Genomic DNA, 288358 nt, shown 5'->3' on the forward strand with positions numbered 1-288358 from the left:
AAACGCAACGTTTTTTTTTTGCCGCCGGTTACGTTTTTTCCCGAATAGACTTGTATTAGCGCCGTATTGTGCCACATGGCCTTGCGTTGCGTCCGTTTTTTGCCGGATGCGGCATATTTAGTCCATGCGGTGGCTGGATGGAACATTGCCTGGCACGTTTTTTGCTGCGGCGAAAAAAACGCAATACGGTGGGATTTACAATGCAAGCCTATGGACCCCGGATGCGGCGTTCTGCTGCAAAAACCGCATCCGGCCGCCGGATGCGTTTTTTTGCACTGCGCATACTCAGTATCAAGCCGCATCCATGAAAAAACGGACGGGCCGCATGGAAAAACGTATGCAACGGATCCGTTTTTTTCGCCGCATCCGTTGCATAGGTTTTTGAGCCGGATTGAGCCGCACTGCTAAAACCGGATGTGTGAAAGCAGCCTAAGAATGGAGGAGACAAAAATAAAACTATGCTACACAGAGGCTCAGCTCAGGTACCCTCAGGTTTTAATGAAAAAATGATTTGAAAGAATGTTTATTTTCCAAATGTTATTCTCTATATTGTTATTAGGTGGTTATATCCGGAATTGGCGGGTACTATCGGATTTTCTTTTAAAAAAAACCTGGCTCAAGCCCAGAATTAATTCCGACTATCTGGCTTGACACCAATCCACCTTTAAGTCTATAGGCTGCTTTACACGCTATAACATCGCTCAAGCGATATCGTTGGGGTCACGGAATTTGTGACGCACATCCGGCCGCGTTAGCGATGTCGTTGCGTGTGACACCCATGAGCGATTTTGAATCGTCGCAAAAACGTTCAAAATCGCTAATCGGTGACATGCCCCCCTATTCTGAATTATCATTGCTGCTGCATGTACGATGTTGTTCGTCGTTCCTGCGGCAGCACACATTGCTATGTGTGACACCGGAGGAACGACAAACATCTCCTTACCTGCCTCCACCGGCAATACGGAAGGAAGGAGGTGGGTGGGATGTTACATCCCGCTCATCTCCGCCCCTCCGCTTCTATTGGGCGGCAGTTCAGTGACGCTGCTGTGACGCTGAATGCTGAGGCGGTTCGCCGGTCACAGCGACGTCGCAGAGCAGGTATGTGCGTGTGACGCTGCCATAGCGATAATGTTCGCTACTGCAGCAATCACCACATATCGGCCATACGAATGCAAATGCTAGCGATGTCGCAGCGTGTAAAGCGGCCTTATGGGGACATGAATATTGTGCTTTAAAATGGTGGTAGAAAAGGCTAGAGGGATTAGTGCTTGCGAGTTATACTTACCGAGTCTCCCGCACAGCTGTAACACCACGTATGGGGCTGCTAATTACCCTCATACATATTCACTGCTTCCACTGACCAATGGTTGTGCCGGCGTCTCTGATTGTTTGTAGTCAGACTGTGCTCCCACCATGTGTGACAGCGTGTCTGACTGCTTGCAATCACACATATTGTCTGCGTGTCTATAGTGGTGCAAAAATAAATACATTTTAAAAAAAATTGTCATAGTGTTCCCCCCATATTGTGATATCCAGCACAGATAAAGCGTACAGCTACAGGCTGCAGCCCCCAGTTGTCTGTTTCTCTTGGCTGTGTATCAAAATATTAGGGACGCCATGTGTTTTTTTTTATTATCTAAATAAATAATTTAAAACACTGTGTGTGGTCCCCCTCAATTTTGATACCCAACCAGCTGACAGCTGCCACTAAGCCCTAAATTAGTAATGAGCCCCCCCAATACTAATACTATAAGTGAAAAGAAATCAACACAAACACCGAAAAAATCCTTTATTTGAAATAAAATACATAAAACCCCACCCTCTTTCTCTAATTTATTAACCCCAAACACCCAGCACCGACGTCATCCACATGAGGTCCCATGATGATCCCCTCTCTGCTTCATATTGAAGTCACAGCATGTGGGCATATTAGAAAATCTGACCACACTCTGTGGCTTCAGGCAGACACTGAGTCAGCACAGCAGCTGTGAGCGGTGACGTCACTCAGTTTATCTGCGGTCACAGCTGGAGGTTCCCTCGGTACCCCACCTGTGACTGCAGGTAAACTGACCTCAGGTGACCTTATTGCACTCAGTGATGTCACCTTAGATGAACTGAGCTGACAGACCTGCATCTCCTGGAAGAAAATCACATTTGTTTTGCCAAGAAATGCAGATTTGGTGCTGATATTTATATACCATATTTCTGCACCAAATCTGCATCATTTGGCAAAAAAAAAACCCACATCAAAACACGATGTGGTATTGATGTGGTTTTTTGCCAGGAGATGCAGATTTGGTGCAGGAATAAGGTGTGGAAATTTCAGGAACAAATCTGCATCTCTTGGCAAAAAAAACAGTTTTGACGCCATTTCGGTGCAATTTTATGCCAGGAGATGCAAATTTGGTGCTGAAATGTCTGCACCAGATTGCTGGACTAAAGTTGCATCTGCTGGCAGAAAATCGCACCAAAATGGTGTCAAAAATGTTTTTTGTACATTTTTTGCCAAGAGATGCAGATTTGGAGCTGAAATTTATACACCATATTCCTGCACCAATCTGCATCACCTGGCAAAAAGTCGCATCAATACCTTATCGTGTTTCTATGTGGGTTTTTTTGCCAGAAGATGCAGATTTAGTGCAGAAATATGGTGTATAAATTTCAGCACCAAATCTGAATCTCTTAGCAAAAAAAGCCTGCAGTTTTCTGCAAAGAGATGCAGATCTGTGAACTCAGTTCACTTGAGGTGAGGTCCCTGAGTTCAATAAGGTCACCTGAGTCCAGTTTACCTGCGGTCATAGATGGGGCACCGTGAGAACCTCCAGTTGTGACCACACAAACTCAGTGAAGTCAGTCTCTGCTTGCAGCCACAACGAGCGGTTATGTTCTGTGCCGACATGCTGCGACTGCAGGAAGTAGCAGAGCTAGAATCGTCGTGAGAGCTTGTGTGGACTACATTGGACCTGGCTGTTCTGTGGGTTAATTAAGGGGTGAAAGAGGTTTTTGTGTATTTTATTTCAAATAAAGGATTTTTTCAGTGTTTGTATTTATTTCTTTTCACTTACATATTAGTAATGGGGTGGGTCTCAGACTCCTCCCATTAGTAAACTAGGGTTTAGTGGCAACCTCTTTTATTACCTCGATTGCCACCGCAACAGGTCAATCGGGATGAGCTAAGTAAAGTGCCAGGATTGTCACATCTAATGGATGCAATAATTCTGGGCAGCTGAAGGCTACTATGTTTAGGCAGGGGGGACCCAATAACCATGTGTTTCCCCAGCTTGGGAATACCGGCCCACAGCTGTCGGCTTTATCATGGCTGGGTATCAAAATTGAGGGGGACCGCATGCAATTTTTTTTAAAAAAAAATATTTAAATCATTTTAAATAAAGCCACATGTGGTCCCTATTATTTTGATACATAGCCAAGATAAGCACATGGCTGGGGTGGAGGCGCAGTCTGAATGCAACCAATCAGAGACACGAGAATTGCTGGTGGTCGGCGGAAGCAGTGAATATACTGTATATAAGGGTAATGAACAGGAAGTAGTGTTATCACCACGTGGGAGACTCGGTAAGTATAGAGCTCCTGCTTATCCCTATTTTCTTTTTTTTTTCCTTTATTTTCTTTAATAATCCAGATTGCAATAATCGGTGCATGGATACTAGGTATCCTGCACAGATCCCGAATTTTACAGTCCGGGTTCACCCATTACTAGTTATAAATCAATGATGCTATTTTGTTTAGTGAATTTCATATTTTGTAATCTGTTGGATGGTTACTTTCATCATTGGGGTAGAGTCATGCATTTATATAGCATGATAATAGCAACATACAAGCAGGCCATATACTCATCTTACCACAGCTTATTTTGCTTTAAATGGATCAATAAAAAAAGATTTATTATATGGTGTCACCATTTCCACTTCTGTTTTCTCAAACATAGCTATTTATTTTATTTATATTTTAGCTTTTAATAGAAAGGGATCAAACCTTCTGACAATGCTATACAGGAAAGTAGTTGAAATATATCTACCATTGAAACCAAAAGTTTCAATCCACTATCTAAAAAGACACATATGCATGTTTTTCTTACTATCTGACATGAAATCAGAATAAACCTTCCCATTTTAGGTCAATTAGGCTTACCAAAATTATTTACATTTGCGAAATGCCAGAATAATGACACAGAAAAAAAACGTTTTAAGGCATTTTTATTATTTTCTGCAAAGTCAAAAGTTTACATACATGAAGGATATGTGCCCACGATCAGGACACACTGCGTCCTGGACGCAGCGGGTCCTGACCTGTAGGTCCGCGAGTCTTCTCCGCAGGAGAACACAAGAGACCACAGCTGCTTGTACCCACGATCAGGGTTCAGTGCACTGCGGTCTCTCACTTGTGTTCTCCCTACGGAGGACGCATGTGAATACGCAGCAAACAATTGACATGCTGCAGTCTGGAAAGACGCACCGCAGGTCAGTGTTTGCTGCGAAAAAAACAAGCACAGTGGGCACGGGATTTCTAGAAATTTTCAGATACCTGAAGGTGCCTCGTTCATCTGTACAAACAATTATACTTAATTATTTTTATTATTATTTTATTATTATTTAATTATTTAAGTATATTTTTATATTATTTTAGCGGCACATTTTTGAATTGAATACATATGGAGGATGTGTCTTGTGTGCGTTCGGAAATGGGCATTTGATATGGCCTAGCACCAGGATTTAGAGGACTTGTTTCTTTGTCCAGCACTGGGTTTCCACTGGGGATGTCTGCCCCTATGATTGTGAAATAACCCTGATATTTGTATTACTGACTTCCCTGAGGAATATAATGAAACGCGTCGGAAGTTATACATATACATTGATGGAAGTTTTTCACCTGTAATGCCTAAGTAAACCGAGGAAGCAAGTACACTCGATACATGAGGATCGATTTTCCAGGTTTGCTGCATGAACATAGCCCGCTTACAGTTGGTGAGACCTTTCCCTTTCTGTTAACGGAACCCCTTGGTGAGGAGGGTAGTTCCTTGAATTGTTAAACAGGAGGTCGTTTTTGGGTCTCTTTGTCCATGGGATTTGCATGGGCAATATTATGTGTCACATACATTGATGTTGATCCTTGAGTAGCCTGAGCCTGAGACTGGGTGTTATTGCGTTTACTCTACACCTGTGTGATGGTCTGTGTAAGGCTGTGATCAAACACTAGATGTATATTTTTTGTCTTTTAGAATATCACGATTTCCAGTGACCCTGTTCACTTCTTAATTGAGTTATTAAATGTTAAGTTTTATATTAGTGTCTCCTAGGAGATTTTTGTAAATCCAGACCTTGCTGTTAAAGTAAACAAACAATTATACACAAGTACAAACATCATACCACTCAGGAATAAGCTGGGTTTACACACTGCAACATCTCAAACGACATCGCTGTAACGACGTCACCGGTTTTGTGACGCAATAGCGATGTTGTTTGCGATGTTGCAGTGTGTGAAACTTATCAGCGACCCGGCCCCTGCTGTGAAGTTGTAATCGTTACAAATCGTTCAGGACCATTCCTAGGTCCTTTGTTTCCCGCTGTGCAGCATGAAGTTTCAGTGTGTGAAGACTTTGCAGAGACTTTGTTAGCAACTTCCCTTTCAAAAGGCTGCTTATCAACGTCCCCAACAACCAGCTAAGTCGCTCTGCAGGTCCGGATCGCTGTTGAGTTGTTGGCCAGGTTTGCCTGTTTGAACGCTCACCAGAGACTTAGCAGAGACTTAGGGAGGTCGCTATTGCGTCACCAAACCGGTGACGTTACAGCGATGTCCTTTGCGATGTTGCAGTGTGTAAACCCAGCTAAGACAGGTTCTGTGTACCAGAGATGAACGTGCTTTGGTTGGACATGTGCTTATCAACGCAAGAACAAAAGCAGAAGACCTTGTAAATTTGCTGACGGAAACAGGTAAGATTGTGGCATTATCCACAGTGAAACGAGTACTGTATCAACATGGGCTGACAGACCACGCTGCGAGGAGGAAGCAATTACTCCAAAAGAAACATAAAAAGCTAGATTAATGTTTGCAAATGCACACAGGAACAAAGACCTTAATTTTTGGAGACATGACATTTCCAGGAGGGATTTTCCGGTCGTTGATTCCTATATTATTCCCAATTACCCTTACCCGGTATCAATAATACACGGACACTGCTTGCGACTTGGTAAAAAATGGCCACAGCAGCCCTTTATTGCCTATTGTTTACACACTAACACAAGGGGGGGCGCCGTCCAATGGGCGTCCCCAACATTTAACAATAGGTAATACCATAATAATAATAATACAGTACGTAATACAATACGTAACCCTGGGTACGCCCGGTCCAGAAACCACCTTCCACCACCAAAACATGATCCCTGGCCTCAACACACACCGGGCCGGAGATGAGGTATGAATCACCTACGGATCAATACCCCCCACCTTGCAGGACCCGTGCCTGCAAGATCCTTGTAACCGGAGCCACTATATCCTACAAGTGACTCTCCAATCGAATAACATTATCCGTTAAACCGCCTCTGGACCAGACCTACCCCCGCCACAGAACAGGCCACGTGACACCTTGCGTGGCCTGGACCCCCACACACCCAACGCTTGCTCCCCCAACTTGCAAGCCAAACCAACCATTAAAACCTTTCCATCCATCACTTAAATTCTGAGCATCCAATATATGCACCAGCCAGCGTACCCAGTCCATCTTACTGCACCACACTCCCCTGATCCTTGGTGGCAGGAGCCACCGGGTCCCTCTGACGGCCACTCAGGCCCACCATGCCACAAGCTCCCAAACTATACCGGAATCCACACCATGCCCCGCTGGCCTTATTATAACCAATTACATGCAGTACCGACTGTACCATCGTCCTCCCCAGTACCGACCAAAGAACCACTGTACAGTCACCCTGTACAGTCAGTCCTCCTGTCTCCAGCTGAATTAAACCACCACTGGGGTTGAGATACAACAACAGGATGACACTCACACTGCTTATGCTACTGGGTCACTTCGCACCCCAAACCTAGTTCTCCCAGGAAACCGCTAAAGTGAAAACCCGCTGTAAAACGACTGCAATCCATAGCCTTGAAATTTCCCCTACAGCTGACCTTGCAGCTTCCCCAGAGCCAAATATCACTACTGGTCTCCCCTGACCGATTTATTCTGCCATCACACCCTCTGACAACAACAGAGGCTCGAGCTGTCTTCCCCAGAAAATCCCAAAATCTTCCCACATACTCAACTACCACACTAATGGACCTTCTTCATCCGAAATCAGGCCCACTTAATTTCAATGAGGCCCACACGGCCTAACGGAACCATGCTCCACCCCAAAATTAACACGGCCTCAAAAAACAAAACAACCGCAACCATCGCCCTGTACCCCTTACTGAGGCGAAGATATTGAAGCATTACCTTTGATCCCAAGGTCCCCAACAACACCTCCAACCATAATGCATAGTCCGCTTGCCTCCGCAAACCGGACCACGACAAGCTCCCTTTACTACAATGCCCACCGGAAAATTGCAGCCACACCACTGGCCCGATTGACTCCATATGCAACTATGGGCATCAGGAGACACAACTTTACCAAACACCATGTCCGGGTCGATCTCAAGGATAAACCTTGTGACACGCAACCCCCTTTGAGCTCTCATATTACACCCCAAGATAAATTAAAACCTTGGCCACACCATAGTATCCGCTCAAAGCCGACCACCGAGGGGCGTACCACTATTTTCCCGTAACGCTCCACTGCACCTTCAAACCAAATACCTTCGTGCCGTGAGACCAGAGCACCACGACTCCCTAAGCAAACACTTACCCAGATGCCCATACCTACCACCGGGCCAAGCATTCCTTTTTTTTTTTTTTTTTTTTTTTTTTTTTAAATTGTATATGAATATAAAATAGACTCCACCAGCCCACAGATGCCAGGAGTCCACCCATGCAAAACACCCAATAATACCAGATGGCCCTAAGCTATCCGACTTACACTCTATGCACCACAAGTACCCAATCCTCTAGTCCACACCAAACCTCGCATAGTCCCCACCCGTAATCACGGCTGTCCGAGGAACTCCATTATTCCGTCCGCAGCCCACCATTGCTGATTAACTGAGTTCACCCACAGCAGCCCAAAGCTGCCCAGCACCTACATTGACACCAATTCAGTCACGCTGGACTCAACATTCCTCCCAGGACCAACCTCCACAATGGGATAACATGCTGACTAGCCACAAATTAACCCCATGTTACCATTGATGCGGTTGAAAACCTACAAACCCATTACAGCAACCACCACCTCACCTTCTCCTACATTTCCGCTCTCCTTTATTCCCTTATCCACAGCAACCCTCGCGCCATACCGGGGCCCCGCACTTACACATCACTCACAAAAAGCCCCTGAAAACTCCTCGCACACACCGTACCGCGGAACCCATCGCCCCTTTACCTTACCCACCATAATTCATCCAATAAGAACCACCATGCATCAGAAGATTAATAATGAAACACCCCAGCAAACCTTCAATAACTGCGCCGTCTCACCCGCTCACATGTGCCGCAATCATCAGCCCCCTTAACCAAGTCTCACAAGACCTAAACTGTGGTAAACGCCGAACCTCGCCATCCCCAACCTGCAACTGTAACCACCGGACCTGACGCCACCTGCACCCTCACGGCCCCGCTGCCATGAGACCACCCCGTCCGTAACTCTGCCCCTGGCCTCCAGAACATGAACCCACACCCCCCGGGGACCACGGCACCAACCGACCTATGAACTAACCACATGCTCCAAACCCCCCCAGCTGCTACCCATATCTCCAGACACTACTCCACTACAGCGACTGTCCCCCCACCACTACAAAAAGGCTGAAACTTAAATTGATTACCGCGCCAGGCTGCCTCCAGAGGACGCCCTCAGATCAGCCGTCACCGTCCTTTTCGCCAGTCGTCCGTCGCTGATCCCGGGACAGTCCCTCAAGCTGCAGGCACCGAATGCCCGCCGGGTTCGCCCCCTGACGCCAGGAGCACCATGTCCACATGCCCTGTTTGGGTCGATTGTCGCTTCCACAATGCTGGGCGCTCCCCTCCTGGAGGAAGCCGCTACTGATGAGAGCTGCACCCTTGTCTCAATGCCTGCTCCAGGATTGACAGCAGGCCTCCTGTCTCCTCCTCGTCGCCACCTGCTGCGCCCAGTCCTTCAGTCCCGATGATCCAGCCACACAGGTGAGGTGACCATGCAGGCGCCTCCTGTCTCCTCCTCGCCGCCGCCTACTGCGCCCAGTCCTCCGGTCCCAATAATCCAGCCACACAGGTGAGGTGACCCTGCAGGCGCCTCCTGTCTCCTCCTCGCCGCCGTCTGCTGCGCCCAGTCCTCCGGTCCCGATAATCCAGCCACACAGGTGAGGTGACCCTGCAGGCAGCCGTCCTCCGGCCCCCCCGCGGAGGGAGGGGGGGGTGTTGTCCATCCACCGCCGCTGGGCGCGCTCCCGGCTGGGAGCGGCCGCATCGCTCAAAAAATCGAGCCTGAGGCCTCACACCGGAAGTAGGCCCCCGGGCTGGACACGCCCCCTTTTCGCCCGTCGCGGCCCTGCAGGAGATTCCTCCCGACAGCCAGAGCGGGCGCAGCAAGCTTCCACCGCCCGCCCAGCTGCGGAGGGTCCCCACGGGAGTGGGGGCTCTCACGTTGTCCTCCTCACCCCCACCTTCTTCAAAAGACCCCGGCGAGTCCTGAAACTGCCAGCACTGCAGCAAAGAGGGGGGGAGGGGAAGGTGCCGAGGAGACACCCAGGCAGCCTGGGTGTAGGACTGCACTGCCTGGGCGCCCTGCACCGCCATGCTGACCAGATCCGAGGATTCCTCAGGACATCATGATGGAGGTTCCCCAGCCCGTCCAAGCTGCAGATCTGCGATGTCCGGATCCATCAGGCTGGATGTCATGATGGAGGTTCCCCAGCCCGTCCAAGCTGTCATCCAGGAAGTGCAAGAGGAGGTAATTGACTCCCACCTCCTATTATATACACCATGAAGCTCCCTCCTTTCCTTCCACCACACTCCACCCCCTAACCAATCACCTTCTTTTCCTCATTCCTAAACGAACCAACACTGTTTAACCCCATCAACTCCCTACCCTCCGGGCTGTCATGTCGCCCCTACACCCTATGGGTTCCATGGCTTTCTTGTCATGTGGTCTGACAAAACTAAATTGAACTGTTTGGCCATAATGACAGCCATTACGTTTAGATGAAAAAGGGAGAAGCTTTGAAGCCTAAAAACTCCATCCCAACTGTAAAACACGGGGGTCGCAACATTATCTTGTGGGGTTGTTTTGCTGCAGGAGGGACTGGTACATTTCACAAAGTAGATGACATCATGAGGAAAGAAGATTATGTGGCAATACTGAAGCAAAATCTCGAGACATCAGCCAGGAACTTAAAGCTTGGGTAGAAATAAGTCTTCCAAATGGACAATGACCCAACGCATACTGCCAACTGGTTACAAAGTGGCTTAAGGATAACAAAGTCAATGTTTTGAAGTGGCCATCATAAAGCCCTGCTCTCAATCCTATTGAAAATTTATGGGCAAAGCTGAAAAGGCGGGTGCGAGCAAGGTTACCTACAAACATGGCTCAGTTACACCAGTTCTGTCAGCTTGTTGAAGGATATCCAAAATGTTTGACCCAAGACATACCGTATAAGGGAAATGGTATCAAATGCTAATGAAATGTATGTAAACTTTTGACTTTGCAGAAAGTAATAAAAATGTCTTAAATATTCACTCTCTCTTCCTCATTTTTATGGCATTTGGCAATATAAATAATTTTGGTTTCTAACTTACCTATAATGGGAAAGATTTATTCTGATTTCATGTCAGAGTGAGAAAAACATCCATATGTGTCTTTATAGATAGTGTATGTAAACTTCTGATTTCAACTGTATGTGCATGTACCTACAAACGGCCTCTTTGTGTGCAATAATTTGGCACTCCGCACTGGAACTCCAAATCCCCTTCCCTCAGCTCTTTAAATGGCTGTATCCATGTTCTCAGTGGATACTACAGCTGTCACTCAGAGCAAAATTGAGGTTTTGGCTATTTTTGTAGGATTTTAATTTTCAGGGAGTTGTACCAACTGAAAAGTTTGTTCCATATATTAGGGAATACGGATGCTACTGTGTCAGTTGCCATGAAGAAAACTTCTATAAAGACTTCTTTACAGAAATCAGAAAATATTGCCTTTATCCCATCTTCTTGAAGAGAAGCTGATTAGTTGCATGTATTGTTTGCCAGTGTAGATGGATTCTAAATGTAGGGTTTGTGCACCGGTCTACAAGCTCAAACTGTACATATCCAGCAATAAATATTTTAATTTATACTTCATATGGAATATGTCTTAATGAAAATGAGTATGTTCGTCAAACAGAAATAACTTTACTACTACAGAAAAGTTTTCTTAAAACCGCTTTTTATAGTTTATTTCCCAATATGAATCTGTGGAAAATATAAAAGACTGCATTTGGCTAAATGACGTTCTTGGTAAGCTTTGTCCACATAAACAATAAATAAATATTTACAATCTTTGGCAAACAAAAAATCTTTTTTTTTAAAGTTAAACAAAGCTATAAAAAGTAAAAAAAAATAACAGAAATAATTTACAATGAATAAAGATGTACAGTCTATTAATATTAACATCTTTGTTCCACTCTGCATTTTGAAATGCAAATCCCAAATAGACTTCATATGAAACACAATGCATACATTTAATGAGTTAATAAATGAGCGGCAAAAAAAAAGCTGTAGACATTACGATAATAATATATACACAACACATGAATTCATTACAAATTTTTAGGTGTACTATATATCCCAAACATAGTTTATATTGCATAATTTGCCAATAAAATGTTGTGAATTAAAATGATGTTATAGTGACATATGCAGCAAAATTAAAGTAAACTAATTTTATGCAGAAAAACTTTTTTCTTAAAAATAGTATCCATATTTTCCAGAAATGATTATATTGTAACTGAACATTTCATAGCTGACATACTAATATTATTACACATATTAATTATATTAATATTAGGTGAGAAAGCTCTGACCAAACCAATTATAAATCAGCAAGTGATACTAAAATAAAATGGACAAGCAATTTATATACTGATGTTTAGTTCACACTAAAATAAATATGAACAAAGCCTTTAAAAATGTTCATACCCTATGAAATTTTCCACATTTTTTCACTTTTCACTCAAAAACTTAAATGTATTTTATTGGGATTTTATATGAGATACCAACACTAAGTAGCTAGTATTTGTGAAGTATAATAGAAATGATACATGTTTTTCTAAATTTTTAAATAATATCAATATGAAAATTGTGACGTGGATTTCTATTCAATCCCTCCAAAGTCAATACTTTGTAGGACAACCTTTAACTTCAATTACTGCTGCAAGTTTTTTGGGGTATGTCTCTACCAGCTTTGCAAATCTAGTGGCCGAAACTGTTGCCCATTCTGCAAAATAGCTGTAGCTCAGTGAGGCTGGTTAGTAGAAATGTTCAAGTCTTGCAATAAATTCTCAATGGGATCTAGGTCTGGAATGTGACTGTGCCATTTAAACACGTGAATATGCTTTGATCTAAACCATTCCATTGTAGCTCTTGCAGTATGTTTAGGGTTGTTGTTATGCTGGAAGGGGAACCTATGCCACAGTTTCAAGTCTTTGCAGCCTCTGTCACTTTTTCCTCCCAGGATTGCACTATATTTATCTCCATCCATCTTCCCATCAACTCTGACCAACTTCCCTGTCTCTGCAGGAAGAAAACATCCCCACAAACATGATGCTGCAACCACCATGTTTGACAGTGGGAATGATAATTTAATTGTTAGATTTCTGCCATACATAGAATTTTGCATTTAGCCCCATAAATTCTACTTTAGTCTCACTGGACCAGGGCACCTTCTTCAAAATGCCAGCTTTATCCCCCACATGGCTATTTGCAAACTGCAAACATGATTTCTTATGACTTGATTTCAAAAATGGCTTTCTTCTTGCAACTCTTCCATAAAGTCCAGATTTGTGGCGTATACGTCTATAATAGTTGGCCTGTGGACAGATTCTCCCACCTGAGCTGTAGATCTCTGCAGCTCTTCCAGAGTGACCATGGGCCTCTTGGCTACTTCTCTACTTATTCCTCTCCTTGGCTGGGATGTCATTTTAGGTGGATGGCCATGTCTTGGTAAGGTTTGCCATACTCCTTCCATTTTCAGATGATGAATTTAACAGTGCTTCAGGAGATGTTCAGCGCTTGGGTTTTCTTCATAACCTAACTCTGCTTTACTCTTCTCAACAACTTTATCTTTGCCCTGTCTGGTGTTTTGTCTTGGTTTTCATTACGCTGTTTGATCCCTAATGTTCTAAAACAAGCCACTGAGACCTTCACAAAACAGCTTTAGTTACACTGAGAAGAAATTACACACAGTTGGACTCAATATACTAATTAGGGGACTTCTGTAAGCAACAGATCACTTAGCATTCATTTAGGGGTATCATACTACATGTTCTGTATACAAATGCACATTGCAATTTTCAGATTTAAATGTTTAAATATTTAGAAAACCATGTATCATTTCCTTTACACTTTACAAATACTTGTTACTTTGTGTTGATATCATATAAAATCCTAATAAAATATATTTAAAGTATTTAAAGGGAACCTGACAGGCCCCCTATGCCGTCTCATCCCAGCATTTATATATTTAGCATTAAATACCCTGCCTAAAAAGCCCTTTATACTGCCTGACACCTAGACACATATTGAAAAAGGTCTTTATAAAGTTATTTCTAAATATGTAAATTAGTCCTTTGACTAGTAGACTCTCTCACCATGTTATCATGATTTGTAGAGATGGCATCATCACCAGCTCAATGCAAATCCTGCACATGCACACAGATTTCTTCACTAAAATGATTGCGCCTCTGACACCCTGGACATGTCTAGAAGTGAAACCAACGTCTTCTTAACTTCCAGACATTCGCAGTGCTTTTCTGAAGTTGGCAAGCGTATACCCAGCTTCAGAGGCACAATGATGTTAGTGAAGAAATGGTTGTGCATGTGCAGGATTTGCAGAGAGATGGCAATGGTGCTGTCTCTCTGCAAATCATGTTGTCACGCACATAGGGCGTGATAACATATGGAGAGGGCTGACTAGTCTGGGGAACTAATGCCCCATGGAGTAGTCAAAGGGCTACTTTATATATGAAAAAGGTGGCAGTCAGTATAAAAAGATCCTTAGACAGGGGATTTAGTGATAAACATATAAATGCTGGTGGGTGGGAGGGCATGGGGACCTGTTAGGTTGCCTTTTAGTTTGTGGTTGTAACATGAAAATATGTAGAAAAATTCACAGGGTATGAATACATTTTAAGGGCACTGGATATGTCTGCTTCCTTTCTGCAATTAAAAGGTCTCATGCATACAGAATATTACCATATTTGAGTTTACACATAGAATTATTACCAAAATGTTACTGTTTTTTTCCCTAAACCTTTGCTGCTTTTTTCCACCAGATGTTGGCTGTGAGTCATTTGTGAAATTTGAAACTATTTCAGGTAGTATGGTTCTGTGGCTTTATTTTATTAAACATTTTTACACTTTATTTTGGTCTCTGGCACTTCCCAAACATATCATTATCTAGGTATTATGGTTTCCATAGGATTTTCTATTAAAAAAAAATCCATTTTTAGAGAAAAAAAAAATCGACAAGAAAAGAGCTGTGTAAAAGAAGATCAAGTTATTATGTCTTTGAAACAATGTAGCATGTTAATAAAACATGCCACAGACTACAAAACTAACAAAATATTCTATATGCCTCCATAGGAAAGCAGAAGTATTCAGGGGTATAGCATTGCAAGACTTTTGCCAAATTACAGCTTTGTACACCCTGGAGTTTATACTGATCTGTAAAGCTGCTTTTCCAACTTAATTGGCTTACAGAGCATGGCAGCTCCTAAAAGATGGAAAAGGAAGGTGTCAGTCTTGATGTCTAGAAACATACTTATTGGTACATTTTAAAGTGCTAGACTCAAAGTGGCTCTGACAGCTGTTGTTACAGGTCCATTTTTATAAATACTTATATTCGTTATATGTTGAAAATAAAAAAATTCTAGTGTATATTTTCTTAGATGTGTGTGTTACCTTTTGTTATTTCTTCTTAAAAGTTATCAATAAATTGACAATTGGGTGTTGCCAGTTCAGTTTGTGTCCTACCCACTCTTAAGCTGTTATCACACATCCATGAAACACAGACCATGCATGGAAAGGAATACTCAGCCCAATCGCTAACAAAAAGGTATAAAACAGATGCTTAAGGGTGTTGTTCACTCAAAATAAGTTATCACGTAATAATTTGCCTATTGGTTGGCGTCTAACCACTAGGATCTGCAGACCTGAATTTTTTTTTATAGATGGGGAAATATTTATCCCTGTTAAAAAAATGAAGCAGCAAGTCGGACGCCCATTAATTTTCTATGTAACTACTGGAAAAAGAGGATTTCTGCACTCGGCAGGACCATAAGGAATCAATGGATTGCAGGTCGAACATGCCCACTGCCACTCCATTCAAAGGGTGAAAAAATTCCCCATTCTGCTGATTAGTGTTGGTTCCCATTAACCAAGTTGACACTTATTATCTGAATAGGTGATCATTTTTGTTATTTAAAAATTATTTCAAATAATTACTAAAACCATGTTAGTTGACATATCTACTTCAATAAGTTTCTCAGAGAAATTGAATAAAATAAATAAAAATAAATACATATTTAAATAATAAACATTTTTTTAAATACTTTTATTAAACAAAATGTATGCTCTATCTAGAGTACTCTGTCAGGATTTCAAATATGTTGGCTGATAAACCTTTGCAGCACGTCCTCGATTTCAGAAGATAAGCAGTAGGACAGACCGCATGAAACACGAGATGCACTAAAACTGTCAGGCTGATTAAGAGGAATGTTCATTCTCAGTCAGCTATAGAAAGGTATGCATTTTCTTCTTTAGGTTGACTCCAGTCAGTGTACTGTCAGGTTGATAGAACAGAGGAATGTGGGTTCATGATGCCTGACAGGATGCGGCTCTGATGTGACATCTGTCTTGAGCAGATGATCTTTATGCAGCCAATCCTACCGCGTGTCCTCTGAAATCTAGGATGGTTTGTTATGGATGGCAGTTGCCATCTTTAAAGTACTTACTGAGTGCAACAGATAAAGCATAACGTTTTCCTCAATTATGGTATGCAAAAACAATGTTTGATATTTAAAAGTGTATTATTAATTGTATTTATTTATTTTATAAGGTTTCTCAAATAACCTCTTTAAAGACAAATGTTTTTAAGAATCTTAACCTACAATACTACTGATATTTGAACAATTATACATTTCAATCTAAAATCCAGAATACCTTTAAAGATTTATTTTCACTGTTATTTTAATCAGCAGTTTGATAGACCTTTATTTTCTCCCATATCATGTTTGGCCACAGTATTCTTCATCAGGGATATCTACAACATAGGTACACTAAATACATAAACAAATCTAATTCTTCCTACAAGATCACATTTTTAATAGGTGTAGGTGATTTGGCAGATGGTTTGGTGTCATACTGACAACTATAACATAGAATATTGCTCAGGACTAGTTCATTTTACCAGTCCAAAAGAGTTGTTTCTTAATAACAGCAATTGTACTCATATATGTAGACATTGATAGCAATGCTATTTTTTTTATTATTGTCAGCTTTTGTACATCACAAGGGCACACAAAATACTAGAACAATTATTATGATTGTGATTTTCCCTGAGGAAGGTTATTTTATGCTATGATGTATATTTACTTGCTTTTGCTATAATGAAAGAATATTGTTACCGAGGTTAACTATAGCCATTAAAAAAAGAAATAAAATGCGCAACTATTTTCTTATAATGCTCTGGTCTGTGTTACCAACTGTTATATTTTGTGAATCGTGTTAGTGATTAGTGCTTAGTATTTGGGAATATAAAGAGATGTGAATGTTAGAATGTACTATCAAGCACCATTGACACATACCTTACATAACTCTTACAATTATTTCATATTTAATAAATGACTTTTTTTGCCTAGTTCTACAATAGATAATAGCATTTAGTATTGTGCAAAGAACAGTGACTAGTTCTGCAATAGAATCTAGCATATTGCCATAACCCGAATTCTCATTTTCTACCATCCTTTGACGTAACAGCCATTTAGACATATGCTACATTTAATATTATAACGTGGTTGGTAAATCATTGTACTGCTTTAAAATTCTCATTATAGGAAAAAAAACTAAGTCTAATGTCTCTTTTGTAACATCTAACAAACATCTTGAAATAATCATAATGACTCTTAAATCTTAGTAACCTTACTACTAGAATGAAAAGCTTCAAGAATACTGTGCAATTTGTTTTTAGACCAGCTAATTTACCTAAATGTGATTGTAGACTTGAAATTATGTAACATTTAACTTTTTTTTACATTTTAGGTGTTTAAATAAATTCAGGACCATCTTTAAAACACATTTCCACATACATTAAACACATTTCCATGTACTAAAATAGGAACTAAAAATAGGAAATCAGCAATTGTGACAATGATATAGAGATGTCTGGTTTTCCAAGACCCCGAAAATATAAGCAGATTTATACACCTCTTAGGTAAAGTGTAAATGATTAGTTAGTAAGAGTGGAGCATAAATTATTTTGTACTCTATTATTGCATTAACGTTTTATACATATCAAACATCTAAAACTGCTGATTTAGCAACCTACTAAGAACAATTAGGTTCCCCCCTCTGCTGATGGGCTGCTATCATGCAACCTGTTCTTCTTCCATATTGTCTGTAGACGTTACAAGAGGCATTGACCTTTCTGCAGTACAGAGGTAATTCTGGTGATGGCTGGGAGTCCTAAGTTGAGTTGAGGTGTCTTGGTCACACGCGATGTACAGTACACATATCACATCTGATATTTCTTAAAAATCTTAAAAAAAAAAATCAATACAGTTAGTTACACCAAAAATGTATACAGACTTACAGAAAATAAATCAATTCCATATAAATGCAAATAAAGAACATTTTGACCTAAAACATTGAGACCCCGATTGGGGTGTTTACAACTCAAAAATGCTGTAAAATGCTCACAAAATTTGGAATTTTCATGCCAGCTTCCAACAGCTGCTCAAAAATGGGTAGAGCTAGTGAGGAATCAGGGCAGGATGGGCTGTGGCTATGCCTGCCATTCAAATTCATGAAAAGTGGTAGCGTTTTTATGGCAGAAATGTCACCCTGACTGGAGTAACATTCATAGCAAGGTGCCGCTACAAAGAAGATGCACTGAATTCATAAAGTGGTATGCTTCTTTTAATGAATATAGAGCACCCTACTATAAAACATTCCTTTATTAAGACTGGAGTGTGTAATATCAGTCTTAATGAATCAAGGCTTAAGTATCACAATCACATTTCAGCTTTCACTTTACTGAACATCAAAAATGTGTGGAAGATTTGGAAATTGGTATTATGGGAAGTGCTATTGTCACAGGGTGTAACACAGTGAAAAAGAATGGGGGCGCCTAGACTGGCTCTCAGACTAGGTACCCTAAGCTATCCCTTATTCCAGAGGTACACATAATGGTAGCGAGATCTAGACCGCCAGTGTAGCCCTCATTCCTTCTCAGGCCCTGGCCTAATATCCCCTCTCCCCTACCCCTTGGGAGGGCCAGGACCAGAGTGATGAATCCCACAGAAACAGACTGATAGGGGAAATCCAAAGCACAAATTCATTGCAAGCGCACACAGAGGTAAAGACACTACGTGCTCAAGGAGAAATAAGGTACAGGGAGGAAATAGACAAACAATGAGGATATTTCCACAGCATACTAAATAACACTCAGCAGTTCACCAAAAGGTGGATCTCAACGCACAAAGACCAGTATCACTAGAGCTATAGTTGACTCGGAGGAACAGGTTCCACCATGTTTTAAAGGGCGGAGGTGGCTGTGATAGGTCTTCAGAAACCTGTGACCATAGCAGCAATTCACAGACCAGCAGGAATTAACTCCCGCTAGACCAATCACTAGCGAGCACAACACTGGCCAACACCCACCTCTGAGTGAGCAAGTTAAAAACCAGGTGGTGTGTCAGACTCTGCAGTGTGAACAGGGGCAGAAGTCACTGTGATGCTCTGGACTATTCGGGTCATCACAGGGTTCTGAACAATCTGCCCTACCCGTGCAGGACTCAAACTCCCATGGTTCTGGGTCTCCATCCTGCGGTACTGCCTCCATCAGCATTCACAAATCCTAGATACACTTTGCACCATGCCTATCAGGCACACCAGTGGGCTGCTTAAGCAGGAATAGGGCCGCCCACCTAGGGATCAGACAGGGAGGTGGGAGGTGTCAAGTTCAGTTCAGTGGCAGACCTCGAGCTGTGAGGAGCTCTGAGGAAGCTGGGAGTTGGAGCTCCCAGGGGAGAAATAAACTAGGTCGCAGACGGTGGTCTGGACCTAGAGGAGTCGGACACATGGGATTGAGGCTAGGTGCCTGGAACCCGTCAGCTTGGTCCTATCACCGGTCTGGGACCGAAGGCACATAATGGTACACGGACCCTAGGTCGGGGAGAAGCTTCAGGCAACCTGGCAATTATCCTGCGGAGGACAGGCCCTTTTTGGACTGTTCCCACCCAGCTCAGAGATCGGGGGCACTAGCACAACAAGGGGGATAGGGCTTTCCTAGCAAGCGTCCCACTGAAATCCCAAGCGTGAGCTCCTGAGAGCAGGCTCCTTCTTCACTTAGCCATAGTGGGGAGCGGGGCCTGGAAAGTTCCAAGCTACCGGGTCACAATGGACAATCTAAAACTTTTGTGCCAGGAGGCAGGTTACGGACCACCGGCAGTGCTGCAGGGGACAGGACCCGGACGATCTCCCCCCGAGAGGCAACGACAGTCAGAAACTTGGTTTACCCTGTTAGCAGCGTCTGCTTCATTGCTGAGTGAGTACCCGACTGACCCCGCATCACCATCCAGAGTCCCGGGGCCTACCTATACCCATGGAGGGTAACGTCATCTAGCTGCCCCACTCCATCACCCGGGTACTCAACAGCAGCGGCGGTACTCCCAATTACCGTACACCACGGGTGGCATCACGAACTATACCAAATCCCCTGTAAATACTCCCCTTTTCCATTTCAGTGTGGCCCCTAGCCCCCGGGTCCGGACACCCTTGAGCCACGAGTAATCACCACCCCCAGATCCGAGCGGTTCGATCCGCTGCAGGGGCGACACATCACCATAACACCTGATGAGAATACAGCAGAACACTGCATGAAAGCTATTCACACTAAGGGTTATTGCAACCCACTGCTACTAATTCATTGGTGGGATTTGACAGCTATCATGCTCATCACATTAAGGAATCCATTCCCTACGTTATGGGTAATTTCTCAGATTCAATGAATAAACAGTGCAGACAAAATTTTTTGGCCATGTGCACACATTTGGTGAGTTTTTCATCTCTGTATTTGTAAGCAAAAACCAGGAATGAGTAAAAAATGCAGAAGTGGTGACGTGTTTCTATTATACTTTTCTTCTGATTATTTCTCTCCTGGTTTTGGGTTACTTATACTGAAGTAAAAAAATCACCAACTATTCAATGTGTGCATGTGGTCTTACAGATAGTGATGGTAGATCCCCCCCGATGTTCGGGATAGGGAGCCTCACCCGATCGTTTTGTAAAGATCGGGATCGAGATAACACAAACTTGCGTCCGATCACCGAACTCGGGCTTTACAGTTATGGGATGGGGCGAGGGGGCTATAAAATAAAGAATATAGTTAATAAACATTGTCATTATACTTACAGGTCCCGCGACGCGTCCTGTTGACTTTGTCTCCCAGCCGCTTCTGCATCCGATCATTGCTGTGCCGCCCGGTAACCAGTACTGCATTCCATGAAGTCATAGCCATGTGACCACTCTGGTATGAATATTGTACAGACCTTGGCTTACAGACTGGTTACATGACTATGATGTCATTGAAGGTCCTGTTAACTGAACTTTGACTGCCACTGTGCGAGTGTCGTATCGGCATCACCCAGTACGGCCGCACCGCACACTCTCCTGACAGCAGCGGTCGGCTGCATGTATTTCCATGCAGCTGAGGCACTCCTGTCCGTAGAGTGTTAGCTGATACCCTCATTGTCAGCCTGCTTCTCGCTCTGTACAGCCATTTACATAGAAACCATCATTTAACCCCTTAACGACCGAGGGCAGTAAAATTACGTCCTAAATGTCATAATGTTACTGCCCGCGGTCCTCTGGTGGCAGCATGCCGCAATCGGCGCACATCTCAGCTGATTTTCACAGCTGAGATGTGTGCCTGCTAGGCACGAGCAGAATCGTTATCTGCTCGTGCTGATTAACCCCTTATATGGCGCTGTCAATACGTGACAGCGCCATTATAAGCGCAATTGCGGTAATGTTTTACTTACCGCCCAATAGCGGAAGTCACGTGACACGATCACGTGACTCCCGATAGTTGTCATGGTAGCACAGGGTCATCTGATGACTCCTGTACTACACATGAATTGCTTTCACTTTCGCTGTGCCAGCGGCACAGCAAAAGAGAAAGAGAGCGTATCTGCTGTTTACAGCCTTGTAGCTGTGATCAGCAGATACTGCAGAGCGATCGGAATGCTGATCGCAATAGCCCCCTAGGGGTGTTGAGGAGAGCCATAACATGAAATACTTAATTAACCTCTTGACAAGGCATTGTGGGAAATATGTCGATTTCCCTTACATAATTCAGGTTTCAGATCATATACATGACACAGATATAAAGGTGGCTGTCATTGCCTGTTTCTCCACACCTTGCCTGGAATGCAAGGAATGTCCAGGTGTAAGAAGATGCCATATAAGAGAAGACCAACCCAAAGATCAGATGACATTACAGACCAAACCGTCCAGCATGGATCCACCAGATGACGTCCCTCCCATCACCATCACCATGGATCCATCCAATGATGTCATAGACCCGCCTACAATGACGCCTACCAATCAGCTCATGGACTAATACATTGTTCGACCCACTGACCAATGAACACATCCGGACATGCCCCTTTGCAAGGTTATATCAGAGCAAGCTCAGTTGTAATAAAGCAGAGCATGGGCTGACTTCTGTCGAGGAAAGATGAATATCAGACTGTGTCTGATCTCATTTTTCAAGCATGCACTCGACCCACACCAATTAGACCAGGCAGTAGGCAACTAGTGATCTCTGGTTAAGAGTTCACCTTAACATTATTGGTGCCCAACGTGGAGCCAATAGACGGAGACACCTGAAATCCTGATGAACCGGCAACTGGAATGGCATGACGTGCTGGACACCCCAGGAAACTGATCACTTCCTAACGAGAGTATGGTAAGTCTGCTGATTTTTCATAATCTGTAGTCTTCCCGTGGTCTCGGTGGGGTGTGTGGCACTGATTGCCTGACTGTGTCCGGTTTGTTGGGGTATCTGTTGACGGGCAGACGGGTCTCACGGCTATTGGCCATATTTGATTGCGGAAGAACCGTCACATATTCAGTTGCCTGCTGTCTCTTCTGTTTTTGTCTAGAGGGGAGATTGACTGGTAGTTAGGATAGCAAGTGAGTTTTTGAGTGGTGTTTGGAAACGTGGAGGACACTCCATGTGGTACGGTTTTTGGTTGTTGCCTGTCATATGTTTTGCAGTTCTGGTGGAGATTTAAATAGAATTGTGGCTCAAGGCCTAGAGTGAATGACTCGGCGAGAGGCCTAGAGATAAAGCGCAAGTTTTAATTGGTCAGGTTAGGCACGTGTTTTTCACGAGCTCTCAAATTTGTTAATGGAAGTCTGTGTTATAGAGGCTAGTTAACATGTCCTCCAAGAGAGGCAGGTTAACGGAAGTCTGTGTTGTAGAGGCTAGTTAACATGTCCTCCAAGAGAGGCAGGTTAACGGAAGTCTGTGTTGTAGAGGCTAGTTAACATGTCCTCCAAGAGAGGCAGGTTAACGGAAGTCTGTGTTATAGAGGCTAGTTAACATGTCCTCCAAGAGAGGCAGGTTAACGGAAGTCTGTGTTATAGAGGCTAGTTAACATGTCCTCCAAGAGAGGCAGGTTAATGGAAGTCTGTGTTATAGAGGCTAGTTATAAGTCCTCCAAGAGAGGCGAATCGGCCGGTATAGACACCTTGTAGTCAGTGGTGATACTAGGTATTTTTTGTATATTACGGAACGCAGAAATCAGACAGGGACCACGTGGCAGTATAAGGAAGGATTTGGAAGTGTGTGCTGCAAACTGCAGGTTTTCTTTAGTGTTTCAGTTATTTGTCATCTCCCCCGTCTTTTTGTTTGTCTGTTTTTATCTGGTATGCATAGAGAAAGATCGCTTGTTTGGTGTTGTTTATCTTGAGAGAAAGATGGAAAAATTGATGAAGCGGTGTCTAGTTGTGCCGGAAAGATCCGGATGAAAGTGGACTTTGTTGGGATGTGGGGACTCTAGGCCGCAATCCTGTGATAAACCATGTGCTAATCATGGAGGCAGACATTTTAGGTAAGATTTTAAAATGGTGGATGAAGCACATGGCTACAGCATGATTGAGACAAAGAAAGCAAAGTGAGTCAGGGGTTTGTGTGAAGAAGACCATGTGCTCTGTAAATGTTTGAGCAATGGATTGGATGGAGTACTATATACTTAGACAGAAAAATAAGTGTTTTTATCTATAATTAGACTTAGATCTAGGACATATGTGTGTGTGTATAAATATATATATATGTATAAGTACAGACTATAGAAAATGGGGAGACAGAGTTTGAGCAGATGTGAGGTCAATTTTCCCTTTCCTCTGCCACATGTTCCTACAGATTTTAAAATGGTGGATGAAGCACATGGCTGAGGCATGATTGAGACAAAGACAGAGAGTGAGTGGGGGATGTGCAATGGTGTGTATGTATAAAATCCAGACTATAGAATACAGGGGGAAATAGTTGAAAAAAAAAAAAAAGTTTACCTTCCCCTCCCCCACATGATGCTACAATCCCAACAAAGCCTCTTTCCATCTGGTTTTGGGGGAGGAGCAATCTTAAAAACTTGTGGAACAGGGTTTTTTTGTCTCCCCTTGGAATCTATTGTGAGAGCAGCCCAAAAGAAAAAAAAAAAAGGGGAATTCATTGCAAATTATATTGGAAAAAGGTCATTGACAATAGTTTTATTTTACTAATTTTATCCCAAAGAAATAAAAGTCAACTGTGGACATGATTTGCCATAGAAAAATTATCTAACAGACCTCTATGCTTGAAAAGCTATCAATAAATGTAAACAACATTTTGTTTTCCCACATGGCCAGTTTATTTGTTCTAGATTCTTTTATCCCTTCAGGTTATAGGACAGTATCACAGAGATGATGATAATCTCCTCAATGTTTCAAATATGAACGCCCACACGTCCAATATCCAGAGGTTGTGCTACGTTATTATTATAGTTATTAATAATAATAATAATAATAATAATAATCATAATAATAATCATTTATTAATAATTACAATAATTTGTTTTAAGAAATGTGGATTATTTATGGAATTCTGTGTTTTATATTTAATGTATTGAATAATCTGCTTTCTTTTTATAGAAAGAATGATTGCAATGCAGATTTCTGTGGTCCAAGCAAAGGTTATAAAAGCCATTGAAAGGGTTTTCCATTATTACGTTACAGATAAAAACAATATTTTTGGTGTTCCCGATTAGGTACAAACTATACAATGTGACTTTCATGCCTAAATGTAGAGCTCCGGGGCCACACACTTTTTGAATCTAATTATGATTTGGATAATAGATTCAAAAAGGGGGGGAAGATGATGTGGAAAATCACACATATTATTTAAGGTTTTAATTTGTTCATCGATTGAGTTTTTCTATTAAGTGTTCTTTATATTTTTATGTGTAAGGAGGATACAGCAGACACACATATCTCATGATTGCTCTGATGTAACAAGAATTGTCAGGTTTTGAACATGTCTCAGATGAGGCCATTGCTAATGCAGATTTTGAGTTTTTCCGTAGATGGATCCAGATACCAAGATGCTGGTTGATTCTGCACTGGATATGCTGAGGTTACGCAACATGAGGTATTAAAAATCAAACCACTCCTCTCTCATCGGAATAGGAGAATGAGATGAAGATTTGCGATCACTGTGGTTCGTAGAGCGGAAAGGGGTAAGATAGTCAAAATGTGGATATAGGCAGCAGGCGGAGGAGATGCTCGCACAGGTGCACAACAAAGAAGAATGGGCCTAGAGTTGAGAGTCCAATGTAGACCAGTACCTCAGTGGCTCCTGTCACGTCGTCCATGACATTGGTCACTCCTTGTGTTCTTAAATCCTTACAGGAACAAGCGATTCAGCAAGGAACGGCGTGTGAGACGCAGGGAGCCAGTGACTGAGGAAGGTCTGTGGATAAAGGGCGGTAAGCTTTCTCTGCCATGAGCGTTCTACTCAATAATGGCCCAGGTAACCCATGTGACAAAGGTGTTGGGATGGACAAGATATGGGCGGCACCACTGCTCAGTACCCAGGTGGCGAGACACCTCCAGTCTTGTAAGACGTGTGCCTATTAAGGTAGAAAAAACTGTAAAGACCTCGTAGAAACACCCCCTCATCCGCTCTACTGCTCCGGTGATTGCAGATTAGTCATATACATCTACCATGAGTAGGTTTATATGAGTTTTGTGCATGTTGAGTGAATTTCTTTTCAGGCCTGCTCTGAAACATATCCAGTGTGGAAAACATTACTGCTGAAAAACTCATGGTGCTGGTGGTATGTAAAGATGGAGTTCCTAAAAAGTGGTAAAAGTACATATCCTATAGCGGAGCTCATTATAGAGGTCAGTACCTGGGGATGCCCCTGATGAACCCATCTGCCACTGCGAAGAGGGGAGAAATGCGTTGCGCTTCTTTCATGCTAAGTGTCTGATAAATATGCGTTCATTTTATTAGCCTGAGTGTGAATTGGACAGTGGAGAGTCTGTGATCGGACAAGATTTCCTCATGACTTTACCTGGCCTTATTATTATATTTATACAGTGGGTACATGTTATACATGTGAGATATTTAATTTATTTTAGGGTTTGGTCCTTCAATTTTGCTGTATCATATTGATTTAAGCTACCAAACAGCTATGTAAATATAGAGTGTGAATATTTAATCTTTGGGAATGAATTGGATATATATAATTGCATAGTGACGCCTCTTTATCCCCTGTATCTCACGGTTTCTATATTCCCTCATTGACATTAGCAGCACGTATTAGCTTAGCAGTGTAGGGATAGAGAGGGTGAGCCGTCGGTGAGCGGGGGCGCCAATTCGCCTTATAGGGTGCCGACCTCCGCTGCGAGGTAGGGAGAGTTTAGGGCTATTGCCCCAATCCTTGCCCCTCCTTTATTGGAATATTTAATTGTGTCTATACTCACATGGGTGTATGTTGTTTGGAATTTTAATGATTATAACATAAACATGTAACGATCCACAAGATAATGGTGAACGCTGCAAATCATGTAACAAATGTTCGTTTTCCTTTAATAATTAGATCTTTATATAAGGTATTTTTGGTTTAGTACCTAGAACGTGATTATATTTCTCACACATACTGCAGATACAGTGTGATATCCTGACCAGCGATGTACGAGACGTATACAACTGCCTATATAGTGTGTTAAACATGTGTATCCTCCAATTCCAGATCCTAAATCAGTGTCAGGAGCAGGTGGTCTCCAGCCAGGAGACTGGGTGATCCTAAAAAGACAAGTCAGAATGAGCCATGAGTCAGAATCAGATGGGCCGATCCAGCTTATCCCAACCACAGCAACTTCCATGAAGCTTGAGGGAAAACCCATCTGGAGACAACAACCACTGTAAAGAGTCCATTGTACCGGCAGAATGAGAGTCACAACACATATAGTGCTGGATTATCTCACATAGACCTTTATGGAGAATTTCTAGATTGGGGATGATACATGGGAAATAACCATAAGGGAACAATGGGTACAGGAACATTACACAAATAAGGGCTCATGGTGGGAAAAACATTATCTGACCTGAACCAATCAATTATTTTAAGGGTTTAAGTGACTTAAGGATAACATACACTTATAGGTAACTGGTATTGTTTTATTTGTTGGTATTTGAAGCCGTAAAAGTGCTACTCTGTGTTACTGAAGGTAATCGGATCCATGTGTAAGGGAAATTTTGTTAAAGGCCTCCTGGTGGTAGATTATAGACCCGAGACAAGAAGAGATCCATTAGTGTTGTGATACAATCAGGTGTATTCGGGTAGAAAAGTCTCAAAGATGCGGACAGCTCTCGGATATTGACTGAGATTCAGTCTTTCAGAAACAGTAACGCTAAAAGCTGCAGCATAACAGTAAGAAGCTTATTTTTACAATTGCCTTACTCTTTCTTATCGATTAATCTCAAAATCTTCGGTATTAAATAGTCTGTTCTAAGGACTGGTTCGTTACCTGTGTCTCTGTGAACTGTGTGTACGGGATGTGATCAACTCTCTGATTAGCAGTCTGTACCAGCGGGGGCAAAGGCTTAGCATTGCTTGTATAGTGGATAGCAAAACGAAAAAAGGTTGCAGTTAAAGCATTAGAGCTGATGTGTTAGAGGACCACGGTAGGGTCAGAAGGTTAATAAAGTATTTAGGGGGGACTGTTGAGGAGAGCCATAAGATGAAATACTTAATTAACCTCTTGACAAGGCATTGTGGGAAATATGTCGATTTGCCTTACATAATTCAGGTTTCAGATCATATACATGACACAGATATAAAGGTGGCTGTCATTGCCTGTTTCTCCACACCTTGCCTGGAATGCAAGGAATGTCCAGGTGTAAGAAGATACCATATAAGAGAAGACCAACCCAAAGATCAGATGACATTACAGACCAAACCGTCCAGCATGGATCCACCAGATGACGTCCCTCCCATCACCATCACCATGGATCCATCCAATGATGTCATAGACCCGCCTACAATGACGCCTACCAATCAGCTCATGGACTAATACATTGTTCGACCCACTGACCAATGAACACATCCGGACATGCCCCTTTGCAAGGTTATATCAGAGCAAGCTCAGTTGTAATAAAGCAGAGCATGGGCTGACTTCTGTCGAGGAAAGATGAATATCCGACTGTGTCTGATCTCATTTTTCAAGCATGCACTCGACCCACACCAATTAGACCAGGCAGTAGGCAACTAGTGATCTCTGGTTAAGAGTTCACCTTAACAGGGGGACTAGTAAAATAAAAAAAAAAGTTAAAAAAAAGTTTTAAAAAATTAAAAAAAAACAAAAAAACCTAAAAAGTTCAAATCACCCCCATTCGCCCCATTGAAAATTAAAGGGTTAAAAAAAAATAAAAAATATACACACATTTGGTATCGCCACGTTCAGAAACGCCCGATCTGTCAAAATATAAAATCAATTAATCTGATCAGTATACGGCGTAGCGGCAAAAAAATTGCAAACGCCAAAACGATGTTTTTTTGTCGCCACAACTTTTGCGCAAAATGCAATAAGAGGCGATCAAAAACATAGCATCTGCGCAAAAATGGTACCGTTAAAAACGTCAGCTCGAGACGCAAAAAATAAGCCATCATTGAGCCATAGATCCCGAAAAATGAGAACGCTACGGGTCACGGAATATGGCGTAAAACGTGCGCCACTTTTTTCGGACAAACTTCCGATTTTTTTTAAACCCCTTATATAAAAATAAAACTATACATGTTTGATGTCTACAAACTCGCACTGACTTGAGGCATCACACCCATAAATCAGTTTTACCATATAGTGAACACAGTGAATAAAATATCTCAAAAACCATAGTGCTATCGCACTTTTTTTGCAATTTTTCAGCATTTGGAATTTTTTTGCCATTTTCTAGTACACTATATGGTAAAACTGATGGCCCTCACATGACCATATTGACTGAAAAATAAAGTTACGTCTCAGAAAAAGAATGGCGAAAAAAAAACGGAAAGTGAAAAATCGGCCGGTCGTGAAGGGGTTAAGGCCTGATGTTTCTAAACCAGTCATAGATAAAAGCAAATATGGTATGCCAAAAAGATGAATTCTGCTAGCAATTATTCTCCAGAATCATACAGTGCCTACAAGTAGTCTTCAACCCCCTGCAGATTTAGCAGGTTTGATAAGATGCAAATAAGTTAGAGCCTGCAAACTTCAAACAAGAGCAGGATTTATTAACAGATGCATAAATCTTACAAACCAACAAGTTATGTTGCTCAGTTAAATTTTAAAAATTTTTCAACATAAAAGTGTGGGTCAATTATTATTCAACCCCTAGGTTTAATATTTTGTGGAATAACCCTTGTTTGCAATTAGCTAATAATCGTCTTTTATAAGACCTGATCAGGCCGGCACAGGTCTCTGGAGTTATCTTGACCCACTCCTCCATGCAGATCTTCTCCAAGTTATCTAGCTTCTTTGGGTGTCTCATGTGGACTTTAATCTTGAGCTCCTTCCACAAGTTTTCAATTGGGTTAAGGTCAGGAGACTGACTAGGCCACTGCGACACCTTGATTTTTTCCCTCTTGAACCAGGCCTTTGTTTTCTTGGCTGTGTGCTTTGGGTCGTTGTCTTGTTGGAAGATGAAATGACGACCCATCTTAAGATCCTTGATGGAGGAGCTGAGGTTCTTGGCCAAAATCTCCAGGTAGGCCGTGCTATCCATCTTCCCATGGATGCAGACCAGATGGCCAGGCCCCTTGGCTGAGAAACAGCCCCACAGCATGATGCTGCCACCACCATGCTTGACTGTAGGGATGGTATTCTTGGGGTCGTATGCAGTGCCATCCAGTCTCCAAACGTCACGTGTGTGGTTGGCACCAAAGATCTCGATCTTGGTCTCATCAGACCAGAGAACCTTGAACCAGTCTGTCTCAGAGTCCTCCAAGTGATCATGAGCAAACTGTAGATGAGCCTTGACATGACGCTTTGAAAATAAAGGTACCTTACGGGCTCGTCTGGAACGGAGACCATTGCGGTGGAGTACGTTACTTATGGTATTGACTGAAACCAATGTCCCCACTGCCATGAGATCTTCCCGGAGCTCCTTCCTTGTTGTCCTTGGGTTAGCCTTGACTCTTCGGACAAGCCTGGCCTCGGCACGGGTGGAAACTTTCAAGGGCTGTCCAGGCCGTGGAAGGCTAACAGTAGTTCCATAAGCCTTCCACTTCCGGATGATGCTCCCAACAGTGGAGACAGGTAGGCCCAACTCCTTGGAAAGGGTTTTGTACCCCTTGCCAGCCCTGTGACCCTCCACGATCTTGTCTCTGATGGCCTTGGAATGCTCCTTTGTCTTTCCCATGTTGACCAAGTATGAGTGCTGTTCACAAGTTTGGGGAGGGTCTTAATTAGTCAGAAAAGGCTGGAAAAAGAGATAATTAATTCAAACATGTGAAGCTCATTGTTCTTTGTGCCTGAAATACTTCTTAATACTTTAGGGGAACCAAACAGAATTCTTGTGGTTTGAGGGGTTGAATAATAAATGACCCTCTGAATAAACTTTACACAATTTAAAAAAAAAAATAAAAAAAGAAATAACAGTCATTTTTGCTGCAGTGCATTTCACACTTCCAGGCTGATCTACAGTCCAAATGTCACAATGCCAAGTTAATTCCGAATGTGTAAACCTGCTAAATCTGCAGGGGGTTGAATACTACTTGTAGGCACTGTAATAATTCTACAGAGCAGTATAAGGTGGATTGTATATTGAATGTAGCTGGGCAAACCTTAACCATAATCATGCAACAAATCTGCAATATGACCAGGAAAGGATGATTATAGTTTTGTCCACAGGATATCCCCATGCTGCTGACAATACTTTTACTTTATAATAATTTGTATTCAGTGTAATTTAGTAGTGTTGATCTTCAATTTATTTGTCAGAAATTTCTGTTAGCCTTATAATTTTCCGAATGCTCTAAAAATAATACCAAATTTAAAGGGGTTGTCCAGGCTTGGGTTTAAAGTCTGCAGCCTTTCTATATGACTGTACACGCATGAATCATTACAGTGTGTGCTGAGCACACTGTCACGACTCCATGGTAGTGAGAAATGAGAGGAAAGCTGGGAATTTAATGACACCTACATTCTGTTTTAAAGGGGTTGTTTAGGATTGGGATCAAAGTCTGCAGACACTCAGTTTAACAGTAGACTGCTATACCATGACAGCGTGCAGTCTGCTATTACCAATGTGAGTAGGCGATAATGTGAATGAATGCATGTAATTTGCAAACTTGCTGACACATGCCAACTTGATGTGTTTGCTTTTTCTCAAAAGATGCTTAAAGGTGTCTAGTTTACATGTGATCACAAGTATGCAAGTCACATACATATGACCACGTGACCACCTGCTCACATCAGGAACACCAGGTAATTGTGACAGTAAGCAGACTGCATGCTCTAACAATTCGGGAGTCTGCAGTCACACAGCAAGACTGTAGACTTGTGTCCTAAGCCTGGACAATCCCTTTAACACAGATTATGGGAATAATTATATTTCTGAGCTTTCCACTCATCATATTTGAAATGACTATGGAAAACCTAAACAGCTGGTGAGTGTCTAAATTCCTCAGAGACTTTGTATAGTTACTTTATGAGATAGCTTATTTCTTGGATGAGCCCAGATAGATGACATAATGCTTTACATAAACATATGGAATTATTTTTGCATATGCATTGGGCTTGATTCCACCTCGACATTCTAGTGAGATCCTGAACAACTTCATATATTAGTCAAATCTGTTGTCATGATCCTTTCATACACTCTTGCCAATTCATTTTTTTCTTTATTAACTTTGATACTCCCTGAAATTCCTTTCCTTGATAGTTTTAAGAACAAAAAAAACCTAGTCTGTAGCATGACATTACATGTCATGTCATTTGAAGGTTTTTATTTTTATATGGTGTTATGTAATGTCAAGCCATTTCCTGGGAACCAAATAATGGAAGCTCTCTCTATGTATCTAATCATTCTTTTATATTAATTGGGTCTTTTTTTCATTGGTTCAAAATAAAAGGTTTAGGTTGTTAATTTATGATTTAGAAATAGGTTTACATTTTTTACCTTCTCTTCCAGAAATTGAATGCATTACAGGAGTTGTCTTAATTAAAATGTTAAATTGTTAAATTTGAAAAACAAGCAACTTTGCAATTTACGTCTTATGAAAATTAATTCCATTCTAAAGAATGGAGGGATTTTTAATTCTATGGTGTACAGCATGTTGACTGGGATACTGGCCTCCCTACAGCCTACAGAATGTCCGGTCACCTAAGAAGTGCCTGCTTTTGCTTCACAATCCTCGACACAGAAGAAACCATGCCTGTCTGGTGTGGCGAAACAATAATTATTGTTTCGCCACACCAGACAGGCATGGTTTCTTCTGTGTCGAGGATTGTGAAGCAAAAGCAATCTTTATCACGAAAACCCTACTGCCGTGACATGGATTATTTAAAATTTTATTCCCATATGATTAAAACTCACATTCTCGGTACAAACAAAATGTTTGTATTTTCCTACGTGTTTCAGACTAGACCCCAGTCCTTATTCATGTATAATAATAAAAAAACATCTCCAGCTTACATAAAAAGTGGAACTTTCCTTAAGGCTTCATACACATGTCCATGAAAAATTGTACAAGTGTTTACCATCAGTGTGTCATCAATCTTTTTCACAGATTGATAAATAAATGAATAAATTACAAAGCTTCTCCGATCCTTTGTAATGTTAAGTATGGACAGCTCACAGATTGCACATGAATGCCATCCGTGAGCTGTTTGTATGTTTCACAATTACAAACGTGTGATGTTATCTTGCATTAGCTTCACAACTCTCAATCAGGGAGCATATTAAACAATTAAATGAAGAAATATATAATTATTTGCTGGATGCAATAATAATTATACACTTTTCCAAACAGACTATCACACTGGAAGTACAGTGTCTTGAAAAAGTTTTCATGCCCCAAAAACTTTTCATGTTACACCTATAAAATGAAATGTATTTTATTAGTATTTTCTGTGATATATCAACAATAAGTAGCAAGTATTTATAAAGTGTAAAGGAAATGATACATGATTTTATAAACATTTAATAAATACTGTATTTTTCAGACTATAAGACGCACCTGACCATAAGACGCACCCTGTTTTTAGAGGAGGAAAATAGGAAAATAAAATTTTAACCAAAAAATGTGGTCATGACACACTGTTATGGGGCGAGGATCTGCTGTTGACACCGGTATGGGGGTAATGTCCCCAAATTCTCTACTAAGGTACCCCATTCTGGTAACGATCATCCTGCCTTGTATATGATCCTGCTCATATACCCCCATCCATCCTGCTCATATACCCCCATCCATCCTGCTCCTATACCAGCATCCTGCTCATATACCCCCATCCATCCTGCTCATATACACCCATCCTGCTCATATACCCCCATCCATCCTGCTCATATACCCCCATCCTGCTATATACCCCCCATCCTGCTCATATACCCCATCCTCCTCATATACCCCCATCCATCCTGTTCATATACCCCCATCCTTCCTGCTCATATACCCCCATCCTTCCTGCTCATATACCCCCATCCATGCTGCTCATATACCCCCATCCATCTTGCTCATATACCCCCATCCATCCTGCTCATATACCCCATCCTGCTATATACCCCCATCCTGCTCATATACCCCATCCTGCTCATATACCCCTATCCTGCTATAACCCCATCTTGCTCATAAAATACCCCCATCCTGGTATATGGTCTGTATCCTATGGCACAGAAAAAAAATAAACGTTTATACTCACCTTTCCTTATTCCCTGCAGCACCGATCATCTTCCTCTCTGTCTCAGCTGCAGCGCCGCTGAGTGGAGCCGTCACCGATGTCTGCAGAATCGTAATGTCTTCGTGTCTGTGCTGGTCAGCTGATCTGTGTGGACACTAGCGGCGCGCACAGCGATAACGTCATCGCTGTGCTCATCGCTCTCTACACAGATCGGCTGACCAGCACAGAAAGGAAGACATCGCGATGCTGCAGGGCGACGGCTCCACACACGGTGACGGGTGAGTGTACTGATTCACTGCACCCCGCGCTGATAATGATGCACGGGGGCAGCGAATACAGCCGCACATGATCACTCCAGGCTGTAGTTGCCAGGGGTGATCATGCGGGCCGGCTGTTAATTATGCGCGCACCCCCCCGCTCATTCCCCACCCACCTGTCAGTGCTGAGAGATGATGGGCGTGCATATGCAATGAGCAGGCCCACGTTGTCATGGCAGGCTGCTACAGCCTGCTCGTGCCCCCGATGATCCGCTCCACCGCAGCACCCTCATTCCCTGCAGCCACATTTAGACCATAAGACGCACCTCCCACTTTCTCCCAACATTTGGGGGAAAAAATGTGCGTCTTATGGTCCGAAAAATATGGTATAAAACTGAAAATTGACATATGCATTTGTATTCAAGCCCCCCTGTAGAGCGAATAAAATCCTTAAACTCCTAAATAAAATTCTAAGTGACCAATTGCATTCAGAAGTCACCTAATTAGTAAATCGAGTCAACTTGTGTGTCATTTATTCTCAGTATAACTACAGCTGCTCTGTGAAGGCCTCAGAGGTTTGTTTAAGACCATTAGTGATCAAACAGAAGCTAGAAAACCATGGAACACACCAGAGAGATCAGGGATAAAGTTGTGGAGAACAGTAAAGCAGGGTTAGATTATAATATATAGCCCAAGCGCTGAACATCTCAATGTTCAATCCATCATCAAAAAAGGAAGAAATAGGGCCCAAATGCAAACCTACCAAGACATAGCTGTCCACCAAAACTGAAATCCCAAACAAGGCTAGCGCTCTGGAGGATCTACAGAGGATCTGTAGACAGGAACACTATTGGTGGAATAACCCACAAATCTGGCTTTTATAGATTAGTGCTAAGAAGGAATCCATTTTTGAAAGCAAGCCATACTAAGTTCCATTTGCAGTTAGCAAAAAGCCATGTAGGGGACACGGCTAGCATGGGGAAGAAGGTACTCTGGTCAGATGAAACCAAAATAGAATTTTATGGGCTAAATACAAATCGCTATGCGTGGTGGAAAACTAACAATGCACATCATCAACGGCCGCAGCCATTGTCAGTTGATGCGGCAGCTCCAAAACTGAGCATTTCTGACTGCCTGCTGCCACCGCCGAGACTGAGAACAGCTGATTGGCGTAGGTGCAGGGTGTCAGACCCTAGCCAATCAGACATTGATGAGTAGTGGCCAACCTCTTTAATAACTATGTAACAATTTTAATTTGTATCACGGATAAAAAAATGTCATTCTACAGATCTATGCTTTAAAGCCTGTTATGCTGCTATGAAGCTGGCCGTATTGCTGGAACCAGCTTCATCTCCCAGCAGTTTGACGATGAAAACACAAGGTAAGAACACAGTTCAGGTCAGCAGCTTGCTGCTGGCCTGAACTGTCAGTCTAAAGGAGGGCATCATCTACTGCAGATCAAAAAGTCTGGGTGGTGCACTCCTAAAGAATAGGAAATAAGACACCAAACCTCTATTTTTTCTCTTTATTGTCCAGTTTTATATGTGTAAATATGATCATGACATTTACTATATAAACAGATCAAAGCATCTACATTTTTTCAGCTTTAGAGCATGTGAATATGTTGAGTATTTGGTTGCAGAAATGTCTGCATCATTTCTGCATCTCTTGGCAGGAAAAACAGAGGACCTGTGGATGGAATGCTTGCAGGACCTTTGATACATGCCTTCCTCCCATCTTTCCCTACGGCTGGTGGCATTCTGTATCGCTGGATGTGGTGAGTGTGTGTGTGTGTGTGTGTGTGTGTGTGATATCTGATTTGTGTGTATAAGTGTGTCTGTGTGTATGAGTGATTGAGCTCGATCTGACGTGTGTGGGTGTCGGTCAGAAGAAGGGGAGGCAGCGTACAGCACCCACCAGAGGTCACAGGGAAGGCCAGGGAGCCACGCAGACATATGGGTCCTGGTAAGTATGAGTCTCTTGGGAAGGGGGGGGTCTGCTTTTTGGGGGGTAAACTTACCCCCAACCATTTTTTCTCCAAGAATAAAAAATTCTCTAAAAATAAGCCCTAGTGCTTTTTTGGGGGCAAAAAAAAGTATAACAGTGTTGTTTTTGGAAAAACTTGGTATTATATTCTTTTAAAATATGCTGCAGTATTCCTTAAAAAATACCCTAGTTAAGTATGTTTTAAAAAAAAAAAAAAACACTCACCTTTACATTCATACTTGAGATCAGAGAAATATACCAACTCTTGGGAGAAAACAAACAGTCCGAGCCGTCCACCTGCATATGTTTTGTCAAAGAGGGGGCCAGAGTCTGCCATTATTTGCTTTCCTTCATAGACTACAACTCTGAGGAGGAAAAAAGAATTACAATGTGCAATTTGCAGCATACTGTATGTGTTAAAAGAAATAGAATGAATATACTGTTTTTTATATATTAATATTTTTAGATTTTTCTTTATATAGATATTCAAATTATTCTGAATGTGTGGCTCAGTGATCTATTAAATCGTTACAGATTATTATGTAAAAAATGCAATCAATAACAAGTAATGAGTAAAAATATTTGTTCATGTGTACATAGCTTGTAAGCTTGCGAGCACGTCCCTCACTACTCTTGGTATCTGTTGAATTGTATTACTCTGTAATGTCTAATATTGTTGTACATGTCCCCTCTGAATTATGAAGTGCTGTGGAATATGTTGGCACTATATAAATAACAATTATTATTATTATTATTATTATTACTCATGTGGCTCAAATTTCACAATTAGAGATGTAAGTTCAGCTGGTTTAGCTGGACGTTAGATAAAGTTATCATATCCAAAGGAGGGACAACAGATTTTTTTGGTTGGGCACACTACATCTACTAAGGCTGATTTTTAAGGAGTTAATATAGATCAATAGGTATAGTTGGAAGCGCCGTGTCAGTTATGAGATAAATCTATCACAGTTTTAATGATTTTTTCAGCATTATAATAAAGAAAGGGAAGTTACATGAAAGCTCTCTTACCTGATATAGCCAGTCTTGGGTCTGTGTGTCAGATGCCACCTGTATGCAGTATAATCTTTCCAGCCTATATTCTTGGGGTCATGCCACAATGTTCTAACCTAAGAAATGTATGTTTCATTTTAGCACAAAATGCAAGAAAAGAATAAGCTTGGATAACAATAGTGAGATACAGAATGTATACACACCTCTCCTGGTGTATTTCCAGTATGCCAAAGAGCATTTCTTAAGTGCTCGCCAGTGCCTGTCGTAGAATTGACAACTTTAATGGAAACTCCAGAGGTACCATAGGCTCTAGATGGTGTATCTTCCCAGTATTTCTGTGTGATTTGTTTCCACATGAGAACATAAAACCTGCTGCTGGACTGATACCCAAACACAAAGCCAGCATAATCATCATCCCGATCTGTGTTCACAAAAAATGTTCCACTGAAGTCCACTGCACTGAATTCATCATAACCTAAATGACAAATAAATAATTGCATTATTTTTAACAAAGCACTTTGAATACTTATTGTTAATGTACAGACTAAGCACAAGATAACTTTTTTATTATACCTTTGTATATTTTTTTTATCTCTATCTGCCCCTCAGTGCATCCAGCGTCACATAGCTGAATGGGTGGTCTACTGCTATATGCATCAATAGAACAAGATTTGTAGTCTCACATCACTGATATGTCAGCAGAGAGCACCAAACACAGCTCAACAATGCACTGCCTAGTAATTACAAGCTCCCTTGAGAAGAAGTACAGTACAGGAGAGTTGAGCTTTGAGCAAAACCCGCTAACGAAAAGCAGGAGTGTACTGGCAGGACGCCAGGTGAGAGATATTTCACTGTGCCTGAATGACCACGAATATTGGAACTGCAGCAGGACGGTTCCAAATGCAATTAAATGAAGCCTGGAGGGGTACTCTTTACAGGGGATGAATAAAAAAAATGGGTTATTAGTTATATTGGCAAAAATTAATAACTATAAGATGATATTGTGATTTGGTGATTAACCCTTTAAATAGGACCTGTTATTAGGCAGAAAATGGCCAGTGTTTGCTCTTATTTTATTCCTATGCTTTCTTGAGTATACAGCTTGTTTTATTTTATTTTATTTTTTTAAATCCACCATACGGATCCAAAGACATGGGCCTATTTATTTGGAGCTAATTTTTGTAGTCTTTACAAAGGGGCATGGCACACAGAATAATAAGGCAGACTGGCCCAAAGATCCCAATTCCAGTGGTGTGTCACTTACTGGGCTGCTTAGTGTAGTTTTGATAAAATATCTGCTTAATCAACAGGAGATTATCATTTGAGGACTACTTGGGGTGCTGACAGGTAGTCTAGCATATTCATAAGCTCTGTAAAATTGCTAGATCTGCAGCAGAGAAAACATTGATTTTATCAAATTGACAGCAAACAGCTCAGTAAGTTACACATAGCTGGAATGAGGGTCTCTGTCTCTACATTATACTGCTCTCAGATAAGGTAGCAAAAACCTGGTGACAGATTCCCTTTAAATGGAATCTGTCAGCAGGTTTTTGTGATGTAATCTGAAGACAACATGCTATAGGGGATAACACAGAAATTTCAGTGATGCATCTCTCTCTCATAACTGTGTGCTGTTTACCTGCAATATTTGTTTTAACTTCAGGAGATTATCATTGTTTGATTAGGTCAGCTAGAGGTTGGCTAGTACGACTCGCACCCTGCTGTCATTAGCACCTCACTGTCTATAGACATTGTATATATAGAGCATGGTGTGGGATTGGCAGCTGTCTCAGCTTTGCTAAATCTAAAACCTCTGATTGTGTCAGAACCTCTGCACCTAGTAAGCTAAGTGATACATTGTTGGATTCAGGGTCTCAATGCCTACATCATGCTCCTCTCAGATAAGGTAGCAAGAACCTGCATACAGATTCCCTGTAATGAAAATCCACATTTTTGTAACACAGTATTGAAACTCACAAGTCTGAAAAAAGAGAAACGTCAATCCAGCTCAGCCTATTCTATCACACTTATCCAGAGAAAGGAAAAAAGTATTAACAGTATAGTTCACAAATGCATTGTAGCCAATGAATGAATGAATGTTACCCAAACTTCATTCAGGCAGACTGACCCCAAGAAAATAAAATATTAGGTATTACATTTACATACCCACAGCTATTCCTGGATCAGAATTGGCAGTCTGAACGAGTTCTTTCCCCTGGTGGCGTATGACCCAATTGGGATCAATCTGTGCAGTCCCTTTAGGATCCAGAGGAACCATTTGGAATTTTCGAAAATCCGTTTCACTAATTCCACTGTTTTCAGGGCAGACATCATAGGTGTCAGGAATGCTATCATTATCAAAATCATCTTTGCAGGCATCACCCCGGCCGTCACCTGTGAAATGAAATATCATATGACATTAATACCCTGTATGTCAAAAGCAGCCTAACACTTTTGAGAAGAAAAGAAAAGCTAAATGAATTTGTTTCACATAAATCTCTATTCATCTTTCCGCCTTGATGTGAGTAGTTTTTGGCAGAAATATTGGAAAGAGTTAGATCTTCCGACTTCATTATATTTTGGCATGCTGCGAGGTATGTAATTTAGAAATGAATGGCTTAGGCCTTTTATCCCCGACATAGTTGCCTGCAGGAACATTCCATAATGGATATTTAATATCAAGTGCATACTATTGTGGCTTCACTATCAGGATCAAGATACTGTAAATCACAAAATGAGCTTAAGGCCATATGTGATTGCAGGTGAAAATGAGTATGTTTCACAAGTAATGCAGGTTAAATGACAAGGAGATCATAAAGTAAAATATACAAAAAAGAAATGACTGAGCCCCACAATTTGATTTGTTGAGCTATGTAGGACCTAGTAGTTCTTAAAGATTCTAACCTGTTTCTCAACAGTCCCTACAGGAGAATGGCCATGCTTTAATGCTTACAGTAAGGCACCACTGTGTTTTTTAGATTTGAGCAGACACACTGAAGTATCTATGTAGTCAGTGACTTCTATGTTGCTGCATATTGCCAACCAGTAATTGTAATAATTGAATGGTCATTAGCATCATTTATTTTGTTGAGATTAATTAAAGGGGTCATCTCATCACAATCAATCCCTTTAATGTAAGAGCCGACTGGAAGAACACCTTGTCACTCTTCGTCCAGCTGAGATTCCCTGCATACAGCTGATTTTGCTGGTGGTTGTGGTTTCCCCTGCAGCAGCCACTATAGTGGATCTGCATTATTGCAAGTGGCCATTTTTATCAATAGCTGCCCAGAGTGTGAGATAATGCTAAGGTAATGAAGGTAAACAAAACTTGTAATATCTGTTTTGGTTACATTCAGTGATCTTCTGAAGACCTCACTCACAGCACCAATTATAAGGATGTGTTCACATAGCATTTTGTCATCCATTCAACTGCTCCGTAGACGCCTATCAGAAGTGGACATCAAGATGTAGTCAACTATGTCTTGGTGCCAGCTTCCAGCAGGCATATACGACAGAAATAGACATCTGGAAAAGTACACTGTGATTCCATCTGCATCCCCATAGTCAATGGCCCCATGAGCACAAATACGCCCAAATCCTATTTTAAGGGCTTGAGGGCTTTGGACGTAGAATTGAATGTCTTTTAAAATGCTTTGTGAACATAGCCTTAAGGCCGCTTTACATGCTACGACATCACTAGCAATTGCTAGCGATGTCGAGCGCGAAAGCACCTGCCCCCATCGTACATGCGATATCGTGTGATCGCTGTGGTAGCGAACATTATCGCTACGGCAGCGTCACATGCACATACCTGCTCTGCGACGTCGCTGTGACCGGCAAACCGCCTCCTTTCTAAGGGGGCGGTTCGTTCAGCGTTACAGCGACGTCACAGCAGCGTCACCGAACCGCCGCCCAATAGAAGCGGAGGGGCGGAGATGAGCGGGACGTAACATCCCGCCCACCTTCTTCCTTCCTCATTGCGGCCGGCCGCAGGTAAGGTGAGGTGCCTCGTTCCTACGGTGTCACACATAGTGATGTGTGCTGCCGCAGGAGCGACAAACTACTTCGTACACCGAGCAGCAGCGATATTCGAGAATAGGGGGGCATGTCACCGATGAGCGATTTTGACCGTTTTTGCGACGATTCAAAATCGCTCGTAGGCGTCACATGCAAACACATCGCTCAAGCGACTGGATGTGCGTCACAAATTCCGTAACCCCAACGAGATCGATTGAACGATGTCGCAGCGTGTAAAGCGGCCTTTAGTCTCACAAAATATACATTTTACCATTTAGCATTTATGATATGTTAAAGAACTAGTTCCGGTAAGTATTTTTGCCAAGCTATTAGAAAAATGTGATTTTTATTTTTTGCAGCAGTCACTATAAGGCTGGAATCACACAGTACTGTGTTGTGTAGCACAAGACTTCTATGCAATAATGACAGTAAATTATTGATATCTAGTTAAAGATGAAAGGTTTTTTAGACTGTAAAGTCTATCACGAAATGTCTTCCTCAAAAGATATATTTTACTTGTATCAAATACAGTGATGAGCTTCAAGAAAGTTTACAGCTAGAGGCGTTGTGTCTTGTATGTTAAGAGACAGGTACAGGAGCAAAATGATATGTAGGAAAGGTGGGAGAACCGTACAATTACACATGAAATCTGTCATATCTGAGCATATGCAGAGAAACTGTGGCTATCAAAGATGGCTCTGCAATGTCTCTATGTTATGAAGTAGTTTTATATTTTTATTAATACTCATTGGTACCTAACAGACTAAGAAGCAAACAGAAAATTATCGCAATACAGTGAAAGCTGTGCATTTCAATGTGGTATAGAATTTTACTACCAGACTTTGATTGTTAATTTAATTTATAATTTACTGACGTACAGTTACATTTATTCTGTAGTTAAAATGCTCTTTGCACATTGTGATTTTACAATAAATTTAAAAACAAAATCACAAAAAAAGAACTGCAGCCGTAATGTGCAGACCAAGCATTAGAATCTACCTTCAATTGAATTTTATGGCGCAACATAAACAATGACAGCCAAGGCCACCATTCCTTCATCACGCTCTAAATTTTGCTCTGCTGTTTCCATCAGTCATGTTGGGTTTAGAACAGATACTTTGTTTCCCCTAAAATAAGACAGTGTCATATTATTTTTGACTCTAAAAGATGTGCTATGGCTTATTTCCGTGGGTTGTCTTATAGTGTCAGTGAGTGGGTAGTCAGGTAATGAAAAATTACCTGACTACCCACTCACTCCTTGGGGGGCTTGCACCCGTCTCTCTCCTTCCCGCTATTTTACCTGCACCTTATATGGAATAAAAGCACTTTTTGGATCTTGGATGGTGTATGCCGTGGTTTTCTACTTCATGGACTCTTATAATGAAAAATTAATATTCTCCACTTATTTTTGGGGTAGGTCTTTTCGAGGAAACACTATTTCACCAGATTTTGCAATACAATGTAAAAAGATCTCTTAAACCTGATGAGGCTGATGGACCTACTTTGAAAACTCATGTGGGAATGGCTGTATCTCCAATTTTTTTAAATGTTCCCTCATGATATTAAAGAACAGATGGACTCATAAAATGCTTATGTGACGCCTTGGCAAAATCAGGAAGTCACAGATAGGCCCCTGCATAACACCGTTCCCTCATTAGGAAACACACAGCCAAACCATTAAACCCTAGTCACCGCCTTCGGGACAGATAGGCACACCAGTGGGTGTGACCAGGTGGTTGGTGCACGCCCACCCAGGGGTTTAGACAACCCAGGGCAGGAAAACAGTCAGTCTAGTCTGAGGTTCAGTGAGAGTGGAGGTCAGGCCTGTGTGTCAGGCCTGAAGTAAACTGACAGGTACCAGGGTAGGAGCCCTGGTGCCTTGGCTAGGAGGCAGACAGTGGTCTCCGTCGACAGGAGACGGTAAGACGGCTCGGTGGAACCAAGGTGGACCGGGACAGGGTTGTAGCCCACCGGTACCAACACGGGGAACCCACCCGGAAACCGTAGCACAAAGGGGGGTACTCGGACCCTGAAGCTCCAGAAGCCAGAATCGACTGGAGCTGGTTAATTAACCGATTGAGGCCAGGACTAGAGGTTCTGTCCCACCCAAAGTCCCTCATAGAAGACAACAGCCCACCGATTAGGGATAAGAGATCACCGCCAAGGCCCATAGATACCACAGGCCAGCGTCTGCGTGCGCAGCTCCTTAGGCCACATGCAGCTGGGAGCGGACTCCTACGTTTCACACTAGGAAGTCTTTACTACTTAAAGCAGTGAAGGAAAAGGATAGAGACCACCAGCCGGGTGGGGGACCAGAACACAACCAGCCACGGCACCGGCCACCGCCACCTTGGTTTACCAGAGACTTCTGTGTGTTTCTAACTGTGAGTACACCAGCACCCCCTGAGGTCACCATCCCCTGCACGCATCAACCGGATCCCGGGGTCACCATTCCTGCCCACGGAGAGGTTAACAACTCGCTGCACAACATCTCCCCCGGGTTCCCGGTAACAGCAGTGGTGGTGTCACACCCCACACCGTGGGTGGCGTGACGAACTCAATACGGCCCAGTCCGTACATTTACAACCCCCCATTTATTCGGCATGTCCGCGAGTCCCCCTGAAGGTCCGGATCCAAGCAGCGCCGGCTGCTGGCACGGGGGCGGCACACAGCTTTCGTTTAGGGTTATTTGGCCATTTGCTGGTTATTCTCACATGGCTTTTCAAAGTAAGTGCACCAGCCACATCAGATTTAAGAGACCTAGTAAATAATATAAGCAGTTTGTATTTTAAAATCAGGTGACAGATCTACCAGGGCACAAACGTTTGCTAACAACAGTCATATATGTTAGTAGGAAGCCAACAAATAAGTGAAATAAATCAATTCATTTAATAATTCAGTAAGCAAATCATAATTTATGCTTAGATTGTTTTTTTCTCATTAATATTGTATTCTTGCTAAAACAAATAAAAAATGTATTATGTACCTATACTGTATATCTAACATTTAAGACAAGAGGTTTTTCTATGGTATCTTACCATCAGAATCCTTCTGGTCAGGGTTATAGACTAGACGACAGTTGTCCCGATCATCTGGGACACCATCATTGTCATCATCTGAATCACAGGCATCTCCCCTTCCATCTTTATCATGATCTGCTTGGTTTGCATTAGGTATATAAGGACAGTTGTCCAAATTGTTCTGGTAGCCATCCTCATCAATGTCTTCATTGTTATCACATTTGTCTCCCACAAGATCATTGTCCACGTCAGTCTACAAGAAATACAATAATCAAAGTACAGCTGAGTACATAACTGGTGTGAAATACTAAAAATCACCTAGAGATCTCTTGGGTAGTGATGGGTGAACCTGAACTGTAAAGTTGGGAGTTCATACCAGACACCCAGTATCCATGCACGGACCCTGAACACAGACTTCTCAGGTAAGTGCGTGTAACTGTTCAGGTTCGGCCACCCAGATAAAAAAAAAATTAAAAAAAGGATAAAGGAAGCAAAATGGGGATTAAACCAGGAGAGTTATACTTACCGAGTTTCTGTGCAGCTCTCACACTGTTTCTGGGTTCGCACATTAACTCACTGTAGCTGTCTGAGTCCCCGCATTGATAAATTGGAGAATGAGGGTTTTTCTCTTTAAATAAAGGATTTTTTTTCTTTATTTTGTGGTTATTTCTTTTTACTTACTAGATAAGTAATGGGGTATCTCATAGACTCTTCCCATAACCTTGGGCTTGATGAGAGCTGTGATTCTTTGACAAATCACAGCTCTCATTAGCCCTTATATATTGCCATGATTGCCACTACTCCAGGGCAATGCGGATGAGTCGGGTAAAGCACCTGGATTGGAGCATCTAATAGATGTGCCAATTCAGGGAGGCTGCAGACGGATATTTTTAGGCTGGGGAGGGTCCAATAACCATGGGCCTCCCCAGCCTGAGCATACCAGTCCCCAGCTGTCTGCTGTGTCTTGGTATAAAATTTTGGGGACCGCACGCTGTTTTTTAAAATTATTATTATATTATTTTTAGTATTTTGATTCACAGCTAAGATAATACACACAGCTGTCTGCTTTATCTGTGCTGGGTATAAATATATGGGGGACCCTACACCATTTTTTTCAATTATTTATTTATTTTTACATTTCACTTCAGGGACCCAGATAGTTATTGTGAGGTAAACCAGTAAGAGAAACTGTCACACCGGTAGTCTGACTGCAACTAATGACAGACACTGTCACAGAGGGAGGGCATGGGAAGGAGTACAAATTCATGAAGTTAATGAACAAACCAGGAAGTAGTGTGATAGCCATGTGGAAGTAAGTAAAATTGTCCTGCTTTAATCCCCATTTTGTTTCCTTTTACAGCTTCCAAGCCCATACTAACACCATTTTACAGCATAAATTCAAAACAAGTCCGGATCCCCATAGACTTATATGGTGTTTGGGCTCCAGTTCAGGTTCAAGTCCAGTCACGAAACTGACTTTATTTTTAAATCTGGTGGGGCCTGCCAAATCCCAAATCTGCAGGTTCACACATCGCTACTCTTGAGTGATAGAGGGGCTGCAATTGCAACTTTCATATGCACTTTTACAAATTGAGTAATCCTAAAATAACTCCTATGCATAGCTGAATGTGTGAACAAAAGTTGCTTTTGTATTTTGCAATCTAGAAAGTGCACAACAATCTGATATAGGAAAACTAACTGCCTCTACTGATGTGCAAGAGCTCAGATAGTATTGTCAAGGGGTATTCCCACCTCAGCAATTCATAACTGAGATGGGAACATGCGTCTGTATAGCGCAACCAGAGTTTATTCCAGAACTGTTATTCACTTTATACTTGGTATGGTGTCCTCCTCTGTTCTCTGTTGTTTCCCTACCCAAACATTCTTTTGTTTTCGTACCTAAACATTCACCCAATATACTCAGCACTGGTGAGAAAAAACTACTTCTAGCCAGTGGCGTAACTACCGCGGTCGCAGCGGTCGTGATTGCGACTGGGCCCGGGAGGTTAGGGGCCCGGCAGCCGCCAGGCAGATCAGCAGCCAGCTCCTGTCAGTGTGAGAGGAGCCGCGCTGATCTGTCACAGACCACCCGGCCGCTATTTGACCCGCTGCCGCCGCCGACACTAGGCCCCCCTGCCTGGTGTCAGCGGCGGCACCGGGGCCCCCTACCTGGTGTCAGCGGCTGTGAGATCTCCCCCGTCACCGCGCACAGTAATGATGAAGCATAGCGCGGCCAGTGCCGCACTATGCATCACCATTCTCCCCCTGTGCGGTGACGTCACTCCCGAGCGACTGCTGTGCTGAGTGCACAGAGTGCATGACAGGAGGAAGCCGACCGCAGCACCGGGAGAACGAGCAGCGGGGAGGACAGCAGCGGTGGAAGGAAGAGAGAAGGTGAGTACTTGTTTTTTGTTTTTTTTTTTAATATAAGTGAGTAAACGGTGGCCAGAGGCTTGGGAAGGCAGTTCTGGGGAAGCTGCATTATTATACATGGAAGCCTGGAGAGGCTGCTTTATACATGGAGGTCTGAGGAGGCTGCATTATATATGGAGGTCTAGGGAAGCTGCATTATTATACATGGAGGCCTGGAGAGGCTGCTTTATACATGGAGGTCTGAGGAGGCTGCATTATATATGGAGGTCTGGGGAAGCTGCATTATTATACATGGAGGCCTGGAGAGGCTGCTTTATACATGGAGGTCTGAGGAGGCTGCATTATATATGGAGGCCTGGAGAGGCTGCTTTATACATGGAGATCTGAGGAGGTTGCTTTATACATGGGAGGTCTAGAGAGGTTGCATTATTATACATGGAGGCCTGGAGAGGCTGCTTTATACATGGAGGCCTAGAGAGGCTGCTTTATACATGGAGGTCTGAGGAGGCTGCATTATATATGGAGGCCTGGAGAGGCTGCTTTATACATGGAGGTCTGAGGAGGTTGCTTTATACATGGAGGTCTGGAGAGGCTGCATTATTATACATGGATATAGTGGGGGAGAAGCTCCGCGTCACTGATAAGTAGGTGCTCTGGGGCAAAAATGATATGCAAGCTAACACAGGTACTATAATTTTTCACGCATATATTCCATGTATGACATTGATTATTCATATATACATCACACATATATATAGCTTGTCTCGCTAATACATGTCTTTCATTGTAGTGAAGTATATATGAGACTCCATGCATTTTTGTAATTATCAGCCTCTTAGCCAAATGTCTACGTACATTTGATATTGCATGATAATAGTCCATTGTGACGAAGGCCGGAGGCCGAAACGTCCACTTTGTTTGGACCAAATTCATTTGTTCTGAAAGACATTTAAGAACCTGATATAAAAATAAAGAAATTTGCATACTTAATTACCGCATCTTGCCTTTTTCTGGGAGTTGTAGTGTGCCGGGGTTATCTTTTTTATTATACATAGAGGCCTGGAGAGGCTGCTTTATACATGGAGGTCTGGGGAGGCTGCATTATATATGGAGGTCTGGGGAGGCTGCATTATTATACATGGAGGCTTGGAGAGGCTGCTTTATACATGGAGGCCTGGAGAGGCTGCTTTATACATGGAGGCCTGGAGAGGCTTCTTTATACATAGAGGCTTGGAGAGGCTGCTTTATACATGGAGGTCTGGGGAAGCTGCAATAATATACATGGAGGCCTGGAGAGGCTGCATTATACATGGAGGTCTGGGGAGGCTGCATTATTATACATGGAGGTCTGGAGAGGCTGCATTAATATACATGGAAGCCTGGAGAGGCTGCATTATACAGGGAGGCCTGGAGAGGCTGCATTATACATGGAGGCCTGGAGATACTGCATTATACATGGAGGCCTGGAGATACTGCATTATACAAGGAGGCCTGGAGATACTGCATTATACATGGAGGCCTGAGGAGGCTTGGTGCATTGTTATACATGGAGGCCTGGAGAGGCTGGCTGCTACATTATACATGGAGGCCTGAGGAGGCTGGCTGTATTATTATGCATGGAGGCCTGGAGAGGCTGGCTGCATTATTATATATGGAGGTCTGGGGGGCTGCATAATACAAAATGAAGGACACCTTATACATGGAATATAGGGGTGCATTATGCATGGAGGAGTATGGGGCTGCATAATGCAGTATGAAGTTTTATGGGGTTGCGTTATAATACATATAGGACTATGGGGGCTACATTATAATATATGGAGGACTATGGAGGCTACCTTATACATGGACTATGGGGGTGCATTATAAAACATTGGGGACTATGTGGTGCAGTATCATATATGGACAACTATGGGGTGAATTTAATACATAGAGAACTATGAGAAATTCATGATAATAATTGAAGGGCTACTTTATACATGGAGGATTATGGGGGTGCATTATAATATATGGAGGACTTTGTGGTGCAGTATTATATATTTGTCACGCTCCCGGTGTCCCAGCAGCGCTCCTTACCCACTGGTCCGGTCTCACCATCGCTGCACTGCTCCGTAACCACTGATCCAGCCCACGTGTCCACCGGTCATGGCTGCCGCTTGTGCTCTCCTGAGTCCTGCTCCTAGTCTCATGAGTCTGACCCTGAGTCTTAGACTCATGCCTCTGTATAGGACCGGGCCACGCCCACTCTCCTGGTCTTATAGGCCCAGCACACCTGCAGCAGGAAATGACATGAGGATGTGCTGGGTATATAAGACTGGCCTTTCCATGTGGGTGGGGCCTGATCAACGTGTCTTGAAGCTTAGTCTTGTGAGCTAAGTGCTCAGGTCCCCTTGTGCCGTGTCCTGTTACCAGTACCACTGCCTGTCATTACTACCCGGCACTTGTACCAGTATCCTGCACTATCTTAAAGAACTCCGTGACCCTGGTGACCTGGTTATACCTGTCCCTACCACGCCACTGCTCCGGCTGCCGTGTACCCTGCCTTCCGGTGGGGTGCATGGTCCAGGAGATCCACCTCCTGGGCCTACCAGTCCTCCCGGCCCTGACAATATTGAGTACTATGGGGTGAATTATAATGCATGGAGAACTATGGGAAATGCATTATAATACATGGAGGACTATGGAAGTGTATTCTAATATATGAAGGGTTATGTGGGACCCTTTATACTATTTGGAAGGCTATGTGGGTGCCATTATTGTATTTGGAGAACTATATACAAGGGCGGACAAAGATACAAGCAGGGGATGGGAACGTTTTGTGCTGAGGGAAAAAGGCTCTTTTCCCTCAGCACCCAGCTTTCCCATGCTCTGCTATACATCTTCTCTCAGCATCCAGCTTTCCCATGCTCTGCTATACATCATTTCTTAGCACCCAGCTTTCCCATGCTCTGATATGGGAAAGCTGGGTGCTGAGGGAAAGATGTATAGCAGAGCATGGGGAAGCTGGGTGCCGAGGACAAGATGGATATCAGAACATAGGAAAGCTGGGTGCTGATAGAGGGATTTCAGATCATGGGAAACCTGGGTGCGGAGGGTAAAAGCCAAGTGTCAGCATCATTATCTCGTACCCCGAGTGTCAGTGTCATTATCCCGTACTCTAAGTGTTGGTGTACATGGAGAGAGGGCCCAGGTCTGAACTTTGCACCGGGGCCCATCAAATTCTAGTTACGCCACTGCTTCTAGCACACCATTTCTTGCTGGATGACCAGTGCAATAGTAGAAATAGGTGGCTGAGGAGCTAGGCTCAAGAAAATCTAGGTGTTAGAATCAAGCTACTGAGCATGTGTGACCAATGACACTGGATACATGGAGCTGACATTTTAAAAAGGAATGTAGAGAACATCAGGGGGACGAATAACTGGAGCGAGGAGCATATTTTGAAAAACAATTTTAGTTGAAAAATTATTATATCTTGCATGTTCTAACATGGAAATGTAATATTAAATTTAAGGATAACTATTTGGTGAATTAATCTTTAGGAAAATTGTAACAAAATGAGGTTAAAAAAAAGACAATTTAAAAGTATCTCCTTTACAGTCAGACCCTGAATTAAAAAGGTCTTTCTGAATTAATTCTGGTGTAAAACTCCTTCAAATTACGCACACATTTTGGGTAAGATGAAGTGCAACAATTTTGCAATCTTTGACATTTTCATGCAAGTTTTGGAAAAAAAAATCAATAAAAGTTGCAGTGTAATTTCTGGTGAGACACAAACCAGTGATAATATGCCAATTAACCAATTGGGGGAATCTTATTCCTGAATACTCATTATTAAGACTGGCATATGAAAGGCCAGACTTAATGAATCAGGGTCTAACTGTGTTTCAATTCCCAAGTAAAGAAACAATGGTAAAGTCATTTTTTCATACAAAGAGCTCATTCAGATGTCAGTTTTTTCACATACGAGTTCTATCAGTATATTTCATGGATAAAAATTGGACTTATTGTAGTCTTATCTTGCTGTTCACATATCTGTGTATGTATATGGACCGAGTGATTCACATCAAAACACAGAGACATGTCTGATTTTGCAATTAGTCACGGATCAAACTATCTAAAAACTGGATAGCAGTCAGATGCCATACATGCACGATCTGTGTGCTGTCCTATTTCCATGTTTATTTGATTGGGAAGCTTAAGAAAAACTCTTGTACAAAAAAAATAATGAAACTGATGTACAAAACTGACTTAAATTGATGAAAATCTGATTTGCTCCGAACTTCTCTTTAACTAAATACTGATGGAAATTAATCAGTTTTTTGTGTTTGAGAAAAGTTACAGTCATCCGAATGTGCTCCGGTAGAAATTAACAAAGCCTAACTTTTATATCAGTTACTTAAAGGGGTTTTCTACTATTTATTAAAAGCTACCATATGGAAGACCTTATAAAAGACAAGAAGACACCATGTTTGCTCTTTGATGCTGCTCTGAAATTCTCAGCCAGACCAGATGTAATGAAGGCATGAGCACAAGTTTCCTCACGCTGCAGGCAGTGTCCTTGAACGTCAGGTTGTGATGTCATTATTTCTGGCCTAGAGACTGTTGAAACAAGATGGCGGATTTCTGGAGTAAAGGCTACTTTACACGCTGCGATATCAGTCCCGATATCGCTAGTGTGGGTACCCGCCCCCATCTGTTGTGCGACACGGGCAAATCGCTGCCCGTGCCGCACAACATCGCGCAGACCCGTCACACATACTTACCTGCCCGGCGACGTCGCTGTGACCGGCGAACCGCCTCCTTTCTAAGGGGGCGGCCTGTGCGGCATCACAGCAACGTCACTGAGCGGCCGCCCAATAGAAGCGGAGGGGCGGAGATGAGTGGCCGGAACATCCCGCCCACCTCCTTCCTTCCGCATAGAGGCCGGGAGGCAGGTAAGGAGAGGTTCCTCGTTCCTGCGGCGTCACACATAGCGATGTGTGCTGCCGCAGGAGCGACGAACTACATCGTTACTGCTGCAGTAACGATAATCGAGAATGGACCCCCATGTCACCGATGAGCGATTTTGCACGTTTTTGCAACGATGCAAAATCGCTCATCGGTGTCACACGCAGCAACATCGCTAATGCGGCCGGATGTGCGTCACAAATTCCGTGACCCCAACGACTCCGCATTAGCGATGTCGCAGCGTGTAAAGCCCCCTTAAGTATTGATTCTATTATCAGAATGGCTTCCCATCTGTATCTTTTAATATACTGTAGAATACCCATTTAGATTGATCCTAGTGGTTTTTCCTAATGCAAGATTTATACAAAATGGCAGACTATCAATTAGAAATATACATTTTTCATCACCGTGCCTCCAACTGCTTTTTAACAAAATGTAGATTCCTGAAATATAACAGTTATATGTTCTTTGCACAAGAGTAAGTTTGTATGCAAAGCATTTAGAGTGAGACGTGCAAGGCTCTGAATTTCACATTGAACTGTCTTGCCCAAACAAAAGCCTCTGGGTATGAATGACTGCCATTTACTTTCACAATTTTCAAGTATTCAGCCTGGAGTAACAGTCCTGAGCAGTTCTACATTCCACAGATAAAACTAAACTACTGAACGTGAAAGATTCGCACATCATAGCTTCTAGTACATGGGGTATTCTGTTGTTCATAGAAATAGATAGATAGATATATATATATATATATATATATATATATATATCTATATATATAATTGCCTTATTCTGTCTGTCTATCTGTCTGTCTGTCTTGCTCCAAAATTGTGTCCTTACGGTGACAACCAGCGGATTGGCCGCTGGCCTCGGCATAGCCCCGCCCCCCAAGCACGGATTGGCCGCTCGGCTCGCCCTGGCCCCACCCCCCCATGGATTGGCCGCTCGCCCCGGCACCCTGCACGCATTGGACGCTTGGCCAGGCCCCACCCCCTCACGCATTGGATGCTCGCCCTGGCCCCGTCCCCCCGCACGCATTTCCCAAACCCACACGGAGACGCCCGACACCCAGGTGACTGCTGCAGCACCCGAAGCCCACACCGCAAGACAAAGTGGAGATAAGCCACTAGCACACGTGTGCCGGAGCCGGCGTAGGCTGGTATCCATAGTACATATCGGGTAACTATAGAAACCACTTTCCTTAGTTACCGATGTGTAAGATGGTTACTAGCTTACCCCGGGCTCCTGGCACACGTCAGCACTGTCGCTTACCTTTTCTCCACTTTGTCGCATCCGGCGCGCTCCCGTGCACTGTGTACACTACAGTTGCCACGCGACAACCTCCGATCACGTGTTTTCATGTGACCAGGAAATTGCGGCGCAGCCACTGTCCTGTACAGTGTACGGTTACACACACACACACACACACACACACACACATAGCAGACACACATGGATACACCGACGCATACACACATAGCACACATGCATGTATATACACACACTGAGCACATATACACACATAGCAGACACACATGGATACACTGGGCGCATACACACAGCGCACATGCATGTATATACACACACACACTGAGCACATATACACACATAGCAGACACACATGGATACACCGACGCATACACACATAGCACACATGAATGTATACACACACACACTGAGCACATATACACACATAGCAGACACACATGGATATACCGACGCATACACACATAGCACACATGCATGTATACACACACACTGAGCACATATACACACATAGCAGACACACATAGATACACTGGGCGCATACACACAGCGCACATGCATGTATATACACACACACACTGAGCACATATACACACATAGCAGACACACATGGATACACTGGGCGCATACACACACACATGCATGTATATACACACACAGCAGACACACATGGATACACCGAGCGCATACACACAGCGCACATGCATGTATACACACACTGAGCACATATACACACATAGCAGACACACATAGATACACCGAGCGCATACACACATAGCGCACATGCATGTATACACACACACAGCAGACACACATGGATACACCATGCGCATACACACATAGCGCACATGCATGTATACACACACACAGCAGACACATGAATACACCGAGCGCATACACACAGCGCACATGCATGTATACACACACACACTGAGCACATATACACACATAGCAGACACACATAGATACACCGAGCGCATACACACATAGCGCACATGCATGTATACACACACACAGCAGACACACATGGATACACCGTGCGCATACACACATAGCGCACATGCATGTACACACACACACACACACATACTCTGCTGCACACTCACCCAGCGATGCGGTCCCCGGCACTGAAGTCCCCAGCGCTGTTCCTGCTTCCAGCTCCTCAGGGCACTGAATATTCAGTGAGTATAATGAGCGGCGATAAGGAGCGGGAGGCAGCAGAGCCGGAGACAACATCGCTGGAGAGAAGTAAATATAGAGAATATTTTTATTAAAAAAGACCCATATTTTCTCTGGGGCACGCAGCATCCGACAAAGTCAAGAAAAGCCGGATGTGTGAAACCACTAGCTTACCCTGGCTCCCGGCACACGTGTGCCGGAGCCGGCGTACGCTGGTAACCATGGTACACATCAGGTAACTATAGAAACCGCTTTGCTTAGTTACCCAATGTGTAACATGGTTACTAGCTTACCCCGACTCTCGGCACACGTGTGCCGGAGCCGGCGTACGCTGTTAACCAGTGTACACATTGGGTAACTATGGAAACCACTTTGCATAGTTCATATAACCACATATACCACATTTTTGTTTTCTCTTAGGATCACATCTTATTTGTACAATGATACCACTTATATCCTCAAAACAAGAATATATATGATGCTTCTGTTCCTTAAAATATAACACTTTTATTTAAACACAGAATAAAAACACAAATACATACATAAAGGCACAACAGGGCAGAGAAGGGTAAAACAGTGACTCCCACAGATTGGGGGAGGGTGGGGGGGTCCGCTGGGTCCCTCTAATTACTCAATCAAAATTACTGGTCTGTATACAGGTCACTTTTATCCAGGACTAGTGTATATATTTATCAGGTGAAAGACTGTTAAAATCTGTTATGGTCAAGGATCATATGGAAGAATACAGTAGCAACCTGACAGCACTATTAACCTTATATGGTGCACAGAGAGTGAAGGAGTTTGCACCTGCAGTTTCCTCAGGGGTTAATTGACCATATATACCTCAAACAAATACACCACCCAGCGTATGCAAGATGTATACTCACTGTGTCACACCTATACAGGAACTCATTTAACAATGCGCTGCAGGGTTATAGTTATAGTACCTCTGCTCTACCAATTATCATTAATACAACTTATAACCTACTGGCTACACATAAAGTCCACAGTACAACTTAGTGCAAAAATCAAGAGTGGATCAAAAAATGACCATAGCATGTCCTACAGACAATTTATGACCTGCTGGCTGCACATAAAGTCCACAGCACAACATAGTGCCAAAGTCAAGATTGAATCAAAATTCCATAGCATGTCTTACAGACCTGAACCAGATGATTGCGGCTCCCACTCCCACTGCGCCTTAATGCGTTTCTCCACTCGGGCTTCGTCTGATATAAGTGGTATCACTTTGCATAGTTACCTGATGTGTACCATGGTTACTAGCTTACCCCGGCTCTCTGCCCATTCAGATCATTGGTCTCCCACTGTCAAACACGCCGATGCGTGCTGCACAGCAGGAGACCAACAAGCAAAAAATAAACCAGCACTGTCGCTTTGCATAGTTACCCAATGTGTACCATGATTATCAGCTTACCGACGTATGCTGGTAACAAATGGTACACAATCCTGTAACTATGGAAAGCGCTTTCGTTAGTTACCCAATGTGTACCATGGTTACCACCTTACCCCCGGGTCCCGGCACATGTGTGCTTGAGCCGGCATACGCTGGTAACTATGGTACACATCGGGTAACTAAGCAAAGCGCTTTGCATAGTTACCCAATTGTGTAACATGGTTACCAGTGTACGCCGGCTCCCTGCCCATTCAGATCGTTGGTCTCTCACTGTCAAATACGCCAATGCGTGCTGCACAGCGGGAGACCAACGAGCAAGAAATGAACCATCATTATTCAAGACTTGCTGATTATATTATTATTCAATCTGCTACCCTACATACACATTCTAGACTACCCGATACGTTAGAATCGGGCAACCTTCTAGTATATATATATATATATATATATTTGGTTAGGACCGTGAAGAAGGCGGGTGTCACCGCCGAAACGCGTAGTCCCATTTGCATTTTTGTCTGCTGATGCCAATTGTTCCTGTTCCTACTGGCTCTTTGTATTTTTAACGGAACTTGCCAAAAAAAATTTGGATTACTTTTATCAGCAACCTGCTTCTACCTTGTCACTGCTGGATCAATGCACCATTTTTTCCATTCATGAGAAGGCTGGACTCCTGGTCCTGATCTGTGCAGGACTGCGGTAAACTACTCAGGTGAGCCATGGACCCAGGTGACAGACAAGCTGAGCTGGCTTTCATTTACCTCTGTGATATATATAGATTATATATATATATATATATATATATATATATATATATATGAATGAGTACAGCATTCATCTAGCAACATGATGGAGAATAGAAGCTCCTGTTTTCCTAAGACATTGCCTCTAAATTTCTTACAACATACCTGGTCAGGATTATGCATCAAAGGACAGTTATCACATTGGTCACCCACTCCATCTTTATCTGTATCCATTTGGTCTGTGTTGTATACATATGGACAATTATCCAGCTCATTTAAGATTTCTGTGGAAATATGAACCGATTATTGATTATTCACGTTCAGTAATATAAAGTAATTCAATTATCTTAATTGTTATGATATGGAAAATATATTTTGTATTGTTAGTACCAGTATATTTATCATTATTGTAGGGTAAGATTGTTGTTTGCAAATCCTGTACAGCGGCACATGAAGTCTGTATTAAAAGGCAATACAATTCTGCCATATTGTGCCTTCTAGGGAAAAATAAGAGGCATATGAGCCATACCATCTTGAGAAGATCATCTTGAAACTCAATATACCCGCATACTTAAGTATCCAACACGTGAACTTTTAAAGTTAACATAACAGGGACATACCATCTCCATCAATGTCCACAGCACAAGCATCACCCTCCCCATTATTATCAGTATCTATCTGGGCAGGGTTGTGCACATAAGGGCAGTTATCACATCGATCTCCTACTTCATCCTTGTCGTAGTCAAACTGACGAGGGTTAAAAAGAAGAGGGCAATTATCCTGCAAAATAAATAATTTTTTTTTAATATGAGAAAAATAGACATGGAACCTCACTGCTAATAATACCCATAATATGTGTCAATGCTATTTCCCATTGTCGTAAATTTCAATATACACTATATTTGTTTAAATATTGCATTATAAGTGAACCTGTCAGTAAATAATATATATATATATTTTCCTGCAGCCGTAGTGGTAATCTACAATTAAATATCACTTTAAACAAGTTCACAGTACAGCTGCAAAGCAAATGATGAAGTAATATTTCCCTGGTAGTTGCTCGCTTCCAGCATTCCTCCCACTGCACACTGACTGATGTCCTGTCCTGCACTGATGCTGACGAATGACACATGATTACACCATGCTCGATTACTGTTAGTGAGCACTGACTATGGCGAGCCTTAGTGCTGCCTAGTCAATTGGGAACAAGCAGCTGCAGGGGGAATATAACTTTATTTTCCCTGGACACACACATCCAATTAGACTGCTTCACATGTTTAAACAATATTTACTTACAGATTACCACTGTGGTTGCAGGAAAATATGGTTTGTTTTGCTGATAGGTTTCAAATTAAAAATATAATAAGTAAATATAATTGAGTCATTGACTAAAAAAATCTATTGAACAGCAAAGAGGGTGCTAACAAATTCCTACACTGCAAATCTGTTGTGTCATAGGAAGTATGGCCCCATAAATATGCAGACTTTCCATTAGGTAACAGTGGGTGAGTTGGTATTTAATAGTGGGCATATTTGTTATTACGCCGATATTAAAGTAGTATTATGATTTCAGCAAACAAATCTAATTCACTGCTGTACCAATTCAATCAAGTGTCTATTCAGAATGTGGTTTGCAGTGTTCATTGGAGGTAAATGTTACCACGGATGCTACTGTATAGGCATGAAGAAGAATTTGGTGTCTACAAGCTCCCACTGAGAATGAAAAAGTTCACTGGATAGCTCAGTACGGGAAAATGCAGCAGATTATGCTATTCTATATTGCATAGAAAATATATATTGATATATACCAACCTGAAATAGGCCAAAGGAGTGTTATCATCAGGTGAATGTGGGCTTTTAGACACATTTGACTTTATGCTGGGAATTTTCTCGCCTCTTAATTGCAACTGTATACCGCATAACTCAATGTGAAACCACTTAACAAAACAGTTATCAAAGTTGTGTCTTCTACTGAGCTGTTAGGGGTACTTTGCACGCTGCGACATCGCAAGCCGATGCTGCGATGCCGAGCGCGATAGTCCCCGCCCCCGTCGCAGGTGCGATATCCTTGTGATAGCTGCCGTAGCGAACATTATCGCTACGGCAGCTTCACATGCACTCACCCGCCCTGCGACGCTCTGGCCGGTGACCCGCCTTCTTATTAAGGGGGCGGGTCGTGCGGCGTCACTGCGACGTCACACGGCAGGTGGCCAATAGGGGCTGAGGGGCTGAGGGGCGGAGATGAGTGGGATGTAAACATCCCGCCCACCTCCTTCCTTCCGCATATCCTACGGAAGCCGCGGTGACGCCGGTAGGTGATGTTCCTCGCTCCTGCGACTTCACACACAGCGATGTGTGCTGCCGCAGGAGCGAGGAATAACATCGGACCGTCGCGTCAGCGTAATTATGGATTACGCCAACGCTGCACTGATGATACGATTACGACGCTTTTGCGCTCGTTAATCGTATCATCTAGGCTTTACACACTACGATGTCGCATGCGATGCCGGACGTGCGTCACTTTCAATTTGACCCCACCGACATCGCACCTGCGATGTCGTAGTGTGCAAAGCCCGCCTTAGCCCATATGTTCATCATATGAATAGTACAAAAGCTACAAAAGGTTCAATTACAGATTTTTAAGCAGAGATCTTGGGAATAATGAGCTCCCTATAGATACAGTATCATTTAGTAAAAAAAATTATCTCCATCATTGAGTAGACATATAGAGAGAAATGCACATAACAGTCAAAGACTATACTAATTCTATCCCCATCACTCTGTACTCACTAGAATAGACCAAATATTTGCCCATCCAGCTTTATTCCCAAACATATCAAATATATTTATCCTCACCACCCCATGGTCAGATCATTCTCCAGGTAGATGACTCTCCAATCCATGAAACTTGATCATCTCTACACCTGTGCCAACGAATGTTCAACTGGATTCTCAATGACTCCTTATTTTCCTATGCAGAGGTTTTTCAAAAACTGGCTAAACAACTAGATAAAAACTTTTCTTTTAACAACAATCATCAGCTTCACCAATCTCCCTATAGGACGCCCATAAACCAGACCTGTGAGGCTGTAGTAGCTAAGTAGCAACTTGCAGGAAACAGAAAGACCGGCTAGATCAACAGAATTGGAATGCAAAGTGTTAATTTTAGAATCCCAGTTAAAAAAATCTCCCTCTCCTTCAACTTACCGAGACCTCACCCACACGTGAGTTATGCTAAACCTACCTGAGAATATAGACTGAGCCCTACTCTTCACAAGAACCTTTTTATATACTCAACAATAAAAGTAATTCTCAACTCGCTTGATGCCTAAAATGCCTACCTGTACCCTGCTTCCAAATATGCTTGCGCATTCGGACAGGCATCCCAACTAACCCAAAATGAAATGTCCACGTATTTCAACAACACCTTAAAAAAATATACAAAGATTCTTACCCCAATAACCAACAAACAATTAACACTATCCAATTTGTCATGAACAGCCGGGGAAGTCACTCAGAAATCCGCAGCTGTTCACTGATTTATCACAACCACGACTACTCTCTAGCGCCCCCCTTGTCTGCAGGCCACTTTTGGTACTGCAGGACAATGCATAAGATGAGGCTGCTGAGCTAATAATGTCAAATATTGGAGGTCTCACAGCAAGGGTAAATGTATATATCACCGATTCCCGCTAATGGAATATATAAATATACACCTCGGTTCCCTTAATGATAGCACTCCAATAATTCTATGCAATAACAAATTACGCTGCCACCACCCAGGTTTTCCGGGATAGCTGGGGACTCATGTCAGATAGCATAAGGCCCTTCGGGTTTATTGGATTCGTATATAAAGCATGAGGAAAGAAACTATTACATTTTTATATATTTAATCCGAAAATAGGCAGTGTTTAAAAAATATACAAGAATTTACAAAAGGGAACAATACAAATACAGTATAGAAAGTTACATTGAATAAAAGAGGTATAAAACGTGAAACTTACTAAGCTTGTGCCATAGAAGTGGCGTCTACTTAGGGAAGGAGGGACTCCAAGAGAAGAAGATGGTAGATGAACGGCCAGCATCACCCTTCATGATGCCCTCCAAGTACTGACTGAACCCCCCAGACTCCCTACATCTGTGACCTAGTCTCCTGGTACCTACCTGCACGCAACCTCAGATCCTCACAAGATCTCCTCCTCTGCTCCTCTCTTATCTCCTCTTCCCACAATCGCGTACAAGATTTCTCCCCTGCATCCCCCATACTCTGGAACGCTCTACGTCAGCACATCAGACTCTCCCCTACCGTGGAAAGCTTCAAGAGGAACCTCAAGACCCACCTCTTCCAACAAGCCTACAACCTACAATAGCCCTCAGTCCAGTACACCACTGTGCAACCAGCTTTGTCCTCACCTATTGTACCATCAACCATTCCCTGTAGACTGTGAGCCCTCGCGGGCAGGGTCCTCTCTCCTCCTATACCTGTCTGTTTTGTACTGTTAATGATTGTTGTACGTATACCCTCACTTGTAAAGTGCCATGGAATAAATGGTGCTATAATAATAAATAATAATAATAATAATAGTTGTTATCCACCGCATTCTCGACTATGTAAATCAAGCTATTCCCCCAATCAAAATAGAAACAGCTATTCGCCAACTAAAACAAAATTAAAAAAAAACAGTCCAAACTATTTTAACTCCCTTAGAGACAGATCAAACTATAGACCTCTTTCCTTGATTAACATAGAACTAAAACTTCTAGCCAAAATATTAGCCCAGCATCTGAACAGTGTCCTATGTAACTTAATACATAAAGATCAAGTTGTCTTTGTGCCTAGCAGGCAAGCTTCAGCCAACATACCAATGGTTTCTCTGCTACTGCAGCTCTGCAAATAGCGCAAATTAGATGCAATGATTTTGTCACTTGACATCAAAAATAGAAATCACGTCAGTTCCTCATCAACTCCTTATGTTGGCAGAACACAATTTGCTTTTAATTACTTCCCCTCAAACTTTACTCTGTGCCTTGCTAGAAACTGTTTAACTTCCAACTAATATCTAGTCTAGAGGTTAATCAATTAAAATCTAAAGCACTGAAAATCTCTCTTCATGCTTCTATAGTAACACAAATAAAACAAGACTTTCCTTTTTGTGGATAACCAGTCAACTTGATTACCTTGGCGTGAAATTGACTGCTAACCTTCAATATCTTTTTGCAGCAAACGACCCTAAAATGCTGCTAAAACTTCGCTCACTACTTCAAATGTGGGGTAAATTACAACTTTCCTGGCTAGGCTCATTCACATTCTCAAAATAACACTGCTCCCCAAAATACTCCCAGTTACTATGCCTTTACGTCAATATAATCCAATGATTCTTTAACTCCATCATTTGGAGAGGTGGCTTCCCTAGTGTAAATAGGTCCACATTATACCACCACCACTTGAAAGGCATTCTGGGATAATACATAACCTCACCAAAAATCAATCAGCTCAAATGGCCCAATTAAATTATATCACGCTTCCTTTGAACAACCTCTTTAGGTCTCCCTGGAGTGCCACCCACTGACCCTTGCCACCTTAATATGACTTCTCCCAACTCAATGCAACACATTTTAAACATTTAATCTCCAAAGAGGTATTCCGTTACATACAGCTCAAACATTTTATAGTTTCGCTATTGAGGAATGCTACCCCACCTTACTCTCTTGCTCCATTTCAACACACATGCCGCTAAAACCCTCATGCCCAAGTTACTACTTTACTTCTTTATTCTCATTTAAATCATGCCACCCACAACCTCGCCTTCACCAAGCACTGAGAATCAGATATTGCGCCACTCTTAGGTTGGATTTAAAGGGTTATTCCCATCTCCAAGACCTTATCACAATATGTAGTAATTATAATAATAATAATTGCAAATGTCTCCAATTAGAAATGTAGTATAGTCCTCCTGATTCACAATGTCACTTACCTTATGTGCAGGGCATTGCTGGACCTTAGTTATCCATGGTTATGACCACGAGCAACTAACAAACTGTGACTATATGCGTGGTCATAACCATGGATACCTAAGGTCCTGCAATGTCTTGAATATGAGGTAAGCCACATAGTGAATCTTAAGAGCTATACTACATTTCTAATTGGAGGTATTTGCTAATATTATTATGATTACACCTACTACATATTGGGATAGGATCTTGGAGATGGGAATACCCCTTTAAATTTGGCCATCCACCCAAAGTAGTTTACTCAATACTTTGATATTTCATCATAAGTGTGTTTTTAATAACATTTGACCCCAGTCAGAGTTGCTAAAGCTGTCTCTGGCTACTCATCCCAATGCTTCAGAGCCTCCCAATCCATGGGTAACATGAACAATGTATGGTGGCTTTGCCGAAAAGTACACAGGTTCTGGATCAGGGTATATATCCTCATAGTTTCAGTCACAGATAGTAATCCAAAGAAAAATCCTTGATTGACCCTCCTTAACAAATTTATGCACAACATCCCAAGTATTACCATACTCTTAATTATTTTATATTCCTAGCAGCTAAACAAACTATAACCTCAGCTTGGAAAGAAATGAGACTAGATTTTTCAGAAGGCAAATCTATCAGCATATGATCAATGAGAAATTATCAGTTATACTAACAGACAAAGTGAATAAGAGAAAATCTGGTTACCCTGGACAGAACACACCCTTTGCTACACCACCACTATGTCTACAAGGTTCTACTAACCCTAACTCGTCTAAATAAATTTCCATACAACAAACAGAAGTGGACTTTTTCCCCAACCCCATCCCACCCCCCTTCTTTCTCTTTTCTGACAATTCCCCTTATTGCCTTCCTTCCATATTCTTATTCAAAAGTTTGTGTTATATTGTCTTCATATATTGTATATTTACTTTGATCTTTAAACTTTCTATAAAAATTTACAGTTTAAAAAAAAAGAGAAAGTGACGCAAAGTATATTAGAAAGTTTAATAACTTTTCATTAAAACAGTGATACCCATTTTCTCAGGAAACAACCTAATACATTTTCTGTTTAAAAGCTTGCAGTGAATCATGCACTTTTGATTGTATGAGAAGGATTGTACTAATTCTGTATGCAGATTTGCAAGACAGGAATTCTGTAATAAAAATAATGGATATGCTGGTATGACTACTATGGTGATATGCTGTAATAAAACAGCAGGCATTGTCATGGTTTTTATCCTGTGTTCTAAATGTGACATGATAAAGAATGGGAAGAAATGCAGAGAACAAAAATTCAATTTATAAAGCTAAATGATCTTGATTCTTGTTTCATGGCATCTTTTATTGCTTTTTGAGATTTACTGATGTGTAAATGTGTTAGACTGTATAGTTCATTTCTTCACTATATCATTGTAACTATAAATACATTATTTGGGAACTCATTTTTTAATTCACTGAAGGTGAAGCAATTCATCATGAAGCTCAGAAAGCACACCGGCCTACAACAGAGGAATACATAAAAGGATAGAAGGCAAGTTCATCTTCATTCATTTTCTTTGGAAAGTGTGAAGAGTGTGTATTATCAATTTCCACACAAAACGTTCTTGAGAAATTTAGGGATGCTGTAATTATTCCATTATAAGTAATATCAGAACTCATAGGTTATAAAACAAAATGTATAATTGCTTGATTTAGTATTAAGAGAAGACATCCATGTTTAAATTATAGAAATGATCTCAAGTGCAATATACTTTGGTGCCTATCGTGTACTATGGTAGACATTTGTGAATATGGATATTATAGACCACTTGATTGTGAAATACATTGTGGGAGAAAAACAACAGCTTTGCACATGACAGATTTACTGGTTATAATAAGTAGACATTTTCTGTGTGCCAAATGTCTCTGGTTCAAACCCAAATCTCAGCAGGCGGAGGGGAACAGGATCAGTCTGAATTTCCAGGAAGACCCAAGGACTCTCATATGCATTTCCTAGGTATGTAACTAGGATTTAAAATCAATACAATAGCCAGAATCACACAGAAATGGAAAGCTATTTTTCAGTGAGAAGTGAAGAGGTTCTTTTTTTTAATTTCAGATAAATACTTGGAAGAAAGGTAGAGAAAGCCTACTCAAAAGGGAGAAATAGCTATCTCCAGGAAAAAGTCCTGAAACCAAGAGCATCTGATTTAATTAGGTTTCCATCCTTGTATTGCACAGAGGAAATGTTGCGCAACTGTGAGGTTATGTTCTGAGTTTGTGCTATTAGAGAAGCATTAAAAATACCTGTAGGTACAGATACTCAAACTGGCTACAGCACTGTATGATTACATTACATAAGGGTTTACTATTTTGGAAAGAAAAGTACCATACTGACCAGATGGAACTGGATTACACACTTTGTCTTAAAGGAATTGTGTACTTCGTAATCACATTACAGGCTTTATAGAAGTGCCATTTTTAGAAACACTTCATGCAAGCCATATTGGCATATGGAAACAGGGTAATAATTAGTGATGAGCGAACCTGAGGTTCAAGTTCGGAAACCGACATAAAACAACCCCCAAAGTTCGGGTACGAGGTTCAAGTGAGTTACGAGTGCAAACCACTCAAGCAAGCAGCGCTGTGCTTGGCTATGATTGATGCTCAGCTCTGTGCGATACGTTTGCAGTGTTTGATCGGCTCACACTGGGGGTAAAATCAGCATGATCAGATGAAGTATGTAACCAATAAAAAATGTTGAAAAAGACCAACCACCCTCTTCCAGAAGTGATCTGCTTATGGCTAATTGTATGTGGGCGAAAACTCAAACTGCCAATCAAAGATTACGAACCTCCTCGGGCCAAGTTCAGACCACTGGAGGTTCAGTTTGTTTGCTGCCAGCGAACCAAACCTCCAAAGGTTCACTCCTCTCTAGAAATGATAGATGTAGTTGAGAAAGAAAGTGCCTGAAAATCTCAGAGGGCCCTAATATGTAACTTTCAGGTCCTGTACTTCCATTTAGGAGTAGTGACAATGCAGGCCAATGCTAATATTGGTTGCATAAACTGGGGCCACTGTGGCAGGTGACATTAAGACTAATACTGATATTACGACTCCCTAAGAAGAGATCATGAATGACATCTTATGACTAGTCCTAATGCTTTATAATTTAAAGGGAATATTCATTTTTACTCATTTTCCTTCAGATATGCTCATGTAATGAATTTACCTTTTCATCATCTACTGAATCATTATCATCATCTTTGTCACAAGCATCACCAATGCCATCCTTGTCAAAGTCTTCTTGTCCTGAGTTAGGCAGCATAGGACAATTATCCTAGAAAGTAGCAGATGAAATTAAATATGAAAAACAAGCACAATTTTAGACATTAATGTCCACATTTATGGAGCAGTTATTCCATTATTTTACATAAATGGTGCCTTAAAAAGCAGTGACAAATTATGGTATATTCCAAATTAGCACTTTTCTTGTACAACCAAGCAAGTATTACCCAGCTCCCTAGTCCTGCAGCTTTAGAATACCATTTCGGGAAGAGCGTGATGTTTTTGTCAATTCAAAGTAGCACAATGTCAGTTCACAGTGATTAAAACCCAACTTTATTAAAAATAGTATTGCAAACACGGGACCTAGAGATAGTTTTTCTTTTCACTCACTAATTCTGAAAAGTAATGAGGAAAACAGGTATGTTGTTTTAAGGAATAGTGTGGTCTTCAAGTTTTAATCACATTGATTAAATAGAAATCCTATGAATAGCACAAGTTTTGGGACAAATCTATATCTCTTCATAGAAGGTGTAGTCTGAATTCAAGGCAAAATTATTAAAAATAAACTTGTCTTTTAACACACTTGGTACAATTGACTTCAACAATCTTCTTCTTTTGACTAATGTCTTCAGTCTTAACTTCTTCCCGATATATAATTATACATTACGGTCATGGAGTTGTTACCACAAATAGATGGGCACTACAATGGCATATTTGCAATTTGCCTATTTGCAATTTCATTCTGCAACATACAATGCCTATTTGTTTCTGGCCATCAGCCATCCATCATTCCCAAAGGGATGTAATTTCCAATATGGAGTCACTTGAATGAGCTTTCTGCTGTTCTGGTACTTAGGGGCTCTGAATGTGGAGTTTGCAAACTAATCTTGGAAAATCTGAGCCCCAAAAGTCAAATAACACTCTACACTATAAGAACATTCTCTACAGCCACTTATTGGAGATATTGCCACGTTCAGGAGAAATATTGTAACAAATTCTGAGGCTATTTTTATCTATTTCCCCTTTTGAAAATATGAAAAATCTGTGATGAAAACGAAATTTTAGTTTTAAAAATGTCATCATTTTTTGTACACCTTGCAATGGTATAAAATTCTATTGGTGTCAATATGCTATCTGTAATGCTAGATCAATTAACTGAGAGATGTAGTTTGAAACATGGGGGTCACTTATGGGAACACTTTGCTATTTTGGCACTGCAGGGGTTCTACCAATGGGACATGGCATCCGCAAACTATTCCAACTAAATCTGCCATCCAAAATGGCACTCCTTTCCTTTTGAGGTTTGCACTGGGCTTGAAAAGTACTTTCCAACCACATATGAGTATGACATATAGGTATTCTAATAGCCCTTTTGAAAATTAAACACTCAGGGCGAAAAACAACATTTTATTGGAAAAAAAAACCATTTTTCATTTCCACAGCCCAATGTTAAGCCTGCTTTACACCTTACGATCCAGCATACGATATCGTATGCGATCGTAACCGCCCCCATCGTATGTGCGGCACGTTCAATTTGTTGAATGTGCCGCACGAACGATTAACCCCCGTCACACGTGCTTACCCGTCCATACGACCTCGCTGTGGGCGGCGAACGTCCACTTCCTGGAGTGGGAGGGACGTTCGGCGTCACAGCGACGTCACACGGCAGCCGGCCAACAGAATCGGAGGGGTGGAGCTGAGCGGGACGTAAACATCCCGCCCACCTTCTTCCTTCCACATTGCTTGCCGGGAGCCGCAGGATGCAGGTAAGATCTGTTCATCGTTCCCGGGGTGTTACACACTGCGATGTGTGCTACCCCGGGTACGATGAACAATCTGATGTTCAATTCTAGAGAAATGAACGATGTGCGTGCTATGAACGTTTTACCGTTCAATCGCAATCGCACATACCTGTCACACATTGCAATGTACCTTACGAAGCAGGATGTGCGTCACTTACGACGTGACCCCGCCGACACATTGTAAGATACATTGCAGCATGTAAAGCGGGCATTAGTCAAACCTGTGAATCACCTGTGGGTTTAAAATGCTCACTACACCCCCTGATAAATTCCTTGGAGGCTGTAATTTTAGATATGGGGTCACTCGTGGGGCTTTCTGCTGTTTTGGCTCCTCAGAGGCTTTTCAAATGACATGGTATTCACAATCTATTGCACCAAAAATTGTGCGTTCAAAGTCAAATGCTGCACCTTCTATTCTGAGCACTGCTGTGTGTCCATACAGTTGTTTCCAACCAAATGTTCGGTATCAGTGTAATTAGGAAAAAAAATGGTCTACACAATATATTGTGCAATCTTTCTTGTTACTATTGTGAAAATTATAAATTTGGGGTTTTGTATTTTTTTTCAACCAGGTCTCTCAAAGTTACTTTAAAAGTGAAGCGGTCCTTAAATATATAGGTTCTATAAATGTAATATAAAAAAGATAAAATTACTGCTAAATTTTAACCCTTTACAACATCCTAATAAAAAAGCCCAGCCAGAATGATACTGATGTAAAGTAGATATGTAATCAATGTTATTTATGAACTATTTTGTGTGGCATGACTATTTGTTTTAAAGAGAACTTGTCATCATGATTTTGTAATGTAAAGTCATGGCTATAATGGCGCTGTACTACTGATTATATTGATACTTTTGGTAAATTAATCCACTTTGATATTCTTAATCACTACTTGAAGCTTTCTGCTAATTACAGTTTTGCTACACAGAGGTTGTGTTGTAGAGTTATTACCAAAAGTGATAATTGTCAGAATTGAAAATTGGAATTAGAAAATTAGGTGAAAACTGGCTTTGGATGGAAGAGGGCCAAAAAACTAAAATCAGACTGATCTAAAGAGTTTGAAAGACTTTAGGGTGCTTTACACGCTGCGACATCGCTAACGATATATCGTCGGGGTCACGGTGTTTGTGACGCACATCCGGCGTCGATAGCGACATCGCAGCATATGACAGCTAGGAGCAACGATCAACGATCGCAAAAACGTCAAAAATCGTTGATTGTTGACACGTCGCTCCTTTTCATAATATCGTTGGTGGTACATGCCGCTGGTTGTTCGTCATTCCTGCGGCATCACACATCGCTATGTGTGACACCGAAGGAACGACGAACATCTCCTTACCTGCGTCCACCGGCAATGAGGAAGGAAGGAGGTGGGCGGCATGTTCCGGCCGCTCATCTCCGCCCCTCCTCTGCTATTGGACGGCTGCTGTGGCACGTCGCTGTGACGCCAAACGAACCTTCCCCTTAAACGAGAGATTGTTCGGTGTCTCCAGCGACATTCCTAAGCAGGTATGTGTGTGTGACGCTGCCATAGCGATATTGTTCACTACGGCAGCGATCACCCCCATGACGAAACATTGACATGGGCGGGTGCTATCATGCACGACATCGCTAGCTATCGCTAGTGATGTTGCAGCGTGTAAAGCACCCTTTTGGCTAAACCAAGTTCTATGTCATCAAACTTTGAGCATGAAGACCTCTTCTCTCAAGCAAATTCATCTGTTGTTCCAAAATCTTAACATCCCCTTGTCAAATGTATTTCTATACTGTTTAACTAAATTGCCCAACTGGACATATTATTGCCTATCTGTGCTATGAGTGTAAAGACATCAGAGGCTCATATAGCCATTTTATGAGTATATGACAACAAAAAGTTCTGTAGGCTTTAAATTTAAAAGAAACTGTACAAGTACTTTTCTTATAGGTTTTTATAATAAAAACCCATACCTAAATCTCAGCTTCCTCTCATTTGTTTTAAATACACTTAAAGGGACTCTGTCAGCAGGTTTCTGCAATGTAACCTGAAGACAGTATGCTGCAAGAGTTAAAACAGAGAATTTAGCCCTGCATGTCTTATCTCAATGTCTGCTTTTGTTTACCTGCAATGTTAGTTTAAGCTTCTTATCTTTATAATTAGTGGGTCTCAGCAGCATTTGAGTTGTAGTCTGACTCCACCCCCTTCTGTGATTAGCATTTTTTGTCTATAGAAATGTACACTGAAAGCCTGATGTGGCCGGGGGGGCAGCTCTCCCGACACCCCTATAGGCAAAATCTAAAATCTTTCACTGTGTCAGAATGGTTGCACACAGTAATCTAAGTGATCCATCGTAGAATTCAGGGCCTTTTTGCCTACATCACGCTGCTCTTACATAAGCTAGCAAAAACCTGCAGACAGATTTCCTTTAATGATATTTTCACAAACTGTTCTTACCTTGGTACAATGATAAGTGGCATTGGCAGCACAAATAAGGTTAGTATTGGGCCATCCATCCAAATCAGTATCTTCCCCACATATAATGCCATCACCAGCATATCCAGTCTGACATTCGCATTTGAAAGATGGTTCACTAAAGTGCCCAATGTAAATACACTCCGCATTCTTATGGCAATTGTGAGTTTGGTCCTTACATGGGTTTATTGGTTCACATTCCTGAAGAAAGATTTATTTTTACAATTTATGTATTGCAATTCCAGTAAAAATATATAATTAATATTTTTTTAGACAATGCTTCAATACAATTTCCCCACTGGCTAAATTGCGGCTAAAATAAAAAACGCTAACTAAATTAGGCTTCTTAAAGTGTTCACATTCCAGCCTCCTCTTCCAACAAGCATTACACATTCCATGGCGGACCTGTCACTCTCCATAGTAAATAGGTATAACTTGATATTGTTTTGACAGATGCTATTCATTAGCATTCCTTGAAGGAGTTTCAAAACACAGTGTTGAGATTAATGACTGTGCGTCTGTTACCCAAAACAAGGCAAACTGACCTTATAATGAAACCTATGCTACAGCCTCCTCTTATTGTCCTAAATGGTTAGCAGAAACAAAGTAGGAGACAGATTTTTTTCTTTTCTTACAAAGCACAAGTATCAGGATAAATAACATATTTTGAACTCACATCTTGTAATCAGACTAACCTTAGACCTCCAGTCCCATAAAAATAGCATTCTAAAACTCACTTGTTTGTCTTTCTTTGCAACTTCTAACCCAACTCCAAATGGTTGACTGCCCTTATAGCGTGGTGGGCATGGCAGGCAATGGAAACCTGGATCTGTGTTTACACAGCGATGGACACCTCCTAATCTGAAGCAGGCATCAGTCACCAGTGCACACTAGAGGTAAAAATAAATTCCTATTAAAACTCAAATAACAAAGATCAATCATTGACATTCCCTACAATTTTATGTTATGTTATACCTCATCAAGATCCTCACAAAATGTTCCATTACCAAGAAATCCAACAGGGCAGGCTCCACATGACCAGGATCCATCAGGATAGCTACTACACTCAGCTCCAGGAAAGCAAGGATTAGATAAACATCCATCTGTTTAAATAAAATTCATATTTTCATATTACTTATATTTATCATTAGCAATCCAATATTTTATGTTGGTATTAAAAAGAAAATCTGACTTTATTTGCAACATAAGCGCACAGTAGAAGAATTGAAAAAAATGAAAAAAAAATACCGTGCAAAATCGTCATTTAAATTTCATAAATCAATAGTGAACATGAAAATAAGTAACTTAGTAATATATGTTATCAGACAACTCTGCTTCTTTCTCTGCCAGAATTTATCAGTCATTATTAAAATTCTCAATTCTGAGGTAAAATTTGTAATCAGTGAAGACTTTCCCATTACTGAGATAGGAGAGGACAGCTGTTAGGCTGGGGCCACACGGGCACTACTGCGATCCACTTGCATGACACTCGGCTCGTGCTGGCAGTACAGCAGAGCCGAGTGTCATGCGTGTGTCCTTGCAACTGAGGTCCGTTTGTGCGAGCAGACCTCAGCTGCGGGGGGCGGGCCGGCACTCAGGAGGGGAGGGAGGGATTTCTCTCCCTCTCTACTGCGTAGCCGGCTATTGCCATTCTCGCACTGCACTAGCGGTACACCGGTGTACCGCGAGTGCAGTGCGATTTTTCTCTCGCCCCATTCACTTGAATGGGTGCGAGAGAAAGAGACTCAGCTTACAATCGCAGCATGCTGCGATTGTTTTCTCGGTCCGATTAGGGCTGAGAAAATAATCGCTCATGTGTGGTGACACACAGGCTAGAATTGGTCCGAGGGGAATGCCATGTTTTATAGCAATAGCACTCCACTCGCACTGTTTTTCTCGCCGTGTGGCTTAGGCCTTACTGAGGAGATTCTATGATGACAAGAGGAGCTAGAGGGTGGAGCTAGATGCGGAGCTCCGCCCTCTCCTCCCTCTTCTATATACATAGAATCTCATCAGTAACAATTGCCATCTTCTCGCTCAGTAATGGGAAAGTCTTCACTGAATACAGACGTTCACTGATGAAAGTCGATTTATGCTGAGCAGAAATGATGTCCTCAAACAATGTTGGAGACATCAGGGAGAGCGTAATGCATCACCCACTGTGGTTACCAGACAAGCCTTTGGAGGTGGTCTTACAGTGTGGGCAGTTGTGTCTAGTCAATACAGATCTGCCCTCAAATGGAGCGGCTTTCATGTCCCCCCCAGAGTCTGCTCCTGCGACTTCTGCTTCGATCACTAGGAATCACCGTATTTCCATTGTGGGCAATGCTGGTGATAGGGGAGGAGCCAGTGCCAGTGGCAGTGGTGGGCGCAGGCTCCACCACCATCCACTAAGCTGGGTATCCCTGGGACCTGTTGTACCACTGGCTGACTATGGTGGTGTGTGTCTTCAAGCTGAAGTTACCACCTTTCAGCTACAGCCAATGGGCAGGCACAAAACCCTTCTTATGTTCCCCTGTCTGTTGTCAGATATAGTCTTGTAGTATACTGCTTGTCTCTGATTCGCACCCTGCTCCTGAACTGCTGATCCCCGTGTTTTGACTTTTTTTTGCCTGTTCACTGACTACTCTCTTGCTTGCCGTGTTTTGTACTTCGTTGCCATCTATGGTTTGACTTTAGTCTGATTTCCTGATTACTCTCTTGCCTGCCGATTTTGTCCCTTTTTGTAACTCCTGGTTTGGATCCTGACTGACAATTACTCTTTCCTAGAATGCAGCCTTCCATTGGCAGCGATCTCCTGGATTGTGCTGTAATTCCAGATCCCTGTAGAGAGGTTAAAGGGTTTCCATGTTCTTGGGATCCTGCTGAGTGGGCGGCTAGCCTCTAGTCTGTCCGTGACAGCCATCCTGAGTCTGTGGTCCCGGGCAGACGTCACAGCGGCCTGCACTTTCTTCAGACCTGAATCCATTAGGAAATCTATGGGATCAGCTAAGTCGCCATGTAGAGGCTCGTAACGTTGTACCTTGAAATCTTAATGACTTGAAGGCCGACCTTCAAGAAGATTTGGATGCCATGCTTCAGCGAACAATAATTCGACTTGTGAACAGTATAAGTTATCATTTTCAAGCTGTAATTGATGCTCAAGGCCACATGACCAGTTGTTGAGACAGTGACTTTTTTGGGGGGGTTGGGAGGTATACCTAGTACCTTTGTTAACTTTTGCTTAAATCAATTGGGTGAGATGAGGAATTCACCATTACATGCTTCTACTAAAATTCCCTACTTTCATGATAAAATATCACTGTAACGCAAACTTTTTACGTTTTTCATAAATTTCCCCCGAAAGCCAAATATCCCTAACTTTCTGGGAGTAGTGCATTTAGTTTTCTATTTCTAAAGAATCCCTCTAAATCTTATAAATATAGAGAAGGCTTAATGTTTATCTTGTGAAACGTTATTTCAGCGTGAAATGCCATTGCCTTTGCATTGTCAACATGTTAATGTCATCTTTTGCAAAACGTCAGCCAAGTGTCTGTTGTCTTCAGCATTAACGATATGTCAACAGTGCTGCAGCCAATCAGCGAACTCAGTGGCTGTGCCCATGAGCAGCTGAGCTCATTGGTTTGCTGCACTAATGTCGACATGACATCAATGCTGCAGAACTGGACCCAGAGAGGGTGAAAAAAGCAAAGTTTGTTTTTGGGGACACAACACTACTAAAAAATAGAAAGTCACTTTAAGGAAAAAAGTGAATGGACAGAAAGAGAAAAGTAATAAAGCAATGAAAAACATAAACATTCTATAAGCCTCTGTATATTAAAAAAAATATTCCCACTGAAAAATAAATCTTACTCAAGCAGATACCTGCCTGAATAATAATTTAGGGCACCTAAAACAAACAGAAGAGTAAGCATTTCTAAAAAAAATAATCAAAATTTGCCAAATTTATTCTATATCAGAAACATGGCACATATAACAATATTAAACCTCACGTATGTGTTAATTTCTTTTTCTATAATAATTAACAAAAAGAAGATGCACTAAAAACTGGGAGAGGTTTATAGTCTGGGGTATGTGGTAGCATCAGATTGAACTAACTGCTTCTTTGAAGATCACACAACATATCAAGTGCTCTCCATGATCACTAAGGGCTCATGCGCACGTTGCGCTCTGACCAGTGCAGAAATAAATGCACCCTCTGGCAGACTTGACGCTGCATGTTGACATGACAGTTCCAGGAGGGATTTGTCCGGTCGTTGATTCCTGTATTACTCCCAATTAACCCTACCTTGTATAATTAACACACCAACACTGCTTATGACTTGGTTGAATTGGCCACAGCAGCCCTTTATTGCCTATTGTTTACACACTAACACAAGGGGGCGCCGTCCAACGGGCGTCCCCAACATTTAACAATAGGTAATACCATAATAATAACAATACAGTACGTAATACAATACGTAACCCTGGGTAGGCCCGGTCCAGAAACCACCTTCCACCACCAAAACATGATCCCTGGCCGCAACACACACCGGGCCGGAGATGAGGTATTAATCACCTATGGATCAATACTCCAACCTTGCAGGACCTCATGCCTGCAAGATCCCTGTAACCGGAGCCACTATATCCTACAAGTGACTCTCGAATCAAATAACATTATCCGTTAAACCGCCTCTGGACCAGACCTACCCCCCGCCAGACCTACCCCCGACCCAGAGATATGAGGCACTAATCACCTACGGATCAATAGCCCAACCTTGCAGGACCCCATGCCTGCAAGATCCCTGCAACCAAAGCCACTGTATTCCGCAAGTGACTCCATCAAATAACATTATCCAGTAAACCGCCTCTGGACCAAACATACTCCTGCCGCAAATCTGGTTCAGAAGCCATATTCCACCACCAGAACACGATCCCTGGCCGCAACACACCGACCCAGAGATACGAGGCCTTAATCACCTACGGATCAATACCCTAACTTTGCAGGATCCCATGCCTGCAAGATCCCTGTAACCGGAACACACCAATCCAGAGATACGAGGCATTAATCACCTATGGATCAATACCCCAACCTTGCAGGACCCCATGCCTGCAAGATCCCTGTAACCGAAGCCACTGTATATATATTCCACCACCAGAACACGATCCCCGGCCGCAACACACCGACCCAGAGATCGGAGGTATTAATCACCTACGGATTAAACCCCCAAGTTGCATCAATTATAAACTGAGCCTCAAATCCGACACATTTCTCTTCACCCCCAACCCCATGTCATCCCCGGCCGCAAACCTCCAGCCCAGAGTTATGAGGCATCAATAACCTACGGATCATTCCCCCATGTGCGTAAAAGTAACTGTGAACTCAGAACCTTAAAGCCTGTTAGCGACTTTAATGTAACAACATCCCCGGCTGCAACCAGCCCAGAGATAAGTGGTATTAATCACCTACGGATCAAAACCCCCATGCCGTGCAGAACCCCGTGCCTGCATTGCGCTTGGATCCAGAACCAGAAACCCAACTAGTGACTCCTCCTGTGATTACCATGTCACCAAAAGGATCACTGACCATAACAACGATCCCATATATATATGAGGTAATACTCACTAAAGGAGTAATCCCTTACCCCGACGAAAAAACCCTGTGCTTCCGAGTACCTGTCACCTGAGCCACTGTACCCACTTGTGACTCCCCGGCAACCATCAACTCTTTAACCCCTTCAGCCCCCGGGCACTTTCCGTTTTTGTTTTTTGCTCCCCTTCTTCCGAGAGGCGTAACTTTTTTATTTTTCCATCAATCTTGCCATATGAGGGCTTGTTTTTTGCGGGACGAGTTGTACTTTTAAATGAAACCATAAGGTTTACCATATAGTGTACTGGAAAACAGCAAAAAAATTCCAAGTGCGGAAAAATTGCAAAAAAAGTGGGATTGTACAATAGTTTTTGGGATATTTTATTCACCGTGTTCACTATATGGTAAAACTGATGTGTGGGTATGATGCCTCAGGTTGGTGCGAGTTTATAGACACCAAACATGTATAGGTTTACTTGTATCTAAGGGGTTAAAAAAAATTCACAAGCTTGTCCGAAAAACGTGGCGCACGTTTTGCGCCATTTTCCAAAACCCGTAGCGTTCTCATTTTTCAGGATCTGAGGCTCAGTGATGGCTTATTTTTTGCGTCTCGACCTGACGTTCTTAACGGTACCATTTTTGCACAGATGCTACGTTTTGATCGCCTGTTATTGCATTTTGCGCAAAATTTGCGGCGACCAAAAAACGTAATTTTGGCGTTTGGAATTTTTTTGCCGCTACGCCGTTTACTGATCAGATTCATTGATTTTATATTTTGATAGATCGGGCATTTCTGAACGTGGCGATACCAAATATGTGTGTATTTTTTATTTTTTTAACCCTTTAATTTTCAATGGGGTGAAAGGGGGGTGATTTGAACTTTTAGGTTTTTTTATTTTTTTTTAATTTTTTAAAACTTTTTTTTTACTTTTTTATTTTATTTTACTAGTCCCCCTAGGGGGCTATAGCGCTCAGCATTCCGATCGCTCTGCACTATCTGCAGATCTCAGCTACAGAGCTGAGAACTGCAGATTTGCTGCTTCACTTTCAATGCCGGCTGTATTCCGGCATTGAGAGGAAGTGACTCATGTTAGCCACAGGCGTCATCAGATGACCCTGTGCTACCATGGCAACCGCCGAAAGTCACGTGATCATGTCACGTGACTTCTGGCGGGGCGGGGTAAGTCACTGTCATGGCGACGCCCATATACATATCGCTGCCAAGACTTTGGCAGCGAAATGTAAGGGGTTAATGGCCGCGGGTGGAAGCGATTCCACCCGCGGCTAGCAGGCACACATATCAGCTGTTGATAACAGCTGATATGTGCGCGTCTCGCCGCCGCCGACCGGCGGCAGGGGGCGGGGCTTACCGGCACACGATCCATGACGTATTCAGTACGTCATGGGTCGTTAAGGGGTTAATATATAACCCTTGGCAACAACCCTGATCACCATTGGAGCAATACCTCCACCCTGCAGACAACCTTGTACCTGCAAGTCACCAGTAACCGGAGCCATTGTACCTTTCCCAATGGCTCTCCATCCAAACACCAGTAACCATTAGAGCTCCTCTGGACCAGACCTACCCCGCCGCTGTGACAAAGGACATAAACATTATTCATATTGACCACTCACATATACGTCATATAAATACACAAATACTCCCACTTTACCAACCAACGTATTCACCCCACTTACACGAATCCCCAAATAACAGTATACATCACAATCCACAAAGAAATACTCTCTTTTCTTTGTCCTGTTTTGTTCTTTGGGGGTTTTTTTGGGTTGTTTTTTTACATACAACACACTTTTTCCAATCCTTTCTTTTCACACTTTTTTTTTTACATAAAGCCTCTTTAAAAGTTACTAATTATACATGCATATAAACACAACAATAATAACAATACACAGTAGAAGGGAGGGTGGGTGGGAAGCTGTCATCCAGGAAGTGCAAGAGAAGGTAACTGGCCCCCACCTCCTCCTATATACCCATGCAGCTCCTCCTTTTCCTCCCACCATAATCCCCTCCCTAACCAATCATCATCATCTTCCACCTTCCTATGATATCACCATTAACCCCATCAACTCCCTACCCTCCAGACTGTCATGTCACCCCTACACCCTATGGGTTCCATGGCTTTCTAAAAGAATGCATCCAAAACGCATGTATTTCCGATGCACGTTGCATGCATTTTACATGCGTTTTGGATGCATTTTTGTCAGTGTGGTCCCCCAGCTCTGCTACATGCCCGCTGACAGCAGACACAGACAGAGCCAGGTGATGAGAATGAACTCGGATGAACTGCACCTGACTTCATTGTCATCCCGCGGCTCTGTCTCTGTGTGCTGTCATGAACTCAGATGAACCTCCGAGGTCAGTGCCAGGACACAGGAGTCCGCAGCAGTGTCCTCAGAGCTTCACCCGATATCAGTGATATCACGCGTCTCTCTTTGTGTCGCAGCCTGATTTGCGGTCACACGTGAAGGACTCGCCTGTGACCGCAAATCCCCTGAGTGACTGAAGTGAGCAGTGCGATCAGCGGTGCCGTCACTCAGGTGACCCGCGACCACAGCTGGAGTCCTCCACCTGAGAGCGGTGGCAGCGAGTAACCTGAGTGACGTCATCGCTGATTGCGTGGCTCACTTCAGTTATTGCGTGGAGCTGACAGAGAGCGGTAGTGGTCGGTAGCCGCTCATGATCAGCTTCATGTAGCAGAGCTGAAAGCGTCGTGGGACCTCATGTGGATTACGTCGGACCTGTAGGGGTATTTGGGGATTAATAAAGTGGTTAAAGAGGGTGTTTTTTTGTCTTTCATTCCAAATAAAGGATTTTTTAGATGTGTGTGTTTATTTTCTTTAACTTACAGGTTAATCATGGAAGATATTTCGGGGAGATGCCTGCCATGATTAACCTAGTACTTAAGGCCCCGTTACACGCAATGACATCGCTAACAAGATGTCGTTTGGGTCACGGAATTCGTGACGCACATCCGGCCTAGTTAGCGACGTCATTGCATGTGACACGTACGAGTGACCGCTCATGATGCAAAATACTTACCAAATCGTTAATTGTTGACACGTCGTCCATTTCCAAAATATCGTTGCTGCTTTTAGACGCAGGTTGTTCGTCCTTATGTGTGACACCCTGGGAACGATGAACAACACCGTACCTGCATCCTCCGGTAACGAGGTGGGCGTGACTTTCATGCGGCTGCTCTCCGTCCATCCGCTTCTATTGGACGCCTGCCAAGTGACGTCGCTGTGACGCCGCACGAACTGCCCCCTTAGAAAAGAGGCTGTTTGCCGACCACAGCGACGTCGCTAGGAAGGTAAGTATGTGTGATGGGTACTAACTATATTGTGTGCCACGGGCAGCGATTTGCCCATTACGCACAAACGACGGGGGCGGGTGCTTTCAAGAGCGACATCGCTAGCGATGTCGCTGCATGTAAAGCGCCCTTTAGTGGCAGCTATCGGCTGCTGCCATTAACTCCTTATTACCCCATTTTCCACCGCACCAGGGCAATTTGGGATGAGCCGGGTAGAGTCCCGGGACTGTCGCATCTAATGGATGCGGCAATTCCGGGCAGCTGCTGGCTGATATTGTTAGGCTGGGGGCTCCCCATAACGTGGAGCTCCCCATCCTGAGAATACCAGCCTTCAGCCGTGTGGCTTTACCCTAGCTGGTATCAAACTTGGAGAGGACCGCACGTTGCTTTTTTTTTATTATTTATTTATTTTTTTAACTGCACGATATAGACACATCCACCGGTAGCTGTGATTGGTTGCAGTGAGTCAGCTGTCACTCAGCGTGGGGGCGTGTCTGACTGCAACCAATCATAGGCGCTGGTGGGCGGGGGAAGCAGGGAATACGAGATTAAATAATGAGCGGCCGGCATTTTCAAAAGAGAAGCCGCAACAGCGTGAACGCCGTGCAGCGCCGCGCCATTGATCGTGGATCGGTGAGTATGTGAGAGGGGGTGGGAGGGAGAGACCGACATCGACAGAGAGAGAGAGAGACCAAAAGACCTGTTTTTGTTATGCCAAAAATAACATGCGGATCGAACAAAAATGCAGTGTAAACGCACTGCTAAACATTCTGGTGTTTTTCTACAACTCATTGATTTCAATAGGTGTAGAATGCTGCCAAAATGGACAAAATAATTGACATGCTGCTTTTTTAAATGCAGAGATTTTGTCAAATTTTTGACAATCAAAACGCTGCATCGTGCGCAAGGATTTTGCATGATTCTCATAGACTTTGCGGGGAAGCAGAACACATGAATTTTGACAATGTGACGCTGCAGCTTAAAACACTGCAGAAATGCAAAAAAAAACCACCGCAACATGCACATGAGCCCTAAGAGAACTGAGCGCAGCATCTACTCAGTCCCAGCTGCAGCTTGCACACCAACGTCCAGCCCTCCTCACCGAGTGCAGGAATTGACCCTGACCACATTCTGAAGTGTCTGCTGCATTGTTACAATGCTTCTGTCTGTGACTAGGATTAAACGCTGCTGTACCGGCCAATACACTTCACATTTCTACAGGAACTCCATCATCTCAATGCTATGGCAGTGTTTGAGCAGTGTGGATATCATTTAACACTAGAAGTCCCAGAGAGGGGTAATTTAACATTTCTACCTTTGGAACCCAGAGACGGGTCGAATGACCTGAAGGGTTTTAGCTAACTTCCTATAATCACCGTCTTTTGTTCTGTAATTAAGGCCATTACTGTCGCACCACAGGAGGTTGTTGTTTTCCATTGAGATTAGCCATTTAGTTTCTAGCTAGTTCTATTCAGTTTATTGTATGTCATTTGACCCTCTTTCGGGACTTCAGGGGGAGCTCGAAATTTCTGGGACTTCTAGTCTTAAAGGGAGCTTGTCGTATTGTACATGGAGTCTAATCTCTGGACAGCATGGTATAGAGAAGAAGAAGCTGAGCAGAATGATATAGAGATATGTTGGAAAACATTTAGTAGAACTTATAGTTCATTCACTGAAATCCCTGGTGTTTGTAGCATGTGAGTCCAGTGGGCGATACTACTCAGTGACTGAAAGCTATCTCTGCACCCACCGCTATACAGTTCACGACGTCAATCAATTCATAAGATCGCCCATTAGAACTCACCAGGGATTTTAATGAAAATAATGCAAGTTTTACATGAGTTTTTCCCCACAAAAATCAATGAATTGCCATATATCAACTCCTTCTGCTCTATAATATCCTGTCTGCAGTTCAGATACTATTTTCAATATGACAGCTTTTATCTAAACCACTGTGCTGCAGATTAGTATACCAGTGTAATCTTCATTGCCATGCTGTGTCTGCAATACACTCCTCCCTACTTTATTACTGAAATAGACAAAACATCCAACAAGAACAGCAATTTTCATCTCAAACAAGGCCCCATTTTGAAACTGCACCCCTTAAACTCATGAAAATAGCATTCAGGAAGTGTGTTAACACTTTAGGTGCTTCACAGGTATTAATGCAAAGTGCAAAGAAAAATTGAAAAGTGAAATTTTCTACATTAAAATGTTGGTTTAGCCTCACATTTTCATAATTCAGAAGAGTTAAAAGGAGAAATTGGCCTTAAAATCTGTCACACAATTTCTCCAAAATGTGTCCGTAACTCTTATTTGATCAGAAATTGTTGTTTGAGTACATGGCAGGGTTTGTAAGGAAAAAGCATAATTTGGCTTTTGAAAGGCAAACTTGGCTGGAATAGTGTATGGGTACTATATGCAGAGCATCCCCTTTTTCAAGGAACTCATCTACGAGTATGGTGAGCATTTTTATCCCACAAGTGTTTTACAGAATTGTAACATTAGGCCCTGGAAATAAAATAAATACCTATTTTTCAGTAAAATGTTACTTTGGCCCCAAATTTTTCATTTTTACAATGGGAATAGGAGAAAACACACTAATATTAATAAAATTGATACATAATTTCTCCTTTATGTTCCAATACATTTTATGTTATCAGAAAGTATTGTTTGCATAACCAGGTTCGGAAGAGATGAAGTGCCATTTAGTTCTTGCAGTTCAAATTTTGATTACTTTAGGGCCTCTGCAAATGATGCTCACAAAGTTCAAAAACAGAAAAAAAACCTGAAAAATTATCCAATTTTGGAAACTACACCCTTCAGGACATTCATCTTGGGGTTTAACTGGAATTTTTACACCACAGGTGATTCACTGATTTTGTTACCATTGGAATAGGAAAATGAAAAAATGAATTTGTTAAACTAGTAAATAGATTTAGCTCAACATTTTCATATTTACTATGTCTAATAAAAAAAGGAACCTGTAATTTATTATGTTATCTCAAAACAGGCAAATCCCTATATGCGGTCGTACATTAGTGGTTGGGCATATAGCAGGGCTCAGAAAGGAAGATACACCATTTGGCTTTTAGAGCCCAGCTTATGTTGAAATATTTTGTGAGCACCATTTGCAGAGCCCCTAAGATGTTAGAACAGCACAAATCCCTAAACCTTCATCCCAAATTTAAAATTACACCCCTCAGGATATTTATCAATGGGTAAAAGTGACTATTTCCCCCACAAACATTTTCCAGAAATGATTGTGCAGCTGATGTTGCAGAGAGAAAATTACAAATACACCATTATAGCGGCCAATACAGTTTCCTTGTGGAGACACACACAGAATAAATTGTTAAATGGGCTGACCAGGAGTTACAAAACTGAGGATCCATGTATAGGTTAATCAATATGAGATCAATGGAGGGTCTGACACCAAGCACCCCCACTAATCGACTGAAGAATGAATTAGGAGTGGCTGAAAACAAGTGATGTGCATGAGAGAACTAAGTGGGTTATCCCTATTCCATCAGTCCCAAACATGTGGACGTCAACTGCCTAATGGAAATACTGAGGGGCTCAGAATGGAGAGCTTTGGGAACACGGATTTTATTACATTGCATTGGGAGTCATGTCACTTTTCCAGAGCCTCTGACTTATCAGTATTGAGGAAATCCCCCGTTTTTCCATTAACAGATGATGGAATTGAGTGAGGGCTTGTTGTTGTGGGATGAGTTGTTACCATTTTAGAATTCATAACATTTTTGATTACTTTTTATACCAATTAATGGGAGACAGAATAAATAGTGCAATTCAGAAATCATTTTTTTTTTTTGCGACGTTCACCAACTGGTATAAATTATGGGATAACTTTATTATTGGATAACTTTTTTTGGGTCAGTACGATTACACAGATACCAGGTTTTGTTTTACCATTTTAGAACACAAAAACACTTTTTTTACAATATGTATTTTTTTTGTTACATTTTCATAGCTATACCGTAGTTTTTTATTTTTCTGCTGATAGAGCAGTGTGGGGCTTTTCAATGTCAGTTACACCACTTATTTTTACATACGATGTCTGATTTTTTTTGTTTGATAGGGAACACAGACTAAGGGGTACTTTGCAAACTACGACATCGCAAGCCGATGCTTGCGATGCCGAGCGCGATAGTCCCCGCCCCGTCACAGCTGCGATCTCTTGTGATAGGTGCCGTAGCGAACATTATCGCTACGGCAGCTTCACATGGACTTACCTGCCCTGCGAGGTCGCTCTGACTGGCGAACCGCCTCCTTCCTAAGGAGGCGGGTCGTGCGGCATCACAGCGACGTCACACGGCAGGCGGCCAATAGAAGCGGAGGGGCGGAGATGAGCAGGACCTAAACATCCTGCCCACCTTCTTCCTTACGCATAGCCGGCGTGAGCCGCAGGACGAAGGTAGGAGATGTTCCTCGCTCCTGTGGCTTCACACACAGCCATGTGTGCTGCCGCAGGAACGAGGAACAACATCGTAACATCGGTCCTTCCGAAATGATGGAAATGACCGACGCTACACCGATGATACGATTTCGACGCTTTTGCGCTCGTTAATCGTATCAAAAACGATTTACACACTCCGATATCGACAGCGACGCCGGATGTGCGTCACTTTCGATTTGACCCCACCGACATCGCACCTGCGATGTCGTAGTGTGCAAAGTACCCCTAAGAGCTCCAATGAGGACAGTGTTAATAATGTCTGTAAACCAATATAGAATAATATGGTGCTATATAAGTACTATATTTAAAATAAATAAAAATAGTTTTACAGAAATAAAAGCAAAATTTTACTGTAGTATGGAAAGTAAAAATGGGGATATTTTCATATTCACCTTTTTTATTTCACAGAAAAATAGACAATGCCACCACCATGGCAGGTGCTCCACCTCACCACCACATTGCTCTATGTTAGGGGGATCTATAATTTTGTGCTTGTAGCCCCTAACTGCATTATATGTCTGTGTGATGTTCCCACTTGCAGCACATTAACCTCAGGTACTCTAATACAGTATCATGTAAAGGTGGCACCATGTTGGTGGTACTAGTATTTTTAGGGTTCTAAATGTATATTACTAATATTTTTATAGTACAAGAGCTAGGGTGCACCAGCCTCACAGTATTGGCAAGAGGATATCACTCTTAGGGCACCAAGATGAGGAGTTTGTGTTAAGAAGAGAAGAAAGGGTAAATGCTGAAAAATTAAGTAATCTAAAATATAAAATACTGCAAAGATGTGTTGTGAATGGAAGAATAGTTTTAGGTGGTGTGTATGGAATAGAGATGAAAAACAAAATTACTGGGAACAGAGAAAACATCCCCTTTGAAACACTGGATATAGCTGATGTATGTTTTGCCTGTGACTGCGTCTGATGAGCCCTGCACTTTCTCACATGTTCTGTAGCCCTAAATGTAATTTAAAAATAAATCTTGCTTGCATAAAAGGCCTAACACTAAGATTTCTTTACCATTGGAAAGCAGGATTAAGTATATATGCCTTTGGCTTGTGCCACTGATCTCTAAACATCCTATCAACGACCCAGATCCTATCTCTCCATACTGACTCATGCACCACAGCATGTTTCTCCATTTGTCTAAGGGTACCTTCACAATAAACGACGTACTAGCGATTCCGACCATGATACGACCTGGTCAGGATCGCTGGTACGTCACTACAGGGTCGCTAGTGAGCTGTCAAACAGTCAGATCTGCCCAACGATGCAGCAACGATACGGCGGTCGCTGGGACTCTGTCACATAGCACGATTCAAATCTTGATTAGTAACATAGGCGTGCATCTACATTGCCTTTTACGCACCCCCTCTGCTCTGATTGGTGGTCATAACTGCGTTGTGACTGGGCGGCCTTGCCTTTAGAGAAGGCAACATAATAGCGCTTCCATCCTTCTCCATCCTTGTCCATCCTACAGTCCGGATGCAGAATGGACTGTATTACGATCTGCTGCAACATGCGGTCCGGGACAAGTGAATTCAGCCCTCTGAAATGTTCTGCGATCTACAAGCCAGAACAGAGGATGGAAGCGGCCAATCCGAACGCAGTAGTGATCACCAATCGGAACAGAGAGGACACGGAATACAATGAAGATGCATGCCTACGTGAGTCGTGAACGAGGTCGTTGGGTAAGGTGTCAAACACACCAATGCGTGCTGCCCTGCGGGAGCCCGATGACCAAAAAATGAACCAGAACAGTGTGTAACGATCAGAGATTTCACAGCAGGGGCCAGGTCACTGCTTAGTGTCACACACAGCGAGATCGCTGATGAGGTCACTGGTACGTCACAAAACCTGTGACTCAGCAGCGATCTTGCTAGCGATCTCACTATGTGAGAAGTACCCCTAACACAATGCATCTAACCTAAAAAAAATAACGAATGTGATATTCTCTTATTAAGAACACTAAGCACACAAACTGAGAATATCACAAATAACCAATTAATTTTAATGTAACAAATTCACTAATAATTTGTAACATTGCCTTAAATGGATTTAAGAAAAAAAAAATCAATGTATCTCACCTATTGGACAGTCTTGTTTGTTACACATTTCTTTTTCTTTAATATCACCAGCGCATTTCTTTCCTCCATATTGTGGCCTGGGGTTGTTACAGATTCGGGACCTCTCTCTTAGACCTCCTGCACAGCTCACAGTGCAACTAGACCATGGTGACCAAGGGCCCCATTTACCATTAACTGAAATACGAAAAATACAACATTTCAGAAAGAGTTCTTACTTTTAAAGTTGAATATTGTGTCAGGTGACGGCAATAAGTCATTGAGCTCTATAGTTTGGATAATCATGGATAGAACTGTAAACAATGTTTTTAATTTTACAGATTTTCCAACCAAGTGGGTTGTTTATACTATTCAGATGTGGCCCCCACAGAGCCAATACGTTTAATTATTGTGCCCCTGTGTGTCAATGATTACTTACTTCTTTCAATGATCTCGCCATGGAGTTGTCAATATTGTGAGTAAACAGGGTAAAAGAGGAACCCCTTTTTATATTTTATATGGGCTGTAGTGAGAGCCATAACTGGTTTAATGGCTCTCTATTTGGCCAGAGTTGAAAGAAATTCATCTGGAAAGCCTCGTAAATATGGGAAATTCCATACAGCATTAAGGATCAGGAATCCTTATGATGAAGTTTGTGGACTAAATTCCTTGACATAGAATCCAACCTGGTCTGACCAGGGCTCTATGAATCCTGATGATGCGTAGTATAAAAAAGATCAACTAGTGGTAATAGGGCTGAAATGAGGTTGGCAAATGTCTCCTTCAAGGCAGTAAAAGATTCAAATGTTTCTTTAATATGAATGTATACTTTTCTCAAGCGATTTTTCATGTCTTCAAATTTAAGTTCCAGATATTCATTAGGAGAGATATGGTCCCGTACCTGCACTTTGTCACACTTTAGAGCGTCAGTGGTGTTATTCAAACAGCGTTCAAAATCCAGGGTACGTTGCAATAAATCTTGCAACTGTCTAGTAAAGTTTTCTTCCGCAGCTGTCAGTTCAACTGTGAATATAGTTTGTGTAGATTTCAGAAGGTCCTCCAAGGCCATTTGTTCATGTAGAATTATAAACACATCGGCTATAACATCATTGGAATACTGAGATTTTGTCTTGGAGAGTTGTGAAGAGGGAAGATGTCTGCGCCATTACCGGAGTATCAGAGCTGGTAAGTGGAACCAAAATATTTGATTCAAAGATGGTAGCTAAAATGGGTGATAATCTGTGTCTGGAGTGGAACACAGCAAAACATGTCTGCTGTCGCCAAGCACCACGCTTGCACCAACTACATTTAATTTTTAAGTTATTTATTTAATAAATAAAAAAATTGTAATTTTATTATACAATGAAAATGAAACAAATACATACTGGGGCACGGTACGCCTTCACATTCTTTGGTTTCTCGTCCATTTCCAGTGCAGTTTTTGCCTCCAAGCTGTGGTTTGGGAGAGTTGCACAAGCGGATACGAGTAATATTACCAATTCCACAAGTTACAGAACAAGCTGACCATGGCGACCAATGACTCCAAGCACCATCCTGACGTACTTAAAAAAAGTAAACATAATTACAAAGCTAAAGGGAAATATATAATATTGTTTCTAGCAAATATACATACATCAGTCTGCACTTACTGCGGTGGTCACATTTTCCAATATTGCACGTTCTAGTTTGGATTGATGTACCAGTGCATGTGCTTATAGTAGCGTCACATGACCTTCCTCGTTGTTGAGTTCCAGAGCCACAAGTTACAGAACATTCGGTCCACTCAGACCATGGAGACCAGCCAGCTTCACTGTCTGATGCTAATACAAGAAAAAGCAAAATAACCCAAAAAAATAGTTGAAACTTAATTGAATATGACAATTAACATTCAAAGGAAGTCTGACAGCTGATGAATGCTGCCCAATCTATATACAGTATGTATCAGATGTTGGCTGTATGATTCAGCCATACATGTTTATAAGCTGCTGAGGTGTAAACCGCAACAGAGCTCAGTCGGACAGGCGGGTCCCCGGCGTTCTCTCCGTGTTCATTGCCGTATAGTGACAGGTATTTCCTTCCATGCATGTACAAGGCAAGACGGAACATTCCTGGGGAGCTGGATGTTCGACTAGTCTTCCTTGTGGCTTGGTAACTATTAAACTGTGTTTTGCTCTGAAATGCCTCAGAGTTTCAGAATTAAACAATATGTGGCTGAGTAGCAAACGTCTAATTCATGCTGCCAGTGGATCGGGCACCATATATCAGGTGCCAGGATCCCCTTAAGAAAACAAAACAAAAACATTTTCTAATATGCAAATGTTAGAAGTTCAATGAATAGGTAGTTTTTTTATTTAAATTACTAATAAATACGTAACTAAACACAAACTTCAATATTTATATGATAACTTACATAAACAGGCAGGGCAGCACTCTCCTTCAAGAAATGTGGGGCTGTCACAGTGCACAGTTGGGCATGTTATCTGGTGGCAAACTGTTTTTGAACTCTGTACAAATTTACAAATTGCACACAATGAATATTTTCTATTAAAAAAACACGTTATTATAATGCTCCAATAAATATGAGTTTGTCTGACACAGGACATATTTTATACAAATAAGTAACTTAGTTCTTGTTCCTTCTGTTGTTACATATATTTATTAAAGGATTATTCATGAATACCTGTGTCTATGCAACAGCCTCAGGCAGTAGAAACTAGAGATGAGTGGACCTGTAGAAGTTCGGTTCAACGGGTTTAGCCAGACTTTAGATAAAGTTTGGTTCTGGACCCAGATCTGACCTAAACTCCAATAAAAGTGTCTGATTGGGCAGATTGAGTCTCTGACTACATACAGCCAGCCATAAACAATTCACTTCCATGGGCAGGTGGGAGGTCTTTTTCCATTTTTGTTTGTGCACACTGTATCTGATAACATTCTTGTTAACCCCAGTGTGAGCCATTCAAACACTGCAAGTGCTTGCACTGGGCTGAGCACCGAGTGTACCCAAGCTCAGTGATGCTCGAGCGAGTGGTCAGCATATGTAAAGCACCTGAACTCTGAACTCAAACAGTTTTTTCTGTAAAGTCTGTGTTTGGTACGAACACCGAATCTCACTTTTCAGGGTCGCTCATCTCTAGTTGAGACTCCTCCAAAAACAGCCAAGGTGTGATAACCTGTTTTTGAAATGTCCATTCACTTTTATGGGAGATAGAGAAATAGTTTAGGTCTGGTTGGCTGTTTCTGTAACTTCAATCACTTGCGTCCAGCACAAAGACGCAAAATAACTGAGCTGGGAATACCATACATATGGCACTAAGTAATTCTGTTATATACACTCTTCAACAATGAAATTGCAACACTAAAAAAGAAAAGTTGTGGAATCATGGATATCAGAGCATTGATAAACATGTTAATACTATGCACATGATGAAACAATGGAAACAAAATGTTCATAACATCTCAATTTTCCAATATCAAGTATGAACAACACGTGCATAAATACGGGCAATCCAACAAAGTTATCTAAAGAATGTTCTCCCACATTGAATGCACTTGGGCATGTAAATCATCCAAATCCACCACTGTCAGCTCCCCTTGCAGTTACCAACCAATAATGCCCCAGATTTGCTCAATGGGAAAAAAGTCCTGAGACGCTGCAGGCCATAGTAGCATGTTTAGGCCATACAATCTGCTCATAGTTGCGAGAGAAACATGCAGCCTAGTTATATTACACTGTAAAACAGCTCCTGAGACACTTTAAATAAATGCCTGTATCAGTGGTTTCATGAGTGATCCATTCAGTACAGCAAGCAAAATTGGACATCATATGCCAAGCATAAGTTGTCAATCATTGTTTACAGAAACAAGCAGAATGCGTTTTCATGACATTGGACTACAAGTCAAGCATCCCAACTAAAGTAGTTCAATTGATCTCATTTCACCGCTTTCAAAGACTATCATGGTGTAGAGCAAAGCAGCAATGGAGGCTGGAATGGAGGTTATCCTCTTCAGTGATGAGTCTAGATTTTTATTTTGGACATAATGATGGTCAGGAGACCATGTGGACAACAGCATGAAGAGGCCTTCATGAGAGAACGTCACACTGGTTCTATTTCTTTGATTATGGTGTGGGGTGGTATAATGTACAGTACCAAGACCTCTCTAATTTTCATTTCAGGTACACTAACAACTAAGCATTAGATTAATTTAATAGCGGAACCAGTGGTTCTCCACAGCGACCCAAAAGCCATTTTCAACATGACAATGACAGGCTGCATGTTGCTCATGTTACTGTGAGCAGCCTGTGTGTCCTTAACGTGGTACTATGGTTTACAGTGTCTCCAGATTTGTCTCCCCATTGAGCATATCTGGGACAAAATTAATCAGAATTTGCAAGGGCAGCTGTCAGCAGCGGATCTTAATGACTTGTAAGACCAAGTGCATTTAGCGTGGCAGAATATTCCTCAGACAACTATTAATAACCTTGCTGATAGCGTGCCTAGGTGTTTAAGTGCATGTATACATTGTGTGTGCGTAGTAATCATCCTCAATACTGAATAGACTAAAATGTTTAATGTGTTTCCATTTTTACATCATTAGCATATCATTAACATGTGTATCGATTCTGTAGTTTTCATAATTCCACAACCTTTTCTCCTTGGAGTTTCAATTTCAATATTGAGGTGTGTAATGGTCTCAGAGAGCAAGGACATGGAAAATATCATAAATATCCCTAGCAATCCCAACAATTCAGTCAAAATGGAACAAATCAGGAGAAAATTAACAGCTGTCATCTCTCAAGAATTTTACTATTATGTGTCAAGATTAAGTATGCTGTTAAAGCCAAACTTGTAAGCATCACAGACACTTTTTGCACCACAATTACATAATACTGAAAAAGTGCCTAGAAAAGGGGTGTAGTAAAGGGATGTACTGTAAAATGCAACACATTTTTGCCAAAAATACTGATGTAAGGCATCCAAAAAGTAATGTAAAAAGTGATTACAAGTGAGCTGTGCCAAACTTATTATGGCATGCTACAGATGCATTTCCTTAACATCACACATAAATTATGATGTAGCAATATATCTTGCAGCATGAAAATGTAACTTGACATTAGTGTGACATGTAAATGGCTTGTGCTTTGTTTACTATCAGGCTACAGATATCTGCATCAGGATGTTTTTGTGCATCACGGTTTAGTAAATGAGTTGTGTTATGTAAAAAAAATGCTACATCTGTACATTGTAATTACTTTTTTTTTTGCACAATTTCAGTCTTATATCAAAATTTAGGAAAGTATTAATCTGTTAAACTATGTTACAATTTCCTAAGTTACATCTTTATGAATATTTGTCATTTCAATAAAATAGAAGGTCGTGAGATGCAATATGATAAAATACCCTGATAACAGGGAACAGTTATCTTCTACCATGTGAAAGCATTCACTGTGTGCCCTGTATAAATATTAGATGTTAAAAAATGGCCCAAGATATAAAATCTGAGGTTTGCTGACTACCAGTGTTTGCAATATACAAGAGGTACCATGTTTCCCTGAAAATAAGCCAGGGTCTAATATTATTTTTGGTTCCAAAAGATGCGCTAGGGTTTATTTTCTGGGGAAGTCTTGTATTTTGTATTGGTGTCAGTGATTGGGTTGCCCGTTAATGGAAAATGAATATTCACTCACTTACCCTGCCTACCCCTCAGCGTCAATAATTGGAACATGTGTTCATAGAAATGAATATTCACCCCCTTTCTCAGCCCATAATCCTGCCCACCCCTCTGTGGCGGGATCAGTGATTCAGTCAGTCTGCTGTATTACTGCTTGAGGATTGCCATTGGCTCTCATGACCCAAGCGTGACAGCATATATTTCTATGCAGCAGTCACGCTCAGGTCAGGAAAACCACCAACCCTAGTATGACAGCATATATTTCTATACAGCTGTCACGCTCAGGTAAGGAGAGCAGTTGACCAGTCCACGCATTGTGCTGTGATCCTCGGGCAGTAGTAAGTCTGACGGAATCACTGAAGCCAGCAGAGGGGTTGGCAGGATTATGGGCTGGAGAATAGACTGAATATTCATTTGCAATCAGCATACATTCTGGCACAGAGGAGTGGGAGGGAATATGGGTGGAGGAAGGGGGTTCACAAACATTTGTCATTAACACACATTCCAATCACTGATTCCGGTGCAGAGAGATAGGCGGGAGAAACAGTGAATATTCATTTTCCATTCAATAGCTAACATGTGACTCTGAAATTCTGGGTCTACAGCAACACAACAGAGCAATGTACACCAATAAAAGTTACATATCCAGAAAGGGCTGCCCAAGCCCTATTTAACACTAGAACTACTTGACTCGTGACACCAATATAGAAATACATGGTGCAAAGTAGTCAAAATGACTACCTCAGTAGTTCTAGCGTTAAAGACACTATTATAGTATATGCAACAAGGGTTTATTTTTGGAGTAGGACTAATATTATAAAGTACTCCAAAAAGGCAGAAAAATCCTGCTAGGGCTCATTTTTGGGGTAGGAATTATTTTTGGGGAAACACAATAATATCTAGTTTCCTCTGCAGTAGATAAACAGAAACAAAAATCACATTGCAATACTGGTTAAAATATGATGGTTTTACATGAGATTGTATGTTTCCTGTACATACTACATGCAACAACAGAATATATTATTAGTTATAAATAATTAATAATAATGCTCATTTATAAGAAATGACCACTCTACCTGGCAGGTACATTTTGTACAGCTGTCTACAATCCAGTTCTCATTATCTGCAAAGACTCGTCCATCCTGCCAGCATACTGACTGGTTCCTAAGGGTTCTGTTGGGGCCAATCAGTTCCCACAACTCCTGATTTTCTTCAGACTAGAATCATTTATTAAAAAAAGGATTCATTAATTGATTCATTATATGAAAAATAAATTCTATTAATCCCAAATTGTTACAATTATTTTTCAATACTGTATTTATTCAGAAACCAAAAACACTATTACAACTATTATTACAAGTGCATCTGCTACTACTGGTAACAAAACTATGAATAATAGGATAATAATAAATTATAGAATTATAAAGAAAGTTATACAACAATGTAGATTAGTCAGTTAAAACATGAAACTTACTACTTTCTGTAGGTTTTCTAGCAGATTATTGACAATCACTCGGAGTCCAGACAACTCAGTGAACATAGTCCCTAATTCTTCACATGATCGGTCACAAAAGTCAATTTGTCTATCTTCTTTCTTTCCCACATATTCGGTGAGCGGGGTGAGGTGGATAATTTCTGTTTTTTCACTAATAGCATTATTACCTGGAAAGATCAAGAAATGTTAGGTATTTTATTAAGGGCAGGTCCCATTAAAGCAAACATAAAAAACATAAAAATGCAAAAGCACAAGATATTTTCACCATTTTGAAGATATAAATAAATGGTATTGTAACAACTAGGGATCAGCAGACCTGTGGAAGTTAAAATTTGCCGGGTCCGGACAGAGTTTAGTTACTATAGACCCTGAACTGCATATACAGGTGCATCTCAATAAATTAGAATATCATCAAAAAGTTAATTTATTTCAGTAATTCAATACAAAATAGGGAAACACATATATTATATAGAAACATTACAAACAGAGTGATCTATTTCAAGTGTTTATTTCTGTTAATGTTGATGATTATGGCTTACAGCCAATGAAAACTCAAAAGTCATTATCTCAGAAAATTAGAATAATTACCACAAAACACCTGCAAAGGCTTCCTAAGCATTTAAAATGGTCCATTAGTCTGGTTCAGTAGGCTACACAATTATTGGGAAGACTGCTGACTTGACAGATGTCCAGAAGGCAGTTATTGACACACGCCACAAGGTGGGTAAGCCACAAAAGGTCATTGCTAAAGAAGCTGGCTGTCCACAGAGTGTTGTATCTAAGCATATTAATGGAAAGTTGAGTGGAAGGAAAAAGTGTGGTAGAAAAAGATGCACAAGCAACCGGGATAACCGCAGCCGTAATAGGGTTCTTAATAAAAGGCCTTTCCAAAATTTGGGGGAGATTCACAAGGAGTAGACTGCTGCTGGAGTCAGTGCTTCAAGAGCCACCACACACAGACGTATCCACGACATGGTCTACATTCCTTGTGTCAAGCCACTTATGACCAATAGTCAATGCCAAAAGTGTCTTACCTGAGCCAAGGAGAAAAAGAACTGGACTGGTGCTCAGTGGTACAAGGTGTTGTCTTCAGATTAAATTAAATTTTGCATTTTATTTGGAAATCAATGTCCCAGAGTCTGGAGGAAGAGTAGAGATGCCACAATCCAAGCTGCTTGAGGTCTAATATGAAGTTTCCACAATCAGTAATGGCTTGGGGAGCCAAGTCATCTGCTGGTGTAGGTCTACTGTATTTTATCAAAACCAAAGTTAGCGCACCCATCTACCAGGAAATTTGAAAGCACTTCATGCTTCCCTCTGCCAACAAGCTTTGTGGAGTGGAAATTTAACTTTCCAGCAGGATTTGTTAGCTGTCTACATTGCTAAAAGTACCAATACCTTGTTTAATAAACACAGTATCACTGTGCTTGATTGGCCAGCAAACTCGCCTGACCTAAACCCCATAGAGAATCTATGGGATATTGTTAAGAGTTAGATGAGAGACACCAGACCCAAGTTGGTCTTAGATAATATTCTAATTTTCTGAGATAATGACTTTTGGGTTTTCATTTACTGTAAGCCATAATCAACAACATTAACAGAAATAAACACTTGAAATAGATCACTCTGTTTGTAATGACTCTATTTAATATATGAGCTTCCCTTTGTGTATTGAATTACTGAAATAAATTAACTTTTTGATGATATTCTAATTTATTGAGATGCACCTGTAACTCAATGGGGACCCAAACTTTGATGCTGTAAAAAAGCTTTAAAATGGATGTAGTAAGGGCTAGGGGGCTGCAAAAGAAAGCAAAATGGGGGTAAGAGCAGGACAATTGTTCTGAAAACAAATGTGGTTAGGAAATAAATAAATAAAAATGGCATGGAGTCCCCCATTTTTGAAAACCAGCGCACGTAAAGCAGACAGTTGGGGGCTGCGGCCCTCAGCTGTCTGCTTTACCTTGACTGGTTATCCAAAATAGAGGGAACCCCACGCTGTTTTTTAAAATAATTTATTTAAATTAAAAAAATGGCTTGGAGTTCGCCCAATTTTTGATAACCAGCCCAGGTAAAGCAGACAGTTGAGTTATTTGGCCATAGTTATTTGGCTCTTCCCAGCCTAAGAATAACAGCCCGCAGCCACCCCAGAAGTGGCACATCCACTAAATGTGCCAATTCTGGCACTTCTCCCAGGCTCATCCCGATTGCCCTGATGGGGTAACAATCAAGGTAATACTTTTGGGGTTTATGAAAGCTGAAAATGGAGCTGGCATCAAGCTCAGGAGTTAATATTATTATTATTATTATTTATTTATAGAGCACCATTGATTCCATGGTGCAGTACATGAGAAGGGGGTTACATACAGAATACATAAACAAGTTTCAATAGACAGACTAGTACAGAGGGAAGAGGGCCCTGCCCTTGAGGGCTTACATTCTAAAGGATTTTGGGGAGGAGACAGTAGGTGGCGTGTAGGTTGGGCGGCAGCTTCGCACAGTGGTGGGGGCGGCAGCTCCGCATGGTGGTGGGGCGGAAGCTCCGCACGGTGGTGAAATGGCAGCTCCAAATGGTGGTAGGGCGGCAGCTCCGCACGGTGGTGGCGCGGCAGCTCCGTACGGTGGTGGGGCGCCAGCGGGGTCATTGAAGCTTATAGGCATTTCTGAACAGATGGGTTTTCAGGTTGCGTTTGAAGTTTGCAAGTGTAGTAGATAGTCTGACGTGTTGAGGCAGTGAGTTCCAGGAGACTGGGGATGCTCGGGAGAAGTCTTGGAGTCGGTTGCGTGAGGAGTCAATGAGAGAGGAGGAGAGAGGGAGATCTTAGGAGGACCGGAGATTACGTTTTGGAGTGTAGCGAGAGATTAGTTCAGAGATATACAGAGGACACAGATTATGGATGGCTTTGTAGGTCAGTGTTAGTAGTTTGAATTGGATACGATGGAAGATTGGGAGCCAATGGAGGGATTTGCAGAGAGGAGAAGCGGAGTGTTATTGAGGAGAGAGGTGGATCATTCGGGCAGCAGAATTAAGGATGGACTGGAGAGGGGTGAGCGTGTAAGCAGGGAGACCACAGAGGAGGATGTTGCAGTAGTCAAGGTGGGAGATTATGAAAGCATGCATTAGCATTTTTGTAGATTGAGAATTGAGGAAAGGACGGATTCTGGAAATATTTTTGAGTTGAAGACGGCAGTAGGTGGTGAGGGATTGGATGTGTGGTATGAAGGACAAGGCAGAGTCAAAGGTCACTCCGAGGCACCGAACTTTGGGTGCTGGGGAGAGCGTGATGTTATTTATTGTAATAGGTAGATCAGCTAGAGAGTGTAGGTGAGACGGAGGAAAAATGATCAGTTCAGTTTTGGCCACATTGAGCTTTAGGAAGTGAGAGGAAAAGAAGGAAGATATAGCTGATAGGCACTCTAGGATTCTGGACAGCAGAGAAGTGACATCTGGACCAGAGAGGTAGATCTGAGTGTCATCGGCATTTAGGTGGTACTGGAAGCCATGGGACTTTATGAGTTGTCCCAGGCCAAATGTATAGATGGAAAAGAGTAAGGGTCCCAGGACAGAGCCTTGAGGGATGCCAACAGAGAGATGGCAGAATGAAGAGCTTGTGTGGGAGTGGGAGACACTAAAAGTGCGGTTGGAGAGGTATGAAGAGATCCAAGAGAGGGCAAGGTCTCTGACACCAAGGGAAGAGAGGATCTGTAGTAGCAGGGAGTGGTCGACAGTGTCAAAGGCTGAGGACAGGTCTAGAAGTAGGAGTATAAAGAAGTGGTTGTTAGCTTTGGCAGTAAGTCATTTGTGATTTTAGTCAGGGCAGTTTCAGTTGAATGATGTGGACGGAAGCTGGACCGTAGTTTGTCAAAGTGAGAGTTAGAGGCGAGGTGGGAGGAAAGTTCAGCATGGACATGCTGTTCCAGGAGTTTTGAGGCAAACGGGAGTAGTGATATGGGGCGATAGCTGATAGTAGAGGTTGGGTCAAGGGAAGGTTTCTTTAGGATGGGTGTGACTGTTGCATGTTTAAAGGCAGAAGGGAAGGTACCAGTTGTTAAAGATAGGTTGAAGGGATGGTTTAAGGCTGGAATAAGGATAGTGGTGAGGTTGGGGAGGAGGTGGGATGGGATGGGGTCAAGTGCGCAGGTGGTGAGGTGCGCTTTTGAGAGAAGATGTGCAAGCTCTCCTTCGGTGATGGTGGGAAGGAAGTTTATGGGGGAGGGGCAGTGGTCTGTTATATGAAGGGGTTGTGTTGGTTGAGCAGAAAAAACTTGTCTGGTTTGGTCGATCTTTTCTTTGAAATGTGTAGCAAATGCTTCTGCAGAGATGAGGGAGTTTGGAGGGGGCAGTGGTGGGCGAAGGAGGGAGTTAAAATTATTGAATAGTTGTTTGGGGTTGTGTGTTAAAGAGGATATGAGAGCTCTGAAGTAATCCTGTTTAGCAGAGGTAAGGGCCAAGCGAAATATGTGAATTGCATTTTTGAATGTGGTGAAGTCTTCCTGGGAGTGCGTTTTCTTCCAGCGCCGCTCTGCAGCCCTAGACACTTGCCGAAGCTTTTTAGTGAGGCTGTTGTGCCAGGGCTGTCTATTGATTCGTCTACCTCTGCCATGCACAAGAGGAGCAACTGAATCAATGGCTGATGTGAGAGTGGCGTTGTAGAAAGTGGTGGCACTGTTTGTGTCGTGGAGTGAAGATATGGAGGACAGTGGTAAAATAGAGTCAAAAAGGGTGTGCATGTTGAGATGTGCAAGGTTTCTGCGGGGGTGTGCTAGGTGCTGGACAGGGGGGGCAGGTGAGGAGGACAGGGCTGAAAAGGTCAGTAGATGGTGGTCAGATAAGGGGAGAGGGGAGGTTGTGAGGTTAGATAGAGAGCAGAGACGGGTGAAGATAAGGTCTAATGTGTGTCCATCTTTGTGGGTGGCAGAGGCGGACCAATGACTTAGACCAAAAGCTGAAGCGAAGGAGAGGAGTTTGGAGGCAGCTGACTGGCGGGTGTAAGTGGGGATGTTGAAGTCACCCATGATGATAGTGGGAACGTCAGCAGAGAGAAAGTGTAGAAGCCAGGCAGAGAACTGGTTGATAAAGGCAGTGGTTGGGCCCGGGGGTCTGTATATGACGGCCACTTGGAGGTTGGAGGGAGAATAGATGCGGACAGAGTGCACTTCAAAGGAAGGCAGGCCAAGGGAGGGTAGAGGTGGGATTGGGTTGAAGCTGCAGTTGTTGGAGAGAAGGAGGCCTACTCCACCACCTTGTCTATTGCCAGGGCGAGGAGTGTGGATGTAGTGGTGGCCGCCGTAGCACAGAACAGCAGGGGAGGCAGTGTTGGAGGGTGTCAGCCATGTTTCGGTGAGGCCCAGAAAGGATACATTGCTAGAGGTAAAGAGATCGTGAATGACGTGCAGTTTATTACAGATAGAACGGGCATTCCAGAGTGCTCCAGAGAGAGGGGGCATATATTAGATATTAGATTAGATATAATATTAGAGAGGCATCTATCAAACACCCTTATTACTAACCAGGCAATTATGCAGTTAAAAAAAAACACACACACAGGAAAAAAATAGTTTATTTGAAAAAAGAGTTCCCCACACTTTAACGAATACGCCACTTCTGGGGTGGCCGAGGGCTTCTATTTTTAGGCTGGAAAGGGCCAAATAACCATGGGCCTTCCAAGCCTGAGAATAGTAGCACCCAGCTGTCTGCTTTTCTTTGACTGATTATTAAAAATAGGGGGGACCTCACCATGTTTTTTTCTAGTTATTTAAATAAAAAACTAAAACAAAAACGGTGTGGGGTCCCCTTTATTTTTGAAAACCAGCGAAGGTATAAAAGACAGTTGAGGGTTGCAGCCCGCAGTTGCCTGCTATACTTGCGCTGGTTATCAAAAATAGCCAGGATCTCACATAATTCTATTTTTTATTTATTTATTTTGTTCACAGCAGCATACAGGGATCTTTCCCATGCTGAAAACTTGTAGATTGGCAGTCAGTGCTGCAGCCTTTCAAGTTACAAGGTAAAAAGGTTTTGGTACCGTGTTAGCCAGTTGAAAAATTATTGAATGTTCTCAGTGAGAGGAACAAAATTATAATCTTGTGATACCTTTTAATGGCTAACTACGAGGGGCGATCCAAAAGTAATGATAATCGGTTATTTCTATTGCACACAGAAATTAAAATAAAATGTTTTCTTCTCTCTTAGGTACCCACTAGTCCAGGAAAAAAAAAATCACTTAAATAGGCCACGATTCCCAGGAGCTACATTCATTTGAATATGAACTGCCGAGGAGTGAACATCAAAATGGAAAAAAACGAGCTCAGAGCTATCATCAAATACCTCTACTTGAAAAAAATGACTACCAAAGACATACACAGCGACTTGGTGGAAACATTGTTGGACTCTTCTCCTCCATATTCCACAGTTGCACGCTGAGCCAAGGAATTTAAGCTGGGAAAAACATTGACGGAAGATGAACATCGTGAAGGACGCCCATCCACGTCCCTCAATGAAGAAAACGTGAAAAAAGTTGAAGAAGTTGTATTGGCAGATCGAAGAGGGACTATCAGGCATGTAGCTGAGGTCACAGGGATCTCATATGGCAGTATTCAAAGAATCCTTGCAAAAGAATTGCATATGAGAAAGGTCTCCGCGCGTTGGGTGCCAAAAATGTTAACCAATGAGCAAAAGAAGAAACAAGTTGATATTTCAATAGCAAATCTCGAAAAGTTCCAAGCAGACAAGGAGAATTTTTTGTCACGTTTTTTGACCATGGACGAAACCTGGATCCACCACTTTGATCCCGAAACTAAACAACAATCGATGACATGGAAACGAGCCGACGAACCGACGCAGAAGAAATTCAAAGTGTCAAGCTCAGCAGGGAAGGTTATGGCGTCTGAACTGGTGGAACACCCCTCATATTCGCCAGATCTAGCCCCCAGTGACTTCTTTCTCTTTCCTCGCCTCAAGGAACACCTCCGGGCAAGAAATTTGACGACAATAGCGACGTGATAACCGCTGTTGGGGATTTTTTTGAGGGTCAAGATCAAGAATTTTTTTCAAAGGGAATTCTAAGTTTAAATGTATAGACTTGTTAGGAGACTATGTAGAAAAATATTTTTTTTTTAATATATTCATTGTGTTTATTATTGATTATCATTACTTTTGGATCGCCCCTCGTAAAATTAAATAAAGTGATGTTACAAAGCAAGCTTTCGAGACGTCTCAGGTCCCTTCATCAGGCATGGCATGACAAAATATCTGAAGAAACACAAATATATGCACAAACAGAGGACAGGGATGGCATAATAAAAGACATTTAAATAAACAAACACTGAGCTTAGAAAGTGAATCCTTAATTAGCTTTGATTAGTGGTGTGAGAGTTTTATTGTCCCAATATCCATGTAGGATCAGAGGTCTGGTGAGTCTCTGGAATGACTCCTCAGATTTTGTAATGGGCCATATCTTTTTGTTTGTATTGAAGCAGTTCCCTACAATACACTACAGTTCAATACAAACAAAAAGAGGAAAATAGTCGAGTACCTCTGGTGATGACATACAACCCATAAACATAAATTTGGAGACTGCTGCATTTGCAGAGTCCATGAGGAGCCAAAAAAGCAAACACAAAGCCCAAAGTGACCCCACTGTACAAATTGCACCTGTCAGTTGAATTCATCTACCACTGAAGTGACTATTTTGTAATATGTCATGTTATGTATGTCATGCCTTTTTTTCTGGAGAATTGGAAATAAGCCAGGCTAGTACCCATATGTTAAGCCCAGCTCATGCTTCTGGCGACATGAACCGCATAACTTGTTAAGTTCGCTCTCCCTGCTACAATAATGAAACACACATGGTCGCTCAAGGCGGTTTAGGCATGGTGTGGCTCAGAAGGAGGGGGGTATTAGGATTTGGGAAGAGAGATTTCACTGAATTTGATATGAGGAGCTGGAAGCCATCACTTTTTGATAGCCTTTGTTCCACTCCCGATATTAAGGCCATATGCGCACGTTGCGTTCAGTTACTTGCAGAAATGAACGTATCCTCTGGCAGAATTTGTCATTGTCAAAATCGGTTTTGACCACATAAATGCAGGAAATACGCAAGTGTTCTCATAGCATTTTTGCCACGTTTTGACTGCGTTTTACATGCATTTTCATTGCTTAAATTAAGATGTGCTTCAATACAAATACACTACTAAATAAAGTTTGATTATTCAGTCGGAAAAAAATGCAAAAAACAAATAATAATAATCTTTAAATCATACACTATAATGATAATTTTCAGAAAATTAATAAAGCAATTTAATAATTACCGTGTTTCCCCGAAAATAAGACATCCCCCGAAAATAAGACATCCCAGGAGTTTTCAGGGAAGCTTTAATATAAGACATCCTCTGAAAATAAGACATAGCTGCAGTCAATAATGAAGTGTCATGAAGCGGTGAAAGAGTTAAAGACACTGCAGGACACTTCATTATAGGCAGCAGGCACCCCCAGAAGAGAGAGGACAGAAGAAAGAAGACCCCCGATCATACTCACCAGAAGCCGACCGGGAGCAAGTGAGCGCATCACACACACACACACACATCAGATCACACTCACTCACTCTCACACACCTCACAAACACATCAGATCGCATCCACACACTCACAACATCCGGCGATATCGCTTGCTTCTCGGCGGCGATACTGTGCGTGCAGTGACGTTCCAGAACCTGCCGGAGAATCACATGGCCGGAAGCATGTGGTATCTCCGGATGTTGTGAGTGTGTGCACACGTATGTGCGATATCGTCAGTGTGTGTCAGTGTATGCAATCGGATGTGTGCGTGTATGCTGTCTGATGTGTGAGTGTGTGTGAGTGAGTGTATGCGATCGGATCTGTGAGTGTCAGCAAAAGGCAGAGGAGCACGGCGTGCAGCACAGCTGCTGGGACCGCCCACCGGAGGGCACAGGGAGAAGTGGGGTGTGTGTGTGAGTGTATGCGATCAGATGTGTGCGTGTATACTGTGTGATGTGTGACTGTGTGTGAACGTAAGAGATTGGATCTGTGAGTGTCGGCAGGAGGCAGAGGAGCACGGCGTGCAGCACAGCTGCTGGGATCCTGGGGTGGGAAGAAGTGGGGTGGGTGTGTATTTGTGTGTGAGTGTGTGTGATCTGATATGTGTATGTGTGTGTGTGTGTGTGTGATCTGATGTCAGCCAGACGCAGGGGAGCACAGCTGCAGGGAGATGTGTGTGTGTGTGTGTATGTATGTGTGTGTGTGTTTGTGTGTGAGATCTGATGTCAGCCAGACGCAGGGGAGGCGTGCAGCGTACCCAATGGGAGATCACAGAAGGATCTGGGAGCAATACAGACACCTGGGGCTGGTAAGTATGACGATCCTGGGATGGGGGGGGTCTGCTCTTTGTGGGGGATAAACTTACCCCCAACCATGTCTCCTCAAGAATAAGACACCCCCTGAAAATAAGACATAGTGCTTTTTTCAGGGCAAAAAAAATAAGACAGTGTCTTATTTTCGGGGAAACAGGGTATGTTCCAAATAAAGTAAAAGTATTGTTTGACTCATTTTTTAAAGTCGGAATGGGTGTGAGGGCAATTGGAAACCTCTTGACCTCACTATGATGGCAAAAACACATGCTTTGATTTAGTCAAAAAAGCATGCGTTTAGCATCAAAAAAGCATGTAAAACGCGAGAATTTTCTTCAAGGATGCGTTTTGACATTTCTCATTGACTTCAATGTTAGCAAAACGGTGCCAAAATGGCAAAAACAATTGACATGTTGCTTCTTCAAACACAGAAATTTTGACAATTTTTTGTCAACAAAAATGCAGCGTTTTTAAATGCATCGTGCGCACAAGAAAGCCCTATTCTCCATAGACTTTCCCTGGGAATCAAAACGCATGTATTTTGGCATTAAAACTCTGTAGTTCAAAACGCGGCGGAAATACATGAAAAAACGCAACGTGCGCACACAGCAGGAACGAGGAACCTTACCTTACCTGCGTCCACCAACAATGAGGAAGGAAGGAGGTGGGCGGGATGTTACGTCCCGCTCATCTCTGCCCCTCCGCTTCTATTGGCCAGCCGCTTAGCGACGTCGCGGTGACGTCGCGGTGACGCTGAATGCACCTCCCCCTTGAGGGAGGGATTGTTCGGCAGTCACAGCGACGTCGCTGAACAGGTATGTGCGTGTGATGCTGCCGTAGCGATAATGTTCGCTACGGAAGCGATCCCCACATATCGGCTGTACGACAGGGGCGGGTGCTATCACACTCGACATCGCCAGCAAATGCTAGAGATATCGCAGCGTGTAAAGCGGCCATTAGGGGTCTTATTGGTAACATTTTAAGGTACATAACATGTTTTAATCGCTTTCAGTATAAGGTTGGGATCAGGTTCTTGTTTTCTACACAAATCACTTACGTCAGGGTTTCCATATAAAGCCCTCAAAACTGTGATTCAGACTATACCCCTGTCTGAACCACTCACTGCAGTGAGTCAGATGGATATACTTTGGTATCTGTTTGGTGACTTGACATTTCCAGGAGGGATTTTCCGGTCGTTGATTCCTATATTATTCCCAATTACCCTTACCCGGTATCAATAATATCACGGACACTGCTTGCGACTTGGTAAAAAATGGCCACAGCAGCCCTTTATTGCCTATTGTTTACACACTAACACAAGGGGGCGCCGTCCAACGGGCGTCCCCAACATTTAACAATAGGTAATACCATAATAATAATAATACAGTACGTAATACAATACGTAACCCTGGGTAGGCCCGGTCCAGAAACCACCTTCCACCACCAAAGCATGATCCCTGGCCGCAACACACACCGGGCCGGAGATGAGGTATTAATCACCTATGGATCAATACCCCCCACCTTGCAGGACCCATGCCTGCAAGATCCTTGTAACCGGAGCCACTATATCCTACAAGTGACTCTCCAATCAAATAACATTATCCGTTAAACTGCCTCTGGACCAGACCTACCCCCGCCATAAGTCCGGTCCAGAAGCCATGCTCCACCACCAGAACACAATCCCTGGCCGCAACACACTGACCCAGAGATACGAGGCATTAATCACCTACGGATAAATACCCCAACCTTACAGGACCCCATGCCTGCAAGATCCCTGTAACCAAAGCCACAGTATTCCGCAAGTGACCCTCCAATCACACAAACCTTGAGAAACACGATCCCTGGCCGCAACACACCGACCCAGAGATACGAGGCATTAATCACCTACGGATCAATACCCCAACCTTGAAGCATCAAGTATCAACCGTGTCTCAAAACCTTACATTCCTCTTTACCTCCAACTCAATATTATCCCCGGCTGCAACCTCCAGCCCAGAGATATGAGGCATCAATCACCTACGGATCAATCCCCCATGTGCATAACAGTAACTGTGACCTCAAAAACCTTAAAGCCCGTTAGCGACTTTAATCCAACAACATCCCCGGCTGCAACCAGCCCAGAGATAAGAGGTATTAATCACCTACGGATCAAAACCCCTATGCCTTGCAGAACCACGTGCTTGCACTGCACTTGGATCCAGAACCATGACCCCAACCATTGACTCCTCCTGCGATTACCATTTCACTAAAATGGATCACTAACCATAACAATGGTCCCATATTTAAATGAGGTAAAAGTCACCAAAGGAGTAATACCCTTACCCAAACCAAAAACTCCCGTACTTTCAATTACCTATCACCTGGGGCACTGTAGCCACCTGTGACTCCCTGGCAACCATCAATTCCTTAATATATAATCCTTGGCAACAACCCTGACCCATATATAAGGCATTGATCACCAACGGAGCAATACCTCCTCCCTGCAGACAACCTTGTACCTGCAGGTCACCAGTAACCGGAGCCACTGTACCTTCCCCAGTGGCTCTCCATCCAAACACCAGTAACAATTAGAGCTCCTCTGGACCAGACCTACCCCTGCTGCTGTGACAAAGGACATAATCCTCATTATTTATGCTGACCATACACATATACATCATACACATCATATACATATACTCCCACATTACCACCCATCTTATTCAGCCACTTACAAGAATCCCAAATGACAATATACATCACAATCCACAAAGAAATTTTTTTTTTGTATTATTATTTTATACACGACACTTTCTCCAATCCTTTCTGTTCTCATTTTTTTTTTTCTTTTTTTTTTTTTTTTGTAACGGCTCTTAAAATTGAATAATTATACATGCATATAAACACACCAATAATAACAATACACAATAGAAGGGAGGGTGGGTGGGAAGCTGTCATCCAGGAAGTGCAAGAGGAGGTAATTGACTGCCACCTCCTATTATATACACCATGAAGCTCCCTCCTTTCCTACCACCACACTCCACCCCCTAACCAATCACCTTCTTTTCCTCATTCCTAAACGAACCAACAATGTTTAACCCCATCAACTCCCTACCCTCTGGGCTGTCATGTCGCCCCTACACCCTATGGGTTCCATGGCTTTCTTGACATTTCCAGGAGGGATTTTCCGGTCGTTGATTCCTATATTATTCCCAATTACCCTTACCCGGTATCAATAATATCACGGACACTGCTTGTGACTTGGTAAAAAATGGCCACAGCAGCCCTTTATTGCCTATTGTTTACACACTAACACAAGGGGGCGCCGTCCAACGGGCGTCCCCAACATTTAACATTAGGTAATACCATAATAATAATAATACAGTACGTAATACAATACGTAACCCTGGGTAGGCCCGGTCCAGAAACCACCTTCCACCACCAAAACATGATCCCTGGCCGCAACACACATCGGGCCAGAGATGAGGTATGAATCACCTACGGATCAATACCCCCCACCTTGCAGGACCCATGCCTGCAAGATCCTTGTAACCGGAGCCACTATATCCTACAAGTGACTCTCCAATCAAATAACATTATCCGTTAAACTGCCTCTGGACCAGACCTACCCCCGCCACAGAACAGGCCACATGACACCCTGCGTGGCCTGGACCCCCACACACCCAACGCTTGCTCCCCCAACTTGCAAGCAAAACCAACCATTAAAACCTTTTTATCCATCACTTAAACTCTGAGCATCCAATATATGCACCAGCCAGCGTACCCAGTCCACCTTACTGCACCGCACTCCCCTGATCCTTGGTGGCAGGAGCCACCGGGTTCCTCTGACGGCCACTCAGGCCCAACGGCACACCATGCCACAAGCTCCCAAATTATGCCGGAATCCACACCATGCCCGCTGGCCTTATTATAACGAATTAAATGCAGTACCGACTGTACCATCGTCCTCCCCAGTACCGACCAAAGAACCACTGTACAGTCACACTGCTCCTCCTCCTGTCTCCAGCTGAATTCAACCACCACTGGGGTTGAGATACAACAACAGGATGACACTCACACTGCTTATGATACTGGGTCACTTCGCACCCCAAACCTAGTTCTCCCAGGAAACCGCTAAAGGGAAACCCCGCTGTAAAACGACTGCAATCCATAGCCTTGAAATTTCCCCTACAGCTGACCTTGCAGCTTCCCCAGAGCCAAATATCACTACCGGTCTCCCCTGACCGATTTATTCCGCCATCACACCCTCTGACAACAACAGAGGCTCGAGCTGTCTTCCCCAGAAAATCCCAAAATCTTCCCACATTTTCAACTACCACACTAATGGACCTTCTTCATCCGAAATCAGGCCCACTTAATTTCCTCGAGGCCCACACGGCCTAACGGAACCATGCCCCACCCCAAAATTAACACGGCCTCAAAAAACAAAACAACCGCAACCATCGCCCTGTACCCCTTACTGAGGCGAAGATATTGAAGCATTACCTTCGATCCCAAGGTCCCCAACAACACCTCCAACCATAATGCACAATCCGCTTGCCTCCGCAAACCGGACCACGACAAGCTCCCTGTACTACAATGCCCACCGGAAAATTGCAGCCACACCACTGGCTCGATTGACTCCATATGCAACTATGGGCATCAGGAGACACAACTTTACCAAACACCATGTCCGGGCCTTTCGATCTCAAGGAAAAACCTTGTGACACACAACCCCCTTTGAGCTCTCATATTACACCCCAAGATAAATTAAAACCTTGGCCACACCATAGTATCCGCTCAAAGCCGACCACCGAGGGGCGTACCACTATTTTCCCGAAACGCACAACTGCACCTTCAAACCAAATACCTTTGTGCCGTGAGACCGGAGCACCACGACTCCCTAAGCAAACCCTTACCCAGATGCCCATACCTACCACCGGGCTAAGCATTCCCTTTTTTTTTGTTTTTTAAATTGTATATGAATATAAAATAGACTCCACCAGCCCACAGATGCCAGGAGTCCACCCATGCAAAACACCCAATAATACCAGATGGCCCTAAGCTATCCGACTTACACTCTATGCACCACAAGTACCCAATCCTCTAGTCCAAACCAAAACTCGCATAGTCCCCACCCGTAATCACGGCTGTCCGAAGAACTCCATTATTCCGTCCGCAGCCCACCATTGCTGATTAACCGAGTTCACCCACAGCAGCCCAAAGCTGCCCAGCACCTACATTAACACCAATTCAGTCACGCTGGACTCAACATTCCTCCCAGCACCAACTTCCACAATGGGATAACATGCTGACTAGCCACAAATTAACCCCATGTTACCATTGATGCGGTTGCAAACCTACAAACCCATTACAGCAACCAACACCTCACCTTCTCCTACATTTCCGCTCTCCTTTATTCCCTTATCCACAGCAACCCTCGCGCTATACCGGGGCCCCACACCTACACATCACTCACAAAAAAACCCTGAAAACTCCCCGCACACACCGTACCGCGGGACCCATCGCCCCTTTACCTTACCCACCATAATTCATCCAATAAGAACCACCATGCATCAGAAGATTAATAATGAAACACCCCAGCAAACCTTCAATAACTGCTCCGTCTCACCCGCTCACATGTGCCGCAATCATTAGCACCCTTAACCAAGTCTCACAAGACCTAAACTGGGGCAAACGCCAAACCTCGCCATCCCCAACCTGAAACTGTAACCACCGGACCTGACGCCACCTGCACCCTCACGGCCCCGCTGCCATGAGACCACCCCGTCCGTAACTCTGCCCCTGGCCTCCAGAACATGAACCCACACCCCCCAGGGACCACGGCACCAACCGACCTATGAACTAACCACATGCTCCAAACCCCCCCAGCTGCTACCCATATCTCTAGACACTACTCCACTATAGCGACTGTCCCCCCACCACTACAAAAAGGCTGAAACTTAAATTGATTACCGCACCAGGCTGCCTCCAGAGGACGCCCTCAGATCAGCTGTCATCGTCCTTTTCGCCAGTCGTCCGTCGCTGATCCCGGGACAGTCCCTCAAGCTGCAGCCACCGAATGCCCACCGGGTTCGCCCCCTGACGCCAGGAGCACCGTGTTCATATGCCCTGTTTGTTAGTGGACTGACCACTATGTAGGGCTCTAATATGTTTCTGTGCGCATTCTGGGAGATACGTACCGTCCGTCACATATGAATGTCCCCACTATCTCACATAATATATATATATATATATATATATATATATATATACATACACACACATACTGTACATACTGTGTATGAAAAACAAGAGCTAGTGCTACTTTCCAAATATAGTCTGCAATCCATCCTATTACCGTCATGTTGGCGGACGTTTCTCATATACTGGGATTTCTATGAATAATATAGCTTCAGTGTTACATTCCATATTATAGTTAATCATTACCTCCTCACATGGTGGTACTTGTCTCGGTTCTACCGTACTGTAACCTTTACCGAATCTTTTTTTTTTACCATTTATCTGTTTATCCCGCTCTCCAGTTTGCCAGATCATTCAAAATTCTATCTCTACCTTTGTCTACTTCGGTGCTAAGGTTTTCACTATATAACACATGGTATAATTAGTTACACAGCAAGAAAATTAGCAAGTGTGCAGTTGACTTCCTTTTTCTACCTGCTTTCATTTGCCTGCTACTGTATATAAGGTTTTACCTTACAAGAGGTACATCTTGTTGCCAAGGAAATTGACCACCAGAGCCTGACTGAATATGTACCACAGTTACATAATAGAAGAGGAGTTAACTCCTGAGACCCAGCAACCTCTCTGGAGCCCATTAGTTTCTATAGAACAGTTAGCTGGTCACCTGCCACCCTCGCCCTCTCAGCTCCCGACTTATTCGAAGTCCCTAAAAATTACAAGCCTCTGACCTCCAGCTGTCATTGCTTCCAGAGCAGTTCTTCTAACTACTGCTCTTACTTTCCAAAACCAAGTGCATGTTCAAAGGTCCTGTTATCTCTCTAGACAAATATATTATATACAAGATTAAGTGGACATGTGTCAGCTGTGGTGCACAAAATCCAGGATGGGCTCCAAACAATAATATAAGCAGAAGGATCTTGTGCGTGCCGATCCTTCTGCTTATATTATAGATAAATATAATGATAACAGAGTAGACTTCAGAACAAGCTACTGATAACTGATTGTGTTACATTAGAACAATAATGATTTGCACGAATTCTGCTAATATTACCGTTATGCTATTGACCAGTTTCATTCATGGAGGAGTGCCCACTCCTCAGCATCCAGGAATTGAAAAAACTGGAGAGCTGTATGCTGCAGACCAAAAATTGAGAACAACAACTTAAGGTTGTAATTTATTGTCCTGAGTCAGCTATGATGACCTCATCTCTTTCATATTGCCAGCTACAGATTTCTCAAAACTATGTTAACTATTTTGGTGCTTAAAGAATGGCAGTATTAACCATTAGTGCAAGCCATATTGACTTCTTATGAATGTAAGCAATCAAGACCGGTGACAGCAGCCAACAAAACAGGACGAGTAACAGGTACCAAGGCCCACTGTGCCTGACTCAGATTCCATTGGCGGCATCTGAAGTAAAAGTTATGGAAAATGTGCACACTGTATGTATGCTTAGTCGGCGCTCAAGTCTGAATGATGTATTTAATGTATTCAGACCTAGCTCCAAATGCAGAAGATCGATGCTTTAGATGTCACTGTTGCTTCTGTGTTTGCCATTTTTAATACACGTAAGAAGATCATCGTGTGACTGGCCTTAATAGGACTATGATAATATTAGAATACACTGCAACATTTCCAGGATCTCTCTCTTACTCTCCCTAACAGTAAGGGGCCCTTTGCACACTACGACATCGCAAGCCGATGCGATGCCATGCACGATAGTCCCCGCCCCCGTTGCAGCTGCGATATCATGGTGATAGCTGGCGTAGCAAACATTATCGCTACGGCAGCTTCACATGCACTCACCTGCCCTGCGACGTCGCTCTGGCCGGCGACCCGCCTCCTTATTAAGTGGGCGGGTCATGCGGCATCATAGTGACGTCACATGGCAGGCGGCCAATAGAAGCGGAGGGGCGGAGATGAGCGGGATGTAAACATCCCGCCCACCTCCTTCCGTCCACATAGCCGTCGTGAGCCGCAGGACGCAGGTAGGAGATGTTCCTCGCTCCTGCGGCTTCACACACAGCGATGTGCTGCCACAGGAACGAGGAACAACATCGTAAAATCGGTCTTTTCCAATTCATGGAAATGACCGACGCTACACCGATGATACGATTACAACGCTTTTGTACTCGTTAATCGTATCAAAAAGGCTTTACACACTACGATATCGCCTGCGACGCCGGATGTGCGTCACTTTCGATTTGACCCCACCGACATTGCACCTGCGATGTCGTAGTGAGCAAAGTACCCCTAAGAGTGGACCTGGGCATAAAACCTTTCATCTTGCCCCCTGATTTAGAACCAGAAGTCCAGAACCCTGACTTATTCACCTAGAATAATGAGTATCTATGAAACAAAACAAAGTACTAAAAATAACTCCAATCTGACAATTGTGAGAAAACTCACAACTTAAAAATCATCTTTAAGTTAAATAAGACGCTACAACTTGCTTATTATGAGAAAAGTTCTCAATACATGAGCCATTAAGTAAACATGCGACCGGCATATGTATACCGGTAGCATGTATGCACTACTCACAATCAATAAACAAAGGAGGAGAACAAATGAGTATTTGTGCAAATGATAGATTTTTTATTAATGAAAAAACACACACATTACAGCAAGAATAGTCAAGTTAAAAACAACTACCAATAGATCAAAGGGGCAGAGAGTATATAAAAATGTATGCATCAGTAGCCAATAGCCGTGGGAGAGATGGCGATTATGCGGTAATCTGTCTAGGCAAGATTAGTAGACACAGTAAAGTAGTGGCACTCAATATTCGTAATCCCAAATAGCCGTGGGAGAGGTGAAAAAATGCACACTATAGTCAATCAGGTAATGTCTAGACATAAAACGCAAAGTCAGTCAAAGGTAGCCATGGGAGAGAGGAGGGCATTTAATATGTTAAAATATGATGAATAGATAAAGCCCTGAGATACCATCATCTCTATCCCAAATAGCCGTGGGAGAGGTGGAGTGGATATGTCGCGGGCGGGGAGGGGACGCCGCGCTCACCACGCTCGGGTCCGGCGCTGCTGCTACTGCTGCTCGGTGGCTCGAGCGGTGGGCCGGATCTGGGGACTCGAGTGGCGCTCCTCGCCCGTGAGTGAAAGGGGAATAGTTTTTGGGGTTTGGGAAGTCGGTCCGTGATGCCACCCACTGTTGTGGTGAGGTTGGGACACCACCGCTGCTCTGGACGGGGATCCCGGGAGCGATGACAGGGAGCAGCCCAAGATGTTTCTCTCCCCTCCGTGGGTAGGGGGTTTTGGTGGTCCCGGGGCCCAGTGATGGTGACTGGAAAGTGGATGACGGGGTTTGGCGAGGTGCAGAGTCGCGGGGGCAGCACAGTGCCAGACGGCACGGTAGTACTCACTCAGCCAGTAACGTACACGGAGTCTCTGGTAAAACAAATGGCTGGATGGACGGGTCCCGCAGCCGGCTGCGGTGGTCACTCCCGGAAGGTTGGCGGTGACTGTCTCTCCCTGCACCTGTGATGTGTTTTCGGCTCCGATGGCTTCCCACCGGTAAGCCGCTCCCCAGCAGTGTATTTGCCAGAGGAGCCCCTTTTGCCCGCAGGCTCTGGCCCTGGGAACTCTAGCTGTGGCAGTAGCTGTATTTCCCTTCACGGTTGAGCGGTTGCCTTCAGTCGGGTCTTTGCTGCTGAGAAACCCCGGAGGTTCCCGTCGCTGACGGATTTGACCGGTTTTACGGCGACTCCAAGCCTGGTCGGGGTCCGTAGGCCCTGCCGAATGGTGCTGGCTTCTCTTCGCTCCCCGGTTCGGTACCGGCGGGCCACCACCCATCCCCGGTCCTTACAGTTGTGCGTCAATCGGCCTCTCCTGCAGATGGTCACCACCGTCTGCCAACCTTGCTCTTGAGTGCCCAGGCCACGTACCCGGACACGGTCAGTCTGCTCCTCTACTACCACTTACTCCTTCCACTTCACTCTCCCTAACTGAACTGCCATCCTTTCCCGCCTCCAGGACTGTGAACTCCTCAGTGGGTGGGGCCAACCGCCTGGCTCCACCCCACCTGGTGTGGACATCAGCTCCTGGAGGGAGGCAACAAGGATTTGTGTGTGCGGCTGATGTGCCTAACCGGGGTGTGGGGTGTGTTGTTGCAGTACCTGTGACGTCCTGGCTTGTCCAGGGCGCCACAGATATACAATAAATTATTATATATTACACTAGGCACCTTGGGGTAGTCGCACGCCCTCAGCACCCCGCCCCCAAAAATGATGATTAAGTATATCAAAAGGGAGGCCGCAGCTGACCTAAGTGTGTATGGAGATCTCTCTCACTCATTCAAAGGCGGTGTCCCTATAAGTTGTGAATATAATTGGAAGCACCATAAGGAGGCGAGGTTGCCGAGGGGGTTCAGTGACAACCAGAGTGAATACAGTATAGATGATATAGCACGTATAGCACCCACAATGGGGTGCAACGCAAAATGATTATACAAATTGGCCTGAATGTAAATCAAGATGGCAGAGGGTACCTGAGTAACACATATATTATAGAATATATTATAGAAATAAAGTGCAAGTGCATGGAACCAAAACACAATATCACAATGGCATCAAGACATGTCACGTCGTTAGTGACGCACATCCAGCGCCGGTAGCGACATCGCAGCGTATAACACTAATGAGCGATGATCAATGATCGTAAAATCGTTCCAAAACGGTGATCGTTGACACGTCGTTCATTTCCTTAATATCGCTGCAGCCACCAGTACAATGTTGTTCGTCGTTCCTGCGACATCACACATCGCTATGTGTGACACCGCAGGAGCGACGAACATCTCCTTACCTGCCTCCACCGGCAATGCGGAAGAAAGCAGGTGGGCGGGATGTTACGTCCCGCTCATCTCCGCCCCTCCGCTTCTATTGGCTGGCCGCTTAGTGACGCCGCAGTGACATCGCTATGACGCCGAACGCACCTCCCCCTTGAGGGAGGGATTGTTCGGCGGTCACAGCAGCGTCGCTGACCAGGTATGTGCGTGTGACGCTGCCGTAGCGATAATGTTCGCTACGGCAGCGATCACCACATATCGCACATACGACGGGGGCGGGATCTATCGTGCTCGACATCGCTAGCAATCGCTAGCGATGTCGCAGCGTGTAAAGCACCCCTTAGACATGTCCACTTTTTGTTGACCCTGAACAATACTGAACAACAAATGGATTAACTTAACGGGTCTGTGAGAAATAGGCTAATATAAAGTAACCCTTAAAACACTTAAGTTATTAGATTTACATTAAAAATAGGACTACGTATAGTGTATAGCACTGAGGTGCACAACATAGGAAAAGGGAGTTACCTTATCCTATCTCTTATCCTCTATACTCTGCACTGCCTGACTGCGTAGGTTGGCACCCGAAGAACTGCGATAAAGGCGCCTATGCTACTCATCTACTATCCCTAGTCCACACTGACCAGCCCTATCAGATAAAGGAAGAAAATAAGTGCAATTTTGCAAAAACAAAAAAATGATCACATGCGCATATCAAACATAGGGAGTAAAAACTTGGTCAAACTATGTTCTAAATAAGGCAGACAATGTTATGATATTAGAAAGGTACTTACTTATCACTTCATAGAATGTCTCAATGCATTTCCCGAAGTGGTTCATCAGGAGGCTTATGCAGATTCAACATAGGACAATGGCGAGTATGATGTCCAGTCTGATAAATGGCTACAGACTACATGTCCACAATTAAATAGCCCACCTGTGGTTATGGGTGTGTAACGCCCTGGACTAGCCAGGTAGTCACAGGGAGACCCCCTGCACAAACACCAGCCCCTAATAAGTTGACATCAGCCAACCTACAAACCCTTGTCACCTCTCTCAGTGTTCAATGGTCACACCAGGGGGCGGAGCCAGGCCCACCAAGGAGTCGAAAGGGCCTGAGACAGGAAACAAACAGTCAGTCAGTGTTAGTCAGTCTGTCAGTTGAGTACAGTGTAGTGGAGTTCAAGTGCAGCAGGCCTGTGGCGTCAGGTCTGCAGCAACAACACTGACCGGTGCCGGAGTCGTAGCCCTGGTATCGTGGCAAGGAGGCAGACGGTGGTTGCCGCCTGCAGGAGCCGGGAAGACGGCTGGTGGAACTGTAAGGGACCGGGACAGGGTAGTGGCCCGCCGGTACCGAACCGGGGAGCAAACTGGAAACCGGAGCACCAGGAGGGGTATTCAGACCCAGAATGAGGTCCAGAAGCCACTGGACCACGTCGAATTCACTGATTGAGGTCTGGACCTTAGGTCCTTTCCCGTCTCAAGACCCGAAAGACGGCAACAGCCCACTGAGGGGGATAGAAAGCCACTGCACAGACAGAGAGATCCCACGGGCCAGCGCCTGCTGGCAAACGGGTTCCCCGACACACATCAAGCCGGGGAGCAGACTACCGTTGCTGAAGCATAGGCAGTCAAGTTCTACCACAGAGGTGCAGGAGAAAGGCGGGAACCACCAACCTGAGAAAGGGGCAAAGCGCAGCCGGCTGTGGGCACCGGCACACCATCCTTTTGGTTTACCAGAGACTACGGTGTATCTGACATAGTGATTACAACAGTGCCCTCGGGCCGCGCACCGCACCACACCATCTTGCCCACACCTCACAACCATCGGGCCCCGGGACCATCACCCCCCTGCCCACGGAGGGGTCAACACCACGCTGCATAACACCGTCCCCGGGAGCCTAGTTAACAGCAGCGGTGGTGTCCACATTCACCACAACCCGTGGGTGGCATCACGAACTTACACCCTTAAACTCCACGGCCTCGGCCATGAACCTTCCCCACCGAAATCCCTACACGTAGCGCCAACTCCCTTTCAGAGCGACATGACCCCCGGGTCCGGGAGGAGCTTGAGCCACCAACCGACGAGCACGGACCCAAGCAGCTCGGCAGCCGGCCGAGCCCCGGGGCGGTACAGGTGCATCCATAATGACCCTTCTCACTTTGGTTTGTAGGATAATCAGCAGATGGCGATAACAAGTATGGTAATGTGTCCAGATTCCTTAATAACAATGCCCTCCCCTTTATCCCTTAGAGGTCTCCCACATTCAGGAAGCCAGCACCAGATGCTCATCTTGTTATCTAGTCCTCAAGTGAATGGGTCACTCTTAAAGGGAATCTGTCACCAGATTTTTGCCACGTAATGTGAGCAGCATAACGTATGGGCAGAGATCCTGTTTCCAGCGATGTTCACTTACTCGGCTGCTTAGAGTAGTTTTGATAAAATCACTGATTAATCAGCAGCAAATTATCATTAGAGGACTACTTGGTGTGCTGCCAGGTAGTCCAGCATATTCATGACTCTCATGAGCTCTGTATAACTGCTAGATCTGAAGCATAGAAAACATTGATTTTTTATGAAAATGACAGCAAACAGATCAGTAAGGTAAGTGACACATCGCTGGAATCAGGGTCTCAGTCTCTACATTATAAATAAGAGTAAGTGGTAATCCAGCACACGTAGTCCAGTCTTCAGTGAAAATTAAGACATCCTTTGTTCACAAAACATGTTAAAAACATACAGTGCCTTGTGAAAGTATTCTGCCCCTTTCAATTTTTTAACCTTTTCCCACATTTCAGGCTTCAAACATAAAGATAAAACATTTTAATGTTATGATGAAGAATCAAGTGGGACACAATTGTGAAGGTGAACGAAATTTATAGCTTATTTTAAACTTTTGTAAAAAAGAATAAAAAAGAATAAACTGAAAATTGGGGCGTGAGTTTGTCAAGTATTGGCATGGCTGTCATTGACCAGGGAAATCACTGTAAAAAAACAAGGAAGCAAAAGGGTTAAAGCACGACATACTTACCAAGTATCAATGCGGTTGTAACTGCTCCCACAGCTGTACTTCTGGGGCCGCTGATTATCCCTCAACCATATATACTGCTTTCCACGCCCACTGGGGATTGGTTGCAGTAAGACCCCACCCTCAGACAGTTTCTGTAATTGGGTGGAATGACAGACCCTGTCTGCGCATCTATATTGTGGTATAAAATAAATAAATAAAATGGTGTATGGCCCCCATCTATTGATACCAGCAAAGATAAAGCTCATGGCAACAGGCTGCAGCTTCCAGCCATTTGCTTATCTTGGCTGTGTATCAAAATAGAAGGAACTGCATGCACATTTTTTTTAAAAAGAATATTTAAATAATAACCCAGCCAAGATAAATCCCAACAGCTGGGGCCTGGTATTATCAGGCTGGGCCTATTGGGCCCCCCAACCTAAAAATCCCAACCTTCAGCCGCCAAGAATTGTCACATTCATTAGATGTAACAATCCCGGCACTTTATCCATTCTTCCCGATTGCCCTGGTGCGGTGGCAATCGGGGTAATAAGGGGTTAATGACAGGTCACAGCTGCCACTGTAAGAGAAAGTAAATATACACAAAACACTAAAAAATCCTTTCATTAAAAAAAACACAAAAAACACCCTCTTTCACCACTTTATTAACCTCCAAAAGACCCAGGTCCAACGTAATCCACACAAAGTCCCATGATGATTCCAGCTTTGCTTTATCTGGAGGCACAGCAAGCGGCCATATAGCAATGACCACCCACTGTGGGCTTCAGGCAGAGACTGAGCCCCAGCGATCAGTGGTGACGTCACTCAGGTTAGTTGTGGCCACAGCTGGAGCTTCCCACGGCCCTCCACCTGTGACCAAAGGTAACCTGACCTCAGGGGACCTCAATGACCTGTGCATTATTTTGCCAAGAGATGCAGATTTGGTGCTGAAATTTTTACACCATATTCCTGCACACAATCTAAACCTCCTAGAAAAAAAAATGCATCACTACCGCATCATACCGCATGTGTTTTGATGCGTTTTTTTTTTTTTTTTGCCAGGAGGTGTAGATTGCATGCAGGACTATGATGTCGAAATTTTAGCACCAAATCTGCATCTCTTGGCAAAAAAAATGCAGTTTTCTGCCAGTATATGCAGGTCTGTAAACTCAGTGACAGTTCATTGAGGTTCCCTGAGGTCAGGTTACCTGTAGTCACAGGTGGAGGACTGTTGCAACCTCCAGCTGTGGCTGCAACTAACCTGAGTGACATGCCGCTGATCGCTGGGGCTCAGTCTCTGCCTGAAATTAAAGCAAGCGGTCAGTTTAGATGTAGCAGAGCAAAAATCTTTGTGGGACCTTGTGTGGATTACGTTGAACCTGGAGTTTTTGAAGGTTAATAAAATGGTGAAAGACAGTGTTTTTGTATTTTATTTCAAGTAAAGTATTTTTTCGGTATTTTGTGTTCATTTACTTTCACTTATAGATTAGCAATGGTAGGTTTCATGGATGCCTCCCATTACTAATCTAGAATTTAGTGGCAGCTGTGAGCTGTGAGTTAACCCGTTATTACCCCGATTGCCACCACACCAGGGCAATCGGGAAAAGCTGGATAAAGTGCCGTGATTGTCTCAGCTAATGGATGCGATAATCCTGGGTGGCTGCAGGCTGCTATTTTTAGGCTGAGGGTGCCAATAACCCTGGGTGTCTCCAACCTGAGAATATGAGCCCCCATCTGTTGAGCTTTATCTTGGCTGGGTGCCAAAATTGGGGGGGACCGCACAGCGTTTTTTAAAAATTATTTATTTAAATCATGTTTTTAAAAAGCAGCATGCAGTTCTTTTTATTTTGATACACAGCCAAGATAAGCTCATAGCTGGGGGCTGCAGCCTGTAGCCATGGGCTTTATCTGTTTATCTTTATCTTTTATTTATTTATTTTTATAGCACGAGTTACCCGCAGACAGCAACCAATCACAGACGGTGTTCAGGGGTGGGGTCTGACTGCAGCCAAACAGAGACACCAGTGGTCAAGGAAAGCAGTGACCTTTGGATGAGGGATAATCAGTGGCCCCAGAAGTACAACAGCAGAAGAGCCGTTACAGCCGCCCGGAGACTCAGTAAGTACGTCTTGCTTTATACTCTTTCTTTTACAGCCCCCTATATCATTTTACAGCACATTAGTTTGGTCTCCCATTGAATTAAATGGGGTTGGTATAGTCGCCAAACTGTTCTGCAAACAATAGGAGGCTCGGTAAAGATCGGTGAACTGGACTTTGAAAGGTTCTCTCATCTCTAATCATGACCATGTTATTTGCTTCCAAAAATCTTTTTAGATTTTTCTCCTCTAAAACCTAGGTGTGTCTTCTGGTCGGTGCATATAGTCTGAAAAATAAGGTAAGTCACTGAAACACAAGTCATATTAAGCCAAACTGCACTTGGGACAAACTACTTGCAAGTTCATTCCCTCACTATTTCAGATGCTTTTAATATACAGGTGCATCTCAATAAATTAGAATATCATCAAAAGGTTAATTTATTTCAGTAAGGCTGGAGTCACACTGGCGTGTGACTCGTGCGAGTATCGGATCGCACTGCCTGGACCGGCTGGCTTCTCTTCTGCCAGGAACAGCACCGCTGTATGTATTTCTATGATGCTGACCCGCTCCTGTCAGGAGAGCCGCAGCCGGTCAGGGCAGTGCGATCCGATACACGAGTCACACGCAAGTGTCTTAATTCACACAATTTGACCTCCTCAGATCAGAATGATGCTAGAGGAAGGGAACAAGGTTAAATAAAGATAATACAAATACTATTGGTGATTATGTGATTAGAAGCAATAGAATTAACTCATATAACTACTTCCCAAGTTGGACCAGGGGTCATTAGATTGCAGTGAATCGCAGGTTGTTAAGGAAAAACAACTACGTGTGCATCTCAATAAATTAGAATATCATCAAAAAGTTAATTTATTCCAGTAATTCAATACAAAAAAGGAAACACATTATATAAAGTCATTACAAACAGAGTGATCTATTTCAAGTGTTTATTTCTGTTAATGTTGATGATTATGACTTACAGCCAATGAAAAACCAAAAGTCATTATCTCAGGAAATTAGAATATTATATAAGACCAACAGAAAAAATTAGTTTAAATTCAGAAATGTTGGCGTCTACTGAAAAGTCTGTACAGTAAATGCATTCAATACTCAGAAAATTAGAATAATTATCACAAAACACCTGCAAAGGCTTCCTAAGCATTTACAATGGTTTAGTAGGTTACACAATCATGGGGAAGACTGCTGACTTGACAGATGTCCAGAAGACAGTTATTGACACACTCCACAAGGAGGGTAAGCCACAAAAGGTCATTGCTAAACAAGCTGGCTGTCCACAGAGTTCTGTATCCAAGCATATTAATGGAAAGTTTAGTAGAAGGAAAAAGTGTGGTAGAAAAAGGTGTACAAGCAACCGGGATAACCACAGCCTAGATAGGATTGTTAAGAAAAGACCATTCAAAAATTTGGGGGAGATTGACAAGGATTGAACTGCTACTGGAGTCAGTGCTTCAAGAACCCCCACACACAGAAATATACAGGACATGGGCTACATTCCTTGTGTCAAGCCACTCATGACCATTAGACAATGCCAGAAGCATCTTACCTGGGTGAAGGAGAAAAAGAACTGGACTGTTGCTCAGTGGTCCAATGTGTTGTTTACAGATGAAAGTAAATTTTGCATTTCATTTGAAAATCAAGGTGCCAGAGTCTGGAGGAAGAGTGGAGAGGCCGCAATCCAAGCTGCTTGAGGTCTAGTGTGAAGTTTCCAAAATCAGTGATAGTTTGGGGAGCCAAGTCATCTGCTGGTGTAGGTCCACTGTGTTTTATCAAGACTAAAGTCAGCGCAGCCGTCTACCAGGAAATTATGAGCACTTCATGCTTCCCTCTGCCGACAAGCTTTTTAGAGATGGAAATTTCATTTTTCAGAAAGACTTGGCACCTGTCTACACTGCCAAAAGTACCAATGCCTGGTTTAATAATCACAGCATCACTGTGCTTGATTGGTCAGCAAACTCACTTGACCGATACCCCATAGGGTATTGTCAAGAGGAAGATGAGCGACACCAGACCCAACAATGCAGATGAGCTGAAGGCGGCTATCAAAGCAACCTGTGCTTCCATAACACCTCAGCAATGCCACAGGCTGATCACCTCCATGCTACGCCGCACTGATACATTAATTCATGCAAAAGGAGCCTTGACCAAGTATTGAGGCATTTACTGTACAGACTTTTCAGTAGGCGCCAACATTTCTGAGTTTAAAATGAATTTTTCACTTGGTCTTATATAATATTCTAATTTTCTGAGATAATGACTTTTGGGTTTTCATTGGCTGTAAGCCATAATCATCAACATTTACAGAAATAAACACTTGAAATAGATCACTCTGTGTGTAAGGGGTGCTTCACACACAGCGAGCTCACTGCCGAGATCACTGCTGAGTCACGCTTTTTGTGACGCAGCAGTGACCTCATTAGCGATCTCGCTGTGTGTGACACTGAGCAGCGATCTGGCCCCTGCTGCGAGATCGCTGCTCGTTACACACAGCCCTGGTTCGTTTTCTTCAAAGCCGCTCTCCTGCTGTGACACACAGATCGCTGTGTGTGACAGCGAGAGAGCGACAAATGAAGCGAGCAGGGAGCAGGAGCCGGCATCTGACAGCTGAGGTAAGCTGTATCCAAGATAAACATCGGGTAACCAAGGTGGTTACCCGATATTTACCTTAGTTACCAGCCTCTGCAGCTCTCACGCTGCCTGTGCTGCCGGCTCCGGCTCTCTGCACATGTAGCTGCTGTACACATCGGGTTAATTAACCCAATGTGTACAGCAGCTAGGAGAGCAAGGAGCCAGCGCTAAGCAGTGTGCGCGGCTCCCTGCTCTCTGCACATGTAGCTGCATTACACATCAGGTTAATTAACCCGATGTGTACTGTAGCTAGGAGAGCAAGGAGCCAGCGCTCAGTGTGCGCGGCTCCCTGCTCCCTGCTCACACTGGTAACTAATGTAAACATCGGGTAACCATACCCGATGTTTACCTTAGTTACCGGTCTCCGCAGCTTCCAGACGGCGGCTCCGTGCAAGCGCAGCGTCGCTTGCACGTCGCTGCTGGCTGGGGGCTGTTCACTGGTCGCTGGTGAGATCTGCCTGTTTGACAGCTCACCAGCGACCATGTAGCGATGCAGCAGCGATCCTGACCAGGTCAGATCGCTGGTCGGATCGCTGCTGCATCGCTAAGTGTGAAGGTACCCTAATGACTCTATATAATATATGCGCTTCCCTTTTTGTATTGAATTACTGAAATAAATTAACTTTGTGATGATCTAAGCACCTGTAGTTGTTTTCCTTAACTGTAATACAACCTGCAATATATTGACCCATGGTCCAACTGGGAAAGTATTTATGTGAGTTAATTCTGTTGCTTGTAATCACATGATCACCGATAGTATTTGTATTATCTTTATTCATTTATCTTCTGACTCTATTTAACCTTGTTCCCCTCCTCTAGCATCATTCTGATTTGAAGGTGTGACAAAATTCATTGATGTCAATAAGAATAGCATTGTTTCACACTCCAATGGCACTTAAAGAAATATAACACAGTTTGCCCATTGAGACTCAAATAGCTATTGATCCCTGCATGGAGATAATGTGGAATCTTTGAAAACTACAATTCTGGGCTTTCATACGCATAAAGCTGCAGCATCTGTTTGAAGTTATGACATACTACATAATACCTTGTCAGTGAAAGGGCTATATATAAGGAAGAAGGGAATTTTGTTACTTACCGTAAATTCCTTTTCTTCTAGCTCTTATTGGGAGACCCAGACGATTGGGTATAGCTACTGCCCTCCGGAGGCCACACAAAGCACTACACTAAAAAGTGCAAGGCCCCTCCCCTTCTGGCTATACCCCCCCGTGGTATCACGGGTTCTCCAGTTTTAGTGCCAAAGCAAGAAGGAGGAAGCCAATAACTGGTTTAAACAAATTAACTCCGAATAACGTCGGAGAACTGAAAAACCGTTCAACATGAACAACATGTGTACCCGCAAACAACAAAAAAATCCCGAAGGACAACAGGGCGGGTGCTGGGTCTCCCAATAAGAGCTAGAAGAAAAGGAATTTACGGTAAGTAACAAAATTCCCTTCTTCTTCAGCGCTCTATTGGGAGACCCAGACGATTGGGACGTCCAAAAGCTGTCCCTGGGTGGGTAAAGAGATACCTCATGTTAGAGCTGCAAAACAGCCCTCCCCTACGGGGGTGTCACTGCCGCCTGCAGGACTCTTCTACCTAAGCTGGCATCCGCCGAAGCATAGGTATGCACCTGATAATGCTTGGTGAAAGTGTGCAGACTCGACCAGGTAGCTGCCTGGCACACTTGTTGAGCCGAAGCCTGGTGTCGTAATGCCCAGGACGCACCCACGGCTCTGGTTGAGTGGGCTTTTAGCCCTGAAGGAACCGGAAGCCCCGCAGAACGGTAAGCCTCTAGAATTGGTTCTTTGATCCATCGAGCCAGGGTGGCTTTAGAAGCCTGCAACCCCTTGCGCGGACCAGCGACAAGGACAAAAAGTGCATCGGAACGGCGCATGGGCGCCGTGCGGGAAATGTAGATTCTGAGTGCTCTCACCAGATCTAGCAAACGTAAGTCCTTTTCATACCGGTGAACCGGATGAGGACAAAAGGAAGGCAAGGATATATCCTGATTAAGATGAAACGAGGATACGACCTTAGGGAGAAACTCCAGAATGGGGCGCAGCACTACCTTGTCCTGGTGGAACACCAGGAAGGGAGCCTTGGATGACAGAGCTGCCAGCTCCGACACTCGCCGAAGCGATGTGATCGCAACAAGAAACGCCACTTTCTGTGACAGGCGAGAAAAGGAAACTTCCTTCAGAGGCTCGAAAGGCGGCTTCTGGAGAGCAACTAGTACCCTGTTCAGATCCCATGGATCTAACGGCCGCCTGTACGGGGGCACAATATGACAGACCCCCTGCAGGAACGTGCGCACCTTAGGAAGACGTGCTAGACGCTTCTGAAAAAACACGGATAGTGCCGAGACTTGCCCTTTAAGGGAGCTGAGCGACAAGCCCTTTTCCAACCCCGATTGCAGGAAGGAAAGAAAGGTAGGCAATGCAAATGGCCAAGGGGATACTTTCTGTGCAGAGCACCAGGATAAGAAAATCTTCCACGTTCTGTGGTAGATCTTAGCAGACGTTGACTTCCTAGCTTGTCTCATTGTGGCTACGACTCCTTGAGATAATCCTGCGGACGCTAGGATCCAGGACTCAATGGCCACACAGTCAGGTTCAGGGCCGCAGAATTCTGATGGAAAAACGGCCCTTGGGACAGTAAGTCTGGTCGGTCTGGCAGTGACCACGGTCGACCGACCGTGAGATGCCACAGATCCGGATACCACGATCTCCTCGGCCAGTCTGGGGCGACGAGTATGACGCGGCTGCAATCGGATCTGATCTTGCGTAACACTCTGGGCAAGAGTGCCAGAGGTGGGAAGACGTATGGGAGCCGAAACTGCGACCAATCTTGAACTAATGCGTCTGCCGCCAGAGCTCTTTGATCGCGCGACCTCGCCATGAATGCCGGGACCTTGTTGTTGTGCCGGGACGCCATTAGGTCGACGTCCGGCACTCCCCATCGGCGACAGATTTCCTGAAACACGTCCGGGTGAAGGGACCACTCCCCTGCGTCCATGCCCTGGCGACTGAGGAAGTCTGCTTCCCAATTTTCTACGCCTGGGATGTGAACCGCGGATATGGTGGAGGCTGTGTCCTCCACCCACATTAGAATGCGCCGGACTTCTTGGAATGCTTGCCGACTGCACGTCCCTCCTTGGTGATTGATGTATGCCACCGCTGTGGAGTTGTCCGACTGGATTCGGATCTGCTTTCCTTCCAGCCACTGTTGGAAGGCCAGTAGGGCAAGATACACTGCCCTGATTTCCAGAACATTGATCTGAAGGGTGGACTCCTGCGGAGTCCACGTCCCCTGGGCCCTGTGGTGGAGAAACACTGCTCCCCACCCTGACAGACTCGCATCTGTCGTGACCACTGCCCAGGATGGGGGCAGGAATGATCTTCCCTGAGACAATGAGGTGGGAAGGAGCCACCATTGTAGAGAGTCCTTGGCCGTCTGGGAGAGAGAGACTTTCCTGTCCAGGGACGTTGACTTCCCGTCCCATTGGCGGAGAATGTCCCATTGAGGTGGGCGCAGATGAAACTGCGCAAAGGGAACTGCTTCCATGGCTGCCACCATCTTCCCGAGGAAGTGCATGAGGCGCCGTAAGGGGTGCGACTGGCCTTGAAGGAGGGATTGCACCCCTGTCTGTAGGGACCGCTGCTTGTTCAGCGGAAGCTTCACTCTCGCTGCTCGAGTATGAAACTCCATGCCAAGATACGTTAGCGACTGTGACGGTGACAGATTCGACTTTGGAAAGTTGATGATCCATCCGAACGTCTGTAGAGTCTCCAGCGTAGCATGTAGACTGAGTTGGCATGCCTCTTGAGAGGGTGCCTTGACAAGTAGATCGTCTAGGTAAGGGATCACCGAGTGTCCCTGAGAGTGCAAGACTGCTACCACCGCCGCCATGACCTTGGTGAAGACCCGGGGGGCTGTCGCCAGACCGAATGGCAGAGCTACGAACTGAAGATGGTCGTTTCCTATCACAAAACGTAGAAAACGTTGATGTTCTGTAGCAATTGGCACGTGGAGATAAGCATCTTTGATGTCTATTGAGGCAAGGAAGTCTCCTTGAGACATTGAGGCAACGACAGAGCGGAGGGTTTCCATCCGGAACCGTCTGGCGTGCACATGTTTGTTGAGCAGCTTTAGATCCAGAACAGGACGGAACGAGCCGTCCTTTTTTGGAACCACAAAGAGATTGGAGTAAAACCCTCGCCCTTGTTCCTGAGGCGGTACAGGAACCACTACTCCTTCCGCTCTTAGGGAGTCCACCGCCTGCAGCAGGGCATCTGCTCGGTCTGGATGTGGGGAGGTTCTGAAGAACCGAGCTGGAGGACGAGAACTGAACTCGATTCTGTACCCGCGAGACAAAATGTTTGTCACCCACCGGTCTTTGACCTGTGACGTCCAAATGTCGGAAAAGCGGGAGAGCCTGCCCCCAACCGGAGATGCGGAGGGGGGGGGCTGGAAGTCATGAGGTAGCCGCTTTGGAAGCGGTTCCTCCATTTGCTTTCTTGGGGCGTGCGTGAGCCCGCCAGGAATCTGAGACTCTTTGCGTCCTCTGAGTCCCTTTGGACGAGGAGAATTGTGTCTTGCCCGAACCTCGAAAGGACTGAAACCTCTGCTGCCATTTTTTCTGCTGAGGTTTGCTTGATCTGGGCTGAGGTAAGGAAGAGTCTTTACCCTTGGACTGTTTAATGATGTCAGCCAATGGCTCGCCAAACAGTCTATCTCTAGATAAAGGCAAGCTGGTTAAACATTTTTTGGAACCAGCATCTGCTTTCCAGTCCTTTAACCACAAGGCTCTGCGCAAAACTACCGAATTGGCGGACGCCATTGAGGTGCGGCTGGTAGATTCTAGGACCGCATTGATAGCGTAAGACGCAAACGCAGACATCTGCGAGGTAAGGGATGCCACTTGCGGCGCCGCTGGATGTATGATAGCATCCACTTTTGCTAAACCAGCTGAAATAGCTTGGAGTGCCCATACGGCTGCGAATGCTGGAGCAAACGACGCGCCGATAGCTTCATAGACAGATTTTAACCAAAGGTCCATCTGTCTGTCATTGGCATCCTTAAGTGAAGCGCCATCCTCCACTGCAACTATGGATCTAGCTGCAAGTTTGGAAATCGGGGGGTCTACTTTTGGACACTGGGTCCAGCGCTTGACCACATCAGGGGGGAAAGGAAAACGTGTATCCTTAGAACGTTTAGAGAAACGCCTTTCAGGATGAGCGTCGTGTTTCTGGATTGATTCTCTGAAGTCAGAGTGATCCAAGAAGGCACTCAATTTACGCTTGGGATAGAGGAAACGAAACTTCTCCTGCTCTGCAGCTGCCTCCTCTGCAGAAGGAGCTGGGGGAGAAATATCCAACAGTCTATTGATGGCTGAGATAAGATCGTTTACCATGGCGTCCCCATCCGGGGTATCCAGATTGAGAGGGGTTCCAGGATAAGACTCCTGATCACTCTCTTCAGACGCATCACAGGGCGACTGATTGCGCTGAGACCCTGAGCAGTGTGATGACGTTGAGGGTCTTTCCCAGCGAGCTCGCTTAGGGTGGCTGGGGCTATCATCTGAGTCATAATACTCAGCCTGGGAAGCCGGGGACCCCCTTGCAGTCTGGACTAATTCCAACTGAGGGGGATTAGAGGACAGAGACCTCGCCGTGTCCATAGACTGAGCCCCAGACATGGATTGCAAAGTTTCAAGGATCTTTGCCATAGTCACAGACATTCCATCAGCAAAAAACTGCAAAGTCTGTCCCTGACACCGGGGCAGGACTTACAAGCGTCTCAGCCTGGGTCACTACCCCTCCGGACTCCGGCTGGCGAAGCAGCACCGGATCTGAGCATTGCACACAATGGGGGTCTTTGGAACCTGCTGGTAGAGCAGCCCCACATGCAGCACACGCAGTGTACACAGCCCTAGCCTTGGCAGCCTTGCGTTTTGTGGATGACATGTTGCTGCCTCCTCAGAGCGATCTGGGGTCTAGCCAGGAAGCGACCTCACAGTGCAAGAAATAACTAAATATATATATCTGGTGACACAGTACACCAATACACACTGAGGCACTAGAGGGGCCAGCTGAAAAGCCGCTTACCGCCCGCTTAAGAGCGGGTGTGTGTTCTCCAAAAGCCCCCTAGTCCAGGTCTCCCAGAGCCTTGCGTCCTTCCTCCAGCCAGACTGCATGTAATGGCTGCCGGCGTCCTGGGAGGGGAGGGGGGGCGGGCCCTGGGCGTTCCTGACTAATAGCGGGAAGCCTGCTTCCCTCTGTGCCTAGTGAGAGGGCTGGAGCATGTAAATCAGGCTCCAGCCCTCGTCGCTGCTGCGAAACAGCGTCTCTCCCCTACCCTGATTGACAGGGTGGGGGCGGGAACGAAGCGGAGCTAGGCCGCAAAAGCCGGGGACTGGATTTATAAACGCCGCCGCCGTAAAAGCGCGGTCGGCGTGTCCCCGGCGCACCACAAGTCACAGCAGCGCCGCCCGGTCCAGTGGGGGTCGGCGCTGCGTTCCCACAACACCAAGTCCCCCAGTAAACTGTAGGAACACTAACTCCAACGTTACGGTCCCCGGCGCACCACAACACCCAGCCAGCCCGGAGTGTGTCTGTGCCTGCCGGGGACACAGAGTACCTGTATGATGCAGGGCCATGTCCCTGATTGTACTCCTGCTCCGTATCCATCAGGTTCAACTGGGTCTGTGGATGGAGCCCGGCGTCAGAGCTTAGAGGCCGGCAGGATCCCACTTCCACAGAGCCCTACAAGGGGATGTGGAAGGAAAACAGCATGTGGGGCTCCAGCCCCTGTACCAGCAATAGGTACCTCAACCTTACAACACCATCCACGGGTGAGAAGGGAGCATGCTGGGGGCCCTATATGGGCCCTCTTTTCTTCCATCCGAAATAGTCAGCAGCTACTGCTGACTAAAATCTGTGGAGCTATGCGTGGATGTCTGACCTCCTTCGCACAAAGCTTGAAAACTGGAGAACCCGTGATACCACGGGGGGGTATAGCCAGAAGGGGAGGGGCCTTGCACTTTTTAGTGTAGTGCTTTGTGTGGCCTCCGGAGGGCAGTAGCTATACCCAATCGTCTGGGACTCCCAATAGAGCGCTGAAGAAATTATCATGGTGTTCAATACAAGCTTAGAGGCATAATCTTATAAACAGGTGCCAAAAATGCAAAGACATAATGAAGGCGACTCAGTGGTGACTCACGATAAGTATTTATTTTGCAGTAACAAGCAGTTAGAGCATGGCTGGGCAAAGTATGGCCTGTGAGCCAGACTGGAACAGTCACAGGGCCGGATGTGGACTGAGACAGCCAAAGGGCTAAAAGCAGTGAACGGCAGGATGCATAATGCCCTCCCCTGCTACTTGTCCACTGCTGCTGCACAAGTCCCGATATCCCCGTTATCTGTATCCTCAGGAGGCAGACAGTGGTGAATACATTGGAGGAGGTAGCCGTTTACTTTGTCTTCCACCATCAGCATATAAGACAGCAGACACGATGATTTCATCATCATGTGTGTGCTGTAAGGAGCGTCTGTACTCCAGAGACTGATGCAGAGGGCAAGGGAAATGGGAGTCAGGTGAGTATGTGGTATCTTTTTCACATCCATATCGGATGTCTGTATATAGGAAGGCTATGTGGGGACTCAGAAAAGTATAGAAGGCTATGTGGGGCTCATATTAAATATAAGAGGCTATGTGAAGGTTTGGATATGTATATGTGTAAGGGCCCTGATGTTCCCTGCTATCCACCCCCACACAGTATCCACAGCTGATGGACAGTCCACAGACACGGTCTTGGGGATAACAGTTGCTTTAATACAGCGGGAACAAAGGAAAACAACACGGAATATACTGTATGTTTCAGTCTTTTGTGGGTAGGCCACGGCAAATACAGCTTGGAGTTGAATGCTGAAGTGCAATTGGGGTTCTGGAGCTTTTAAGAGCACGATTTGTTTCAGATTTAATTCTGGTATGCTTTTAGCAGGTTCAGAGTCTCTTGAGCTTAGAGGGTAGATATGATACAGTAATAAGATTGTACAGACCTGGAGTCCTGGGGTTGATTTCACTGCTAGTTAAGACATATACAGTACTTGTAAGCAAATGTAGAAAGTTGCCCAGCGCGCTACGGGGACCGGACGGCTGGTGTGTGGACAATGGCATGCAAGCCACTAATATTGCAGTGGGGTGGGAGACCCTCAAACTTCCCCAATCTGCGTGCAGTAGGGTCTGGTATATACTCAGTATGCCCTACTGTCTGAAGAGATGTATATCTGGCCAGTGAGGATTCAGGATAGGAAGCCTTCAGTATATTGGCTGTAAAAATCAGTAAATGGTGAAATTCTAGGCCTCGGGACTAGCAGGAGTCTTGTGAAGAGAAACTCCACATAATGTCTTCCCTCAGAGGAGACTCAGCCAGAACCAGAACATTCCAGTTCTTTCCAGACAGAGGCTGGATAATAGCTCCACCTATTGAGCCATGTGACCAAGAACTGGCCAATAGGAAAACACTCAATGCACACTTCAGATTCTTACAGTTTTCACCAATAGATAGTGCTAGAACACAGCAAATGAAAAATGCTTTACTTATAACATATAACATAATATTACATATAAGTAAATGTACTTAAAGAACCAGACACAATCTGGACCGGGTCACTACATATGCAGCGCCCCATGGTGGCTCTGTGCTGTCGGCGCTGTGTGGCCAGGGAAGCTTGAAACTTTCCCCATCCAGGCAGATTCTGGAAAACCAATGTAAAGTATGATCTTCCCTAGGGTTCTGCCGCCCTGTGTGACGTCGGTTCCTAGGGGTGCAGGTTCACTCTTCCCACGGCAACCGTGTGAACTTTCTCCTCCGTCCCACCGGAGCACCTGTGAGGCACGTCTGCTCCGCTGCTCTCCTGCTGGAGAACTCTCTAACTGTTGTGTTGGCTCCTGACTCCTCCGACTGGCTGCACCTCTCCCCTCCCAGGTCCTAGGTTAGTGGGACTGGGGCCCCTGTTGAGGGCATGCTGTAAATGCCTCTCTGTCGGCGACCCCTTTATTACTCGACCCTAGCCCAGTCCCCAGTGGGAATAGGGCAACCTGGTGTGTATTTGGGTGTGTAATGTGGTGAAACCGAGACTATCCTCCTCAGGTTTAGCATTACACCCAATGTTGGGTGCAATACTCTGTGGCGACTGAAGCCTCAGGGGCGTCACATATATATGAGCCTATGTGGTGGCTTAGAATTGTATATAGGAGGTTATGTGGGGCCCATAATATATGTAAGAAGCTATGTTAGGGCTCAGAAATGTACAGTCATGACAAAGAGTATTGGCTCCCTTGAAATTGTTGCAGAAAATTAAGTATTTCTCTCAGGAAATTATTGCAATTACATATATTTTGTTATTCACATGTTTACTTCTTTTGTGTGTATTGGTACAACATAAATAAACATAGCAAAAAAAGGCAAATTGGACAGAATGTCCCACAAAACCCCAAAAATGGGCTGGACAAAATTGTTGGCCCCTTTACAAAATTTTGGATAAACAACTTTGTGTCATGCATGTGATGCTCATTAGAATTCACCTGTGGTAACTAACAGGTGTGGGCAATATGAAAATTCCACCTGAAACCAGATAAAAAGGGGAGAAATTGACTCAATGTTTGTACTGTGTCTGCATGTGCCACACTAAGCATGGAGAACAGAAAGTAAAGAGAACTGAGGACTTGAGAAACAAAACTGTTGAGAAATATTAACAATCTCAAGGGTGCAAGTCCATTACCAGAGGTCTTGATGTTGCGTCCAACACAAGATAATCAAGACGTTTACAACCCATGGCACTGTAGCTAATCTCCCTAGATGTGGACAGCATAGAAAACTTGATGAAAGGTTGCAACACAGGATAGTCTTGATGGTGGATAAGCAGTCCCAATCAAGTTCCAAAAAAATTGAAGTTGGATTGAGGGTGCCTCAGTGTCAGTGTAAAGTATCCTTCAACATTTGAATTAAATGAAACGCTATGGCAGGATAATTAGGAGGACCCCACTGGTGACACAGATATAATACAGTTTGACTGCAGTTTGTTAATATGTATGTGAGTAAGCCAAAATCATTCTGTGAAAGTATTTTGTGGACTGATGAGACCGAGATAGAGCTTTTCGGTAAAACATTTAATTCTACTGTTTACCTAAAACGGAATGAGACCCACAAAGAAATGAAAACAGAATGAGGCCCACAAATAAAAGAACAAAGTACCTAAAGTCAAATATGGTGGAGGTTCAAAAAATGTTTAGGGTTTGTCTTGCTGCCTCTGTCACTGTACGCCTTTATTGTGTGCAAGGCATCATGAAATCTGAAGTTTACCAAAGGATTTTGGGTTGCAACGTGGTGCCTAGTGTCAGAAAGCTTGGTTTGCTTAGTAGATCATGGAGGACAATGACCCCAAATGTACTTCAAGAAGCATCCAGGCATGGAAACAAAGAGCTGGAGAGTTCTGAAGTGGCCAGCAATGCGTCTAGATCTAAATCCCATTGAATACCTGTGGAAAGATCTTAACATTGCTGTTGGGAGAAGGCACCCTTCAAATATGAGAGACCTGGAACAGTTTGCAAAAGAAGGGTGGTGCAAAATTCCAGTTGAGAGGTGTAAGAATCTTGTTGATGGCTATAGGAAGTGATTGATTGCAGATATTTATTCCAAAGGGTGTGCAACCAAATATTTAGTTGGGGGGTGCCAATAATATTTTTTTGGCCCATTTTTGGGGTTTTGTATGAAATTATGTCCAATTTAATGCTTTTATGTGTTGTTTTAATAAACACAAAGGAAATAAACTTATATAACAAAACATATGTTACTGCAATGATTTTCAGGGACAAATACTTCATTTTCTGGAACAATTTCAAGGGTGCCAACATTTCCAGCCATGACTGTATATATGAGGCTATGTGGTGGCTCAGAAATGTATATAGGAGGCTATGTGGGGGCTCCTAATCTATATTAGCGGCTATTTGGGGGATGAGGCGTGTATATATGAGGCATTGTTGGGGCTCAGACATGTATATAGGAGGTGATGTGAGCCTCATACTTTATATAAGAGACTATGTGGGGGCTCAGAAATGTATATTAGAGGCATTGTTGGGGCTCAGACATGTATATAGGAGGTGATGTGAGCCTCATACTGTATATAAGAGACTATGTGGGGGCTCAGAAATGTATATAGTAAGCTATGTGAGGGCCCAGAAATGTATATAGGAAACTATGTGGGGGCTCAGAAATGTACGTAGGAGGCTTTGTGAGGCTCAAAATTTTTATGGAAGGCTAAGTGGGGCTCATAATGTATATAGGAGGCTATGTGGGGGCTCATCCAGTATCTAGGAGGCTAAGTTCAGGCTCATGCTGTATTTAGGAGGCTTTATGGGGCTCACACTGTATATAAAGGGCTATCTAAGGGCTCATACTGTATAGAGGGGCTTATATTGTATGTAGGAGACTGTTACATGTGGATCATATTACAGATAGGAAGGCTGAGTGGGGGCTCAAATGGTATATAGGGGGCTAAGTGAAGGCTCATCCTGTATATAGGGGGCTGACTGAGAGCTCATCCTGTATATAAGGGGGCTGTGTATGGGCTCATATAGTTTTTAGGGGGCTGTGTGAGGGCTCATCCTTTATATATGTGGTGCACTATGTGAGCTAAGGCTGCTCTCACACTTGCGTTGTTTTGCATCCATCACAATCAGTTGTGTAAGTGATGCAATGGATGCGTTGCAGATAGTGGCACAACTGATGTGACTGATGCTGCAAAAAACAATCAGTTTTTTGTTTTTTTTTTACTGTTTTACCGGCCAGCTTTTCTGAACGATCAGCTGATTGTTCAGAACAGGCGGCCGCCGGCCGATCAGCTGATCGTTCAGAAAAGCGTTCCTACTGCTGGAACTGAATTTACAGTCCATCATGAAAAACGATCCGCCGCACACAAAAAACATTACACTGTGCATACCTACTGCCTGACGGTCAGTCAGTAAACGACTGATCTGTCACGCGGTGGATACAACCCAGGGCCATCAGTCACAATCCGTCGCTAATAGAAGTCTATGGGGAAAAAACGGAATCCTTTTACAACATTTTCCAATTCAGTCAGGAAAAAAAAACAAGCAATTGCATGAGATTTGCGAAATTTCATAGCTTTTACTGGTGCTGTAAAAATGAGCTTGTAATTTATACATATATATATATATATATATATATATACATGCTGCAAAAATGCAACTTTAGTTTATTAGACCCAGGACTAAAAATTACCTCTAGGACTGCGAATTTTGTGATATCTGGGAAAAATGTTAACCTACCATCATCTCCTAGGAGAGATTGGGAAGGGATATCTCCTGGTATTTAAAATTGTTTTTGTATTTAAAATTGACAAAAAACCCTCCCAGAAAGTGGACCTATTATAGCTCTTCTGACGAGTCTGTTTTCTTAAATACTTAAAAAATATCAGCTCATTTTATTTAGAATTCTGTTTCACTTTGTTCCTCTGTTATTCCTCACATACATTTCTGAATAGACTGGGAACTGGGTGTTACCTTTCCCCTTGTCAATATGTTGTGCCCCTGATACTTTCAGCACTGATTGGACAAAGGAGATTCACACTCCCAAATGTAACACAGTGTTTTTTCATGTACTCGTACATTTCCATGAACAGAGGAACATTACAATATAGACTTCTAGGAAAAAATGCTTCAGATTTCACAAAAATATACGAGTCAGGACAGATCTTCCCATCAGTCATCATAGCTTCCACTTTTGCAGGTTGTATAATGCAGAAAAGAGATCCATTTTGTAATGGATTATTAAAAAGTGTGTGAACAACTAATTTCCCCTTGTAAATAATCACTATATGGAAGAAAAATATTATTTTTTTTTTTTAAATATGAGACCCAAAAGAAAACTGCTGATCTATAAGCTGTATTATTTAGCATGCCACCAGAATATGTCAGTTCTCTTGTTTTAAAGAGAACTTGTCATCGGGATTTAATACCCTAAACTAAGGGCATAAATGTAAAAGTGCTTTACTGCTGACTAAATCCTTATCTTACTTGTAGAAATCCATTTTGTTGTATCAGAGAAATGCATAGCTTAAATTTTATGCTAATGAGTTGCAAGTGCAGTGGGCGGGGCTGCACTCACAGCTTTCTCATCTCTGTTTCTATTCTGCACCTTCTGCCTGACGTCTGACTCTGACTGACAGGTCACTCATGTGTCAGTGATCTGCCAGGCAGAGACAGTATGCAGGCAGGAAAAAGAGAGAAGCAGAAGAGCTGTGAGTGCAGGGCTGACACATCACACTTTCTATTCATTAGCATAACAATTTCAACTCCGGATTTCTCTAAAACAACAAAACACATTGCTACAAGAAAGGTAAAGATTTAATGAGCGTGAAAGTGCATTTACACATATGCCCTCAGTTTGGAGTATGAAATCCTAATCGTTAATGATAATAACCTGTCTTTACAGGATGCATAGGCTTTTATCTAATAATAAACTGTAACTTGTAGAGACAAAACCATTTATATCGCTTTACCTCTAATCTCTCACTTACATTTAAGCCGCGCGTTGTGCCCTCAAAGCCTTCACATTCTGTTGATCTCAGACAAAGAAACTATCGGAGAAATGTTGCTCCTTGACCTACACAAAGGATCATATGAAAAATCTCTGTACCTTTAGGGAATGCTGTCAAGTTCCCAAAGTGCAAACATATTTTAAGAGATATTTATATATGTAAGGTGCTAATATATATATATATATATATATATATATATATATATATATATATATATATATATATATATATATATGTATATATATATATATATATATATTGTCCCCACTACAATAAGGCTCAGGGTGATTGCAAAAAAAAACAGGATATTGTTACATCTCTTATTATTTCACTAATAATATTGGTCATGCATTTATGAAGTAGTACCTGCATGGCTTAGCTGGCAACCTTTTTTTCTTAATATATCTTCAACTGTGGAGTCAAATATTAGTTTAACATTTTGAAGCAGACCCTGTAGATAAAAATAAAACATATGAGCAAATCCTGCAGCTTATACATCTACTAGTTACCAAATACTGGATACATTGAAGATTAACTAAAACAATAATGAACTCATGGATTTTTATTAACACCTATGATAGTGCTTTATGTATTTCTCAGATTGTAATGTTCCTAAAAAGCAAAACTGGATAATAAATTATACAATGTAACAGCATGTAAGGTTTGTGGAATGTGAAAGCGGTGTTTTTGCACATTACAACTGTGTCCTTTTTGTTGCATGTCCCTTTGGGGACTAAAGGGTGCTTTACACGCTGCGACATCGCTAACGATATATCATCAGGGTCACATCATTAGTGATGTACATCCGGCACCATTAGCGACATCGCAGCGTGTGATAACAAGGAGTGGCGATCAACGATCGCAAAAAAGTAAAAAATCGTTGATCGTTGACACGTCGCTTTTTTTCATAATATCATTGGTGGTGCCTGCCGCTGGTTGTTCGTCGTTCCTGCGGCATCACACCGCAGGAACGACGAACATCTCCTTACCTGCGTCCACCGGCAATGAGGAAGGAAGGAGGTGGGTGGCATGTTCCGGCCGCTCATCTCCGCCCCTCCTCTGCTATTGGGTGGTCGCTTAGTGATGCCGCACTGACGTCGCTATGATGCCGAACACACCTCCCCCTTGAAGGAAGGATTGTTCGGTGGTCACAGCGACGTCGCTGAAAAGGTATGTGCGTGTGACGCTGCCGTAGCGATAATGTTCGCTACGGCAGCGATCACCAAATGTCACACGAACAACATGGGCGGGTGCTATCGCGCACGACTTTGCTAGCTATTGCTAGCGATGTCGCAGCGTGTAAAGCACCCTTTGGTGTGCCGAGAGACTGCTCAGCTTTTACTTCTGAGCACTGGTGTATATTTGAATTGCTGCATTACTTATATGATGTTCTGTAGTTTCCAGACGTTGATGCGCCATTGATGTGTATGTTTATTGCTGTGCCTGGATGATGCCTAGTACAAAGAAGATATAGAGGGAGCCCATACATTCGGGAGGGTTGACGCGAAGTCAGGCATATCACTCAATATATCATTTGATAGCCGAGTTGGGGTATTGGACCTAGAATTAGAGGGGGTTGATATCTAGCCCAAGAGGAAATGTTATAGAAGTATAAAGCTGTTTGACTGTTTTGCCAAGAGAGGCCTGTAAATTTAGTTTGAGTTGACAGACAAGTAATTAAAAAGTAGTGGTCTGGTCAAGAGTTTTGGTGGAGCTGGCACCTAACCAGCAATGGCAATGGGTGTGGTGCATCATCACCGATTGTGATTATTTGGGCGCTTTTCCACTTGCGTACCGCTTCCGATGCAGGAGCATCGGAAGCGATATGATAATGACTCTCTGATGCGGTGTCAGCCGAGGGTCATGTGACTGTGATGCGATCTTGCGATCGCATAACAGGAGCGGAGAAGATGGAGGGAGCACTTTCTCCCTATCTCCTCCGTTGTCTGTCTCTGCATGCACCGCACTGCAGTCACATAACATGCGAGTAAAGTGCGATTTTACACACACGTCAGACGAGACTCGGTGCAAATCGCAGCATGCTGTGATTGCACCGAGAGCCCGCTCGTGTGGAGAAAAAACGGGACAGAGGAAACTGTGTCATTGTTTAACACTGGTAAAAGCGCAATCCGATTTTTAATCGGATCGCACTCATACAATAAAATTGCAGATGGAAAAGCGCCCTTACTGTGAGTCTCAGGAGCTGTGGGAGTAATCCACACAGAAGGGAACCAGTGTATGTCAAAGTAGCTGACCTATGCATGATGTGAGTGCCATCTGGGAAACATTGCCCTTGAAGATATAACCTTTGGTGGAACATTTGACTTTCAAGGAACCATTTAGGTAGTCACAAGACCCTGGCAATCAACATCTGAAGTTAGAGAGATAGCATACCGTGAGGGACAGAAGCCTTATAAAATGTGAATAGGGTATGAAAAAGTGTTAGGTAACAATGTGGTCGTGGTGAAGGCAACACTGATGTAACTAAATGACTTTCTGTTCTATCAGATTTAATTGGTTCTATTTTGTAGGTCTGTACCATGTTAAGTAAATCTATCAATTGATAATTATCAATTGATGGATTTACTTAACATGGTACAGACCTACAAAATAGAACCAATTAAATCTGATAGAACAGAAAGTCATTTAGTTACGATTATAATCGTAACCATTGCTATCGTAGTGACGAGCACTAAAATGCTCAAATGGTCGTGAGTCGTGACTCTATTCAGGCTGGTCAGATAATTGGACAAGCTTGATACGAGTAATGAGCATTATGGAAAATCAATGATTGACCTGTTTGGATCTCCACTCACATATAGCCAGCCATAAACAGAGCACTTCTGGCGGGAGGGAGGGTATTTTTTTTTTTGTAGTCACACTACGTCCAAGAACCATTTTAGTGATTGAGATTGGCTGTCCCTGGAGCGCCTGCACACATCATGTATTGAAGCAAGCCTATGCATTGTGGTCATTGAAATATCCAAGCACCTGCGATACTTGTCAGAGCTCTGCCAGTACCCAAGCACCCCAATGCTTGATAGCGTAACGAGCAGTGCTGAGCACACATCTTTCGTTTAGTAAATCAATAGCATCATTGGGAGGTACACATTGGGTGGAATTTATGAGAGGTTGTATGCCACATTTGTGCATTAAAAAGTTGCATATTTTTGTTCAAACTATACTTATGAATAATCTGATTTTTTTCCCCTTTTATGCACTTTTTTTAAAAAGTTGGGTGAGGCTTGCGCAAGGTAACCTGTGGAAAGACAAAGTTTTATATAATTTATGCCACAAAATTTCAGCTTGCAGTGCTGGGACTGCCCATGGTGCATATTTCATATACCACTCTTAAAGGGACTCTGTCAGCAAGTTTTTGCTATATAAGCTAAATCCAGCATGCTGTAAGGGTTAAAACACAAAGGTCAGGCATGCCTGTGTTGTTACAGTGAAGCGACCGGTGGTAGGGCCGCGGGTGTGTGTGTATGCTCTATTCCAACAAAATCCCCATACTCAGATTTTACCGGTAGTAACATTTCTTTACTAGGAAACATATTTATAATACAATCAACCGAACTATCTGCGCACATGAGTATAGTGGAGTCCCTGGATTTTCACTCCTTCCGGGTACGCAGCAAGAAGAAAGGAAAAACAGCAACAAAGAAATGGCGGCAACTTTCCCTAACTTTCCCTACAATCACGTACCAGTCTATCCCGGAAGAAGATGCCGCTCCCACGTCGCAGGCCTGGAGTCTCACGATGATGGGTCCCGGTGCAGCGCTGAAGAGATGCAGCTCCTCGGTCTTTTCCTTTAATCTTCCCCCGCTGGTAACGGATTCTAATCAGTCTTTTAGTCCCGGGGCATGCCGAGCAGAAGAAGGGAGATCACAGCCCCTGCACTTACACTCTGGTTGCGATGCTCTGCAGTCCGGTTAGATCCTTGGTGAAAACAAAGTCCTGCAGACCGGGAATGGCAGAAACCACTTCCACAGGGTGATTTCTCCAAGACTCCGGTGGCAAAAGAGCCCTCTGTTCAGGGAGACCACACGCAGCTCTCCTCTGGCTGAGCTCTGGAGCTGAACAACCTTCCCGCACTTTTTTTTCTTCCTGGTTTTCACACACCAGCTGCAGTAGGGGATTTCCCAGCTCTGTGTTTGTGATTGCACAGTCTGACACTGCCCCCTTGTGGGCAATTGCTGTACCAGTATTCAAATCCATTTCTACATTAATGATGCAGTCTGAATTGTTGATCCCATTACATACCCCCCCACTTAAAGGTTGGCAGTCCCTGTCAACTACCGTCGGTTCCCAGGCAGCGATGACTGCAGATGTCACAGGGGTTGGTTGAGAAGTGGGCCATACATACTGGTCCCTGTAAGACCGCCCGGGCGGGATCCCAGCAGTGGTGCGGTCAGTGCGTCTCAAGGGTCGGTTGTTCCCCTCCCTGTCACTGTCTTTACGCCCCACTTCAGTCAGCACTCCGGGGGAAGAACTGGGTTGTGTAGGTGGGTCACCGATCTCAGAGTCAATGTGATCACTATGCTGGGAAACGTCCGTGACGTCAGTCGTGTTGGTAGTGTCACCCCCTCCGGGTACTGTGGTAGGGGAGTCAGGCTGGGATCGGCAGGGAAGCAACATATTTCGGTGCACAGTGCGGATGCTGCGACTGTCTTCACCCCGCACTCGGTATACATGCCCGTTGGGGTAGGGGCGTTCGATTACCCGGTAGACCTCAGTCTCCCACTTGGCTCGAAGTTTCCCTTGGGGCTTCTTGATACGGAGCAGGACTAGCTGTCCCAACTTCAAGGGCTGCTCTTGCACGGGGAGTGGGTCAGCATGTATCTGGCCCCGGATTTGTTGGCTCACCAGCCGGTGTACAGTCTCCATCTTCTGTCGGTGAGCATTTAGCCAGGAGGGGTAGTTATGGCAGACATCATCTCCAGGGCGGAATAGGTTCAGGTCATGGACCCCTTTTCCGGGGCGGCCAAAGAGAAGGGTGTGTGGGGTGTAGCCAGTCACAGAGTGGACCTGGTTGTTGTAGGCCCATACTAGATCAGGAAGGAATTGGGGCCATTGGTCTTTCTTATCATCGGCCAAGGTGCGGATCAGCTGGAGTAGGGTCCGGTTGAAGCGTTCACATGCACCGTTCCCTTGTGGGTGGTAAGGAGTGGTCCTCGACTTCTGGATCCCATACATCCGATGCAGCTCTTCGATGACTCGGCCTTCGAAACAAGCCCCCTGGTCGGAGTGCAACCTCTCCAGGCACCCGTAGACATGGATGAACTGTCGACAGATGGCCCGAGCAGCCGATTCAGCCGTCTGGTCTTTGGTAGCGACAGCGACAGCGAATTTTGTGAAGTGATCCACCATGACTAGACAGTACTGATAGCCACTGCTCGCCGTCCCAATCAGCAGATAGTCCACCATCAACAGCTCAAGGGGCCTGGATGTTTTAATTGTCTGAACAGGTGCACGCTGCTCAGGGGACTTGTGTAGTTCGCAGGTGCGACAGGTCTGGCAGACTTCTTCAACCAGCTTGCGGAGCCCCGGACAATAGATGGACTGTTGAATCCACCGAAAGGTCTTGTCTATTCCGAAGTGTCCATTCCTTTTGTGGGCTTGGGCCACCATCTCACGGGCCAATTGATCAGGCACCACAACTTGTGTGCATTCCTCCAGCATGTGCGACAAGAGAACCTTCCGGTATAGCACTCCTTCTCTCAGAATCAGCCGGTCCCACTGACTGAGCAGGGTCAAGGTCCCGGTAGACAGTCGTGCCCGTATATCGGCGGGAGGCTTCTGCTGCCGCTTCACCCATTGTTTGAGTAGAGCCCATTCAGGGTTCTGGTCCTGGATCCTGCACCACTCCTGGGGTGGCAAGGCGACTCCCACTGGAGTTCCAGCTTCGCCCACAACGAACTGGCGGTAATCCACCATCTGTTGGGCGAGCTTTGCAAAGTCAGGCGTCTCGTCCCCTTCTAATTCTTCATCCCGGTCTCGGTTGAGTAAGGGGTATGACACTCTAGACAGGCTGTCCGCATTTTGATTCTCAGCTCCAGCCCTATATTTGATCTTGTAATTGAACTTGGAGAGCCGAGCCATCCAACGCTGCTCCATGACTCCGAGCTTCGCATTTTCTAAGTGGGCCAACGGGTTGTTATCGGTCAGGACTAGTACTTCGGTCCCCGTGAGGTACCCTGCAAATTTCTCCGCCATAGCCCACGTTAGGGCCAACAGCTCCAGCCGGAACGAGCTATAATTGGTGGGGTTCTTCTCGCCCTCATGTAGGGACCGACTGGCATAGGCTATGACCCGTTCCTTGCCTTCTTGTACCTGTGAGAGTACTGCCCCTAGACCCTGTAGACTGGCATCGGTGTGTAGTTGAAAGGGCAGGTTGAAGTCCGCATATGCCAGGATGGGGGGAGACGTTAAGACACTCTTTAGGGCTTGGAAGGACTCTTCCTGGCTGGGTCCCCAGCTGATGGGTCGTCCTCTGGGGCTGTTAGTGGTCCCTCGAAGCAGGTCATGCAAGGGTGCAGCAAGTCGGGCGAAGTTTTTGACGAACCGGCGGTAGTAGCCGGCCAACCCCAGGAAAGCCCTGACCTCCTTGACGTTTGTGGGCTGTGGCCATTCCCGTACGGCGGCTATCTTCTCTGAAGATGGCTGGACACCTTCGGCTCAGATCCGGTGGCCCAGGTAATTGATCTCGGGCTGCAGAAGACGGCACTTGCTGGGTTTCAACTTCAGGCCATGTTCTCTCAACCTACTGAACACACGGCCCAGCTGCTGCAGGTGTTCTTCAAATGTGGCTGAATAGACTACAATGTCGTCCAGGTAGATGAGGGTGAAGTCGAAGTTGAAGTCTCCCAAGCAGCGCTCCATCAGCCGCTGGAAAGTCCCCGGCGCGTTGTTCAGACCAAAGGGCATCCGGTCGAACTCGTACAGGCCCATGGGTAAGATGAAAGCAGTCTTCTCTCTATCTTTCTCATGCATAGGTACCTGCCAATATCCGCTGGCCAGATCCAACGAAGAGAAGTATTTGGCTTTCTTCAGGGCTGTCAGGGATTCTTCGATCCTTGGCAAAGGGTACGAGTCCCGGATGGTGCAAGCATTCAAACGGCGGTAGTCCACACAGAATCTCAGGGATCCGTCCTTCTTCTTGACTAACACTACCGGTGCCGCCCAGGGGCTCTGGCTTTCTCGTACCACTCCCGCGTGTAACATGGAATTCAGGAGATTTTTCACTTCTTGGTATTGCTGGGGAGGAATTTGGCGGTACCTTTCACGGATAGGAGCAGTGTCACCGGTGGGGATTTCGTGCTTGATACTGGTGGTGCACCCAAAGTCGGTGTCATGCCGGGCAAAGGACGCCTGATGCTCTTGAAGTAGCTCTTCCACCTGGGACACCTCCCGTTTGGAGTATTGGGATACGTCCAACTGACACTTCTCTCGTAGTTCTCGCCCCGCGTTGGTGTCACCCGCGACAGCGGCCATGGCAGAGACCGTCACTGTCCAATCTCCCTCTGTTGACGGTACAAACTGGAGGGGGCTCCTAGGGTTCACCTCTTCGGTTAGAGCGTAGACTCGGGCGAGCTGTGTCCCGGCTTCTAGGTCAACGCTCACATTAGCCGTGTTGCCCAGCCTGACAGGAATTCTTCCCTTTCTCACTACTGCTAGAGTTCGAGCGACTAGTGGATTCAGCTTCCCTTCCTTCGGGGAGCGCGGCTCAATCAGCACCTCCACGCCTTCAAGCTGTCTCATGGTGCTAAGGGGTAGTGAGATAACTGTCTCTTTCCCAGCTGGTAAGGTGATCCTAGTATGGCGGGGTACGGTGACCGTGGCCAGCGGCAGTTGTTCTTCTGTCATTCGCTGGAGGTTGCAGGTCCGGACCACTTGCTGAAAGGCACGGCGGGTGGCCCTATGTGCGGTCACTTCTTGCCAGTACTTGGGCCCCTTCTTGGTAAACAACACCAGATTCAGGTCTTTCAAGATGTTCATCCCAATAATCATGGGCGTTTCTGATCCAAAGCCTTCCCTGACAACGATTATCCCTCTCTTCCCGAGATCTTGGCCACAGATTTCGGTGTTCATCCAGGCAACTCCCGTCACCGGAATGGGTAGATTATTGGCTGCTTTGATCTTGATGGCGGTATCAGGGTCATAGGCAACCCGCGGCTTTAGACATTCTTCGTAGAACTGCTCGGAGATGGTGGATACCTGAGACCCAGTATCCATTAACCCTTGTACGGCGATCCCTTCCAGTAATACTTCCAGGGTGGGGCTATTTGATGCAAGTTTGTTCCGTGGCTGGCTCTGTTTTCCTACACCCCTCTCTTTGGCATCCCCTGCCGAGTGAGCCTCTTTGGCAGGGGCGTCTAGTTTAAAGGCGGCCACTGTTGTGGGACATGACTTGCTGGTTCTGGTAGATCGGACTGTGGAGGAGCTTGAAAGTTCTGGGGGCAACGGTTGGCTCTATGGCGGGGATCGCCGCATGTCCAGCATCTTCCCATCGGCCGGCTGGGTTGTTGTCTCGCTTGCCGGCCCGCCTGTTGGTCTAAGGTGAGCTGTAACACCTGTTTCTGCAACTCTGCCACCATCTGTTTCAGTTCTTCCGTGTTGCTGTTCGGAGTCCCGATACCAGATATGGACCTGCAAGCCGCGGTATATGTCTGTTTCTCCACGACAGGTCCCCTTGAACGTTCTATAGCTTCTTGTTTGGCCTCAGCGAACGTAAAGGCCGGATTTACCCGGAGTAGATCTTGCAATGAGCGGTTAAGGTACGGGTCTCTCAATCCGGTCACGAACTGATCTCTCAACACCAGGTCACGGGTACCCGTAAAAGCTATCTGTTCTTCGTTTCTACCGACTTGTTCTAGTAGCACTTGAAGGGCATTGGCATATTGAGGAATGTCCTCCGACTCGAGTTGAGTACGCCGGAAGAACATATAGCGCAATGTTCCCGCATATCTGGTCGGCCCATAGGTGTTCTCCAGCACCCGCACCAAGTCAGCCAACGTACGCTGGCCCCTAACCGTCTCCAGCCTGACTGTCGTCCACGCTTCCCCCTCTAATGTTAGCATGGCCATCTCTGCTAAGGTCTTAGGATCAGTGTTATACATTTCCCCCACTATCTTAAGTTGTTCAGTCCATTCAGTTACAGGATAGTTCCGTCCGTCAAACTTCCTCACCTGATTGACAATAGACGGCGGGGGAGCTGTCCGGTTATAAGTTACTACCGGGGGATGATTTTGTTGGTCACACATCCTGCCGACTACGCCACATGAAGCGACCGGTGGTAGGGCCGCGGGTGTGTGTGTATGCTCTATTCCAACAAAATCCCCATACTCAGATTTTACCGGTAGTAACATTTCTTTACTAGGAAACATATTTATAATACAATCAACCGAACTATCTGCGCACATGAGTATAGTGGAGTCCCTGGATTTTCACTCCTTCCGGGTACGCAGCAAGAAGAAAGGAAAAACAACAACAAAGAAATGGCGGCGACTTTCCCTAACTTTCCCTACAATCACGTACCAGTCTATCCCGGAAGAAGATGCCGCTCCCACGTCGCAGGCCTGGAGTCTCACGATGATGGGTCCCGGTGCAGCGCTGAAGGGATGCAGCTCCTCGGTCTTTTCCTTTGATCTTCCCCCGCTGGTAACGGATTCTAATCAGTCTTTTAGTCCCGGGGCATGCCGAGCAGAAGAAGGGAGATCACAGCCCCTGCACTTACACTCTGGTTGCGATGCTCTGCAGTCCGGTTAGATCCTTGGTGAAAACAAAGTCCTGCAGACCGGGAATGGCAGAAACCACTTCCACAGGGTGATTTCTCCAAGACTCCGGTGGCAAAAGAGCCCTCTGTTCAGGGAGACCACACGCAGCTCTCCTCTGGCTGAGCTCTGGAGCTGAACAACCTTCCCGCACTTTTTTTTCTTCCTGGTTTTCACACACCAGCTGCAGTAGGGGATTTCCCAGCTCTGTGTTTGTGATTGCACAGTCTGACATTGCCCCCTTGTGGGCAATTGCTGAAACAGTATTCAAATCCATTTCTACATTAATGATGCAGTCTGAATTGTTGATCCCATTACAACAGACCGATCTTTCATTTATTTGCTATGTTTATTTTAGTAGCACCCTTATGTTGTGGCCAGCTGGCTCGCTCCAGGCAGCTTGGCACGGCCCCTACTGTGATTGACACCTGACAGTCAATGCACAATTTCTATAGAGAGCCTGGTTTGGGCAGGACAGCTCTCCCTGGTTAGTAAACTCAATTCTTAGCTAACGTCAGAATGGCTGCACCAGTAATCTAAGTTAAACATGGTTAGTTTCAGAATTTCTTTGCCTACCACATGCTGCTGTTAGATGAAGTAGAAAAGACCTGCTGACAGATTCACTTTAGGCCTTGTGCGCATGCTGCATTTTTTGCCACATTTTTTAGGTGCAGTTTTGGTCCCAAAACTGGATGCATTTCCTTCCCCAGCAAAGTCTATGAGATTTCAGTGTTTCTGTCCACACGTTGCAGCTTGTTTTTGTCTGCGTCTTTGTGGAGACCACAAAGATGCAGCATGTCAATTCTTTCTGCATTTTTGCCAGCATTTTTGAGCCCTTCCAGTGAATATATTCGACTTAAAAAAACGCACTGGGTAAAAATGCAGTAAAAAACACAGTAAACCGCAGCAAAAAATGTATGACGAGGGTGCTTTTTTGGGACGAAAAACGTGCATCTTTGTAGTCACCACAAAGATGCAGCGTGCAAATATAGCCTTAAATGGTTATTCTCATGTGTTTTTTTCAGCAGAGTACCACGTATTGAAGCTACTGGTCCAAAACTGTGCAAAAGGACACTAAAGCTTGTCGGATTGTGCACTCCAGTGATATGATGAATGTTAGCTTTGTGCTTACAGTGTTCTATTGAAAAAACTTGTAAGCAATGGTTGCCCATGCTGCAAGATTTCAGGGTGGCCAGTAACCAAAAGAATTGGCATTAAATAATAAAATTTGAAATCCCTCTGTTCTATGTTAAGAGGAGTAGATTTTCAAAAATATTAAAATTGTTTGTTGCGTGTTATTACAAGTATTTTGCCATTTTAACCATAATGTGGAGACAACACACACCCCAAATAATCAATAGAGAGGTTGAGTAAAATTTGGAGCATTTAACTTCAGTGTCCTTTTGGTTCAGAGAGGCATATGACGTATGTGTGCAAAGCTTCAGGAGTCCAACTCAAGTTTCAAGAACATACATCAATCACAGAAATACTCAAAATAAGGATTAGAAGTATACGATGTAAGTGGACAAATGTCATAATACTTACATAATAATTATTATTATTATTATGAAAATGGAAGCAAATAAGATACCAAGGAAAAAGATTTTCTCAAGGATGATTGAGAGAGGCCTTTACATCCTTTACATAACCTCAGTAACATACTGATACAGTATTGCTTTGATTAAAGGGGTTCCAAGAATTGTTGCAAAATAATACACATTTAAACATAATTTTTTTTCTAAAACCTTTATTTTATCAAACAAGTATGCTTGATCTTGTGCACGTTGTCAGAATATTAAAGACGGCAATGAACATTCATCTCTGTCAGCCTGACAGTCTAAAGGGTACTTTACACGTTGCGATCTCGCTAGCAAGATTGCAAGCGATCGTACCCGCCCCCGTCGGTTGTGCGACACGGGCAAATCGCTGCCCGTGGCGCACAACCTCGTTAGTCCCTGTCACACGGACTTACCTGCCCTGCGACGTCGCTCTGGCCAGCGAACCGCCTCCTTTCTAAGGGGGCGGTTCGTGTGGCGTCACAGCGACATCACACGGCAGGCGTCCAATAGAAACGGTGGGGTGGAGATGAGCGGGACGTAACATCCCGCCCACCTCATTCCTTACGCATTGCCGGCTGGACGCAGGTAAGGAGATGTTCGTCGCTCCTGCAGTGTCACACACAGCGATGTGTGGTGCCACAGGAACGAGGAACAACATCACTAATAAGCAGACAACGATTTTTGGTTTTAGGACGACCTCTCCACGGCAAACGATTTTGACCTCTTTTGCGATCGTTTAAGGTCGCTCGTAGGTATCACACACTGCAATCTCGTTAACAAAGCCGGATGTGCCTCACAAACACCGTGACCCCGACGATAATTCACTAACGATATCGCAGCATGTAAAGCCCACTTAATAGATGGCAGTTGCCATCTTTAAAATTCTGACAGAGTGCACTGGATAAAGCACACTTGTTTTCTAAATAAAGGTATTTAGAAAAATGTTTAATATTTAAAGGTATTTTATTTATTTACCATACTTTAGTACATTTATCAGAGAATCCATATAAGATTGATGAAAAAATACAAAATATAGTTTATACAATAAAATAATTGTTTGCTTACCCTAAAGTGATTTTCACGTATTGAGCCTTTAGCCAAATACATTTTGTTGTTAACTCCACTTAAATGCTCATAGAAGGTTTCCTCTAAGCGGAAGCTGTCCATAAGGTCACAACCAACATACAGGTTGAAGTTTTCACCTGTCAGTTGAACTGTAATATTTTTCCACTGAGAGTCAGCTAGGTCAACATCCTCCAAGGAAATGACATTTTGTGAACCTTCTACCCAATAAATTAGGTCCAGAGTATTTGCTCGTCCATTTGAAACAAGCTCGAATAATCTGTTGGAAATACCTGGTCCCTCTATAGAGATAATTGTTCCTCGGTTGAGTTTGTCTTGCCTCATAGAAGCAGAAAGGATAAAACCTTCATTTAGTTGCATCAAGTCAATAATTTGCTTCATCTTTTCAAACTTTACAGGTGGTATATGATCAAAGCGAAGAAAACGATACGCTGGAGAATATGGATCCTGTCCACGAAACAGTTTGACTCCAGTGGTCTTCTTATTTATGTTACTGATGTCAAATAGATCAAAAGTGGTCTCATCTTCTTTCTCTTCATCTAAAGTACATGAAACATATAACAATTATGTTACGTTATTTTACAAATATTTTATCTTGCAAAACTAGACTGTATTTCAGTTAGTGAAGGCATAGCCTATTAAAGTATATTTTTGTTTTTTTGAAACTGCTAACCATGACCATTAGGGATGATCGAATACCGCAAATATTCGGCAACGCCCATATTCGCCGAATAGGTCGCCACTATTCCACGATTTGCGAATATTCGATGCACAATGCAAGTCTATGGAAAGCCTGAATAGTTGCCGAATAGCAACTATTCGGGCTTCACATAGACTTACATTGCGCATCGAATATTCGCATAGCGGCAAACTATTCGTCAGATATTCGCCAAGCCGAATATTGCCGAATATTTGTGATATTCGATCATCCCTAATGTTCATGTTTTGTAATTTTACCATGTTTTATTTCTTGGACCCTTTATGGTATGTTCTATTGTGCTCAAATAAAGTCGTAAAAATCTTAGTATTGGCATTAATAAAAGAATAAAAGAATTCCCAGTCTATGGTAAAGCAGTTAAGTGCTTAACCTACAGGATGGTAGATGTAAAGTCATTCAAAAGCTGTAATTATTAGAGATGAGCGAACCGGCCGTGGTTCGGCTCGAGTTCGGTTCGTCGAACGGGTGTCCCGTTCGAGTTCGGTTCGGCGAACGTTCGACGAACCGAACTCGAACTGCATAGGAAACAATGGCAAGCAATCACAAACACATAAAAACACCTAGAAAACACCCTCAAAGGTGTCCAAAAGGTGACAAACAACTCACAACACAACACAAACACATGGCAAAGTGACAAGGACATATACTCATGTGAAAACAAAAGAGCTGGACAAGGAAAAAGAGGAGGAGACACAGATATAGGCATGGCACGCCCTTCTAAAATCATGTAAAACACCACAAGGTGACTCCAAGCGGAGTCTCCCTTTTATCCAAAAATTGGGCCACACAGACACCCACCCCTTCAGTGGCAGCACTTGTGACCTAGTTGTACACTTCACAGGTAGATTTGTAACAAGCACAATCAATAATACGCCATACTTAACCGTTCCCAGGATGACCCCGGGGTAGGTAGCAAAGTCTTTGCTGAACCATGACTTGTTCATCTTGGCTCCTTTTAAAAAACACAGCAAGCAAGGGTTACTCCAAGCGGAGTCTCCCTTTTTTCCAAAAATTGGGGCCACACAGACACTCACCTCTTCAGTGGCAGCACTTGTGCCCCAGTTGTACACTTCACAGCTAGATTTGCATCAAGCACATACCAAATCCACAAGCATTTAGTCTCTCCAGGATGACACAGGGGGTAGTAAATTCATTGTGGATCCATGACTTGTTCATTTTGATGAATGTTAGTCTGTCCACATTGTCACTGGACAGACGCGTGCGCTTATCTGTCAGCACACACCCAGCAGCACTGAAGACACGTTCAGAGACAATGCTGGCAGCTGGACACGACAAAATCTCCAAGGCGTAAGTTGAGAGCTCTGGCCATTTTTCAAGATTTGAAGCCCAAAATGAGCAGGGCTCCATTTGCAAAGTCATGGCATCGATGTTCATTTGGAGATACTCCTGTATCATCCTCTCCAGCCATTGACTATGTGTCAGACTTGTTGTCTCTGGTGGCTTTGCAAAGGACGGTCTAAAAAAATTTTGAAAACATTCAATAAAATTGCTGTTACCAGCACCAGATACGGTGCTACTGGTATGGGTAGACTGTTGAAGATGACGAGACCGTCCCATGTTTGTCAAGTTACAACTGGGAGATTCACTCCCTGCACCTGCACGGTTGTTTGGTGGAAAAGCCGAGCTAAGATCGAGTAGCAGCTTCTGCTGATACTCCTGCATACGTGCGTCCCTTTCTATGGCTGGAATTATGTCACAAAATTTGGACTTGTACCGGGGATCTAATAGTGTGGCAAGCCAGTAGTCATCATCACTTCTAATTTTGACAATACGAGGGTCATGTTGGAGGTAGTGCAGCAAGAAGGCGCTCATGTGTCTTGCGCAACCAAGTCCACGCTGTGTTTGTGACATAGAGGTGCTAACCGTTATTTCTTCCTCTGACATCTCCCCCCAACCTCTTTCAACTGAAACTTGACCAAGGTCTCCCTCATCCGCTGAGTCTTCCATGTCCATGGACAGTTCGTCCTCCATTTCTTCATGTTCTCCTGCACCTTCCTCAACATTTCGCCTGCTACCATGTGCCCTTGTTGATCCCTGTCCCCCTTGGTCCCATGCCTGCCACGTTGGTGATGATGAACGTCTGGACCTTGGTGATGTTGTTGTGTCTTGCGCATATGAATCCTCCTGTAGTTCCTCCCCTTCCTGTTCTCCCACCCCCTGACTCCGAATAGTGTTTAGCATGTGCTCCAGCATGTAAATGACTGGAATCGTCATGCTGATAATGGCATTGTCAGCGCTAAACATGTCGAAACTGTGCAGAAGGGTGCATAGGTCCTTGATCTGAGACCACTCCATCAGGGTGATCTGCCCCACCTCTGCATCTCGTTGGCCCAGGTTATACGTCATGACGTATTGCACCAGGGCTCGGCGGTGCTGCCACAGTCGCTGTAACGTGTGGAGAGTTGAATTCCAGCGTGTCGCCACATCGCATTTCAGGCGATGAACCGGCATGCCGAAAGACTTCTGTAGCGATGCAAGTCGCTCAGCTGCGGCGGTTGAACGGCGGAAGTGAGCAGATAGTTTTCGTGCCCTGGTCAGAAGTCCATCTAGGCCAAGATAGTGTGTTAAAATTTGCTGGACAACAAGGTTCAACACGTGAGCCATACAAGGCACGTGTGTCACCTTGCCCAGGTGAAGGGCCGCACCCAGGTTTGCAGCATTGTCGCACACGGCCTTACCAGGCTGCAGGTTGAGTGGAGACAACCATTTACCAAACTCAGTCTCCAGAGCTGCCCACTACTCAGCCGCTGTGTGACTCCTATTTCCAAGACATGTCAAGCTAAAGACCGCCTGATGCCGTTGCGCTCTGCTGCCAGCATAGTAATGAGGGGTGCGTGATTCCTTCTGCGCAGTGAGAACGCTCGTGGCCTGACCAGGCAGGCTTGGGGCGGAGGTGGAGGACCCAGATGAGGTGGAGGAGGCATAAGCAGTGGCGGAACTTGGACAGACAGAGGATTGACACACAAGTCGTGGGGACGGCAAGACTTGTGCAGCAGACCCTTCACCATCAATCACCATAGTTACCCAGTGCCCAGTCAGCGACATGTAACGTCCCTGTACATGCTTACTGGTCCAAGTATCGGTGGTGAAATGCACCCATTCACACACAGAGTTTCTCAAGGAAGCGGTGATGTTGTGTGCGATATGCTGGTGTAGCGCGGGCACACCTTTCTTAGAGAAGTAGTGGCGACTGGGCATCTGGTACTGGGGCACAGCGACAGACATAAGGTCTCTAAAATCCTGTGTGTCCACCAGGCGGAAAGGCAGCATTTCGGTAGCTTTGTCATGGGTCACAGGAAATGGCCTTTTATTTGTCCACATCTGAGGGACAGAGATCTGGCTGCTGTGTGTAGACGGTGTTGAGTAGGGTGTCCTTGGAAAAATGCAGGTTTGTGAGGAAAGTGCAGGCGTAGACATGATGTTGCCTTCATCCAACGTTGGTGCTATCGATGTCTGAGAGAGCTGTACACACTCACTTGTATCCCCTTCCAAACCAACTGACGACCTACCAAGCAAACTACCTGTTGCGGTTACAGTGGGGGAAGTTGTGCATGGAAAACCAGGTGTGACAGCTGTCCCCACAGTCCTAGAAGAGGAAGAGCGTGCGGATGCACTGGAAGAGGCAGGCGGTGGATGGTTCGCTCCGCTAAGCCGCATTGCAGCACGGTGAGCTTCCCACTGGGACATATGATATTTATTCATGTGACGATTCATGGAAGAAGTTGTCAAACTGCTGAGGTTTTGCCCTCTACTAACAGAATCACGACAAATTTTACAGATCACATAATTTGGCCGATCTTTTGCTATGTCAAAAAAGGACAAGGCTAGGCAAGGCTTAGAGGGCATGCGACCTGCTGAGCCCCCCCGACTAGTGCTCAGAGGCAGAGTGGTGGCTGAGGATGCAGTTGTAGACGTGCTACCAGTGCTATGACTCTGTCCAGGAAGGCGCAAGGTAACTTCATCGTCGGTTGCATCCTCCTCCACCGCCTCTGTTGACCTCCTCGAGTGCCTGACTGTGGCTTGACAGTAGGTGGGATCTAGAACTTCCTCATCAATTGTTGTGTTTGCACTCCCCTTACCCTCAGACTGAGCCTCTTCTTGCCCTGACCGAATATTTAAGTTGTCATCCCAATCTGGTATCTGCGTCTCATCATCATCAGTATGTTCCTCATTGTCTATAACAACAGGTGTTACAGTTTGTGAAAAAGGGTCAACATTATGCTCAGAAACTTGGTCCTCATGGGCTTAATCAGAGTCACAAAGGTTCTGGGCATCACTGCAGACAATTTCCTGGTCTGTACTCACTGTACCTTGGGAGCAGACTTCTGATTCCCAGGCTATAGTGTGACTGAACAGCTCTGCAGACTCAGCCATCTCAGTTTCACCATACTGTGCAGGGCGGATGGAGACTTCAGAGCTGGGAGAATGCAAGTGTGATTGGGCTGACAACTCAGAGGACTGGTGTTTTTTGGATGCGGTAGTTGAGGTGGCAGAGAGGGCACTTGTTGGACCACTTGAGATCCATTCAAGCATTTTCCTTTTTTGGCCATCATCTACCTTTGTTCCTGTTGTTCGTGTCAGTAAAAAAGGGAGCACATCGGATTGTCCACGGTAAGTAGTAGACATCTTACTTTTGCTGGAAGATGGTCTATCTTCAGCAGATGTTAATGGAGCTTTGCCACCTTCCCCACGGACAAACCCTTGTTTTCCTTTTCCAACACGCCTCTTACCCTTTCCACCAGCATCTGTCATTTTGCCACTCATATTGATTGCGACAAGATTGTGCATTTAAAATGTGGTAGTAAAAATTGAGAGGTGGTGTAGATTTCAGTGGTGGTCTAGCTTTATTAACAGCAGAATAAACAACAATAATTATCCCTGACAATGTAACTACGGCCTTTAAACTGGCAGCATAGTTTGCTAGTATAATGGCTTAGTAACAATGAGTTTGAGTGTGCAATGCAGGCAGACGTGCTGCAAATATCTTTGCACTAGTGGGATAATAATGAAGTCCAACAGCCACTTTTAGGATGCCACTAAGTTTCCTCAGTGTTTGCCAGTATAATGGCTTAGTAATAATGAGTTTGAGTGTGCAATGCAGGCAGACGTGTTATGATCCGGAACCATGGAAGATCACCACAAATCATTGGCAAAAAGGTGACAAGAGCATTGGCAACTAATCTGGCCGCCATCCCCTTACTAACCAACACAACTAGAAGTAGCCGAGGGTTGAACTAACATCCTGTGCACCGCGAACCCAGCCGGAGAACTAACTATCCTAAAGGTAGGAAAGATGAATAACTCTCTGCCTCAGAAAATAGACAAGAATAGCAAGCCCCCCACATTCAAAGACTGCGGTGATATAGGAAAAACACAATACACAAGTAGATGACAGGATTAGCAAAAGGTGAGGTCCCCGCTGACTAAAATAGGAAAGGGACTGATGGTAGCCAGAGAAAAACCCTGCAAAATACCAACTTCCTGATAGTACAAAAAGGCCCTCAGATCGCTCGATCTGAACTCCGTCCTATACCAGGTGCCCTTGTCATACCAATGAACAGAAAACAAGAATTATAACAAATTCAACAAGCCATAAACACATGGACCCAAAGGAGATATACTCCACACAGAACTGCAGGGAGTTCCTCAACAATCCACTGAGGGGGAAAATCCCTGGAAGGAAATAAACTGAAACCAACCACAACAAATAACAAACCCAGATAAGCAAAAGAACCAGGCAATAAGTAAAGAGCAAGAACTTATCTGGAGTGGATGTGATGTAGAGCAGGATTAAGCAGGCTAGAGATACAAAGAACAACTGACATCCGGCAACAGCCTGCAATCAGACCAGGACTTAAATAAGCAGAGAGTTAGGAAAGGAAACACCCACTGCACAGCACACCTGGTCTCTGTCTAAACCCTTCCTGGCCACCAAAGGGAGCCTCCCAGCAGCCAAGACATAACTAACATTCACAACAGTACCCCCCCTTGAGGAGGGGTCACCGAACCCTCACCCACGCCACCGGGTCGCTCGGGATGAGCATGATGGAAGGCGCGAACCAACCTGTCTGCATGAATGTCAGAAGCCACAACCCAAGAGTTATCCTCCTGCCCATAACCCTTCCATTTCACAAGGTACTGAAGCTGACGCCTACTGCGACAGGAATCCAGAATTTTTTCAACCTCATACTCCAGATCCCCTTGTACCAAAACAGGGTCAGGAGGCGCTGCTGCAGGAACTGCCGGCTCCACATGTTTCTTCAACAAGGACTTATGGAAGACATTGTGAATCTTAAATGACGCAGGCAGAGTCAAACGGAAAGATACAGGATTAATAATCTCCGAAATCTTATAAGGTCCAATAAATCTGGGCTTAAATTTAGGAGACGGAACTCTCATAGGAATATTTTTAGAGGACAACCACACCATGTCCCCTACTTTAAACCGGGGACCAACATTCCGATGCCGGTTGGCAAACTTTTGGGCAGTTTCTTGGGACTGAAACAATTTATCCACATCATTGAGAATCGGATCATCAGACGCTAAAGAGAAGGCCCAGTCCTGAGGGTCACCACGCAGTAAGGAGATGACAATCTTAACCTGCTGTACGGGATTCCCTGAGGACTTAGGGCGCAGGTCAAAAAATAATTTACAATTATTTTTGAAGCTCAAAAATCTCGACCTATCTCCCGAAAAAAATTCAGGAATGGGAATTTTAGGCTCTGCAAGGGGAGTCTGTGAAAGATAAGACTCTATATAACGAACCTTAGCATCAAGATGAGCAACACGCTCACCCAATTTATCCATGCTAGACAAAAGAAATCTTCCACAGAACCCAAAGAAGAAGAGGAATAACACAAAAAAAAAAAATTCTCAGCAGCTTTTTTTTCTTTTTCCTTCTTAAGAGTACCCTTTAAATTTGTTTGGCCGGATGTACTGTTATGATCCGGAACCATGGAAGATCACCACAAATCATTGGCAAAAAGGTGACAAAAGCATTGGCAACTAATCTGGCCGCCATCCCCTTACTAACCAACACAACTAGAAGGTAGGAAAGATGAATAACTCTCTGCCTCAGAAAATAGACAAGAATAGCAAGCCCCCCACATTCAAAGACTGCGGTGATATAGGAAAAACACAATACACAGGTAGATGACAGGATTAGCAAAAGGTGAGGCCTCCGCTGACTAAACTAGGAAAGGACATGAAAGGGACTGATGGTAGCCAGAGAAAAACCCTGCAAAATACCAACTTCCTGATAGTACAAAAAGACCCTCAGATCGCTCGATCTGAACTCCATCCTATACCAGGTGCCCTTGTCATACCAATGAACAGAAAACAAGAATTATAACAAATTCAACAAGCCATAAACACATGGACCCAAAGGAGCTATACTCCACACAGAACTGCAGGGAGTTCCTCAACAATCCACTGAGGGGGAAAATCCCTGGAAGGAAATAAACTGAAACCAACCACAACAAATAACAAACCCAGATAAGCAAAAGAATCAGGTAATAAGTAAAGAGCAAGAACTTATCTGGAGTGGATGTGATGTAGAGCAGGATTAAGCAGGCTAGAGATACAAAGAACAACTGACATCCGGCAACAGCCTGCAATCAGACCAGGACTTAAATAAGCAGAGAGTTAGGAAAGGAAACACCCACTGCACAACACACCTGGTCTCTGTCCAAACCCTTCCTGGCCACCAGAGGGAGCCTCCCAGCAGCCAAGACATAACTAACATTCACAACACAGACGTGCTGCAAATATCTTTGCACTAGTGGGACAATAATGAAGTCCAACAGCCACTTTTAGGATGCCACTAAGTTTCCTCAGTGTTTGCTAGTATAATGGCGTAGTAACAATGAGTTTGAATGTGCAATGCAGGCAGACGTGCTGCAAATATCTTTGCACTAGTGGGATAATAATGAAGTCCAACAGCCACTTTTAGGATGCCACTAAGTTTCCTCAGTGTTTGCTAGTATAATGGCTTAGTAACAATGAGTTTGAGTGTGCAATGCAGGCAGACGTGCTGCAAATATCTTTGCACTAGTGTGACAATAATGAAGTCCAACAGCCACTTTTAGGATGCCACTAAGTTTCCTCAGTGTTTGCTAGTATAATGGCTTAGTAACAATGAGTTTGAGTGTGCAATGCAGGCAGACGCGCTGCAAATATCTTTGCACTAGTGGGACAATAATGAAGTCCAACAGCCACTTTTAGGATGCCACCAAGTTTCCTCATTGTTTGCTAGTATAATGGCTTAGTAAAAATGAATTTTAGTGTGCAATGCAGGCAGACGTGCTGCAAATATCTTTGCACTAGTGGGACAATAATGAAGTCCAACAGCCACTTTTAGGATGCCACTAAGTTTCCTGAGTGTTTGTGTTACGGGGGGCTGTCTGATAATAACCTAAAGGAGTATCAGACAGTCAGGGTCCACCGTGCAAAGACTCTGCTGCAGACTATGGCAGAGTGCAATACCTCTGTTAACTCACAGAAGGATATAATAAGTAAGTAAAGCAATTCCTCCCTTACTTGGAGGGTGTGTGGAATGATCTCTGTTAATAATCACAGAGACAAAGGCAATGTGTGCGAAATGGCACCTACCTAGGTCCGCTCTTCTAGTGGTGCAAAAGAGACGAACAGCAGTGTAAGCCGCACAAAGCTCCTACCTGCGTTCGCTCCACTAGTGTGCGAGGACACGAACCACTAGATATGGCACCTGCCTAGGTCCGCTCTTCTAGTGGTGCAAAAGAGATGAACAGCAGCGTAAGCCGCACAAAGCTCCTACCTCTGTTCGCTCCCCTAGTGTGCGAGGATACGAACAACTGCTAGTCGCAGTATAAGGAACGTTACCCTAGCGGCAACGTCCACCTACGAGTCGAACCACAAGGACAAGCCAGACCATGTGCCTCAGGCACCTGCCTATGTCCACTCCCCTAAGAGGTAAGGATACGGACAGCAGCCGAAGCTGTAAGGTAAAAGAACGCTACCCTGCCGGTAGCGCTCACCTAGCATAGACAGAGAAATGCCTAGAGGAACGCGCACAGAGCGTCTACTCTTATGCATGAACCAAGAGGACTGAGCGCCATGCGGCGCGTGTCAGGGTCTTATATAGACTCTGTGCCTCATCCAAGATGGAGGACACCAGAGCCAATCCGCTGCCAGAACGACAGGAGTGACATAATGCTGGCCTATCACCGAGCAAGGCATCACAAGCACATGACCAGCGACCAATCGGCATAGAAGGTGTCAGAGACATGTGACCTCGTGTCAGCGATGATGTCACCCGCACATGTGCAATGGCTCCAAGATAGGACTTAGTCTCCGGCACTCGCACATGTGCATTAGCAAGAAATCTGGACTTAGTCTCCGGCGCTCGCACATGTGCAGTAGCAAGAAATCTGGACATAGTCTCCAGTGCTCGCAGCAACCGTAACAGTTTGCTAGTATAATGGCTTAGTAACAATGAGTTTGAGTGTGCAATGCAGGCAGACGTGCTGCAAATATCTTTGCACTAGTGCGACAATAATGAAGTCCAACAGCCACTTTTAAGATGCCACTAAGTTTCCTCAGTGTTTGCTAGTATTGCTAGTATAATGGCTTAGTAACAATGAGTTTGAGTGTGCAATGCAGGCAGACGTGCTGCAAATATCTTTGCACTAGTGGGACAATAATGAAGTCCAACAGCCACTTTTAGGATGCCACTAAGTTTCCTCAGTGTTTGTGTTACGGGGGGCTGTCTGATAATAACCTAAAGGAGTATCAGACAGTCAGGGTCCACCGTGCAAAGACTCTGCTGCAGACTATGGCAGAGTGCAATACCTCTGTTAACTCACAGAAGGATATAATAAGTAAGTAAAGCAATTCCTCCCTTACTTGGAGGGTGTGTGGAATGATCTCTGTTAATAATCACAGAGACAAAGGCAATGTGTGCGAAATGGCACCTACCTAGGTCCGCTCTTCTAGTGGTGCAAAAGAGACGAACAGCAGTGTAAGCCGCACAAAGCTCCTACCTGCGTTCGCTCCACTAGTGTGCGAGGACACGAACCACTAGATATGGCACCTGCCTAGGTCCGCTCTTCTAGTGGTGCAAAAGAGACGAACAGCAGCGTAAGCCGCACAAAGCTCCTACCTCTGTTCGCTCCCCTAGTGTGCGAGGATACGAACAACTGCTAGTCGCAGTATAAGGAACGTTACCCTAGCGGCAACGTCCACCTACGAGTCGAACCACAAGGCCCAGCCAGACCATGTGCCTCAGGCACCTGCCTATGTCCACTCCCCTAAGAGGTAAGGATACGGACAGCAGCCGAAGCTGTAAGGTAAAAGAACGCTACCCTGCCGGTAGCGCTCACCTAGCATAGACAGAGAAATGCCTAGAGGAACGCGCACAGAGCGTCTACTCTTATGCATGAACCAAGAGGACTGAGCGCCATGCGGCGTGTGTCAGGGTCTTATCTAGACTCTGTGCCTCATCCAAGATGGAGGACACCAGAGCCAATCTGCTGCCAGAACGACAGGAGTGACATCATGCTGGCCTATCACCGAGCAAGGCATCACAAGCACATGACCAGCGACCAATCGGCATAGAAGGTGTCAGAGACATGTGACCTCGTGTCAGCGATGATGTCACCCGCACATGTGCAATGGCTCCAAGATAGGACTTAGTCTCCGGCACTCGCACATGTGCAGTAGCAAGAAATCTGGACTTAGTCTCCGGCGCTAGCAAATGTGCAGTAGCAAGACATCTGGACTTAGTCTCCAGCGCTCGCACATGTGCAGTAGCAAGAAATATGGACATAGTCTCCAGTGCTCGCAGCAACCGTAACAGTTTGCTAGTATAATGGCTTAGTAACAATGAGTTTGAGTGTGCAATGCAGGCAGACGTGCTGCAAATATCTTTGCACTAGTGCGACAATAATGAAGTCCAACAGCCACTTTTAAGATGCCACTAAGTTTCCTCAGTGTTTGTTAGTATTGCTAGTATAATGGCTTAGTAACAATGGAGTTTGAGTGTGCAATGCAGGCAGACGTGCTGCAAATATCTTTGCACTAGTGGGACAATAATGAAGTCCAACAGCCACTTTTAGGATGCCACTAAGTTTCCTCAGTGTTTGCCAGTATAATGGCTTAGTAACATTGAGTTTGAGTGTGCAATGCAGGCAGACGTGCTGCAAATATCTTTGCACTAGTGGGACAATAATGAAGTCCAACAGCCACTTTTAGGATGCCACTAAGTTTCCTTAGTGTTTGCTAGAATAATGGCTTTGTAACAATGAGTTTGAGTGTGCAATGCAGGCAGACGTGCTGCAAATATCTTTGCACTAGTGGGACAATAATGAAGTCCAACAGCCACTTTTAGGATGCCACTAAGTTTCCTTAGTGTTTGCTAGAAAAATGGCTTTGTAACAATGAGTTTGAGTGTGCAATGCAGGCAGACGTGCTGCAAATATCTTTGCACTAGTGGGACAATAATGAAGTCCAACAGCCACTTTTAGGATGCCACTAAGTTTCCTCAGTGTTTGCTAGTATAATGGCTTAGTAACAATGAGTTTGAGTGTGCAATGCAGGCAGACGTGCTGCAAATATCTTTGCACTAGTGGGACAATAATGAAGTCCAACAGCCACTTTTAGGATGCCACTAAGTTTCCTCAGTGTTTGCTAGTATAATGGCTTAGTAACAATGAGTTTGAGTGTGCAATGCAGGCAGACGCGCTGCAAATATCTTTGCACTAGTGGGACAATAATGAAGTCCAACAGCCACTTTTAGGATGCCACCAAGTTTCCTCATTGTTTGCTAGTATAATGGCTTAGTAAAAATGAATTTTAGTGTGCAATGCAGGCAGACGTGCTGCAAATATCTTTGCACTAGTGGGACAATAATGAAGTCCAACAGCCACTTTTAGGATGCCACTAAGTTTCCTCAGTGTTTGCTAGTATAATGGCTTAGTAACAATGAGTTTGAGTGTGCAATGCAGGCAGACGTGCTGCAAATATCTTTGCACTAGTGGGTTAATAATGAAGTCCAACAGCCACTTTTAGGATGCCACTAAGTATCATCAGTGTTTGCTAGTATAATGGCTTAGTAACAATGAGTTTGAGTGTGCAATGCAGGCAGACGTGCTGCAAATATCTTTGCACTAGTGGGACAATAATGAAGTCCAACAGCCACTTTTAGGATGCCACTAAGTTTCCTTAGTGTTTGCTAGAATAATGGCTTTGTAACAATGAGTTTGAGTGTGCAATGCAGGCAGACGCGCTGCAAATATCTTTGCACTAGTGGGACAATAATGAAGTCCAACAGCCACTTTTAGGATGCCACCAAGTTTCCTCATTGTTTGCTAGTATAATGGCTTAGTAACAATGAGTTTGAGTGTGCAATGCAGGCAGACGTGCTGCAAATATCTTTGCACTAGTGGGACAATAATGAAGTCCAACAGACACTTTTAGGATGCCACTAAGTTTCCTCAGTGTTTGCTAGTATAATGGCTTAGTAACAATTAGTTTGAATGTGCAATGCCGGCAGACGTGCTGCAAATATCTTTGCACTAGTGGGACAGTAATGAAGTCCAACAGCCACTTTTAGGATGCCACTAAGTTTCCTCAGTGTTTGCTGGAGTAATGGCTTTGTAACAATGAGTTTGAGTGTGCAATGCAGGCAGACGTGCTGCAAATATCTTTGCACTAGTGGGACAATAATGAAGTCCAACATTCAGATGCCACTAACTTTCCTCAGTGTTTGCTAGTATAATGGCTTAGTAAATATGAGTTTGAGTGTGCAATGCAGGCAGACGTGCTGCAAATATCTTTGCACTAGTGGGGACAATAATGAAGTCCAACAGCCACTTTTAGGATGCCACTAAGTTTCCTCAGTGTTTGCTAGTATAATGGCTTAGTAACAATGAGTTTGAGTGTGCAATGCAGGCAGACGTGCTGCAAATATCTTTGCACTAGTGGGACAATAATGAAGTCCAACAGCCACTTTTAGGATGCCATCAAGTTTCCTCAGTGTTTGCTAGTATAATGGCTTAGTAAAAATGAGTTTGAGTGTGCAATGCATCCAGACGTGCTGCAAATATCTTTGCATTAGTGGGACAATAATGAAGTCCAACAGCCACTTTTAGGATGCCACTAAGTTTCCTCAGTGTTTGCTAGTATAATGGCTTAGTAACAATGAGTTTGAGTGTGCAATGCAGGCAGACGTGCTGCAAATATCTTTGCACTAGTGGGACAATAATGAAGTCCAACAGCCACTTTTAGGAAGCCACTAAGTTTCCTCAGTGTTTGCTAGTATAATGGCTTAGTAACAATGAGTTTGAGTGTGCAATGCAGGCAGACGTGCTGCAAATATCTTTGCACTAGTGGGTTAATAATGAAGTCCAACAGCCACTTTTAGGATGCCACTAAGTTTCCTCAGTGTTTGCTAGTATAATGGCTAAGTAACAATGAGTTTGAGTGTGCAATGCAGGCAGACGTGCTGCAAATATCTTTGCACTAGTGGGACAATAATGAAGTCCAACAGCCACTTTTAGGATGCCACTAAGTTTCCTCAGTGTTTGCTAGTATAATGGCTTAGTAACAATCAGTTTGAATGTGCAATGCAGGCAGACATGCTGCAAATATCTTTGCACTAGTGGGACAATAATGAAGTCCAACAGCCACTTTTAGGATGCCACTAAGTTTCCTTAGTGTTTGCTAGAATAATGGCTTTGTAACAATGAGTTTGAGTGTGCAATGCAGGCAGACGTGCTGCAAATATCTTTGCACTAGTGGGACAATAATGAAGTCCAACAGCCACTTTTAGGATGCCACTAAGTTTCCTCAGTGTTTGCTAGTATAATGGCTTAGTAACAATGAGTTTGAGTGTGCAATGCAGGCAGACGTGCTGCAAATATCTTTGCACTAGTGGGACAATAATGAAGTCCAACAGCCACTTTTAGGATGCCACTAAGTTTCCTCAGTGTTTGCTAGTATAATGGCTTAGTAACAATCAGTTTGAGTGTGCAATGCAGGCAGACGCGCTGCAAATATCTTTGCACTAGTGGGACAATAATGAAGTACAACAGCCACTTTTAGGATGCCACCAAGTTTCCTCATTGTTTGCTAGTATAATGGCTTAGTAACAATGAGTTTGAGTGTGCAATGCAGGCAGACGTGCTGCAAATATCTTTGCACTGGTGGGACAATAATGAAGTCCAACAGCCACTTTTAGGATGCCACTAAGTTTCCTCAGTGTTTGCTAGTATAATGGCTTAGTAAGAATGAGTTTGAGTGTGCAATGCAGGCAGACGTGCTGCAAATATCTTTGCACTAGTGGGACAATAGTGATGTCCAACAGCCACTTTTAGGATGCCACCAAGTTTCCTCATTGTTTGCTAGTATAATGGCTTAGTAACAATGAGTTTGAGTGTGCAATGCAGGCAGACGTGCTGCAAATATCTTTGCACTAGTGGGTTAATAATGAAGTCCAAAAGCCACTTTTAGGATGCCACTAAGTTTCCTCAGTGTTTGCTAGTATAATGGCTTAGTAACAATGAGTTTGAGTGTGCAATGCAGTCAGACGTGCTGCAAATATCTTTGCCCTAGTGGGACAATAATGAAGTCCAACAGCCACTTTTAGGATGCCACTAAGTTTCCTCAGTGTTTGCTAGTATAATGGCTTAGTAACAATCAGTTTGAGTGTGCAATGCAGGCAGACGTGCTGCAAATATCTTTGCACTAGTGGGACAATAATGAAGTCCAACAGCCACTTTTAGGATGCCACTAAGTTTCCTCAGTGTTTGCTAGTATAATGGCTTAGTAACAATTAGTTTGAATGTGCAATGCCGGCAGACGTGCTGCAAATATCTTTGCACTAGTGGGACAGTAATGAAGTCCAACAGCCACTTTTAGGATGCCACTAAGTTTCCTCAGTGTTTGCTGGAGTAATGGCTTTGTAACAATGAGTTTGAGTGTGCAATGCAGGCAGACGTGCTGCAAATATCTTTGCACTAGTGGGACAATAATGAAGTCCAACATTCAGATGCCACTAACTTTCCTCAGTGTTTGCTAGTATAATGGCTTAGTAACAATGAGCTTGAGAGTGCAATGCAGGCAGACGTGCTGCAAATATCTTTGCACTAGTGGGACAATAATGAAGTCCAACAGCCACTTTTAGGATGCCACTAAGTTTCCTCAGTGTTTACTAGTATAATGGCTTAGTAACAATGAGTTTGAGTGTGCAATGCAGGCAGACGTGCTGCAAATATCTTTGCACTAGTGGGACAATAATGAAGTCCAACAGCCACTTTTAGGATGCCATCAAGTTTCCTCAGTGTTTGCTAGTTTAATGGCTTAGTAACAATGAGTTTGAGTGTGCAATGCAGGCAGACGTGCTGCAAATATCTTTGTACTAGTGGGACAATAATGAAGTCCAACAGCCACTTTTAGGATGCCACCAAGTTTCCTCAGTGTTTGCTAGTATAATGGCTTAGTAAAAATGAGTTTGAGTGTGCAATGCATCCAGACGTGCTGCAAATATCTTTGCACTAGTGGGACAATAATGAAGTCCAACAGCCACTTTTAGGATGTCACTAAGTCTCCTCAGTGTTTGCTAGTATAATGGCTTAGTAACAATGAGTTTGAGTGTGCAATGCAGGCAGACGTGCTGCAAATATCTTTGCACTAGTGGGACAATAATGAAGTCCAACAGCCACTTTTAGGAAGCCACTAAGTTTCCTCAGTGTTTGCTAGTATAATGGCTAAGTAACAATGAGTTTGAGTGTGCAATGCAGGCAGACGTGCTGCAAATATCTTTGCACTAGTGGGACAATAATGAAGTCCAACAGCCACTTTTAGGATGCCACTAAGTTTCCTCAGTGTTTGCTAGTATAATGGCTTAGTAACAATCAGTTTGAATGTGCAATGCAGGCAGACATGCTGCAAATATCTTTGCACTAGTGGGACAATAATGAAGTCCAACAGCCACTTTTAGGATGCCACTAAGTTTCCTTAGTGTTTGCTAGAATAATGGCTTTGTAACAATGAGTTTGAGTGTGCAATGCAGGCAGACGTGCTGCAAATATCTTTGCACTAGTGGGACAATAATGAAGTCCAACAGCCACTTTTAGGATGCCACTAAGTTTCCTCAGTGTTTGCTAGTATAATGGCTTAGTAACAATGAGTTTAAGTGTGCAATGCAGGCAGACGTGCTGCAAATATCTTTGCACTAGTGGGACAATAATGAAGTCCAACAGCCACTTTTAGGATGCCACTAAGTTTCCTCAGTGTTTGCTAGTATAATGGCTTAGTAACAATCAGTTTGAGTGTGCAATGCAGGCAGACGTGCTGCAAATATCTTTGCACTAGTGGGACAATAATGAAGTCCAACAGCCACTTTTAGGATGCCACCAAGTTTCCTCATTGTTTGCTAGTATAATGGCTTAGTAACAATGAGTTTGAGTGTGCAATGCAGGCAGACGTGCTGCAAATATCTTTGCACTAGTGGGACAATAATGAAGTCCAACAGCCACTTTTAGGATGCCACTAAGTTTCCCCAGTGTTTGCTAGTATAATGGCTTAGTAACAATCAGTTTGAGTGTGCAATGCAGGCAGACGTGCTGCAAATATCTTTGCACTAGTGGGACAATAATGAACTCCAACAGCCACTTTTAGGATGCCACTAAGTTTCCTCAGTGTTTGCTAGTATAATGGCTTAGTAAATATGAGTTTGAGTGTGCAATGCAGGTAGACGTGCTGCAAATATCTTTGCACTAGTGGGACAATAATGAAGTCCAACAGCCACTTTTAGGATGCCACCAAGTTTCCTCATTGTTTGCTAGTATAATGGCTTAGTAACAATGAGTTTGAGTGTGCAATGCAGGCAGACATGCTGCAAATATCTTTGCACTAGTGGGACAATAATGAAGTCCAACAGCCACTTTTAGGATGCCACTAAGTTTCCCCAGTGTTTGCTAGTATAATGGCTTAGTAACAATCATTTTGAGTGTGCAATGCAGGCAGACGTGCTGCAAATATCTTTGCACTAGTGGGACAATAATGAACTCCAACAGCCACTTTTAGGATGCCACTAAGTTTCCTCAGTGTTTGCTAGTATAATGGCTTAGTAACAATGAGTTTGAGTGTGCAATGCAGGCAGACGTGCTGCAAATATCTTTGCACTAGTGGGACAATAGTGATGTCCAACAGCCACTTTTAGGATGCCCCCAAGTTTCCTCATTGTTTGCTAGTATAATGGCTTAGTAACAATGAGTTAGAGTGTGCAATGCAGGCAGACGTGCTGCAAATATCTTTGCACTAGTGGGTTAACAATGAAGTCCAACAGCCACTTTTAGGATGCCACTAAGTTTCCTCAGTGTTTGCTAGTATAATGGCTAAGTAACAATGAGTTTGAGTGTGCAATGCAGGCAGACATGCTGCAAATATCTTTGCACTAGTGGGACAATAATGAAGTCCAACAGCCACTTTTAGGATGTCACTAAGTTTCCTCAGTGTTTGCTAGAATAATGGCTTTGTAACAATGAGTTTGAGTGTGCAATGCAGGCAGACGTGCTGCAAATATCTTTGCACTAGTGGGACAATAATGAAGTCCAACATTCAGATGCCACTAACTTTCCTCAGTGTTTGCTAGTATAATGGCTTAGTAACAATGTGCTTGAGTGTGCAATGCAGGCAGACGTGCTGCAAATATCTTTGCACTAGTGGTACAATAATGAACTCCAACAGCCACTTTTAGGATGCCACTGAGTTTCCTCAGTGTTTGCTAGTATAATGGCTTAGTAACAATGAGTTTGAGTGTGCAATGCAGGCAGACGTGCTGCAAATATCTTTGCACTAGTGGGTTAATAATAAAGTCCAACAGCCACTTTTAGGATGCCACTAATTTTCCTCAGTGTTTGCTAGTATAATGGCTTAGTAACAATGAGTTTGAGTGTGCAATGCAGTCAGACGTGCTGCAAATATCTTTGCCCTAGTGGGACAATAATGATGTCCAACAGCCACTTTTAGGATGCCACTAAGTTTCCTCAGTGTTTGCTAGTATAATGGCTTAGTAACAATCAGTTTGAGTGTGCAATGCAGGCAGACGTGCTGCAAATATCTTTGCACTAGTGGGACAATAATGAAGTCCAACAGCCACTTTTAGGATGCCACTAAGTTTCCTCAGTGTTTGCTAGTATAATGGCTTAGTAACAATTAGTTTGAATGTGCAATGCCGGCAGACGTGCTGCAAATATCTTTGCACTAGTGGGACAGTAATGAAGTCCAACAGCCACTTTTAAGATGCCACTAAGTTTCCTCAGTGTTTGCTGGAGTAATGGCTTTGTAACAATGAGTTTGAGTGTGCAATGCAGGCAGACGTGCTGCAAATATCTTTGCACTAGTGGGACAATAATGAAGTCCAATAGCCACTTTTAGGATGCCACTAAGTTTCCTCAGTGTTTGCTAGTATAATGGCTTAGTAACAATGAGTGTGAGTGTGCAATGCAGGCAGACGTGCTGCAAATATCTTTGCACTAGTGGGACAATAATGAAGTCCAACAGCCACTTTTAGGATGCCACTAAGTTTCCTCAGTGTTTGCTAGTATAATGGCTTAGTAACAATGAGTTTGAGTGTGCAATGCAGGCAGACGTGCTGCAAATATCTTTGCACTAGTGGGACAATAATGAAGTCCAACAGCCACTTTTAGGATGCCATCAAGTTTCCTCAGTGTTTGCTAGTTTAATGGCTTAGTAACAATGAGTTTGAGTGTGCAATGCAGGCAGACGTGCTGCAAATATCTTTGCACTAGTGGGACAATAATGAAGTCCAACAGCCACGTTTAGGATGCCACTAAGTTTCCTCAGTGTTTGCTAGTATAATGGCTTAGTAAGAATGAGTTTGAGTGTGCAATGCAGGCAGACGTGCTGCAAATATCTTTGCACTAGTGGGACAATAATGAAGTCCAACAGCCACTTTTAGGATGCCACTAAGTTTCCCCAGTGTTTGCTAGTATAATGGCTTAGTAACAATCAGTCTGAGTGTGCAATGCAGGCAGACGTGCTGCAAATATCTTTGCACTAGTGGGACAATAATGAAGTCCAATAGCCACTTTTAGGATGCCACTAAGTTTCCCCAGTGTTTGCTAGTATAATGGCTTAGTAACAATGAGTTTGAGTGTGCAATGCAGGCAGACGTGCTGCAAATATCTTTGCACTAGTGGGACAATAATGAATTCCAACAGCCACTTTTAGGATGCCACTAAGTTTCCTCAGTGTTTGCTAGTATAATGGCTTAGTAACAATCAGTTTGAATGTGCAATGCAGGCAGACATGCTGCAAATATCTTTGCACTAGTGGGACAATAATGAAGTCCAACAGCCACTTTTAGGATGCCACTAAGTTTCCTTAGTGTTTGCTAGAATAATGGCTTTGTAACAATGAGTTTGAGTGTGCAATGCAGGCAGACGTGCTGCAAATATCTTTGCACTAGTGGGACAATAATGAAGTCCAACAGCCACTTTTAGGATGCCACTAAGTTTCCTCAGTGTTTGCTAGTATAATGGCTTAGTAACAATGAGTTTGAGTGTGCAATGCAGGCAGACGTGCTGCAAATATCTTTGCACTAGTGGGACAATAATGAAGTCCAACAGCCACTTTTAGGATGCCACTAAGTTTCCTCAGTGTTTGCTAGTATAATGGCTTAGTAACAATCAGTTTGAGTGTGCAATGCAGGCAGACGCGCTGCAAATATCTTTGCACTAGTGGGACAATAATGAAGTCCAACAGCCACTTTTAGGATGCCACCAAGTTTCCTCATTGTTTGCTAGTATAATGGCTTAGTAACAATGAGTTTGAGTGTGCAATGCAGGCAGACGTGCTGCAAATATCTTTGCACTAGTGGGACAATAATGAAGTCCAACAGCCACTTTTAGGATGCCACTAAGTTTCCCCAGTGTTTGCTAGTATAATGGCTTAGTAACAATCAGTTTGAGTGTGCAATGCAGGCAGACGTGCTGCAAATATCTTTGCACTAGTGGGACAATAATGAACTCCAACAGCCACTTTTAGGATGCCACTAAGTTTCCTCAGTGTTTGCTAGTATAATGGCTTAGTAAATATGAGTTTGAGTGTGCAATGCAGGTAGACGTGCTGCAAATATCTTTGCACTAGTGGGACAATAATGAAGTCCAACAGCCACTTTTAGGATGCCACCAAGTTTCCTCATTGTTTGCTAGTATAATGGCTTAGTAACAATGAGTTTGAGTGTGCAATGCAGGCAGACATGCTGCAAATATCTTTGCACTAGTGGGACAATAATGAAGTCCAACAGCCACTTTTAGGATGCCACTAAGTTTCCCCAGTGTTTGCTAGTATAATGGCTTAGTAACAATCATTTTGAGTGTGCAATGCAGGCAGACGTGCTGCAAATATCTTTGCACTAGTGGGACAATAATGAACTCCAACAGCCACTTTTAGGATGCCACTAAGTTTCCTCAGTGTTTGCTAGTATAATGGCTTAGTAACAATGAGTTTGAGTGTGCAATGCAGGCAGACGTGCTGCAAATATCTTTGCACTAGTGGGACAATAGTGATGTCCAACAGCCACTTTTAGGATGCCCCCAAGTTTCCTCATTGCTTGCTAGTATAATGGCTTAGTAACAATGAGTTAGAGTGTGCAATGCAGGCAGACGTGCTGCAAATATCTTTGCACTAGTGGGTTAACAATGAAGTCCAACAGCCACTTTTAGGATGCCACTAAGTTTCCTCAGTGTTTGCTAGTATAATGGCTAAGTAACAATGAGTTTGAGTGTGCAATGCAGGCAGACATGCTGCAAATATCTTTGCACTAGTGGGACAATAATGAAGTCCAACAGCCACTTTTAGGATGCCACTAAGTTTCCTCAGTGTTTGCTAGAATAATGGCTTTGTAACAATGAGTTTGAGTGTGCAATGCAGGCAGACGTGCTGCAAATATCTTTGCACTAGTGGGACAATAATGAAGTCCAACATTCAGATGCCACTAACTTTCCTCAGTGTTTGCTAGTATAATGGCTTAGTAACAATGTGCTTGAGTGTGCAATGCAGGCAGACGTGCTGCAAATATCTTTGCACTAGTGGGACAATAGTGATGTCCAACAGCCACTTTTAGGATGCCACCAAGTTTCCTCATTGTTTTCTAGTATAATGGCTTAGTAACAATGAGTTTGAGTGTGCAATGCAGGCAGACGTGCTGCAAATATCTTTGCACTAGTGGGTTAATAATGAAGTCCAACAGCCACTTTTAGGATGCCACTAATTTTCCTCAGTGTTTGCTAGTATAATGGCTTAGTAACAATGAGTTTGAGTGTGCAATGCAGTCAGACGTGCTGCAAATATCTTTGCCCTAGTGGGACAATAATGAAGTCCAACAGCCACTTTTAGGATGCCACTAAGTTTCCTCAGTGTTTGCTAGTATAATGGCTTAGTAACAATCAGTTTGAGTGTGCAATGCAGGCAGACGTGCTGCAAATATCTTTGCACTAGTGGGACAATAATGAAGTCCAACAGCCACTTTTAGGATGCCACTAAGTTTCCTCAGTGTTTGCTAGTATAATGGCTTAGTAACAATCATTTTGAGTGTGCAATGCAGGCAGACGTGCTGCAAATATCTTTGCACTAGTGGGACAATAATGAACTCCAACAGCCACTTTTAGGATGCCACTAAGTTTCCTCAGTGTTTGCTAGTATAATGGCTTAGTAACAATGAGTTTGAGTGTGCAATGCAGGCAGACGTGCTGCAAATATCTTTGCACTAGTGGGACAATAGTGATGTCCAACAGCCACTTTTAGGATGCCCCCAAGTTTCCTCATTGCTTGCTAGTATAATGGCTTAGTAACAATGAGTTAGAGTGTGCAATGCAGGCAGACGTGCTGCAAATATCTTTGCACTAGTGGGTTAACAATGAAGTCCAACAGCCACTTTTAGGATGCCACTAAGTTTCCTCAGTGTTTGCTAGTATAATGGCTAAGTAACAATGAGTTTGAGTGTGCAATGCAGGCAGACATGCTGCAAATATCTTTGCACTAGTGGGACAATAATGAAGTCCAACAGCCACTTTTAGGATGCCACTAAGTTTCCTCAGTGTTTGCTAGAATAATGGCTTTGTAACAATGAGTTTGAGTGTGCAATGCAGGCAGACGTGCTGCAAATATCTTTGCACTAGTGGGACAATAATGAAGTCCAACATTCAGATGCCACTAACTTTCCTCAGTGTTTGCTAGTATAATGGCTTAGTAACAATGTGCTTGAGTGTGCAATGCAGGCAGACGTGCTGCAAATATCTTTGCACTAGTGGGACAATAGTGATGTCCAACAGCCACTTTTAGGATGCCACCAAGTTTCCTCATTGTTTTCTAGTATAATGGCTTAGTAACAATGAGTTTGAGTGTGCAATGCAGGCAGACGTGCTGCAAATATCTTTGCACTAGTGGGTTAATAATGAAGTCCAACAGCCACTTTTAGGATGCCACTAATTTTCCTCAGTGTTTGCTAGTATAATGGCTTAGTAACAATGAGTTTGAGTGTGCAATGCAGTCAGACGTGCTGCAAATATCTTTGCCCTAGTGGGACAATAATGAAGTCCAACAGCCACTTTTAGGATGCCACTAAGTTTCCTCAGTGTTTGCTAGTATAATGGCTTAGTAACAATCAGTTTGAGTGTGCAATGCAGGCAGACGTGCTGCAAATATCTTTGCACTAGTGGGACAATAATGAAGTCCAACAGCCACTTTTAGGATGCCACTAAGTTTCCTCAGTGTTTGCTAGTATAATGGCTTAGTAACAATTAGTTTGAATGTGCAATGCCGGCAGACGTGCTGCAAATATCTTTGCACTAGTGGGACAGTAATGAAGTCCAACAGCCACTTTTAAGATGCCACTAAGTTTCCTCAGTGTTTGCTGGAGTAATGGCTTTGTAACAATGAGTTTGAGTGTGCAATGCAGGCAGACGTGCTGCAAATATCTTTGCACTAGTGGGACAATAATGAAGTCCAATAGCCACTTTTAGGATGCCACTAAGTTTCCTCAGTGTTTGCTAGTATAATGGCTTAGTAACAATGAGTGTGAGTGTGCAATGCAGGCAGACGTGCTGCAAATATCTTTGCACTAGTGGGACAATAATGAAGTCCAACAGCCACTTTTAGGATGCCACTAAGTTTCCTCAGTGTTTGCTAGTATAATGGCTTAGTAACAATGAGTTTGAGTGTGCAATGCAGGCAGACGTGCTGCAAATATCTTTGCACTAGTGGGACAATAATGAAGTCCAACAGCCACTTTTAGGATGCCATCAAGTTTCCTCAGTGTTTGCTAGTTTAATGGCTTAGTAACAATGAGTTTGAGTGTGCAATGCAGGCAGACGTGCTGCAAATATCTTTGCACTAGTGGGACAATAATGAAGTCCAACAGCCACGTTTAGGATGCCACTAAGTTTCCTCAGTGTTTGCTAGTATAATGGCTTAGTAAGAATGAGTTTGAGTGTGCAATGCAGGCAGACGTGCTGCAAATATCTTTGCACTAGTGGGACAATAATGAAGTCCAACAGCCACTTTTAGGATGCCACTAAGTTTCCCCAGTGTTTGCTAGTATAATGGCTTAGTAACAATCAGTTTGAGTGTGCAATGCAGGCAGACGTGCTGCAAATATCTTTGCACTAGTGGGACAATAATGAAGTCCAATAGCCACTTTTAGGATGCCACTAAGTTTCCCCAGTGTTTGCTAGTATAATGGCTTAGTAACAATGAGTTTGAGTGTGCAATGCAGGCAGACGTGCTGCAAATATCTTTGCACTAGTGGGACAATAATGAATTCCAACAGCCACTTTTAGGATGCCACTAAGTTTCCTCAGTGTTTGCTAGTATAATGGCTTAGTAACAATCAGTTTGAGTGTGCAATGCAGGCAGACGTGCTGCAAATATCTTTGCACTAGTGGGACAATAATGAAGTCCAACAGCCACTTTTAGGATGCCACTAAGTTTCCTCAGTGTTTGCTAGTATAATGGCTTAGTAACAATTAGTTTGAATGTGCAATGCCGGCAGACGTGCTGCAAATATCTTTGCACTAGTGGGACAGTAATGAAGTCCAACAGCCACTTTTAGGATGCCACTAAGTTTCCTCAGTGTTTGCTGGAGTAATGGCTTTGTAACAATGAGTTTGAGTGTGCAATGCAGGCAGACGTGCTGCAAATATCTTTGCACTAGTGGGACAATAATGAAGTCCAACATTCAGATGCCACTAACTTTCCTCAGTGTTTGCTAGTATAATGGCTTAGTAACAATGAGCTTGAGAGTGCAATGCAGGCAGACGTGCTGCAAATATCTTTGCACTAGTGGGACAATAATGAAGTCCAACAGCCACTTTTAGGATGCCATCAAGTTTCCTCAGTGTTTGCTAGTTTAATGGCTTAGTAACAATGAGTTTGAGTGTGCAATGCAGGCAGACGTGCTGCAAATATCTTTGTACTAGTGGGACAATAATGAAGTCCAACAGCCACTTTTAGGATGCCACCAAGTTTCCTCATTGTTTGCTAGTATAATGGCTTACTAACAATGAGTTTGAGTGTGCAATGCAGGCAGAAGTGCTGCAAATATCTTTGCACTAGTGGGACAATAATGAAGTCCAACAGCCACTTTTAGGATGCCACTAAGTTTCCTCAGTGTTTGCTAGTATAATGGCTTAGTAAGAATGAGTTTGAGTGTGCAATGCAGGCAGACGTGCTGCAAATATCTTTGCACTAGTGGGACAATAATGAAGTCCAACAGCCGCTTTTAGGATGCCACTAAGTTTCCTTAGTGTTTGCTAGAATAATGGCTTTGTAACAATGAGTTTGAGTGTGCAATGCAGGCAGACGTGCTGCAAATATCTTTGCACTAGTGGGACAATAATGAAGTCCAACAGCCACTTTTAGGATGCCACTAAGTTTCCTCAGTGTTTGCTAGTATAATGGCTTAGTAACAATGAGTTTGAGTGTGCAATGCAGGCAGACGTGCTGCAAATATCTTTGCACTAGTGGGACAATAATGAAGTCCAACAGCCACTTTTAGGATGCCACTAAGTTTCCTCAGTGTTTGCTAGTATAATGGCTTAGTAACAATCAGTTTGAGTGTGCAATGCAGGCAGATGCGCTGCAAATATCTTTGCACTAGTGGGACAATAATGAAGTCCAACAGCCACTTTTAGGATGCCACCAAGTTTCCTCATTGTTTGCTAGTATAATGGCTTACTAACAATGAGTTTGAGTGTGCAATGCAGGCAGAAGTGCTGCAAATATCTTTGCACTAGTGGGACAATAATGAAGTCCAACAGCCACTTTTAGGATGCCACTAAGTTTCCTCAGTGTTTGCTAGTATAATGGCTTAGTAAGAATGAGTTTGAGTGTGCAATGCAGGAAGACGTGCTGCAAATATCTTTGCACTAGTGGGACAATAATGAAGTCCAACAGCCACTTTTAGGATGCCACTAAGTTTCCCCAGTGTTTGCTAGTATAATGGCTTAGTAACAATCAGTTTGAGTGTGCAATGCAGGCAGACGTGCTGCAAATATCTTTGCACTAGTGGGACAATAATGAAGTCCAACAGCCACTTTTAGGATGCCACTAAGTTTCCTTAGTGTTTGCTAGAATAATGGCTTTGTAACAATGAGTTTGAGTGTGCAATGCAGGCAGACGTGCTGCAAATATATTTGCACTAGTGGGACAATAATGAAGTCCAACAGCCACTTTTAGGATGCCACTAAGTTTCCTCAGTGTTTGCTAGTATAATGGCTTAGTAAAAATGAGTTTGAGTGTGCAATGCATCCAGACGTGCTGCAAATATCTTTGCACTAGTGGGACAATAATGAAGTCCAACAGCCACTTTTAGGATGCCACTAAGTTTCCTCAGTGTTTGCTAGTATAATGGCTTAGTAACAATGAGTTTGAGTGTGCAATGCAGGCAGACGTGCTGCAAATATCTTTGCACTAGTGGGACAATAATGAAGTCCAACAGCCACTTTTAGGAAGCCACTAAGTTTCCTCAGTGTTTGCTAGTATAATGGCTTAGTAACAATGAGTTTGAGTGTGCAATGCAGGCAGACGTGCTGCAAATATCTTTGCACTAGTGGGTTAATAATGAAGTCCAACAGCCACTTTTAGGATGCCACTAAGTTTCCTCAGTGTTTGCTAGTATAATGGCTTAGTAAAAATGAGTTTGAGTGTGCAATGCATCCAGACGTGCTGCAAATATCTTTGCACTAGTGGGACAATAATGAAGTCCAACAGCCACTTTTAGGATGCCACTAAGTTTCCTCAGTGTTTGCTAGTATAATGGCTTAGTAACAATGAGTTTGAGTGTGCAATGCAGGCAGACGTGCTGCAAATATCTTTGCACTAGTGGGACAATAATGAAGTCCAACAGCCACTTTTAGGAAGCCACTAAGTTTCCTCAGTGTTTGCTAGTATAATGGCTTAGTAACAATGAGTTTGAGTGTGCAATGCAGGCAGACGTGCTGCAAATATCTTTGCACTAGTGGGTTAATAATGAAGTCCAACAGCCACTTTTAGGATGCCACTAAGTTTCCTCAGTGTTTGCTAGTATAATGGCTAAGTAACAATGAGTTTGAGTGTGCAATGCAGGCAGACGTGCTGCAAATATCTTTGCACTAGTGGGACAATAATGAAGTCCAACAGCCACTTTTAGGATGCCACTAAGTTTCCTCAGTGTTTGCTAGTATAATGGCTTAGTAACAATCAGTTTGAATGTGCAATGCAGGCAGACATGCTGCAAATATCTTTGCACTAGTGGGACAATAATGAAGTCCAACAGCCACTTTTAGGATGCCACTAAGTTTCCTTAGTGTTTGCTAGAATAATGGCTTTGTAACAATGAGTTTGAGTGTGCAATGCAGGCAGACGTGCTGCAAATATCTTTGCACTAGTGGGACAATAATGAAGTCCAACAGCCACTTTTAGGATGCCACTAAGTTTCCTCAGTGTTTGCTAGTATAATGGCTTAGTAACAATCAGTTTGAGTGTGCAATGCAGGCAGACGCGCTGCAAATATCTTTGCACTAGTGGGACAATAATGAAGTCCAACAGCCACTTTTAGGATGCCACCAAGTTTCCTCATTGTTTGCTAGTATAATGGCTTAGTAACAATGAGTTTGAGTGTGCAATGCAGGCAGACGTGCTGCAAATATCTTTGCACTAGTGGGACAATAATGAAGTCCAACAGCCACTTTTAGGATGCCACTAAGTTTCCCCAGTGTTTGCTAGTATAATGGCTTAGTAACAATCAGTTTGAGTGTGCAATGCAGGCAGACGTGCTGCAAATATCTTTGCACTAGTGGGACAATAATGAACTCCAACAGCCACTTTTAGGATGCCACTAAGTTTCCTCAGTGTTTGCTAGTATAATGGCTTAGTAAATATGAGTTTGAGTGTGCAATGCAGGTAGACGTGCTGCAAATATCTTTGCACTAGTGGGACAATAATGAAGTCCAACAGCCACTTTTAGGATGCCACCAAGTTTCCTCATTGTTTGCTAGTATAATGGCTTAGTAACAATGAGTTTGAGTGTGCAATGCAGGCAGACATGCTGCAAATATCTTTGCACTAGTGGGACAATAATGAAGTCCAACAGCCACTTTTAGGATGCCACTAAGTTTCCCCAGTGTTTGCTAGTATAATGGCTTAGTAACAATCATTTTGAGTGTGCAATGCAGGCAGACGTGCTGCAAATATCTTTGCACTAGTGGGACAATAATGAACTCCAACAGCCACTTTTAGGATGCCACTAAGTTTCCTCAGTGTTTGCTAGTATAATGGCTTAGTAACAATGAGTTTGAGTGTGCAATGCAGGCAGACGTGCTGCAAATATCTTTGCACTAGTGGGACAATAGTGATGTCCAACAGCCACTTTTAGGATGCCCCCAAGTTTCCTCATTGTTTGCTAGTATAATGGCTTAGTAACAATGAGTTAGAGTGTGCAATGCAGGCAGACGTGCTGCAAATATCTTTGCACTAGTGGGTTAACAATGAAGTCCAACAGCCACTTTTAGGATGCCACTAAGTTTCCTCAGTGTTTGCTAGTATAATGGCTAAGTAACAATGAGTTTGAGTGTGCAATGCAGGCAGACGTGCTGCAAATATCTTTGCACTAGTGGGACAATAATGAAGTCCAACATTCAGATGCCACTAACTTTCCTCAGTGTTTGCTAGTATAATGGCTTAGTAACAATGTGCTTGAGTGTGCAATGCAGGCAGACGTGCTGCAAATATCTTTGCACTAGTGGTACAATAATGAACTCCAACAGCCACTTTTAGGATGCCACTGAGTTTCCTCAGTGTTTGCTAGTATAATGGCTTAGTAACAATGAGTTTGAGTGTGCAATGCAGGCAGACGTGCTGCAAATATCTTTGCACTAGTGGGACAATAGTGATGTCCAACAGCCACTTTTAGGATGCCACCAAGTTTCCTCATTGTTTTCTAGTATAATGGCTTAGTAACAATGAGTTTGAGTGTGCAATGCAGGCAGACGTGCTGCAAATATCTTTGCACTAGTGGGTTAATAATGAAGTCCAACAGCCACTTTTAGGATGCCACTAATTTTCCTCAGTGTTTGCTAGTATAATGGCTTAGTAACAATGAGTTTGAGTGTGCAATGCAGTCAGACGTGCTGCAAATATCTTTGCCCTAGTGGGACAATAATGAAGTCCAACAGCCACTTTTAGGATGCCACTAAGTTTCCTCAGTGTTTGCTAGTATAATGGCTTAGTAACAATCAGTTTGAGTGTGCAATGCAGGCAGACGTGCTGCAAATATCTTTGCACTAGTGGGACAATAATGAAGTCCAACAGCGACTTTTAGGATGCCACTAAGTTTCCTCAGTGTTTGCTAGTATAATGGCTTAGTAACAATTAGTTTGAATGTGCAATGCCGGCAGACGTGCTGCAAATATCTTTGCACTAGTGGGACAATAATGATGTCCAACAGCCACTTTTAGGATGCCACTAAGTTTCCCCAGTGTTTGCTAGTATAATGGCTTAGTAACAATCATTTTGAGTGTGCAATGCAGGCAGACGTGCTGCAAATATCTTTGCACTAGTGGGACAATAATGAACTCCAACAGCCACTTTTAGGATGCCACTAAGTTTCCTCAGTGTTTGCTAGTATAATGGCTTAGTAACAATGAGTTTGAGTGTGCAATGCAGGCAGACGTGCTGCAAATATCTTTGCACTAGTGGGACAATAGTGATGTCCAACAGCCACTTTTAGGATGCCCCCAAGTTTCCTCATTGTTTGCTAGTATAATGGCTTAGTAACAATGAGTTAGAGTGTGCAATGCAGGCAGACGTGCTGCAAATATCTTTGCACTAGTGGGTTAACAATGAAGTCCAACAGCCACTTTTAGGATGCCACTAAGTTTCCTCAGTGTTTGCTAGTATAATGGCTAAGTAACAATGAGTTTGAGTGTGCAATGCAGGCAGACGTGCTGCAAATATCTTTGCACTAGTGGGACAATAATGAAGTCCAACATTCAGATGCCACTAACTTTCCTCAGTGTTTGCTAGTATAATGGCTTAGTAACAATGTGCTTGAGTGTGCAATGCAGGCAGACGTGCTGCAAATATCTTTGCACTAGTGGTACAATAATGAACTCCAACAGCCACTTTTAGGATGCCACTGAGTTTCCTCAGTGTTTGCTAGTATAATGGCTTAGTAACAATGAGTTTGAGTGTGCAATGCAGGCAGACGTGCTGCAAATATCTTTGCACTAGTGGGACAATAGTGATGTCCAACAGCCACTTTTAGGATGCCACCAAGTTTCCTCATTGTTTTCTAGTATAATGGCTTAGTAACAATGAGTTTGAGTGTGCAATGCAGGCAGACGTGCTGCAAATATCTTTGCACTAGTGGGTTAATAATGAAGTCCAACAGCCACTTTTAGGATGCCACTAATTTTCCTCAGTGTTTGCTAGTATAATGGCTTAGTAACAATGAGTTTGAGTGTGCAATGCAGTCAGACGTGCTGCAAATATCTTTGCCCTAGTGGGACAATAATGAAGTCCAACAGCCACTTTTAGGATGCCACTAAGTTTCCTCAGTGTTTGCTAGTATAATGGCTTAGTAACAATCAGTTTGAGTGTGCAATGCAGGCAGACGTGCTGCAAATATCTTTGCACTAGTGGGACAATAATGAAGTCCAACAGCGACTTTTAGGATGCCACTAAGTTTCCTCAGTGTTTGCTAGTATAATGGCTTAGTAACAATTAGTTTGAATGTGCAATGCCGGCAGACGTGCTGCAAATATCTTTGCACTAGTGGGACAGTAATGAAGTCCAACAGCCACTTTTAAGATGCCACTAAGTTTCCTCAGTGTTTGCTGGAGTAATGGCTTTGTAACAATGAGTTTGAGTGTGCAATGCAGGCAGACGTGCTGCAAATATCTTTGCACTAGTGGGACAATAATGAAGTCCAATAGCCACTTTTAGGATGCCACTAAGTTTCCTCAGTGTTTGCTAGTATAATGGCTTAGTAACAATGAGTGTGAGTGTGCAATGCAGGCAGACGTGCTGCAAATATCTTTGCACTAGTGGGACAATAATGAAGTCCAACAGCCACTTTTAGGATGCCACTAAGTTTCCTCAGTGTTTGCTAGTATAATGGCTTAGTAACAATGAGTTTGAGTGTGCAATGCAGGCAGACGTGCTGCAAATATCTTTGCACTAGTGGGACAATAATGAAGTCCAACAGCCACTTTTAGGATGCCATCAAGTTTCCTCAGTGTTTGCTAGTTTAATGGCTTAGTAACAATGAGTTTGAGTGTGCAATGCAGGCAGACGTGCTGCAAATATCTTTGCACTAGTGGGACAATAATGAAGTCCAACAGCCACGTTTAGGATGCCACTAAGTTTCCTCAGTGTTTGCTAGTATAATGGCTTAGTAAGAATGAGTTTGAGTGTGCAATGCAGGCAGACGTGCTGCAAATATCTTTGCACTAGTGGGACAATAATGAAGTCCAACAGCCACTTTTAGGATGCCACTAAGTTTCCCCAGTGTTTGCTAGTATAATGGCTTAGTAACAATCAGTTTGAGTGTGCAATGCAGGCAGACGTGCTGCAAATATCTTTGCACTAGTGGGACAATAATGAAGTCCAATAGCCACTTTTAGGATGCCACTAAGTTTCCTCAGTGTTTGCTAGTATAATGGCTTAGTAACAATGAGTTTGAGTGTGCAATGCAGGCAGACGTGCTGCAAATATCTTTGCACTAGTGGGACAATAATGAATTCCAACAGCCACTTTTAGGATGCCACTAAGTTTCCTCAGTGTTTGCTAGTATAATGGCTTAGTAACAATGAGTTTGAGTGTGCAATGCAGGCAGACGTGCTGCAAATATCTTTGCACTAGTGGGACAATAATGAAGTCCAACAGCCACTTTTAGGATGCCACTAAGTTTCCTCAGTGTTTGCTAGTATAATGGCTTAGTAACAATGAGTTTGAGTGTGCAATGCAGGCAGACGTGCTGCAAATATCTTTGCACTAGTGGGACAATAATGATGTCCAACAGCCACTTTTAGGATGCCACCAAGTTTCCTCATTGTTTGCTAGTATATTGGCTTAGTAACAATGAGTTTGAGTGTGCAATGCAGGCAGAAGTGCTGCAAATATCTTTGCACTAGTGTGACAGTAATGAAGTCCAACAGCCACTTTTAGGATGCCACTAAGTTTCCTTAGTGTTTGCTAGTATAATGGCTTAGTAATAATCAGTTTGAGTGTGCAATGCAGGCAGACGTGCTGCAAATATCTTTGCACTAGTGGGACAATAATGAAGTCCAACAGCCACTTTTAAGATGACACTAAGTTTCCTCAGTGTTTGCTAGTATAATGGCTTAGTAACAATGAGTTTGAGTGTGCAAAGGGCAGGAGGGTACAGTGGCAGGGTTGTGGGTCTGGGTAGAGGAAAGTTTGCCTCCCTTTCTATCCCTCCTAATGGGGAAATGCAGCGAGGAAATCCCTGACCTTAGCTACTAAGACGCTGTCATCTTGTGTAGCTGTTAAAATCTGTTTTCACGGAGCTGACTGTCACCTATGGCTCTGACCCTGCCGGTATTAGCCCTTACAAGGGCTGAAAGAAACTTCTATCCCTATTCTGTATAGCGCTGTGTATAGAGCGTACACAGCAGTATCGGAGACAGGAGCTAGGCCAGCGGTGACTGACACCAAGACGCAGAAGGCAGATAATGGCATGCTGGAGGAAAATGTCCGTTTTTATAATGCAGGGACATGTGACATGGACATCCTATCACACATGCCGTTGCTTCTCTGGCTAAAAGTCCACTTAGCTGTGTGTGTGTCTGGGATTGGCTGACATGCTGGCCCGCCCCACTACACGCGCGCACTTAGGGAAGGAAGACAAGGAAAAAAAAAAAAAATGGCGATCGCCATTATCCAAACAGCAGTGATCTGAATGCGCTGTTCTCGCACATTATACACTGAAATTTCATAATATTGTGAGTCACAGAGTGACTTACACTATTACAGTGGAAAGCCAGCTAATAATTAGCTTGTCTTTTTGCTGCTAGAACCGTTCTCGAACGTATCTAGAACTATCGAGCTTTAGCAGAAAGCTCGAGTTCTAGTTCGATCTAGAACAGCCCCCAAAATCACTCGAGCCGCGAACTGGAGAACCTCGAACTGCGAACCGCGCTCAACTCTAGCAATTATACATATGCTGCTGTATAAGCAATGTAAGGGGCAAAGTAATGTTATTCCGCTGATTGATAGTTTTAATGGGTTTAACTGATCAAACACTGATTACACAATGACAAGAACAAAACGTAAAGCTTAAGAGAACCTATTATGTAAAAAAAAACGCTTTTAACCTGCAGATATGGGGTTAATTTGCAGGTTAATATCGCTTTAATACTGTGCAGCTGCTCCACTGAAAACCTAGCTATTGGGAGGAAATTAAATTTATTTCTCCCACGGGGCTTCCGACTTTCAGTCATATAGGCATGGCTTCACTCGCCGCACAGTACATAGTGAACAATGGCTGTAATCAAACCTTGGCACTGACTGACAGCTGACTTTGTAGTGATGCACTGCAGAGCCAGCTATCAGTCAGTGTCGAGCTGTGGTTATAGCCACACCCGGTCACTATCTAATGAGTGGTAACTTAGGCCACGCCTCTATGAATGAAAACCAGAGGCTGCCAAGAAGACTAAAAATATTTTCTCTCATAGCCAGGACTTCAATGTTGCATTTGCACTCCCTGCAGATTAACACCATATCTGTAGTTTACAGCTGGGATCACATGAGCAAATAGCATCCGATGCGAGATATGCTAATGACACTCGTCTCAAATGCTGCTGCAAGCATGAGCCATGTGTCATTTTACCCAATTCTCTAGCATGCAAGAATCAAAGCACTAATGAAGAGACCATGGATAGATTAATCTCTCCATCTTCTCCATTGTCGATCTCTGCATATATCCAAGTGCAGTCAGATTTTTCACATGTACCTATAAATTTGTATAGGTGCGTGTGATTTGAAACACCATGCTGCAACCTTTTGCTCATGCTGAAACAGCATGTGAAAAAAATTGCAGATCTGCTCAGCTTCATTGACTAAAAGTGGACTGAGTGCAATATGAGACTTGTATAGGTATGTGTGATCTGAGATACGTTGTCAATGACAGCATGCTGCGATCTTTTGCTCTTTCCGAATCAGCATGGGAAAAAAAATGCAGATCTGCTCAGCCTCACTAACTAACCTTAGTCCGAGTGCAATGTGAGATTTTCTCGCATTGCACTCATCCGATTTGAACACTAATGTGAGCGAACCATAATAGCGCTGTTTTACTTGCCAAGTTTCCTTTATATTCCTCAATAAAAAATAAAAGTAGTAAGATACACACTGTCTTCCACACATTAAAAAAGGCTGGACATGCTGATGAGGCTGGGAGGGGTCATCTCTGAGCCACTGATTAACTGAGCACATTTTTACAGTGTGTCAAGGACAACAGTAGAAGCCCAGACCAGCGGACCAATAAAGAACTGGAACAATACGTATCAGGATTGGGAGTGCGAGTACTACATTTCCCGTAAGGACAACATGCTCTAATTTTTAATCTCTGGGACATACTTTTAACCCTTTAGCACAAGATGACATACATCTACAGTATGTCAGCACTATGGTGAATATGTGTAGATAGGGCTCCGGAGCAAGGTAGATGCTGCTAGCTGTCTATGTTACATAGCCAGTATCTGGGTCTAACAGCAGCAACTGGAGCTGAGCTCCAGTCACTGATGGTAACCACTCAAATGCCCCTGTCATTCTTTGAAGACCGCATTTAAACTGGGTGGTTGCAGGGTACCATAGGGTTAACATGGCACCAAGAGGCCTGCTGAAGTCTCTGCTATCTTGGTACTGCTGCCACAGGCTAAACTCATAGGAGATTATTATTATTATTATTTAGTATTATAGCGCCATTTATTCCATGGCACTTTACATGTGAAAAGGGGTATACATAGTATGGACAAGTACAATAATCATAAATTAAACAAGGCACAAACTGGTACAGGAGGAGAGAGGACCCTCCCCAGGTGGGCTCACAGTCTACAAGGGATGGGTGAGGATACTGTAGGTGAGGGTAGAAATGGTTATGCGGTGCTATAGTGGACTGAGGGTTATGGCAGGTTGTAGGCTTGTCGGAAGAGGTAGGTCTTCAGGTACCCTTTGAAGCTTGTCAAGGTAGGCGAGAGTCTGATATGTGGCAGAGCATTCCAGAGTATGGGGGAGGCATGGGAGAAATCTTGGATGTGGTGATGGGAGGAGGAGATGAGAGGGGAGTAGAGAAGGAGATCTTGTGAGGATCGAAGGTTACATGCAGGTAAGTACTGGGAGACTAGGTTACAGATGTAAGGAAGAGAAAGGTTGTGGATGGCTTTGTAGGTCATCGTTAGGGTATTGAACTGGAGTCGTTGGGCAATGGGAAGCCAGTGAAGGGATTGGCAGAGAGGAGAGGTCAGGAAGTAGTGGGGGACAGGTGGATTAGTCGGGCAGTATAGTGTAGAATAGCTTGTAGGGGTACGAGACTGTTAGAAGGGAGGCCAGAGAGCAGGAGGTTGCAATAGTCCAGGCGAGAGATAATAAGGCCATACACTAGGGTTTTTGCAGCTTCTTGGGAAAGGAATGTACGAATCCGGGAAATATTTTTGACTTGGAGGTGGCAGGAGGTGGAATGGGCTTGAATGTGTGGCTTGAAAGAGAGAGCAGAGTCTAGAGTTACTCCCAGGCAGCGAGCACGCAGGACTGGGGAGAGTAAGCAGCCTTTGACTTTGATGGATATGTCAGGTGGGGTGGTAGAGTGAAGAGGAGGAAAGATAATCGAATTCTGTTTTGTCCATGTTCAGTTTCAGAAATCGAGTAGAGAAAAGGATGAAATAGTAGACAGACATTGTGGGATTTTGGTTAGTAGGGAGGTGATGTCAGGTCCAGAGAAGTACATCTGCGTATCATCAGCATAGAGGTGATACTGAAAGCCGTGGGACTCTATGAGGTAGTTATCAAAGAGTGCCATTTTGATCCCTTGTTGAGTTACCAAATTCCCAAACTTTAAATATGTTGTTTATCAAACACATTTTAACTCTTCATGGGATTCCAGAAAATATTGTGTCCAATTCTGAGGGCTTTCTGAAGTAAAATTAATACTGAATTGTTCTTTTCATCAGATTATCACAAGAGACCAATAGTCAGACTGAAGATGCCCACCAAACACTTAAGTAATTTCTCTGTGTTATGTCTATGACCATCAGTCTGACTGGGTAGAACACTTGCCTTTAGTTGAGTTTGCCATAAATAATCAATATCAAAAATCCATTAAGACATCATATTTTTTCTATATTCTTGCGTATCATCCACATTTTTTTTAATTTACATTCTGGTTCTTAACTTGGTACTCCAGAAGCTGAACTTGTCTGGTCTAAAGTCAGAGAAAACCTGAAAAGTGCACAGAATAAACAGAGCTCATCTGCTAATAAGAGGTGCATTGATGGGCCGAGTTTGCTATTGGGGACAAGATGTGGTAATCTAATAGAAATATACAATTTTGCCCATACAGGATGCTGTCAAGAGAGCTACAGCAAAATTAAAGAAGCTGCAGGAATTTCTGTCAAGTATTGTTTGTTTACTGCATGTAACAACAATCTCACGTATTCTTCATATGTCTTGTCTGTGGGTTAATTTTACAAAAGTATTAAAGTCCGGCTATGTTTTACCAAAACCTACATTAAGTCTGCCAAAAGCCTGTGGAAAAATGTGTTATGGTCTGATGAGCTCAAGGTTAAACTTTTTGGTTATAATTTAAAAAGATCACCATACCCAAAATGAAGAATGTTAGAGGTAGCATTCTACTTTGGGGCTGTTTTTTGGCAGCTAGAACTGGCCAATATCAAGTTGGCAGAAGTTATGAACAGTTCCAAATATTAGTCCATTTTGCAATAAAAGCTTCAGGTTTTTGCTAAAAAGCTGAAGATAAGGAGGAATTTCACTTTCCAGCATGACAAGACCCTAAGCCTACCTCCAAAATCACCATAAGAATGGTTTCACCAGAAGGAGATCAAAGTTTTGCATGGCCCAGCAAGAGCCCAGACCTCAATACAATTGAAAATCTTTTGGTTCTTGTGAAAAAGACTATACACAGGAGATACCCTCGCAATCTTACAGATTTGGAGCGCTACAGCATGGAAGAATGGGCGAAGTTTGCCAATTATAGATGTGCCATACATATAGGCTTCTACCCAAAAGAAAACAGAGGTACTTCAATAAAATATTAATTTAAAGGTGTGCATATTTATGCCACTACATTATTTTAGTTTTTTTAATTTTTCCATTTTCTCCCGGAAAATATTTCAGCTTATTTTTCATTTGAATTGTGCAGATTATGGATACCATAAAGATGGCAAAAGTACTGAAATTATTCTTTTTTACTTGACAAATACCTGGCATTTTAACAGGGGTGTTTAGATTTTTTTTATATATCTAATGTAGTATAAGTTATCAGACAATTGCAAGTTCAAGTCACCTAAGGGGACTAAAATCTAAATAAAAAAATTGTCCTGCAGTTTCTTATTACATTATATCTTTTGTATTGTTTAATCTCATTGCATGTGTTGTATTTACTCAGTAAGGGCAGCTTCACATGCTGCGATCTCGCTAGCGAGATCGCTAGCGTGCGTACCCGCCCCCATCGTTTGTGCGTCTTGGACATATCGCTGCCCGTGGCGCACAAAATCGCTAGGAAAGGTCACACTACTTACCTGCATAGCGACGTCGCTGTGATCGGCAAACTGCCTCCTTTCTAAGGGGGGTGGTTCGTTCGGCGTCACAGCGACGTCACTAAGCGGCCGCCCAATCAAAGCGGAGGGGCGGAGATGAGCGGGACGTAACATCCCGCTCACCTCATTCCTTCCTCATTGCTGGCGGGATGCAGGTAAGGTGATGTTCCTCTGGTGTCACACGTAGCGATGTGCGCTGCCAAAGGAACGAAGAACAACATCGTAACTGCAACAGCAACGATAATTGAGATTAGGGGGATGTCACTGATTAGCGATTTTGAACGTTTTTGCAACAATTCAAAATCGCTAATAGGTGTCCCACGCAATGACATCACTAACGCGGCCGGATGTTCGTCACAAAATCCGTGACCCCGACGACATCGCTTTAGCGATGTCGTAGAGTGTAAAGCCACCTTTAGCCTTATTATTCATTTTTTATACCCTCTATTGACTTACTACCACATTAGCTTAAAGGTTAGGCTCTATAGCCAGGTATTGTGGGATTATATTATTTATCTGCGGACACTGCCTTGTTTATACAAGGGGCAGTGTGTGGGAGAGATACTATACAGAGGAGCAGTGTGTGTGGGAGAGATATACAGAGGGGCAGTGTATGTGGGGATATTATATAGAGGGGCAGTGTGTGTGGGAGAGATATACAGAGTTGAGTGTGTGTGGGAGAGACGTTATACAGAGGGGCAATGTGTGTGGGAGAAATATTATACAGAGGGGAAGTGTGTGGGGATATTATACAGAGGGACAATCTGTGAGGGATATTATGCAGAATGGCAGTGCATGAGGGGATATTATAAAGAGGAGCAGTGTGTGGGGAATATTATAAAGAGGGGCCATGTGTGTGGGGAATATTATACAGAGGGGCAGTGTGTGCGAGAATATTATCCAGAGGGGCAGTATGTGGGAATTTAATACAGAGGGACAGTGTATGGGGGGATATTTACAGAGGGGCATTGTGTGGGGGGGATATTATACAGAGGTACAGTGTGTGGTGGAGTGGATATTATACCAAGAGGCAGTGTGTAAGAGAGATTATGGAATGGGGCGGTGCAGAGAATGTAGAATAGAGAGGGGCAGCGTAGGGTTTGTATTACTAGTAATTTTCTGAAGCAAATACTGCATTTTCTGGAACAATTTCAAGGGTGCCAACTTTTTGGTCATGACTGTGTGTACATATATATATATATATATATATATATATATATATATATATATATATATATATATATGTATATGTGTGTGTGTATATATATATATATATATATATATATATATATATACCTAGCAGCCTCTATAGTGGATAAGTATTTAAATTTTATATTTATATATATATGTATATATATATATATATATATATATATAAAATTTTCAGCCAGCAGATGGTATTTCATGGGAACTGTTAATGTGTAATAGGTGAGGATGTGGTGCAGAAGTGGAATTTTTCCAAGCGTGATGGTGAGACTGTGGAAGGTATGAGGGGTGGACGTGAAGCTGGGTTGAAGTCTGGGTGAAGTCTCAAGGGGGCCCCAAAATTTTGCCAGAATGGTGCCCTGAAATTGCTAGTGGCAGCCCTGTTTACACTATAGTTTCACTGTTTTAAAGAGCTTCTAACACAAAAATTCACTCTGATACACAGTTCTGGCCACACAGCACAACTGGTACTTGTACAATTACTGTCTATAACATGTAATTACCCCCCAAACTTTTTTTAAATATATGATCAATCAAATCCACGCTGACTTAAAAAACTTACCTTGAGCATGAAGTGAAGCACAGAATGTAAAAAAAATGGGCAACCACACCAAGTTTCTTTGCAGCATAACTCCTATGTAGAAAAAAAATAAAGAAGTTAATTTGGTAATAATCTTTTCAGTCATTTAATTCTTGCAAAATGATAACAATTTTGAGTTTTCTGTACAGTTAATAAAGTATAAACAGCCTAATCTTCGAAAATTAGAAGAAATTGGAAAAGGTGGATTTGTGATTCCAGAAGACTAAGGTCTAAGGTTACTCAGGTGATTTTAAATTTCTCCTAAACAGAACACAAAAAAAGCATTTAGAAACTAGCATAAAATTAATAGACTATGAACTGTACCCCTGTTGAAAGATAATTGTACCTCCTCTTTGGATAAGTATATACACTGCTCAAAAAAATAAAGGGAACACTTAACCAACCATATATAACTCCAAATTAATCAAACTTCTGTGAAATCAAACTGTCCACTTAGGAAGCAACACTGATTGACAATCAATTTCACATGCTGTTGTGTAACTGGAATAGACATCAGATGGAAATTAGTGGCCACAAATGTGCATGTGTCTGCACAAACGGTTAGAGACTCCATGGGGATGACATGAGGGCCCGACGTCAACAGATGGGGGTTGTGCTCACTGCCCGACACCGTGCAGGATGCTTGGCATTTGACACAGAACACCAGGATCTGCAAATTCGCCACTCGTGCCCTGTGCTCTTCACAGATCAAAACAGGTTCACACTGAGCACATGTGACAGACGTGACAGAGTATGGAGACGCCATGGAGAGGGATCTGCTGCCTGCAACATCCTTTAGCATGACCGGTTTGGCAGTGGGTCAGTAATGGTGTGGGGTGGCATTTCTTTGGAGGGCCGCACAGCCCTCCATGTGCTTGCCAGAGGTAGCCTGACTGCCATTAGGTACCGAGATGAGATCCTCAGATCCCTTGTGAGACCATATGCTGGTGCGGTTGGACCTGGGTTTCTCCTAATGCAGCACAATGCCAGACCTCATGTGGCTGTAGTGTGTCAGCAGTTTCTGCAAGATGAAGTCATTGAAGCTATGGACTGGCTCGCTCATTCTCCAGACCTGAATCCAATTGAGCACATCTGGGACATCATGTCTCACTCTATCCACCAAAGTCACCTTGCACTACAGACTGTCCAGGAGTTGGCGGATGCTTTAGTCCAGGTCTGAGAAGAGATCCCTCAGGCGACCATCCGCAACCTCATCAGGATCATGCCAAGTCTTTGTAGGGAGGTCATACAGGCACGTGGAGGCCACACACAATACTGAGCCTTATTTTGACTTGTTTCCACTTTCATTTTGTCTTGTTTTGATTTTCATTTTGACTTTTTTCCACTTTCATTTTGTGTGTGTATTCAAATCCAGTCCTCCATTGGTTAAAATATTTGATTTCCATTGATGATTTTTGTATGATTTTGTTGTCAGCACATTCAACTTTGTACAGAACAAATTATTCAATGAGAATATTTCATTCATTCAGATCTAGGATGTGTTATTTGAGTGTTCCCTTTTAATTTTTTGAGCAGTGTAAAATGTGGATTTGCAGCAGACACCTTCAGCAACAATCCTGAAAGAATCCACTGGGAGCAAATGTGTAGATCTTGCTGAAGTTCTCAGTACAAACAAAATAAAGAAGATAACACGGGTCTACAAAAAAAAATAACATTTTTCTGGCATGGACTTTAAGAACAGTTTTAGGCTAATTTGAGGGTCCTGAATTCAAATCTGATCTTATAATTTCTCTATCACATCACGTTTTTTGCACTATAAGTATATATGCCATTTTCATGAATTCCATGAAAAATATAAGTAGTGTATCAAAAGTGCCGGTTTATACAGTTCACTAAGGTAAACTTAGTTTACATTTAGTCTCCCAATAAATGTGAGAATATCTTTGTTTTCTTTGAACATGCATAATTCCCATTTGTTATGATAAGAAAGCAAAAAAACAGTTTTCAATGTACACAAGTCGTGTGCAGGTACTGTTTTATTTATTGAAATTTTCAATGAATTTTGATATTTATTGCTTTTAGCCTGCTGTTTTTCTGTTTTTTGTTTGTGAATCAATATCTAAGGTTTGTGTGTGTGCATGTGTGTGTGTGGGGGGGGGGGGGCAGAAATTCAATGAACAACTCAGGTAGCTAACAACTTTTATCTTGTATTTCTCTGCAGGATGTTTTGCTGATCTAACAATGGCCTCTACATCTCGCAGAAGACAGTGCTCAAATGATCCAAATATTTTTTGTTACATCTGTGGAAACTTTGCTGTGAAGACTCAGAGGTGCAACATTACTGACTGTTAAGAGGGTGTATTTTTGCGTACTTCAAAGTAAAACCTGGAGACCAAGACAAGCATTGGGCTCCTCACAAAGTGTGCAAAACCTGTATTGAGAGCTTAAGTTCATGGTCTCAAGGAAAGAATGCTAAACTTCAGTTTGGAGTTCCTATGGTTTGGAGAGAACCAAGCAATGATTTAGAAAACTGCTATTTCTGCTTTGTCAACGTAAAAGGTTTCAATAAGAAAAACAAGCAATATTTGCAATACCCGAGTATCCCTTCAGCTATTTGACCAGTTGCCCATAGTGAAGACATACCTGTTCCAAAATATACTGCGCTTCCAGAAAACGCTGACACAAATCTCTTCTCACATTGTTATACTGATGAAGAAGACAGTCCAGATATTTTTCAGCCATGTGATGAAGATTGTGACAAACCAATTCTGTTTACTCAGTCTGCTTTGGATGATCTGGTTAGAGATCTTTATCTACCATCTGCTGAACTATTGGCTTCAAGACTACAAGAGAATCGAATGTTGAAACCCGGAACAAGTGTCTCATTTTATCGTAACAGGGAAGCAGAACTGCGTAAGTACTTCCATTCAGATGGCCAGCTTGTCTATTGTACTGATGTTGAAGGGCTACTTCTCTTTATGGGACTTCCAGCATATGATTCAAGAGATTGGAGGTTTTTTATTGATAGTTCCAAAAGAAGTTTAAAATGTGTTCTGTTTTACAATGGAAATAAGTATGGCTCTGTACCAATAGGTCATTCTGTAAAACTTAAAGAAGAATATAAAAACATCAAGATTGTTCTAGAGAGGTTACAATATAATGTTCATGGGTGGTTGATTTGTGTTGATTTGAAAATGGTTAACTTTCTTTTGGGTTTGCAAGGAGGGTACACAAAACACCCTTGTTTTCTGTGCTACTGGGACAGTAGAGCTACAGCAGAGCATTGGGTGAAAACTGAATGGCCTCAGCGACAGAGTTTGGCATCTGGCAATAAGAATGTCATCCATGATCCTCTAGTGGATAGGAAGAACATTGTCTTTCCTCCCTTGCACATAAAACTTAGATTGATGAAGCAGTTCGTCAAAGCTCTCAATCACAGTAAAGAATGCTTTAACTATATATGTTCAACTTTTCCTGGTCTTAGTGAAGAGAAGAAAAAGGCTGGAATATTTGATGGACCTCAAATAAGAACACTTATGAGAGACCCAAATTTTATCACATCAATGAATGAGACAGAAGAAAGAGCTTGAAATGCATTTTGTAATGTGGTGCAGAATTTTCTAGGGAATAAGAAGGAAGACAGCTATGAACAGATTGTGGAAGAGCTACTAATAAGTCTGCGAAATCTTGGATGTAGAATGAGTGGAGCGAAGAAAAAAACATTTCATCCAGCACTTGAAGATATAATATCCCAATTTCTCAATATTCGCGGACTTGAAAAAAACATAATCAGTTTTATTGGTGTACAAAAGTACAAATAATTAAAAACATTGCGTCTTACGCATTTCAAGCCGAACAAGGGCTCTTAATTAGAGTTGAGCGCGGTTCGCGGTTCGAGGTTCTCCAGTTCTAAGCTCGAGTGATTTTTGGGGCTGTTCGAGATCGAACTAGAACTCGAGCTTTTTGCAAAAGCTCGATAGTTCTAGACACGTTCGAGAACGGTTCTAGCAGCAAAAAGCAGGGCTTTTTACAGCTACAGTGAGCAGGAGCCATCGCTGGCAGCCTGCCAGAAGCTGGTAACCAAGATAAACATCGGGTATCCAAGCAAAGCGCTTTGGTTAGTAACCCGATGTTTATCTTAGTTACGTGCAGGAAGCCCACACTTCCCCGCTCAGCTCGCTGCGCCCCCTCCTGCCCGCGGCATGTACACATACATACACACACACACACACACACACACACAACCCCCCCCCCCCCCGCTCGGCTTACCTGCGGTGATGAAGTCCCGCCATCCCGACCTCAGCGCTGTCACTGTCCTCCATGGCCGCCGCTTGTCACATCACCTCTCGCTTCCGACCCGAGACTGACTAGCGGTGACGTCACGGACCTCTCGCGATACTTGAGGGGAAGGCGCCGGTCATTGAACTCAGTGACAGGGGCTGTCAGTGTGCTGGAGATCAGCGCAGGTAATGTACCTCGCTGACAGCAGCACTTGTCACCCCCCTGCAGTGACCTGGGCTGACCCATTGATGTTAGCTCAGGTCACTGCACTGCTCTCCCAGCCAATGGGGAACATCCTGCTCTTCATTGACTGGGACAGTGTGGATCGTCATGGCAACCCCTTGGATTACACCAGACCTGGATTTGTTTTTCATTCTAATAAATTGGTTAAAGAGGGAATGTTTTGGGGAGTGTTTTTTCAAATAAAAATGTGTTTGTCGTCTATTTTTTTTTATTACTGACTGGGTTGGTGATGTCGGGTATCTGATAGACGCCTGACCTCACCAACCCCAGGGCTTGATGCCAGGTGACATTACACATCTGGTATTAACCCCATATATTACCCCGTTTGCCACCGCACCAGGGCGCGGGATGAGCTGGGGCGAAGCACCAGGATTGGCGCATCTAATGGATGCGCCACTTCTGGGGCGGCTGCAGCCTGCTATTTTTAGGCTGGGGAGAGTCCAATAACCATGGACCTCCCTAGTCTGAGAATATCAGGCCCCAGCTGTCTGCTTTACCTTGGCTGGTGATCCAATTTTGGGGGACCCCTACGTGTTTTTTTTTTAAATTATTTATTTAATTTAAAATAACAGCGTGGGGTGCCCTCAGTTTTGGATTACCAGCCAAGGTGAGGTTGCCAGCTGTGGTCTGCAGGCTGCAGCCGTCTGCTTTACCCTAGCTGGCTACAAAACTAGGGGGAACCCTACGTCATTTTATTATTCATTCTTTTGGCTAAATACAAAGCTAAGCACCCCTTAGTGCCACATGAAAGGCACCAAAGGGTGCTCCACTTTTTCTCCATTTTTTCTCCACCTTTTCTCCATTTTTTCTCCACTTTTTCTACATTTTTTTCTCCACTTTTTCTCCACTTTTTCTCCATTTTTTCTCCACTTTTTCTCCACTTTTTCTCCACTTTTTCTCCATTATTTTCTCCACTTGTTCTCCACTTTTTCTCTACTTTTTTTCCATTTTTTTCTCCACTTTTTCTCTACTTTTTCTACATTTTTTTCTCCACTTTTTCTCCACTTATTCTCCACTTTTTCTCCACTTTTTCTCTACTTTTTCTACATTTTTTTCTCCACTTTTTCTCCACTTATTCTCCACTTTTTCTCCACTTTTTCTCCACTTTTTCTCCACTTTTTCTCCACTTTTTCTCCATTTTTTTTCTCCACTTTTTCTCCAATTTTTCTCCACTTTTTCTCCACTTTTTCTCCACTTTTTCTCCATTTTTTTTTCTCCACTTTTTCTCCAGTTTTTCTCCACTTTTTCTCCACTTTTTTTCCATTTTTTTCTCCACTTTTTCTCCACTTTTTCTACATTTTTTTCTCCACTTTTTCTCCACTTTTTCTCCATTTTTTTCTCCACTTATTCTCCACTTTTTCTCCACTTTTTTTTCTCCACTTTTTCTCCAATTTTTCTCCACTTTTTCTCCACTTTTTCTCCACTTTTTCTCCACTTTTTCTCCATTTTTTTCCTCCACTTTTTTCCATTTTTTTCTCCACTTTTTCTCCACTTTTTCTACATTTTTTTCTCCACTTTTTCTCCACTTTTTCTCCACTTTTTCTCCATTTTTTTCTCCACTTATTCTCCACTTTTTCTCCACTTTTTCTCCACTTTTTTTCCATTTTTTTCTCCACTTTTTCTCCACTTTTTCTCCACTTTTTTTCCACTTTTTTTTCCATTTTTTTCTCCACTTTTTCTCCACTTTTGCTCCACTTTTGCTCCACTTTTTCTCCATTTTTTCTCCACTTTTTCTCCATTTTTTCTCCACTTTTTTCCATTTTTTCTCCACTTTTTCTCCACTTTTTCTCCACTTTTTTCTCCACTTTTTCTCCACTTTTTCTCCACTTTTTCTCTACTTTTTTTCCATTTTTTTCTCCACTTTTTCTCCATTTTTTTCTCCACTTTTTCTCCACTTTTTCTCTACTTTTTTTCCATTTTTTTCTCCACTTTTTCTCTACTTTTTCTACATTTTTTTCTCCACTTTTTCTCCACTTTTTATCCACTTTTTCTCCACTTTTTTTTCCATTTTTTTCTCCACTTTTGCTCCACTTTTGCTCCACTTTTTCTCCATTTTTTCTCCACTTTTTCTCCACTTTTTCTCCACTTTTTTTCCATTTTTTTCTCCACTTTTTCTCCACTTTTTCTCCATTTTTTTTCTCCACTTTTTCTCCACTTTTTCTCCACTTTTTCTCCATTTTTTCTCCATTTTTTCTCCATTTTTTCTCCACTTTTGCTCCACTTTTTCTCCACTTATGGAGAAAAAGTGGAGAAAAAGTGGAGAAAAAGTGGAGAAAAAGTGAAGAAAAAAATGGAGAAAAAGTGGAGAAAAAGTAGAGAAAAAGTGGAGAAAAAAATGGAGAAAAAGTGGAGAAAAAGTGGAGAAAAAGTGGAGAAAAAAATGGAGAAAAAGTGGAGAAAAAGTGGAGAAAAAGTGGAGAAAAAAATGGAGAAAAAGTGGAGAATTTTTTTCTCCACTTTTTCTCCACTTATTCTCCACTTTTTCTCCACTTATGGAGAAAAAGTGGAGAAAAAAATGGAGAAAAAGTGGAGAAAAAGTGGAGAAAAAGTGGAGAAAAAGTGGAGAAAAAAATGGAGAAAAAGTGGAGAAAAAGTGGAGAAAAAAATGGAGAAAAAGTGGAGAATTTTTTTCTCCACTTTTTCTCCACTTATTCTCCACTTTTTCTCCACTTTTTCTCCATTTTTTTCTCCACTTTTTCTCCAGTTATTCTCCACTTTTTCTCCACTTTTTCTCCACTTTTTCTCCACTTTTTCTCCATTTTTTCTCCACTTTTTCTCCATTCTTTTTCTATGGTCGGTCTACCCATTAGCTCTGCCATGCACACTGTAGCTCTACACCTACTGCACATGTTACTTTATGATTGACATCTCTTTCGTACCAGAGCTGTCTAAGTCTACTCTGACCCCATATTTGTCATTACTATATTGTCCTTGTACTGTATTATGACATTTGTATCATGTGTTTCATTTCTTGCTGTGTTGCAATTTTTTTGCTGCATCCCAATTGTACCTCTACATTGTTCGAGTTTATGTTATTGTTCTCTCACTCTTATGTGATACTGATTATTGTCATTGTTCATGATTACATGCAGATAAGTCCAATCTGACGAAGGCTCAGGCCGAAACGTCATTTGTAACTTGTTTTGGACAAAAACATATATGCTTATGAAAAATTTGTTTTTCTTAATACGGACCAATAAAGAGTGATTTTGCATTACTATTCGTTGTGACTTACTGACTTAGTCTGGGAGATTTAGAGTGCCGAGGTTACTCACTAATTTTATCTATTATTACCTCTGAGCACCTATATACCAGTGAGCAGAGCTTCCTCTACAGTAGTTCTCCTGATTAGGCATGCCCTTACCTCATGAGCAGGGCATTGCAGCTTTGGTAGCAACCATTACGACATGGACTCTGCTGCTGTGGACCCGAGAAGAGTGAGTGCAGATTCATTGCACCCACACTCCTCACATGAAGGGTCCGCACTCCTAGAAAATGGGGGATACGTTCCCTGAGTGTCTCCCCCCCATATTCTAGACGGTCCAGAGTCGTCGTGGGACCCCTTTATTTTTTTTCTTACAATAAATTGGTGAAAGAGGAAATGTTTTGGGGACTGTTTTTTCAAATAAATTTCTTTTGTCGATTTTTTTTTTTTGTTAGTACTGACAGTTTATGATGTTGAGTATATAATAGACGCCATGACATCACAAACTGCTGGGCTTGATCTCAGGTTACTTTACAGCTAGTATCAACCCGATTTATTACCCCGTTTGCCACTGCACCAGGACACGGGATGAGCTGGGGTGAAGCGCCAGGATTGGCGCATCTAGTGGATGCGCCACGTCTGGGGTGCCTGCGGCCTGCTATTTTTAGGCTGTGAAGGCCCAATAACTATGGACCTTCCCACCCTGAGAATACCAGACCACAGCTGTCCGCTTTACCTTGGCTGGTGATCCAATTTAGGGGGACCCTACTTGTATTGTGTAATTATTAATTTTTATACAATAATTATAAAAAAGAGCCTGAGGGGACCTCCACATTGGATCCCCAACCACGGTAAAGCTGCCAGCTGTGGTTTTCAGGCTACAGCCATCTGCTTTACCCTAGCTGGCTATCAAAAATGGGGGGACCCAACGTCATTTTTTTTTTTAACTATTTTTTAAATAGAAAAAATTAATGGGCTTCCCTGTATTTTGATTGCCAACCAAGGTAACGGCAGGCAGATGGGGGTGGCAACCCATAGCTGTCTGCTTTATCTGCGCTGAGAATCAAAAATACCGCGGAGCGCTACGTCATTTTTTTAAAGATTTATTTTTATAGCACTGTGATGTCCAGCAATCAAAATACAGGGAAGCCCATTTTATTTTTAGTTATTTAAATAAATAATTAAAAAAAATATATATGGGCTCCCGCTGCATTTTTTGTATTGCTAGCTAAGGGTAATCCAAGCAGCTACTGGCTGCTAACCCCCACTGCTTGGTGTTACCTTCACTGGCAATGTAAAATCCAGGGAAGCATTTTTTATTTTTTTTGCCAAAAAACTACAAAAAAAGGACGTGAGCTTCGCCATATTTTTGTATACTAGCCAGGTATAGCAGGCAGGTGCTGGAAGAGTTGGATACAGCGCCAGAATATGGCGCTTCTATGAAAATGCCATTTTCTGAGGCGACTGCAGACTGCAGTTCGCAGCAGTGGGGCCCAGAAAGCTCAGGCCAACCTGTGCTGCGGATTCCAATCCCCAGCTGCCTAGTTGTACCTGGCTGGACACAAAAATGGGGCGAAGCCTACGTCATTTGTTTTCTAATTATTTCATGAAATTCATGAAATAATAAAAAAAGGGCTTCCCTTTATTTTTGGTTCCCAGCCGGGTACAAATAGGCAACTGGGGGTTGGGGGCAGCCGTACCTGCCTGCTGTACCTGGCTAGCATATAAAAATATGGCGAAGCCCACATAATTTTTTCAGGGGGCAAAAAACTTCTGCATACAGTCCTGGATGGAGTATGCTGAGCCTTGTAGTTCTGCAGCTGCTGTCTATCTGTATGGAGAAGAGCAGACAGCAGCTGCAGAACTACAAGGCTCAGCATACTCCATCCAGGACTGTATGCAGAATTTTTTTGCCCACCAAAAAAATGACGTGGGCTTCGCCATATTTTTGTATGCTAGCCAGGTACAGCAGGCAGCCACGGGCTGCCTCCAACCCCCAGTTGCCTATTTGTACCCGGCTGGGAACCAAAAATATAGGGAAGCCCGTTTTTTTTAATTATTTCACTTATTTCATGAAATAATTAAAAAACAAATGACGTGGGCTTCGCCCCATTTTTGTGTCCAGCCGGGTACAACTAGGCAGCTGGGGATTGGAATCCGCAGCACAGGTTAGCCCGAGGTTTCTGGGCGCCTCTGCTGCGGATTTCAGTCCGCAGCCGTCCCAGAAAATGGCGCTCTCATAGAAGCGCCATCATCTGGCGCTGTATCCAACTCTTCCAACAGCCCTGGAGCCGGGTGGCTTGTTGGGTAATCATGAGTTAATACTGGCTTTGTTTTACTAGCCAGTATTAAGCCAGAGATTCTTAATGTCAGGCACGTTTGACCCGGCCATTAAGAATCTCCAATAAGGGGTTAAAAAAAACACCACACAGAGAAAAAATACTTTAATAGAAATAAATACACAGACACATTAGAGACTCCTTCTTTATTACCCCCTGTCAGCCCTCCACGATCCTGCTCTTCTGTCTTCTTTCTTTCTAGTGTAGTAGTAGTGACGATTGTACTGAGGATGAGGTTCCCCAGCCCATCATGGGCTGAGGCATCTCATCCTCACTAGTGTAGTAGTGGTGACGATTGTAGTGAGGATGAGGTGCACCAGCCCATCATGGGCTGGGGAACCTCATCCTCAGTACAATCCTCACTACAATCGTGAAGCAGCGTGCAGCCTTCACTCCGTGAGTGATCACTGCTGGCTGTCAGCGGTAACAGCGGTAACGCTGACAGACGCGTTACCATAGCAACGGTGCTCTCGGAGCCGCGGTTAGCGGTGACGTCACCGCTAACTGCGTTGCTATGGCAACGATGATCTCCGTTAATGACCGACTGTGTCAGCCGGTCCCTAACGGAACGGGGAGTCGACCGTGTGCTAGAGCATGTCGCCGGTACACGGCGATACACATATGTGCACCGTGTACCGGAGAGATGCACTTGCAGGTCCTACATGACGTGTCATAGTCATGTGACCAGTCTGTAGCCAATGAGATAATAGCCACGTGACTGGTCACATGGCTATTTTGACGTCACGATAGGTCCTGCATCAATGCTGGCAGTGCAGGTCACCGGGAGGATTCAGCGATCATCGGATGGAATAGCGGTAGGAGACAGAGTGCAGAAGGGATCGCGAGGACCGGTAAGTGTTATGGCAATGTTTATTAACTGTTTGTGTACATTTATAATGCATTTTTATGTGTTTGTGATTGCCTCCCATTCTAGCCTATACGTTCGAGTTTGGTTCGTCGAACGTTCGACGAACCGAACTCGAACGGGACCCCCGTTCGGCGAGCCGACCTCGAGCCGAACCGGGACCGGTTCGCTCATCTCTACTCTTAATCACAGCATGCTGGATGAAATGGTTTTTTTTTGTTTTTTTTCGCTCCATTAATTCCGGGATTCGGCCCACTAACTGTCCGTGCACTGATCTCTAAAACCGGCCACAGCAAGCTTTGAGGTGAGCCGATCCTGAAACAATTTCTCTCTCTTCTTATGTAGAATGAGTATCAAGATTCACTATTTACACAGCCATTTGGACTTTTTTCCAGAGAACCTTGGGGATGTGAGCGAGGAACAAGGGGAGCCGTTTCATCAGGACATTAAAACAATGGAAGAACGGTATCAAGGCCGGAGGGACTCACATATGATGGCTGACTATTGCTGGAGCTTGATGAGAGACAACCCAGAAGCTGTACATCACAGATCAGCCAGGAAAAGAAAGTTCAAATAACTGCCATTTGCCATTTATCTGTGTGCCATATATATGTGTTTTTATATTTTGTTGTTTAATTCTTTAAGTATATTTGATTTGCTGTACACAGACTTTGTAATCTTTGTTATTCCTTGATTAAAAATATACAAATTGTAGTACCTAAAATCATGTGTTTTTATCATAAAACATTCGATATGAGTTATTTTCATCAAAAATTGAAAATATCTTGATATCCTGATGTGATAGCCAAAAACGGAGTTCATATTCGTAATCAGCAGGCAAAATTGACTTGAAATATGTTTTAAATCCTTTTGCCAGAAAAATTGTGTTGACCTAATCACCTCTTCAAGTTCTCTGGGCACAGTGCTCCCTTGTGTTCCGTGCCAGCTTTCAGACCCATGTCACTGCTGCGGCCCCTGATTGGCTGTAGCGGTCTCATAGGATGAAACGTCTGCACAGGAGGCCGGGATGCATAGTGACTGGCATAGGAGTCCTGTTAGGATTGTAAGAATCACTGCTTAATCTATACTGAAGAAAAAATACTTTTGTTTTTGCTCCCATTTTTCATGAGCTGAACTCAAAGATATAAGACTTTTTCTTTGTACACAAAAAAAATTCTCTTAATATTGTTCACAAATTTGTCCAAATCTGTTAGTGAGCACTTCTCATTTGCTGAGATAATCCATCTCACAGATGTTGCATATCAAGATGTGTTACGGGGGGCTGTCTGATAATAACTTAAAGGAGTATCAGACAGTCAGGGTCCACCGTGCAAAGACTCTGCTGCAGACTATGGCAGAGTGCAATACCTCTGTTAACTCACAGAAGGATATAATAAGTAAGTAAAGCAATTCCTCCCTTACTTGGAGGGTGTGTGGAATGATCTCTGTTAATAATCACAGAGACAAAGGCAATGTGTGCGAAATGGCACCTACCTAGGTCCGCTCTTCTAGTGGTGCAAAAGAGACGAACAGCAGCGTAAGCCGCACAAAGCTCCTACCTGCGTTCGCTCCACTAGTGTGCGAGGACACGAACCACTAGATATGGCACCTGCCTAGGTCCGCTCTTCTAGTGGTGCAAAAGAGACGAACAGCAGCGTAAGCCGCACAAAGCTCCTACCTCTGTTCGCTCCCCTAGTGTGCGAGGATACGAACAACTGCCAGACGCAGTATAAGGAACGTTACCCTAGCGGCAACGTCCACCTACGAGTCGAATCACAAGGCCCAGCCAGACCATGTGCCTCAGGCACCTGCCTATGTCCGCTCCCCTAAGAGGTAAGGATACGGACAGCAGCCGAAGCTGTAAGGTATAAGAACGCTACCCTGCCGGTAGCGCTCACCTTGCATAGACAGAGGAATGCCTAGAGGAACGTGCACAGGGCGTCTACCCTCATGCATGAACCAAGAGGACTGAGCACCATGCGGCGTGTGTCAGGGTCTTATATAGACTCTGTGCCTCATCCAAGATGGAGGACACCAGAGCCAATCGGCTGCCAGAACGACAAGAGTGACGTCATGCTGGCCTATCACCGAGCAAGGCGTCACAAGCACATGACCAGCGACCAATCGGCATAGAAGGTGTCAGAGACATGTGACCTCGTGTCAGCGATGATGTCACCCGCACATGTGCAATGGCTCCAAGATAGGACTTAGTCTCCAGCGCTCGCACATGTGCAGTAGCAAGAAATCTGGACTTAGTCTCCAGCGCTCGCACATGTGCAGTAGCAAGAAATCTGGACTTAGTCTCCAGCGCTCGCACATGTGCAGTAGCAAGAAATCTGGACTTAGTCTCCAGCGCTCGCACATGTGCAGTAGCAAGAAATCTGGACATAGTCTCCAGTGCTCGCAGCAACCGTAACAAGATGCTGATTAAAGAGCATGATTATTACACAGGTGTGCCTTAGGTTGGCGACAATAAAAGGCCACTCTAACATGTGCAATTTTATAGTATTGGGGGGTAAGGGGAGGTCAGAAAACCACTCAGTATCTTCTGTTTCCCACTATTTGCCAGTCTGCCATCAGCACTGTAAGGTGAAAACTGGGATTCATCTGTTAAGAGAACACCTTTTCAATATGCCAGATGCCATCAAATGTGAGCATTTGTCCACTCGAATCCAACGACGAACAGCAGTCAGGGGGAGACCATGATGAGGATCATGAGCATGCATATAAGCTTACCCGAGAAGATTTCTGACACTTTGTGCAGAACTTCTTTGGTTATATCAACAGATTGTTGCAGCAGCTGTCTGTGTGGCTGGTCTCAGACGGTCTTGGACGTGAAGATGCTGGATGTGCAGGTCCTGGGCTGGTGTGGTTAAACATGGTCTAAGGCACACCTGTGCAATAATCACACTGTCTAATCAGCATTTTGGTATGACACACTTGTGAGGTGGATGGATTATCTAGAAGTGCTCACTAAGAGTATGTGCCCACGATCAGTGTTCACTGTGTTTTGGACGCAGCATGCCTCAATGCTGTGATGTACTCTACAGTACAAGCATAGTGGATAGGATTTCTAGAAATCCCATGACCACTGTGCTTGTTTTTCCAGCAACAAACACTGAGATGCGATGCGGCTTTCTAAGCCAAAGCATGTCAATTGTTTGCTGTGGAGTCACACGTGTCCTCAGTAGGGAGAACACAAGTGAGAGACCGCAGGGCCCCGAACCCTGATCATGGGAACAGGCCGCTGCAGTCTCCTGCGAGTCCTGATCGTGGGCACGTACCCTAACACAGATTTAGACAAATTTGTGAATAATATTTGCTAGAAAAAGTCCTTTGGTGTAAATAGAAAAAGTCTTACATTTTTAAGTTCAGCTCATGAAAAATGGGAGCAACAAAAAAGTGTTGTGTTTATACTTTTGTTCAGTATAAGTCAAGCTTTTTTATGTCTTCACTAGTAGATTTTGCGGCGGGTAGCAAATCTATTTAATTTTAGCCATCCATTTTTCTCTATGGGGAAATCTGCAATAAATCTTCATTATTTATTCAGGTGAGACTGACATGCTCCAGACTGAAAAATCCTCAGAATTATTCACAATTTGCTGCTGCTAGTTCTGCTAATTTAACTCCTGGGCTGTAAGCTTAACCTTTTCACCCCCTGGTGATTTTTTCATTTTTTTCCTTCCCTTCTTCCATGAGTCATGACATTTTTATTTTTTCATCAATATTGCCATATGAGAGCTTGTTTTTTCTTTTGTTGTTTGTACTTTTGAATTAAACCATTAGTTTTACCATATAGTGCACTGAAAAAAGGGACAAAAATTACAAGTGCGGTGAAACTGCAAAAAAGTGCAATTGCACAATAGGGTGTTTTATTATTATTATTATTATTATTATTTAGCATGTTCACTATATATAGTAAAACTGACCTGGCATTATAATTCCTTAGGTCGGTATGAGCTTGTAGATACCAAACATATATAGTTTTATTTTTATCTAAGTGGTGAATAAAAAATTCTGACGTTTGTAAAAAAAAAAAAAAAGAAAATAGTGCTTTTGTCGCCATATTCCAAGACCTGTAGTGTTCTCATTTTTGGGGGTCTGTGGCACAGTGATGCCTTATTTTTTACATCTTGAGCTGTTGTTTTTACGGATACCATTTTTGTGTAGATTTCATGTTTTTGTCACCTACTATTATGCTGTAATGTAACGTTGCAGCACCAAAAAAACGTAATTTTGTTGTTTGGAATTTTTTTCTCGCTACTCCTATTACCAGTCAGATTACTGTAAGTGCCGGTGCTGTCATGTGAGCGCCGCGCTGTCATGGCATCTCATTGGCGCCCCGTGATTACGTCACCGGGCTGCCAATGGTGGCAGGACACACAGAACAATTCCTGCAGGAAAGCATTGGATCGCACTGTCAGAGCTTAAAAGCACGTTCTAAGCGGTTAACAGGCATGAGTGGATCTCTGATCAACCCGCGCCTGTTAGCTGCACATGTCTGCTGATCAGATGTATCACTTAGTTTAATGAGTGCAGTAGTTGTGACACAATCTTAGATGTAGCATGTAAACGAGCTTAGAAAACTAACCCCGCTCACATTGCAGCTTTCAGTATACATTGTATAGTGACAATGAGCAATGGTAAACAGTGCTGGGGGTGTGGTTGGTCTAGGGGTTTAGTACAGGCCGTGATAATCTTCTGCTGATAAAACCAACATTAAATTGGAACAACAGCACACAGCCTAATAAGTGACACATACCTGAAATCAGTATCTCAGCCCCTACCTCATCCTGTCCTCAGATTATATATCAAAAACCTGCTAACAGAGAGTCCCTATACATATATTCCTACTTATAAATTAAGTTTATGGTTGTATTCCTGGTTATCACCATCCTTAGTGTTCTAGGCCAGCGGAAAGGATAATGTCGAAATCCTAAATGCACCTGTTGGTCTAGGGCAGTGAGGAGGTTAATTTTAGCACTCTTGATGGTCATAAACTTTGAAGGAAATAATGTAGGAACGACAGGTGTATTAGCATAGTGGGGTTAATTACAATAATCTTTATATTATTGGACAGTAAAAAGGTGAATGCAAGGATCACTGGTGGTCTAAGACAGTGCAAGGTACAAAGGGGATGTCTTAAATTTTTAAAAAAATGTATGCTGGTGTTTGTGACATTTCCTGCAGTGATGATATTCTGACTATCCGTAGGTAACCTCTTCAGCCAAGTGAGCGTAGTCAGAACTAGAGATGAGCGAACCTCTCAAGGTTCAGTTTTCCGAGCCGAATCGAACAAGGGGTACGTTCATCGACCCGAACTTCAAACCTATATCAAACCTTTCTGAACCACACTGAATTCAATGGAAGGCCAAACTCAAGGCGGAGAAAACACCTTTGGGGGGTCGATAATCTTGCAGAACAGCAAAAATTGTTTTGGCATAGCCAAAAGCTTCTTAGACTATTGACATAAAAAATATGGAGGTGGATGAGAAACAGGTGTAGGGCTGGTGATCCCATACCCCTGTCAGTACAGACAAGAGACAACTTTGAGACCTATCTAGTAGTCTCAACATTGACATTCGTTTCAGGCTGTGGCACCTCATTTCAGTTTTAAAAATGAAGACATGCTAGAGTGACCGTGTAGGCCTCTTGTTCCTAGAAGACTGGCACTACCCACAAGACACAACTTTGACACCCATTTTGGAGTCTCGACATTTCAAATCCTTTCAAGCAGACAGCAGTACAGTAGCTTCAATTGCCCCCCTCCCCACAGGGATTAAAAGAGCAGGGATGTACAGACAATGCTACACACAGGCTGTGGCCCGGCATTTCAATTTTAAAAATGAAGACATGCTAGAGTGACTGGTGTAGGCCTTTTGCTCCCAAAAGACTGGCACAACAGACTAAAATCTCTTTTCATGTGAGGTGGAAAGAAAGTGTATCTTTTTTCTGTAGACTGTAACGACATCATCAGACTTTGAGTGACTCATTTGCACCCTAGTTTGGCAGTGTTGCTGCCCTTGCATACACAGATGAATGAAGACTCCATTTGCAAAGGTCACAGCTCAGCGATCAAAAGGTGATGCAACATATGGGTTTCTGCACATATGATGAAGAAAAGGACCTCCTACATGAAACATCGTATTTGTACGGGACCAAGTAAAACAATTTCTCAACCAACAAGAAATATTATAGGTTGTAGGATACAACATGGCTAGAAAGAGGGCAGTGGTCCAATAACTCAATGTAAAGGAACTGTTTTGGATCAAGTACCAGTCATCCTTTTTCTGTATCTTATAAAATATGATGGATTTGATTGTGAGTATGGACTTGATCTTCGCAAAGATGAAGTCCATACACACAATCTTCACAAAGGGTGTCTGCTGTTGAAGTTCTACAAGATACAGTTGCATCATCCTGAATCAGCGATTCTCATTTAATAGGGGAGCGGCACAGGGAACACCTGCAGGGAAGACCTCCATGAAGACAACCTGCCTTTTGGTAGCACTTCACGGTAGAAAATCTCTTTGCTTGTGAAACAAAATAAGGTTATCTATTTCATGTGTAACTGTAACAGACTGTAGCATCATCATTAGACTTGGAATGACTTATTTTCACCCTAGCTTGGCAGCATTGCTGCCCTTGCATACACATATGAATGAAGACTACATCTGAGAATTGCCAATGTCCTTGGCTTCCTCCTCTTCCTCTGCTGAGCTACACAACTGCGTACCTCTGGGTTCACACCAAGTGGAACCTACAACTTCATCATCAGGCTCTATGTTGTACCACTCCTCTGTTCCTGGCATCACAGGACAGTACACAAGTGCCTTAAGTATCTGAGTCTCATCATCATCACCTCCACTCCTGGGGGTTAACATCAGTTGACGAGGGTCGGGGTCCTGCTGGAACCCTACTTCGTCTGGGCCAGGATTCAATTCACAAAGGTCTTGGGCATCGGTGCAGATGCTTTCCTCCTCTTTAGTCTGGAAATCTTTGGAGCAAACCTATGATGTCCATGGGATAGAATGTGTGAATAGCTCTTGAGACTCGCCCATGTGTGGTTCCCCACAGTCAGTTTGCCAGTTGGCAATTTGTGACGTGGGCGCAAACAAGTGTAAGTGAGGACGCACCTCTGAGGAATGAACTGTGTGTGATGCTGAGGTGCAGGAAGAGGAGGAGAGGCCGCTTGATGCAGCACTTGCCATTCACTGCAGCACCTGCTGTTTATCAGCCTCATTTCAAGGTTGAAGCGATGTGCGGCTGTCAAAGAAAGTTAGTGGAGTAGGTTGTCCAGTAACGGAAGTTGTTTTCATTTCTCTTGTGATAGGATGAGCATTTGCTCACTAGACCTTTGATTAACAGAACTTCCCATACGTACACTTACAACACCATGCCTATTCCCCTTTCCATGACAATCTTGTTGTAATTTACCACTTATGGTTGATGTACCCTTCCCCTTTCAAACAGATGTTTCACACACCTATGCCCACACCTGGGTTGGCAATATTGTGAAGGCACTATAACGTACAACTATCTACAAATGCGTTTCACTGCGTACTTTAGAGCAGACATGGAAAAGTGCCAAGAAGACCTTTTTAGCTTGTTCAATAGCAAATTTTCATCAGGCACTAATAAGAATACCTATAAATGTGTTTTCCTGTGGAATTTTGAGCAGGCAATTAAAATTGCTTAGAAAATTTACAGCAGGCCAGGCACAACTAACTAGCAATACCTATAAATGTGTTTGCGTAATTTTCATCAGGCATTTAAAATTGGCAATTCACCCAACAGCTAAGAATGTGTTTAAAACAGAGCAATGCATTATATAATACCATCACAACTTCAAGGGGGGGACACCTCCACTTCCTTCCAGTATCACTTCTAGAATGCTTGTGGGGAGAAGGTTTACATCTATTGTAACCTAAATTGGGGTGCAAAGCAAGGTGGAGGTCAATCATTGAATTGGTCGGTGGTTGACCTCCACCTTGCTTTGCACCCCAATTTGGGATGTATTTCATCTGTCTAGATTTTGGCGGTTGGTGACTGTTCACATTAAGTCATCAGGCTTTGTCCACAGGCTATTTACTTCATGCAGCATTTGCTTGGACCTGTCCCGCCCACAGCCATGACTCAGTCATGGGTACGGGATTGAAATAGACCAGGTGAGTGCTGCTGAGAGCAGTTCTACTATTCATATGTGAGGCCGTATGGCACATTTTATAAAAATATTTTAGTGTAGGACTGCTTCAAATGAGATTTGCCGTGACGTGGCGAAGCAGCTCAAGAAATTGCAATTTTTTGCCAAAAATCTCAAACATTTTTTAAAATAAGTACAGTTTGGAATGTTTAGTGCTGTAGTGCACATTTGGTGCTATCTATTGTAACCTGCCAAAACGTTGGTACAGTACTGTACATAACATAATATACAATCAACTTTGAAAATGTAACATTAAAAAGGTATGGAATTATGGAGATCACAGGATCAGTATTCATATGTAAATGATTGAAAAAAGGAAATACATTTTTCAAAACATCTTGATTTGTTCAGTATTGACTATGTGCAGAAATACATTCAGTAACATTCCTTGGCATGCTATTAATGAGGTTATTAATGGCTGTCTGAGGAATGTTCTGCCACACTGAATGCACTTGGGCACAAAAGTTATCTAGCCATGCTTCTGGCAGCATCCTGTGCATATTCCAATTAATGAATCCCAGACGTTCTCTATCCTAGACAACTTCAGAGACATTGCAGGCAATGATAGTGTGTTTACACCACACAGGCTTCTCAGAGTAGAGTGAGCAAAGCAAGCTGCCAAAAGTGGATCTTGATGATATGTGTGCTCAAGTGCATTCAGTATAGCAGAATATTCTTCAGGCATTAAAGGGATTGTCTGCTCTAAATCCACTAATCTGCACTTTACAGTGGGGAAAAAAAGTATATGATATGCTGCTGATTTTGCAATTTTTCCCACCTACAAAGAATTGAGAGGTCTAATTTTTATCATAAGTACACTACAATTATGACAGACAGAATAAAGAAAAAAATCAAGAACATCACATTGTCAGATTTTGAAATAATTAATTTGCATTTTATTGCATAAAACAAGAATTTGATACAATAGAAAAACAGAACTCAATATTTAGTACAGAAACCTTTGTTTGCAATTACAGAGGTCAGACGTTTCCTGTAGTTCTTGACCAAGTTTGCAGACATTGCAGCAGGGAATTTGGCCCACTCCTCCATACAGATCTTCTCCAGATCTTTCAGGTTTCGGGCCTGTCACTGTGCAACATTGAGTTTCAGCTCCCTCCAAAGATTTTCTATTAGGTTTAGGTTTGGAAACTGGCTAGTCCACTCCAGGACCTTGAAATGCTTCTTACAGAGCCACTCCTTAGTTACCCTGGCTCAGTGTTTCAGGTCATTGTCATACAGGAAAACCCAGCCATGACCCATTTTCAATGCTGTTACTGTGCGAAGAAGATTGTAGGCCAAAATATCACGATACATGACCCCATCCCTCCTTCCTTAAATACAGTGTAGTCGTCCTGTCCCCTTTGCAGAAAAGCACCCACAAAGTATGATGCTTCCAAAACCATGCTTCATGGTCTGGACAGTGTTCTTGTGGTTGTAGTCATCCTTCTTCCTCCAAACATGGCGAGCGGAGTTGACATCAAAAAGTTCTATTTTGTTCTCATCTGACCACATGACCTTCTCCCATGCCTCTCCTCTAGATAATCCAGATGGTCATTGGCGAACTTCAAACGTGCCTGGATATGTGCTGGTGTGAGCAGAGGGACCTTGTGTGCCCTGCAGGATTTTAATTCATGACAGTGTGGTGTGTTACTAACAGTAATCTTTGAGACTGTAGTCTCAGGTCTCTTCAGGTCCTTGACCAGGTCCTCCTATGTAGTTCGGGGCTAATTCCTGACCTTTCTGAGAATCATCCTTACCCCAAAAGGTGAGATCTTTCATGGAGTATCGGACCGAGTAAGATTGACAGTCATCTTGTGTTTCTTCCATTTTCTAATAATTATGCCAACAGTTGCTTTCTCGCCATGCTTTACTTATTGTACTATAGCCCATCCCAGCATGTGAAGGTCTACAATTTTTTTCCTGTTGTCCTTAGACAGCTCTTTTGTCTTGGCCATGGTGGAGAGGCTGGAATGTGATTGATTGTGTGGACAGGTATCTATTATACAGGTAACAAATTCAAACAGGTGCAAATTTAATACAGGCAATGAGTGCAGAGTATCAGGGCTTCTTAAAGAAAAATTAACAGGTCTGTGAGAGCCAGAGTTCTTGCTAGTTGTTAGATGATCAAATACTTATTTCATGCAATAAAATGCACATTAATTATTTAAAAAAAATCATGCAATGTGATTTTCTGGAGTTTTTAATTCTGTCTGTCACAGTTGAAGTGTACCTTCGATAAAATTTACAGACCTCTCATTTCTTTGTAGGTGGGAAAACATGGAAAATTGGCAGTGTATTAAATACTTATTTTCCCCACTGAAACAACAAACAGAAGTTTGTTCCAGCTCACCTGATCCAGGAGACCACCAACTTCGGAATCGTGCAGGGAAGGAAAAGTCGACAAGACTACTATCAGAAGATTCAGAGAAAATCCAGCAGCTTGATCCAAAAATTTTTTTCTTAAAATATTACTTTTATTTGGGTACAAAGATAAAAATAGTCCAAAAGGTCAAATGGAGTAAATATGTGGACAGAGTAAGCGTTTCGAACGTCTAGTTTGTATTCAGTCTCTAAAAACACTGAGGACTAAGGCAAGTTAAAAACAGGACTCCGACCGGACATTGGTTCAAAAAGGGGGAGGGGAGGAGACAACCAGTAGGTGAAAATAAATGAACAGTATATCCATAGCATTAATAATAAAAGGAAAAAAGAGCAGATAATATATATCATATAAATACATTCATGGTTGCAACATGATAATTTCAAAAAGATGAAACAACAGGTGAAATACAACGATTCTTAATAAATGTATAGCATATCACTTTTAAATTAATTCCTGCAGGGAATCTAGTTCCCATTATGAAGATCCACCTGGTTTCTCTTCGAAGCAGGAGTTCTTTCAGGTTACCGCCTCTGCTAGGCAATTTCACTTTCTCCATTGCGGTAACGCGCAAGCTATCCACATTGCCGGCATGTACATTTAAGAAATGTTTAGAAGCGCCTGACAAACTTCTGGTAGTGTTGTTATTTGCATCGTAAATATGCTCTGATATCCTTTTCTTCAATGGGCGCGATGTGCTGCCTACATATTGTGTCTGACATGTTATAAATGAAATCAAATATACAACATGATCGGAACTGCAATTAATCATAGAATTAATGTCAACATTTTTATTGTTAGTATAAGAAAAAAAATCCTTAGAATTAGTCATGTGCTTACAACATTCACAGGATTTGTCTCCACATTTGTAGGAGCCACTTACTGACAACCAATTACCCACGTTTTTTTTAGAATTGATTTTTTCAAATCTTTTGGTATGATCACTTGGTGATAGGGATGTGCCCAGAGTATAATTTGTTCTGGACACAAACTTGACACCACTATCGAGTATCTTTTGTAGAATATCATTCGATGATAAAACTGGAAGAAATTTTCTGATGATGTGAACGATGTAAAAAAACTTTTTGGATATTTAGTGGAAAAAACCACGGGTAATTTATCGTTCACTTTGGGGTTACTGCTCTTTTTGTTTTTGAATGCCAAATATTGATTTCTGCTTTTGAGGTTAGTTTTAATTTTAGCCTTTCCTAGGCAAGTTTGGGAATAGCCCCTTTGTCGGAATCTCTCATCAATCAATTTCCATTCCCTGTCAAGATCGCTTTGTGTAGTACAACACCTCTTGGCTCTAATGTATTCTCCTGTCGGGATGTTGATAATGACATGCTTTGGGTGGCAACTCCTGGCATGTAACAAAGAATTGCCCGCAGATGCTTTGCGGAATAATTTGCAATTTATTTTGTTAATGCCAGGGTCACCACTCAAAGTCATGTCCAAAAAATGAGTTGCACTGTGTTGGTGAGTGAAGAAAAGATTGTGTGGGTTATTAGCAATGAAAAAAATGAAATCACTCACTTACTGTACGATATTGAACCTTGCCATATTATCAAGATATCGTCTATGTATCTGAATACATAGCAATATCGGCAGAAAAAGGGTTTGAGTGACTAAAAATAAATTCTTCCTCCCACCAAAACATAAATATTCCCGCAAGGGAAGGGGAAAATCGAGCACCCATTGAACAGCCTTGTACATGGATGAAAAAATCACCAAGAAAAGTAAAATAATTATTCTTAACTAGATTCCCTGCAGGAATGAATTTAAAAGTGATATGCTATACATTTATTAAGAATCGTTCTATTTCACCTGTTGTGTCATCTTTTTGAAATTATCATGTTGCAACCATGAATGTATTTATATGATATATATTATCTCCTCTTTTTTCCTTTTATGCTATGGGTACTGGTCATTTATTTTCACCTACTGGTTGTCTCCTCCCCACCCCCTTTTTGAACCAATGACCAGTCAGAGTCCTGTTTTTATCTTGCCTTAGTCCTCAGTGTTGTTAGAGACTGAATAAGAACTAGACGTTCGAAACGCGTACTCTGTCCACATATTTACTCCATGTGACCTTTTGGACTATTTTTATCTTTGTACCCAAATAAAAGTAATATTTTAAGAACATTTTTTTTCTATCAAGCTGCTGGATTTTCTCTGAATCTTCTTATTTTCCCCACTGTATGTGAATGCAGAATTGTGAATCCTCACATTGCACACACTGTGCTCTGTGAGGATTCGTCGGTGACAGCGGACGTGGTGATATGCATACTCTCAGACAGAATCCGACTAGATGGGTGCAGCCGCACCCAAGGCAAGTGTATTGAGTATCTAGTCGGATTCTGGCCAGGAGTATGCATATTGCATACTCACGGTCACGTGACCGCCATTACCAGCTCTGTTACCAGTGAATACTCATAGTGCAGAGAAAATTTGTCCAATTAATTCTGAGCCCCAGAAATGAAGAGATTTTGTAGAAAACTGGTTGAAATTTCTAAATGTTTTATAGGATATTATTGTTCAACCTCTAATTAAATCTAAAAGTATAAATTTCAATTGCATCTCAGTGGTTTCATTTTAAATAAAAAATAGCGGCATGCCGAGTCAAAATCACAGAGATTTGTCACTGTCCAAATATTTCTGGACTTAACTGTATAACAGCAATATGCACACTGTTAGTTATAAATTCCACAGTGACTGTATTATCTGCAATCTTAACAGCATTTCATGTACTTACTGTTATGATCTTCTCTGTTTAGGAATTCAAGTGGACATTATTTCTTTAGAAACAGATATTGTAGACAATAGATCATTTTTCTAGTTCTCCAAGTTTTGTTAATTTCATTGACTGGCAGCCAGACTGGTTTGTCAGGTCTCTGTAAGGAGAATAGTCTTTCCAGTGGTCCCCATTATAGCTTCTCATAAGCCAGATCAGATCCCATACTTTGCACTGAGAGGGGCAATCACTCCGAAATACCATGTCTGCAAATTGGGGTTCTGATCTGGTATAAATCCTAAGGCTCCTTTCAGATTGCGTTTTGTCTTACGTTCACAGGTCCCGTCGGGGCATCTGTCAAAATCTCCCCTCCCACACTCTGCAAAGCGTGTTTCGGACGCATGCGCCGGCGGGGCCGTTGACTGTAATGGAGCACACTACGTTAGCGTGTGCTCTGTTTTGTACCATTTTTGCACATATATGTTTTCTGCAGACGAACACTCGAACGTAGTCGACTATGGAGGGTCAGAAAAAACCTATCTGAAAAAATGTGTCCAGAGACAGCGTCCTGACGCGTTTCCTCCCAAAGGATGCCAGGGATTCATCAGGGGACAGTCAGGGAGTAGAAAGTCAAAGCAGGAGTCTCCCTGGGTACCAGAAAGGTGGTGCGGACTGCACGTCGTTTTCTAAAATAATTTAATTAAATCATTTTTTAAATAATTTCTATTTCCACCTGTATCCAGAGCTGTTTTTTTCAGCTCTGCTGTCTCCTGCCTCTGACCACCTCTCATTATATTCATTGATTATTCCCCGCAGTGAGGAGCTGGAAGCAGGAGCATAGCGGGGACAGCTCTGGGTACAGCACTGCCGAGGATAGCTCCCGGGACAGGTGAGTATTTACAAAGCAAGCAGTGTGTGTGCAGTGACGTTTCAGAGGTCACTGGAGTTCCCAATGAGCTCTGATGACATCCTGATGACACCCCCGCGACATCCGCGCTACAGCTGGTGTCACCACGGTGACTTCACAGATTCATCAGAGTTCATTGGGAACTCTGATGAGCCCCCGATGCTGTCCCTATGATACTCTGGCTTCCAGGCCCTCACTACACACACACACACACACATAGCAAACACACATGGATACACAGAGCACACACACAGCGCACATGCATGTATACACTAAACACAGACACACACATATGTCTTCAAACACACACACACGAATAGTCACCTGTCCCTAGCGATGCGGTCCCCGGCACTGAAGTCCCCAGCACTGCTCCAGCTTCCAGCTCTTCAGTGCAGTGAATATTCAGTGAGTATAATGAGCGAGAGTCAGAAGCAGGAGGCAGCAGAGCCGAAGACTGCAGGGCTGGATACAGGTAAATATAGAAAATCTTTTTTTTTTAAAAACCTGTGTTTTCTCCGGTACGTGTCACACTGATGTCACACGGATCACATCAGCGTGCGATCCGTGTGACAGCCATACTGCCAGAGAAAAAACGGACATGTCTCCCGCCGTGTGTGCGTGCGGGACCACGAAGGGTGTGAAAACGCGGCCGTGTGAATAACAACAGAGAATAACATGGGTACGTGTGGCATCTGTGTTAACAATGGATGTCACACGTACCTGAAACACGGACGTCTGAAACTCACTGTGAGGCAATTCTCATAAATGAGGCCTCAGTTACTTGTGTACTGGCTGTTGACAGCCATTGATATTGTTACAGACTTTAGGACGAGTTATTAAGCTGCCCCACCCTAGCCACTATATGGTTGCTGCCCCGTCACTTTAGTTCTTTAAGACCCTTTGGGCAAAAACTGTGATTTTGCATTCAACACACAGACATCAATTTCCTCCTTTATTTCTACAGAGCCTAAATTAGGGGGCCAAGTCTCGTGAAAGGGTGGTAAATTTCAAGCTTTAATGTTCGTAGTATTTTTAGTCTAGTGCTAAAGACAAAATTTCACGCAAATTGGTTAAAAACTGTGGTTTTGTATTCAACTGGCTACCACACACAGATTTTCTGCCTTATATATATTTGTGGGAGAGGGGAAACTAGCATATATATGTTATATGTGGAAGAGGGGGGGACATCGCTATATAGGCTATATGTCGGAGAGGGAGGACTTGGCTGTATTGGCTATATGTGGGAGAGTGGGGACTTGGTTACATAGGCTATATGTCGGAGAGAGGGGGGACTTGGCTATATAGGCTACATGTGAGGGAGGGGGGACTAGGTTATATAGGCTATATGTGGAGAAGGGGGACTTTGTCTATATGTGGAAGAGGGGGGACTAGGCCATATAGGCTATATGTGGGAGAGGGGGGACTAGGCTATATAGCCTATATATGAGAGAGGGGGACTAGGCAATATGTGCTATATGTGGGGGGAGGGGAAGAATTTTTTTAAAAGAGAGCAAAGCTTCATGGAAAGGGGGCGAAGGCGAAAATGGCCAAGAAATTCAACATACTTTACTCCACAAACGTTGCACAAAAACAGACAAATAAGGATCAGCTCACCCCATCCAGAAGATTATCTCCAGCACGGATCCTGGTGAGCAACCGAGGGGTACACTAGGAGTAATGTGAAAAAATTCCAGCAAGAAAATCTTCTAAAAACCAAGACTTTAATTAAAGCATAAAAAAAAATATTTTGATTAGATTCCGTGCATAAAACTAATAAACTAAAAAATAATTTACTCCAAAAAAGTAGTGTAAATATAATAGAATTGTAAGCCACTCCCCAATTGTAGTAAATTTCTTGTGGTGCATGTACGCCGAAAAATGTGCCAAATTCATTATGAGGCACATGCTATTTTAGAACTCATTGACACATCAATATTTTTACATCACTGTATATGTGAGAAAGCCAGGAATGGAATTTACACATAAAAACTATTATTGAAAGATTGATACCTGTTCTGTATTTTGGAGACACTGCTGGTTTTGGCAAATATTGATGAAATACTGATCAAAAATACTGATGTATACCCCTCCTCAGGTTGGCAAGATTAGTCTGGCGACAAACCAAGAGGGTGGTACACTTCGAAGGGGTGGTGGCGGAACTCCCATTATGGGGGAATAGCCACTTCCATACTTTGAGAGATCACCCCTCAGCGCAATTCATGGGCCACTCACAGCATCAATGCATTAGGTGATCTTTTTGTCCCGGGAACCACAACCTTCAAGTCCTTTGAACAAGTCCAGATTGAATATAATGTTCCAAGATCACAGTTTTCTAGATTTTAGACCTACAGATTCGCACAGCGATTCAATCCCACATACAGAAAATTGGAGTGAGGAAATTGATATCATCACTTCCTATGATAGGTATTCTAAAATCACAAGGACCTCGAGGCCTCATCTCAGCTATATATACTTACCTGTTGTCGGTGGGGATGAAGTCGGACCCCTTGCCAGCCCAGGATAGATGCAAATCTCTAATTCCCTCTCTATAGGGAGAGGAATGGGAAGAGATATTGGAATCTCTGACTGCGGTATCCCTGTCGGTTAATAATAAGTTCATTCAATTCTACATTGTCCACCAGGCATACCTTACTCCAACTCGATTATTTAGTATGGGCCGTTCTCGTACATCGGAGGTGTCATCTCTCAGGGGCAAATTTCATATATATGATTTGGAGCTGTCCCAATATATCTTCGTACTGGCGGGGAGTGACATCTCTGCTGGCATCGATTATGTCAATTCCTGTTTTGTGTGACCCTTTGATATGCCTGTTTGGGGTGGTGGAGGAAGAGTCTTGGGATCATTATATGACAATATTCCTCAGAGAGGCATTGTTTCTGGCTAGGAAATTAATAGCCCGGAGGTGGATGGGAGATTCGAATCCAACTGTGCGGTCCTGGGTTAAACTAGTCAATGCAACCATAGTCTATGAGCGGGTGGTATATTATAATAGGGGATGCCTGGGAAAATTTGACAAAATCTGTTTTTTGTGGAATTCTTCTCCAGACACACTTGCGGAGGTTTGAGGGAGATTATGCGGATAATGGTGGTTCCCGTTAGATGTTGGGATATGAAACACTGTCCAACGGTATATTGAGGTATAACAATGCAATGTGGCTGTTGTTGTTGTTCTTTCTTTCCTTTTTCGCTTCCTCTTTCTATCTTGTTTTCAAAATATGGTCATGCTGATGGATAGAGTTGTTCTTATGCTCAATATAAAATTAGATATATATATATATATGCAAATGATAAGAAGTATGGATAATAACATTGTTATATCTTGAGTGCTAAAGATATTATGGACTTTATATTACTGTTCATTGTTATATTCAAATATTACTATCTATATACTGAGCTATTTTTATATGGCAAATGTCAGTTGTACCATGTTTGAAATTGTTAATAAAACGAAGTTAAAAAAAAAAAAAATACTGATGTATGAATGTGGCCTTACTCACTGTAATATGAGTCATGTGCATGATGCTGGAGTATGAACAGGTAACATGTCTATGTAGAGTAGCAGTAGGGTGGGCCCTGTTTAATCAATTCCTCATGTGGGCCCTAGGCACATCAGTACGACACTGCATTTTAGGCCTCTTTCACACATCCGTGAAAAACCACGCACGTTTTTCACAGACGTGTCAAAGGTGCGTTTTGCTCTCCATGTGCCGTGTTTATGGAGCACGTGTATTCTCCGTGTGTTATCCGTGATAACACACGGAGAACGGGAACTTTCTGCTCACCTGTCCCTGGCGTCGCTGTCCATGGTGCTGGTCTTCGGTCTCCGGTCCTGCCGACTCCCCGCTTCTGCTGCTTTCGGCTGCAGTGAAGTGAATATGCAATGACCATAATGAGCGGCGGTCGGAAGCAAGTGACAGCAATGGCAGAGATAGCAGTGCTGGAGAAGGTGAGTAAAGTTTTTTTATAATTTTCTCAAACACGTGTGTTTTCTCCGGTGCGTGTCACCTCTGTGTGGTCCGTTTGCGTTCCGTGTGACACCGGAAAAAAAACGGACATGTCTACGTGTGGATCACACGGGCACACGTATGCTCCACGCGTACACACGGTCCATGGCAGAATATGCACGTGAGCGCAGACCCATTGATTTAAATGGGTTTACGTGTGCCCATGTCTCCGGTACGTGAGGAAACGGACCAAACACGTACTGGAGACACGAACGTGTGAAAGAGGCCTTAGTGAGAGATGCCGAAAAATGAACAAGTAATAAAACTGTTTATGGTAGGTATAGTGTGGGCCCTTAGAGTCAATCCCACTGGTGGACCCTAGGCACCTCAGTCTGACCCTGCTCGTGGCCCTAGCTTAATAGTAACAAAGAAACATATTAAAAACATAAAAGTTCAAAACTGAAACAAACAATACCAATTTTCATAAATAAAATCACGGCTCATTGGTTTTCTGCTTACAACATTAACTTTTTTTCTGGTAAAGTAATTTACAGTATTATTTCTTCCACAACGGAAAAACTAGACAAATCTTCTAACTATATAGCTTGTAATATAAGAAGACAAAAAGGTTAAGTTCGACAATGATATATCTTTGGCCCTGTCAGTCAAGCAAATAACCCAAGGGTTATTGTGAAAGACTGTCTGCTTATGTGACAGCCCTATTTCTATTCACTTGGACAGAAAATATAGAAAAGATAGAAAGAAAGTATTGGAATGGTAGAAAAAAAAACATTCCTCTAAAGATAAAACAACACTTTCAGCAATTTTTGCTGGGATACACAATGTAAGTAAATGCTACTCAGCAAAACAAAAAAAACAAAAACAATTTTCAATTTTTTAAAACCAAGAAATAACAAAAACTACATAAAATGATAAAAGGTCTAGTGTATTATACAGCTCAGAACTCAAACCCTTTGAACTGTCAGCTAAATGTGGCCATAAATCTGAAACAGCAGTGATAGCTGATCCTGCCTAACCACCATAAACATGCACGCTTTGCTCAGCTGAGCATGCATGTTTTCTCAATAGGCAAAGGTGGAACAGGACTCTGTAAGAGGTCCCCTGAGAACTAGTAATTCTTTAAGTTTGGGAAACTCAAAAAGTACATTAAGATGAACTCAATAACTTTCTGCAAAAGTTGCCTTTACCTCTTCCCTTTACCATCCCTTCCCTCAATTCTCCTTTTAGAACAAAAGTCTTGGACTATTATATACATGTAAGTGTCAAACAAAAGTAGTGAATGACGGCACTCAGATAGGGATCCTCATCTTTATTTGCTATGTGTTAAGGGGGCTTTACACGCTGCGACATTGCTAGCAATGTCGCTAGCGTTCGCACCCGCCCCCTTGTCGTTTGTGCATCACGGGCAAATCGCTGTCCGTGGCGGACAAAATCGCTAGTACACGTCACACGGACTTACCTTGCTATGACGTTGCTGTGGCTGGCAAACAGCCTCTTTTCTAATGGGGCGGTTCGTGCGGCATCACAGCGACGTCACGCAGCAGGCGTCCAATAGAGGAGGAGGGGTGGAGAGCAGCCACATGAAAGTCACGGCCACCTCGTTGCCGGAGGACACAGGTACGGTGTTGTTCGTCGTTCCTGGGGTGTCACACGTAGCGATGTATGCTGCCTCAGGAACGACGAAAAACCTACGTCTAAAATTAGCAACAATATTTGGGAAATGTACGACGTGTCAACAATCAATGATTTGGTGAGTATTTTGCATCGTTAGCGGTCGCTCGTACGTGTCACATGCAACAACATCGCTAACGAGACCGGATGTGCATCACGAATTCCGTGACCCCCAATGACATCTCATTAGCGATGTCGTTGCATGTAAAGCGGCCTTAAGTATATGTGACGGTATGTTTGTCTGTGCAAATGTAAGCAGTTACATATGATAAGTATGCATTTATGTTTGATTGTATGAGTTTGTATGGATGCATTAGTAGGAGGGTGACCTACAGTCCTACAATCTTGTACCCTGCTGAAAACGTTGTTGCTTTAATGTATAATGTGTGATATATATTTACATGAATAGTTCTGGCAACCTGGTAAAGGGTGCTTTCACATCAGGGTTTCTTCAAATGCGGCATGAATGTTTTTTTTGCCGCAAAACCATATCCTTTACAAATGCGTTATCAGTCCAATGCATTTGCAATAAAATCGTGGCAAGATGCGGTTACATGCGGTTGCATGCGGCACACACTGGATCCAGTGTTTCGCGGTATTTTACCATGTTTCAAAAACGCTACTTGTTGCATTTTTGACCTCGGTCAAAATACTGCATGTCACCGGATCCTTCATATTGTGGCGGTACCTGCAATGTAGTTCAATGAGCCAGATCCTGCTCTACCGGAAGTCACCGCATTCTGATAGGCAGGATCCTGTTGTCTGTACTGAGAATGCCCAGAAAGTAGTTCCTCCCCCATGCTTTCTAATACAGCAGAGCAAGATCGGTGACAGAAGACAGAAGACCAGGATCATGGAGGGGTGAGCGGGAGTAATAAAGATGGAGTCCCTAAGTGAGATCAGGAATTCAGCTGAGTCCCAATCAGCTGACTCCAGTGCTGGCCGATTAAATTCTGTGTCCAGCTGCATCCATCACAGCAACCATAAAAAGTAGAAGGATCCGGTAATATAACAATTGCGGTTGCATGCGTTGCACATTCAGACCACAGGATCCGGCCATATGCTGTTTGCGTTTTTTTTCCGACCGGCAAAAAAAAACGCTGATGTGAAAGCACCCTAATTCCCTGCATATGGGCACAGTGCTACCAGCCACCACTAGGTGTCACATTTGTAAGAGAAAAATTGAGCTTTAGGAACAGAGAAAGTGTGGCAGGGTTAAACTTCATAAAATTCATAGCCGGCCCACAGTGAGGTGGAGTAAGAGCAATATAGTGAAGGGTATTTCCTGGATTTAGCAGAGTATAGTGTAAGGCAGAACTTACATGCAGGAGAAAGCAGAGGTGACCGCGCAGGCTAAGCTCCATGGAGGTGTAGAAAAGGACAAGACGAAACTTTCCATGTGAAAAAGTGCGACAGTGGGAGAGCAGTCTGTTATGGGAACCTTTTTAGAGAGAGAGAGAAAGAGGCTGCCCGGCTGAAGGCCACTGGCACAGGAGAATAGACTCTATGTATGACTCTGGAGTAGTAGCAGAGCCGTGCAGGGTACTCTAACTGAAGTGATACACATTAACCCATGTGGTTAGATATCTGTGGAATATAGATGAGCCAACCTTATCCTCCCTCCTTGATAGCTGGTGTAAAGAGAATGAATGGCATGTCTGCTGCCATAATAATAGAGCCGGTCTGTACTAAAATGTCAATGCCTTGTAAGAAACTGAGTTTGAAACATGTCGCAAACAAAGTGGAACAGGGTTTGAAGCTTGTTGCCAGTAAAGCACATGAAGTAATGGTTTTCAACCATTGTGGATTCTTCCTTGATGACTTTGTATGCAGTGTTATAAGATTATAAGGAGCCAACCGTCAGCCCAGAAGTACCAGTGCAATGAGTTAAAGCTTCCACATACACTCGACCATTGAGGATAGCGTGCCAGGGTGAAGAGACCAAGTCACTTGCCCATGGCTACCACCCCAAGCACACATACACATGACTGTATGCATTAAGTGTGCAGGTAGTAAAAGTGCATAATAAGCAAACCTGTGTGCTTTTATGTAGTCATTACGTGTATGCTGTGAGTGTGTTATTGTTTGCATGTGGCAGTAAAGGGTGTTTAGTCTGGATTAACTTAATAAATAAATTATTTTAAAAAACAGCGTGGGTTCCCCAAAATTTTGATAACCAGCAAATGTAAAGCAAGCAGCTGCGGGCTGATGCTACCAGGTTGGGAAGGTCTATGGTAATTGGGCCCTTCTGAGCCTAAAAATACCAGCCCGCAGCCGCCCCCAGATGTGGCACGTCACATAAGGCTCTTCCTGATTGCCTTGGTGCGTTGGAAATCAGAGTAATAGTAGTTGGGTTTGATGTCAGCTGTGTAGTGTCAGCTGACACTCTGATGAGCAGTGATGTTCCTAATATGGCTACTGCTGAAAGCACACAGAGTCTTGTTCTGAGGCAGCATAGCCTTTCATCTAGGTAATCGAGGAATGTCGTGCAAAACCGATAGACTCCGCTGGAGCAGAGAACTTTGCTTTCTAATTGATTGGTGAACGAGGGACAGTGTGTTGTTTTTATTTCTCTCTTTTTATGCCTTTCAGGTTTCCATTTGTCTGAATCCCTGGACTACGGTGGACCTGAATGGCTTTTTTTAAATAAAATGGTGAACCAGGGAAAGTGTAGGTCAGTATTTTTCTAATAAACTATTTGTGTATGTTTTTTTCTTTTCACTAACTGGGTTAGTAATGGGAATGTCCGATAGATGTTTCTCCATTACTAACACAAGGGCTTGATGCCAGCTGACACTACACAGCTGACATCAACCCCAACTACCATTACCCCAATTGCACTACATGAGGGCAATCGGTAATAGCCGAGACAAAGAGCCAGAATTGGCATATCTAATGTGCAACTTCTGGAGCGGCTGCAGGCTGGTATTTTTAGGCTGAGAAAGGCCCAATAACCATGGACCTTTCCAGGCTGATAATATCAGCCCACAGCTGTCTGCTTTACCCTTGCTGGTTATCAAAAAAAGATGGAATCCCACATTGTTTTTTTTTTAAATTAATTAATTATTTATTTATTAGGTTAAACCAGGCTAAACACCCTTTAGTGCCACATGAAAGGCACTAAATAGTGCAAATCTATAACATTATATAGCTGCAGGATATCTATCTCCCTATTTATTCTAATATATTTCTATATTTCTATCATATACTTAACTATATCTTTATATTCTTGTGTGCATTGGTACTTTGAACTTTGCTTTGAGCAACATCCTGTTTGTTCTACTGCTTGTGTTTCAACTAAGATTATTGACTCTTGATATGTTTTGTTTAAATACGTTTTTTGTTGTGTTTATGCTGCATAAAAGCAATAAAAACGCATATGCGTTTTTTTACCTGCAGGTTTTCCGCAACTAATGCAAGTCTATGGAGAAAGTTCGCACTGAAAATTCAGCGTACCCGCAACATAAATTGACATACTGCGGCTTAGAAAAATGCACAGAAGGTGAATTTACGCATCGGAAAAAGAAACACAGAGGACAGAAGATTTCTATAATCCCATCCACTTAGCTTGTACTGTAAAATGCTGCGTTTTTGAAGCAGCGAAAAAAGTCAGCGTAAAAAATGTGAGTAACACTAATCATGGGCACATAGCTATAGATTACAATGCATACCCTCAATTCCATCTCTTCCTCTTAGGCCTCTGCCACATTCACGTGAAAATCACGAACGTGCCGAGAGACACGTATTTCCCCTGCGTGTTGTATGCAGGTAAGTACGTGTCTCTGGTACGTGCGGGACACGTGTGTTCTACGTGTGCTATCCGCGATAGTAATTAACATACTCACCTGGTCCTTCCTGCTGTCCGTGCTGCTGTCCGTGGTGCTGATCTTCGGTCTCCAGCCCTCCCGTCTCCCCGCTGCTGCTGCTGCCAGGCAGTGAAGTGAATGTTCTATGAGATTAATGAGCGGCGGTCAGCAGCAAGAGGCAGCAGCGGCAGAGACAGGAGGGCTGGAGAAGGTGAGTAAATGTTTTTTTTTTTTCCACTGACACGTGTGTTTTCTCCGGCGCGTGTCACACGGGACCGCATTCACACTACACCCGTGTGGTACGGGTGCGGGCCGTGTGACACCCGTGCTGCGGGAGAAAACACTGACATGTCAGCGCTTTGAAAAACGCACACACGTACAAACGCACACGGACACACGTTCCGTGTGGTTTTACGTGTGTGTGTCTGTTACAATAGGGTAGCATTGCTTAACGTGTCTCCGTGCCGGAGGCACATGTAAAAAATGACAAACACGTGCCGGCGGCACGGATGTGTGTTGCAGGCCTTACCTGCTGGCCAAACTGTTCCAAAAGTATGCGTTATAGGATTCCTGCTCTACTTACAGGTGAGGCAAATACTTAGAAAGCTGTGATCCCCAACCTTTCTTCCTTTGAGAGTCACATTCATCTCTGAGAGAGGGTCATTAATGACAGCCAAAGCCTTCTCACAGAAATCACACCAAGGTAGTGTATTTGCATCTACGGGTTTCCACTTTACCCTTATCTGGCAGCATCATCATATGTCCATTTTAACAAATAATTAATCTCTCTAACCCCAAGGTCAGTATATGCTTATTCAGATGTTTTGCTTTGTAGGGCCAGCTTAAGAAGTCAAAATCTGGATCCCTGCTCTTCATAGACCTTTTTAGACCTCGTGCTAATGTCGCGGGCGGGGAAGGATGCCGCTGCGCTGCGCTCGCTAACGCTCGGGTCCGGCGCTGCTGCGATGGCTGCTCGGTGGCTTGAGCGGTGGGCCGGATCCGGGGACTCAATCGGCGCTCCTCGCCCGTGAGTGAAAGGGGGGTAGTTTGGTTTGGGAATTTGGTCCGTGACGCCACCCACGGGTTGTGGTGAGGTTGGACACCACCGCTGCTGGTGACGGGGATCCTGGGAGCGATGGTAGGGAGCAGCTGGGATGTTGTTTCCCCCCTCCGTGGGTAGGGGTTGGTGGTCCCGGGGCCCAGTGAGGTGACGGGGAGACAGGGTTGGCAAGGTGCAGGGTCGCCTGGACTGCGCAGCGCGGTGCTGGATGGCACGGTTGTACTCACTCAGCCACAAATGTACACAAAGTCTCTGGTAAACCAAATGGCTGGATGGACGGGTCCCGCAGCCGGCTGCTGTGACTTCTCCCGGACGGTTAGTGGTGGCTGCCTTTCCCTGCACCTTTGTGTATGTTCGGCTCCGATGGATTCCCACCAGTAACCCGCTCCCCAGCGTGTATATGTGCCGGAGGAGCCCTTTTGCCCGCAGGCTCTGGCCCTTGGAACTCTAGCTGTGGCGGTAGCTGTATTTCCTTTCGCTGGTCGGACAGTTGCCTTCTATCGGGTCTTGGCTGTTAGGAAACCCCTGGGGTTCCGGTCACTGATGGATTTGACCTCTAATGGCGACTCCAAGCCTGGTCGGGGTCCGTAGGCCCTGCCTGTGTGTGCTGGCTTCACTTCGCTCCCCGGTTCGGTACCGGCGGGCCACCGCCCGTCCCCAGTCCTATGGTTCCGTGTTGATCTGCCTCTCCTTCAGACGGCCACCACCAGTCTGCTCCTCCACTCCTACTTCACTAACTCTGACTTTACTCTCTACTCTCACTGACTTCCTTCTCCCGCCTCCAGGACTGTGAACTCCACAGTAAGTGGGGGAAACCGCCTGGCTCCAACCCACCTGGTGTGGACATCAGCCCCTGGAGGGAGGCAACAAGGGTTTTGTGTCTGGCTGATGTGCCTGTCTCAGGGTGGGGGGGTGTGTTGTAGTACCTGTGATGACCTGGCTAGTCCAGGGCACCACATTCCCCCTTGGTTAAATGCAGACCGTCCGCGGGCTGCCCGTCCATCACCGGTTTTATTTATTTATTTTTTTTTTAAACTGTAAAAGATAAATAACATTTAAAACTTTTCAACATATGCATACTTGTAAGGACACTTGAACGTTGCAAAACAATCATATTACACTTTTACTGACATTAAACGGATGGCTTCCGCTCTCCCACCCAAGCAACCTGGCCCTGATGCTGCCCCTAAGAAAATGTGAAGCACCCCTTGACCCCAGTCCAGATCCAGGCTGCCTGAACGGGTACGGTGTCTCGCACCCGACTGTCACTTCAGGGGACCCCACGTCCATGGGGGACCCCTGACCCCCGGAGGATCGCCACCGGTTGCGGTAGTGGCAGGCCTGGGCCATCTCTTTCCTCCAGGCCCATCCTCCAAATCAGCTTCTCCGGAGGCAGCAACGGAAACATGCCCCAACCTATTTACAATCCCACTAGTTCGTGGGTGCCCTGCAAGTTCTCAGGCATGTCCATAAGCAGTTTCTTATGCAATGGTAGCAAAGGGTCCCTACGGGGACTACTTGCTGGCAACGGCCGGATCAATCACGGTGTCAATCAGGTAAAACTTCGGTTTGATTACTTTTATCATTCATTTACTTAACAGGTTACGGTATTGGTGGTCCCAATGGGGACAATGGTGCAACGGAGGGACCGCTGCCTTATTTCAAGTCCACACCACAGGCCGGAGGAGGGGACTGGGCCGGTTCTTGGGCCTCCTGGCCTCCTCTCAGCTTGGCATCAAGGGCAAACCAGCCCCTCTCTCCAAAGTGCCGCGTGTAGGTTACTAAATCGCCTGGGAGCAGGTTACAGCACGGGTGGCCCTCTGGCAGATGGGCATTAACATCCCGGCAGGCCACGAACACCTCGGCTTCCAGGCCCGGCTCAAAAATAAATCCATACCCCCGGCGGGGGTCAAATCTTCTTGCTTGCCCCTCGTGGATCGGGCCCCGTACCCGGAAGGTGGCCCTGCGGAGGTTCTCCTTCTCTTCTATGGTGCGGGATATCAGCTCAGCCTTCCGCCTGTCCCTCTCCGCAATCTCTCGGCCCAGCGGGGTCGGTTCCCTGTCCCAGTAAGGGGCGGCTGCTTGCCCCTGCGCGCGGGTCGGGCCCCGCGGGACTTCCACTACACTGCCCACTACTGGCGCCCTCGGTGGAAGATCCCGCGGTGACATGGCCTGGGGCCTGCCTCGCAGCAACGATCCGGCGCAGCCTCAGCCGAGGCGTGGGGAACGGGTACAGGGGTCTTCTCCCGCTTGACCTCCACCTCCTCCTGCATGAGGCAAATACTTAGAAAGCTGTGATCCCCAACCTTTCTTCCTTTGAGAGTCACATTCATCTCTGAGAGAGGGTCATTAATGACAGCCAAAGCCTTCTCACAGAAATCACACCAAGGTAGTGTATTTGCATCTACGGGTTTCCACTTTACCCTTATCTGGCAGCATCATCATATGTCCATTTTAACAAATAATTAATCTCTCTAACCCCAAGGTCAGTATATGCTTATTCAGATGTTTTGCTTTGTAGGGCCAGCTTAAGAAGTCAAAATCTGGATCCCTGCTCTTCATAGACCTTTTTAGACCTCGTGCTAATGTCGCGGGCGGGGAAGGACGCCGCTGCGCTGCGCTCGCTAACGCTCAGGTCCGGCGCTGCTGCGATGGCTGCTCGGTGGCTCGAGCGGTGGGCCGGATCCGGGGACTCGAGCGGCGCTCCTCGCCCGTGAGTGAAAGGGGGGTAGTTTGGTTTGGGGATTTGATCCGTGACGCCACCCACGGGTTGTGGTGAGGTTGGACACCACCGCTGCTGTTGACGGGGATCCCGGGAGCGATGGTAGGGAGCAGCTGGGATGTTGTTTCCCCCCTCCGTGGGTAGGGGTTGGTGGTCCCGGGGCCCGGTGAGGTGACAGGGAGACAGGGTTGGCAAGGTGCAGGGTCGCGTGGACTGCGCAGCGCGGTGCCGGATGGCACGGTTGTACTCACTCAGCCACAAATGTACACAAAGTCTCTGGTAAACCAAACGGCTGGATGGACGGGTCCCGCAGCCGGCTGCTGTGACTTCTCCCGGACGGTTAGTGGTGGCTGCCTTTCCCTGCACCCTTGTGTATGTTCGGCTCCGATGGATTCCCACCGGTAACCCGCTCCCCAGCGTGTATATGGTGCCGGAGGAGCCCTTTTGCCCGCAGGCTCTGGCCCTTGGAACTCTAGCTGTGGCAGTAGCTGTATTTCCTTTCGCTGGTCGGACGGTTGCCTTCTATTGGGTCTTGGCTGTTAGGAAACCCCTGGGGTTCCGGTCACTGACGGATTTGACCTCTAATGGCGACTCCAAGCCTGGTCGGGGTCCGTAGGCCCTGCCTGTGTGTGCTGGCTTCACTTCGCTCCCCGGTTCGGTACCGGCGGGCCATCGCCCGTCCCCGGTCCTATGGTTCCGCGTTGATCTGCCTCTCCTTCAGATGGCCACCACCAGTCTGATCCTCCACTCCTACTTCACTAACTCTGACTCTACTCTCTACTCTCACTGACTTCCTTCTCCCGCCTCCAGGACTGTGAACTCCTCAGTAGGTGGGGCCAACCACCTGGCTCCACCCCACCTGGTGTGGACATCAGCCCCTGGAGGGAGGCAACAAGGGTTTTGTGTCTGGCTGATGTGCCTGCCTCAGGGTGGGGGTATGTGTTGTAGTACCTGTGACGACCTGGCTAGTCCAGGGCGCCACACTAATGTACCAAACTGGCAGACAGACGCAAGCCACACATTAAGGTCTCACAAGCCACATGTGGATCCGTGTTCTAAAAAATGCTAGACTTCCATTTTAAACAAAAAAAGTTAACCAGAAAATATTCCTTTAAGCCAATGCAAACTATGCCTGCAGAAGTCTAAGGCAGACAAGAATCCCACTTTAACCAAAGGTGGAAAGACAATGAAGCTGTCACAATTCCTCTGTGCAGAGCATCTTGCACACAGGTGATGCTCTGCCGTGCCTTCCTGAACTATAGAGTTGGCAGTGACATGTTTCCTTTGTGCAGAGCATCTTGCATTTGGAGATGCTCTGCTGTGTTTCTTTGAGCACTAGCTGACAGGTTGTTTGAGAGCACAGGTTTCCATGCTGGTTCTGGGAGGTGCTTTTACTCAGGTGTTCCACCTCCCTGATAATTGTTCTGCTTCATTACTGAGCATGCTCTCCCAGAACCTCGCTAGTTGTAGTTTCTGGTTTTGCAGTTGTGCTCTTGGATTGTGTTTGTTCTTGTGTTCTGGTCTAAGTTTCTTGACCACAAACTCACAAACTGTTGTTTGACTCCTCTCTGCTCCCTGTTCTTGTCATTACCTCCTGGCTGCTGACCTCGGACCGTTACCTGACCAAGTGTCTGTCTGTTCCCTGAATCTAATATGTACTCTCCTTGAATGCTGACCCTCGGCATGTGACTTTACCGTGTTTCTGCTTACTCCCAGTGTCCTGTCGTGGCCTCCTGTTTCCTGGCCAGGCTTGTTTGACTACCATTCTGTCTACACTATCCATAAATAGTGACTAGCATCACATTAGCACATAATAAACTTCCACTCCTGCATTATTAGGCCACATGCACATGTATTTGGTGAGTTTTTTACCTCAGTATTTGTAAAGCAAAATAAGTGGTAACAAATGGGGAAGTGGCGCCCATGTTTCTATTCTATACTTTTAAGCGGGCTTTACAAGTTACGATATCGTTAATGAATTATCGTCGGGGTCACGGTGTTTGTGACGCACATCCGGCTTCATTAATGAGATCGCAGCGTTTGACACTTTTGAGCGACCTTAAATGATCGCAAAAGCGGTTTGCAGCAGAGAGGTCGTCCTGAAACAAAAAATCGTTTAATGCTTATTAGCGATGTTGTTCCTTGTTCCTGTGGTAGCACACATCGCTGTGTGTGACACCGCAGGAGCGATGAACATCTCCTTACCTGCCTCCACCGGCAATGCGGAAGGAAGGAGGTGTGCGGGATGTTACGTCCCACTCATCTCCGCCCCTCCGCTTCTATTGGACGCCTGCCGTGTGACATCGCTGTGACGCCGAGTGAACCGCCCCCTTAGAAAGGAGGCGGTTCGCCGGCTAGAGCGACGTCGCAGAGCAGGTATGTGCGTGTGACGCTGCCGTAGCTATAATGTTCGCTACGGTAGCAATCACACAATATCACACGTACGACGAGGGCGGGTGCTATCGTGCTCAACATCGCTAGCCGATGCTAGCGATGTCGCAGCATGTAAAGCTCGCTTTACTCTGCTTGTTCCACTCCTGGTTTTGCCTTACAAATGCTGAGGTAAAAAGCTCACCAAATACTCAATGTGCACACTAGGCCTCAACGTATACTCAAGTTTATTCTCTGATTAGGGTAAATTGTACTATTACGCCGATTCCTGTGCTATACATGGAGAAGCAAGACTGATCTGGAATAAGAATCTCATGAAAACACTGAGCTTGTTTCATGATCTTAGCTAAGGATGTAAATGAACTGATCAATTACAGGAAACATTTTATAGCTATTTATTATTTGGTGGCAAACCTTAAGGGGAACCTAACAGGTCCAATATACACTCAGAACAATGAGCAGTTCTCGGTATATATTGCTAATCCCTGCCTAACTGTCCCTGTATCTGGTAGCATAGATAAACAGATCTTTAGAAAAAGATATTTCTAATGAGCCCGGGGACTAGTCCCAAAGGTGTTGCTTCCCTTGCTAGTTGGCCCCATTAGCATGTTAGTACGTCCCTGTGGGTCTACTAATATGCTAATGAATGTGCAGCATCAGAGGAAGATCTCACTCACCTCTCTGCTGCCATGGCCGCCCGACGCTGGATTTCAGCTCAGTGCGTATGACCCCGGAGTTTCGGTCATGTGCACTATGAAGTCGGGTTTACGCGTCAATTTCTTCAAATTAAAGTAGTGCGCATGAGCGAAAGTCCGGGATCATGCGCAGAAATCCAGCGTCGGGTGGCGATGGCAGAGGAGAGGTGAGTGAGATCATCCTCTGACGCTGCACATTCATTAGCATGTTAGAAAGCCCAGAGGGGAGTACTAACATGCTAATGGGGCCGACTAGCAAGGGAATCAACACCCAGGGGACTACTCCCTGAGCTCATTAGCATACAATAAAAGATCTTTAGAAATACTTTTTCTAAAGATCCCTTTTTCTATGCTACTAGATACAGGGACAGTTAGGCAGGGATTAGAAATATGCACCCAGAACTGCGTGTGGTTCTGGGTGCATACCGTGTTTTTCCAAAAATAAGACCTCCCCCAAAAATAAGCCCTAGCAGGGATTTTCAGCATTTTCGGAGAAAGGCTTAAATATAAGCCCTCCCCCGAAAATAAGCCCTAGTCCCGGATCAATAATGAAGTGTCCGTGCAGCTAAAAAAGATACAGATACTGCAGGACACTTCATTATACACAGCTGCACCCGGCAATTACACTCACCAGACGCCGAGCAGCAGGACCTGCAGTAATCACACCCCCGCACACATCAGCTCTCACACACACATAATCAGATCTCACACACACACCACATCTCACACACAAACATCGGATCGCACACACAGTCAGATCGCACCCATAATCAGATCGCACACACAAACATCAGGTCACACGCAAACAACAAATCACACACACACATACACACACACAAACATCGGATCGCACACACATCGGATCGCATACACACTCACCTCATCCAGTGACACCGATCTCTTCTCGCCGGGAGAATCCTGAGAGGCAGTGCGGTGCAGCGCGACGAACAGGACTTGCGGCCGGACACGTGACTTGCTCTCATTTTCTGCTGCCGTAAGTGCTGGATGTGATGTGATGTGATGTGTCTGCAATCGGCTGTGTGTGTGTCTGCGATCAGCTGTGTGTGTCTGCGTTCGGATGTGTGTATCTGTGATCGGCTGTGTGTGTCTGCGATCGGATGTGTGTATCTGTGTTGGCTGTGCGTGCCTGCGATCTGCTGTGTGTATCTGTGATCGGCTGTGTGTGTCTGCGATCGGATGTGTGTATCTGTGATGGCTGTGCGTGCCTGCAATCTGCTGTGTGTGGTCTGCTGTGTATATCTGCGATCTGCTGTGTGTGTGTGCCTGCGATCGGCTGTGTGTATCTGTGATGGCTGTGCGTGCCTGCGATCTGCTGTGTGTGATCTGTGCTGTGTATATCTGCGATCTGCTGTGTGTATCTGTGATCGGCTGTGTGTATCTGTGATCGGCTGTGTGTGCCTGCGATCTGCTGTGTATATCTGTGATCTGCTGTGTGTCTGTGTGTGATCTGCGATCTTCTGTGTGTGTCAGCGTGTCAGCTAGCAGCAGGGTAGGACGGCGTGCAGCACCGACCAGAGATCACAGGAGGACCTGGGAACCACGCAGACGTCCTGGTCTCGTGAGTATGAGTCTCCTGGGAAGTGGGGGGGTCTGCTTTTTTGGGGGGTAAACTTACCCCCAACCGTGTTTCTCCAAGAATAAGATCTCCTCCAAAACTAAGCCCTAGCGCTTTTTTGGGGGGCAAAAAAAATATAAGGCAGTGTCTTATTTTTGGAAAAACAAAGTATTACACCTGACAGGTTCCCTTTAATACATCTGACTATCTTTGTGTGATGTTACTGCTTGTTGGTGCAGTTTTATTATAACATAATAGTATATTTTCTGTACTTATAATTTTGCAGAGTATATGTACATATAAAGATGATATTGTCTACTTCTTTCCATTAATATTTTATGAATAGTAAGCCAAAAAATACAGAAGTATTTTTTTTTTGGTGTAAGGTGAGAATATAACTTCCAGATGTGCTTAGTAAGTAATTTTCCAGATAAAGTACAGTAGCTCCAAAGCTTTCAACTAGGAAAGCTGAACAGCAGCACATCAAGTTGGTTTTCGGATTTGCTTTCCAAAAGCCTAATTTTGAAATTCCAAGAAAATGTATAAAGTGTCAGGTTTTACTTTTGTTTAACCCTTTAATTTTGCTACTTTAGAAATCAATTTCTTTTTAAAGCTTGGTATATCAAAAAGACTGTAAGTGACCAGAATCTGACCATCATTAAGTCAAAAAGAGAGTCTTAAGCCTGCTTTACACGCTGCAATGTATCTTACAATGTGTCAGCGGGGTCACGTCGTAAGTGATGCACATCCGGCATTGTAAGGTGCATTGCAGTGTGTGACAGGTACGTGTGATTGCGATTGAATGTTAAAACGTTCATCGCATAAACATCGTACCTTTCTCTAGAATTGCACGTCAGATTGTTCATCGTACCTGGGGCAGCACACTACAAATTAGCCCGTGACCAATCTGAGCCCATGCCTGGTAAAATAGGCAGATTATGACTAAGATGTATCACTTCAAAACGCGCCAACAATAACAGTCTTTTTTGTGGGTCGCTTTTCCTCCGATACCAGGAGGTTGAGATCAAGGCCCTGATATTTGGAAGTGAGGAAGGAGCGAAGGAGCAAACTAGTTACCACAGACAGGTTAATATAATATTAAAAGAAGAAATATATGAAGATGAATTAAAACACATGTGTAAAGATAACAGGCATTTAATCAAGGAGACAGCTTGACATGGATTTGATCCTGAAGAATGTGGCTTCTAAATCGTGCACATCACAATTCTTTTCCATAATGACAAATAAATTAGAGAGTGTGTTTCTGTAATATGAGTATATACATTTTAGCCAAACTGATTACATTGACGTGCACATAGTTTGGCACATGAGAATCAAGTACACATACTAAATTATAACAAGGGAAACCACTTAAGGCCCTGTGCGTACGCTGGGGATTTACCGCAGATTTAGCTGCGGATTTGCTGTGGAATTGCTATAGAAAATGTGTCTAACATTGCTGCAGTCATTCCCCAGCAAAACCTATGGATTTTAAAAAATTCTGTGCGCACACTGCGGTTTTTTTTATACCTGCGGATTTACCCGCGGATTTTCCGCTGCGGAATTAATGAGCATGTCACTTCTTTTCTGCAGGTACCTGCGCTTTTTGCCATAGATAATGGTAAAAATCAGCGGGGACCAACTTGCGGCAAATCCAAGGCAAATCCGCACAAAATCCACGGCAAACCGCGGTAAAACCGCATGCAGTTTTGGTGCAGTTTTTTACCGCGGGTGCGGGATTCTTTAAGAGGGTCCGGATTTGTCTTAAGAAAAAGGCACTTTCTAGTGCGCACATAGCCTAACACAGCACGATTTTTATGGATTCATTGCAATTCTTTAACATAAGAAACTGTATTAGTTATTGTAACTTTTAATAACTTCTGATGTATAAAAATAGATACCATATAGATGGTATACAGATGACAATACAGATAAAAAAAAGGTTTTTTTTCTGGATGAAAAATGGAACATTTCTATACGCTTGTGTGAGTTTAGCCTTACACTAACAGTGTACATCAGGAGTATCAAATGCATTTTCCCAAGGGCCACATCAGCATTATGTTTGCTTTCAAAGGTCCGCTTGCTATTGTAAGGACTTATGCAGAATGCAGATTTCCATGCAACATAGTACGAGCATGGACTGCAATTCACAAACTGTCATGGGGCTTTAAGACAGCTGTCCCTGGGTTGTACAAAAGCTGTCCCTGGATAGATGGGCTACGTGAGAGCTGTCACTGGGTAGATAAGCTATACATGAGCTGTCCCTGGATAGATGGGCAATGCGAAAGTTGTCCCTGGGTAGAAGGGTTGTACGAGAGCTGTCCCTGGGTATGTGGGTTATTTGAAAGCTGCCCTTGGAAAGATGGGCTATGCGAGTGCTGTCTCTGGGTAGATAGGCTATGTGTGAGCTGTCCCTGGTTAGAAGGGCTATGTGAAAGCTGTCCCTTTGTAGTGGGGCTGTATGAGAGCTGTCCCGGGGTTGTACGACTAAGTTTGCTGTCCTTAGGTTGTATGAATAAGAGCACTGTCCCTGGGTTATATGTAGAGCTAAGTGCGCTGTCACTAGGAGTGTAAATACCACTACAAGCTTCCACCTCAGCACACAGCCCATATCCAAACACAGACATCTGCAGAGCATTATAGACTCCCAAAATTGCACCACAGGCTTCCCCTAGCATTTTACACCCCCCCATCCACAAATCACACAAAGGCATATCCCAGCATTGCACAGCCCAAAACTCCCACTACAGGCATCTTCCAACATAATAGACCCCAAATCCCACCACATCTTTCCTTTCCAACATCACACATTACCTAAAATTCTACCACAGGCATCCACTCAGTATTGCATACCCCCCAAACTCCCATCACAGGCATCCCCACAGCATTATAGACCCTCAAAATCCCACTGCAGGCATCTCCCAGCATTATACACCCCCAAAAATGCCATCACAGTCATCCTCCAACATCGCACACCCCCTAAAATGCCACCACAGGCATCCCCAAGAATCACATAACCATTAAAATCTCAACAAAACATCCCACCTCCACATTGCACACACCTCAAATTTTACCACAGGCATCATAAACCCCTAAAATTCCACCACAGCCATAACACAGCATTATAGATGAAATCTCACCACAGGCATCCCCCAGCATTGCTCACCCCACAGGCATCCCCCAAAATCCCACCACAGGAGTCCTACAAGCATTGTACACCCCCAAATCTTATGACAGACATCCTTACAGCATTGCATACACACCCCCCAAATCCCAACACACGTATTCCCACAGCATATAGGTCCTTAACATCCCACCACAGGTATCCCCCCCTGCATTGTACACCCCACAAAACCCACCACAGACGTCATGCACAGCATTATGGACCCTCCTCAACCCCACCAGAGGCAGTCCACCCCAGCAGTATAGACCTCTCTAAACTCCACCACAGCAGTACACACACTAGTATTGACCCCACAAAACCCACCACCCTTTGCCATTTTTCACCTGCAACTTCTCATTGATGCAGGTAATGATGGCTAAAGATTCGTCATAACTCTCCAGAGTCCCTTGCCACTCTGTCAAATAACATGCTGTACTACGAACCAGAAGTGAGGCCAACAACATGTGACGGAAATGGCGTTAAACCTACCAGGAGTCCAAACATTCTAGCATGTACCATTTGTACAACCATGGCACCAGTTATTATACCTGGAGAGCAGGAGCCAACATTACTGGAACAACGTCGGTACCAGAGATGAGTATAGCTGATATCATTTTACAAGTGGGAAATATAGTGATGGAGAAGGGCATGTCCGAGTAGTGAACAAGTCCTTGAAGGCCTTTCATATATAATACTGTGTGGATATTCATGGGTAAATATGACACCTCTGTGTTACTGCAGTCTAAGGGGTACTTTGCACACTACGACATCGCAGGTGCGATGTCGGTGGGGTCAAATCGAAAGTGACGGACATCCAGCGTCGCTGTCGACATCGGAGTATGTGAATCATTTTTACTACGATTACCGAGCGCAAAAGCGTCGAAATCATATGATCGGTGTAGCGTCGGTCATTTCCATAATTTCGGAAGGACCGATGTTACGATGTTGTTCCTCGTTCCTGCGGCAGCACACATCGCTGTGTGTGAAGCCGCAGGAGCGAAGAACATCGCCTTACCTGCGTCCCGGCTGCAATGAGGAAGGAAGGAGGTGGGCGGGATGTTTACGTCCCGCTCATCTCCGCCCGCCTGCTTCTATTGGCCGCCTGCCGTGTGACGTCGCTGTGACCCGCCCCCTTAGGAAGGAGGCGGTTTGCCGGCCAGAGCGACGTCACAGGGCAGGTAAGTGCATGTGAAGCTGCCGTAGCGATGTTCGCTACGGCAGCTATCACAAGATATCGCAGCTGCGACGGGGGTAGGGACTATCGTGCTCGGCATCGCTACCATCGGCTTGCGATGTCGTAGTGTGCAAAGTACCCCTAAGATTAGGGTCTAGATTTCAATGTTTACAGCATAGCTTTATAAAATGAAATAGATGCTTAGCTATATAGCCTGAGCTTTCTTCAACCCATTTTTGCATGGTAATCCAAAGAACAGGTATATGCCTATCATTTTTGTACTCCATGTATATGTGAGGTTAAAAATAATGAAAGTAATGTATCCTTTTCCCAGTTAATTGCAAGAGATGGGAACCCTGGATAAATAATTACCCTTAATCCTGAACGGATTTTACTATTAGGCCCTACTCCCCCCACTTTTTTTTTTTTTTCCTTTCTTTCTTTCTTTCTTTCTTTTCACAGGATTGTTCTTTATAAATGTGTAATTTACATTATATTTTAACAACTATATATTCACAATTTATATAAATGTTCGCTCCCCTTTCCTTTTTCCTCCCCTACTTCCCTTGTTTTCCCAATAAAAGTTTACTTTCCAATTTCTCCCCTCCCATTCCTATACCTGTTACCTATATTGTTTTACTATATTTGTTTACAATGTATTCCTCAAATATTATAATGTATTCTCCTTATTCTTCCAATTAGCCATTTGTAATTCCTCTTTTAAAATAAAGCTTTTGGAAATGAAAAATAATGTAAGGCCATGTTCTCACATAGCAAAAAGACTGAGCTTTATCCCTCTGCTTTTAGTGGGGAGAAATCCTTTGTGTTTAAAGGGAACATGGGAAAATGCTATTAACCAGTTGATATGGGGTTAATCTGCAGGTTAATAGCATTCTGAACGTGCCCGACACCTGCACATTAAACTGTGCACATGGGCTGTGCACATTAAACACATTTCCGCTGCCAGAAGGAAATTAACTTTATTCCTTCTGTCAGCTCCAGTTATAGTCACGGGGGAGGTGGCGGTGTGTGTTTTGTCACCACCCTGTGTTTAGTCACATAGGTAACCACGCCCCCCACATTGACTGACAGCTGCTGTGCATTAGAACAAGCTGTTAGTCAGTGCAGGGGCCTGGTTATAGCGTCATTCACAGATAGGGCTCCATGAGCAAAGCACTGTAATGCGCAAGCGCGATGAAAGGTCAAAGAACGCCTACTCATGTGCACTACAATACTTTGATCTGCCTTAGGCCAGGCAGATCAAAGTGCACATGTGTAGGAGCACAATGGAGGCCTTAATGTAAATGACGTCGGATGTGTCATGCATGGGGCTGGCCAGGAGGATGGAGATCGCAGAAGACGGAGAAGACACCGGACTGGAGAGCAGCGACACCCATTGGACCGATCCACCCCTAGGGGAGTATAATAAAACTATTTTTTATGTTATACAGCACGGCCTGGGCTCTTATGTACAGCATTTAAGAATGATGTATATAACAACTCACTGGTAGTGACTGCAGCTTATAGAGTCCAAATCTGTTGATAGGTTTCCTTTAAAGAAGTTATTTAATACTAGAAGGTGGCCCGATTCTAATGTATTGGGTAGTCTAGAATGTGTATGTAGGTTATCAGATTGAATAATAAGGTAATGAATGGACTGGATGGGTTAGGTTTAATTTAGCATTCTTATAATTGTTTATTGGTTTTGAAATGACAAACAATGGAAGGAACAGTTTTAATAGATGAGTCTAATGTTTAATGATGTCCATGGTTTGTAATGAAAGAAGGACATGAACAGTGTAAAGTTAAGTAAAAATATGCTGTTACTGTGATGTGGCCCAATGCTGGTATGTGCCCCCATCGTGGTGCAGCCACAATCCTGATGCGTGCCCCCATCCTGCGGGGTAATGTGTGCGGGGGGCGGAGTGCGGGGGGGGGTGTAGCCGAGCAGGGCCATGGCTCTGTGGACGTCAGTGTCGGGGACTGCATGGCTGAGGACAGGTGACTATCCAGGTGTGTGTGTGTGTGTGTGTGTGTGTGTTCAGTGTATACATGCAGAGGGCGGAGTGCGGGGAAAGAGCCAGGCGGGGTAATGTGTGCGGGGGGCGGAGTGCGGGAGGGTGGAGCCGAGCGGGGCCATGGCACTGAGGACGTCAGTGCTGGGGACTGCATGGCTGGGGACAGGTGACTATTGGTGTGTGTGTGTGTATGTTCAGTATATACATGCGGAGGGCGGAGTGCAGGGGGTGGAGTCGAGTGGGGTAATGTGTGCGGGGGGAAGAGGCGAGCGGTGGGTATATGTCGGCTGGGATGCCGGTGTGGGCTCCCGGGGGTGCAGCACTCATCAGGGAGTCGGGGCAAGTGTCGGGTGTCGTCCTGTCGGCCCGTAGTTCGGGCTGTTCAGTTAGCTGAGCCGTTGGTAGCAGGCACTTTAGCGCGCGCGGTGTGGAGACAGTTGTCACTATAATGACGTCATTTTGGAGCAAGAGAGACAGACAGACAGAATAAGGCAATTATATATATAAATTATTAAAAAAAAATTAGCACCTAAAGTATTACTTATCGGAGTATAGTATACCACCTCAGGAATCAATTTCTCACAGTTTTAAATTTTAATTTATATACACATCTACAGAAGACAACTCAACAGTTATACACTGGATATCTTTTCAAAGAACATTGGCAGTTTGGATTATTAAAGGAATTGTCCACTACCCGGACAATGCCTGATTTGCCTTATTTCCCTTCTAGAATAATAACAGCCACTTCTCACCCCCAGTGGTTCCGCTATTCCAGTGACATCGGTGCCAGATCATCTGAGGCTCGCGAGATATTATTTCAAGAGAGCCCTTCAGCCAATCAGAGGCCACCAATGGGACACTTTACTCTCACTTTCTTTGGACGAAACTGACATCTGAAAGAATTTGAAAACTGCTGTTCTCTGACATATCACACGAGTCCTGGTGCCAATGTAGTAGGAACGGCGTCGGCCCCGGAGAAGAGTAGAGGATGTAATTGGGCTTTTATTGTTTTAGATAGGGGAATATAGTAATTGAGAAGAGGTTGTCTGAGTAGTGGATCTTCCCTTTAAAATTTGTCAGACAGGAGACTGCCCACAATCCACAGGTACATAAGATTATGAACAATAGAAATGCAACAACGCTTTCTAAATTCTACTAGGTTTTGCCTACTATTACAGAATTTTGTTGAAATCTAATGGTCAGGTTCACATTTACTGTGGCGCATGTTCCTCCACATATGTGAGGCAGTTAACCTATTACACCCTTCTTGTTTTATCTGCTTACTGATTATCATGCTGTCCTTGATGTAACAAGAACAAATTAATTTTTCACCCTGTAACATCCTGACGAATGTATACATGTACAAACCAGTCAATGTGACAAAGCAGAGGTGCAGTCAGATGTTCGGAGGAAGGACAAAAGAACAAACAGAACATTTAAGTAAAAAAGAGATCAATTTAATACTAAAAAGATAAAATTAAGCTAAGGATCTGTTCAGACCACATTTACGTTCACCTAGTTTAGTTTAGCAAATCCAAAAGTGCAGCAGCAGAATTTTTTTGCAGCGTTTGGAAAAATTCAAACAAAATGGAAACCATGCGGATCCCAACAATGGGGCTCTTCTGTTTAGTTTGCATCCACTATGTAACAGATCTGTTTTCCAAAAACAGATCCTTAAGTGCAGGTGTGAACAGAGCTTAACTGTAATTACTCATTGTAGCTTTGTCTAAATGGAAAATCGGTTACAACATGTAATTTTTAAGCCCAAAAACTACACACAAATTTGTGTTTTTAGAATTTTTTTCACAGAAGCAAATGTTTTCCTCTTGGGGCTATTGATATTATATGCTTACATTGTAACCATAAAACTAGAAAAACAACAGGTAATTTAAAATAATGAAGAAAACTACAACAAAAATGATAAAATGTTGACAATGGCAAAATATGAACAGTTTTAGATGCCATGATTGTAATTTGATACATTAATTGAAGAGCAAGAGATCTCCAGTAAAGTTGGCATTGAACTTTGGTAAGGATACCAACTTAGGTCTTACACAGAGGTGAAACTTTCCACATATCATCATAAATTATCGGCAGCACAGATGAAATCCTGACTTTTATTGTCAGTTTTCCACTCTCTCACCAGCGTAACTGACATTGGCAGCCGTTCAGCTTCACAACACAATAGGAACAGTCATCTGGCACATACACAGTTAGCAATCTCCACCATTGGCGAGGATGGGAACCCATTTATACTATCTAATTAAACGTTCATTTATTCTGACCAGTAAGGAATCTCGACATTCCCCTAACTGAAGCTAGCCCCCCTACTTCTCAAACTTTCTACGTGCCTAATTGGGATTTCCAGCCTCCACGTAAGTCACACTAAGATTGGCAAAATCCCATCAATTCAATCCATTTCACCATTTTACTAAATCCACAGCCATTGCATTGATTGCGCTTACAGTAAATCAGGCATCAATTCATCCAAAATCCTAAATAAAAATGTTCCTCAGACCTGATTGAATAATTTGGTCCTCTACACGTGTATCCTTAGGAGGGCACAATATGGGGCAAACAATAAAATCTATGAGGCTCGATGGAATAAATCGGGGTTGAAAAGGACATATAAAGACAAGTATAGCTAAATATTTACACATAAAAATGTATATTAAATAATACTGGAAAAAAAGAAGCAAAGTCTATACTGAATACAGATAAAGTAATGCATCACTGTCCAGATAGCTCCGACCAGCTCCTACTTTTGGCTAAATGTATGGAGCACCCATGTCCACCTATACAGCAGGAGTGAATGGCGCCTCTTCTCCAGCAGTCAGGCACAGCAGTCTCCCCCTGCAGCCCTTTAGGGCCAGATATAGGTTTCATCAGACCAGCCACAAAGTCAGATCCAGCCAGCCCTCAGCCATGCCACCGGCCGCACCAAGTCCTCCAGTGCCAAGCAAAGCCTTTATTACCTGCAAACCAGTCCTACTACACTGGTCAGACATGGGAAACCTCTCCTGTGCGGCCAATACTGCTCCTAATGCTGACAATGGATGAAATATATACATACATATATAAATATCTACACATATATGTAAACAATTATATATATATATATATGATATACATATATATATATATATATATATATACACACACAGTATATATTTCACACACACACACACATACATATATGTATATATCTATATATATATCTCTATATATATATATATACACACACACACACACACACAGCTGTATATACAAACACAAAAATGTGTGTGTGTGTAAAAAAAAAAATCTCACATCCTATATATACATAATCATACACAGCTGCATATGCTACGCACACTGTACATGGAGGACTGTATATATATATATATATATATATATATATATATATATGTATATACATATATACTGCAGATGTAGCAGTTGTTCCCACCTCACTATAGTGTCTCCCCAGTGGTCCCCGCTGCAATGGTTTCCTCAGGTCTCTCCTGCCTGTCCTGTGGAGAATGCGGAGGCAGAAGCTCCCTCTCACTTATATACTCCTCGGCTCTCCAGCTTTGCTGTCAATCAGCCCCATAAGGAAGCACTTTCAAGAAGTTAGAAAAAAAGCAAAAGCCGAGTGTGGAATGACATAATCCCCGTCATCGCTGACACTATTCCCTCCGTGCTGAGGTGATGGGAGCCGGCCCCTTCTGTGTGAGGAGGACATTCCCGGGCTGTGAGGAGGGGCGATGGCCACAGCCCAGGACGGCGGAGACTTCAGCTTTTGTGTGGAGCTGTACATAGTAATGGTGGCTGACTACAATTCACCTCAGGGCACTGACCGTGACAGAAGGGCTGGGGTTGGGGCTGGGGCTGAACTTGTCAGGGAGACACCGCATGGTGTGATATTATCCAATGAAGATGGACGTGTTTGTGTCCCACTCTGCGCTCACTCATTCATTATTGCCTTCGTGCTTGTTTGTTTGTTAATTTTTATTATATTTTTTTTGGCTCTTTTCTATATGTTCTTCTGGGGTTTTTTTGTATTAAACTTTTCAAAAAGACTCAAACTCTGTTGCAATGTGCTGCAGCCCTCCCCGGGGCCATTCTATGGCAGTCCAGAGGGTTTATTAGCATCGATTTGGAAAATGTTGTACTATTTGCTCTAACAATTCACAAAAACAATTTCTAAAGACAGAAGATAAGGCCATTTTTAACTGTGACCATTTTTAAAAGACCTAAAAAGCCAGAAGTGATGAACTGTGTCTTTGTTTCGCACTCAGTGGCCCCGATCCATCACTTTACTTTTTGGTCTTGTGCTTTTCGTGGATTGTTTGTGCCAAATCCTTCACAATGGCTCCCGGGGTTCATGAAATGTGCAGAAAATAAAAAAAAAAAGTTTTTTCTTTGATTCATTTTGCAACTTGTTTTCACAAATGGCGCAAAAATGCACCAAAGTAATTGTTGTGCAGAAATTTACCCCGGTGGTGCGAGGAGGGGCGGGGGGGCTGCGTAAACAGATAAACCAAATGTGCAACTTTTTATAGTAACATTTGATGACGATGACTACATGTAGAGAAGCCACACTGATTTGAAAATCAGAAAGCTAAACAACAAAAGTCATCTTTAAAAAACCCAAATCGTGTGATAAATTTGCCACAGATTAAAAAATGACTGAGAGGTGTTCACACGAAAATAGGGACAAATTACAATGAGTCGGGCCCAGAATCTGCAGGGCATGATTCCTCTTCTCATTACCTTAGACATGGCTTTCTCTCCTTTCCCCCAACCAGGGCTGCCACTAGGAATTTCAGGGCCCCTGACTGGCATAATTTTGGGGCCATCTTGAGACTCCACCCTTATCTCCGCCTCCACCCCTCATGCCTTCCACAATCCCACCATCAATCTTGGAAAAACTCCACCTCTGCACCACATCCTATTGTCCTATATCTATTGCCCTAACCCCCCCTTAGACCACCATGCACTCATTTAAAACAATAAACAAGTTACCTCTTGGAACAGTGAGATTCCTCCAATTGGCTCTGGTCCCTGCTGTGTGAGCCTCCTGCCTGCAGCATGGCGACATCACTACGCTGAGCTGCCACAGCGCAGGAGACACAGCCAGGAGAATGAGGAAGGAGTCCGCTCCCCGGATAGTGTCGCGCTGACTTTTTCCTCATTGCGGGGAGGGGGGGGTCAGCCGTGGTTGCGACGCAGGCGACAGCAAGCCCATGTACGGGCCCCGGGCCCCATCGCACTGAGTGGTGCAGGCGACCCCTGCTGCGACCGCGGTAGTTACACGGCGCCCCTGGTTTGTAAGCCAATAAATGAAGCGTGAAGGGGCCCCCCTTCTGCTGGGGCCCCGGACTAGAGTCCTGCTTGTCCCCCCTGGTGGCGGCCCTTCCCCAGCACATCACAAACCAGCAGGGGAATATGACACAAACATAAGGCAAATTCTGGACATTTAGGCCCCCTAAGTGACACTGTGATGAATTTGCAAAGCATCACCCATTTTGCACTTTGGTTGGTAAGACTGTTGACATGATGAAAAAGTAAGATGGTATATCGCTTGTTCACTACAAGGATTTTTAGTAACTCAGTCACGTAAAAGCTATTCTGTTCAGAAAATTGAGAGGGACAAACAGAGGCATAATTAGAAAGTGTGTGGCCCTATAGCAAACTTTTCAGGGGACATAAAAGCCAACCCAAGTGTTTAACTTATATACAGTGCCTTGCGAAAGTATTCAGCCCCCTTGAATTTTTCAACCTTCTCCCACAAACATAGAGATAAAAATTGTAATGTTATGGTGAAGAATCAACAACAAGTGGGACACAATTGTGAAGTTGAATGAAATTTATTGCTTATTTTAAACTTTTGTAAAAAACAACAAACTGAAAATGGGGGCGTGCAATATTATTCGGCCCCTTTACTTTCAGTGCAGCAAACTCACTCCAGAAGTGCACTGAGGATCTCTGAATGATCCAATGTTATCCTAAATGACTGATGATGATAAATTTAAGCCACCTATGTGTAATCAAGTCTCCGTATAAATGCACCTGCTCTGTGATAGTCTCAGTGTTCTGTTTAAAGCACAGAGAGCATAATGAAGACCAAGGAACACAACAGGCAGGTCCGTGATACTGTTGTGGAGAAGTTTAAAGCTGGAGTTGGTTACAAAAAGATTTCCACAACTTTAATCATCCCAAGAACCACTTTGCAAGTGATCATATTGAAATGTAAAGCGTATCATACCACTGCAAATCTACCAAGACCCGTCCGTCCCTCAAAAATTTTATCTCAAACAAGGAAAAGACTGATCAGAGATGCAGCCAAGAAGCCCATGATCACTCTGGGTGAACTGCAGAGATCTACAGCTGAGGTGGGAGAGTCTGTCCATAGGACAACAATCAGTCGTACACTGCACAAATCTGCTTTTATGGAAGAGTGGCAAGAAAAAAGCCATTTCTCAAAGATATCCATAAAAAGTGTCGTTTAAAGTTTGCCACAAGGCACCTGGGAGACACACCAAACATGTGGAAGAAGGTGCTCTGGTCAGATGAAACCAAAATTGAACTTTTTGAGCATAATGCCAAACGATATGTTTGGCGTAAAAGCAGCACAGCTCATCACCCTGAACACACAATACCCACTGTCAAACATGGTGGTGGCAGCATCATGGTTTGTGCCTGCTTTTCTTCAGCAGGGACAGCGAAGATGGTTACAATTGATGGGAAGATGGATGGAGCCAAATACAGGACCATTCTTGAAGAAAACCTGTTGGAGTCTGCTAAAGACGTGAGACTGAGACGGAGATTTGTCTTCCAACAAGACAATGATCCCAAACATAAAGCAAAATTTACACTGGAATGGTTCACAAATAAACGTATCCAGGTGTTAGAATGGTCAAGTCAAAGTCCAGACCTGAATCCAATCGAGAGTCCGTGGAAAGAGCTGAAAACTGCTGTTCACAAATGCTCTCCATCCAACCTCACTCAGCTCCAGCTATTTGCAAAGAAAGAATGGGCAAGAATTTCAGTCTCGATGTGCAAAACTGATAGAGACATAGCCCAAGCGACTTGTGCTGTAATCGCAGCAAAAGGTGGCGCTACAAAGTGTTAACTTAAAGGGGATGAATAATATTGCACGCCCCAATTTTCAGTTTATTGTTTTTTATAAAAGTTTAAAATAAGCAATAAATTTCGTTCAACTTCACAATTGTGTCCCACTTGTTGTTGATTCTTCACCATAACATTAAAATTTGTATCTTTATGTTTGAAGCCTGAAATGTGAGAAAAGGTTGAAAAATTCAAAGGGGCCAAATACTTTTGCAAGGCACTGTAGATTGACAAAAAGCCCCGTAAATTAATTCAGACCTCAAACCATCAACTTTCTGAAAGACAAAGTGCAGTAGTCGCTAGTGGCCAATCACTAAGCAGTGTACGGTGCTAATGTTTTCCTTCCAATGCATCACTTAAATAGTTTGGCCACCATTTTAACTTTGATGGCTTATCCTTAGGATAGGTAATCAATATCTGATCAGCTGGGGTCTGACACCGCCGCTAATCAGCGGTTCTTGTTGCCACCGGCTACAGCAGACAGCCTGAAATATCTGATAATGAATGTGACTGGAACTGCACATCCACCTCCTATTGATTTGAATGGAAGGTGGGTGTGCAGTACCTGGATCTCAGCATTTCCGGCTGCCTGCTGCCACTGCCGGGAATGGGAACAGCTTATAGGCAGGGCTGTGGGGTGTGTTGACCCTCACCCCCCCCCCCAGCCAATCATACATTGATGACCTATTGTAAGGATAAGCCATCAATGTTAAATTAGTGGCCAACTTCATTAATTCTGACCGGTGCTGGAGAAGCTGATTGGTGGGGTGGCAGGGTATTGAAGACCCATCCTAAGGATAGGTCATCAATGGTTTGATTTTAGACAACTCCTTTAAAGAAATCACCAACTTTAAGATGTTCCAGGAAATATTCATACAACTACTTTTATGAGTCATAAGTGGTACACCAAAGTAATGACACTGCTTCCATTATATGCGGATGGCAAAAAATGTTTACACCCAAACATGCACTGTAAATGATTAATGGTCACTATACGTATCTGGTGATCTTTATGAGTTACACTTTTTAGCACTTGGACTTGGTCTGATCGTTTGCATGGTACCTCTTTGATGCTGAGTTATTGTGACTAATAGGCCTTGATTCCTCAAAGCAATTTTGCCAGAATTCTGTATGAAATTGCTTTGGAAAGATGCAAAATTTTGACATAACTTGAAGTTGTACAAAATTTTTGTGACTTTTGGCAAATTCAGTCTGTTCCAACTCCACCAAAATCGAGCAGCATGGCGGAATGATGCCACAGCTCGTTTAATGCATGACAAGCTGTGGCATTCCTACAGGGACTGGAGTAAGATTTCTGGCGTGGTGGACGGAGGCTCATGCCACTCGCCAGATGTACCTGATTCATTTAGAGGCGTGCATCTCTTAATGAATCAGCACTTCCAGCATGCTTCCGCATCACGACTGGTGTGAAAATTTCTGATGCTGATGACTTTTCTATATCACAATTATTTATGGCCCTTACAGCTGAATGCAGCAGATATTGCAGATCATAAACTTCATGAACTGACCTGTGACAGTGACAAGTTTAAAGGCACAAATATCTTTATTATGACCTATATTACTACCAATGTTTATTTATGCAATTTGCATGTCTATGTGTTCAAATATATGTCCCCGTTAGCTCTACATGACTCTACAGTAACCAACTGCTAAGGCTGCTTTCACACTATGTTTTATTAACATGCGTCATGAACGTTTTTTTGCTGTAAAAGCGGATCCTGCTTTTACAGCAAAAAACGCATGCAAACGCATGTGTTATTTTGCAGGATCCTGTCACTTTAATTTTATGGGCGAGCATTGGAGTCATGTGATCAGGAGTCAGTGGAACTGAATGTGATAGACTGGGAGCCGGCTTCTGACAGCTGCGGAGGCTCGTAACCAAGGTAAGCATCGGGTAACTTGCTTGGATACCCGATATTTACCTTTGTTACCAACATCCGCAGCTGCTAGAAGCCGGGCTGCCTGCTCCCTGCACACGTAACCAACGTAAACATCGGGTAACTAAGAGAAGCGCTTTGCTTGGTTACCCAATATTTACTTTGTTTACGAGTGTCCGCAGCTCTCAGGCGGGGGGAGAGAGAGAGGAGAGGGAGAGGGAGAGAGGGAGGGGGAGATAGACAGAGAGGGAGGGGGAGAGAGACAGAGAGGGAGGGGGATAGAGGGAGGGGGAGAGAGAGACTGTTCACGCGAGGCTGGTTTCTGGGCATGCTCAGTAGAGCAAGCAGGATCCTGTCTATCTGCATGCCAGCGTTCACATGCGTTTGCATGCAGTATAGTCAGGATCCAGCAATTTTCAGTATTTGGACGCAGCTCAAAAACACTACAAGTAGCGTTTTTGAAAAATGTTAAAGAACTGCAACTCGCTGGATCCTCACTATAACGCACGCAAACGCAGGTGAACGCATGTTGACATGAGTCCATTGCAAATGCATTGAAATGAAAACGCATTTGCACTGGATCCGTTTTTGCGTTAAAAAAACGTTCAGGACGCATATTAAAAAAACGTAGTGTGAAAGCAGCCTTAAGTATGGTGCCCTCAACACAGTATGATGCCCCCACGGTGACCCAACACAGCCCTTCACACAATATGATGGTTCCCATACAGCCCACCATACAGTAATGTATGCTGGCCCCTATAAAACCCTCAACAAAGTGTGATGAACCCCACTCAACCTCTCACACTGTATAATGGCCTGCACACATATAATGACCCATTACATAGCCCTCAAAATAGTATAATGGCCCCCATATAACCATGCAAATAGTATAATGGCCCTTAAATAGGCCACCCAAACAGTATAATGGCCCCACCATAGCACTCATAAACAGTATAAAAGCCCCTTAAATAACCCTCCAAACAGTATAATAGTTCTTCCATATATCCCTTCAAATAATATAATGACCGCTTACATAGCCCTCCAAATAGTATAATCGCCCTCCTTCATAGCCCCAAAACAGTATAATGGCTCCTTGAATAGCCCTCCAAACAATATAATGGCCCATTACATAGCCCCCAAAATAGTATTGTGGTCCCCAGATAACCATGCAAATAGTATATTGGCCCCTAAATTGCTCTCCAAACATTATAATGGCCCCACACTAGCCTTCCAAATAGTACAGTGACAACCACATAAACCTTCATAAACAGTATAATGGCCCCTTAAATAGCCCAACAAACAGTATAATAGTTCCTCCATACAGCCCTTCAAACAATATAATGGCCTGTTACATAGCCCTCAATACAGTAAATTGGCCCCCACAAACCCTCCAAACAGTACAGTATATTGCCAGCCACATTGCTCAAATAAAATTTCAAGCAATTTTTTATATTAATCTTGGAGCAGAATCCACTCTAAAAGTTAGGTCGAAATAACTGCCTGTTAACAAACTCTAAAAACATCATGCTTTTATTTTTTCTTTCCATTTTATACAGGGCAGAAAGTATTTTTTGTATTTTTTTCAGTAATTTTTTTTCTGCAGCCCCTGGGGGCTGCCATTTTTATTTCCTGGGGTGTAAGTGTCTGAGCACACCTAAACACCGCACATACGGGAGCCCCAGACCATAATGGACTGCAGTCAGTATCTGACCACATTCTATACTGTGGCTGTTTCAGCTGTAGACTGTAAATGCACCGGGGCCCAGAGGTGAAAGGGGGCCCATGCAGGACAGTTAGTAATGAGGGAAATATGGCTAGTTGTTTGGAGCCTGAGGCACTTATTGCTCTCATCTATAAGGGTACGTGCGCACTAGGCGTTTTTTTGTGGCATCAAAAACGTTGCGTTTCTGGCTGCTAAAAAACGCACATAAACGTAAAAAAACATAAAAAAATGCATGCATTTTTCCTGCGGTTTGGTGCGTTTTTGGCTGCGTTTTGCTGCGTTTTTGTTTATTGCATTTTTATGTGTTTTTTTTTATCAGTGAACAATGACACTAAAGATTGGTGAAGAAAAAAAAAAGATCTGATGAAATTTCCTGTTTCAATCTGTTCTCCTTAATTCTCCACTAGTGTATTAGTATTATTATTGGGTGGGTTTCCTCCGGGTACTCCGGTTTCCTCCCACACTCCAAAGACATACAGATAGGGACTCTAGATTGTGAGCCCCAATGGGGACAGTATTGCCAATGTATGTAAAGCAATATAATAGCGCTATATAAATGAATAAAATAATAATAAATAATAATAATTATTTATTATTATAGCGCCATCAATTCCAGTGTATGCAGGAGAACAGACAGCAGCTGCAGAACTACAAGGCTCAGCATGCTCCATCCAGTATTGTATGTTGGAGGGAGAGGCAGGGGGAGCAAAACTACAAGGTTCAGCATACTCCATCCACTAGTGTATGCAGGAGAGCAGACAGCAGCTGCAGAACTACAAGGCTCAGCATACTCCATCCACTAGTGTATGCAGGAGAGCAGACAGCAGCTGCAGAACTACAAGGCTCAGCATCCTCCAACCAGGACTGTATGCAGGAGTTTTTTGCCCAAAAACGTAAAACAAAAAAACGACGTGGGCTTCGCCATATTTTTGTATGCTAGCCAGGTACAGCAGGCAGGTACGGCTGCCCCTAACCCCCAGCTGCCTATTTGTATTTGGCTGGGAAACAAAAATATAGGGAAGCCCTTTTTTTTAATTATTTCATGAACTTCATGAAATAATTAAAAAAAAAATAACATGGGCTTCGCCCAATTTTTGTGTCCAGCCAGGTACAACTAGGCAGCTGGGGATTGGAATCCGCAGCGCAGGGTGCCCATGCTTTCTGGGCACCCCCGCTGAGAATTGCAGTCCGCAGCTAGCCCAGAAAATGGCGCTTTTATAGAAGCGCCATCTTCTGGTGCTGTATCCAACTCCACCAGCTGCCCTGATGCCGGGTTGCTTGCTGGGTAATAATGGGGTTAGGGCTAGCTGTGTATTATCAACTGGCCCTAAGCCCAAAATGTGTCACGCTAATATTAGACATGGCCACCATGAATTTCTAGTAAAGATAAAAAAAAAAAATACCCAGAGAAAAATATTTTTATTAGAAATAAAACACAACACAATTAATGACTCCATCTTTATTGAAATAAACAACCCCTCCCCCTCCGCAGTAATCCTGGGTCAAGGGTCCAGCGATGTCCAATCCGGATCCAATATCATCTGATCGGTTTGCCAGAAAAAAGGCAAAGCGATCATATGATGTGTTAGGTTCAAGGATGTAAATCACAGGACACATCAGCTGATTGTATAAACGGCGCTTATACAATTAGCTAATGCATCAGTAGAAAAAAAAAAAATTACACACGTCTGTGCAGACTCCTGTCCGATCGCTGCAGGACCCGGTGGTAATCAGTGATGCGGTCACCTGACAGCATCAGCTGATAGTTTAAGCCGGCCGGGTAGTAAAAAGCCGGCCTCACCGCGGGACTTATACGATCAGCTGGTGCCATCAGGTGACCGCATCAGCTGATCACCGGCAGGCCGGCAGGTCCTGCTGTGATCGGACATGTCCCGGGAGTCTGCACACAGCCAGAGCAGGGGTGGCGGTACCGTGAATTACAGTAGCTGAGAGCGGACATGTATCGGGAGTCTGCAGATAGGTGAATATGATATATATATATTTTTACTGTTCACTTTTGATTTCGCAGCTGCTTCCACCTCCCGTCCGGACATGGCGCCGGGCGGGAGGTGGAAGCAGCGGTGGCGGTACCGGGAGGATTCACGCTTCTGTGTTTACCAACAGACGGAATCCTCTTCCTGTACACGTGACTGTACTACCCACACCTTGCGTTTATAGCTGCGTTTTTAGTCATAGAAACACAGTTATATTTGCAATTTGCCTTTTTCATTGCGTTTTTGAACATCTCATTGAACTCAATGGGTGGAAAACGCAGGAATAATTGACATGCTGTGTTTTTGTGGGCACCACAAAAAAACGCAGCTAAAAAAAATGCTGTGTACAGACAGCAAAAATGAAAACTCTGGTAGGACGTGATAATTCGTCCTACCAGATTACACAGTGCGCGATCATGGAGGTCCTGTCAGCAGTAGGTATCTGCGGTGGCAGCGTGTCGCTGGTCCACTGGCTGAATAATAGTCTAGACTATGTAATCTGGTAGAATGAACTATCACGCAGCCTGCAAGTGGCATGGGGATCTGGGACATCAGCTGGACCCCAATACAGATACCTAGGTCTAGCTACCTGTCTTGAGGGCAAATAAGAGGATGATAAGATTGATGGCCTAATCAATCAGACACATCCTGCAATTTATATATCCCCTGATGAACCCCGGCACACCGGGGGGAAAAGCATCGGGATCAACATCAGTCCTAGCAGATAAATACTGGGACCTTCAGGCCTATAATCTATATATGTGGGCTAGGACCCTAATCATACGTATCCCCCATATACCATAGCCAGATGGTACACTGTGCAATTGGGGATTGACATATTCTGTATGGGATTAGGGTCTAACCACGGATTATTACATTTTATGACATATGACTGTGTAATCACTTCAGCACATTGCACATGGTGGTGGTCTAGGTTATTTGATAGTGACAGGGGCAAATAGGGTCAGCCGCCGAGGAACGGAGGCACCCAAAACATTAAGGTGAATTAAACCTCCATTGTCAGGAAGGGATTAGTTTTAGGGAGCATCAGGCCCTTTATTCTGAACATCGCAATATTTAATTAATCTACCTGACAACGCCTTATGTAGAAGCGACACTATCGCACACTCTACTGCCCACTGCCCTATCCAGAACCTCACCTATTTTTATGCACTTGTGGCGCACTGAGTACTGCACCCATGCTGGGAGCAGTATAACACAGGTAATCCAGAAGGCTGACTGGGGTGTGGTTACACAGGCGCATAGTAACCAGGTCTCCCACATTGACCTTTGAAGAGACCCCTGGGGAATCCAGGAGGGGTCATGGCCTCCATCTCCACTCATGGGGTGTGGTAAAGAGTCTGATTTGCAAAGGGGTGGCTGAGTACGGGGACTGCCAGGCGAGGACTAGGCCCGCACAGGGTTACAGGTCCCCAGAACAGGGGCTCATTCAGTTGGCCTGCTCAACCTGCAGGTGGGGGTACTTCATACCCTGCACCACAACACCACAGTGTCCGGAGCAACATAGCAATGAGAGGGCCCATAGTTCACAAGAGGCAAGCAGCCGGAGTGACCTGGGCCAGGCTACAAGCAGACTGGCCGAAAAAGGGGAGAACAGGCAGAAGCAACTTCCCTGGGTGACCCCGTAGGACTGCAAGTCTGGGTCACCACAAAAACACAAGGACTAGGAAGGCGAGTCAGTATCCACCTTCATAAGTCAGCCTGAAGGAGCCTGGTTCCCACTTGGAGTATCACAGCTTCGCCCGGGTTACTCACCCCTGCCACCTGACGTGAGTAAAAACCCTGAAAGACATTCTTGCTGTGCGTGTGAGTCATTCTGCGACCTGTGGTTCCACACACCCAAACTGGGCCTTGGGGCCAGCCTCACTCTCGGGAGGCCACTACATCTAACTGCATTCAACATCAACCCCAGGCGTCCCCTAATCTGCAGTGGCGGTCGCCCTGACCGCTATACCGAGAGTGGCGTCATGAATCCTATAGAAGTCAACCTACCTGTGACCAGAAGGACCCAGGACGCGCCGTCCCTGAAGACCCTGAGACGACCTGAAGGTAACGGGGCACTGGGCAGCACACACTTCACGACATTGGTCTGTGACTTCACAATTTGGTATGACCCTAGTGTTTATATTTATTAATGACTATTTTAACTGGATGTAATAAACATGATGTTTTAGAGGTTTTTTCCTTTGGTTTGATATATATGCCACTGCCTCAGATGCTAGGTTTTGGCTCAGTGCGCATGATCAGAAGTCCCAGCTCTTCCGGTCATGCACACTATGAAGCCGGTGTACGCGTCATGGCTTCAGAGAGATATAGTGCGCATGACCGGAAGTGCCGGGGACTTCTCATCATGCACAATGAGGCAAAATCCGGCGTGTCAGGCGGTGACAACGGACAGAGGTACACGCATCAACGCTGATGCTGCTGGGCATTGAATAGCATGTTAGCACACTCCTGTGGGCGTGCTAAAATGCTAAGAGGGCGGACTAGTTGGAGTTCGAGTGAGTTACGAGTGCAAACCACTCATGCGAGCAGCGCTGTGCTTGGGTATGATTGATGCTCAGCCCTGTGTGAGTTGCTTGTGTGGCGCCCTGGCCTAGCCAGGTCGTCACAGATAACACACAAACACCCCCACCCCCATTAGACAGGGACACCAGCCAAACACAAAACCCTTGTTGCCTCCCTCCAGAGTCTGATGTCCACACCAGGTGGGGCGGAGCCAAGCGGTTGGCCCCACCCACCGAGGAGTTCACAGGCCTGGAGGCGGGAAAAGTGACAGATGAGTTCAGGAGGTTGAATGGAGAGGAGTGAGCACTTGGGTGTCTGGGTTGTGGCCCAGGCACTGACAGCAAGGTTGGCAGACGGTGGTGGCCATCTGCAGGAGTGGTGAAGCAACGCGGAACCGTAGGACCGGGGTCGGGAGCTGGCCCGCCGGTACCGACCGGGGAGCAAAGTGAAGCCAGCACACACAGGCAGGGCCATCGGACCCCGACAAGGCTCGGAGCCGCCGACAATAGTCAAATCCGAATGTGATCGGAACCCCAGGGGTTTCCTAACAGCCAAAGACCCGATAGAAGGCAACCGCCCACACCGTGAGGGTATACAGCTACCACTTAAGGCTAGAGACCAAAGGGCCAGCGCTTGCGGGCAAACGGGCTCCTCCGGTACCCATACACCGGGGAGCGGACTACCATTGGGGATCCATAGTAGTCAACTAAGTACATCAAGGTGCCGGGAAAGACAGTCGCCATCACCTGTCCGGGGAGAGACACTGCAGCCGGCTGCGGGACCCATCCATCCAGCCGTTTGGTTTACCGAGAACTTTGTGCATCTCTTACTGAGTGAGTACACCCGTGCCATCCGGCACCACGCCGCGCTGTCCCTGCAGCCCTGCACCTCACCAACCCTGCCTCCCCGTCACATCATCGGGCCCCGGGACCACCGACCCCTACCCACGGAGGGGGAAAACAACATCCCAGCTGCTCCCTACCAACGCTCCCGGGATCCCCGTCACCATCAGCGGTGGTGCCCATCTTCACCATGACCCGTGGGTGGCGTCACAGATTAAATCCCCCAAACCAACCACCCCTTTCACTCACGGGCGAGGAGCACTGCTCGAGTCCCCGGATCTGGCCCACCGCTCAAGCCACCGAGCAGCTGCAGCAGCGCCGGACCCGAGCGTTAGCGAGAGCGCAGCGGCGTCCTCCCCGCCCGCGACACTTGCAGTGTTTGAATGGTTCACACTTGGGGTAAAAATCAGTGTGATCTGATGTAGCGTGCACACACAAACAAAAATAAATAAATTCGAAAAAACCCACCCACGCTCCCTTGGAAGCTCTGCTTAGGGTTGAATGCATGTGGGTGGAGACACGAACTGCCCAATTACAGACTTCCATTGAGGTTCGGATCAAGTTGGAGTCACAAACCAAACTATTTAAAGGTTCGGCTGTACCTGCCCAACCGAGCTTCCAAAGGTTCTCTCATCTCTAGCTATCACCTCAGTGTTCAGAGCATAGTAGTGAAGTCATCATACTCCGGTGCTGTGAATTCTGACTTAATCAGAAGCCTTATTTAGATGTCCATGATACATCGGCTCCAGAAGGAGGTTTTAATTCTGAGTCTGTAATGCTGCAAAGATCCGAACACCAGTATTAGGCTGGGGCCACACGGGGCACTACTGCGATGCTCGCATGAGACTCGGCTCGCGCTGGCAGCACAGCAGGAGCCGAGTGTCATACAAGTGTGCCTGCATCTGAGGTCTGATCATGTGAGCAGACCTCAGCTGCGGGGGCGGGCTGGCACTGAGGAGGGGCGGGAGGGATTTCTCTTCCTCTCTCCTCCGTAGCAGGCTATTGCCATTCTCGCACTGCACTGGCAGTACACCAGTGTACTGCGAGTGCAGTGCGATTTTTCTCTCGCCCCATTCACTTGAATGGGTGCGAGAGAAAGAGTCTCAGCTTACAATCGCAGCATGCTGCAATTGTTTTCTCGGTCCGATTAGGGCTGAGAAAATAATCGCTCATGTGCTGACACACAGGCTAGAATTGGTCCGAGGGGAATACGATGTTTTATCGCACTCCACTCGCACCGATTTTCTCGCCGTGTGGCTTAGGCCTTACGGTGGTGACTGTGACAAGTGTTTATTACACATCACTGGATGAAAACACCTCCACATGCTGAACTCTCATTACAGTAATCTGAGTGCAGAAGCTCCACTCAACTCACAGAAATGTAATTCTGTCATGTGGCATACAATTTACTTAGCTATGTATCCACTTTTATCATGTGTAATACAGTCCCTCCCCTGAGCCATGTATCTGTATCTAATCCTATCATGTATGCTACAGTCTATCTAATCCTATCATGTGAGATACTGTCCAAAGTTCCATGTATCTAATCCTATCATATGTGATATAGTCCGTGTATGTAATCCTATCATGTGAGATACAGTCCAAAGTTCTATGTATCTATTTCTTTCATGTGTGATACAGTCTGTGTAACTAATCCTATCATTTGAGATACAGTTCAGAGTGCCATGTACAGTTAGGTCCAGAAATATTTGGACAGTGACACAATTTTCGCGAGTTGGGCTCTGCATGCCACCACATTGGATTTGAAATGAAACCTCTACAACAGAATTCAAGTGCAGATTGTAACGTTTAATTTGAAGGTTTGAACAAAAATATCTGATAGAAATTGTAGGAATTGTACACATTTCTTTACAAACACTCCACATTTTAGGAGGTCAAAAGTAATTGGACAAATAAACCAAACCCAAACAAAATATTTTTATTTTCAATATTTTGTTGCGAATCCTTTGGAAGCAATCACTGCCTTAAGTCTGGAACCCATGGACATCACCAAACGCTGGGTTTCCTCCTTCTTAATGCTTTGCCAGGCCTTTACAGCCGCAGCCTTCAGGTTTTGCTTGTTTGTGGGTCTTTCCGTCTTAAGTCTGGATTTGAGCAAGTGAAATGCATGCTCAATTGGGTTAAGATCTGGTGATTGACTTGGCCATTTCAGAATGTTCCACTTTTTTGCACTCATGAACTCCTGGGTAGCTTTGGCTGTATGCTTGGGGTCATTGTCCATCTGTACTATGAAGCGCCGTCCGATCAACTTTGCGGCATTTGGCTGAATCTGGGCTGAAAGTATATCCCGGTACACTTCAGAATTCATCCGGCTACTCTTGTCTGCTGTTATGTCATCAATAAACACAAGTGACCCAGTGCCATTGAAAGCCATGCATGCCCATGCCATCACGTTGCCTCCACCATGTTTTACAGAGGATGTGGTGTGCCTTGGATCATGTGCCGTTCCCTTTCTTCTCCAAACTTTTTTCTTCCCATCATTCTGGTACAGGTTGATCTTTGTCTCATCTGTCCATAGAATACTTTTCCAGAACTGAGCTGGCTTCATGAGGTGTTTTTCAGCAAATTTAACTCTGGCCTGTCTATTTTTGGAATTGATGAATGGTTTGCATCTAGATGTGAACCCTTTGTATTTACTTTCATGGAGTCTTCTCTTTACTGTTGACTTAGAGACAGATACACCTACTTCACTGAGAGTGTTCTGCACTTCAGTTGATGTTGTGAACGGGTTCTTCTTCACCAAAGAAAGTATGCGGCGATCATCCACCACTGTTGTCATCTGTGGACGCCCAGGCCTTTTTGAGTTCCCAAGCTCACCAGTCAATTCCTTTTTTTTGCAGAATGTACCCGACTGTTGATTTTGCTACTCCAAGCATGTCTGCTATCTCTCTGATGGATTTTCTCTTTTTTTTCAGCCTCAGGATGTTCTGCTTCACCTCAATTGAGAGTTCCTTAGACCGCATGTTGTCTGGTCACAGCAACAGCTTCCAAATGCAAAACCACACACCTGTAATCAACCCCAGACCTTTTAACTACTTCATTGATTACAGGTTAACGAGGGAGACACCTTCAGAGTTAATTGCAGCCCTTAGAGTCCCTTGTCCAATTACTTTTGGTCCTTTGAAAAAGAGGAGGCTATGCATTACAGAGCTATGATTCCTAAACCCTTTCTCCGATTTGGATGTGAAAACTCTCATATTGCAGCTGGGAGTGTGCACTTTCAGCCCATATTATATATATAATTGTATTTCTGAACATGTTTTTGTAAACAGCTAAAATAACAAAACTTGTGTCACTGTCCAAATATTTCTGGACCTAACTGTATCTAATCCTATCATGTGTGATACAATTTGTGTATGTAATGCTATTGTGTGTGATACAGGATGATACGGTCCACTGAGCCATGTGTATAATCCTATCATGTGAACTATAGTTTGCTTATCTATGTATCTAACGCTACACAGTCTCCTGATTTCTGTATCTAATTCTATCATGTATGATAAAGTCCATGTATCTAAGGGCCGCTTTACACGCTATGACATCGCTAAAGCGATGTCGTTGTGGTCACGGCATTTGTGACGCACATCTTGCTGCGTTAGCGATGTCGTTGCGTGTGACACCTATGAGCGATTTTGAATCGTTGCAAAAACGTTCAAAATCGCTAATCGGTGACATGGGGTCCATTCCCAATTATCGTTGCAGCTGCAGTTACGATGTTGTTCGACGTTCCTGCGGCAGCACACATCGCTGTGTGTGACACCGCAGAAATGAGGAACCTCAACTTACCTGTGTCTGCCGGCAATGAGGAAGGAAGTAGGTGGGCGGGATGTTACGTCCCGCTCATCTCCGCACCTCTGCATCTATTGGCCTGCTGCTTAGTGCGTTGTGGTGACGTCGCGGTGACGCCGAACGGACCTCCCTCTTCAGGGAGGGATTGTTCGGCAGTCACAGCGACGTCGCTGAACAGGTATGTGCGTGTGACGCTTCCGTAGCGATAATGTTTGCTACGGCAGCGATCACCACATATCGGACATACGACGGGGGTGGGTGCTATCGCGCTCGACATCGCCAGCAAATGCTAGCGATGTTGCAGCATGTAAAGCGGTCCTTATCCTATCAAGTGTGATACAGTTCGCTGAGCCATGCATTTAATTCTATCATGTGCGATACAGTCTGTATTTTATCTTATGAGGTGTGATATCACTGAGAGGTTTAGGTACACAGACTTTATCACACATAAGATTTGAGATATTAAGGCCCAGTCACACTAAACAACTTACTAGTGATCCCAACAACGATACAACCTGATAGGGATCGCTGGTAAGTTGCTAGGAGGTCGCTGGTGAGATGTCACACTAAGCGACGCTCCAGCGATCCCACCAGCAACCTGACCTGGCAGGGATTGCTGGAGCGTCGCTACACGTGGAAGCATGCTGCGCTTGGTAACTAAGGTAAACATCGGGTAATCAAGGGAAGGGCTTCTTGATTACCCGATATTTACATTGGTTACCAGCGTCCGCAGAAGCCGGCTCCTGCTCACTGCACATTCAGTTGTTGCTCTGTCGCTGTCACACACAACGATGTGTGATTCACAGCAGGAGAGCAACAACTAAAAAATGGTCCAGGACATTCAGCAACAACCAGTGACCTCGCAGCAGGGGCCAGGTTGCTGCTGGATGTCACACACAGCAACATCGCTAGCAAGTTGTGCCTCAGCAGCGATGTTGCTAGCGTGCTAGCGATGTTGCTAGTGATGTTGCTTAGTTTGACGGTACCTTTACTCTATTGCACAATAAGATTAAATACAAGGCTCAGAAGAAATGTAGCAGATAATAGGATTAGGTACATTGGCTGTCTCACACATGATAGATTTAGAAACATGGACTGTATCACACATGATAGGATTAGATACATGGGTCACCAGAATGTATCACACATGATAGAATCAGATACCCGGCTCAGCAGACTATCATGTGGGAATACAGTCCACTGAGCTGTGCATATAATTCTATCATGCGTGATACAGTTTGTGTATATAATATTTTCATGTGTGATATAGTCGTTTATATCTAATAATATCATGTGTAATACAGTTTGTGTATCTAATTTTTTTTATGTGTGATATAGTCTGTGTATCTAATCTTATTGTATGTGATACAGTCCGTGTATATTACACAAACTGTATCATGCATGGTAGGATAAGATACACGGACTGTATCACACATCATAGGATATCTAATTTTATTATGTGTGATGTGATATAGCATGTGTATCTAAACCTATCATATGTGATACAGTCTGGGCATCTAATCCTATAATGTGAAATAGTAAACTAAGTAATTACATTCCAGTCACCAACAAACTGTGTCTGCACTATGATCCTAAACGTCTTTCTCCTCTATTCTCTTGTAAATGCCCAGAAGGAGAGGGGAGGAGTGACGTCACAGACACGCGAGCAGATCTTGTCCACTTTTACTACAGTCGTAATGCGAGCTGGCAGTACAAATGTCAGCAGCTGCTCCCCCCAGTGTTTACAAGTTGAAAATATTAAAACTAAATAAATTGTCATACTTTATACCAGTAAGAATAAAAATTAAAAAAGAAAATAAACCATTCATACTTCACATGTTTTCAATTGTTGAAAGAAAAACCTTTTTTTGATGACACTTAATGGGATAAGATGAACAAGAATACACAATGCGCTTAGAGATCTTAATGAAATATCAAAGTATGAAAGCCAAACCACCTGATATCCACTGTTCATATAAGGAATTTCACTTCAAGCCACTTATAGAAAGCAATGGCCCATCTACAGAAATTCAAGCTTTTACTTGTCTACATGTTCTTGCTTTAGGCTGAGAGCGACACTGTCTGTGTGGCCAGTGTGATTGATGGACTGATTTTATGTAATTGACTCACCCTGTCATAGAGCAGACAAGCACCATGGTTGTAAATTGCTAGGAGAGTCTGTCAGTACATCTTTTATGTCTTACAAAAGGGCTTTGGGTGTGTATCAAGAGGGAACTAAAGTCTATAAAGAGGTAATAAAAATTGTAAAAGAGACATAATGAAGACATTGTCAAAGAGACGTTTTGATGGTTGGCTAGGATTGATATCTCCTAAAATGTAGGTGAAAATACACTGTTTTTGGGAATTATTATTTTTTTTTTTTACTATAGTACTATCTTCCTTTTGCTGTTTTTACAGCTGAAGCTTGAGGAAAAAGTGTTTCATCTTTGAAAACAGGGTGGTAATTTGCTGTAAAATGAAGCCTTCTTTGCTTTTCTATACATTTATGTGGTTTTAGATTGCAGTTTATTTAGTTTACTTATTTGTCAATGTAAGGTCTGTAGATGTGAATGCAGTAGCTTAGCTACCTGGGTGGAGGGGGAGGCAGAGGTGGGCTCCACGCCCCATAATCACAGGGGCTCACGCGGAGTTACTGACACTGTTAACTATGCAGTTGAAACCAGAAGTTTACATACACTATAAAAAAAAACACATATGCATGTTTTTCTCACCAAACCGTTCCTGTTTTAGGTCAATTAGGAATCCAAATTATTTATATTTGCCAAATGCCAGAAAAATGAGAGAGAGAATGTTTTAAGATATTTTTATTACTTTTTGTATAGTCAAAAAGTTTACATTCACAAAGAGTACTATGCCTTTAAACAATATGGGACAGCCCATATGATAATGGCATGTCTATTGGCAACATCTGAGTGAATTAGAGACACACCTGTGGATGTATTTTAGTTCACACCTGAAACACACTGCTTCTTTTTATAGTATCATGGGAAAGTCAAAAGAAATCAGCCAAGATCTCAAGAAGAGAATTATGGACTTTCACAAGTCTGGTTCATCCTTGGAGGCAATTTCCAGATACCTGAAAGTGCCTTGTTTATCTGTACAAACAATTATATGCAAGTACAAACAAGATAGGAATGTCCAGCCATGAACGTGCTTTGGTCAGACATGTGCATATCAACCCAAAGCAAAAACAAAAGACCTTATGAAGATGCTGGTGGAAGCTGGTAAGATTGGGTCATTATCCACATTGAAACAAGTACTGTATCAACATGGGCTGAAAAGCCACTCTGTCAGTAAGAAGCTATTACTCCAAAAAGAAACATAAAAAAAGGCAGATTAATGTTTGCAAATGTGCGCAGGAAAAAAACTGTTTGGCCATAATGACTATTGTTACATTTGGAGGAAAAAGAAAAAGCTTTGAAGCCTAAGAATACCACCCCAACTGTGAAACCAGAAGTGGCAGCATCATCTCCTGGGGTTGTTTTGACACAGGAGGGACTGGTGCACTTCACAAAATAGATGCCATTATGGTGAAAGAAGATTATGTGGCAATACTAAAGCAATATCTCAAGACATCAGCCAGGAACTTAAAGCTTGGCCGGAAATGGGTGTTCCAAATGGACAATGACCCAAAGCATACTACCAAACTGGTTGACAAGTGTCTTAAGGATATCAAATTAAATTTTTTGGAGTGGCCATCAGAAAACCCTAATATCGTTCCTATTGAAAATTTATCAGCAAAGCTGAAGAGGCAGGTGCGAGCAAGATGACCTACAAACATGGCTCAATTACATCAGTTCTCTCAGGAGGAATAGGCCCAAATTCCTACCAACTATTGTGGAAGGATATCCAAAATGTTTGACACAAGTGCAATGGTACCAAATACTAATGAAAGGCATGTAAACTTTTGGCTTTGCATAAAGTAATAAAAACGCCTTAACCCCCTTCACCCCTGGACGATTTTCCGTGTTTTGCTCCCCTTCAGAGAGCCGTAATTTTTTTATTTTATCATTAATCTTGCCCATATGAGGGCTTATTTTTTGTCGGATGAGTTGTACCTTTAAATGAAACCATAAGTTTTACCAAATAGTGTACTGGAAAATGGCAAAAAAATTCCAAGTGCGGAAAAATTGCAAAAAAAGTGCGACTGCATGATTGTTTTGGGGATATTTTATTCACCGTGTTCACTGTATGGTAAAACTGATGTATTGGTATCATGCCTCAGGTTGGTACGAGTTCGTAAACACTAAACATTTAAAGGTTTAATTTTATCTAAGGGGTTAAAAAAAATTCAGAAGTTTATCCAAAAAAGTGGCGCACTTTTTACGTCATTTTCTGTGACCCGTAGTGTTCTCATTTTTCAGGATCTATGGCTCAGTGATGGCTTATTTGTTGTCTCAAGCTGACATTTTTAATCGTATCATTTTTGCACAGATGCTACGTTTTGATCACCTGTTATTGCATTTTGTGCAAAATTTGAGGAGACCAAAAAACTTAATTTTGGCGTTTGGAATTTCTGTTGCCTCTGCGTCATTTGCCAAACAAATGAATTAATTTTATATTTTGATAGATCGAGCATTTCTGAATGCGGTGATACCAAATGTTTGTATAGTTTTTATTTTTTTAACCCGTTAATTTTCAATGGAGTAAATGGGGGTTGATCCACCTGCGCCCACTCATGTTCAAATCAGCTGACAGGTGCAGGAATCACCTTCGGCTTCCCGCAGCAGCCGCAGGTGATTACACCTTGATGGTTTAGGACGTACCACTACGGCCCGCGGTCATTAAAGGGTTAAAACATTCTCCCTCTTTCATTATTCTGGCATTTGGCAAATCTAAATAATTTTGGTTCCTAATTGACCTAAAACGGGAAAGGTTTATTCTGATTTCATGTCAGATAGTGAGAAAAACATGCATGTGTCTCTTTTAGATAGTGTATCTAAACTTCTGGTTTTAACTGTATAGTTAGCAGTGTCGGTAGCTCCACGTTGTCCCGTGTATATAATTCATCTCTGAGGCAGAGCAGGGAGACACGTCCCCCCTGCACTTTCGCACTCTGTTCTGTAAACCGCAGGGCAAGATGGTTGCGCACGCACAGGACATCAGAGTGCCAGGCTGGTAATGTCATCACGCAGTACCGGGACTCTGACGTCCAGTGCGTGTGGTGACAGCAGGATTATGTGCCCGTGATGGATCCACCAGCACTCTGGATTTGGTGAGTATTTGATGCTTTTTACTTATTTTTCAATGCAGAACAGTGAACATTTACCAGGATGGGAGACATACAGTATGTCACAAAAGTGAGTATACCCCTCACATTTTTGAAAATATTTTATTATGTCTTTTCATGAGACAACACTGAAGACATGACATTTTAATACAATATAAAGTAGTCAGTGTACAGCTTGTATAATAGTGTACATTTGGTGTACTCTTTAAGTAATTCAACACACAGTTATTCATTTCAAACTACTGGCAACAAAAGTGAGTACATCCCTACCTGAAAAAAGGCCAAATTGTGCCCAAAGTGTCCATATTTGTTTGTGGCCACCAATATTTTCAAGCACTGCCTTAACTGTCTTGGGCATGGAAATCACTAGAGCTTCACAGGAGCCACTGGAATCCTCTTCCACTTCTCCATGACAGTTAGGGAAAGAGAAAAAAAAAAAGCGTTGTCCGGGCACTGCACAGATTCAGGAAATACTAAGGAGAAAGTTTAATTTCTTTAATTAGTGGTACTTTACATGCTGCGACATCGCTAGCGATTGGTAGCGATGTCGAGCGCGATAGCTCCCACACCCGTTGCTCGTGGGACATTTGGTGCTCGCTGCCGTAGCGAACATTATCGCTACGGCAGCGTCACACGCACATACCTGGTCAGCGACGTTGCTGTGACCGCCGAACAATCCCTCCCTCAAGGGGGAGGTGCGTTTGGCGTCATAGCGACGTCACTGCGGCGTCACTAAGCGGAAAGCCAATAGAAGCAGAGGGGCTGAGATGAGCGGAACGTAACATCCCACCCATCTCCTTCCTTCCACATTGCCGGTGGATGCAGGTAAGGAGATGTTCGTCTCTCCCGGGGTGTCACACATAGCGATGTGTGATGCTGCAGGAACGATGAACAACATCGTACTGGTGGCAGCAGCGATATTAAGGAAATGAACGACGTGTCAACGATCATCGTTTTGGAACGATTTTGCAATCGTTGATCATCGCTCATTAGTGTTACATGCTGCAATGTCGCTACTGGTGCCGGATGTGCGTGACTAATGACATAACCCCAACGATATATCGGTAGCGATGTCGCAGCGTGAAAAGTACTTCTTAGTCTAATCGCACACACAACATGTTTCCGGGAGTCGGACGTCATGTCCCCTTCATCAGGTACTAATTAGGCAATGGTCAATTCACCTTATATAGACAAACGTGACGTCCCGGAAATGCGTTGTGCGTGGAATTAGCGTGATTAAAGAAATTAAAATTTCTCCTTAGAATTGCCTGAATCTGTGAAGCGCCCGGACACCGCTTTTTTTTTTTTCTCTTTCCCTAACTGTTTTTCAGCTCCCAGCTGGGAGCAAGTGGCCGGTGCAGTAGAGCAACCCAGGGCATTTACCATAGTGAGAGAGAGCATTACCCCCGCGATCCTGTCCTGGATTCACCCAGCCACAGATCACAGGTGAAGTGACCGCTAACGCTGCAGTTATTGTGCCTGCCAGCACAACTCTTCAGTGGAATTAGGAGAGCGGTGCTGCAAACCCTGGCCTGGATTAACTCTGCGGCGGATATCAGACAAGGAGATTGCTTATCCACGCTACTCCAAAGTTGTGCCTGTCAGCACAACTTCTAAAGGTGAGTGCAACTTAAATTATTGCACTTCATTAATCATCAGTTGGATTTTACACAGGAGCGCTTTTCTTGTTTTCTTTTACTCCTCCATGACGACATCACGGGGCTTGTAGATGTTAGAGACGTTGCGCTTCTTCACCTTCCGTTTGAGGATGCCCCCTAGATGCTCCATAGGGTTTAGATCTGGAGACATGCTTGCCCAGTCCACCATCTTTACCCTCAGTTTCTTTAGCAAGGCAATTGTCATCTTGAAGGTGTGTTTGGGTTCGTTATTATGTTAAAATAGGGGATCATGCTCTTGCTTCAGTATGTCACAGTACATGTTGGCATTCATAGTTAGGGTTTTGAACTGGAGTCTTTGGGCAATGGGTAGCCAGTGAAGGGATTGGCAGAGTGAGAAGGCCTGGGAATTATGGGGGAGTGGTGGATTAGTTGGGCTGCAGAGTTTAGAATTGATTGGAGTGGTGTAAGGTGTTAAAAGGGAGGCCACAGAGAAGGAGGTTGCAGTAGTTGAGGTGGGAAATGATGAGGGCATGCACTAGTGTTTTTTCAAAATCTTAGTTGAAGAATTTACTGATCAGGAAAATATCTCTGAGTTGGAGTCGGCAGAAAAGGGAATGGGCTTGGATATGTGGCAGGACTGGGCAAAGTGGGAGACAAATGGCACACAACAAAACAACTCATCACCTGTAGGACAAAAATGGTGGTGTATATCGTCTTTTGTCCTTGCAGACTGTACTATATAGGGAAGATCATCCGCTCCTTATTTATCAGGTTTAGGGAACACCGTAATTCAATTGAAACTGGCATAGGGGCAACTAAAATGATAAAACATGTTCAAGACTTTCATGGAGCAGATAAAAATGTGTTAAAATTTGTGGGATTGGAAAAAGTGGAACCCACAGCAGAAGGAGGAGACCATCAGAAATTATTATTGCAAAGATAGTCACAATATATAATTAAATATAACGCCTTGGGTCCTCTTGGCTTTAATGAAAAAAATGACCTTATAGTCTTTTTGTAGATAATAGAATTTTACAGTTATATTGATTGTGGCTCTGGCAATACCTTAACGTTTTCCCCTTTTACATAAAAATATGAGATTGCTATTCATAAAGGTATATTTTTATAATATGACCATTTTGCAATAAGCTAGTTTTGTACAAAAGAAAGGAAAGCATTTATTAATATGATAGAATGAATCCCAAGGAAAACATTTTCTTATTGAAAAAATGAAAAAAATTATTCTTATGGATTCTGCAAAGTGAGCAGCTACTGACTCTGATGGATAGGTCTATTTGGGGGGATTGAGGGACATGGGGGAAAGATAATGAATTCTGTTTTGTAGAAGACAGACATTTTGGTACTCTGGTTAGTAAGAAGGTGTTATCAGGTCCTGAGAGGTAGATCTGCATATTATCAGCATAGAAATGATACTGAAGGACAATAGAGTTGATGAGCTGCCCCAGGCTGAAAGTTTAAATGGAAAAGAGGAGGGGTCCAAGAACAGAACCTTGGGGAACACCAACATGTAGGGGGTGAGGTGGTAATGTCAGAGTTAGAGACGCTAAATGTCCGGTCGCTAAGGTATGAAGAGATCCAAGATAGGACCAAGTCTGTGATGTCAAGGGAGAAGAGAATCTGTGGTAGGAGGGAATGGTCCACAGTATTGAAGGCAGAGTACCGGTCCAGGATGAGGGGGTAAGAGTAGGGTTGCTTGGTTTTGGCAGTTAGTAGGTTATTGGTGACTTTAATTAGGACAGTTTCAGTTGAGAGATGCATTCGTATGTTAGATTGTAATCGGTCAAAGGGGGAATATGATTAGATGTGGGAGAACAGTTCAAGATAGACGTACTATTCTAGTAATTTTAAGTGGGAGAGGAGAAGTGATATGGGGCGATAGCTAGACACAGAGGATGGGTTAGGGGAGGGCTTTTTGAGGATGGGTGTGATCAATTTGTGTTTAAAACATGAGTGGAAGACACCAGTTGTTAGTGATAGGTTGAAAAAATTGGTTAGGGTTGGGATGAAGACTTTGGTGAGGTGGGGGATGCGATGGGACTGAATCAGGTCAAGTGCACAGGTGGTGAGATGTGATCTGGAGAGTGGAGAGGAAAGTTTCTCTTCTGTAAAGGTGGAGAGGCTAGTTTTGTAGAAAGAGGGCTGAATATTTATGATGATATCAATCTTCTGTTTGAAGAATGAGGCAAAGTCTTTGGCTGAAATGAGAAGGAGGAGGTGCCAGTGGACAGGGAAGAGAATTAAAGGTGTTGAATAGCTGTTTAAGGTTGTGAGATGGGGAGGATATGAGAGATGAGAAGTAGGTTTTCTTTGCAGGAGCGAGTGTAGACTTGAACGAGGTGAGGGATTGTTTATATGTAATGACGTGCTCTTAGGAATGGGATCCCTTCCATCTCCTCTCAGCAATCCTGGAAGCCTGCCTCAGTTCTTTAGGCAGGCTGGTGTGCCAGGGTTGCCTTTTGTGCAAGTTTTGTTATGTGTAAGAGAACGGATGATTTTAGAGCTGCAGCTATTGCGGTGTTATATAAAGCGGCCGCTTGATTTAATGAGTGTAAATCAAGGTGTTTGAGATTTCTGCAAGGGTATGTAAGTTTGTGGGGTGGAGATTGTGCACTAGGAAAGGAGAGCAAAGATAATATAAGTAGATTGTGGTCAGTAAATTCAAAATGTAAATTTTTATTATTTTGCTAGTATTTTGTAAATTCATCATTGGCTGTCAACACTACCTGAACCCTTCTGGGCATGCTCTCAATCAGATTCAAGCATGTATCAACTGAAATCTGATGCCATGTTTCTTTTACACGTTCCCAATGTTGGTGCATATTGGTCGACTCACTGGGGTATGTATACAGCTTTTCTTCAACTCTACCAACAAGTGTTCGATTGGGTTGAAGTCTGGGGACTGTGAGGTCCAATCCAGCAACTCTACTTCATTGTCTTTGAACCATTTCTTCTCCACTCATGATGTATGCTTCGGGTCATTGTCCGGATGGAACACTATGTCATCCTTTTCATACCCATAGTACTCGAGTCTATGAAGTAACTTCCCTTGAAAAATACTCACATATATCTCAGCATTGTGACCACCATTGATCCTGGTCAAGTATCCAGTGCCTTTGACTGTGGAACAACCCCATATGATCAGGCTTCCTCCACTGAACTTGACAGTTCTTTCAATTTCTCGATCTGTTAGCCTCTTTTTCCCTTTCTTTTTCTAGACCTATTTGCACTTATCAGAGCGTAATCTATTGACTTTTGTCTCATCGCTCCAAATTACCTGTTTTCAATCATGTACTGTCCAAGTGTCATACTTTTTTGCAAACTCGAGCTGACACTTCTTATGAGGATATTGAAGTTGAGGTTACGTCACCTTTTTTGGGCCACCATTTCAGACTTGTGTGTGTCATACAGTGCTTGCACTGAGGTCTGTGACGTCACTGTTATGAAGGATACGAGCCACCTCCACTGCCGAATTTGTTGCACCAGAACTCATAGACCTTGTGATGAGCCGACTTGTTGGCTCCGATATTTAGGCTGGACGTTCACCTCTTGACTTTTGAAAGGATGGATGGACTTCATTTCTTATTTTTAAAAATGTCATAGCACTCACATGATCTTCAGTGCTGGAGTGGAGAAGTGGGGTTTGTGCCGCGCTGTCGCCAAAAAGGAAGAAAATGTTGATTTAATAAATAAAATTATTTAAAATCATAGGTCTACGCATTTCAGGGATCAAGTCCCTTTCTTCAGGATCAAAAAGGAAAAAGCAACAATATCTAGCTATTGTTGATTTTTCCTTTGGGATCCTGAAGAAGGGGACTCGGTCCCTGAAATGTGTAGACCTATGAAATAACATACTTTTATTTATTAAATTAACATTTTCCTCCTTTTTGGTGACAGCGCGGCATTAACCCCGCTTCTCCTCTTCAGCACTGAAGATGTGTACAGGTGGGGCTGCGGCAGCTGCCTTTATCTTTATGCCTGCATAGGGGTTGTGACTTTCACAACCCCAAAAGGTGAGTATAATATCCTGCTCACTGCACTTTTTATATCTGGTAAGACCCTATTTGCGCTCTTTGTCCTGAGCTTTTAGCACTCACATGATGCAAGTTTGCAATTTTCATTGCCTAGAGATCGCTATTGATGAGCTGGATGATGCTGATTCTTTTTTCTTGGGAAATCTTCTTCATAGATGCTCCTTGATTTGAACCAGTGAATTTCACTTGTGAAACAACTAGGTAACACAATAAGCTATTAGGGAATGTGAGAACAGGTTGTAATTTGCAGTTTACAGGAAGAAAAAGAATTTTCAAACACTAAGCAATACAGTAACAATGCAGTGACATGACAAGAATCTGCATAACTAATAACTGCTAAATAGTTGCAAGTCCAATTTATGTATAAAATATCCAAGATGATTGTCTATGAAATTATCGTTGTCTCATGCTTCAAGCTGTAGTGGATAGGGAGAAATGGAGCCTGAAAGTCAAAAGTTCAAAACATTGTTGCCATTTTGCTTGTCACTGTATATACCAGGATGGGAACATATATAGCAGGATGGGAACATATTTACCAGTATGAGTCCAGGATGGGGGACATATATACCATACTGATTGGGCATATATAGCTGGGTGAGCCCAGGATGGTGATATATATATATATATATAGTGGGGAAAATAAGTATTTGATACACTGAAGATTTTGCAAGATTTCCCAGCTACAAAGAATGGGGAGTTCGGTAATATTTATCATAGCGACACTTCAAGGAAAGGAGAGCTGTGAGCAGTGACTGGTGGTCCGCTTGATTTAGGCTCCCTCTCCCCCCCCTCATTACATGCATTTTTGACGCGTTTTTGCTGCACTTGCACTTTCAGAAAATGAAATGCACTCTCAAGATGCTCTCAAAACGCAATAACATAAGATGCCCTGTGTGAACATAGCCTTATACTTACCGAGCTTCCACTGTGCTGTCACACTGCTTCTGGGTTAAGCTCATTAAAACTCATGAATATTCATTGCTTCCCCCACCCACCCTCTGTGACAGCGTTTGTGATTGGTTGCAGTCAGACCACCAGCATGTCGGAGTCTGTGATTAGTTGCCCTCACACTAGATATCTGGGTTCCCGAAGCGGAGTGTAAAAATAAAAAAATAATTGGAAAGAATGGCATATGGTCCCCTTTATTTTGATACCCATCGCAGATAAGGCAGACAGCTGAAGGCTGTCTATGTTATGAGGGACACACACACACACATATATATATATATATATATATATATATATACATGTAAATATATATATATATATATATATATATATACAGTTAGGTCCAGAAATATTTGGACAGTGACACAAGTTTTGTTATTTTAGCTGTTTACAAAAACATGTTCAGAAATACAATTATATATATAATATGGGCTGAAAGTGCACACTCCCAGCTGCAATATGAGAGTTTTCACATCCAAATCGGAGAAAGGGTTTAGGAATCATAGCTCTGTAATGCATAGCCTCCTCTTTTTAAAGGGACCAAAAGTAATTGGACAAGGGACTCTAAGGGCTGCAATTAACTCTGAAGGTGTCTCTCTCGTTAACCTGTAATCAATGAAGTAGTTAAAAGGTCTGGGGTTGATTACAGGTGTGTGGTTTTGCATTTGGAAGCTGTTGCTGTGACCAGACAACATGCGGTCTAAGGAACTCTCAATTGAGGTGAAGCAGAACATCCTGAGGCTGAAAAAAAAGAAAAAATCCATCAGAGAGATAGCAGACATGCTTGGAGTAGCAAAATCAACAGTCGGGTACATTCTGAGAAAAAAGGAATTGACTGGTGAGCTTGGGAACTCAAAAAGGCCTGGGCGTCCACGGATGACAACAGTGGTGGATGATCGCCGCATACTTTCTTTGGTGAAGAAGAACCCGTTCACAACATCAACTGAAGTCCAGAACACTCTCAGTGAAGTAGGTGTATCTGTCTCTAAGTCAACAGTAAAGAGAAGACTCCATGAAAGTAAATACAAAGGGTTCACATCTAGATGCAAACCATTCATCAATTCCAAAAATAGACAGGCCAGAGTTAAATTTGCTGAAAAACACCTCATGAAGCCAGCTCAGTTCTGGAAAAGTATTCTATGGACAGATGAGACAAAGATCAACCTGTACCAGAATGATGGGAAGAAAAAAGTTTGGAGAAGAAAGGGAACGGCACATGATCCAAGGCACTCCTCTGTAAAACATGGTGGAGGCAACGTGATGACATGGGCATGCATGGCTTTCAATGGCACTGGGTCACTTGTGTTTATTGATGACATAACAGCAGACAAGAGTAGCCGGATGAATTCTGAAGTGTACCGGGATATACTTTCAGCCCAGATTCAACCAAATGCCGCAAAGTTGATTGGACGGCGCTTCATAGTACAGATGGGCAATGACCCCAAGCATACAGCCAAAGCTACCCAGGAGTTCATGAGTGCAAAAAAGTGGAACATTCTGCAATGGCCAAGTCAATCACCAGATCTTAATCCAATTGAGCATGCATTTCACTTGCTCAAATCCAGACTTAAGACGGAAAGACCCACAAACAAGCAAGACCTGAAGGCTGCGGCTGTAAAGGCCTGGCAAAGCATTAAGGAGGAGGAAACCCAGCGTTTGGTGATGTCCATGGGTTCCAGACTTAAGGCAGTGATTGCCTCCAAAGGATTCGCAACAAAATATTGAAAATAAAAATATTTTGTTTGGGTTTGGTTTATTTGTCCAATTACTTTTGACCTCCTAAAATGTGCAGTGTTTGTAAAGAAATGTGTACAATTCCTACAATTTCTATCAGATATTTTTGTTCAAACCTTCAAATTAAACGTTACAATCTGCACTTGAATTCTGTTGTAGAGGTTTCATTTCAAATCCAATATGGTGGCATGGAGAGCCCAACTCGCGAAAATTGTGTCACAGTCCAAATATTTCTGGACCTAACTGTATATACACACACCCTGGAGATCAAAATTAGAGAAGAACAATTTACTAAATGTCTAAATGTTAAGGTCATTGTGTCGTCCTATGTGATTATATCCTAACATGAGTAAACTAGCAGTATTTTAAGCTTATTTCACAAATTGAATTTATTCATATGCACATGATAAAATGCAAATGAGATTACTCAAAAAGGACAGTGATCAAAATTAGAGAACACTTTCAGATACCTGCAAGTTATTGGTGTTAATCTGGAATCTGGTGCTAATTTCCTTGATTAGCTTACAAACCCTATTTAACTGGCCGAATAACTTTCCAGTTTGCACTGACTTTGCAAAAATGGTGTGCCGTTCCAAAGTGATTTAAACCCTCTGACAGCAGGTTGTCCAGATGAAGGCCAAAGGGGTGACCCTATCAGCCATAGCAAAAGAAGTTGGTCGTCCTAAGTCTGTGTTTTTGAGAATATTGAATCTTTAAAATATCACAAACTCTTTCAAGTCCCCCAAGAAGGCTGGTCTCCCATGAAAAAGAAATGCAAGAGAGAACAGGATAATGCGGAGAATCTCCAAGGATAATCATTTCAACACTGCAGCTGGAACTGCTTGGCAGTTCAGTACTGAACAGGGCAAGGATCTGTCTCATCATACAGTGGCACGACGCTTAAGAGCATTTGGACTGAAAACCCACTCTGCAGTGACCAAACCTCTCATTAGCAGAAAGAATCAAAAGGCTAGACTCACTTTTGGTAAGGAGCATGTTTTGTGGACAGAGAAGAAGTGGTCCACAGTTCATTTTAATGATGAAAGCAAGTTTAATTTATTTGGTCTCATAGGTCTTATGTTTGTTGACAAACTGGGGAAAGACTGAACCCAAAATGTGTTAAGAATTCAGTGAAAGGTGGTGGAGGAAGTGTCATGGTTGGACTTCTCATACAGCTACATGGCAGAGTGAATGCAATTGTGTATCAGAACCTTTTTCAACAACACGTGGTTCCATACTTACAGTCATTACTCAATCAGACAGCAATTTTCACGCAGGACAATACCCCTGCCACACAGCAAAACGGGTAAAGCAGTTCTTTGAAAAAGAAAATATTGAAAAAATCAAATGGTCAGCCCATAGTCCTGATCTAAATCCAACAGAGAACCTCAAGAAAATTCTTGGTGACAAAGTTATGGCCAAAAACCCACAACAGTCAAATAACTGTGGAATAGACTGAAAAAAGAGTAGACCAAAATCACACCAGAGCACTGTAAGAGACTAGTGACGTCCTATGGCCGCAGATGTACTGAAGTCATTCAAAGCAAAGGCCTGTACACTTCCTACTGATTGGTGACTGTTGTTACCTTCAGAAAATTTAGTTATATCTTTCTATGTGCAACAGTCATTGTTGTTCTCTAATTATGACGTTTTGGGCAAAATAAAGGTTTTATATTGATAAACTTTGTATATTTTGGAGAACACAAAAATGTTGATCAATATAGATTACATTATTTCTTAAAAAATCAAGTGATCATACATTGTTCTCTAATTTTGATCTCCACTACACAGTGTGTCCACCCATATCCTGTCCACCGCCATTAATTTGAGAAAGGCGGCAGCAGTCAATGTTTTGGGGGGTCATGGGTTTCATATCATAACATTTCTGTATGCAAGGTGTCGATTCATATTGAATTGATGATGCAATACAATTTTTAATTCACTTTTTTTTCTTTAACTCGTTCCGTTTTCAAGATAAAAATGCTAACGCTGTTGTTTTCCACCAGGTGGTGCTATAGGTGTTTTCATTGTGTAGCGCATGGCTACTTTACTATACCTAGACACTAGAGTTGAGCGCGGTTCGTGGTTCGAGGTTCTCCAGTTCTAGGCTCGAGTGATTTTGGGGCCTGTTCTAGATCGAACTAGAACTCGAGCTTTTTGCAAAAGCTCGATAGTTCTAGAAACGTTCGAGAACGGTTCTAGCAGCAAAAAACCAGCTAAATCCTAGCTTGGTTTCTGCTGTAATAGTGTAACTCACTCTGTGAATCACACTATTATGACATTTCAGTGTATAGTGTGCGTGAACAGCGCCTTCAGATCACTGCTGTTTCTATAATGGCGATCGCCATTTTTTTTTTTTTTTCCTTGTCTTCCTTCCCTAAGCGCGCGCGTGTAGTGGGGCGGGCCAGCATGTCAGCCAATCCCAGACACACACACAGCTAAGTGGACTTTTAGCCAGAGAAGCAACGGCATGTGTGATAGGATGTCCATGTCACATGTCCCTGCATTATAAAACCGGACATTTTCCTCCAGGACGCCATTATCTCTTCTGCGTCTTTGGTGTCAGACATCACTGTCGCAGCTCCGTCCTCCTGAGTCCTATCGCTGATACAGCTGTATGCGCTCCATACACAGCGTTAGACAGCTTAGGGAGAGCACTTTCTAGCAGTCCTTTTAAGGGCTCAAACCGGCAGGGTCAGAGAGCCATAGGTGACAGGTCCTGAAAACAGAGACAGCGTCTGTGTAGCCAAGGTCAGGGATTTCCTCCCTGCATTTCCCTATTAGGAGGGAATAGAAAGGCAGGCTTCCATTCCTCTACCCAGAGCCCCACAATCCTGCCACTGTACCCTCCTGTCCTCTGCACACTCCTACTCATTATAACTAAGCCATTATACTAGCAAACACTCAGTGTACCTAGTGGCATCCTAAACGTGGCTATTGGACTTTGCTATAGTCCCACTAGTGCAAAGACATTTGCATAGCATGTCTGCCTGCATTGCACACTCCAACTCTTTTTAACTAAGCCATTATACTAGCAAACAGTCAGTGTACCTAGTGGCATCCTAAACGTGGCTATTGGACTTTGCTATAGTCCCACTAGTGCAAAGACATTTGCAGAGCACGTCTGCCTGCATTGCACGCTCCAACTCTTTTTAACTAAGCCATTATACTAGCAAACAGTCAGTGTACCTAGTGGCATCCTAAACGTGGCTATTGGACTTTGCTATAGTCCCACTAGTGCAAAGACATTTGCAGAGCACGTCTGCCTGCATTGCACACTCCAACTCTTTTTAACTAAGCCATTATACTAGCAAACAGTCAGTGTACCTAGTGGCATCCTAAACGTGGCTATTGGACTTTGCTATAGTCCCACTAGTGCAAAGACATTTGCAGAGCACGTCTGCCTGCATTGCACACTCCAACTCTTTTTAACTAAGCCATTATACTAGCAAACAGTCAGTGTACCTAGTGGCATCCTAAACGTGGCTATTGTACTTTTGTCTAGTCACACTATTGTAAAGATATTTGCAGCACGTCTGCCTGCATTGCACACTCCAACTTTTTTCAACTAAGCCATTATACTAGCAAACAGTCAGTGTACCTAGTGGCATCCTAAACGTGGCTATTGTACTTTTGTCTATTCACACTATTGTAAAGATATTTGCAGCACGTCTGCCTGCATTGCACACTCCAACTTTTTTAAACTAAGCCATTATACTAGCAAACAGTCAGTGTACCTAGTGGCATCCTAAACGTGGCTATTGTACTTTTGTCTATTCACACTATTGTTAAGATATTTGCAGCACGTCTGCCTGCATTGCCCACTCCAACTTTTTTAAACTAAGCCATTATACTAGCAAACACTCAGTGTACCTAGTGCCATCCTAAACGTGGCTATTGTACTTTTGTCTATTCACACTATTGTAAAGATATTTGTAGCATGTCTGCCTGCATTGCACACTCCAACTTTTTTAAACTAAGCCATTATACTAGCAAACAGTCAGTGTACCTAGTGGCATCCTAAACGTGGCTATTGTACTTTTGTCTATTCACACTATTGTTAAGATATTTGCAGCACGTCTGCCTGCATTGCCCACTCCAACTTTTTTAAACTAAGCCATTATACTAGCAAACACTCAGTGTACCTAGTGCCATCCTAAACGTGGCTATTGTACTTTTGTCTATTCACACTATTGTAAAGATATTTGTAGCATGTCTGCCTGCATTGCCCACTCCAACTTTTTTAAACTAAGCCATTATACTAGCAAACACTCAGTGTACCTAGTGCCATCCTAAACGTGGCTATTGTACTTTTGTCTATTCACACTATTGTAAAGATATTTGCAGCACGTCTGCCTGCATTGCACACTCCAACTTTTTTCAACTAAGCCATTATACTAGCAAACAGTCAGTGTACCTAGTGGCATCCTAAACGTGGCTATTGTACTTTTGTCTATTCACACTATTGTAAAGATATTTGCAGCACGTCTGCCTGCATTGCACACTCCAACTTTTTTAAACTAAGCCATTATACTAGCAAACAGTCAGTGTACCTAGTGGCATCCTAAACGTGGCTATTGTACTTTTGTCTATTCACACTATTGTTAAGATATTTGCAGCACGTCTGCCTGCATTGCCCACTCCAACTTTTTTAAACTAAGCCATTATACTAGCAAACACTCAGTGTACCTAGTGCCATCCTAAACGTGGCTATTGTACTTTTGTCTATTCAAACTATTGTAAAGATATTTGTAGCATGTCTGCCTGCATTGCCCACTCCAACTTTTTTAAACTAAGCCATTATACTAGCAAACACTCAGTGTACCTAGTGCCATCCTAAACGTGGCTATTGTACTTTTGTCTATTCACACTATTGTAAAGATATTTGCAGCACGTCTGCCTGCATTGCACACTCCAACTTTTTTAAACTAAGCCATTATACTAGCAAACACTCAGTGTACCTAGTGCCATCCTAAACGTGGCTATTGTACTTTTGTCTATTCACACTATTGTAAAGATATTTGTAGCATGTCTGCCTGCATTGCCCACTCCAACTTTTTTAAACTAAGCCATTATACTAGCAAACAGTCAGTGTACCTAGTGGCATCCTAAACGTGGCTATTGTACTTTTGTCTATTCACACTATTGTAAAGATATTTGCAGCACGTCTGCCTGCATTGCACACTCCAACTTTTTTAAACTAAGCCATTATACTAGCAAACAGTCAGTGTACCTAGTGGCATCCTAAACGTGGCTATTGTACTTTTGTCTATTCACACTATTGTAAAGATATTTGTAGCATGTCTGCCTGCATTGCCCACTCCAACTTTTTTAAACTAAGCCATTATACTAGCAAACACTCAGTGTACCTAGTGCCATCCTAAACGTGGCTATTGTACTTTTGTCTATTCACACTACTGCAAATCTATGTGCAGCACCTCTGCATGACACCCTCCTGCTCTGTTTTTAATAAGCTATAATGATAGCAAAAAATACTGCCATTTAGTGGCATCATGGAACTGGCTGTTGTATTCCATTAGTGCACCACTGGTGACAAGCTATTTATAGCACCTCTACATGACACCCTCATGCACATTTTGCTACGCTAATGTTAAAGCAAACTCATAGAATTCATTGCTGCATTTGATAATTCGGAGGGATAGAAAGTCAGGCTTCCTTTAGCTTTTCATTCTGTTCATAGACAGCATCTCCAAGAGCAATTTCCCCTCCACGTCTAAGTGTGGAGAGGCAGCTAGTGCGCATGCGTGTGCCGATTTACCCCAGCTGCAGCATAATTACAGTGTTTCGCCTAGTGACTATGCTCAGCCTGACTGTGTTATTCCTGACGCTAAGTCTTCTTTTCAGGATACAGCGCATGCTCCCACACAAAGTGTGAAAAGCCTCTTTGCACAGGTGCTTGCATTCCGTGCCGGGTCTAAGTCCTGTTTTGTGCCTAGACACCATGCTAAAGCTGATAGTCTTTTTTCAGAGACTGTATTTCATGCTACTGAGCATGCTCAGGCACTTCCTGCATCAGAGACTAGGTCCGGTAATGAACTCTTTGGCCCTGGCCCTGATGTGGGGGTCCCATATAGACCACAGGGCATCAGGTGTCCTCCCAAATGGCTTGCAGAGGCCCACACCTATGACTTGTCATCGCATTATTGATGGTCAGACGATGACTGGTGAGGTGTTTGGGTCATGGCAGCCATGAGGTCATCATTGAAGTTGCGGTTCCAAATAGGACGCTAGTTATGCCACTCATGACGTGTCACTCTACTTTTGTCTCCAGGAGGTGCATTGTGGTTCACCCTGGTTTGGGGCGGACCCAGGTTATAAAAGGGGCTGGAGCCAACAAGGAGGTGCGCAGTCTTCTATTATGCTACGAAAGAGCACACCTCCATGTGTTGAACCCATTGCGGCTTTAGGCCAGAGGTAGGCAGGGATAGGGTGTCGATGCAGGCCACCAACACAGTTGGTAACGCAGAACGGTTAAGACCAGCTCCTGTCCTACCAGTCCTGCTTGTGCAGCCCAGTGGCATTAACAGGCCTGCTGCTGCTGATGCGCCTGCTGTCCACAGGTGTGCCCCTACGCACACGGTCAGCGTACTCAATGGCCCCTGTGTTGTTAACAGGGAGTTCCTGGGCTGTGTGGGCATGTGGACCCTGTGACGCTAACAGGGCTCACAGTCTCCAGATCCGAATGGCGTCTAACTCGGTTCAGGCTACTATTAGTTTCATAGCCACACAGCTCTGTATCCTCCACCAAACCTTCCAGTTGCCAACCTCTCCTTTTCCAACTGGGAGCACGGTGGACACTGACTGCTGATGGGGATATATACCTTTCTCTTTCTTTTCTTATTAATTTTCGTTATATAGCGGTAACATAGTATATACCACTTTATCCAAATCTGCCAGTCCCACTGTAACAGATGGTGTTTCTTCAGCAAATGTTACAGTTGCTTAACCACCAAATCCACGGACCAAAACTTTTGTCCCCTTTCCAACACACCTGTTCCCCTTTCCACCAGCATCTGTCCTTTTTAAACTCATTTTGGTATATGACCAAAAGTGCAACTCTGCAGGGCCAGGGACACCGTACTCAACGCCATCTCAGCACAGCAGCCATCCCTCGGTCCCTCCGATGTGGACAAGTAAAAGACCATTTCCTCCTATCCATGACAAAGCGTTGAGATTCACTCTGTGCAGCACTGGTGTTTAGTGGAAAAGTAGATCTAACATTGCGTACCACATTCTGCAGATACTCCTGTATACGTGCGTCCATTTCTATGGCAGGAATTAGTTCGCCAAATTTTGTCTTGTACCGGGGATCTAACAGTGTGGCAACCCAGTATTCAGGATTACTTCGAATTCATACAATCCGAGGGTCATGTAGGTAGTGCAGCAAGAAGGCGCTCATGTGTCTTGTGCATCCAGGAGGACCAAGTCCTTGGTGTGTTGGTGGCAGAGAGGTGAGAATCGTGCATCCTTCCTCTGCCCTCTCCCCACAACCTCGCACAACCGAAATGTGAGCAAGCTCTCACTCATCTGCTGAGTCTTCCATGCCCATCGCCAGTTCGTCCTCCATTTCTTCATGGGCTCCTGCACTTTCATCAACACTTTTTGCTGATACTATGCGCCCTTGTTAATCCCTCTCCCTCACCATGAATGTCGCATAGGTGCCGCTGACCATCTGGACCTCGTAGATCTTGTTATCCCTTCCGCATATGACTCCTCCTGTACTTCCTCCCCTTCCTCTTGTCCCAACACCTGACTCCGAATAATAATTACAGTGTGCTCCATCATGTAGATGACCAGAATTGTCACGCTGAGAATGACATTGCCAGTGCTAAACATCTTCGTCGACATTTGTAAACTGTGTAGCAGGGTGCATAGGTCCTTGATCTGACACCACTCCAGCAGCGTGATCTGCACCACCTCTTGATCAAGTTATCCCAGGCTATATGTCATACCGTATTTCAGCAGGGCTCTGCGGTGCTGCCACACACGCTGCAACATGTGCAGATTCCAATTCCTGCGGGTCGGAACATCGCATTTCCGGCGTTTAACTGCCAGACCCTAAGACTTCCGGAGTGATGAAAGTTGTTGAGCTGCTGTGTGCGCACGATGGAAGTGAGCACATAGCGAGCGTGCCCGCTGCACAAGGCCATGTAGGCCGTGATGGTGTTTTAAAAATTGCTGGAGAATTCGGTTCAACACGTGAGCCATACAAGGCACGTGTGTCACATTGCCCTGAGGATGGCCCGCAGCCAGGTTTGCATCATTGCCGCACACGGCTGTTAAGTCACCAACGGAGTCCGCTCCGTCAATTTGTACTCCGGTCGCCAGGTGACAACGTGTTCCTTTCATGAATAGTGCTGATGATGGGAGAGGAGTCGATGCCAGCGGCGCAGGTGGATGCAGGTTATGCTCACCCACTGGGCTGCATTACCTTGACAGATGCAGAATCTCTGGCTGAATGTAGCTGGTGGGTATCTCACAGATGAAATACCATCATTCAGCTACAACCAATGGGAAGACACCACACCCTTTTTTATGCCCATCCTGTTTGCAGACCACTGCCAGACATAGCTATGACCTCTGGTTACTTTTACCCCCAGTTCAGTTTTATGATTTTGTGTGCTTGTTACCTGACTACTTTTCCTGCTTGCTGTTTATGTACCTTGTTAGCCGATCCGCATTTCACCTCTGCTTGTTTTCTGATTAAGTCCTGGCCGTCCCATTCTGTTCCTGTTCCTCAATTAATGTTTTGACCCTGCCTGACTACTATTCTCTGGAACTCCAGCCTTCCACAGGTATTAATCACCTTGGGCCCTGTGCAATTCCTAATCCCTGTATAGGGGTTAAAGGGGTTCAGGGTTCTAGGGGTCCTGCTTGGTGAGTGGCTTCCCTCTAGCCTATAATTAACAGCCCATCTGAGTGTGTGGATCAAGGAAGGCGTTACACCGTGCTCTCTGCAGAAGGCCATGTGGTCCAGGATAGTGCTTTAAAAATTGCTGGACAACCAGGTTCAACACGTGAACCACACAAGGCATGTGTGTCACATTGTCACAGCGAAGGGCCGCACCCATGTTTGCATCATTGTCGCACCCGGCCTTCCCTGGCTGCTGGTTGAGTGGAGACAACCATTGATGAAACTCGGTCTCCAGAGCTAACCGTCCACAACTTCTCAGCGGTGTGACTCACATTTCCCATACATTTCAAAGTAAAACTTTGACCGCCTGATGGCATTGAGCTCTGCTGCCAGCATAGTAAGGAGGTGTGTGGTAGTGCTTGTGCGCAGTTACAAGGAAGGGTGGCCTGACCACACAGGGTTTGCGCCAAGGTGAAGGACCCACACGAGGTTGAAGAGGCAGAAGCAGTGTATTAACTTCTACATACAGAAGAAGGATTGAAACAACTCGCTCGTGGGGACGGCAAGACTTGGACAGCAGACCCTTCTCCATCTCTCACCATAGTTTGCCAGTGCCCAGTCAGTGACATGTAATGACCCTGTCTATGCTTACTGGTCCAAGTATCTGTGTTGAAATGCACCCTGTCGCACACAGAGTTTCTCAAGGAAGTGGTGATGTTGTGTGCGACATGCTGGTGTAGCGCGGGCATGCTGTTCTTGGAGAAGCAGTGGTGATTGGGCATCTTGTACTGGATCACAGCGACAGACATAAGGTCTCTAAAATCCTGTGTGTCCACTAGGCGGAAAGGCAGCATTTCGGTAGCCAACAGCTTACAGAGGGATAGAGTCAACCTCTTCGCTTTGTCATGGGTCGCAGGAAGTGGCCTTTTATTTGACCACATCTGAGGGACAGAGATCTGGCTGCTGTGTGTAGACGGTGTTGAGTAGGGTGTCCCTGGAAAAATGCAGGTTTGTGAGGAAAGTGCAGGCGGAGACATGATGTTGCCTTCATCCAACGTTGGTGCTATCGATGTCTGAGAGAGCTGTACACACTCACTTGTTTCCCCTTCCAAACCAACTGACGACCTACCAAGCAAACTGCCTGTTGCGGTTACAGTGGTGGAAGTTGTGGGTGGAAAAACAGGTGTGACAGCTGTCCCCACAGTCCTAGAAGATGACGAGCGCGCGGATGCACTGGAAGGGGCAGGCGGTGGATGGTTCGCTCCGCTAGGCCGCATTGCAGCACGGTGAGCTTCCCACCGGGCCATATCATATTTATTCATGTGACGATTCATGGAAGAAGTTGTCAAACTGCTGAGGTTTTGACCTCTACTAAGAGAACCATGACAAATTTTACAGATCACATAATTTGGGCGATCTTTTTCTATGTCAAAAAAGGACCAGGGTAGGCAAGGCTTAGAGGCCATGCGACCTGTTGATCCACCCCGAATAATGCTCAGAGGCAGAGTGGTGGCTGAGGATGCAGTTGTAGACGTGCTACCAGTGCTCCGACTGTGTCCAGGAAGGCGCAAGGTAACTTCGTCGTCGGTTGCATCCTCCTCCACCGCCTCTGTTAACCTCCTCGAGAGTCTGACTGTGGGTTGACAGTAGGTGGGATCTAGAACTTCATCATCAATTGTTGTGTTTGCACTCCCCTCCCCCTCAGAACGAGCCTCTTCTTGCCCTGACCGAATATTTAAGTTGTCATCCCAATCGGGTATCTGCGTCTCATCTTCATCAGTATGTTCCTCATTGTCTATAACCACAGGTGTTGGAAAGGCAGCATTTTGGTAGGCAACAGTTTGCAGATGCTGAAAGTCAACCTCCAAGCCATGTCATGCCCTTCTAAAAGCATGTAAAACACAACGAGGGGACTCCAACCACAGTCTCCCTCGTTTACACTAACTGTGCCACACACACCCCACTTGACTGGCATCGGTTGACCCCCCCTTTTGAAAAAGAAAAAGATGCTTTGCATGAAGCACTATCAAAAATACGCGTGCCTTTCCCGTCCCCTGGCTGACCCAAGGGAAGAAAAGTCCTCTGAGAGCCATGACTTGTTCATCTTGGTTCTTTTAGAAACACAGCGAGGGGACTCCAACCACAGTCTCCCTCGTTGGCACTAATTGGGCCACACACACCCCACTTGACTGACATCAGTTGATGCCCCTTTTCAAAATGAAAAAGATGCTTTGCATGAAGCACTCTCAAAAATACGCGTGCCTTTCCCGTCCCCTGGCTGACCCAGGGGAAGAAAAGTCCTCTGAGAGCCATGATTTGTTCATTTTGGTTGTTTTAGAAACACAGCGAGGGGACTCCATCCAACCACAGTCTCCCTCGTTGCCACTAAATGGGCCACACACACCCCACTTGACTGGCATCAGTTGACCCAATTTTCAAGATGAAAAATATGCTTTGCATGAAGCACTATCAAAAATACGCGTGCCTTTCCCGTCCCCTGGCTGACCCAGGGAAAGAAAAGTCCTCTGAGAGCCATGACTTGTTCATCTTGGTTCTTTTAGAAACACAGCGAAGGGACTCCAACCACAGTCTCCCTCGTTGCCACTAAATGGGCCACACACACCCCACTTGACTGGCATCAGTTGACCCAATTTTCAAGATGAAAAAGATGCTTTGCATGAAGCACTCTCAAAAATACGCATGCCTTTCCCGTCCCCTGGCTGACCCAGGGGAAGAAAAGTCCTCTGAGAGCCATGACTTGTTCATCTTGGTTCTTTTACAAACACAGCGAGGGGACTACAACCACAGTCTCCCTCGTTGGCACTAATTGGGCCACACACACCCCACTTGACTGGCATCAGTTGACCCAATTTTCAAGATGAAAAAGATGCTTTGCATGAAGCACTCTCAAAAATACGCGTGCCTTTCCCGTCCCCTGGCTGACCCAGGGGAAGAAAAGTCCTCTGAGAGCCATGACTTGTTCATCTTGGTTCTTTTAGAAACACAGCGAGGGGACTCCAACCACAGTCTCCCTCGTTGCCACTAAATGGGCCACACACACCCCACTTGACTGGCATCAGTTGACCCAATTTTCAAGATGAAAAAGATGCTTTGCATGAAGCACTCTCAAAAATACGCGTGCCTTTCCCGTCCCCTGGCTGACCCAGGGGAAGAAAAGTCCTCTGAGAGCCATGACTTGTTCATCTTGGTTCTTTTAGAAACACAGCGAGGGGACTCCAATCACAGTCTCCCTCGTTGCCACTAAATGGGCCACACACACCCCACTTGACTGGCATCAGTTGACCCAATTTTCAAGATGAAAAAGATGCTTTGCATGAAGCACTCTCAAAAATACGCGTGCCTTTCCCGTCCCCTGGCTGACCCAGGGGAAGAAAAGTCCTCTGAGAGCCATGACTTGTTCATCTTGGTTCTTTTAGAAACACAGCGAGGGGACTCCAACCACAGTCTCCCTCGTTGGCACTAATTGGGCCACACACAACCCACTTGACTGGCATCAGTTGACCCAATTTTCAAGATGAAAAAGATGCTTTGCATGAAGCACTCTCAAAAATACGCGTGCCTTTCCCGTCCCCTGGCTGACCCAAGGGAAGAAAAGTCCTCTGAGAGCCATGACTTGTTCATCTTGGTTCTTTTAGAAACACAGCGAGGGGACTCCAACCACAGTCTCCCTCGTTGCCACTAAATGGGCCACACACACCCCACTTGACTGGCATCAGTTGACCCAATTTTCAAGATGAAAAAGATGCTTTGCATGAAGCACTCTCAAAAATACGCGTGCCTTTCCCGTACCCTGGCTGACCCAGGGGAAGAAAAGTCCTCTGAGAGCCATGACTTGTTCATCTTGGTTCTTTTAGAAACACAGCGAGGGGACTCCAACCACAGTCTCCCTCGTTGGCACTAATTGGGCCACACACACCCCACTTGACTGACATCAGTTGATGCCCCTTTTCAAAATGAAAAAGATGCTTTGCATGAAGCACTCTCAAAAATACGCGTGCCTTTCCCGTCCCCTGGCTGACCCAGGGGAAGAAAAGTCCTCTGAGAGCCATGATTTGTTCATTTTGGTTGTTTTAGAAACACAGCGAGGGGACTACAACCACAGTCTCCCTCGTTGCCACTAAATGGGCCACACACACCCCACTTGACTGGCATCAGTTGACCCAATTTTCAAGATGAAAAATATGCTTTGCATGAAGCACTATCAAAAATACGCGTGCCTTTACCGTCCCCTGGCTGACCCAGGGGAAGAAAAGTCCTCTGAGAGCCATGACTTGTTCATCTTGGTTCTTTTAGAAACACAGCGAGGGGACTCCAACCACAGTCTCCCTCGTTGGCACTAATTGGGTCACACACACCCCACTTGACTGGCATCAGTTGATGCCCCTTTTCAAAATGAAAAAGATGCTTTGCATGAAGCACTCTCAAAAATACGCGTGCCTTTCCCGTCCCCTGGCTGACCCAGGGGAAGAAAAGTCCTCTGAGAGCCATGACTTGTTCATCTTGGTTCTTTTAGAAACACAGCGAGGGGACTCCAACCACAGTCTCCCTCGTTGCCACTAAATGGGCCACACACACCCCACTTGACTGGCATCAGTTGACCCAATTTTCAAGATGAAAAAGATGCTTTGCATGAAGCACTCTCAAAAATACGCGTGCCTTTCCCGTCCCCTGGCTGACCCAGGGGAAGAAAAGTCCTCTGAGAGCCATGATTTGTTCATTTTGGTTGTTTTAGAAACACAGCGAGGGGACTCCAACCACAGTCTCCCTCGTTGCCACTAAATGGGCCACACACACCCCACTTGACTGGCATCAGTTGACCCAATTTTCAAGATGAAAAATATGCTTTGCATGAAGCACTATCAAAAATACGCGTGCCTTTCCCGTCCCCTGGCTGACCCAAGGGAAGAAAAGTCCTCTGAGAGCCATGACTTGTTCATCTTGGTTCTTTTAGAAACACAGCGAGGGGACTCCAACCACAGTCTCCCTCGTTGCCATTAAATGGGCCACACACCCCACTTGACTGGCATCAGTTGACCCAATTTTCAAGATGAAAAAGATGCTTTGCATGAAGCACTCTCAAAAATACGCGTGCCTTTCCCGTCCCCTGGCTGACCCAGGGGAAGAAAAGTCCTCTGAGAGCCATGATTTGTTAATTTTGGTTGTTTTAGAAACACAGCGAGGGGACTCCAACCACAGTCTCCCTCGTTGCCACTAAATGGGCCACACACACCCCACTTGACTGGCATCAGTTGACCCAATTTTCAAGATGAAAAATATGCTTTGCATGAAGCACTATCAAAAATACGCGTGCCTTTCCCATCCCCTGGCTGACCCAAGGGAAGAAAAGTCCTCTGAGAGCCATGACTTGTTCATCTTGGTTCTTTTAGAAACACAGCGAGGGGACTCCAACCACAGTCTCCCTCGTTTCCACTAAATGGGCCACACACACCCCACTTGACTGGCATCAGTTGACCCAATTTTCAAGATGAAAAATATGCTTTGCATGAAGCACTCTCAAAAATACGCGTGCCTTTGCCGTCCCCTGGCTGACCCAGGGGAAGAAAAGTCCTCTGAGAGCCATGACTTGTTCATCTTGGTTCTTTTATAAACACAGCGAGGGGACTCCAACCACAGTCTCCCTCGTTGGCACTAAATGGGCCACACACACCCCACTTGACTGGCATCAGTTGACCCAATTTTCAAGATGAAAAATATGCTTTGCATGAAGCACTATCAAAAATACGCGTGCCTTTCCCGTCCCCTGGCTGACCCAGGGGAAGAAAAGTCCTCTGAGAGCCATGACTTGTTCATCTTGGTTCTTTTAGAAACACAGCGAGGGGACTCCAACCACAGTCTCCCTCGTTGGCACTAATTGGGCCACACACACCCCACTTGACTGGCATCAGTTGACCCAATTTTCAAGATGAAAAATATGCTTTGCATGAAGCACTATCAAAAATACGCGTGCCTTTCCCGTCCCCTGGCTGACCCAGGGGAAGAAAAGTCCTCTGAGAGCCATGACTTGTTCATCTTGGTTCTTTTAGAAACACAGCGAGGGGACTCCAACCACAGTCTCCCTCGTTAGCACTAATTGGGCCACACACACCCCACTTGACTGGCATCAGTTGACCCAATTTTCAAGATGAAAAAGATGCTTTGCATGAAGCACTCTCAAAAATACGCGCGCCTTTCCCGTCCCCTGGCTGACCCAGGGGAAGAAAAGTCCTCTGAGAGCCATGTCCACATTGTCAGTGGACAGACACGTGTGCTTATCTGCCAGCAGACCCCCAGCAGCACTGAAGACAGGTTCCGAGAGAACGCTGGCTGCAGGACACGACAAGATCCCAAAGGCGTACGTGGCGAGCTCAGGCAATTTATCCAGATTGGAAGCCTAAAATGAGCAGGGCTCAAGTTGCACAATAATGGAATCGATGTTTCCTTGCATATATTCATATATCTGTGTGTCCTCCTCTTTTTCCTTGTCCAGCTGTTTTGTTTTCGCATGAGTATATGTCCTTGTCACTTTCCCATGTGTTTGAGTTGTTTGTCACCTTTTGGACACCTTTGAGGGTGTTTTCTAGGTGTTTTTCTGTGTTTGTGATTGCCTGCCATTGTTTCCTATGCAGTTCGAGTTCGGTTCGTCGAACGTTCGACGAGCCGAACTCGAACGGGACCTCCGTTCGGCGAACCGGCCTCGAGCCGAACCGGGACCGGTTCGCTCATCTCTACTAGACACCACTTCTATGCCTATAGCTGCCACCATTCTCAAGTTAATGGCGGTGGACAGGATATGGGTGGACACACTTTATGTATTCAGTTTAAACCAGAAGTTTAAAACACTATCTAAAAAATCAAATATGCATGTTTTTCTCACTATCTTAGGCCCGTTTCACACGTCAGTGAAAAACACAGACGTTTTTCACTGGCGTGTAAAACACGCACATGTCCCTGCGTGTGCCGAAAATCACGGCACACGTGGGTTTTCTAAGTGCAATCCGGGCTCCGTTCTCCGTGGCCCGTGATTGCACTTAGAGATTCACTCCCCTGCGCCCGCTCCCGCTGTCCGTGGTGCTGAATCCTCCCGCGACGCAGCATCCGGCCGGCGGTGACCCCTGCAGGAGCTGCTTCCGGGTCGGCTGTGTTGCGCATAATGAATATGCACGACAGTAATCAGCCGGCACAGAAGGAGCAGGGAGAACGGGCTGCAGAGGACATCGCTGGACGCCGGGTGAGTTAAAATGTTTATTATTTTAAAAGCACGTTTTTCTCTGGCACGTGTTTCACAGACCACACCACTGCGTGGTCCGTGGAACATCAGTGATGCCAGAAAAAAATGGACATGTCTCCGTGCAGCAATCACGCACACGCGGGTACGCTGCACGGAGACACGTGCAGTGACAAATCACTGACGTGTGAGCAGACCCATTCATTAGAATGGGTCTGCGTATGTCAGTGATTCTGGTACGTTTAAAAAAAAGCACAAACGTACCAGAATCACTGACGTGTGAAAGGGGCCTTACATGAATTCAGAATAAACCTTTAGGATTAGCAAAACTATTTATATTTGGCAAATGCCAGAATAATGCGAGCGAGAGAAGGTTTTTAAGGCATTATTACTTTCTGCAAAGTCAAAAGTTTACATACACTAAAAGTACTGTACCTTTGAACAATATGGGACAGCCCATACTGCGATGTCATGTTTTTGGAAGCTTCTCATAGGTTTATTGGCAACATCTTGGTTAATTAGAGACATGTCAGTGGATATATTTTAATGCACACCTGAAACACACTGCGTCTTCGTGTAGCATCATGGTAAAGTCAAATTAAATCAGCCAAGATCTCAGGGAGAGAATTGTAAACTTGCACAAGTCTGATTCATCCTTAGGTGCAATTTCCAGATACCTGAAGATGTCTCCTTCATCTGTACAAACCATTATACGCAAGTACAAACAAGATGGGAATGTCCAGCCATCATACCGCTCAGGAAGGAGACAGGTTCTGTGAACCAGAGATGAATGTGCTTTGGTCAGACATGTGCATATGAAGCCAAGAACAAAAGCAAAAAACTTTGTGAAGATGCTTGCAGAAGCTGGAAAGATTGCGTCATTATCCACAGTGAAATGAGTATTGTATCAACATGGGCTGAAAGGCCACTCTGCCAGCAGGATGCCATTACTCCAAAAGAAACATAAAAAAGCCAGCTTAGGGGGCGGAGCCGGACATGGCTGAGTGAGGACACTGTTTTCCTCAGCTCCTCTCTACACTCTCCCATAAAGCCGGTTTTAACTTCAAAATGGGCAAATCCTCCACTAAAAAGAAGAAACCCTGCATCCCAGGGCGCCCACCTACCTCCCAAAGCAACATCGGAGCATATCTTACCCGCTCCCATGAGCTTGGGACCGTTTCACTACCAGGGCAGGAATTGAGGCCTGCAGACCCTGCAGCCCAGTTGGGACCGGAGAACCAGCATAACTCACCTGCGACCGGCGCTGGTGGAAGTGGGGACCAGCCGACGCGAGGTACACGTGGGCCTGGGCTCAGGCGATGACTCAGCGCTGCAGCAGCGGGCGCTGAGGAACCAGCTGCTGCGCAATGAAGCTGATCGGCAGGAACCTCCATCATCACCTCCATCATCATCAAACACAGGTGCTGTGGCTGGGGGAGAGGAGGGTATAATGATTAACCCTAAGGGACTGCCTGGGTGTATCACCCAGACAGCAGGGACAGCAGGGGGTCCTGATGGACAGGGCTTAGGCTGGGGGCAACAGTAATAACCCCAGCCATACCTTCTATATGTCTATATGGAGGTCCCACAGCCTTCGGGGGAGCTGGAGAAGAAGGGAGGCCACAGGAGCCCCTGGTGGATGCTGGTGAATCGTGGGACCTCCCTCAGAGAGAGGTATCCCCCACACCCTCAGGGAGCTGTTCCACGGGATCTTTCTTGGTTGAGCACCTGTCAGGCCCTAATAGGGATCTAGAGAGGGGAACACTGATGCCTGTAAACAGGGGATCCAGGATGCTGGGGTCTCCCTCAATCCATCTTGCGGCAGACCCATGGGCGTGGGATGACATAATCAACCCTCATGACACACAAAACATGATATATGGTCCAACTCCACAGGACTCTTTTCGTGCATACCCCAACATATCTCATACAGCCGCCGCGATGGGCGAGAACCGCCCGGCATCCCTGGCAGACCTGTGGTCATTGCTACAAGCGATTCCCACCAAGAATGATATTGCTGCACTGGCCAGCCAAGTGGTAGCGGAATGTAAACAAGAATTCTTCCAATTACGGTCTGAACTTTCCATACTTACCCACAGGGTAGACGCCCTTGATGAGCAGCAATCAAATTCTCAGGTCTCTATGCAATCTATCCAAGAGACAGTAAAAAACCAGTCCAAGCAATTATTTGCCCTCCAACAGCACGTAGAAACAGAAGGAACAATCTACGTGTTAGGGGCCTTCCTGAGTCCATTGCTGCCCCCGATATCCCAGCAGTCCTTTGTTCACTTTTTAATGGCTTGCTAAAGAGACCACCAGGTGCCCCCTTGAACTTGACAGAGCTCACAGGGCCCTACGTCCTCCTGACCCAGCGGACTCTCGCCCGAGGGATGTTGTGTGCAGGGTGCACTTTTTTGCTGTCAAAGAGGCCATCTTGCAAGCTGCTAGGAGGAAACAGACCTTATCATACAATGGCTCCACCATCCGTATAATGCCGGATCTCTTAAGGCACACCCTGGCCCAGCGCGCCAATCTTAAGCCTCTCCTGGATGTATTAAAGGAGAGGGGTTTACCGTTCCGATGGGGATTCCCCTTCTCCCTATCGGTACAGAAGGACTCGCGGTGGTGGGTCCTACGTTCCCCAGAGGACTTTCCGGCCTTCATCTCGAGCCTGGGTCTACCCGCAGTCTCCATTTCAGCATGGCCCACCACCCCGCTTCAGCCGTGGGCCCCCGGGGGGGGAACGAACGCTCCCAAGTCAAACCCACCTGCAGAATCCAGCAGGGGGGCTACCCCTGAGAGGTGAAAGGGGTCGCAGAGGGGGCCGCCTTCGGCAGATGACATAGAAAAGCCCGGAGGCTACGCACGCCTTTACGACTCATATTACTTACAGGCATTTATGCTAATTAACCTTCATATGTCACCCTTCAAAACTTACTTATTGCCCGTATAGCTTAAACATTTGTTACCTTTGCCGGTGTTTATGGTTATCTTTAATGTTCTAAGTATAGATTGAGCTCTGCTCGGTTATGTCTGACATCTT

At 43.9% G+C, this 288358-nt stretch overlaps 1 protein-coding gene across 1 annotated transcript; it reads right to left on the minus strand.

Moving 5' to 3' along the window:
• Positions 1–11481: 11481 nt before the first annotated feature.
• THBS2 (thrombospondin 2) lies at positions 11482–239378 on the minus strand. The gene is made up of 22 exons (XM_075339620.1): positions 239130–239378; positions 186283–186354; positions 146424–146980; positions 134393–134477; positions 92281–92468; positions 91883–92023; positions 87544–87637; positions 86783–86953; positions 86519–86695; positions 85158–85331; positions 70660–70787; positions 70422–70574; positions 69667–69885; positions 65377–65484; positions 56804–56963; positions 56349–56467; positions 44286–44520; positions 39397–39624; positions 37434–37705; positions 37249–37346; positions 36445–36584; positions 11482–18086 (listed from the first exon to the last, which is right to left on the minus strand). The coding sequence occupies exons 2-22, from the start codon at positions 186347–186349 to the stop codon at positions 18079–18081; spliced, it is 3522 nt and encodes a 1173-aa protein (XP_075195735.1). The 5' UTR covers positions 186350–186354; positions 239130–239378; the 3' UTR covers positions 11482–18078.
• Between the last annotated feature and the right edge of the window lie 48980 nt (positions 239379–288358).

Source organism: Anomaloglossus baeobatrachus, chromosome 3 (assembly GCF_048569485.1).
Source record: "Anomaloglossus baeobatrachus isolate aAnoBae1 chromosome 3, aAnoBae1.hap1, whole genome shotgun sequence".
In the NCBI taxonomy this organism is placed as follows: domain Eukaryota; kingdom Metazoa; phylum Chordata; class Amphibia; order Anura; family Aromobatidae; genus Anomaloglossus; species Anomaloglossus baeobatrachus.

Excerpts from the sequence above, each read along its gene's own strand:
- THBS2 (XM_075339620.1), bottom strand. The coding sequence starts at position 186,349 with ATGCTGCAAAGAAACTTGGTGTGGTTGCCCATTTTTTTTACATTCTGT. Across the intron at positions 86,954-87,543 it reads GTGCTGCCCTGCCTGTTTAT|CATCAGACAGTGAAGCTGGC; the intron begins GTAAGTTATCAT and ends TTCTTGTATTAG. Across the intron at positions 37,706-39,396 it reads TGATCCAGGAATAGCTGTGG|GTTATGATGAATTCAGTGCA; the intron begins GTATGTAAATGT and ends TTTGTCATTTAG.